The sequence below is a fragment of the Populus alba genome, chromosome 5 (genome assembly GCF_005239225.2).
Source record: "Populus alba chromosome 5, ASM523922v2, whole genome shotgun sequence".
Taxonomy (NCBI): Eukaryota; Viridiplantae; Streptophyta; class Magnoliopsida; order Malpighiales; family Salicaceae; genus Populus; species Populus alba.
The window spans coordinates 21,323,693-21,567,796 of record NC_133288.1 but is presented as its reverse complement, the minus strand read 5'-3'; the positions used below and the strand labels follow the sequence as shown (position 1 = coordinate 21,567,796).

The 244,104-nt window shown below is 34.0% G+C and overlaps 27 protein-coding genes, 1 long non-coding RNA gene, 2 other non-coding genes and 4 pseudogenes across 41 annotated transcripts; 18 read left to right on the top strand and 16 right to left on the bottom strand.

Moving 5' to 3' along the window:
• The first annotated feature begins 11,408 nt into the window (after positions 1-11,408).
• LOC118062083 (protein SHI RELATED SEQUENCE 5) lies at positions 11,409-13,772 on the top strand. Its single transcript, XM_035075766.2, has 2 exons — positions 11,409-12,629; positions 13,115-13,772. The coding sequence occupies exons 1-2, from the start codon at positions 12,059-12,061 to the stop codon at positions 13,486-13,488; spliced, it is 945 nt and encodes a 314-aa protein (XP_034931657.1). The 5' UTR covers positions 11,409-12,058; the 3' UTR covers positions 13,489-13,772.
• Positions 13,773-25,390: 11,618 nt separating this feature from the next.
• Positions 25,391-32,386, top strand: LOC118062084 (V-type proton ATPase subunit a2). The gene is made up of 18 exons (XM_035075767.2): positions 25,391-25,843; positions 26,126-26,170; positions 26,266-26,388; positions 26,470-26,577; positions 26,881-26,991; positions 27,083-27,256; positions 27,349-27,486; positions 28,475-28,582; positions 28,698-28,805; positions 28,896-29,044; positions 29,614-29,767; positions 29,862-30,022; positions 30,103-30,309; positions 30,603-30,786; positions 30,871-30,954; positions 31,047-31,240; positions 31,527-31,586; positions 31,686-32,386. The coding sequence occupies exons 1-18, from the start codon at positions 25,703-25,705 to the stop codon at positions 31,888-31,890; spliced, it is 2,454 nt and encodes an 817-aa protein (XP_034931658.1). The 5' UTR covers positions 25,391-25,702; the 3' UTR covers positions 31,891-32,386.
• Positions 32,387-32,675: 289 nt separating this feature from the next.
• Positions 32,676-34,639, bottom strand: LOC118062085 (cysteine proteinase 15A). The gene is made up of 4 exons (XM_035075768.2): positions 34,124-34,639; positions 33,880-33,999; positions 33,352-33,598; positions 32,676-33,216 (listed from the first exon to the last, which is right to left on the bottom strand). Exons 1-4 carry the CDS (start codon positions 34,583-34,585, stop codon positions 32,939-32,941), a joined length of 1,107 nt encoding a protein of 368 aa, XP_034931659.1. The 5' UTR covers positions 34,586-34,639; the 3' UTR covers positions 32,676-32,938.
• A 5,457-nt stretch (positions 34,640-40,096) lies between these two features.
• On the top strand, positions 40,097-40,793 carry LOC118062088 (histone H3.2). The gene has a single exon (XM_035075770.2). The coding sequence runs from the start codon at positions 40,230-40,232 to the stop codon at positions 40,638-40,640; it is 411 nt and encodes a 136-aa protein (XP_034931661.1). The 5' UTR covers positions 40,097-40,229; the 3' UTR covers positions 40,641-40,793.
• Positions 40,794-42,823: 2,030 nt separating this feature from the next.
• On the top strand, positions 42,824-46,008 carry LOC118062087 (transcription initiation factor IIF subunit beta). Its single transcript, XM_035075769.2, has 6 exons — positions 42,824-43,189; positions 43,723-43,831; positions 44,345-44,475; positions 44,558-44,632; positions 44,899-45,048; positions 45,432-46,008. The coding sequence occupies exons 1-6, from the start codon at positions 42,989-42,991 to the stop codon at positions 45,549-45,551; spliced, it is 786 nt and encodes a 261-aa protein (XP_034931660.1). The 5' UTR covers positions 42,824-42,988; the 3' UTR covers positions 45,552-46,008.
• A 618-nt stretch (positions 46,009-46,626) lies between these two features.
• LOC118062089 (uncharacterized) lies at positions 46,627-50,175 on the top strand. 2 transcript variants are annotated; one of them, XR_004689704.2, is made up of 3 exons: positions 46,627-48,127; positions 48,237-48,359; positions 49,549-50,175. It is a non-coding gene; the product is annotated as an uncharacterized lncRNA (long non-coding RNA). The 2 variants fall into 2 exon arrangements; XR_012169889.1 differs by having other exon boundaries at positions 48,237-50,175.
• A 9,657-nt stretch (positions 50,176-59,832) lies between these two features.
• Positions 59,833-62,704, top strand: LOC118062090 (protein WALLS ARE THIN 1). The gene is made up of 6 exons (XM_035075771.2): positions 59,833-60,130; positions 60,227-60,289; positions 60,383-60,499; positions 60,660-61,065; positions 61,733-61,884; positions 62,206-62,704. The coding sequence occupies exons 1-6, from the start codon at positions 59,907-59,909 to the stop codon at positions 62,396-62,398; spliced, it is 1,155 nt and encodes a 384-aa protein (XP_034931662.1). The 5' UTR covers positions 59,833-59,906; the 3' UTR covers positions 62,399-62,704.
• Positions 62,705-78,187: 15,483 nt separating this feature from the next.
• On the top strand, positions 78,188-79,450 carry LOC118062091 (protein WALLS ARE THIN 1-like; annotated as a pseudogene).
• Positions 79,451-82,892: 3,442 nt separating this feature from the next.
• On the bottom strand, positions 82,893-85,547 carry LOC118062269 (protein NRT1/ PTR FAMILY 8.3-like; annotated as a pseudogene).
• A 4,535-nt stretch (positions 85,548-90,082) lies between these two features.
• On the top strand, positions 90,083-93,529 carry LOC118062092 (purple acid phosphatase 2). The gene is made up of 8 exons (XM_035075773.2): positions 90,083-90,378; positions 90,464-90,664; positions 90,739-90,850; positions 90,983-91,212; positions 91,350-91,488; positions 91,870-92,090; positions 92,891-93,012; positions 93,110-93,529. The coding sequence occupies exons 1-8, from the start codon at positions 90,199-90,201 to the stop codon at positions 93,306-93,308; spliced, it is 1,404 nt and encodes a 467-aa protein (XP_034931664.1). The 5' UTR covers positions 90,083-90,198; the 3' UTR covers positions 93,309-93,529.
• A 1,671-nt stretch (positions 93,530-95,200) lies between these two features.
• On the bottom strand, positions 95,201-96,643 carry LOC118062093 (dehydration-responsive element-binding protein 2D). The gene has a single exon (XM_035075774.2). It carries the CDS (start codon positions 96,302-96,304, stop codon positions 95,570-95,572), a length of 735 nt encoding a protein of 244 aa, XP_034931665.1. The 5' UTR covers positions 96,305-96,643; the 3' UTR covers positions 95,201-95,569.
• Positions 96,644-101,935: 5,292 nt separating this feature from the next.
• LOC118062270 (probable GTP-binding protein OBGC2) lies at positions 101,936-105,803 on the bottom strand (annotated as a pseudogene).
• Positions 105,804-106,192: 389 nt separating this feature from the next.
• On the bottom strand, positions 106,193-108,921 carry LOC118062094 (uncharacterized). 4 transcript variants are annotated; one of them, XR_004689705.2, is made up of 8 exons: positions 108,705-108,921; positions 108,284-108,425; positions 107,575-107,722; positions 107,428-107,503; positions 107,223-107,334; positions 106,985-107,076; positions 106,597-106,832; positions 106,193-106,409 (listed from the first exon to the last, which is right to left on the bottom strand). XR_004689705.2 is itself a non-coding variant. In XM_035075776.2 (7 exons), the coding sequence occupies exons 1-7, from the start codon at positions 108,735-108,737 to the stop codon at positions 106,833-106,835; spliced, it is 618 nt and encodes a 205-aa protein (XP_034931667.1). In that variant the 5' UTR covers positions 108,738-108,921; the 3' UTR covers positions 106,193-106,832. The 4 variants fall into 4 exon arrangements, 2 of the variants coding, with proteins under 2 accessions (XP_034931667.1, XP_034931666.1); XR_004689706.2 differs by having other exon boundaries at positions 106,193-106,399; XM_035075776.2 differs by having other exon boundaries at positions 106,193-106,847.
• A 4,748-nt stretch (positions 108,922-113,669) lies between these two features.
• Positions 113,670-116,682, top strand: LOC118062095 (low-temperature-induced cysteine proteinase). The gene is made up of 5 exons (XM_035075777.2): positions 113,670-114,164; positions 114,700-114,935; positions 115,121-115,261; positions 115,354-115,785; positions 116,276-116,682. The coding sequence occupies exons 1-5, from the start codon at positions 113,759-113,761 to the stop codon at positions 116,369-116,371; spliced, it is 1,311 nt and encodes a 436-aa protein (XP_034931668.1). The 5' UTR covers positions 113,670-113,758; the 3' UTR covers positions 116,372-116,682.
• Positions 116,683-117,132: 450 nt separating this feature from the next.
• Positions 117,133-118,646, bottom strand: LOC118062097 (uncharacterized). Its single transcript, XM_035075778.2, has one exon. It carries the CDS (start codon positions 118,294-118,296, stop codon positions 117,442-117,444), a length of 855 nt encoding a protein of 284 aa, XP_034931669.1. The 5' UTR covers positions 118,297-118,646; the 3' UTR covers positions 117,133-117,441.
• A 1,168-nt stretch (positions 118,647-119,814) lies between these two features.
• LOC118062098 (thioredoxin H-type 2) lies at positions 119,815-120,987 on the top strand. The gene is made up of 3 exons (XM_035075779.2): positions 119,815-119,975; positions 120,383-120,505; positions 120,621-120,987. The coding sequence occupies exons 1-3, from the start codon at positions 119,889-119,891 to the stop codon at positions 120,753-120,755; spliced, it is 345 nt and encodes a 114-aa protein (XP_034931670.1). The 5' UTR covers positions 119,815-119,888; the 3' UTR covers positions 120,756-120,987.
• Positions 120,988-122,773: 1,786 nt separating this feature from the next.
• LOC118062099 (beta-galactosidase 5) lies at positions 122,774-128,605 on the bottom strand. Its single transcript, XM_035075780.2, has 19 exons — positions 127,973-128,605; positions 127,784-127,879; positions 127,562-127,674; positions 127,304-127,370; positions 127,081-127,173; positions 126,794-126,937; positions 126,545-126,633; positions 126,340-126,445; positions 126,165-126,252; positions 125,740-125,858; positions 125,480-125,644; positions 125,178-125,356; positions 124,902-125,011; positions 124,704-124,813; positions 124,432-124,542; positions 124,237-124,347; positions 123,957-124,159; positions 123,506-123,845; positions 122,774-123,357 (listed from the first exon to the last, which is right to left on the bottom strand). The coding sequence occupies exons 1-19, from the start codon at positions 128,141-128,143 to the stop codon at positions 123,211-123,213; spliced, it is 2,562 nt and encodes an 853-aa protein (XP_034931671.1). The 5' UTR covers positions 128,144-128,605; the 3' UTR covers positions 122,774-123,210.
• An 8,894-nt stretch (positions 128,606-137,499) lies between these two features.
• On the top strand, positions 137,500-140,170 carry LOC118062271 (jacalin-related lectin 3). Its single transcript, XM_035075999.2, has 7 exons — positions 137,500-137,658; positions 137,746-137,958; positions 138,066-138,422; positions 138,521-138,763; positions 138,871-139,182; positions 139,335-139,553; positions 139,669-140,170. Exons 1-7 carry the CDS (start codon positions 137,656-137,658, stop codon positions 139,996-139,998), a joined length of 1,677 nt encoding a protein of 558 aa, XP_034931890.2. The 5' UTR covers positions 137,500-137,655; the 3' UTR covers positions 139,999-140,170.
• A 4,511-nt stretch (positions 140,171-144,681) lies between these two features.
• On the top strand, positions 144,682-147,760 carry LOC140955612 (jacalin-related lectin 3-like). Of its 2 annotated transcripts, XM_073409299.1 has the most exons (7): positions 144,682-144,854; positions 144,933-145,142; positions 145,381-145,998; positions 146,114-146,335; positions 146,440-146,808; positions 146,883-147,101; positions 147,186-147,760. In XM_073409299.1, the coding sequence occupies exons 1-7, from the start codon at positions 144,852-144,854 to the stop codon at positions 147,483-147,485; spliced, it is 1,941 nt and encodes a 646-aa protein (XP_073265400.1). In that variant the 5' UTR covers positions 144,682-144,851; the 3' UTR covers positions 147,486-147,760. The 2 variants fall into 2 exon arrangements, with proteins under 2 accessions (XP_073265400.1, XP_073265399.1); XM_073409298.1 differs by lacking the exon at positions 144,682-144,854 and having other exon boundaries at positions 144,873-145,142.
• An 11,777-nt stretch (positions 147,761-159,537) lies between these two features.
• Positions 159,538-164,753, top strand: LOC118062100 (cytokinin dehydrogenase 5). The gene is made up of 5 exons (XM_035075781.2): positions 159,538-160,567; positions 160,762-160,889; positions 161,199-161,474; positions 162,934-163,199; positions 164,228-164,753. The coding sequence occupies exons 1-5, from the start codon at positions 159,973-159,975 to the stop codon at positions 164,565-164,567; spliced, it is 1,605 nt and encodes a 534-aa protein (XP_034931672.1). The 5' UTR covers positions 159,538-159,972; the 3' UTR covers positions 164,568-164,753.
• Positions 164,754-165,245: 492 nt separating this feature from the next.
• LOC118062101 (uncharacterized) lies at positions 165,246-168,908 on the bottom strand. Its single transcript, XM_035075782.2, has 9 exons — positions 168,430-168,908; positions 168,290-168,357; positions 168,080-168,176; positions 167,877-168,005; positions 167,638-167,746; positions 167,396-167,540; positions 166,714-166,756; positions 166,303-166,476; positions 165,246-165,893 (listed from the first exon to the last, which is right to left on the bottom strand). The coding sequence occupies exons 1-9, from the start codon at positions 168,643-168,645 to the stop codon at positions 165,786-165,788; spliced, it is 1,089 nt and encodes a 362-aa protein (XP_034931673.1). The 5' UTR covers positions 168,646-168,908; the 3' UTR covers positions 165,246-165,785.
• TRNAE-UUC (transfer RNA glutamic acid (anticodon UUC)) lies at positions 168,868-168,939 on the bottom strand. The gene has a single exon. It is a non-coding gene; the product is annotated as a tRNA-Glu (tRNA).
• Positions 168,940-170,721: 1,782 nt separating this feature from the next.
• On the bottom strand, positions 170,722-172,895 carry LOC118062102 (probable ubiquitin-conjugating enzyme E2 18). The gene is made up of 6 exons (XM_035075783.2): positions 172,787-172,895; positions 172,577-172,680; positions 172,376-172,478; positions 172,181-172,244; positions 171,160-171,248; positions 170,722-171,066 (listed from the first exon to the last, which is right to left on the bottom strand). The coding sequence occupies exons 1-6, from the start codon at positions 172,814-172,816 to the stop codon at positions 170,971-170,973; spliced, it is 486 nt and encodes a 161-aa protein (XP_034931674.1). The 5' UTR covers positions 172,817-172,895; the 3' UTR covers positions 170,722-170,970.
• A 1,233-nt stretch (positions 172,896-174,128) lies between these two features.
• LOC118062103 (BEL1-like homeodomain protein 11) lies at positions 174,129-177,260 on the bottom strand. Of its 2 annotated transcripts, XM_035075785.2 has the most exons (5): positions 175,236-177,260; positions 174,782-175,161; positions 174,628-174,688; positions 174,365-174,531; positions 174,129-174,271 (listed from the first exon to the last, which is right to left on the bottom strand). In XM_035075785.2, exons 1-4 carry the CDS (start codon positions 176,034-176,036, stop codon positions 174,373-174,375), a joined length of 1,401 nt encoding a protein of 466 aa, XP_034931676.1. In that variant the 5' UTR covers positions 176,037-177,260; the 3' UTR covers positions 174,129-174,271; positions 174,365-174,372. The 2 variants fall into 2 exon arrangements, with proteins under 2 accessions (XP_034931676.1, XP_034931675.1); XM_035075784.2 differs by having other exon boundaries at positions 174,129-174,531.
• A 3,159-nt stretch (positions 177,261-180,419) lies between these two features.
• LOC118062273 (peroxidase 9-like) lies at positions 180,420-186,894 on the top strand (annotated as a pseudogene).
• Positions 186,895-187,623: 729 nt separating this feature from the next.
• On the top strand, positions 187,624-190,692 carry LOC118062105 (26S proteasome regulatory subunit S10B homolog B). The gene is made up of 10 exons (XM_035075787.2): positions 187,624-187,821; positions 188,098-188,217; positions 188,332-188,468; positions 188,565-188,726; positions 188,886-188,972; positions 189,098-189,184; positions 189,269-189,406; positions 189,923-190,114; positions 190,185-190,283; positions 190,375-190,692. The coding sequence occupies exons 1-10, from the start codon at positions 187,710-187,712 to the stop codon at positions 190,447-190,449; spliced, it is 1,209 nt and encodes a 402-aa protein (XP_034931678.1). The 5' UTR covers positions 187,624-187,709; the 3' UTR covers positions 190,450-190,692.
• Positions 190,670-192,951, bottom strand: LOC118062106 (uncharacterized). Of its 2 annotated transcripts, XM_035075788.2 has the most exons (5): positions 192,134-192,947; positions 191,884-192,024; positions 191,173-191,292; positions 190,923-191,018; positions 190,670-190,809 (listed from the first exon to the last, which is right to left on the bottom strand). In XM_035075788.2, exons 1-5 carry the CDS (start codon positions 192,377-192,379, stop codon positions 190,687-190,689), a joined length of 726 nt encoding a protein of 241 aa, XP_034931679.1. In that variant the 5' UTR covers positions 192,380-192,947; the 3' UTR covers positions 190,670-190,686. The 2 variants fall into 2 exon arrangements, with proteins under 2 accessions (XP_034931679.1, XP_073265457.1); XM_073409356.1 differs by lacking the exon at positions 191,173-191,292 and having other exon boundaries at positions 192,134-192,951.
• An 829-nt stretch (positions 192,952-193,780) lies between these two features.
• TRNAL-CAA (transfer RNA leucine (anticodon CAA)) lies at positions 193,781-193,864 on the top strand. The gene has a single exon. It is a non-coding gene; the product is annotated as a tRNA-Leu (tRNA).
• A 1,859-nt stretch (positions 193,865-195,723) lies between these two features.
• LOC118062107 (uncharacterized) lies at positions 195,724-199,330 on the bottom strand. Of its 3 annotated transcripts, none has more exons than XM_073409353.1 (6): positions 199,179-199,330; positions 198,613-198,663; positions 198,103-198,529; positions 197,330-197,361; positions 196,271-197,236; positions 195,724-196,134 (listed from the first exon to the last, which is right to left on the bottom strand). In XM_073409353.1, the coding sequence occupies exons 3-5, from the start codon at positions 198,437-198,439 to the stop codon at positions 196,286-196,288; spliced, it is 1,320 nt and encodes a 439-aa protein (XP_073265454.1). In that variant the 5' UTR covers positions 198,440-198,529; positions 198,613-198,663; positions 199,179-199,330; the 3' UTR covers positions 195,724-196,134; positions 196,271-196,285. The 3 variants fall into 3 exon arrangements, with proteins under 3 accessions (XP_073265454.1, XP_034931681.1, XP_073265455.1); XM_035075790.2 differs by having other exon boundaries at positions 198,109-198,529; XM_073409354.1 differs by lacking the exon at positions 199,179-199,330 and adding an exon at positions 199,069-199,134.
• A 2,279-nt stretch (positions 199,331-201,609) lies between these two features.
• Positions 201,610-203,828, top strand: LOC118062108 (protein TIC 20-I, chloroplastic). The gene is made up of 3 exons (XM_035075791.2): positions 201,610-201,754; positions 202,529-202,716; positions 202,951-203,828. Exons 2-3 carry the CDS (start codon positions 202,539-202,541, stop codon positions 203,586-203,588), a joined length of 816 nt encoding a protein of 271 aa, XP_034931682.1. The 5' UTR covers positions 201,610-201,754; positions 202,529-202,538; the 3' UTR covers positions 203,589-203,828.
• Positions 203,829-209,287: 5,459 nt separating this feature from the next.
• LOC118062109 (bZIP transcription factor 44) lies at positions 209,288-210,714 on the bottom strand. Its single transcript, XM_035075792.2, has one exon. The coding sequence runs from the start codon at positions 210,110-210,112 to the stop codon at positions 209,636-209,638; it is 477 nt and encodes a 158-aa protein (XP_034931683.1). The 5' UTR covers positions 210,113-210,714; the 3' UTR covers positions 209,288-209,635.
• A 14,630-nt stretch (positions 210,715-225,344) lies between these two features.
• Positions 225,345-229,000, bottom strand: LOC118062110 (mitogen-activated protein kinase homolog NTF3-like). Its single transcript, XM_035075793.2, has 3 exons — positions 228,449-229,000; positions 227,644-228,069; positions 225,345-226,512 (listed from the first exon to the last, which is right to left on the bottom strand). The coding sequence occupies exons 2-3, from the start codon at positions 228,064-228,066 to the stop codon at positions 225,802-225,804; spliced, it is 1,134 nt and encodes a 377-aa protein (XP_034931684.1). The 5' UTR covers positions 228,067-228,069; positions 228,449-229,000; the 3' UTR covers positions 225,345-225,801.
• Positions 229,001-233,420: 4,420 nt separating this feature from the next.
• LOC118062111 (ribosome biogenesis regulatory protein homolog) lies at positions 233,421-237,154 on the bottom strand. 3 transcript variants are annotated; one of them, XM_035075794.2, is made up of 9 exons: positions 237,057-237,154; positions 236,783-236,887; positions 236,405-236,555; positions 235,918-235,969; positions 235,591-235,719; positions 235,303-235,420; positions 234,382-234,565; positions 234,171-234,284; positions 233,421-233,798 (listed from the first exon to the last, which is right to left on the bottom strand). In XM_035075794.2, the coding sequence occupies exons 2-9, from the start codon at positions 236,869-236,871 to the stop codon at positions 233,583-233,585; spliced, it is 1,053 nt and encodes a 350-aa protein (XP_034931685.1). In that variant the 5' UTR covers positions 236,872-236,887; positions 237,057-237,154; the 3' UTR covers positions 233,421-233,582. The 3 variants fall into 3 exon arrangements, with proteins under 3 accessions (XP_034931685.1, XP_034931686.1, XP_073265184.1); XM_035075795.2 differs by having other exon boundaries at positions 236,997-237,094; XM_073409083.1 differs by lacking the exon at positions 237,057-237,154 and adding an exon at positions 236,984-236,989 and having other exon boundaries at positions 236,783-236,889.
• Positions 237,155-240,693: 3,539 nt separating this feature from the next.
• LOC118062112 (alcohol acyltransferase 9) lies at positions 240,694-243,235 on the top strand. The gene is made up of 2 exons (XM_035075796.2): positions 240,694-241,406; positions 242,212-243,235. The coding sequence occupies exons 1-2, from the start codon at positions 240,978-240,980 to the stop codon at positions 243,112-243,114; spliced, it is 1,332 nt and encodes a 443-aa protein (XP_034931687.1). The 5' UTR covers positions 240,694-240,977; the 3' UTR covers positions 243,115-243,235.
• The last annotated feature ends 869 nt before the right edge of the window (positions 243,236-244,104 follow it).

Sequence of the window (244,104 nt, the reverse complement as noted above, 5' to 3'; positions counted from 1 at the left end):
AATACAAATTAATGTATAAATATGAGTAAAAAGTTTTAATTTGATGCTCCACTAGATTTTAATATATTATATTAGCATTATATAATAAACTTTTTACTCATATAATAAACTTTCATATAATATGCATATTGAATATTTTTAGGCAATTGTGGAAGTACAAATTTAAGAAAACTATTTTTAATACTAAATTAATTTCACATCAAGATTCTTCAAATTGTATAATAACATGCAAATTGAATTTTTTATTATCTGCACATTTATTATTTTTTAGTTAAAATTTTTTTTAATAAATACAAAATCAAAGGATGCAATAGTATATTTTTAAAAAAAAGAGAGTATTTGAGAATTTAAATTTAATGTGCATCAAGAATGTAACAGATGTTATATATTCTTAAGATTTTCTATTGTTTTTTTTATATTAGCTTTAGGATATAATTTTTTTAATTCAATTTTAAAAAATTATGGTATGGAACCTGGAAGAATTAGCTGTTTTACGGTCAACTTTATATATTTTTTTTATTAAGCAGCACACAGCCACTTAGCCATGCCCTATGGTGAGATTTATCGGTTTCTTTTTAAAAAAAAACAATAATAATTAAAAAAAAAAAACTGAGATGGAACTTGAAATAGCCAAGTCCAGCCTACAAGTGTCCAACCACAAAAAAAATCTATAGGCTCATGCTCCAACCGCTAATTGGGCCGAATTAAATTTATTTGTTAATTTAGGCCTGCACAATATTTGAAATTGGTGGGGAGAGAATTAAATCTTGTCATTCACTATCCAGGCCTGGACTCAACTTCAACTTGTTAATGTGGCTCCTGGACGGCCCACTTATCCTATATATTTTGTGGGAAAACAAAATTCAGATACTTTTGGCCGTAGCTTTTGGAACCTCTCATAATGTTATATCTATATAAATATAGGTAGTTTTTTAAAGTTTTTAATTTTACTATTAAATCAGGTTTTGATAAAGTTAACTGGTTCTGAGTTAACTTGTTGATTTAATTGAATTTAATCAAATTAACTCTCATTTAGTTTAATTTAAAGTCCAACTCATATCAAATTTTAAATTAGAGGATTGATACATAGATCTGAGCCGAGTTTAAAACGATATAGTTTGCAAAAGATCATGGATGCCCTTTGGTTTTGGTTGAAGATTTGAGATTGAAAGGCTCAAAGCTTCCAACAAGAAGTTCTTCTTAGAGTGTGTTTGGCAGTGTGGTAGCGGTTGCTTTTCAAATAGCTTTTCGTGTCGAAATACATGCAAATGATGTTTTTTCATTTTTTAAAAATCATTTTTGATATCAGCACATCAAAACGATCCAAAAAGTACAACCGTAACTCAATTTTAGCAAAAAAAAAAAAAATTTTGAATTTTGTCAAAATACTGGTTTGACAGCAATGCCAAACGGCCTCTTAGGCTTGTGAAAAGCGGTGGTAGGCACGTGAATTGAGGCTTGTAACCTTTGTTGAGACATTATGTCTACGAAACGGATATTAGACCAATAATATGCTCAAAGAGAAACCTATGCTCTACAAAATTCAGTCTATGGAAAACTATATCTATAATGTCTTTCACATGCAAGGCCAGGCGGGCCCCTTCTCTACGTCCCGATTGGACCCACACTACAGTGGGGACCACACAGCAAAGCCCTCTTGTGTACCAAATCTCTATGGCCCCAGCTGTAGCTACTACGTATTTGCGACATGTGAGCTTACTTTTCTATTAATTTAACAGAGCGTGGAGGGTAACATGCAAGAGAAATTACTGCCTAGGGTTTGTTAAAATGCTATGCTGATCATCAGTTGATGCGTTTTGGTCGGTCAAGAATTGATACAATACGGCAGGTTTCTTTATAAAGGTTCGTATTCTCATATAGTCTTCTTCCTGCCCTGCTGCATGGGGTAAGGATGGGTGGGGCAGGATTAGGGTTCTTAATTTGCTCATGTCTCCAAGCTCCAAAGTGACAAGATTTGCTAGCTAGCTTGCTTTGGAAAATCAGAGCAACTGAGGAACCATTGTGACATAAAGGCACCAACCAATATTTTTCCTCCCGAGCCTACAAGGACAAAAGAACCTCCGAAGTGCCTCTCAAAAGCTTATTTAGTCCATAGACATTGACAAGCACCTTGTAGTAAAGGCCTTGCTGGGACCTTAAGATTCTTCAAGCCCCTCCTAGTTGGATCGAAGCGCAAAGGACACATATTTGACAAATTTATACAAATTGGCGAGTATAGAAAAATCAAAGGTTACAGATGATTGTTTTTTTATGCAAGAAATAATTGAGAAAACTTACAGTATTATGCATGAGGTACAGTTTTTTTTTTTGTTTGTTTGATTGGACAATAAGGTATATATTTTCGGATCAACTGAAGCATCAATCAAACCCAAATTTATTCAAGAGTGCATCTCCTTTTCCTCTCTAGATCACACCATGAATTTTGTATGCATAATCTTTTAGTTTCCCTGCTCGTTGATTCTGAATTGAGTGCATCTTTCGAGTCGCCAGAATCGATTGAATCGAAACTAAAAGCTTTAGCAATGATAAATTTGAGGGTTTGATAAAACTGTTGAAGGAGTGGAGACTGGAGAGTCGTGAGTTTGTTTGACTTAATCTGCGGGCCAAGGCTTATAAATATTTAATCGTTAGTTATTTGAAATCAAATTATTACTGGTATTTGATTGCTTAAGAGAATTTAATTTAAAAAATTTCACGGTGCTCGGGGAATAATCAATGGCATCATGTTAATTACTTTCTAGAATTCATTTTGAAAAGAAAAAAAAGAGATACAAGTTGAAAAAAAAAAAATACATAACCCTCAAACCTATAATTTTTATTTCTTACTTGTATCTTTCTTTTTCAAAGTGGATCCAATAAATAACTAACATGATATCTACTAATTACTCCCCAAAAATATCTAATATTGTCCAAATTATCTATGGTTTTAACTTAAAATATAAGTGGATCTCACATATAAATCGGCTTTAAAATGTCCATTACATATTTTATAAACCAATTTTAACAACAAAGTTTATCTATCAAAGGACTGTTGCTGATTAATTTCTTAAAGCATACTAATCTCCAATTAGTAACAAGTTTCTGATACTTAATTTGTTGCGTGTTCTTATAACATTAGGCAGCGGAGAAAGCATAACTCATCATGTTCTGATAACCAATGCAATCTTTTTCACTGTGGCTAAAATTAAGAAAGATCTGTTGTCCAGGCAAAACAGTGAAGAAATGCATCTGGTGTGGCAGTGCCTGTGATCTAGGTTTTTGCACATTCGCCATGAAGCTCTAGCCTCTTCCCAGATGAATTCGAGTCAACTTGGGTACAAATCGACCAACTTATTTAATTAATAGAACTGTAAATTCAAGAACGGCAATGGCTTATTTTCATAGCGGGTACCATGTGCTTCGATTGTTTTAAGCCATTCAATCTCAATCATTTTCCTTTAGAACGCGGAAAAGCCTTCGAGATTGACAAGGAAACAGCAAGCAAATTGCAATCATAGCTTCACTTTCCCGAATTGAACGGCAGACAAGTATTGCCGCATGATTAATGGTCTGGAATAACTTGTGACTGGTAGCTACACGATATTTTTTAATACATAATTTATCCTTCAAATTTATTTTTACACGGAAACACAGACATAAATAAATGGAAAAATATTATGTTTTTCATTTTTTTATATATATTTAAATAATTTAATTGTGCTTAACGTTTAAATATCTCTACAATTGAGTATAAAATATTCCATATCATACATACATACATACATATATATATATATATAAAAAGAAACATAGAAGATTAGAATTTTAAAGCGATGAACGATTATATTCTTTATTTTGTGAACAGATTCCTTAGAATCCGACGTACGATGCTAGAAGAGTTAAAAAGAAAATTACTATAATATATAGAAATGATTTCAAGTACTCCTACGGCATATAACCTACCCTAAAAGCAGGTTGCTTTCTTTCTTTCTTTTCTTTTTTTTTTTTTTTTTTTTCATTTTTAATCCAAAGATACCATGATAACAAAGTCCAAAACCATAGATTTCAATGGAGGATTCATGATGTGCCCTTGAGGGTCACCTCTACCTTAACCTAGCTCCATGTGTAAGAGATATTGGGTATGAATGCATAGCCGATCAGGAGAGGAATTAGAGAAAGAGGAAGAGTCAACTGGAGAAAAGAATGCATGCACGAGGCTCGAGAGTGAAAGACACAGACACAATTATTGAGAGTTGAGACTCTCCCACCACACCAATCACTTAATAAAAACCCAGCACAGCTCTCACTCATTAAAAAAAATAAAATATTTCATGCGAAAACCAATAAACATATGTTTACTGTCTACAGCCGAAAATGAGATAAGTTAAAAAGGAGAAAAAAAAAAAAAAAAAAACAAGGGTTTTACTTTCGCCGCGGGTTCTTGCTTTCACTAAATTTGAGAAGATGCATGGCTAGTGTCATACCATCAGCCAACTAGCTGTCCCGCTGTGGTTAAACGGTTGTCGTTTGTCTTGCTAATCATAATTAAACATCGAAGTTCTTCAATTCTGCTGCCATGCTTTATGCTTAATTATAATATAATCTTTTTCAATGATTACTTTGTTGCCTAATTTACATGGCTGCCTGAGTTGCTCGAGGAGCTGTGCAATCCCTATGTTTGTCATGCACGGAGTACGGGGGGAGAAGGAAATTAGATTCAACACGACGAAGTAAGAACACAACAAATGCAAAGACTAGTGTAGTTTGGCCTGTGGGCGGGCGCTTGTACCTAATCTCAAGAGAAAACGATATCACGACACACAAGCTAGAGATTGTCACATCCTAGCTTCGAGGGTCATGTTAGATGATTGTGCATGGTCAGGTGTAGGTCTGATCAGCTCTAGTTTGAATTTAAATATCAACTACCAAGATTTAGTCCATTTATGAGTACTGTGATATCACCACTAGTGTCTTTGAAACACTACTTCACGCTTTGTTTGAAACATTCCTCTTTTTTTATGTACACAAAATGTATATGCATGTAGTTAGGGCTTCAGCATTAACTCTTCGAGTCCTCGGATGACCTACCTCGAACTTCCACAGCATCACAGCACTGTACTAGGACCTGCACTGCAAAGAAAATCCATTCCAAAAAATTAGTCTCTGTTTGTTTCTATATAGGTTGTGGTTTGTATTTTGTCCCAATTCTAAATTTAAAATTTTTGATTCATCCATATACATCATAATTTTTTCATAGATTTTGTTAAAATATTGATAACAAAAAACCCATAATTTATAGCTTTTTTAAAATTATGAACATTCAAGTAGAACTTCATTCCATTATTTATGATGTGCAGGCACAATATTAAAAAAGGGTATTTTTTCACACATCGTAGCTATAAAAGCTATCATATTTTCAATATACTTATGCAATGTTTGGCAACTAATGAAATTGATTAATTAATATTATTATTATTATTATTATTATCAGGATTGACCTTTTCTGAAGAGAGTTTGTTTTGGTTCATGAATATTTCTCTCACAAACGAAAGCTAATATAATAAGCAGGCTAATTGCAGCTAGATGAATATGCCAACCACAGTAATTTGATTGCTAAAACACAGTCTATAAAACATGATAGGCTCTTAAAACACACGTCTAGCTGATGATCACTGATCCCTAAAATGAAGCTTTCCATCCATTTCTACTGACTCTTTTCGATCAACGCCAAGAGCAGAGAATTCATCGAGCATAGGAACGTGAATTGCTATATATTCCGTTAATAGAGAGATGAGGCTATGCTAGGTTGCTACCACAAATCATGGAAAGGGAATTTTAACATTTAACAGCTCCGTGTCGGCGATGCATAAACAAATCCATTAGTATACAAAGAACTAGATAGATTGCCTGTATTGCGTTGCGAGCAGCAACAAAGATTTTTGACCTGGAAAAAAGAATATCAAGGTCTCGGGGACAAAACACTTGGCGTCAAATGGTCAATCCTAAAACCTTTGTACCTGTCTCGTTGTCTGGTTAGCGTTTCAAATCAAACAGATCAAGAGTTGTTTTGACCTAACGCTATCTTAGCGGATTTAAAAGCAAGTTAAAAGAAAGTTTAACAACAGGTAAAATTATAGTTAGGCTTAAATATAAATTTTAAAAAAAAATATTAAAATAAAAATTTATTAGATTAATCTGAGTTTTGTGGCCTAACATATCAAACATGTGACCTAAATTATGAACTTAATCAAGTTTTAAAAAAATTAAAAATATTTTTTATTTGATAATGCTATAATAAAAATAATCACTTATAAAATCGATCATTAACTCAATGTCGAAACATTTATTTAACTTCTTAAAAAGTAAATCAAAACAAATTATGAAATATAATTTCTAATTGTACAAAATTAACCAGGTAAACTCGTGATTGAAGTTAAGAACCCAATCTTATTAAGCAATTTTTTTATAATTGTTTATTTAATTATATAACAACAAAAATATACGCTTATAAAATCAAGAATCAACCAAATATCGAGGTGTTTATTTAAGATCATGATGAACCTACAAGTATCAGACAAAAACAAATTATGTTTTCCAATTAAAATTTATTTGAATATTAAATGATAAAATTAAAAACAAAATTAACAAGAAAAATGAATAAAAATCCAACTCGAGAGGATAAAAATAGAAAAAAAAAATCAATTCTAAAAACAAAAAAAATAAATAAAAAAGGGAACAAAGTTCGATCAAATATCAAGGAATTTATCTGATATCATGATAAATCTACAAATATCAAACCAAGACAAATTATTTTACCCAATTAAAAATAACAGAATTTTAAAATATGAAATTGAAGGGAAAAATTAAAGGAAAGAAACAATTAAAAAAAATCCTTGGCACGGTAGCCTTGTTAGCCCAACACAATTAGGCCTATAAAAAGGTTGAGACACACGATCTTGGGGCCTATAAATACTTAATTTATTTTTATTTTTTAAAGGAAGGATAACATGTTGTCCACCCCTTCATTAAAAATAAAAAAACACAAACGACATGTTGTTTGTTGTTCTAATTTGTGGCCCTCGTGGGCTGAAAAACCAAGCAACCAACTCCCGTGAAAAAAAAAAACCCTTTTAACCCAATTTCCTAGTAAAAAAAACACCTAAAAACCATTGTAGGGTCCTTAAAACATCCATTTATAGAATCAAATTAGCATATAATCCGTTCAAAAAATTCAAAATCAACATGGATTCAATAAACTTCCTAATCAAGGTCTACCCTCTTAAGCAATGGGTATGCCAAAGAGCATCTTCAATGAAACTTTTTTCATTGAATGCAATTCAATAATATCAAAATCAATATGTTTTATTGTTAAAATCAATGTTAATCAACATTTTTTTTTCTTTAGAATTTAACACCTTTCTCTCTCTCCTCTTTTAAGCCAGGGATTGTCCTTGAGGTATAAGAAAAATAATTGTTTGGATAAAAAATTAGTTTTTTAAGATTTAGAGGGACTGGAAAGATAGAATTTGGAAAATAAAAGGAGCAAAGTGAATATTTCAAGCCATCTTTGACATTGCCAATTATTTTCCATTTTTTACTTTGGTCCTTTATTTTTCAATTTAGCCCTTTCTTAATAAATCATAAGTAGTTGGCTACCAATTTGGTCACAAAATGAACAATTTGAATGAAAAAAAAGAAGTTAAATGACCACAATAAAAAAAAAAAGGAAAAGGAAAAGGAAAACTTAAGAAAACATTATGAGTTCATGTGGAAATAATATATGGCTTTTAGTTTGTATTGCAATATTGAGCGGGTCAATAGTAATTAAGGACAATGATTCTTCCTTCCTCGACTCCTAATTAGCATAGTTTTTACATTGGATATGTTAGATTAACATGATGATCTATCAATTTTGAGTTTATTTTGGGTTGAATTTGATTTTAAACAAAATAAAGAGCTAGCTCAATTAATGTTGGGTGACTTAACGAGTCAATTTATATCATTTTATTTTATTATTTTATTTTTTGTTAAGACAATGTTATTTCATTTATAAATTTCAATATAACATCAGTTTAGAATAAATTTGAATTGATGTAAGATTCATGGGTTAAGTTGACCAGCCCATTACCTGGTTCTTAGACCAAAGTCTCGTGAGTATACTAATTAATTACAGTAATTAACTTCAACTTTTCAGCTGAATTTTGAAGCTTCACGTGGTTTTTCAACATGTTGTTGCCACAGATACTTTGAAAGAAATTTACTTATAGCATTATCATCTAAGATCCATAAAATTCTAACCTTGATACACGGCACCGCACCGAAAATACAAAAGAAAAACTATTATATGATTCGAGGTAGTTATAAATTAATCCTTGCGCCTAGTTTATTAAAATTAACTAACTAGCTCTATAATATATATATATATATATATATATAAATATATAATAGTTTACTGGCCTACATTCTTTCATAGTAAAATTTCTCTATTTTAATTAATTATCTTTTATTAATTCTATTTACCAAGAAAGAAGAAAATAAACAAGGATCAAAAATACATTTTTTTAAGTTGCGATATTAATTAGTTAGTTTAATTAGACTGGGAGGACTTTTTGATCAGGGGCAAAGGAGCACGGTTGTGAGTACGGTGGGGACAGATAAGCGGCCGCGGGAGTCTCTATATAGGTAGAGTTTATTTTGATGTGAATGTGTTTTTAAAATTTTTTATTTTTTAAATATTTTTTATATTTTAAAATTATTTTAATTATTGATATAAAAATAATTACACCACATTACCAAACAAATTATATATTTGTACTGAAATCCATTTACTAGAGTAGAGACTACTGATCTGCGGTTCACGTGATGGTTTGATAAAGAAATTATTAGAGACTACTAGTTTTCTATTAGCGACCTAAGGTGGGCCTGAAAGTTTAAAGTCGTTTTCTTGCAGGAGGGATGATTTTGTGGTGATGAGTCCATAGAAGAAGCTGTGCATCCTCCAAGCATAATGGATGGATATTTTAAATTTAATTAGATATGGGATGCCAAGGATAGTTATCTAGGTACTAGAGTTCAATTATTATGAAACTTTATCATCAACATGTAACACTCATTATTGCTTTTAAATTATGAAGTTTTCAAATCTTTTTGTTTTAGGATCTTAGTGGATGATCATCCCATTTGCTTTTAAATTTTGACTTGATTTTTCAACATATATGAGCTTTGGAAGTGCGGTGTTTTTTTGTTTTTGAATGTGTTTTTTCTTAAAAATATTAAATTAATATTTTTAATGTTTTTTGATGATCTTGATAGCCTTGATGTTAATGTGTGTGTATATAATTAAAAAATACTTATAAAAAAAAAATCATATATCACACTACTAAACATGAACTAATAATAAAAATATCATCTTTTCAAATCATGGTAAAAAAAATTGATTCAATTAAGGAATTTTTTTTTCAGGAACAATACAATGATATTATTTTTATAAAAAATGATTTCACGAATCCAGTATTTACATGTTTATTTGTTTCTTTGCATGTTATCAAACGAAAAATAGTGAAAAATGCGTGGGAAAAAATATGGAAAAGGACTCCAACAACATTTAGAAGTTTTTTTTTTTGTTAATTTTTACTATCAGGAGACGTAGAATTTAGGTAATTAGCAACCACCAAGTAGAAAATAACAAAAAAACAACTGGACTCCACAGGATTAATAGCAAGAAATTTTTATAAATCTTTATTTTCATCCTTGTAAGAGGAGAGATTGGGTGAATTGTCACCCTGGCCTTGTCATTTCTAATTCAAAGGTGTTGACCTTTAAGTAAATTAACATTTTAAAGAACAATTAAAACACTAGTATCTCATTAACGAAATAAATTTTGTGTCCTAAGTCAAGTCAATGATAAAATGATTAAACGTAGGGTTTTTTTTTTTAATTAACTTGAGTATATGAGTTAGTTTATGCATATTCAACTAATTTCAACAAATTTTGAAGTAAATGATTATGTAAATTTTTAATAATTCTAAAATTTATAAAACTTAACTATTTACTGTAAAAAATAAATTTAAAACGTATAATTATTTAAATTATTCTTGTTCTAGTGTTTGCATAAGAGGAATTGACAGGCAAGAAAATTGAAAAAAACAAAACTAGATAATACGGAGAAAAGGGGAAAACACACAATCCCTGAATTTGAATTGAAATTCCCAGCTAAACTTAGATCAATAACAACCGTCACATCACTTGCACTCTAACCATTGATCTTAAATACAGGTTCTTAAAATCAGTTTGATCCAGTAAATCGATTCAGCTGGCTCTATAAAAAAAATTAAATCGGATTAAGTTTTATTTTTAATTATTTTAATTGTTAATTCATCCCATTTAAATGATTTAACAGATTAATTCTTCAATCAATTAATTTAATTAATAGTTTTAATATAAAAATTAAAATTAAATTATTTTGAATAAAATAAATGACTCATTAATAACTCAACAATCTAATACTTTAAATATTAGAGCGTGACAAATATACTCTCGTAGGTAATATTAATGGATAGGTGAGACGGTGTCATTGGATTGCTTCGAGATTTAAAAATTGGAGTAAAATCAAATCAAACTTAATTACAGGATCGAAAGGGTCAGAAAAAGTACTGAGCAGGTTTTCCGGAGCAAAGAACGAATAGGCAAAAGCCTTTGTTCTGCCACGTGGATACACCACCTGCCGTTAGATAACAATTGAATGGCTAGATTGAAAACATCTTCAATTCTAGGCACATTGAAACTGGAAGACAACTGTAGATAAGTGACCAGAGAAGTAGATAAATCTGGTTCGGTGAGTGTTTACCTATTGTGAAAGTAATTTTCATTTTAAAAAATATTAAAATATTTTTTTATATTAATATGTTAAAATAATTTAAAAACACTAAAATAAATTAATTTAAAATAACCTTTTAAAATTTTAATAAAAAACAGATTAGAAGTAAATATATCTAGTTCAAGGAGTATTTATGTGTTGTGAAAGTAATTTTTATTTCAAAAAATATTAAAATATTTTATTTTTATTTTTTATATTAAATATTAAAATAATTTAAAAATACTAAAATAAATTAATTTAAAGTAATTTTTTTAAAATTTTAATAAAAAAAGTTGAAATTCATTCTCAAACACCCACTTAAATTGAATAAATCTAGAAAAAAATTATAAATTATTTTTTAAATTATTTTTATATATATCCAATAAGTAAAGTCCTAAAAAAATTTATATTAAGAATTTTTACTAAATAGAAACAATTTTTATTTAATAAATATATTTTATTTAGTCCTGTAACTTTTTGTTAGGTAGAGATATTGAATGCCCAAGTGGTTTAGAAGTAGATTTACTTTTGTTCTTTTCTTTCGGTCTCATGTATCCTTTATATTTATTTACTATCACTCTAAAAAAAACACCAAGAGCTGCTCCTGCTACAAAGAAAGAACCAGAGAGTAAGTGACGAGAAGAGAGAGGGAAAGTAGGTCTGTCTTAAATGAGGTAAGTGTCGCAGAGTGGGGAGAGCAGTGCAGTTACCATGGCGGCGTAGCAGGGCTCTAATTCCGTGCCATTATTGCTCCGTTAACATTGAAAGAGAATTCAAGAAAGCTGGCCTTGGCTCAGGCTGCCTGGCTGGTTGGTTCTATCCACAAGTCAAGAATAGTAGTCTAGCTTCCCCATCTTCTCTCTTCGTCTCCCGGTCTCTTTCTCTTATACAGTTAGCAAAAATCTTGAAGGTTTTTACCCCTTTCTTAACCTTCCACTCAAATAAAGGCTGCAAAAACCTTAGACCCAGAGAGTCCTCAGAATCAGATCAAGAGAAGATCGACGAGTCATATGAAATATATAGTCAGCCATCAAAGAAACACTCCGTTGATTTAAGACTCCCCTAAAAACCCCCACCAAAATTCAACTCTTAAAAGACCCAAAAAGCAAAACCTGTGATCTTGCAGATTTCCAGAGCCTGTCATTTTCCTGCTATGGATTTTTTTTCTAAATTGAGGTTGGTATCAGCTTTTGGGTGCAAGAAATGGCAGGGTGGTTCTATCTAGGTGGGGGAGAAGGACCGTCGAGGAAACAAGATCAAGAGAAAGAAGACAATAATAGTAGTTTGTTTTTGTACAGACCATCAAACGAGGAGATCTACAACAACAAGGGGTTTGAGTTATGGCCGCAGTATTATCACCAGCAGCAAAACATGAACAGCTTCTCGTTTGGAGTGGGTCCTAGTCGAAGAAGTTTATCTGATGATCACTCTTCAAGATCAGGTTTTAGTTTGACGCGACAAGGAGGAGGAGGATTAAGAGGAGGAATGAATTGTCAAGACTGTGGAAACCAGGCTAAAAAAGACTGTCCCCATTTGAGATGTAGAACTTGTTGTAAGAGTCGAGGGTTTCCGTGCAGCACCCACGTTAAGAGCACTTGGGTCTCTGCTGCGAAAAGGAGAGAAAGGCAACAACAACTAGCTGCTTTGCAACAACATAATCAACAACAAGAACAACATCAACAACAGTTTCTAGGAGAGAATCCAAAAAGGCAGAGGGAGAATCATGGTGGTGCTTCCTCTCTTGCTTGCACTCGTTTAGCCGCTACCACGTCAGGTAAAGCTGTGCTAGTACTACTAGTAGGAGCTCAAAATACAAACACAGACCAACAAAAATCACTAAAACTACAAATATTTGATGGTGGGGTTCCCTTTGTACACAAATCTTAAAGATTTTTGACGAGAATTTACAAGAAACTGAACCGAAAACAATTTGAGAAAGTTAAGTAGAGAGATCTAGAGATCTTTAAGGAATAGTTCTTGTGAGAGCACTTTCAGTTCTTGCTACCCAGCAAGACAAGTATCATTTGCGTGTGTGTAAGCAAGTCCACCTCCATAGTCAGCCACCCACCACGTGCTTTTCTTTCTCTGTTCTCTTTTCTTTTCATTCCTTCACTGTTTGCTTGTAAAATTGACGATAAAAAAAGGTCACATGAAATTAATTAGCAAAAAAATATTTTCTTTGTCTCACTTATTTAATTCTACTCGAAATATCATTTGCTTTCATTCGAACTGATTTTCTTCAACTCTGAAATGAATTAGGGCTGGAATTGACAGCATTTCCACCAGAGGTGAATTCAGAAGCCATATTTCGTTGCGTTAAAGTAAGCGCCATGGACGATGCAGATGATCAGTTGGCATATCAAACGGCTGTTAACATTGGAGGCCATGTTTTCAGAGGAATTCTCTATGATCAAGGTGGAGATGGCCGTTACCCCAGTACAGGCGGTGAGAGCTCCTCCAGTGGAGCACAACAACTTCTTCTAACAGCAGCAGCAACTAGCACCACGGGAACTACAACAAACACTAGCAATCCAGCTGCTGGCAATACTTTGCTCGATCCATCTTCTCTATATCCAGCTCCTCTCAATGCTTTTATTGCTGGTACGCAATTCTTCGCTCCCCCAAGGTCCTAGCTGCATTCTAAACAAAACCTATCTATTTGTCAAAGAACTCCATAAATAGATGGTCTTGTTGTAGTAGAAGTTTTTCATTTTTCAGCATGCATGCACTCGAAACTGAAGTAGAGAGAGCATAGGGATTTTAGAAATTAGAAATGGAACATTGCCAGGAAGGAGAATGTGGATGTTTTTTTTTTTTGAATTTTTTTTCGAATTTCAATTCAGATTTCATGATATGGGTTTATTTAATTTGATCCTATCGATGATGAAATGACTTAATATTATTTCTTTGTTTCTTATGTGGATTCGTGCAATCTGCTTAAATTTTTTTGCTGATCGCTCTCGTTGTTTGTTGATTACTTTATGGTTGAGATAAATATCGAATCGATTGCTTTCTGGTTGGTGTTGAACTCGATGCGCTTTTTCCCGTTTATTGGCTTGCTTGCCGGATTTAAATGGAAAGAAATAGGTTTCTTGTTCTGTTAGGCAAAGAGTTTAAAACCCTTTTTTTTATGAATATAGTAAAAATTCTTGAGAAGATAGAAAAATAAAGGCAGGGCCAGCTTTGGAAGCCTTCCATTCATTAATAGCCAAGTGACACGATGAAAGAACAACTCCAATCTAGCTCCACCCTCTCTTTCTCTCCCCTCTCTCCTCTCTGTCCTCCTTTTTGACTGCTCTCCTCTCAGCCTGGTTACATGTGTATGCATTCTTACTTGTGTATGTAAATGGAAAATTTTGATGAAGCGTTCATATCAACTACTTGCCTGCAAAGCAGCAATATTTAGCCGCTTGAATCGACGTGCATGGATGTGACCTAAATGGTAGAATGGAAAATGTTGCTTATGATTATCAGAAATTCAGAAATCTTAATGCTCCTGCATGTGATATGTGTTCTATGTAGACTATGGCCAATGACATAGGTCGAGGCACGTGTATATATATATATAGGTATTGAAGATGCTTCCATGGATTGCTAGATTTGGTACATAGGAAAGAAACGGGAAAATTTAGAAATTTCCCTCGTTTTGTAAGATCTGACCTCCGGCATGTGCTCTCTCATCTTTTATCGATATCTAGATTTACTACTCTAGAAAATATTTCTTCGTTCAATTACTGTTGTCCTTGCTTACAGAAGTATTTGATTTCTAGATGCTTGCTTTCTAGCTATTTTCTTCAACAAGCATAGAATGGTGGTAGTATATATACATAGAATATAGGATGAGTCATCCACCTTCCCGTGTGATGAGATCTGAGAATTTTGATAAATATTCTGGTAGTTCTAGTCTGTCGAAGAAAGACAGTGAGGGTGTTTAGGAGGGTATTTCAACTAGAGTTTTCTAAAAAAATTAATTTTTATTTGTTTTGAATTAATATTATTCTATATTTTTTTAATTGTTTGATGTGGTGATATAAAAAATATATATTATTTTAATATATTTTTAAATAAAAGCATTTTTAAAAATAGCTGTTATAACCCTCTAAAACACAACAAAATGTTTGCAACTCTTAGATATTTGAAATTACTATCTACTGTATTCCCGTACTTAAATAGTCTACGCCAGTTTCTTTCGACTCTTGTTTGCTACCTGGCGGGGTTGCCTCAAATATTGGGAAAAGGGGGTGGGGGCCGATTTAGGTAGGGATTTTAGATTCGACGCATGCAATGCTCCCTTGTTCAAAACTAGAGATGTATCTTTTGTCTTTTGAGAAAAATAATTAAGATGCTTTATCTGAAAGATAGAAATTCATAATTAATTATTTATTTATTATTAGAAAGCAAATTCTCTGTACATGATTCTCAAGAAAATCTATGATTTGATTTACTACCTAGAGCGTAAAGAGAGAATATATTATGGATGAACCAATCACTAGCTTAGTTTGCCTGAAGTTAAATAATAATTAGTAAGAATACCATGTACTTAATTCCTAAACTATAGCACATCAAGATAATGTTCGGCTGATATTTCTGTTTAGAAATGTAGTTGTGGTTATTTTTAAAAGTGATTTTTATTTAAAAATATATCAAGATAATGTTTTTTTTTTATTTTTTAATTCCTAAAACATTAAAAAAATGGGAAAAATAATGTAAAGGAAAAAAAATATAAAATATATATATTTTGAAAGTGATTTTAAAACAAAAAAAAAAAGATGAAGATATTAAAGACATATGGGAAATGTTTTCTTATGCTTATTGTTTAAAAAATACATAAATTATCTCTAAAATCTTTACAAATATTGATTTTTCTATATTTTCTATATCTATTATCAAGACACTAACTAAAAGCCACTTAAATTTCACTCTTTAATAAATCGTCATTTTGAGCTCAAAGAGGTATCCATCTTACCCGATTCATGACTTGGAATGAATTTTGCAATGTGTGCCTAGCTAGGATCGATGAAATTGTTAAAACAATTCAATTAACATAAAAATAAATGAGAACATAAAAAAAAAAAAAAGCTAGACTTCTTCTCAATTGATTTGTATTAAAGTTCATGTTTTAATTTAGATATTAAGAGTTTATATATAGATTAAGATAAAAATACTATTTTATTTAATATGAATAAGATGCTGTCTTACATTTTGAAACTATACACACACACACACACCTTAAGCTTATAGCTCATTAGCAAAAGCCATGTATTCAAACTTGTCATGATAAGGTATATTTGTAGGCTATTAAGGAATCAATCAAAGCACGAGGGAGATCGGCATGATTTCCAGCTAAGAACATTTGAAATATACCGTGAGAGTACAGCAATCGCATGTGTTCTGGTTGGTTGCGTTGCTTGACTTTCTCTTCTCATCAGTCAGTTTCCAATTTACAATCAATATATGTCATCAATAGTTTTAGATGCTTGCCAGATGGAATGGAGATTTCGTAATTCGATTTTTTGTTGCTTCCTCGCGAAATGAAGTCATTTTATGGGTTGACTCTCTGTATAGTTACCTGGGTCAAAAGATGTTGCATGCGATAATATTACTAGATAATAATATAAATTATATATTAAAATTTTATCTATTAATTTAAATTTTTAGATTAAAATATTTTTTTACATGGTATCAATATTTTAATTAACAAACTATTATAAATTTAAATCTTGTCATCCTTATTTATTTGATAAAAATTAAACATAAATTTATGTAAATTTTAAGGTTAAGGAACTTTTTAAAAAAATATATATATTATAAAATAATATAAATTATATCTTAAATTTTTATTTAGTAATTTAAAATATTAGAATTAAATGATTATTGAAAAACATAAGTTATTATAGTTTATATGCATGGTTATTCTAAAATCGCAATGATGAGGTCAAATGCTATTTGAAAATTAAATTAGGCGTCATTCAAACAAAAAATAAAAATATATATTCTGCATTACAAATAAAGCAGGGTATCTCTTGTTTTCAATGAGAAGTACAACTACTTATTATGGAATTCCTTTTTTTAATTAAGGAAAAAAGAATCGTTTATTTTCTATTTAAAATTTACATATATCAAATATGCTAGTGTTTATATAATTGGTTTTATTGAAATGACGTCTCTCTATATATGTGTGTGTGTGTATTATCACTCTATTCAGCTCTTTTTTTAAACTTAAAAATTACTTTTATAGAAATATAAGTGAATTTAAGAATTCACTAATTGTTTAAATATCGTGGACGGTAGAAAGTGAAAGGTGAAACTAAAGGTTGTCTCCTTCCTTTACTTTTTTTTTTTTTTTTTACTTCTGCTGTGCGAACTAAGACGATCGATATTTTAAAAGATTAAATTAGTTTCTAGAGAAAAATACGTAAAGGGGCAATCTCGTTGGCCATCAAATTAAATCGTGGGTTTCAATTTTTTTTCCTTTTTTTTTAAAAAAAAAAAAATCCTCGCATCTTGTTTTTACTTGGTGATGCATACTATTGCTAGATGTATATGTAGAAAATAAGAGGGAATAAATATTATTGGATGCCTGTCCTGTCCTCGTCAATATGAATCGACTCATTGGAATCCGAAAGGCAGATGCATTCAGAGGATATGGTTACCAAATTCATGACTGAGGAGACATTTGTATGTATAGCCCCAACAAAATAACAAAAGGCAGAGGATCTTGTTCTCAAGTCTCACCACCTTTCTTCTTCAAGCATGAATTCATGCCCCCTCCTGACCTCTTCCTTTGCATAATATTTGACACTAAAACAACAGTAATTTGTTTTCTTTTCTTAGCACGAGGATGCATTTGTGCTTGTTTAGTACACAATGCGGATGATTATTGATACTTTAATGAATAAATAATAAGCGTTGCGGAAGTTTTCATCATTAAAATTCACTCCTGTATATCGAAGACATGCTTTTAACAGTAGGTTTCTTATTGTCTTGGTGGGCTCAATGCTTCAGATTTTTTAAAATTTCTGTGTAACACTCTTTTTTTTCCGATCAGCGGTGCTGCCAGCACTTTATTACTATTATTATTTTAAAATCGCCAGCACTATAGTTATCACACACTCTCATTAATTGCATTTGCCATCACCACCGTTTCTGCAACCGCGCGCCGCTGCTACATGGATCAACGGAACACCCTCGTGTGCTCCAAAGCTTATTGGCGCACCTCTCACCGAACGTAGAATGTTTGTTAATTTCCCTTGTCGTATGTGTATACCAAATTAACAAGCACTTCTCCGATTTTCACTTGATCTTTAGCTTCAGACCCAAACATATACAAGTCATTATCACTGTTCATAATGCGTGTCCCTGTGTTAATTGGATTGGGTATACAGTATAAGAGACTCGATGGTGACCTTGTAATTATAGTGTACTCATGCGTTTGTATTTTACAGGGTCGGTAGGATTTGGAAGAGGATGCCGTCTGTATAATGCTACAAAACTGGTTCTGCATTTGTAGCAGGGATCGTAAACCCCAATTAGAAAATACCCTTTGGATTTCAGTGAGAAAATATACTCAGCAACATTAATCATAAAGACTAGCTAGATGCCATCACTAGAGATGGAAATTTCACCTCAATCCGATAAATAATGATATGAACTGACTCGATTAGGATGTTTTTCTTGGATAGTTATTTAACTCGATATAAATATTATTAAATCTGATTTAAAATTTAATCTAGATGTAATTCAATATATACACACACACTTTCATAGATGTGTATTATTTATAATTTTATTATTATATTTCAAATACATACTACTTTTTTATTTTATATTGAATAATAAATAATATTTTAATAATAAATATCAATTTATAAAATATGAATATCTAAAGTTTTTATCCAATAAATAATAAATATAATAAAAACTTGAAGAATCATGAATACTTGCTAGTTAGGTGGTTCGCGTTATGATGTAGGCTGATCTAATTTTTTTTTTTGTGCAAAACAAAATGCCAAGACGATACAAACATTTCTAAAAACAAAAAAAAAGTAACAAAACAAGTTTTTTTTAAAAAAAATCCAAGTTCATCTCGGTTAGTATGTCAAATATACAACTTGGTCATGACACCAGGGTAACCCCCATCAAAAATAAATTGAATAAAATCATCAAACTAAATTACCAAGCAATCCAATGCTAGAGGGAAAAAGTGAAAAAAAAAATTCTAAAGCAATTAAAAAGAACCCTGAGTCAAACTAATTTACATACTAATCTCATGATCAATATAAGATTGAGATAACTCTATAAAAAAAATGAAGATTGATTCTCAATCAATCAAATGATGAAGGGTAAAATTGAAATAAAAAAATAATTTTAAAAAAACCAAATATTGAGGATCTCATTTCAGAACAAATAAAAACTTACGTGAGAATATGATAACCTTATAAAAAGTAAAATTTAAATGTTTTGAAGCTCAACTCCTGACAAATAAAATATTGAAGGATGAAATTTTAAAAAAATTTAAAAGTAAAAAACAAATCGACTTAGGTCAACATGCAAAATTTATGACTTGGTTGTGATACTGAGGTAATCTCATCAAAATCAAATTGAATAAAATTATAAAGCTTAATTATCAAACAACTCAATGTTGAAGATAGAGATAACCCGAATTATTGTTAAAGTTCATGAAAAATCCAATAGAAAACAAATAGAAAAAAAATAATGGAGGCCAATCATTAATTAAATAAATATAGAAGAATGGAAATGAAACAAAAATAAGCTAAGAAAGGGAAAAAAAATTGAGCAAACCCTAACAAATCTTTTAAACCCTGGTTAATCTTTTAAATTCACAATTTTTAAAATTCTATATCTAAACTCAGCCAAGAAATTCAATTCTTAACCAGTTTAATGTTGAAGAATGAAACCAAATATATATATCAAAGTTAAAAATAATAATTAAATTAAGTAAAAAAAAAAGAGACAAAGAATGATGTGTGTGTGCGTGTAGAGAGAGAGAGAGAGAGAGAGAGAGAGAGATTAACAAAATTAAAATAAAATTTTAAGTTGATAAATTATTTCATATAAAACACACGTAAAAAAAAAAAGAGAAAAAATAATTGAAGGATTGTCTTTAAATTTTGAAGAGTAAATACAAAGATCAGGGATAAAAGGATGAGAGAGAGAGAAAAAAGTTATCACATGAAATAAGACTTATTTTCTACCTGTGTTGTCACTTTATGAAGGAGCTGCTAAGATAATTTAAATATTATCATTGAAAGAGGTGTTTGATTACTGAATAGTGTTACACGTGTCATCCAAAAAAAACTTGTCTACATGATTGCACAACAATACTATTTTTTTAAATTATCAATAGCTCTTAAATGAATCAAGTTATTTCAGATATAAAAAAAACATAACAAAAAGGTGAAAGCACCAGGGGACACTGACGTAATAATTTTTTATTTCAAGTACAATAATCATTATAGTGTACTAAAAAATTGAAAAGATAGAAAAAAAATCCAATTCACACAGGTTTAATATTTTTCGAGTAATTTTATTGCACAGTGAATGGTAAATAGCTTTTAATTTTATTTTAATTTAATTATCTTGGGTTGCTGATATGCATATGGAAAACGTCCAGCTAAGACAGAATTGACAGTCAAGGACTGGGATGGGACTGCAAACCCAATATTGACTGCAGTCCTTTTGTATTGTTCACCAAAATTATCCTCTTGAAAAGGCTGACTCATCCCCGAGGAGCTATGGGGTTTTCGTTTTCTCACTAGGCCCTGTAGGTTATGGGTCAGGCGCATGCACATCTGCTCTGTTTATTTCTTCTCGGCTTTGTTTTGTTGAGCTACAAAAGGTGGCCCCTTCATCAGTTCTTTGCTATTACAGCCAGCAAGCATATGCATGGTCATGTTTATGTGTGAGATAAAATCTATGTAAAAAAACAAAAAAGATGTTCTTATCAGTTATCTTAGCATTCTCATCTCATACTTGCTTTTTAGGTAACAGAATGTTGAACATTGTAGTAAATAATAATTATAGTTTAAAGTGTTTTTCTATTTAGAAATATATTAAAATATTTTTTTATTTTTTAAAAATTATTTTTAACATCAGTACATCAAATAATACCATAAATTTTTTTTAAAAAAAAACTCATTTTAAACAAAAAAATATTTGAAAATTTTAAAAAAATACTATCACACCACATTCCCAAACAAGACCTGTTCGTCACATCTAAGAAACTGCAGTACAAAGCTAAATAGATAAGTTTTCATGAAAAGTGATTTTATTAGAAAAGTTGGTAAATAAAAAATATTTTTTAATTAAAAAAATATTTGAGTTGATTTCTAGGAAAATATTTTTATTATTATTTTGGGTCAAAATATTTTTTAGAAGTTGTGAAAAAATAAAAAATATATATCTTATTATTTATTAACTGTATCACATTTGATCATCAACCTTTTGATTGCTATATATTTTATTTTATTTTATTTTTTTTAATTTCATCATTTAAAATTTGATTTGATTTGATTTTTATACTAACTTTGATTTTCATTCATTTGATTGTTATTTATTTGGAATAGTGTATGAAATTATTTTTTTTTAATTTTATTACCTTTCAATTTTTTTATATGTTAGGTTTGGTCTCTATTTTTTTTTTTTTTGCTATTTATCTTATTTAAAATAATTTATGAAATGTAAATTTTTCCAATTTCATCCTCCTTCAATTTTTTTTATTTGTCAAATCTAGTCTCTATTCTTTTAATAATTTTTTTTAAAATTAATAAGTTATTTTTCATGACATGATCAAACATTATAAAGTATTTTTTAAATTATTTTTCATGATATTACTAAATATTGAAAAATAATTAACTTTCTATAAATTAATTTTTTATAAAAATTACTTTTTAGCAAACAAGTAACACTTTAGAACTGATTGATTGCTTGCCTTCTACCAATACAATCATGTTATTGTCACATTTCTTTAATCTTAAATGGAAATAAATAAATATAAATAATGAGTGATTCTTATATTTAAATAGTTATTTAGAAAAATTTTATATTGATACATTGCAAAATATTTAAAAAAATAATATCTTGAATGTAATTTGATAAAAATAAATACATTTCTTTTCTAACTTTTATTATTTTCAAGTACGTTTCTAATAGAAAAACATACAAGTATAACGACGAGGAGAAATTTTAGTTTTCTGAATAAACTTTTCATTACACGTATTCATCAAGTATACATTTATTAAATAATAAATTATTTCTTAAAAATGAGCAATAGAATTTTAACATTAATATATATATTAAAATCAATTAAAAACTCATTATCTCACTTATTTGAATCGTGTTTGGCGGAAATGTAAAATGTAATTCAACTATTAATATAATTCATTAACAATAATCTACGATTAAATTAACAAGACCGTTTTGCGAATTTGATATGGTTTTAAAATTTGGAAACCTCGTTTGTTTGTTTGAATAGTTGTGAAAGGAGAAAAAATATAAACAGGAATAGTGGCTGCACGCACACGAAAGCCTATTAACTGCCGGTGTTTTGAGCTTCTTTTCTCTCTTTATTTTGGATGAGCAAAGTTTTGAATATTGATCTCCATTTCCATTTGGGATCTCGCTGGTTGTTCGGTCAAAAGTAGTTTCGTTTTTTTTTTGGAGCATCATGCTTTTCCCTCAGCTGAGTGAAAAATTCGTGGGCTAGTTGTTTTTCATTAGTGTTCTTGTAACTTCAAACATACTATCATGCTCTCCTAAATAATCATTTTGATGTTGTATCAAAAAATCAAAAAAATTTAAAAGCAATATTTATGTGATGGATAATCAATTAATTTATCAACTCTAACAATTTGATCTATTTTTTCTAACCGATATGACTAGAGTTGGTGAGCTAAGATAGCTGGTATTTGCAAAAGATTTTATTTAATATATTTGAAGAATCTCGGATACCTAAGTAAATATATTTTTTAAAAAAAGATATTCTGAAAATATATATATGGTAGAAAATAGAGATTGTGAACCTGAAGCTTTAAAGATTCACAAGGTATTTATAACCCATGAGTCTTGTTATTTTGTGGGGCTAGAGTGTCATTTTGTTTATATAGCATTAACGAGGGATAAATATTTATTACATATACATTAATGAGAGATGAATATCTCCTACACAAATATTACTATGACAAAAATAAAAGATTTTTTATACATTCAGGGGTGCAAGGAGAGTGAAATTCAAAATATAGTTGAGCCCGTGAAAATTGGGCTCTTCCCTAAAGCTAAGACTTAGGCATGTTGCCTAAGACCGTGGGTTTTTTGGTCTTCATGAATTTTTTAGGACCGTTAAACTTGAATTTATCAATAACTCCCGAGTTTTTATGATATTTATACACAAAAACTTGTAAGAATGTCATGTACGATTTGTCTATTAAGTTTTCTTTGTATGATATTAGGGGTTGAAACTCGAGGTAATATATTGGAGATTATGTGTGTAGAGATATGCATTATGGTTGAAAAAAACATTTATAAGTATATAGAAGGGAATCATGAAAGAACTCTTATTTGGAAAGTTTTTTAAAGAGTATACGGTGAAAGCATAGAGAAATTCATATTTATAATTGTTTTCTAATAGGTGAAGAAACCCCTGGAGGAGGAGGAGCCTATACTTATAAAAACTTCTAAGTGGTTGGAGGAACCCATGAACGGTGAAGCATGTCTTATAAAGTTTCCCAAGAATAGGCTTACCCATAATGTCCCAAAAAATCAAAGTATCTTGGTAGCAAAACTTATGTGTTTGATAATCGATTAATCTCCTAATTTTAACAATCTAATTTATTCTCCCTAACCAAGATGATTGGTGTTTGTTGCCTAGTAAACCAATATGGTTAGTTAGTCAATACCTGTAAAAAGTTTCATTTGATAGATTTTAAGACTATCAGATGCTCAAGTATCTTTTTTAAAAAATTAAGTGCAATGGTATTTTAGAGAGAGATGCTCTGAAAATATATATACGGTAGAGAATAAAGACTGTGAATTTGAAGTTTGAAGGATTCATGAGATATTTATAACCCACGAATCTTATTATTTTATAAGTAGGATGAGGAGCTAGAGTATTTTTTTGCCATGGTAGCATTAACACACGGTTGATCATAACATCAACTGCAGAAGAATGAGGTTCGAGTTGATGAACAAGAGAAGGCTGCAATAAATCTCCATCACCACTCGGTGCTGATTAATTAGATTAAGAAAAATATGAGGCGACCTGAGAACATTTGAGACATCCAAGCCGATGCGATGGTAATCTTGTCCTTAGTTTCTGAATCTAATGAAGATTTTAATCCGACGGATTGTAATTGAAAGGTAAAACGAGGCCTCATCGAAAATGATGGATGGTCTACTCTAACTATAGTAGAGATAAATATCCATTATATATGTATTAATGAAAAGTAAATATCTTTTATATTAACATTAATATATTGAAAATAGAGTAGGTCATTTAAAGATTTTTTATACATATAGGAATATAAAAAAGTAAAATTCAAAATGTAATTAAGATTACAAGACTGAGCTCTTCTTAAAAGTTAAGGTCATGATCAGTGGAGCCCAAACATGTTGACTGAAATCATGAGTTTTTAAATTTAATATTAATCCATGGAAATTAATGCAGAGAGGAAATTAATTATAAATAGACAGTATAAATTCTGCGGAATTTTCCGTGAATTAGAAACATGCCAACAGGCTAGATAGAAAATAAAACTGTGGGATATACGCACGCATGGATATGGAAAGGATTTGTAATGATGAGATCTCGAGAGCTAAAATGTCAAATTCACAACTCCACAGGGAAAAGTTTTTCAAACTGATTTCTAATTAAAAAGGATTAATTTACTTTTGATAGTTCGAAGGTTAATTTAATGTGAAAACTGTTGGTAATAGTTATAAAAATAAATATGAATATACGAGAATAATTTTTTAAAAAAGAATATAAGAGTGCATATAAAGAATAAATTAATACATTATCCATTTTCTTTTATTCTCTGCAGTAATAATTTATAAAATATATCAATTTTTTACCAATACAGATAACATTTAATGAGAAGATTTTAAAAATCACTTGTACGGTAACTGGATGAGTTAGATAACATCATTTATCACTTGCCACATCATCTATTAAATGAGATTTTTATGTAAACGTACAGATCATTTATACATTAACTATCACTTGTTAAGGCTTTTATCTATCACTTATAAATTTTTTATAATATACTTATGCATAACAAGAGGAATTTTTTTTAATACAACAACTTAATAGCTTTATCTAACAATTATAAAAATAATATCATTTTCATTTTAGAGCGGGTCTAGTGGCTGGGTAAAAAAAAACCATCGTCGTTGAATTGGCTTAAACTCAGGTTCTCGGGTCGGGTCGGGTTAATTTATTATATCCATAATTATTTTATATTTTGTGCCATGTCGGTCTAAGGTTGAACGTTAAACCATGGACAGCAGAAGCATTGACTACGAATATCACGAAACACTACATCCTATATCTTTTTTAGGGCTTTTATTAAATAACTAAATTATGCGCGTGAAAACGACGGGGGAAACACAACGGAACATCTCTAGTTCCACACCACGCAAGTCAGTTGGGAATTGGTAACGTAAACAAACGAAAAGGTGAATTGATCGTCCGGTGAGATTTCTCCAATTTGTACGATCTACTCCCCCCCCCTCCCCCCCTCTCTCTCTCTCTCTCTCTCTCTATATATATATATATATATATATATTAACGCAAATAAATTACACTTTTTGAGATCTCTCGATCTGTGAAAAATGGGCGACGGAAGTTCTGGCCCAACCATGGATCTGATGCGATCGGAGCCGATGCAATTAGTGCAACTTATCATTCCTATTGAATCAGCGTATCGCACAATTTCTTATCTCGGTGACCTTGGCCTCTTCCAATTCAATGATGTAAGCATTTTTTTGTTTTGAGATTTTTCTGTTGTTCGGTTCAATTGCTTGCCTAACCATAATAATATTAGGATTTGCTTTAGTTAATGATCCGCGTAATGTGATTTCTCTGATATTAATTTGGATTGAACTCGATCGGATTTGTTTTAGTTTGAATGATTTCGGTATTCTGTGTTTACGGCTACGAAATTGAATATGAAGAACTGGAGTTTCTTTTTTGGTTTTCGTTATCACATTACGGTTTTGATGAAGTAATGGTATGTTTTTTACTGTTTTATCCAGCTTAACGCGGAAAAGAGCCCGTTCCAGCGGACGTATGCTGCTCAGGTTTGGTTTTGACAGTGTAGAGATCAATTCTGTTATGCAAATGTTGAAAATGTTGGTGAATAATCGATAGGTGTTGAATTTTTTATGCTGTGTAGATTAAAAGATGTGCAGAAATGGCTCGCAGGCTACGTTTCTTCAAGGAGCAAATGAGGAAGGCTGGGTTGTCACCGTCAACGAAGTCTTTAAGAAGTGGCGATATTGATCTGGATCATTTGGAGGTATTAATGTAGATTGTTTAGTTTTTTAGAGTGTGATTCCTTGGAATTAGAACTTGTTGTGATATATCGAGGCAATTTTAGGTAACGCTTGGAGAATTGGAATCAGAGCTGATAGAGATAAATTCGAACAATGAAATGCTACAACACACTTATAATGAACTATCAGAATATAAGCTTGTCTTGCAGAAGGTATGGCTTCTTTTACTTCCAAGGCCTCCAGTGTGATGACGAGGCCTTTGAGTCTCTTGCATCTTATATATAGCCTTATAGGCCTTTCTCTCCCACACACACATGCACGAATAGTTAACACATAGATGAACTGGCCATCAGCAACTTCTGTCAGGAGAAATTTCTGAAACATATGCTATCACTTTCAATTTTAATCTACTCAACCAGGAATTTCGAGTGTTATAGAGATTGGCATTCTGTAATTTACTGTAAAAGGCCAATGGAGCTCTGAAACAGGTGGGTACTTTTTGTATCTCATGTCAGGCTGGTGAACTTTTCCACTCAGCTCAAAGCATTGTTGCAGCTCAGCAGGGTGAACTTGAATTATATAACACTACTGAACAATCCGTTGAGAGTTCATTATTGTTGGAGCAGGTACTGCTTTTCAGTTTTTCCTGTTCTTTACCATAGCAGCTGAAAGTTTGTCATTTTGTGCTAACTGATTCTTAAAAATGAACATTGTTAGGAAATGACAATGGATCCATCAAAGCAAGTAAAGCTGGGGTATATCAGTGGTCTTGTTGCAAGAGAAAAATCAATGGCTTTTGAAAGGATTTTGTTTCGAGCAACTAGGGGCAATGTCTTTTTGAAGCAAACTGTGCTTGAAAATGCTGTTGTTGATCCTGTGTCGGGGGATGAGGTTGATTCCTGGATGATGTTTATCTGCTCTCCATTTCCAGAGTTGGATATACACGCTTTATTTTGAAAAGCTTATGATTTATCAATTTACAGGTTGAGAAAAATGTATTTGTTGTCTTCTATTCTGGTGAAAGAGCAAAGAACAAGATTCTTAAACTCTGTGAAGGTTTTGGAGCAAACCGCTACCCTTTTACAGAGGACCTAAACAAACAGTTTCAGATTATTTCACAGGTATAATTCATGATTGCTCATGTTTCTTACCTCTGATTCTGGTAGGCTAGAAGCCCGGCACACTGAAAGTTGATTAGTTGGTCAATTTTAGAGAGCAAACAATTATTTTTATTTCTCTTCTTGAGGATTCGGGCGGACTAGGATTATTTTTCTCTCTGTTTCATCTTTTTTTACCATCTGCTCATAGCCATACTTGATTGCACATAAGAAACATGAATTGCCTTTTCTTTTTTCTTGCTTTCCGGGTACTTTACTGTCATTTGGTCTAGACAACCATAAAGCATGCTCCAGTTACTGGGAAAGAGAACGGGGTTCACTCCCTATCAACTGGCAACAATTATTGGGACAGAAGATCCAAGTGCAGCTTGTCAAGTTTGAAGCAACGTGGCTTGATTCATAGGAATTTAATTTGCTTTTACTTTATGTCCATGGACATGATTTTGTTAGTACAAGGTATTGTGGCCTTGTGAGTGTTCTTATGCATATAAATAAATGTGTAACAGTTTCAGAGGCAAAACTGAAAAGGTGTCAAATTTAACAGGAAAGGTATTTTTCCCTTGATGCTTAAGAAAGGGAAAAAAAGTTCATGAGCTAGATAATGCCTTTAATAAGAAATCAGTAGAGCATAATTGCCAGAAGATAACATTAATCCCCAAGCTAGTTTTAGAGGATGTTTGACATTGTGGTGTAGGGCGCTTTTCTAAAGTGTTTTTTGCTTGAAAATGCATAAAAATGATTTTTTTTAAGGGAAAAGCACATAAAGGCATAAGCAACCTCACTCCCAGGTAGAACTAAATAATTGCACAAAAGTCCTAATGTATTAATATATAGCGTTTCGCTTGTAGTAAACCGAGGATAAAAAAAAAAATTGCATTTTCCCCAACTTTGAAATGAACCTAGAGTGTTTGTTTAGTGCTCTGTCTTAGGTTCACTAGCATCTTTCTGTCCAGTTTTCTGATGTAAATTTTGTAAATTCACTGATTTCTAGGTGTCTGGAAGACTTGCAGAGCTTAAAACCACCATAGATGCTGGATTGGCGCACCGGAGCAATTTGTTACAAACCATCGGCTTTGAATTTGAGCAGTGGAATTTTCTGGTTTGTTCAAGTCATTTTACTTAATACTTTGGATCATCACTGGATTAATAAAAGTTGAGTTAAGCTGAGCTGAATCTTTTTTGTCAACTAAGTTTGTTGCTTTCAACTCATATAGGTGAAGAAGGAAAAATCGATTTACCACATTTTAAACATGCTCAACATGGATGTGACAAAGAAGTGTCTTGTTGCTGAAGGTTGGTGTCCTGTTTTTGCAAAAGATCAGGTTTGTTCCCTTAACTTATAATACCCAGTACTTGGTTAAATCTTGCATTAATCATATCTTTTAAATTGTCTCATCGTTGTTTCTCTGCAGATACAAAATGGATTAAGGCGAGCGACTTTAGACAGCAACTCACAAATTGGAGCCATATTCCATGTTTTGCAGACAAAGGAATCACCACCTACCTTTTTCCAAACAAACAAATTTACTTCTGCTTTTCAAGAAATTGTAGATGCGTACGGGTGAGTTACTTATGCCATGCAAACAATACAAAGAGTCTGAAATTTTTTAAAGTAATTTTTGGTAGGATAATTGGCTATATGGTTCTAGCATAACTTTAGAAGTTTTCAGATGCCTTTAAGATCGGACTGGTAATACCAGTATGTGACAACCATGTTAGGCATTGGGATTTGGCAGAACTTACAGTTTCTTTAAGTAATTAATTATTTGTTCGAACACAGAAATTATGGCGTTTGAGAGATAGAAAACTAGTGTCTGATTGTTGTTAGTATGTTCCAGGTGATAATATGTAAAGTTAGTGGTTGACAAAGTATATGTAGTTGATATTATCTGTCTTTGCAGGATGCCAGTCCCACTAATTCAATGCTGGTCAATTTATATGTGTAAACAGTTTAGGGATAGGTCTTCTCTTGTCCTTGCATGTTGCATAATGAGTGGATACATTTGGTTTACACATTCCTCCCATTCCACTACCTGTAATCCATGCATCATTTAATTTGCCCCATTGACTGTTCTCGTTGACTATTTCAAAGATGAAATAGAGGTGGTAGCTGACAACATAATTTTTCAGGGTTGCCAAGTACCAGGAAGCAAATCCTAGTGTGTACACAATTGTCACATTCCCTTTCCTTTTTGCTGTAATGTTTGGTGATTGGGGCCATGGTATTTGCTTGCTGTTGGCAACATTATATCTTATCATCAGGGAAAAGAAACTTTCCAGTCAGGTAATTGTGATACAGCTCGTTGGTTTGTCTTAGCAAGCGCTGTCTTCCTCTTAATTGTCGCATGCTTTGGCTTACTTCCTTTTGTAAACAACAGAAGCTTGGAGACATTATGGAAATGGCTTTCAGTGGCCGTTATGTGATAATGATGATGGGAATTTTTTCAATCTACACGGGGTTGATATACAATGAATTCTTTTCGGTTCCATTTGAACTGTTTGGGCCGTCTGCATATGGCTGTCGTGACCAGTCTTGCAGGTATTAATCAGTACAGCTTTACATGTGCACGAGTGGTTCAACTTTACCTGTAAATGATTTATGCTCTATTTGCATTGTAGGGATGCTTATACTGCTGGTCTAGTTAAGGTCCGTGCTACGTATCCATTTGGTTTGGATCCCAAATGGCATGGTAGCCGGAGCGAGTTACCTTTTCTTAACTCAATGAAGATGAAGATGTCAATTTTATTTGGAGTGGCCCAGATGAACCTTGGGATTATAATGAGCTACTTCAATGCAAAGTTCTTTGGAGATAACATAAACATCTGGTGAGATATATACTTTATTCCTGCATGCAATGCATTGTTTCAAATATTATGTTACAGCATGCCCTTATGGAATAACAGCATAATGATGATTTTAAGTTATTGTTCTTTCATGAATGTTCAAGTTTAATTTTTTAGAGTATTTAATCTTATAAACATGATCATCCTTATCTGCTGCAGTGGAGAGATGGGACCTTGGGAGCATTTAGATATATATCTTTTGCTTTTCACTGCTTGTTTCTTCTTTTTCTTATTTTCATTTTCAGAATTAACTAGCGACAGTTGCATTGTTTTAGGTACCAATTCGTGCCCCAGATGATTTTCCTAAACAGCTTGTTTGGTTACCTTTCACTCCTCATAATTGTGAAGTGGTGCACCGGTTCACAAGCTGATCTATACCATGTGATGATATACATGTTTCTAAGTCCCACTGATGATTTGGATGACAATCAGCTTTTTTTCGGCCAGAAATTTTTTCAGGTATAATATCTTTTATAGTGATTGTGTGGAAATTCTCCCTCGTGGTTTAAGAAAATGAAGCCAGCTAACATGTTTCACCACCAGATCTTGTTGCTCCTATCAGCCCTTGCTGCTGTCCCATGGATGATGTTTCCAAAGCCTTTTCTGTTGAAGAAGCGACATGAGGAAGTATGCTCATTTTTTTCCCAAATGCATTCATTGCTATTGCTCATTTGTAAAGATAATTGTTAACCTCTATCATTCCTAAATGCATTGTTCAGAGGTTCCAAGGTCAGTCCTATACACGGCTGGACAACAATGACTACCCTCCTGAAATTGAGCCGCATTCTGTTTCCCATAACCATGAGGAATTTGAGTTCAGCGAGGTGTTTGTTCACCAACTCATACATACCATAGAGTTTGTTCTTGGAGCAGTGTCGAATACGGCTTCATATTTACGTTTATGGGCCCTCAGGTTGGTTCTTCTAGTAATGACTTGAGATCTATATTTTCAAGCTAAATAAATTCCCACCCTTTTTTGAATGCTTGTTTGTGATGGTTCGTCAGAATGTAGCTGTCATTTCTCTTTTACCTGTCTAAATGCAGAGTTATATTGATTGGATTGTTAAGATCTTATGTTTATATGCCTTCCTGACATACCTCTCTTGTTTACGATGAATGTGGGGTGCTTTTTTCATTCGAGTACAGAAAGTAACTGTTCAATTTGAATGAGTTTTTTTGTTTTTTTCTGTGATTTTCAGTCTGGCTCATTCAGAACTATCGAGTGTATTCTATGACAAGGTCCTTCTTCTAGCATGGGGGTGAGTTCTCTTGACCATGTTTTGGCTTTTGATGAAAGTGACTTGATATCTCTCAGATTTGATCAAGCAATATAATGAATTGTCTGTGAATGACTGCAGGTACAACAGCATCATTGCTCGCGGTATTGGATTGGGTGTATTTATATTTGCAACTGTCGGTGTCCTCCTAGTGATGGAAACCCTAAGTGCATTCCTGCATGCCCTGAGGCTTCACTGGGTGGAGTTTCAAAACAAATTTTACGTGGGAGATGGGTACAAATTCTATCCATTTTCATTTGCTTCGCTTGGTCAAGATGATGAATGATATGTTTACTGGATAGAGCAGTCAAGGGCATAGATAGGTAATTGAATTTATCACACATTGAAGTATATATAGCAAACTTGCGATTCTTTTAAATATGATCAAAGAGTTGAAGAAAGCTAACGGAGGAAGTGATTCCAAGTTCGGGAGAAGAACCTATTCGTCAGCAACAACCATTTTCACGGTGTCTGGTTGTTGAAACAAGTCTGGCAGGCGTGGCTGCCTATTCCCTGAGCGTAGATTGTTGAGGTTCAAGGGAAACTACAGAGGAAGAACGATATATGAAGCTTCTAGAATTTTGCCAGTTAGCAAATAAGAAGCTTAACCGAGATTTCGGTCGATGTACAAGCTTCTAGAATTTTGCCGGTTAGTTGATTGTATTCTTCACCAGTGATTGTTAGGGTACTGCTGTGCGATATTGTCCAGTGAGGATAAAGAAAGCAAACAGTGTTGACAATTGATAGTGAACTCACTTTGTAGATGAGGAGGTGGAACCAAACGTAATCAGATTTCTATATTTATCGAGACAAACAACCTCTCTGATCGCTAAAATGCGCTTGTTTGTACGTTTGTCACTTGGCGTATTATTAGATTTCAGTAGTTGTGTCTGTGGACTGGGATCAGATCATGTTTTCTGAAGCATCAAATCCTCACATTACGTGCCCACGACGCGCTTCTGGTTAGAATCAATTGCAGGAAACAATGGAGGCCATCAGCACACGAGAACGCATCCGTCCAAATTATTCCGAAAATTACCTTGTGAATTTACTTAAAAGGCAGGCAAGAGATAAGGTAAATAATTACATTGTTGATCATGAGTAGCAATAAGATTGAGCAATGAACAACCATTAAACAGTAAATCCTGGCATAAATTGATGAACCACCACCTACACATCATTACAGCTTTTGCCAGAGAAATTTGGAGGGGGGCTTATATTATTCTAGTCATTTACATGGGTTACTACAATACACACATCACACTTCATATACACAAAAGCAGCACCGTCGAAAAATACAGTACTAATTCAATGTGCTGAAAGGGCACAACAATCTAGTGGGCAGTAGCGTGCATAGCAGCAACAGTTGAAACCATGGAATCCACACCACATATGTTGCGAGCCCTGCAGATCTTGTAATACCCATTCTCTCCCCAATTCTCTCCCCATGAGTTCTTGATGATCCAGAAAGGCTTTTCCTTTAAACGGATAGGAGCATAACCAGCAGCTCCATACCCCACCAGCAGCACCCCGTGATCCTGGTGCTTTGAGCAAATGTATGGGCATGAAACTCCACCTATGTATGTCTGCATAAAAACTGCGTTGATAGCCACTGCACCGTGGAAAGCAGAAAAAACCTTATAATTAGCCCTCCCACGATAAAAATAGGCAAAATATAAATCTTAACAGGAGTCGTTGAGAGAACAGATGCCAATGCCTAGACCCACAGGCAGAAGCAGCTAGATACCTGAGAGTGGACCGTGCTTCACCAGATTGGCAGCAATTTGATCCTCGTCTAGGGAAACAACACTGAAGTTAGATACGGATGCAGCGACTTTGCTCTTGTCAAATTTGCAAGCACCACGATCATTTCCGGTATAAGGATAGTCCTTCTCACGTTCAAGACCACCGGCCTTCAGTGCGTACTCAAAGGCATTGTTCATCAGCCCACCACTGCAGCCCGAGTCACAGGCACCATATTCTTCTGGATCGCACTGTAACGGTTCCAATAGGACACCATAACGAGGAATCATAGCACAGTAACTAAATTTTCGTATATCCTTTGATAGAAAATGAACAAGCTTTGTTTAAAAAAGAAAATCCATTTTTCATGTAAAAAAAATCAAAACCCTCGTAGTCTTCCAGGCACTTGACAAATTCCCAAACCATGTACGACTACAAGAATCACAACTACTGCTAATAATCCATAAAAATTAATATTAGTTATAAATTAAAGAAAGACTGAATCAAGAGCATGAAAATAAGGAAGTCAAACCTCGTGATCACAATCCACAAGCTGTTGCTCGCTCAAGCTTACAAGCTCTCCTGTTGCTAAGTAATGAGCTCCTTCCAATGCCCCTGTAGCACTAAACGACCAGCACGATCCACACGATCCCTATCGAAAACCCAATATTTTAACACATAACACAACAGAAAATATCGAAAAGCTCGACAGACATGAAAAACACTGGTCCGATGATGCTTGACAGTAAAAGCCAGGAAAAAGGATATTAAGATACCTGGTCTTTGACGCTAGTAACGGCACCATGGTCACGCCAGTCAAAATCAGTAGGAAGATCGCCAGTAGGAAGGATCGGCGCCTTGTTAGCATCCGTCGGCAACCGAAGCCGCCGCTTCAATCCAAGGAACTGGCGGCGGAATTCTTTGGGAGTAAGATCAGAGAATTTAGTGACGCCATGGGCAGCGGTAGGGTCCATTATCTGGTGTTTCTTGGCACGGAGGAGATTAGCTTTGAAAACACTAAATCGGTAAACATGTTCCTCTTGAGTCGCATAGTTTTTGCCGAATTTGGACTTGAAAGTGGTGAAATGATGCTCTGCGTTGAGGAGATGATCCTCGCCCTCTGACACGACTTGCCTGATTAAAGGATCGTCGAGATCGCCGGAAGATACTGTGGATGCGAGGGTGGAGGATAGGGCTGTAAGGAGGAGGAGAAAGAGCAGAGCTGGTAAGTGTTCCATGGTTTGGACTTGGGACAGGAATTTCTGTGCAGTGGGTACTGGAAGGGTAGGAGATATTTGTAAGCGGGGGTGTTCCCAGAATATTGTGTGGTGATTACCACTGTGAACGTGACACGTATAGTTTCGTGAGCAAGTTGATGGATTAAGAAACAGAAGAAAAAAAAAAAAAAAATATATATATATATATATATATATATATATATATATATATATATAGCGTTTAGTGAAAAGTTTTTTAAAAATTGTTGGAAATTATTTTTTATATGTAATTTTAAATTATTTTAATTTATATTTTAATAAAAATGTTTTAAAAAATAGCTGTCACATTCTTAAACACCTCCTTTATATCTGTAATTTTTTATTTAAAATAAAATTTCAAATTAAAATTTTATTTTGGTTCATGATTTATAATAGTTAATTAAATATTTCTAAATTTATAATTACGGTAAAATTTACATAAAACAATACCACCCTTGAAAAAAAATAAAACTTTTGATCAATTTAAAAAAATATTTTGCTCACTAAATTATTGAATTAATTTGAATGAATAACTTTATTAACATAATTTCTTTGTTTTTAAAAGAAGTTTTTAGAATTAACTTGACTGGATTTATCAAACCATAAATTGACATTATCTAATCAATTAAGTTTAACTATGTAAATAATTTATTTATTTTAATTTAAAATTCAATTAAATCATGCTTCATGTCACAAGTTTCTAAGTGTGAATTTGTAATTTGTGGTGGAATGTATTTTCTAAAAGTATTTTTTATTTAATAATATATTAAATAATTTTTAACTTTTACTGTTATCACCTTAAAATTATATAAAAAAAACTAGAAAATATTTTTTTAAATTGAATATATTTTTTAAAATATTTAAAAATAGAAGCTACGCCCTCCTTTGCCTAGATCACAATCCACTACGTCGTAATAAATTGACATTTTGGCTTTTGTGAAGTGAAGGTGATCATTATTAATGCTCCGGCTAATTCAGTTTTCCAAATAAGCGTGCACTCCATGGTTTCGGGCTGATTGGGCCTTTGATTCTGTTGCTTGTATTTCTTTGATGCTTGTCTTTTTCGTGCTTGGGCCCGCAATAGTGACCGTTATTAATATTTATTTACTAATTTTAAAAGATATTTATTATTATTTGCTAGCGTCAAGGAAACATACGTAAGCTGTGACGATTCTAGCAGAGAAAGGGGAAGAAGGAAAGTTTGTGTTTTGCGGCGGAAACTTGTTTTTATATATATATATATATATATATATATATATATATATATGTTATGTTTTTTAATTATTTTAGTGTATTAATAACAAAAATAAATTTTTAAAAATAAAAAAAAAATATTTTAAAAAAACAATCACTATTATAATGTCAAACATTACCTCAATGTATGTTTGGAATTGAGATATAAAGAAGTGTGCTTTAATTTTTTTAAGTACAATAATTTTAAAGCATAAATTATGCTGACTAAAAACTTAGAGATATATGTTTTTTTATTATATTTTTTATCATTTTATCAAAAAAATCCAACAATACCTTAACCTCAAACACACTAAAAAAAATGAAATCTTTGTTTGGCCTTAACATTTGTTTAATATTATGATGGAAGGTGTTTTTCATAAATATTTGCTTACTTGAAATATTATTTTTTATATTTTTATTTTATTATTAACATTAGCACATTAAAAATATTAAAAAAACACTGAAAAATAAATTAATTTAATACATTTTAATACAAATATACTCTTAAAACACACCTAAATACATTTACAAACTACAAATATGTTTGTCAAACAACCTTTTACAAGTTATCAGTTCTTTTTTAGTGTTGCCGTTACTAGTGAATGTTGAAGCATTAGAATTGCTAAGCATTATTCGTGTTTATTGATGAGTTGGTTACTCATTCCGTTAATAATGCCCTAGCTTGTAGGGTAATTAGTTGTTGTTTAAATTGGTCTTCGATCCACTTACACATTATGTGGAGTGTGTTTTTCTGTTGATTTTTTTTTTTTGTAATAGCTTGTATAAAACCATTGTTTTGCAATTCAATAATTTTATCTTTTACAATCAAAACCTATAACTTTGTTTTAAAATTCAACATTTGATACCAGAGCTTTATCACAGAGGCTTGATTGAGTGATTATAAGAAATTGCAGTTTCTTAAGGAGGTAGCAAGAATAAGAGCTTAGCAACAATGAGAATAGTCAGTGAATCATGGCAACAAAAAACAACAACAGCTTTGTTCAACCAGCAATACCACGATTCGATGGTCATTATGATCATTAGGCCATGCTTATGGAAAACTTTCTTAGATCAAAAGAGTACTGGAATTGATGAGAATGGGATTCCTATGGTAGCGAAAGGGGTAGAGTCAACAGTAGCGCAACGAAAGAGAAATGATGACAAGAAATTAAAAGATTTGAAGGTCAGGAACTATATATTCCAAGTCATAGATATGACTATTTTGGAGCCCATACTTAATAAGGAGACTACGAAGGCTATACGGGATTCGACAAAACTAAAGTATCAAGGCTTTACCAAGGTGAAACATGCTCGACTACAGGTTTTTTGAGGAGAGAGTTTAAGATTCTTAGCATGAAGGAGGGTGAAAAAGTCGATGAGTATATTGCCAGGACATTGACCGTCGCTAATAAGATGAAGGCGCATGAAGAAATGATGGAGCAGAGTGTGATCATTGAAAAAATCTTAAAGTCAATAACTCTCAAGTTCAATTATGTCGTTTGTTCAATAAAAGAGTCCAATGACCTCTCCATCATGACTATAGATGAGCTTCAAAGTAGCATGTTAGGTCATGAACAGAGGATGCAAGGATATAAGAAAGAAGAGCATGCTTTAAACATCACCAATTCAGAGAAGAATGGAGGAAGATATGAACACAGAGTTTAAGGGAGAAGAAGAGCTCATGGAGATTTCAGAGGAAGAGGCCAAGGCAGGGTTAGGAATTCTTTCAACAAAACCTTGGTCCAGTGTTATAATTGCCAAAAACTAGGATATTTTCAATATGAATGTCCTAGTAGGGAGAAAGGTGTGAACCATGCATAATTAGATGAGGAAAAAGAGATGCTTCTGATGGCGTATGTGGAGATAAATCAATCAAAGAGGGAGAATGTATGGTTTCTCGACTTAAGCTACAACAACCACACGTGTGGTAACAAGGAGTGGTTTTTTTATCTTGATGAAACGCTTAGACAATCGGTGAAGCTCGGAGATAATTCAAGAATGATGGCTATGGGAAAAGGACATGTCAAGCTTCATATAAATGGATTAACATAGGTGATAACAAAGGTTTATTTTATACTTGAGTTAGGAAATAATCTCTTAAGCATTAGTCAGCTTCAAGAAAAAAATTTAGCTATTCTCATTGAGCATGACATGTGTAAGATTTATCATCCTATAAGAGGTAGTAGACGATGATTGACTTAGATTCCCCATCCAAAACATCAATCATATTTATGTCACGTCTCACACAGTAGTAGACGATGATTGAAACTTTTTTAAAGTTCTTGATCACAATGGTAAGATCATTGAAAAATATATTGAAAAGTTGCTTAACTAATTGGAATATTGATAGAATTTTGAAAATCACGTCAAATAATGCAAGTTCATGATTCTAGATAATAAATTTATTTATGTCACATGTTGTGTTCACATTATTAATTTTATAGCGAGTGATTGATTATACAAAGTGGACAAGACAATTATTAAAATTAGAAGTATCTCTAGTTTGAATATCAAAATTACGGATGGAGCCTTTTTGCAAAATCCTCTCCTGCTAGGCTTGTATCCCTTAAGAAATATATGGAAAAAATGAAGGTTAGGAGCAAGAATGGAGCTTGTTTAGATATCTCAACTCATTGAAATCTCACTTATTTAATGTTAAATATAATTGAAAAATCAAAGAAAGTGTTTAAGTGTTAATATCAAAATCTCACAAATAAATAAATTATAAAAAAATACAATAACCGGTGATTTGCTTCAAATCATGGATGGGCAGGTTTGTTTTAAACCTAAAGGCAAGTCTAGACACTATAGATGATTTAAGTTCTTGATACTTTGACCAAACCTTCATATCATGAAACACGAGAGCAACTATAAAACATATGAGCGAGCCCATCTAGCATGTCCAATGGACTTTCACTCACCCTTTTTCATAAATAAGATATATCAAAAAGGTAAAAATTTAGAGATACTCTTTTAAAGAATCCAAAATCATTATCATGCACGTATAAAGTCTGTTTGAAATTATGCTTAAAATAGTATTTTTTATTTTTTTATTGTTTTAATATGCTGATGTCAAAAATAATTTTTTTAAAAAATAAAAAAATACTATTTTAATGCATTTCCAAGCAAAATTATTTTTTTAAAAAAATACCATCATACTAAAAATATACCCCCACAAAGAGAGGTTTAAATAAAATTAAAAATTAAAACAAGACGATGATGTATAGCGAGTCAAATAACAACTATATGATGTTTATGATTATTATGTATGGTGATTTTTGAAATAACATTTTTTAAAAAATATATTAAAATATTTTATTTTTATTTTTTACATCATCACTTTAGAATCTTAAAAAAATACAAAAAAAATATTAATTTAATATTTTTCAAATTTAAAAACACTTCTATAATGTGCTTGAAAGCAAAAGAAGTAGTGTAAAACACCCCATATACAAATAATTTTCTCAAAAATCTTACTTAGTATTGAATTAATAATATAATAAAATGATTAAAAAATCATCTTGTATGATATTGACCATTAATCAAAGCACTTCTATTTAGGTGATGAAGGCATCTCAATAATAACCAAGAGGTTAGAGATTCAATTCATATCAAAATTAGAAAACACTAAATTTGTTAACATCTTTCACACAAAAAAAAGAGAGATTAAAATTAGCCTTTAATCTTTATTATGGTGATTAGATTAATCTCTTGCAAACGTTTATTAAATTTCACTTTCTTTTTTCCCTTAACATGAACACTCAACCACTAATCATATCCAAAAACTCTTCTGTATACAATACAAATTATAGGTAATTCATGATTAATTATTTTTTAAAAATTTAGTATTGATGACATGTAAATATTTTTACTATCAAATTTTTTAAAAAATATCATTGAAAAAAAGTATTTAACACTAGATTAACTAACCAAGAATTATTTTTTTAATCTAAAAAACAAATTACCGTCATTCCACATGTATGTATAATCGAACACTCGAAAGGACTTTGAATATCGGCCGTCCATGTCAATCCACGGTCCAAAATTTCCACTAGCCGCGCCTCTTAAAACACAAAAATTCAATTCCCGCCTTAGAAACACCTCCCATTGGTCCATCCACAATGCACGCGGATCGCGATTCTCGTCTCGATAATCCAAACCTTCCTACCCGTCGATTAGTCACCAATCAACGGCCCCTATTCACTCTCCTCGCTTTTCCCCTACTTCAAAATCCCTCCATCGAAGCACGAAAATTTCAAATCCCCGCTTACCCCAACTAAACCTCCCCTTAAATTAGGCCTGAATCTCAATCGTTTATCATCATTCTCTTAACGAGAGCAAAAGCTAGAGCAATTTATCTTTTATCTGCAAATCTCTTTCGATTCAATCAGCAATGGCCCGTACCAAGCAGACTGCAAGAAAATCCACTGGAGGCAAGGCCCCTCGCAAGCAGCTGGCAACTAAGGCTGCCCGGAAGTCTGCCCCAGCCACCGGAGGCGTGAAGAAACCCCACCGTTTCAGGCCAGGAACTGTTGCTTTGAGAGAAATCAGGAAGTACCAGAAGAGCACTGAGCTTTTGATCCGCAAGCTCCCCTTCCAAAGGCTTGTCAGAGAAATTGCTCAGGATTTTAAGACTGATCTCAGGTTCCAGAGCAGTGCCGTTTCTGCTCTTCAAGAAGCAGCTGAGGCTTATCTTGTGGGTCTCTTTGAGGACACAAATCTGTGTGCCATTCATGCTAAAAGGGTTACAATCATGCCTAAGGATATTCAGCTGGCTAGAAGGATCAGGGGTGAAAGGGCTTAATGACATGTTAGATATATCTGGGTAGATGAACAATTCTTATCTCTGTTTGTATCTTCTAGGTATCATAAGTCTATTTCCTTGTCTGGTGCCTTTTACTCCAAGTACTAAAAGATGTAATCGTTTTAGATGAAATGGAAGGATGATTACTTGCTATATCAGCTGAGTTCGCTTCTCATTTTTGTGCATTCTACGTGTTTGTTAATATGACTAAAAAAATCTGAGCAGTGATCATGCCTTTGGTAGAAATCCAAGTTTGGGTTTTTTTCACGTTGGTAATCGTTGGGAATTCCCTCATTTAGCCTTGTCCTGAAGGACTTGTTGAAACCTTGTTCCAATGCCTCCTCTCTTCTAATGATTCGATGATGGGCTGAAGCCCAATGTATTTGGGCTTTAGGTGTTTGGTTATTTTGTCTCAACTTCTATAAGGCGGTCGAACAAGCCGAAAAACGCTGTGCGAGCCTGTTTGGCTATGCGTTTGTGTCCGCTTTTTTATTTAATCATGGTTTTATTTTATTTGGTTATAAAATGAATCATAATTTTTATTTTTGGCCCTACTAATAAATGAGTTTTGAATTTAATTTTTGAGAGGTTACTTTCATATGTTTTTATTACGTTTTTTTCTTCTTCCTGTTTTTCATTGAATTGTATTTTATTATTGTTAACTAGCTATCTAGTTCAAAATAACCTTACCCTTCTTTATAAATTAAAAATTTCAGGAGACTCAAGTTTGTGTATCTATAATTTAAAAAAATATATATATATTTTAATTCTTACTAATTATTTATATAATTTATTTCCATTTTAATTTTATTCATGATAATTTTTTAATTAATATGGGTTCATGTTAACAACTTAATAAAAACTAGAGGGCTTTTTTATATGAATTATATTTATGATGGCATTACAATAAGTTTAATGAAATAATAAAATTAGTGTTGTAATTCGCATAGTTATTTTTATAATATATTAATAATAAAATGCATATTAATATAATTACAAGGTAAAAATTTAATATATTTATTTTTGCATTATTTTATTGCCAACAACAATTTTAATTATTATTTTAACCAAATATTTTGGACATGTTTTTTTGTTGAATAATAATTTTAATTAAATATATATTTTAATTAAGGCCATGTCATTTTCCAAATTTTCCTGTGTTTGTTTGTTATTATGAAAGTTGATTAACAGAAAACATTTTCCAGTCAATTTCAGTAAAAAAAAAAATTGATTTGGTTTTCAAAAAAGTGTTTTCCCTTTAGCTGTGTTTGTTTTCTAGAAAGTGATTTTCGGGAAATCACTTTTCAAACTTTTTTTTGTTTGTTTGCCAGTAGAAAAGTTGGTCAATGAAAAAACACTTTTCAATAAAAAAAAAATTTGTCTTGGTTTTCAGGAAAGTGTTTTCTTGAAAAATTTGGGGAAAAACACTTTTTGGAAGTTGTGAAAAATTTAAAAATGTCATTATTTGCTGATTATATCAAATTTGATTCTCAAACTTTTTGATTGCTATATATATTTTGTTTTGAATATTTATTTTTCAATTTCATCTCTTAAAATTTTATTTTTATATTAACTTTGGTATTTATTTTTATAATTGTTATTTTCTTTTTTCTTTATCATATTTTTATTGAAATTTTTTATCTATCAAATTTGATCCTCATTCTCTTGATTGTTACTTATTTTATTTGTAATAATTTATGAAATATTGCTTATTATTATTTTAATTTCTTCATTTTTCATTTTTTTTTTAAATTTTTTAGATTTGATCTCTATTATTTTGATTATTATTTATTTTATTTGAGATAATTTATGAAATTATATATATTTTTTAATTTCATTCTCATTCAACTTTTTAATTTGCAAAATTTGTTCATTATTATTTTAATAAACTTGAGAAAAATAAAATATTAATAAGTTATTTTTCAACTTATTTTCTATGAAATAACCAAACACTGGAAAATGTTTTCCAACTTATTTTTCCATTACACTACTAAATATCAAAAAATACTTTCTCGAAATTTACTTTTCAAAAAAAAATTACTTTCATTAAACAAACGGATCCTAAAACAATTATAATTAAAAATAATCTTTTTAAATTTATATTTTTATATTAAAATTATAAAAACTATCACGATATAATATAGATGCATTCGTGAACGAGCGTGGACCCTAATTTGAATCCGGTTCATGGAAAGGGTCCTCGGTTCACCTATCAAAACAACAGCATCAATAGAGAAGGCTTGAGAATAGAAGACGAGACAAGACTGGGAAGCAAAGCAGTAAAAATCTCAAAAAAACTGAACGAGAAAGAGAAGCAAAATTCGAGCAAAAAAAAATCAGGCAGAGAGATGGAAGAAGATAACAGCAGTAGCAGCGCTAATTTAGAAACATCAAAGGCAGATAAATCTGTTTGGTTGATGAAGTGTCCAGTAGTGGTTGCGAAGTCATGGAAAAATCATACCTCCCCTTCTTCTTCAGATTCTGCCCCTCTCGCTAAAGTCGTTCTCTCCCTCGATCCTCTCCAATCTGACGACCCCTCTGCTCTTCAGGTACTCTTCGTCTTCTCAATTTGCGCTCAATGTTTGATTTTTTTAATAATTAGGGTTTCATCGTTTAACTCTCTAACCCTAGTTTATTTTAGTCAGTGAACTATTCTTACTGATATCCGTTGAGTTGAGCAAATTATAAATCTGAGGATACTAAAGCTGTAATGGAATTTGTGTAATGATTTTTTTTAAGGTAGCACTTAAACTATATGACCTATAGTTTATCATGAAGCGTTTAATAGTTCAATCAGCTGATGAATGCTTGGTGCGCTTGAATTTGCATTTATAAGATGCTCTATCTCAGTAGTCATCTGTATTGTTAGGCATTGATTGCAAAAGTCAATCTGTACTTTTTATCTGGGAATTCAAATCAGATGATTGTATATATGTGGATTCTCGAGGCTGAAATAGCTTGTAATGATTTTAAAAGAGAGTATCTAACTAAAAACATCATATATTTTTTATCTGGTTGGTTGATATGTTATCTTTGTAATTCATAATTTCATCTCTCTTACATGATTCCAAATGGTAATCAGTTCACTATGGAGATGGCTCGCACCGAGGCTGGGGATGTACCGAAGAGTTATTCTTTGAACATGTTTAAAGACTTTGTTCCTATGTGCGTCTTTTCCGAGACACCTCAAGGTGAGGATCCAGTTTGTATCTACTGGATGATTTTTCACATAATTTTTTTTTGTGGAAGAAATTTTGTCATTCTTTTGATTGGTGAGTCATGATTCAAACAATTCTTGAGGTTTCCGTTGGCCCTTTATTGGTTTTTGTGGATGTTTGTATTTTCAATCCTTTATGATTCAACTCAATTTCAATAATTATCTCCTGTCATTTGTTATTATTGACTCAAGTACAATACTTGACGTGAAGATTGATGTTGAACATTGCAACTTGCGGAAATATAAATAAGGGACCTCTGATTCACGAGTATGCATGTTTATTGTATATGAGCATCATACTCCTGAAGGCACTTGTTCATTACTCATGAGTTTGCAATTCGGATGTTTCAAACAGATGCAATCTACATGTTTTTGATCTAATCCATGATAGTATACTCTGCACTGATATTTACTTTTCTTTGTACACTGATATTAGTTACTTGTTTTGGATTTCTACTATTTGCAAAAACTTTTCAATTATTTATAGGGAAGGTCGCCATGGAAGGGAAAGTGGAACATAAATTTGACATGAAGCCCCATGAGCAGAACATTGAGGAGTATCATAAATTGTGCCGTGAAAGGACGAAGAAATCTATGGTTAAGATTAGGCAGATACAGGTAGAGGATTAGATTGTTGTTTACTTTGCTATTTAATCACCTGGATATAACAGAAGTTTTGATTCCTTGGTTGCTTTTAAAGGTGATTAATAATGACCGTGGAGTTCACATGAGGCCCATGCCTGGAATGGTTGGCTTGATTTCATCTAGCTCCAAGGTATATTTTCTTTCCCCATTGGACATGTTGATATTAGGATGTTCGAGAATTAGTTCTCTTTTATTTGGCTTTAAACGATGGAGTTATGAACAATACTGCTCCTTAGTAATGGGAAAAGATAATGTGTATACTTTCCTAGTAGTGCTTTCCTCTGGTAGCACTTTTTCTGACAAGAATAATGTGGTGCTGCTATTACCCAAATATCCATTCCTTCTGCCCTTAAGAATAAAAAATTGTAATCTTTATTGTCAATTTTATACGAGTAGGATAAGAAGAGAACACAACCAGTTAAACAATCAGACGTTAAGAGAACCAGGAGGGATCGTGGGGAATTGGAAGATATCATGTTCAAGTTATTTGAAAGACAACCAAATTGGGCCTTAAAGCAGCTTGTTCAAGAAACAGATCAACCTGCGGTATGCCTTTTCTATTCCTTGCTATTATATAACAGAGGTGTTACTGATAAAATAATGTGGTAACAGCTCTTCAGAATATATGCTTGCTAATGCCATTTCCTTTGCCGATGCTTGTTGGCTGGTAGACTTCCTAAAATAAGTGTTAAATCATGGTTCATAAATTATATGGTTGTACCTGATTAGTTGATCTGTGGACCATGATAGATGTTAGCTCCTATGTTTTCATCATTGTTATCTAATGCTTATATAGATATGATAATCCCTTATCTTATATGTTTGGTTTCTAGAAGGATGATCGTCAAATTGGCTCTGTTTTTTAATACCATTATATTGCTCTGGGGTATTCATGTGTGAAATTTCTGTGGTGTTTTCTCTGAATGCAGCAATTCTTGAAAGAGATACTGAATGAGCTGTGTGTGTACAATAAGCGGGGAACAAACCAAGGAACTTATGAACTTAAGCCAGAATATAAGAAAACTGTTGAGGATACAGGTGCTGAATAACCTTCTCATCTATATTTGTATGGTTAAAAGTTTACCATTTTTCTCCTGACAGATATAGGTCAGTATCAAACCTTTATGGAAGGAGACCCAAAAAAAAAAATGGAAAAAGAAAAAAATTGGGCAGGAGGGTGGGAGAGTCTTGGAAATACTGTGCTTAAGGTGCCTCAACATCATGATTGTGAAATCCAATCGGGGAAGACTTACATAGGTTCAATTTTATCAGGCTGGTTAATAAGAACCCTTTACTATGTTCCATGTTTTCATAATTTTTGCTGAAGTAACTTGTAAAATTTGATTTGGATGGCGTGTATCCTGAAATAGAAATAGTGCTAGACTGCTCATTTAATTCTCTAGCAATAGAAGCATACTTTGTTGAGAGATTATTTCCATTCTCCTTATTGTGGGTTAAACTTAATTAAAGAATGTCCGTTCAGAAAGAAAGAAAGTTTCTAAAGTTTGCAGGTGTGTTACTGCAGAGCAAAGTCATTTATGACTTTTGCCTCCTCTGGTGATGGCTTGTTGTGGGCTTGAGCTCAGCTGATTGCCAAATCTCTCTCTCTTTTGTAGCATTGATTAGCCAGTAAATTTCTTCTTCACTGACCAGCATCATTGTGAATGTCCAGTTAGGGTGTCCCTGTGTTTGAATTCCTAATCGAAATTGTTAAGCTATTACGAATGAGGACGGGATGCCAGGGGTGAGAAAAAAAAACCAAAAAATTTGATTAAATTGAGAAAATTGGAAAAAAATAACTGAAAACCGAACTGAAAAAAAAATCAATTAAACTGATTAGATTTTTAAAAAACCAACTGGTTTGGTTCTATAAGCTTGAAATTAAAAAAATCAAATCGATTTCAAACTGAAAAAACTCGAGTTAAATTAGAAAAAAATTAAGCTAAACTTGAAAAAACTGAGCAAAATTAATTTAAACTGGTTTTTGTTTTAAAACAATCACATTGAAATTGATTAGTTTAAACTGGTTTTAATTTGGTTTTGGTTTTTTTTTTTTTTTTTTTTTTTAATATATTTTTTAAAAAAACTCATTTTAATTTTGTTTTGTTATCAGTTTAGCTGAATGGAACTCATCCTACTAGATGCTAAGAAAACGAGTAATGCTGTGTTGCATGAAAAGAAGTCAGAACGCAATAATCGTTGCAGACATGGCAGCTGGTGTAACTTACTGAGCTTCCGGATCATTTATTTTCTCCCGTTCATGTTATTTCATTAAGTTCTTTTCTTGCTTGTAGATATCCGATTTTGTCAGAGAAAAATTTTCTGGTTTTTGCATCAGCTAATAATGGGAGACAAAATTTCACTTGGGGTCACCCTTTTAAATGATTTTAAAACTATGAGTGTTAATTAGTTAGTCGCGTTGAACCTCACGGACTAATTAAAAAATAAGAGGGAGGAAGCTTCCTGATGAATTTGCTGAATGCAACTGGATGTTCAATTACAGATTGTTTATATTTTGTGTGGGTGCTTTTTAAAAGTTGATTTAGATTAAAAAAGTATTAAATTTATGTTTTTTTAAATGCTTCATGATAATTTTAATGTGCTTTTAAACAAAACTTATTTTGATATATTTTCATGCCTAAAATACCCTGGCTAAACACGTACTTAACCAGCCAATCAAGGGCAAGTAGTTTGTCCTATAAATAGGCTTTAAATGCAGTTAAGAAAACAAGATGGAAAATGGCGTTGAGAACTTGAGAGAGATAGAGGAGGAATCTGTTTTGTGCTAGGCGGGCTGGGGCCTTTTGCTGAAATCCCCTTGGGCTCTCGGCTGAAATTGGGAGCCCAAAATAGAGAGGTCCCGGCCTCATGTAAAGGGCTGGGGTTCGAAACCTTGACAGCTTGGTATGGTTGAACCAGGTAGATCAAGAGCTTATCTGCACCGAGATAACTTAACGAGTCAAGACTAATTCTATATCATTGACCTGATAAATCATTATTGGGGTCTTGAACTGGTTCTATTTAAAACTCGATTGGGAGTTTTGTTTTCTACTATTATTTTGGATCATATTTTAAAAGAGGCTACGAGAAAGATATTTGTCGTACATTTATATAGAGTTATGCATGGCTTGGACCATCTAAGATCTGCTAAATGATTGTGGAGAAACTTAATCTCATGATGATTTTTTTTTCTTCTTTCCTGAAAATAGCCTAATCTAAAACAAAAGGAACTTGATTATCAGAATTTATATAAAAAATTAGAAACTGGGCCTGTGTTGTGTGATATAAAGACAGAAAGAGCCCTGGCTTTTGTATGAGTTATGGGTGCATTTTAAAAAAAAATGCTTTGGGCTAAGGCCCACATACAAGAAACTACGACTACGGCCACTGTTTACTTTGACCACCTCGGAAACTGAAGAGTGAAGAGGCATGAAACCACAGCAACTCCAAAATACCAAAACGGTGGATCACTTTTCCACAAGCTAAAGGTAACGCGTAGGCTCCTCTGCAATTCATCATTCGTTTATCAACTTTATCATGCGCGTGATGAGTGAATGCGAGAGGTAGCAAGATAAGAACAATGTCTTCTTTTTAAGGTTGCGAGAAGAATGATCGATACAGTTGTGTGAGTATCAACGACGTTCGATTCTTCTCCGACTTTTTTACACGCTTCATTCTGAGAGCTTTATTACTGATCACATAATGTCACTCTTTCCTGATGGTTAACATTGCAGATTCTATAATGGGTTCATGGTAGCTGCAAGGAAAGACTTGTGCCTATAGCCTGTAAGTGGATGGATGTCTGCTGTGCTGTAGGACTGGGATACCACTCCGAACCAAACCCTAACAGATTCTCAGTAAGTGCCCTTTTTCACCGTTGCATTTATGCAGGGTTCAATACTTCTCTTAACAATGGCATCATTTCCTATATATCTGGGCATTGCAATACCAATACTAAATTAATAATGCCTTGAATTGCAATATTATTGATCCCATTTTGGAGAAGATTGCTCTTCCCTTTTGAGTGTTCTAAGTGCGCCAGAGAAACGAGAAACTGGCACCATGCTATTGAATTTAGGGGCTGATGTTTTAGCAATTGAACATATACTAGAACCCTTTAAGTATTAATTCTTATTTCCTAATGTGATCATATAAATGTATGGTCAAGGCATTTATGGGAAGAAACAATAATTTGAATGTAAGATGCTAAATTCCTTAATTAATAATGTATGAAACAATTAGCTACGTTCCCCGTTCAAATCTCCAGACTGACCTGGTATTAAGTCTATAATAGTTTAGAACTTGAGATTTACCCTCATAAACTCGATGCTTCATCATAAAAGCATCTCTTTGTTTGAACTTCTTTTTCGTTGAAAAATATGATGTGTCAGCATGATATGAAAGGAACCTAAATAATTAGAGTTCTATGATAGTCATCCACTAGATGAACACGTACATTGCAACTTTGAAATCGTTTGATGCTATTGTCATCATTTTCTCGAATATCATCATTAATTGTGCGCATTTCAGGTGATTCATCAAAGTTTCTATCATTCTAAGCCTTGATCCATACAAGGTCTCAAATTACTCATCTCCATACTATGTCTTGCTATTGAATAGAACCAATTTTCTAGGGCAATCTCATTTTTAATCAGGAGAAACCAATAATGGATTACATGTACAATGGAAGCAAATGGTGAGAAACTGGCTTTTATTGATGCAATAGAACATATCATTTTCTATAATTTGGTTAGAAAGTATGAGGAATGCTTGTAAAGTTTGTGAAATACTCCTCATACTGTAAAACTATCATCTATAACCTACTTAAAAGCAGATGATTCCTGTAATTGTTTACCATGGAAAAAACAGAAGTTCAAGCAAATTTGAATGCCAGGAGGTTATACATTTTTCGTCCTATAGGATTAAAATAATTAATGAATTTCTTTAATAGCCATGTGTCTTGTTCTTGGTGCTACTATTAGAGCAGACCCTAAATATTTTTATGTTCAGTAAATTCCTAAATAAGTTTTTCATGTGATTATACAGGGGTTATTACATCTCTAATAGCTAATTAGTTGCATGTTTTGCTGTGATATGACTACTCATGCGCAACAACTTGCGGATCTCATTGACATTGAAAATGTTTCATGAATACAAAGAAGTGCCTTATCAGGTGGATGTTGAATGCAACATTCATGCTCTAAATGGGCTCTTGTCGAGTGCGGATAGCCACTGGCGTGTTGCCCACTGATTCTGCCTATTAGACACACGCAAACGGTGTTGAGGACCCTGAATGACCTACTAGGAATCGTCTGCCACCTATGGAAGATTTTCGTAGCTTCTTTGGTTCATAGATCCCAATACCATCTTCTCAAAAATTAATGAGCATGGAATTGAATGCTTTCACCACCTTGGACTTTTTATTGTATGGTGGGCTTGGGGTACCCCAGTTAAGGGACCCTTTTCTCACAATGGTGCAGTTTAAAGGGAATGTTAATGGAGATCTGTGACTCCCATGAACGTGGATACTTAAAGTGCAAAAGCAATAAATGAAGAGAGAGAGAGAGAGAGTCAAAGATGGTTTTGATTGAGGATAGTGTTTGAGGTTTCACGCCACAATATATCTTAGATACTAAAACACTTGCTCTACAAGATAAGCATGACATTTTTTTTTTTCGTGAAATGTCATTCCTTTGTTCTTGTTTTGATAGTAGTCCCGGGGTCAAATTCCACCAGGCTTGTGTATTGGTGGCTATTATTGGATATAAGATTATGATATTTTGTTTTGTCCAGGGATTTGCTTGTTCCTTGTGCTTTAGGTGTCTGGCAACCTTGGAATCGACTGATCTAGCAAATACACAAGCCATTAAGTTATCTCGTGTGCTTATTCATGTGTATTTGTGTGGATATTGTCCATATGGTTCTTGGTATCTTGTTTCATCCAGGGATTTACATGTTCAATGTGTTATTTGATGTCTGGCAACTATTGGAATCGATTGATCTCGCAACTTAATTAGTGGTGAAACTATTGTGGGTTTCACATACATGTGTGTATTAAAGTGCAAAGTTGTGCTGGTGAACTCTATTTTCTTCTTTGCAGTCTCTCTGGTTTATTATCAGATAGCTAATGCATGTACACAGAACTTTTGGCCATTCTCTTTAGTGCCTTGAACCTCGAACCCTTAACTAATCGAATGGAGTTGGGCATGCATTGGCCAAGACACCTACCTGATTCTTTCTTTCTACTTTGTTGGGCTTAGACTCCCTTTTTTACCAAAAAAAAAAAACTGAATGGCGGCTTGGGTGCATGAAGATTAATCTGGATGAACATGTACGGTTGCATTATATTGATAACTTTGAAAGGAGAAATGTTGCGTATAGAGTAGGGTTTTGCTTTCCCAAGTCCTACCTTTCCTCAGTAGAAGCAGATGCTAAAAAAGGGACAATTTGTTGCATTCCACCATCATCCCCTTTAAGCAACTTGAATTCCCATAACTGGTTTTCAAGCACTACATCAAATCATCTCCCATGCACATAATTTCTAGCAGGAATCGAATTCTGGAGAGCATCTTTTTCCCCTTTTGGTGCGTGCTGGTGCAACACCATTGGTTTAAATGCCCGGCATAGCTACAGATTCATGTAGTACTCGAGTTTGATATTTCTTTTTGATTGCGTGATGAAGGTCATGTCTATGATGTTAAATATATACAATTCTCTAGATAAGGCCTAGGCCAGCATGTGGTTCTATTGATATGGTATTTAATTAGTACTATCAGGTGTCTTTCCAAGAAGATTTTCTTCATGTTTCACAAATTTATCAATTTATAGAGGTAAAGCTAAGCAGAAGCCGAAAAGCAGGAAAGAGCCACGCAAAATGAGCAAGGAAGTCAATTTTGACGACTAATTGCCGTAATCATAAATAAAGATTTCCAGTCAAAAAGGAAGAAATTAACGATAGACATCAATGAATAAAAAATTGATCAAACCCCTTTAATTATTTTTTTGTACAGAAAATCTTTACCAATTTAAAAGGGTGTTTTGGAGTGTTTTTTAAAAGCGTTTCTAAAAAAATTTAATTTTTTTTTATTTTTTTTAGTTTTGAATTAATATGTTTTTGATATTTTCAAATTATTTTGATGTGCTGATTTTAAAAATAATTTTTAAAAAATAAAAAAAAATATTATTGACATATTTTGTTAAATAAAAAATATTTTAAAAAATAATAACAACTATACTTCAAAACACGCTCACTAGACTATATCACAAGCAAATTTGTGAAATTACATGAACCTATCTAATCATGAAGGTCTGTCTTGAAAAAAGCATCGTGAAACTATTTTCACCAAATATCTCTGTCTTAACCTCTTGTATAGTGAGATCGTGGTGGGGGTGGAATCACTTTATGCACCAAAAGAGCCAAACGAAAGCAATAAAGAAGCCCTAGTGCGTCTATCTGCTAGAGAGTGAAGACCAGAAAAAAGCCAACCCACATAGGGCTAGGGGGATCTTTCCAAGGGGTGGTAGCTGGTTTGGATCTAAATCTCAAATCTCATGACTTTTAAGAGATAGATGGAGCTCCATAACTGGTGTGGTTGTTTTTCTGTCCCCAAAAGCAATTTATCATTGAGAGCAAGAGTTGGTGATATTAGCTTCGTCTCGAAGGAGGATATGATGGCAAACAGAACCTATCCATAGCGACATACCTAATATATTAGTCGGTCTCAGTGTCTTGGAAGATTTTTTTCGAAAAAAATCCACATCTCCCTCATCCTCGCAGGAAAAGTTGCCAAAAAAAAAAAAAAAAAAAAAGGCATCAAAGGAGTTGCAGGCTTGCAGCATTGTTTCAGGATTTTCCTCGTGTGTAGGAGTATGGTAATAGTTGTTTTTCAAATAGCTTTTTGTACTAAAAAACATGCCAATAATGTTTTTTTATTTTTTAAAAATTATTTTTGATATCAACACATTAAAATAATCTAAAAAGTAGAAACCACACTTAATTTTTTTTTTTTTTTTAATTTGAATTTTTCCCAAAACAGGTCTTTATATGTTATCAGGGCATGTCCTCGATTCGAACTGTCAAATTCAGGATTTAAAATATCGGTATGTCAGGTCTGTGTCCAAAGACCTACGCGCAGAATTTATCCAGATTTCTCTTGAATTCTCATAGGACATTATGGAAAAAGAGAGAACTTAATTCATTGGTCGCAAGGTGCATGTAGCCTATCGTTCAAATATCATATCAATAATATCAATAAGTGATATAGCTTGGTTAAATATTAAATTTATTTTATAGAAATTATCAATTTAAATTTTATAATTTTTAAAATTTTTAAATGTTTATATAATTATTAACTTTAAAAATTATAAAATTAATTAAAATTTGTACAAACTAATCCGAATATTTATATTAATAATAATAATAATAATAATAATAAAAATATCATATCAGATGAAGAAATTGATGCGCACGCTACGCTGTTTGAATATTTGAGAATTGACATGTTACATGGACTAAAGCAAATAATTCAAGGGCTCGGGACAGGGTACTTACATAAGCTACTGCAGATGAAAACGATCAAAGCACTTTCACTGTATTTACAGTTTCATCGTACCTCCACCGCTCTCTCTCCTGTCTCCTCTCGTGCCTTCCCGAAATTTTTGTTCAATTATGTGTAATTTTTTTTTATAATTGAGTCCTTCGGTTAGTTTTCAATTACAATTTAATTTCTTCTGGTCAAAGTTTCCAGATTTACCCGCTACAAATAAAACCAAAAAAGAATTTTAAAAGGGTGGTTTGGATATTTTAAAAAATCAACCGTCGATTCTGATCCAGGAACTAACTTATGATTTTTTTTTTCATATAAAAAAAACTAACTTACAAAATTGTTAAAAAAATAGGGACTAAATAATAATTTACTCAACGTGGAAGCTGTATAATTCAAGACCCATCTCATTATCAAAAGAAAGACAATTTAGGTTGTTCTCCTTACCTTCTTCTATCCAAGGGTAGAAGCACTTTATGGTGGGGGCTTTATGGCATCCCCAGATTTTGAAAGACGTTTCATATCAGTACTCATAAACTTCTATTTGTTTTTAATATACCCTTGGATCGAAGGCTATCTACATTTTGCACCCCCCAAAAGTTAATTAATCTCATTTTGGCAATCCCATTTCCAAAATCCCTATCCCGTCTCTGCTTCTACAGTATAACACGCCTAGAGCGGGTGAATAAGACTCAACAATGACGCACTCACAAGTAGGGGCAGAAACTCAGTTACTGACTCGTGCTTGCAAAATCAGAGGCAGCTTTGCAAGCTTCAAGATGAAAGATTCAACACTTAAAACTGGAATGAATCTCTGGACCTTTTGAATGGTAACCAAATGCTAATGGTAAGATTGAAGCAGAGCTGGAACGACGTTAATTGAAGGTGACTTAGCATGAGGAACCAATTTGAGAGATCGAATCATCGAAACAAAGGCAACATTGTCCATGCAAATTGATTAATGGGAACACAAAGCTTCACGTTGTCCTCAAAGTGCTCAACATGATGTTATGGCGTGAGGAAAATAGTTCTAGATTCATTCATCTAGCTTATGATCACTCTCGTTGACATTCAATGCTCTCGTGTATTCTCTTAATCATGGTGTTTAAATTAAAATAAATTTTGAGCTATATATATGGAATTGTTGAGGACGTTATTTTTTTCATTAATTTCCTCAATTAAGTGGAGGGCAAACCTAAACCTCTCATTTATTTTCTTCCAGAAGCAAGCATTGCTATTAGTTTTTTTTTTTTTAATATATACTATTTATTAGAAAATAATATAAATTATATCAGTTTCATGTATTAATATTTTTCATATATTAAAACTAAATATATCAACTTTCATATATCAAAACCAATAATATCAAATTGCTTTCGTAATTATGTCCATGCCAATAATATCTAGAGCCTCATTATGGATCTCAGAGCCATCTTTATTGCTACTATTCCTTATTTTCAAGGTTAATTCACATACTTACCTTACAGTGAAGTTAACAAGGGCATTATAATGGATAATCACACGCATTAAGCAGAAGCTGCGCATGCTAGCTTGCGTGCTTGAAAACTCATTATTAAGCAGGTACTTACTGTTTAAGATGAGTTAATTACGCAAATATAAGAAAGGTCAAGGACAGGGCCAACTTGACTCCCACAATTAACAATAATTTCCTGCATTTTTTTTTTTAAATTTTAAGCTAATATACGTCTGGTCTTCTCTCCACGTCTTGTTGAAAGCTAGCTAGCTAGCTGAAGTGATAAAGTACTGTAGAGGTCATGCATGGTTAGCCAAAACATATCACAGATCTTTAATCAGTTTCTGATAATGAAGTTTAAGGAAGATTCAAGCAAGCATCACATGACTGTACCAAACAATTATAAAGTATGGTTTCTTGGGTAGGGATTGTAAGCTTAGCCGGTGGTGCGACTTTGGGCCACACCCTACCTCTCGATATGCACATGTAATGTTGGTGTCACCTATAAAAAAGAAAAAGGAATAAAAAAAAATCTTAGCTATTTTTGCATAGTATTACGGGATTATACCATGCAAGAAAATATCCATCTTGATTGATGGAGTGTATTCTCTTTTCATATTCAAAATAAAATTATAAAATTAATTTTTTTTTCATGAATTTTTTATGCTGTGCTCAAAATAGAAAAAACAGAGATATGGGTAACAGAAATAAAGAGATAATAAAAACAAAAACATATTCGTTAAAAAAACATAAATAAAAACATAAAATAAATATGTTTTTAAGATGGTTTTTGAGTGAATTTTTACATTTTAAAAACAAAAAAAATATAAAAAAACATGTTTATTGTCCTTTTTATTTTGTTATTTCTATCTAAAAAAAAAAAGAAAAAACACGAACACTACATTCTATTAACATCATCCATAATTTACTTTCAAATTTATTGGGAAGATAAATTTAGTAATGGCATATTCAAGCTTGTGGGTGTGTATGTGTGTGTATTAAGGAGAGGATATCTTGATGAAATTCCACAAGCAATCGCTTGAGGAGGTATCTTTCTACTTTTCCTATAACGAGGCAGAAATTAACATAGACAAATGAAAGTCCACTACACATACACTCTTTTCGAATTTCTCCTTTGCCCTACCATTCTGAATATTTGGGATCCCTTACTTTCTGCTCCGAAAACCAAATAAAGGATGATAATTAAAGATCCCATGTTTCTCAACCTTTTTCTATTTAAAAAAGCATCACTACTACAGCAGCATCATTACCATGTCAAAATTCTTGCCTTTTACTTTTAATGAAAGGAAAATAAAATCTCAAGGTGTTTAATTAATTTAAATTCAAGTCAAACAACCGAGTCGACTCAAACCTCGAACAGGCAGACACACAGGCTTTGAAGATTCTCTCGTGCTAACAAAATCTACTCTAGCTGTCAGGCATGTACTTATGTGACCCAAAAGAGAATGAAGCTGGGCAAATGCAATTAAGATCACAACTGGAATAGTCAGGGTGGTGTCCGACCGGCTCATGCAGGCAGGGTCAGACCAAGTTCTTCTCTTACAAGACCCAACTTTTATTATTATTATTATTATTATTATATCTTATGCATACGAACATATGAGCTTGTAGTGAAAGCATTTGGTGTCAGATAGAAACACTTTATAAACATGAAAAGGCTTAACATATTCTTCCTGGGCAGGAGCTCGTCTTTTGAATTTTAGAATGATGGTGGTCTCAATGGAGGGGGGGCAGCATGTCTCTTAAAGCAATTTGATCTCAGAACACAGCCCACATTCGAGCTCGCTCTGGGAGTGGGAACCTCGGTGGAAACTCTTCATTAGGACCCGTCGAGAGTAACATCGATTCCTTAATTACAGAACTAATCATGTTTTAACCTTCAATTCTCCTACCTGAGATCGACTCGTACATTACAGTGTTATTTCTTCATTTATGTTATATTGTACAAGCCAGTTATATAAAAAGGACCGCTAACAAAAAAGATGGATTCCTCCTGTTGGCAGCTACTTTTTATTTATACCATGGTCCTTTACCAAAGTGATGTGCATTTTTTTTTTTTTTGCCTTTGTAACAATGGTGGACCGGCATCTAAATGAGCTTTCATCTCTCTCTCTCTCTCTCTCTCTTTACACACGCACATACATTGAAAATAAATATGTTATACAAAATAGAGATATCGGACCTTTTATTTAAAAGATTTATAATATATTTATAGTATACAAGTTTTTTTATAAAGATTATGAACTAAAATGTAATATTATTGTCCTGATAATATTAAAAAGAAAAAAATATCCCTAATATATATATTAATGTTGATAAAAATATAATGGGCCTTTAAAGGACTTTACACACTATCTCTTACATAATATTAATATAAATGGAAATATGGTAGGTTCTTGAATGACTTTTATATATCTAATGAGTGTAAAGAGAATAGGATTCAAAATATAGTTGAACCCAAGGAAGGTAAGTCCTTCTCTTAATTGAGCCCAGGAAAGGTTTGGACGTTTCCTTGGTTGAGCCCCAATAGAGGTTGTTGTTGTTGCTTTTTTATTTTTTTTTTAGGGGGGTTTAGACCCTTAAATTTGAGTTTATCAATAGCTTCCCAATTCTTTATGATATTTATATGCAAAGACTTGTAAAAGTACTAGGTACGATGAGGTTGCTGATTTTTTTTATATGAGAAGCGGGGTGAAGACCCGGATTAATATACCAGAGAGCTTTTGTGTATAGGTATGCCCCATGTTTGAAAAAATATTTTTTAAATATATAAAGGTAAACTATAGAGGAACTCATACTTATAAATTTTTTTAGGATGGCGAGGTGAAACCATAAAGGAATTTATGCTTAGAAAACTTTTTTTATAAGTGGAGAAACTCAATGAGAATAAGTTTATACTAAATTTTTTTTCTAAAAGGCTAAAAGGAACCCATGAAAAGCAAAGCCTGTGCTTAGAAAATTTTCAAATGGTTGAGGGAAACCTAAGAAGGGTGAGCCTAGCTATATTTAGAAAATTTTCTAAAAGACTAAAGGGAACAAATTCATATTGACGCACATATTTGGAAAACTCCCAAGGGGCAAAGGGGACAGACTCATATCAACACCCATCCCAAGAAAATTTTCTAAGGGGCGGAAAGGAACCTAAAGAGGATAGTGCTATTGCACTAAGGAGACCAAGTCATTTCTTTTCTTAGAGAATTATTGTATTTTTTAAGAGTTGGAGGCATGTGGCTTTCCTAGCGATGACATGAGGCGTGAGAGCCCTCCACTAGAGAGAGAGAGACCAAACCTGAGAGATAAAGATTTGATATCATCTCTGGAGATAACATACGGTCCGAGAACATATCTAGAGAGTTGTGTTAATTATCTGGATTCTAGCTAGCCCTGGTAGTATGTATTTGGCCATAAAACGGGGGTCTTGTTGTTTTGTTGAGGTTAACTATCTCAAGTTGTCATGGAGGGTGAAGTTATTGTACTAGGGAGAACCCCTTCCAAAAAAATTATGCAATTATACTACGGAGAACCCCTTCCAAAAAAAGTGTGTAATCACATTAGAAAGAACCCATTATAATGAGTGTGCAAGAGTCCAAAAGCTCTCATTAAAGATTTGTAGGTAGAAAATGTATGTCAAAGAGATAATGATTTTAATTTAAAAATAAATTTATTCCTATTAAGGATAATATATCCTTAAGTGATTTATTGGATTCCAAGGAGCTCTCTGATCCATTCCTTGAAGAGTGGTGCTATTGTACTAAAAAGACTCATAGTCAATCCCTTTCAAAGGTGGGGCTATCACGAGTGTTAAGATTTACTAAGATGGCAAAGTCTAATTTTGCACCTGAACGACCAACATAACCCGAGTGAGGGGTTTCACTTGGTTAATAAGCTGTTAGAATTTCAAATAAATAGAAGTGGTTGCCGTAACAGGTAGATCCATTAAGCGTTTTAGCTCAGGTATGTCATGGTTGTGTGCAATGGAATGACTTGGAAATGTCATTAGAAAAAAATTGACGACTTTTTTATTAGTTTTTCACAGATGACGTCAATGATGATGGTTCAAAAAAACCTAAATAAGTTGGAGGTAAGGCTCATGTCTTGGAGAATCGGTTAATCTCTTGGTTCTGAAAATCTGATCCATTCTCCCTAGCTAAGATGGTTGTAGGCAAATGCGTAATACCTATAAAAGGTCAACTTTTATGAATTTATGGATTCTTTGATGATTAAATTAATAAATTTTGAGAAAAAATACAATAATATTATAGAGAAAATACAATAATATGATATAGAGAATGAAGATCCTGAATCCTTTGTTTAAAGGATACATGATCTATTTATAGCCTATAAGTCTTTTTATGGAGAAGAAGAATTAAAGTGTAATATTACATTGATAGTATTAAAGAGGAAGAATATCCTTCACATATATATTAATGTTGATGGAAAATATATTTGACATGTGTATTAATAAAAAAAAAATACCCTTATCATATATATTAATATTGTTATAAATATGGTGGGTTATTAAAGGATTTTTACATAATATCTCTTACATAATATTAAAATCGATACAAATATGGTAGGTCATTAAAGGGTTTTTATATACTTATTGAGTGTGGGGAGAATAAGATTCAAAATATTAACTAAGCTCAAGAAAAATTGATTCGTTTTCTTGGTTGAGTCTAAAAGAACTTGAGTTTTATGAATGATTTTTTAAGTTTTTAAATTTAAATTTATTACTGTATATATATGCCTTTTCTTTTTTCTTTTTTTAAAAGTGATTGTCTTAATCACCTGCACACAAAAAAAAAAAACTAAATAATTAGAAATAATTTGTAATAATATGTAGAAAAATACAAGAAATGTAAAGGTCTCGCAACGTGTGTACATGTGGAGATGATATGGTGGGGTTGAAGGGTTCGATGAGGGATGAAAACGCATGGGGTACTACCACCTCCACTCGTGCGCGCTATCTATCAATGGCGGCTCATCTCTCCCTTAATTATCATCATTAATGGCATGGTGCCAAAACAAAAACCTGTTAGATAATAATCTCCCTCTCTAACCCCCTCTCTCTCTAACCTCTCCTCGTGGAATAGAGGCTGTCTTGTCATCTAAGGATGGTGGAAGAGAAAAGAATGTGGGAGACAACCGAAAACATTTGAAGGCTATGTCGACATAACGTCTTTTAAGGGCCTCTGTTGGCCCTTGTGGTGGGCTACTGCCTTCCACATGACACAACCTACCCTTCTCTCTCACTCGCTTCCGGCTTATTTATACCACCCCAACTCCTCCTTTGCTCTCCACAGCTTCCCTTCACTTCTTTCTTGAATCTATCCTTTTAGGGTTAGTTTTTTCAGTCTTGGTTTACAATGCCTGACGTTGGTGGTTCAGCTTCTTCAAGGAGAATGTGGTGTTCGGTTCCTGAAAGATTCCAACTGCACTTGGCCATGTTGGCCTTGCAGTTTGGTTATGCTGGGTTCCATGTGGTCTCTAGGGCTGCCCTAAATATGGGAGTTAGCAAGCTTGTTTTCCCAGTATATAGGAACATCATCGCTTTGCTTCTGCTCCTTCCCTTTGCATATTTTCTAGAAAAGTACTGCTATCCATTAATCTAACCCTTTCATTTTATCTTCAGTCATCCTTTATATATTTTCAAGGAGTATTTATTCTTTTCTCTTTGTTCGATCAGGAAGGAGAGGCCAGCGCTCACTCTCAACTTTGTCCTTCAGTTCTTCTTCCTTGCACTCGTTGGGTATGACCCAAAATATATCAAATAATTTGAAATGAAAATAAAAATAAAAAACAATGACCGCTCATTTTCACTTCTTGTTGCCCATGTGAACAGAATAACAGCAAACCAAGGATTCTACTTGCTGGGTCTGGAGAACACTTCACCCACCTTCGCATCAGCAATCCAAAACTCTGTCCCTGCTATTACCTTTCTCATGGCAGCTCTACTCCGGCAAGCCCCCTCCCTCTCTCTTTCCCTTTCTCTCTCTTTTAGACTCTTATTGCATCACACGTTTATTTTTATGCACATACATATGATTGGAGCGTGTAAATGCATCGTTTTACACCTAATTTTCGTTTTCTGAAACGTGTTATTTTCTTTGATGATGCAGGATAGAGAAAGTGAGGATAAACAGAAAAGATGGAATAGCAAAAGTACTAGGAACTATCTGCTGTGTAGCAGGGGCCTCAGTGATCACTCTATACACAGGTCCAGTGGTATACAGCCCAGCTAAACATCTAAACAGACCCACACCAATGTTTGTTTCACTTGGAGATGCTGAGGCCAAGAACTGGACCCTTGGTTGCCTCTACCTCATTGGCCATTGCTTGTCCTGGTCTGGTTGGCTTGTGTTGCAGGCACCAGTTCTAAAGAAGTACCCGGCTAGGCTCTCCGTCACCTCCTACACTTGCTTCTTTGGGCTCATTCAGTTCATTATTATTGCTGCCTTTATGGAGAGAGATCCACAGGCTTGGATTTTCCACTCTGGTGGAGAACTCTTCACTATTCTCTACGCAGTTAGTATCTCACCCCTTTTTCCTCTTTGAGATTCAGTCTCCTATACATTCAGACAGCATGAAATTAGTCAAATTTAATTAATTTGGACCTAAGCATTCCTGGGTTTTCGTTTTAGGGAACATTAATCATGACAGCCGAAAGAAAACCAGATAAATTAAGGGTCATGGTTTAATTTAATTACTGATCACACTTGCTAATTAGATATATATTTTTTTAAATACGAAATCCTGTCCTGCGTAAATATTAATTTACTTTTGGGTATAATGGATTCATTTTTGCTTAAAAAAATGATGAAAAGATGGCGTCAAAATGAACTGAAACAGTAGTCCGGTGTGTACTTTAGACTGTTCAAAGCCTGTCAAGTCTTCGATCAGAAATAAAAAGGGTAACTTTGTTGTAGCCTTTGGACATGTTGGTAACCAGTCATGCATCTTTATCTTCTTCGATACGCCATTTATTTTCCTGCCTTGTAATATTATCTCCGTTATTCTTTAATAATTTTATTTAAAAATAATGAAATGAGCAAAAAGATATTATTCTGGAAATATATTTTTTAATAATAAAAAATATTATTGTCGAACACAGTTACTGAGAAGAATGTAGAGTGGTGGGGTGTTATGAAAACGAAATGAGCAAAAAGCTTCTTTTTTTGGTGGAAAATTGCAGGGAGTGGTCGCATCAGGGATTGCCTTCGCTGTACAGATATGGTGCATTGACAGAGGTGGCCCTGTCTTCGTGGCTGTTTATCAACCTGTACAGACCCTTGTTGTCGCTATCATGGCCTCCATCGCTTTAGGAGAAGAGTTCTATTTAGGAGGGTGGGTCCTTTCTTTTTTACTCAATTAACATCTTTGAAATCTTCTATTTATCTATTAGTCATGCACTCTATTGGCTCCACGTCCATCCCCAGCCATAGGATTAACAATATTATTTGGGATCTTGACTGATCTTTGACTAGCCTTAATGACCAAAACATCCTTGCCATGTAAAGGGGTTCTTGTTTGCTTATCGTTCCTCAAAGGACAAGGTCAAGAGGGTAGTGGGGTAAAGTTAGGTGAGACAAGTGCTGGGGTACAAGAGAATAGTATTTGATTACATTGAGTGTATATTTATACTTGTTAATGATTTTGTGTGTACAGGATCATCGGGGCAGTGTTGATTATAGCAGGGTTGTACCTGGTCTTATGGGGCAAAAGCGAAGAAAAGAAGTTCTTGGCATTGGAAAAGGCTGCAATTCAGGCCACTCCTGAGCACGGAATCAGCAGGGCTCAAACCCACATCAAGACTTCCCTCACTCAGCCACTGCTCCCTTCGTCAACGGAAAATGTTTGACCGGCGAGACCCCCTGACTCTTGACTACACAGTTGGCTGGAGAGCCAAGATCCCATAAAAAAAAAATGGCACCTCTCTATTAATTAAGATGTCTTGTGTGTGTATGGAGACGGTTCTTTTAAATTTTTCTTCATGTCCAGTCCTTTCATGTTAGTAGGAGGTCGAGATAGGTAAGATTTTGAGGGGATAACTTTGATGGTCGTCATCGCTAATGCGGCCCTCGAGGCCTGAAATCCCCTATGCTTTCTTTGTAAGTTAAAATCATGGTTTGTTTTACGAAATTAAGAAGATATGAAGATTATGAAAGGCTAATGCTCCAAGAACATCATGGACTTGACACCGCTCTAGCTACTAGTTTTGATAGCCATGTTCAGTTTTCAAGCACGCTGATATTCATATTGCCATCATAACGTCGCCCATATCAGCAATAACATTGGTCGCAAGTACTGATCATTTTATATAGATATAGATATACATGTAAAATATCAAGAACATTATTTAGAGACGAGGCCCTTTAACCTCCAGTCTCCATACAGGGCAATGAAGAATATATTTCAGCATGTTCCACAAGGGGGTACGAGAATTGACGTGAGAGAACTGAGTGCGGAATTTGCATGCCAAGTCTTCACTACTTTTCCACTTTTGATCGGTGGTGATTTTAATCAATCTTTTTTGAGTTGAGACATGGTAAAGTGCTTTATTTGGAATTTGGACGTTTCTCTTGGCCTTATGGGATCCGAGTTTCAGTAATTTACACTTGGATTCAAGTATTTAAGCACAAACACCTGACTCCAAAAAACACAAAAGCTTGCACGAGTTGGCTCAGCTCTGGCTCCCTTAAAATCAGATGAACTATTTAACTTCTCCTTGATTAATAGTGAAAAGTACAGTCTAAAAGTACAGTATCTCTTTAGCTATTCTTGCTCATGACATTCTATATACGGATGTCTACAGAAGGAGTGACAAGCAATGAGAATAGTTAGAAGTTTGCTGGATAAGTATTTATGCCGCATAAATCAGGAAATTTGTCTAGCATGAGCCTATACATAAATCATGACCACCTGCTTTGAAGTAAAAGAAGTTAAGGAAAAACTCAGTATTCATGACCACCGTTTATGCTTCTTCTTTTTTTGGCAGGAAGCGTGATGCTACAAATTCTTCTATGGCCTGAAAGAACTAAAATCGCTTAAGCAAGATTGATGCAGCCATGTTTATGAAAATTGAAGGGTTTTAGCATTCAACTGAGTATCTAAAACAAATATATATAGAGTTGATTATTATGTGAATTGCCTAATAAATACTTATGATCACTGGTGGAACAAGTCTAATAAACTCAAGAAGAAATATAATCGTGCCAAACTGTTAGATCAAGTTTAGATTTTTTTATGTGATTTTACAAGCAATTTTCTTATGAGAAGCCCCTCCTTCACTATTTGGATAGCTGGGTCTCCCATAATTAGACGTACAAATTGTTCTTTTGGGTTAATTTTGTCATTTTCTTAGGTTTTTTTTGTATTTATTGCTTTAATTTCAATTTTATTTTATTTCCTTTATAATTTTGGATTTTTAGTTGTTTAATAATAGATATATTGTTTTCTAACCTATTTAATAGCATTGTAAATCCCCTAAGAAGACAATAGTGATTACACTTATTATTTTAAAAATAAAACTGTGAATAATTTAAAATTTATATCTATAATATTTTTTACTCGTCAAATTTTTGTGTTTTCTGTATTGTTATTGTTGTTATACCTTCTCCCTTCATCAAAGTTTCTATGATTTTTTAAGATAGGATAGGACATAAGAAAATTACCAAAAAATAAAATCGGCAGTCTAATTAATGATAGATAGAGATAAAAAATTAACGATCATTGTGATAATAGCCAAACCCGAAACCCTCCAATAACAGTCTTCTTTGAAAACGCAACTTATCCTCAATTAAAAGAATTATATTTTTAAGTCTTGTCTAGGCTAGCTGATGCATTCATGATGGTTGCAAGACGTCCATGGCTAAGAGCTTTGAAAGGAATCAGGAACTGAAGTAGGAAATTATTAGGGTAATTCGTACATCAATTTTTATTTTTATATAATAAACATGCATTGTGGGACAACTAAATTAGAAAAACATCTATTTGCACGAAAAGAAGGAGCCTTTTTTTATTTTGTGGGTCATTGAAAAAAAACCCTAGCATTTGATGCCATTTTGTAAATATCATGCATGCCACTGATTCGAGCCAACCTTGATGGCTACCAGCACAATCCAATATTAGACACGCTGACTCTAAAATAACTCTCAAGCTTTTGGCTATGTAAAGATCCACCAGCATTAGCACATGAAAATAGGGAAAAGGAAAGAAAGAAAGAAAGGACATCCATAGTGCCAAAAGCATTATTTAAGCCAGTTCAGACTCGCAACCATGTCGAATTTGACTTTGCTTTTTGCCTAGTTAAATTCTAGCTTTCCAGTATACAGGTGGTTTGGTATTTCCAGTGACTCGGTCATGACTAGGGAAGATCCATGTAGCAATCCTGCCTCGGCCCCCCACAACTCCAGTCCGATTGAAATGGTCATTACATGTATATTTATAAAAGCTGTCCGGCTAACTCAGTGGCCTGACCATTCGAAACGTGATATGGACTTAGGTTTTGTCTCATTCAAAGCTTTTTTTTTTTTTTTTTATTAGAACTATGTTATTTTGTTTTTTTTAAAATTGAAAATTAGATCAAAAAAATTGATTAATTTGAAAGGCATCAAAAAAATACCATGAATTACACATTTGAATAAATATGAAAAACATCCGGTTCAAAGCCAGATCCATGCCTTTGGATTTTTGAAAGGCATGAAATAATTTTCCTTGATTCTATATATAATAATGTTAGGCATCAATATATTTTCGATTTTTTTCCCCAAGAAGCATAGAATTTGATATAAGCTCCTGATCACCGCTTGTTCTGAAGCTTCGGTCAAATAGAAACTCCTGTGTTCGGAGACTGTTTCTAGTCAATCTCCGGCTGGAAGTGCCTGTCCCTCTCCATTTTTACAACATGACCTTTCCTATAACCCGAGGCTAAAAAACAAGCAAGCTGACAAAATTCTAGGTAAGATTAAGGGAGGATTAACGGATCCCAAGATCACATCATTAAAGAGGTTAATCAATCATTCGTATCCATAGTTATCATATTACTTTTCCAAAAGCAAATTCTTTTTAATTTTTAGAACAGAATTCTCTATTGCCCTTTTAATCATGATGTGAACGGCATCCATATTATCTCGACAACTTTTCCCTTCTTTAAATAAAATTCGTGTCGAATCAATCTTCCTGTTTGAGATCAGAAAAGAAAATCTCGATCCCAAAAGTTAAATCCCAGCAAGTAGCATTATCATGAGTTGCTCGAGTTTCACTCTACATCAAACTAGCAACTCGGTTACTACAAGTTACAAGGTAATAAAAATATTATTTTTTATATTTTAACTATCAACGCAATCGCGGTCACAAAGTGCACTGCGTTTACAAACAAACACTAAAATTTTAGTTCGAAAATAGACTATAAATAAAATATTACATTAAAGTGACGATTAAATCAAACAGTAGACATCGAAATTAGGAATCAAATCAAGCACAATTGTTCTAAAAGGCCACACTTTAGAATTTTTCATCTTTATCATCGTCTTTTTCCAGCAATAGAATTTTTCACCTTTATCGGCGTCTTTTTCCAGCAAAAACACCGTCACCCATTTCAAACACACTTTCACTTCTCACACCCCCAACAGCACCACCCCTACCCTTATAAAGAACAGCAATCCACACATAAACTGCCAAATTAACTGCATTAATCGAGGTTAACACCCAGTAGAAATAATCAAGCTTGCTTAAAGTAAGATTATTCCTTAACCACCCTTTTTCTTCTCCGCCAGTTGCTCTTTCAATGATCTTAACTATTGCAGTACGTACTTAACCAACTTCCAATCCCAATTTCACTAAGAAACATTGCACTACTAATACTTCTTGTCCCATCGGTTGCTTCATCGTAGAAAAACTCTAGCTGTCCTACGTAGGAGAAAACTTCTGCACTGCCTATTAGAAAGAACTGTGGAAACAACCAAAACACACTCATGTCTGAAGGGTTAGGGTTGTGGCGTCTCTTTTTTTCTACCAATGCGGCAGAAGCTACAGAAAATATTGAAATGAACAAACCAACTCCAATACGTTGCAAAGATGTGATGCCGCGGGAGTGGCCTGTGTGTTTACGGAGGACAGGGACTATCACTTTTTCGTAGACGGGGACAAGAATGAGGACATTGATGACGCTGAAGATGGGGACAGAACCTGCTGGAATTATGAAGTTGGAGGCGAGTTTTCGGTCCATGATGTTTGCTTGGCTGATGAAGAAGGTTGGGAGCTGAGCAAAGGATATGGAGAGTGTAATTGTGGATGCATGCCCATACTGGGAGGATTCTTATAAAGGACTTGAATTCTTCTACTTGTGTTACCGTGCAAAGTCTCCAACGGTTCCTTGTGTCGGCCTCAGGATCTGTCACAACTGCTGCCTTGTCCAAGAAACTGCGCCAAGATTTAAAAGTCGTGTAAACACACACACATATGCATATATACACCCACAAGTCACTGAATGAGATCGTAATCAAGCAGTAGGCTCATGAAAGATAATTAAACCTGAGACCTTTTATTTGGAAATCACGAACCTTAATAGTTAAGACGTTCTTAAAGGATTGAATTAAATTTCATTAATGTCAAATGTTATTTTTTTTGCTTTAAATAAAAAACTAAAGCAAGAATATCGTGGTAAGAAACAGCTAGCCATGGTAGACTGCAGACTAAGAAGGTGTCGGGTAATATGGTAGCAATTGTTTTTTTAAAAAAAAAAAATCACTCAAAAATGTATTTACATAATATTCCTTTTCTTTTAAAAAAATTAATTTTTACATCAATATATTAAAATGATCTAAAAACATAAAAAAAAAAAATTGAAGTAAATAAAAAAAAAATTAAATTTTTTCAAAAAAAATTTTAAAATATAAAAACAAAACAGACTTCAATATATTTATAGATAATACCAACTGCATTTCAGGGAGGTTAAATACTACGTTGGGTAAATAGACTTACCTGCATTGTATGGTGTGAGACAACTTTTGGGCGCCCTTAATATCAGATTCGTTGGTATTAACCTCGTAAAGCTCCGTTTGATGTCCCACCTGAACTCCATGCAAATGATTCCTTACAGAAGCCCACATGACCTGAACAAACCTGGTGAAAGGGCTCCCCATGGAAACGATAAAAAACGAATGCTAGCTACTAAAATGACGATGGAAATAACCATGGCCCCTGTAGGTAGCCCAAAACCCCAAGCCCATCTCTTATTATCTTGTATATATACAAACACGGTTATACCAAACAAAGCACCCATATTTATAGCCAGGAAGAACCAATTGAAGAACGCATATTTCTTTGGCACTTCTTTTTTATCTGCCTCATCGAATTGGTCAGCCCCAAGAGTTGAGACGCATGGCTGGATACCGCCGGTACCAAGGGCTAGTGCACCATACAAGAACCATGTCTGGCCACCGGCTGCTTGTGGACATGGCCTTACCTTGCATCGTGGTGGACGTAAGCTGTCTATAGAAGCTGAGAGCGTCAATAATACCATTCCCTGCAATCAAGACCGAAACACAATTTGGTCGAACAGCAAATTTAGGCCAATCCTATTTCTCAACAAATTTTGGCTATAAGAATCCCTATTGAACATTATGGAGACCAGAGACGCGTGTTCCAGCTTGGTCATAGGCCATGTAGAAAGGAAATGAAAGGGGGGGATCCTGATTTCTTACCACTGTATAGATGCAAGAGAAAATAACGATGGACTGAAAACTTGTTCTTTCAAGAAGACACCAACAATCTTAAGTGATTGTCCTTGGCTTTTATTAATAGTCATAGCATAGCAAGGCCTAATAGGAAATTGTCTCCGTTTGATTGTGAAGGGGCATTTTTTATCATTAACTGGAAAGACAATTCGTGGAATAAAAACTCGATCTCCAATGTTAGAACCGGTAATAATTTGGGCTTCAATAATTCGCTCGGCAAGCTGTGTAACAATAAGCCTTGTTCCATTGCATAAACCAGCAGAGGGATTAAGGTTCCGAAGTAACATAATCGGTGTGCCAATTTTCAATGAAATACTGTGTTGGGGCACACCATTAAAGTCAAGCTGGTTGATAAATTCAATTGGATACAATAAATCGATGTTGTCAATATCACCAGAAGTTGTTTGGATAGAATCACAACTAAGAAAGTTATATTTATGACCAGATATAATATCAAGGATAAAATTATTAATCTCAGAAACAGTTAGGTTCTTCGGTGTAACAATTGCTCTGTCTTTAAAGTAGAATGGGTCAAGATGAGCTCTTTCAATGTCAGGATATATGGCAGAGACAATAGCTGCAATTGGAGAATCAATTACTTCAACCTGAAGCTCACATGGGATTTTGATAAATGCCGCATCATGATCATCCGAAACAGCCAAATCACATATTTGTCCATCACCAATTAAAAGGATCCACTCTGCAAACTGTCTAAGTTCATCCTTTTGGTCTGGGCTTAAACCTTCAGCTGATAGTCGCATATTTTGATTCAAAGTGAGGAATGTGAATGCAGACCATAGCAATGAGCTAGTAAAAGAAGCATTAATTATTTCTTCTTTTGTTCCTCCAGGTATAACAGGAAGAATTTGTCGGAAATCCCCACCTAATAAGACAGACTTGCCACCAAATGGATTGTTAAGTCTAAGAACATCTCGTAGAGACCTGTCCAAAGCTTCAAAAACAGAATCTATTATTCATTGGAGCCTCATCCCAAACAATAAGTGATGTCATCTCCAGTAGTCGTGAAAGGTGAGTGTTGTGTTTAATCTCGCATGTTGAACTCTCATTAACTTCTAATGGAATTTTAAATCTAGAATGGGCTGTTCGCCCTCCAGGTAATAGAAGAGAAGCTATTCCAGATGAGGCAACAGCAAGAACAACTGAACCTTCAGATCTAACTCGATTAATAATTGTATGCCATAAAAAAGTCTTTCCTGTTCCACCATGACCATGAACAAATATGAGCGCTTGTTTCTTTTGTAGTATAGATGTAATAACAGAATCATAGATGTTTCTTTGACATGGATTAAGAAGTGGCATAGCTAATGAATGGTTATTTCTAAGCTCAGCAAGATCATAGTTAAGCTCTTCCCTTAAAAGTTTGTTCCTGACTTCATCCATCAATCGACCATTCGGCATTGGAAGTTTATGATCTTCCAACGATGTCCCGGAAGCATTAAAAAGTTGTTCAAGCTCATACAACACATAGTTCTTAAGTTCGTCATCAGAAAAACGAACGTTCAACATTGAGAAAGAAGATCTCAGATGATATTCAATGTCATCATGCATGGAGTGCCAAAATTGATCGAAAAGACTATTTGGATCAGCAACCTCGCAAAACATAATAATATTAATAAAAAGTTGCCTTAGCTGCGGAGAAGAAGCTGTTGGAATAGCCTCACCAAATGCATCTGACCATTCTTTATCATCTCCTAAGAGTCCCAAAGCCTTGCATGCAAGTTGAAAAGTTGGAAATATTGTACCAGAGATTTGCCGCAAGTCTTCGAAGTTCTTTGCTCCTTTAACATGATTAAGTAACATTCTGAGAAAATACAACTCTCCAGCTGCAGGATGGACATACACAATGCGACCAAGGCAAAATCCACGTGATCTAACAATCCATTCTTTTTGCCTAGCATCCCAAACATACTTGTTTGGAAACTGTGAGTAAAATAGATCTCGTGCATCGACATCAACCCTGTTGCGCTCAAACCACTCTGTGAGCATTGTCTTATTAATGCCAGGTCTCCCAAGAACTGACGATAAAGATTGATTACCTGAAAAAAAACACATGGTGTTGTAATGGCAGATGGACTTGAAGTCTTTCAACAGCTGGGCTCCTTGAATGGATTGGGAACTGGAATAACCGCCACACTGCTTCATATGGACAAATGAATCTACAGTTTAGATAAGCTTGTATTTCATCATCAGTATCTTTTTTCAGAACCATTCTGCATCGATCAACTCCTTTGCTAACATACTTAAAAAGATACTTGATGAGTAGAGATTGGCAACAAATTTCAACATTAATGTGTGCATGGTATCGAAGCAAAAGTTCTTTGTTGTACGGGACAACATGACAATTTGACAGGGAAATACCATTTCTAACAATGTGACCCATAGGTTGCATGCGTCGTTTATAGTAAACAAAGCCATTCTCACCAAAGATGGTTGCATCTTTGTTTTTTTTTTGGAAACTGTTTGGAACATTTATTTCTTTTCCATACATTGAGCCTTTGGATTTGCAGCGCCACATGGACCATGCATCATAAATTTTGAAACGATCTCATAGCAAATAGGATCTTGATGCTTGTCAGGTATTTCAGCTGAAATAATAGAGTCAACATCCTCAGGCGAACGGAATTTGAATTCTGGAGCTAGCCAAACTAACAAATGAGTATGTGGCAAACCTCTTTTTTGGAACTCCACAGCGCAAACATCTAAAAAAGAGAAAATGCAAGTAAAGAAGTAAAAACGGATGTTTGTAGAAGGATAAAAATAGAAACTTGAAATTTAAGAAATCAAATAGAAATACCAGCAATTGTCCGTCCGAAAGGTTTTCCGGACTTGATGAATGACATCATATCAATTAGCTTGGAATGAAATACCCTTGCTATGATGTCAGGTTTGTCCTCAGGTTGATAGCTCCTTGTTTTTTTAATTTCTCGGCGAATTTCAGGCCAATTAACATTGCAGGTAAATGTGATAAAAAGATCAGGATTCCCATAACACCTACATATGGCCATAGCATCTTGGTAATTATTAACCATATACCGAGGGCTTCCTGTTAAAGATGATGGAAGTATAATTTTCCCTGTAGTTGATCCATCAACATCACCTCTAGTAACAGCATCATGTATTCCCTTGTAATGCTCACTTCTAAGATTTTCTTGGTTTGCACGTATAAAATCCAAACGTTCCTCTTCAACATTAACAAATGCATCAACCAAAAATTGCTGGTACAATCGTCCGCCTTTTATGAGAGTGCTTTCTTGTTTTTCTCTTTCATGAATGAGATAAGCATAATAGGCTCTCATTGAAACCTTTTGCCTTTTTTTAGGTGGTTGCTGCTCTTGATGAGCTAATGGAATATCAGTGTGAAAACCATCCTCACCATATGGAAAAAGAAGTGGATAATGAAGGGACATAAATTTAGGATGAAGCTTTGAGATCCTCTGAAGTGTTCCAGATAAACTTTCAATAATTATGTCCCGATCAGATCGACAATGACCAATGTCCCCAACAACCAAACCACCAATGTCATTTAAAGAAGGATCATCGTATTGCCTTGAGTCATCATCTCTTTTACCAATTAACCGAAGTTTGAATTCTGGAACCTCGACATCCCCGAACCTTTGTCCAGCATGACGGAACAAACGAACCAATTGATTAGATGAATCAAGCATATTGATTAGACCAACAACAATCTGACTATCCAAGCTTGATTGAAAATTTTCATTGCAGAATGGTTTGCAGCCGGTTAGAAACCTCATTATCTGTATCGAAAATATAAAGCTGTGCAAACTTGGGGCCTCTATTATCCATGGGAAGAAGAGAACCCATAAGATGGTGGCAATATCCATTGACCTTAAAAACATAAGATCCAGGCCGAGAATTAACAGAATGATCAACCACAGCCCCCATGGACGTGAAAGCGAACATTGAGTTATAAGCACGAATTTCACGTCGAAACTTCTTGGACGATGAACCATTGTTTGGGTTAAGGAGGTTATCAAGATAGTTAGGTGTTTCTTGTGGAGCAGGAAGCACAACCTTTCCATTATTACAACAAAGTGTAAAGCATGGGTTTGTTTTGGCTGAACGGGCCAAGCGTTCTTGCAACCAAAAAAGAGCGTTGCAATGGTTACACTTGTATGTTTTATCCCCAAAATCAATGTATTCAATTAAATAACCTGTAAAAAAATAAAGTTGAGAGAGTTGAACGAATGATATAAAATAGGCAATCATAAATACAGGTTAAATGGCTACAAAAGGTACATGATTGGATTACATACGCCTTTTTTTTGCTGATATAATGCCTGGCTTATAGTAGATTGATGATTAAGGGTTTTGCTCAGAGAATTCTTCAGATTCATCACAGTGAAATGAAGCAAGTGCGGTAGATTGTGGAGGATTGGATAGCCTTGCTGCATTAATTTCATTACTTTCAGTTTGCACTATGTTGCTTGATAAGGAGAAGGTGGTTTGTATATCTATGTGCTGGCGTGAACAAACCAAAGTGCCAACCCCTTGAGTATGTTGTGGAGCAGATGGTGTATTTGAAGAGCTCGGGTTATTGGATAGCAAGATTCTATCAACAGGGGTTTCGTAGTCATTCAAGACAAATTGTGAGTATGGAGAAGATGGCACATACTCATTCGGTTGAACATGTCCGTGAGGACTTGTCATGTTGCTCTAAATAAATTATGAAAATAAAACACCAAGGTAAATGAAAGAAAAACACAAAAAAACCATGATTAGTACATGATCATGGCTAAGTGAAGGAAAAACACAGGATAGAGAAAATGCTAATGGCATGCACTTTCTAAAGAAATCATGTAAACATAGGGATAATTACACTGAAATGTTTGATATATCATAAGACATGATAATAGGGTAGGGTTAGCTAAAAACATAACTCCTTGGTTCAGGAAAGGATGGAGATATAACAATAAAATATTAAGCGATTAAAAAAAGACATTATGTGTTGCTAAACATAGGAATACCATAATCATGATTAAGCATGCAAGGAAATAGAAATGGATAAATTAAATAAGAGAGAGGCACAAAATAAACCTGAGAAAATACCGATGATAAAAAAAAGTAGCCCCTTCAAAAGACCTGAAAAACAAAGTTCAATTTTGATTAATATGTGCAAGGATAAAAATAATCAGACATGGGTATAAGATCTGGAGAATGAGGCATGAAAGAACAAAAAAAAAAAAAAAAAGATGAGGCAACATATCTAGGTAAAAGAAATCAGTATCACAACTCCAGCATAATTATCACAATGGTATAAGCTACAAAGAATAAAGGCAATAACTTCTACAATCTATCACAATTCTGGTGAATGCTAAAGAAAAAAACAAAGGAAAGTAACAAAATCAAAACAAAATCGTATAAGCTGCAAAGAATAAGGGTTATAATCTTTGTAATTTTTTTAATGAGAGTGTCCCGTGTCCCGCAATGTTTTTTTAAAAAATTCAAACATAGGGTAAGAAATTTTTTTTATTTTCAAAACCATACTATAATCCATAGTTTGACATATGCAAACACTGCTAAAAAAACCAAGGACTTGTGACCTGCTTTCTTTACATGATCATTAGGCATGTGAAATCTGTACCTAAACATGAAGACGTACACGCCCCTGTATTTTTGCTTCCATATTTATAACATCCTTCGACTACTGTTTGTATTAATCCCAATCCTGTATGTTATATTTTCGCCATTCTTCACGTAATTAAATACCATCTTGAACTGTATTAAACCATGCTGTTAAGTATACATAATTATGCCACCTATCCAAAAAGTTAATACACTTTAATTTTTTCAAAAGATAAATGAAATTTGAAGTAGACCAAGTGCCAAGAAAACCTAACATAAACAATCACTGTTGATGAAAAGAGCATTTAGAAACGTGATTGTGTTTCTAAAAATTTTTAATTTCATTTATTAAAAATTAATAATTTTTTATGTTTTTAATCGTTTTGATGTGGTCTTAAAAAATAATTTTTTAAAAATAAAAAATATTATTTTGATATATTTCACTACAACAAACATTTTAAAAAAACAACAAGAACCATACTCTAAAACATGTCATTTTTCGCTAGCAATGATTTTCTTTTGCATATAATTTTTAACTTGCAAAATATTTTTTTTAATAATGATGGTGATAAGTTGAGATGATAATAATAATAAAGAGGGTGATACTATAATGATGATAATAATAATAATAATAATAATAATAATAAAATAATGGTAAAGGGTTAGATAGTGAGATGATAATTATGATGATATGAAAATAATGGTTGAAATAAGTTATTATTTATAAAATATTTTATGAATTATGAGTCAAAAATGTTTTCTAGTAAATGAACTAAATTTGAAGGTTGATGATCAAATATATTTCATTAAACTTTTTTTTATAAAATACATTAAAATAATTAAATATATAAAAATAGTAATAATAATAATAATAATAATAATAATAACAATATAATGGTGATTAGGGCTAGAGATTTTGAAATGGGATATGCAATATGAAAAGACCATAAAATAAATCCTGTGATTTAAAAAATCAAAGAAAAAGCCACGAAAATAAAACATAAATTATGTTAGAGCAAAAGATGCATTATCTATGAAATAAAGCTTACTTTGGAGGTGGAATTCAATGTCCCGTGATAATAACATAGGATATTAATAAAAAATAATAGCATAGGACATGTTAGATAATAGTATAGGACATTAATAAAAAATAATAGCATAGGACATGTTAAACTGGATTTTATCACGGGAAGTGGAATTCACATGGATCAATAAAGAAAAAAGCAGAATTTTTAACCAATTCAATATTTAAAAAGTAAAATCAATAAAGAAAAAATTTTAAAAGAAAATTAAATGGAAAAAAAGAAAAAAAGAAAAAAGCAAAGTTGGAAAAAAAAACAAAAGGAAAGCAATTTCGAAAAAAAAAGATAAAAAAAACGAAAAAAAGAAAGAGGGAAAGTTGAAAAAAAATGACAAAATGCAAAAAAAAAAAAAAAAAAAAAAATTATATTTGTTAAATTTTTTTATATTGAGCTGATTAATAATTTAGTTTTGTAATTTTTTTTTAAAAACATTGTTGATTGCTACAGTTTTTTTCTGCATGGTTTTCTTTGTTTTTGTTTTTGTTTTCTTCAAAATTATCTTTTTTTTTTTTTTTTAATATTGAGCTGATTAAAAATTACAGTTACAATATATGAGGAAAGCACTATAACTTTCCTTGCAAATTACTGTGGATTGCTACAGTGTTTTTTCTTATGTGGTTTTTTTCTGTTTTGTTATGTTTTTTTTTTCTAAAATTGTCTTTGTCAATTTTATTCTTTAAATATTAAGCTGTTTAATAATTGCAATTACAAATAAATACAAGTTTTTCCTCACAAAACACTATGGATTGATACAATTTTTCCTTACATGGTTTTTTTTCCAGTTTCTTTTGTGTTTTTCTTTTTTGTAATATTTTTTTAAAATTATCTTCGTCGATTTTATTTTTTTTAATATCGAGTTGGTTAGAATTTAACTTTGTAATAAAGTTTAATCATGTGGGGAAAACACTGTAGATTTCCTCACAAAAACATTGTTGAAAATTACTATTAAAAGTCATTATAAATAATGTTAAATCACGTGGGGAAGCACTGTAGCTTTCATTACAAAATATCGTGAATTGCTACAGTGTTTCCAACATGATTGTTTTTCCTTTTTTTGTGTTTTCTTTTAATATATTTTTTTTCTAAAATTATCTTTGTTGATTTAATATTTTTTTAATATTGAGCCGATTAAGAATTTAGCTTTATAATTTTTTTTTCTTTAAAACACTGTGAATTATTGCAGTGTTTTTCCATATGATTTTTTTATTATTTTTTCCAAAATTATCTTTGTTTATTTTTAAAAAATATTAAGTTGGTTAAGAATTATAATTACAATAAAGTTAAATCATATAGGGAAAGCGTTATAGTTTTTCTTACAAAACAATAAGGATTGCTACAATATTTATCTAAATGGTTTTTTATTTTATTTTATTGGGGAAAGCACTGTAGTTTTCCTCATAGAACATTATCAATTGCTACAATGTTTTTCTTATAGGTTTTTTTCCTTCCAAAATTATCTTTGTTGGTTTTTTTTAATATTGAGTTGGTAGAAAATTTAGCTTTGTAATTTTATTTTCTTTTTATTAACAGAAAAGCTAAATCATGTGGCGAAAGCAATGTATCTTTCCTCCCAAAACATTTTGGATTGCTACAAATCATTTTGTTCAGTCTCTAAGTTTTGATCACCAACACAACTTTTTTTCCCGTCATGAAATATTAGCTCCATCATATCTTTAGTTTTTATTACTTATCTAGCGTTGGTTCACAATTATAACACTATTAAATATATTTATTTTATAAGCCCGCGGCAGCGCGTGGGCATGCATCTCGTATCCTTAATAACGTGTCCGGATGTGAATTGAAATGGTATTTTTTGAACCTGTTTTCAGGTTTGTGTTTGGAGGCATTTTGCCGGCTTTGCAATGATTTGTTCCTGAACTTAGGAAACTGGCAATAAAGAGTAGATATATCATATATGGGCACCATGTTGTTGGAACTATTCATATTGCCGCCCTACCTTTTAGATAAAAATCTTGTTTATGCAAGAGCTGTCCAAGTTGCTGCACCTTCTGTCACCGGAAAAAGGGATCGCTGGTGGAGCCACCACGTCCCCTAAAAATTCCTCCACTAGTTTAGGATCATTTTGCCAACAAAAAAGATGATGCTTAGACCAAAATGAGAACAAGATCAAATATTGAAATTCTAAACATAAACTTCGATTGAAACAGTTTTACATTTCAGGAATTACGTTTTTATTTTTATACTTCAATGACATTGGCTCAATTACTATTGACACCTACTGTGGGTGAAGATGCGACGGCCAATTTTCCTAGTCTGAGACTGTTTTGAGGTGGAAGACGATAAGACGATGATAAACATACATTGCTGTCCCCATTGTTTGTTAACGTTTTGAATACTGATATAACAATTTGTAATGAAACCAACTCCTAAGGTGATTTGCATGAAATTTTGTGAAATTAATACTATTTTGGAGTAAAAAGGAAAGATCTAATCGTGGGAATAAAGTTTGGGGCCAATTGGCACTTTGAAGATATCTCAAACTCAGGATCAAGTTAAAAATCAAGACTTGATAGCTAGGAGTTCAATTGTATAATAAACAAACAATAGTGACTAAATGAATTGTGATGTCTTTATCTTCAACCTCTAACGGGTTTCAGGCTTTCAGCAGGAGAAAACGGGTTATCTTGACTCGGATAACAACCAGCAATAAACCCAAAACATGCCCTTGTGTACACACGATCTGTCGTCGTTACAAATCAAGGCCGTGTTTTGTTAGTGTAGGAGTTGAACAAAAATATGTTTAGCTAAAATGATAGAATTTTCAGAAATTTATTTTAAAATAAAAATCGTATTTGATATCAAAATAAAAATAAAATCTATTCATTTTTAAAATTAAAATTTTGTTAGCGATTAATTATTCCTTAATAATTTTTTTTTAATATAAGTATAATTAAAATAAATTGTGGGTGAATAAAAAGATTAATTTTTTAAAAAAATATATTTAATTGGCATGTTTTATAAAACTCAAACGCTGTGTATTAAAAAAATATATAAGATTTAATTACTGATCACACTTGCTAATTAGATATATATTTTTTTTAAATACGAAATCCTGTCCTGCGTAAAATATTAATTTACTTTTGGGTATAATGGATTCATTTTTGCTTAAAAAAAATGATGAAAAAGATGGCGTCAAAATGAAACTGAAACAGTAGTCCGGTGTGTACTTTAGACTGTTCAAAGCCTGTCAAGTCTTCGATCAGAAATAAAAAGGGTAACTTTGTTGTAGCCTTTGGACATGTTGGTAACCAGTCATGCATCTTTATCTTCTTCGATACGCCATTTATTTTCCTGCCTTGTAATATTATCTCCGTTATTCTTTAATAATTTTATTTAAAAATAATGAAATGAGCAAAAAGATATTATTCTGGAAATATATTTTTTAATAATAAAAAATATTATTGTCGAACACAGTTACTGAGAAGAATGTAGAGTGGTGGGGTGTTATGAAAACGAAATGAGCAAAAAGCTTCTTTTTTTGGTGGAAAATTGCAGGGAGTGGTCGCATTCAGGGATTGCCTTCGCTGTACAGATATGGTGCATTGACAGAGGTGGCCCTGTCTTCGTGGCTGTTTATCAACCTGTACAGACCCTTGTTGTCGCTATCATGGCTCCATCGCTTTAGGAGAAGAGTTCTATTTAGGAGGGTGGGTCCTTTCTTTTTTACTCAATTAACATCTTTGAAATCTTCTATTTATCTATTAGTCATGCACTCTATTGGCTCCACGTCCATCCCCAGCCATAGGATTAACAATATTATTTGGGATCTTGACTGATCTTTGACTAGCCTTAATGACCAAAACATCCTTGCCATGTAAAGGGGGTTCTTGTTTGCTTATCGTTCCTCAAAGGACAAGGTCAAGAGGGTAGTGGGGTAAAGTTAGGTGAGACAAGTGCTGGGGTACAAGAGAATAGTATTTGATTACATTGAGTGTATATTTATACTTGTTAATGATTTTGTGTGTACAGGATCATCGGGGCAGTGTTGATTATAGCAGGGTTGTACCTGGTCTTATGGGGCAAAAGCGAAGAAAAGAAGTTCTTGGCATTGGAAAAGGCTGCAATTCAGGCCACTCCTGAGCACGGAATTAGCAGGGCTCAAACCCACATCAAGACTTCCCTCACTCAGCCACTGCTCCCTTCGTCAACAGAAAATGTTTGACCGGCAAGACCCCCTGACTCTTGACTACACAGTTGGCTGGAGAGCCAAGATCCCAAAAAAAAAAAATGGCACCTCTCTATTAATTAAGATGTCTTGTGTGTGTATGGAGACGTTCTTTTAAATTTTTCTTCATGTCCAGTCCTTTCATGTTAGTAGGAGGTCGAGATAGGTAAGATTTTGAGGGGATAACTTTGATGGTCGTCATCGCTAATGCGGCCCTCGAGGCCTGAAATCCCCTATGCTTTCTTTGTAAGTTAAAATCATGGTTTGTTTTACGAAATTAAGAAGATATGAAGATTATGAAAGGCTAATGCTCCAAGAACATCATGGACTTGACACCGCTCTAGCTACTAGTTTTGATAGCCATGTTCAGTTTTCAAGCACGCTGATATTCATATTGCCATCATAACGTCGCCCATATCAGCAATAACATTGGTCGCAAGTACTGATCATTTTATATAGATATAGATATACATGTAAAATATCAAGAACATTATTTAGAGACGAGGCCCTTTAACCTCCAGTCTCCATACAGGGCAATGAAGAATATATTTCAGCATGTTCCACAAGGGGGTACGAGAATTGACGTGAGAGAACTGAGTGCGGAATTTGCATGCCAAGTCTTCACTACTTTTCCACTTTTGATCGGTGGTGATTTTAATCAATCTTTTTTGAGTTGAGACATGGTAAAGTGCTTTATTTGGAATTTGGACGTTTCTCTTGGCCTTATGGGATCCGAGTTTCAGTAATTTACACTTGGATTCAAGTATTTAAGCACAAACACCTGACTCCAAAAACACAAAAGCTTGCACGAGTTGGCTCAGCTCTGGCTCCCTTAAAATCAGATGAACTATTTAACTTCTCCTTGATTAATAGTGAAAAGTACAGTCTAAAAGTACAGTATCTCTTTAGCTATTCTTGCTCATGACATTCTATATACGGATGTCTACAGAAGGAGTGACAAGCAATGAGAATAGTTAGAAGTTTGCTGGATAAGTATTTATGCCGCATAAATCAGGAAATTTGTCTAGCATGAGCCTATACATAAATCATGACCACCTGCTTTGAAGTAAAAGAAGTTAAGGAAAAACTCAGTATTCATGACCACCGTTTATGCTTCTTCTTTTTTTGGCAGGAAGCGTGATGCTACAAATTCTTCTATGGCCTGAAAGAACTAAAATCGCTTAAGCAAGATTGATGCAGCCATGTTTATGAAAATTGAAGGGTTTTAGCATTCAACTGAGTATCTAAAACAAATATATATAGAGTTGATTATTATGTGAATTGCCTAATAAATACTTATGATCACTGGTGGAACAAGTCTAATAAACTCAAGAAGAAATATAATCGTGCCAAACTGTTAGATCAAGTTTAGATTTTTTTATGTGATTTTACAAGCAATTTTCTTATGAGAAGCCCCTCCTTCACTATTTGGATAGCTGGGTCTCCATAATTAGACGTACAAATTGTTCTTTTTGGGTTAATTTTGTCATTTTCTTAGGTTTTTTTTGTATTTATTGCTTTTAATTTCAATTTTATTTTATTTCCTTTATTAAATTTTGGATTTTTAGTTGTTTAATAATAGATATATTGTTTTCTAACCTATTTAATAGCATTGTAAATCCCCTAAGAAGACAATAGTGATTACACTTATTATTTTAAAAATAAACTGTGAATAATTTAAAAATTTATATCTATAATATTTTTTACTCGTCAAATTTTTGTGTTTTCTGTATTGTTATTGTTGTTATACCTTCTCCCTTCATCAAAGTTTCTATGATTTTTTAAGATAGGATAGGACATAAGAAAATTACCAAAAAATAAAAATCGGCAGTCTAATTAATGATAGATAGAGATAAAAAATTAACGATCATTGTGATAATAGCCAAACCCGAAACCCTCCAATAACAGTCTTCTTTGAAAACGCAACTTATCCTCAATTAAAAGAATTATATTTTTAAGTCTTGTCTAGGCTAGCTGATGCATTCATGATGGTTGCAAGACGTCCATGGCTAAGAGCTTTTGAAAGAATCAGGAACTGAAGTAGGAAATTATTAGGGTAATTCGTACATCAATTTTTATTTTTATATAATAAAACATGCATTGTGGACAACTAAATTAGAAAACATCTATTTGCACGAAAAGAAGGAGCCTTTTTTATTTTGTGGGTCATTGAAAAAAAACCCTAGCATTTGATGCCATTTTGTAAATATCATGCATGCCACTGATTCGAGCCAACCTTGATGGCTACCAGCACAATCCAATATTAGACACGCTGACTCTAAAATAACTCTCAAGCTTTTGGCTATGTAAAGATCCACCAGCATTAGCACATGAAAATAGGGAAAAGGAAAGAAAAAAGAAAGGACATCCATAGTGCCAAAAGCATTATTTAAGCCAGTTCAGACTCGCAACCATGTCGAATTTGACTTTGCTTTTTGCCTAGTTAAATTCTAGCTTTCCAGTATACAGGTGGTTTGGTATTTCCAGTGACTCGGTCATGACTAGGGAAGATCCATGTAGCAATCCTGCCTCGGCCCCCCCACAACTCCAGTCCGATTGAAATGGTCATTACATGTATATTTATAAAAAGCTGTCCGGCTAACTCAGTGGCCTGACCATTCGAAACGTGATATGGACTTAGGTTTTGTCTCATTCAAAGCTTTTTTTTTTTTTTTATTAGAACTATGTTATTTTGTTTTTTTTTAAATTGAAAATTAGATCAAAAAAATTGATTAATTTGAAAGGCATCAAAAAAATACCATGAATTACACATTTGAATAAATATGAAAAATCCGGTTCAAAGCCAGATCCATGCCTTTGGATTTTTGAAAGGCATGAAATAATTTTCCTTGATTCTATATATAATAATGTTAGGCATTCAATATAATTTTCGATTTTTTCCCCAAGAAGCATAGAATTTGATATAAGCTCCTGATCACCGCTTGTTCTGAAGCTTCGGTCAAATAGAAAACTCCTGTGTTCGGAGACTGTTTCTAGTCAATCTCCGGCTGGAAGTGCCTGTCCCTCTCCATTTTTACAACATGACCTTTCCTATAACCCGAGGCTAAAAACAAGCAAGCTGACAAAATTCTAGGTAAGATTAAGGGAGGATTAACGGATCCAAGATCACATCATTAAAGAGGTTAATCAATCATTCGTATCCATAGTTATCATATTACTTTTCCAAAAGCAAATTCTTTTTTAATTTTTAGAACAGAATTCTCTATTGCCCTTTTAATCATGATGTGAACGGCATCCATATTATCTCGACAACTTTTCCCTTCTTTAAATAAAATTCGTGTCGAATCAGTCTTCCTGTTTGAGATCAGAAAAGAAAATCTCGATCCCAAAAGTTAAATCCCAGCAAGTAGCATTATCATGAGTTGCTCGAGTTTCACTCTACATCAAACTAGCAACTCGGTTACTACAAGTTACAAGGTAATAAAAATATTATTTTTATATTTTAACTATCAACGCAATCGCGGTCACAAAGTGCACTGCGTTTACAAACAAACACTAAAATTTTAGTTCGAAAATAGACTATAAATAAAATATTACATTAAAGTGACGATTAAATCAAACAGTAGACATCGAAATTAGGAATCAAATCAAGCACAATTGTTCTAAAAGGCCACACTTTAGAATTTTTCATCTTTATCATCGTCTTTTTCCAGCAATAGAATTTTTCACCTTTATCGGCGTCTTTTTCCAGCAAAAACACCGTCACCCATTTCAAACACACTTTCACTTCTCACACCCCAACAGCACCACCCTACCCTTATAAAGAACAGCAATCCACACATAAAACTGCCAAATTAACTGCATTAATCGAGGTTAACACCCAGTAGAAATAATCAAGCTTGCTTAAAGTAAGATTATTCCTTAACCACCCTTTTTCTTCTCCGCCAGTTGCTCTTTCAATGATCTTAACTATTGCAGTACGTACTTAACCAACTTCCAATCCCAATTTCACTAAGAAACATTGCACTACTAATACTTCTTGTCCCATCGGTTGCTTCAATCGTAGAAAAACTCTAGCTGTCCTACGTAGGAGAAAACTTCTGCACTGCCTATTAGAAAGAACTGTGGAAACAACCAAAACACACTCATGTCTGAAGGGTTAGGGTTGTGGCGTCTCTTTTTTTCTACCAATGCGGCAGAAAGCTACAGAAAATATTGAAATGAACAAACCAACTCCAATACGTTGCAAAGATGTGATGCCGCGGGAGTGGCCTGTGTGTTTACGGAGGACAGGGACTATCACTTTTTTCGTAGACGGGGACAAGAATGAGGACATTGATGACGCTGAAGATGGGGACAGAACCTGCTGGAATTATGAAGTTGGAGGCGAGTTTTCGGTCCATGATGTTTGCTTGGCTGATGAAGAAGGTTGGGAGCTGAGCAAAGGATATGGAGAGTGTAATTGTGGATGCATGCCCATACTGGGAGGATTCTTATAAAGGACTTGAATTCTTCTACTTGTGTTACCGTGCAAAGTCTCCAACGGTTCCTTGTGTCGCCTCAGGATCTGTCACAACTGCTGCCTTGTCCAAGAAACTGCGCCAAGATTTAAAAGTCGTGTAAACACACACACATATGCATATATACACCCACAAGTCACTGAATGAGATCGTAATCAAGCAGTAGGCTCATGAAAGATAATTAAAACCTGAGACCTTTTATTTGGAAATCACGAACCTTAATAGTTAAGACGTTCTTAAAGGATTGAATTAAATTTCATTAATGTCAAATGTTATTTTTTTTGCTTTAAATAAAAAACTAAAGCAAGAATATCGTGGTAAGAAACAGCTAGCCATGGTAGACTGCAGACTAAGAAGGTGTCGGGTAATATGGTAGCAATTGTTTTTTTTAAAAAAAAAAATCACTCAAAAATGTATTTACATAATATTCCTTTTCTTTTAAAAAAATTAATTTTTACATCAATATATTAAAATGATCTAAAAAACATAAAAAAAAAAAATTGAAGTAAATAAAAAAAAAATTAAATTTTTTCAAAAAAAATTTTAAAATATAAAAACAAAACAGACTTCAATATATTTATAGATAATACCAACTGCATTTCAGGGAGGTTAAATACTACGTTGGGTAAATAGACTTACCTGCATTGTATGGTGTGAGACAACTTTTGGGCGCCCTTAATATCAGATTCGTTGGTATTAACCTCGTAAAGCTCCGTTTGATGTCCCACCTGAACTCCATGCAAATGATTCCTTACAGAAGCCCACATGACCTGAACAAACCTGGTGAAAGGGCTCCCAATGGAAACGATTAAAACGAATGCCAGCTACTAAAATGACGATGGAAATAACCATGGCCCCTGTAGGTAGCCCAAAATCCCAAGCCCATCTCTTATTATCTTGTATATATACAAACACGGTTATACCAAACAAAGCACCCATATTTATAGCCAGGAAGAACCAATTGAAGAACGCATATTTCTTTGGCACTTCTTTTTTATCTGCCTCATCGAATTGGTCAGCCCCAAGAGTTGAGACGCATGGCTTGATACCGCCGGTACCAAGGGCTATAAGGGCCAGTGCACCATACAAGAACCATGTCTGGCCACCGGCTGCTTGTGGACATGGTCTTACCTTGCATCGTGGTGGACGTAAGCTGTCTATAGAAGCTGAGAGCGTCAATAATACCATTCCCTGCAATCAAGACCGAAACACAATTTGGTCGAACAGCAAATTTAGGCCAATCCTATTTCACAACAAATTTTGGCTATAAGAATCCCTATTGAACATTATGGAGACCAGAGACGCGTGTTCCAGCTTGGTCATAGGCCATGTAGAAAGGAAATGAAAGGGGGGGATCCTGATTTCTTACCACTGTATAGATGCAAGAGAAAATAACGATGGTCTTGAATCCAGTCAGTCACATGAGTTGCAGCATCTGGAAGTGATTGATGCATTTGAAAGACCAAGTAAGCTACCATGTTCACAGCCACAGCTATAGCATAAAATGCTAACCTCTCAGCAACTTCATTCACTGGAAACACCGGAAGGAAAAAATATCAGCCTCTATTGGCCAAGAAGTCATATCGAAGAAGAGGGAACATGCATAAGCTGCACCGAACGGCAGGCAAAACAAAAAACATAAACTTGAAAAGACATTAGCATCTGTTATTCCTGAAACCATTGACAAATTTGCAAGTGCTGGTTTAATTAAGAACCTATAATAAAAGGAGCAGCTTTCCATCCTCCAGTAGTTCTCTTGTCTGCAATTCTTCCTTGAATATCAACACAACCATTGCTTACCAAAGTCGTTCCCATGCTTTCTTCCTGCAAAATCATCTCCCAGATTTCATGTTAGTAAAGAGAACTAAGCAGGCGTGTACCAGAAAACAACTGAAATTTCAAGAACCATAATTACCATAGTTGTTTGATGGAGCTCCTCTTGTGGGAATTTCTCTAATGAGGGTTGCATAAAAGACTGATCAAAATGTTCATCGCCAACCGGTCCAATTCTCTGAATCTATGCTCTCTGCAGTTAGCTTTGAAGTAAATGTACTGAGCGGAGTATCGAAATTTAGAGTTCATATTATAAATGACGATGCTTATGACAGATGGGGACTTCTTGTCGTCATGAAAGCCAAGTCCACTTGCTTACGTTTGTTCTCATATCCTTAATAACGTGTCCGGATGTGATTGAAATGGTATTTTTTGAACCTGTTTTCAGGTTTGTGTTTGGAGGCATTTTGCCGGCTTTGCAATGATTTGTTCCTGAGCTTGGGAAACTGGCAATAAAGAGTAGATATATCATATATGGGCACCATGTTGTTGGAACTATTCATATTGCCGCCCTACCTTTTAGATAAAAATCTTGTTTATGCAAGAGCTGTCGAAGTTGCTGCACCTTCTGTCACCGGAAAAAGGGATCGCTGGTGGAGCCACCACGTCCCCTAAAAATTCCTCCACTAGTTTAGGATCATTTTGCCAACAAAAAAGATGATGCTTAGACCAAAATGAGAACAAGATCAAATATTGAAATTCTAAACATAAACTTCGATTGAAACAGTTTTACATTTCAGGAATTACGTTTTTATTTTTATACTTCAATGACATTGGCTCAATTACTATTGACACCTACTGTGGGTGAAGATGCGACGGCCAATTTTCCTAGTCTGAGACTGTTTTGAGGTGGAAGACGATAAGACGATGATAAACATACATTGCTGTCCCCATTGTTTGTTAACGTTTTGAATACTGATATAACCAATTTGTAATGAAACCAACTCCTAAGGTGATTTGCATGAAATTTTGTGAAATTAATACTATTTTGGAGTAAAAAGGAAAGATCTAATCGTGGGAATAAAGTTTGGGGCCAATTGGCACTTTGAAGATATCTCAAACTCAGGATCAAGTTAAAAATCAAGACTTGATAGCTAGGAGTTCAATTGTATAATAAACAAACAATAGTTACTAAATGAATTGTGATGTCTTTATCTTCAACCTCTAACGGGTTTCAGGCTTTCAGCAGGAGAAAACGGGTTATCTTGACTCGGATAACAACCAGCAATAAACCCAAAACATGCCCTTGTGTACACACGATCTGTCGTCGTTACAAGATCAAGGCCGTGTTTTGTTAGTGTAGGAGTTGAACAAAAATATGTTTAGCTAAAATGATAGAATTTTCAGAAATTTATTTTAAAAATAAAAATCGTATTTGATATCAAAATAAAAATGAAATCTATTCGTTTTTAAAATTAAAATTTTTGTTAGAGATTAATTATTCCTTAATAATTTTTTTTTAATATAAGTATAATTAAAATAAATTGTGGGTGAATAAAAAGATTAATTTAAAAAATATATTTAATTGGCATGTTTTATAAAACTCAAACGTTGTGTATTAAAAAAATATAAGATTTTTTTATAAGTTACATGATGAAAAATTGAAAAGTTAAAAACAGTGTTTTAAAACCCGGACTGGACCGGCGGGTCGACCCGGGCCTGGGATCAGTCCGGGTGGAGACAAAAACCCACTTAGAAATTGGCCCGGTGAAACCCGGCCGACCCGACGGGTTGACCTGGGACCCGGTCAAACCTGGGTGAGACCCAATCAATTTTTTTTTAATATTGTCAGTCATTAAACGACGTCGTTTTGGTTGCAAGGCTTCGATCTTTCGCTTTTAAGTTTATCCGCTTCTCTCACTTGCCCAGATAGTCATTGATCGGAGAGAGGGACGAACGAATTTCGCTTCTAGCCTCTGGGCACGTCTACACCGCAGGGGGAGGGTGACGACTTCCCTCTACCTTCCATCGGCTTAGAAGTGAAAAGGCGCTTCTGCAAAAACATTAACTGAAGAATCTGATGTTTTTTCCTTTGTTGAGATCAGTAAAGAGTGAAATAAAAAAAATAGAGAGAGCGCGGATATCAAGTTCTCATATCACTGTTAGACTTGTGAATTTTGAAACATAAAAGAGTGTGTGTGAGTGTAAGGACTGTGAACTAACTCATATCTAGTCAAAGACATGTGTTGTATTTCATGGACATAAGGATTGTTAAATTGAAAACACAATTGGGTTTTACTCATTTGATCAAAAGCAATTAATTGCATGGTTAAAGCTTGAATCTTGATCTTTATAAATTAATTTTTGTTCACGGTTTTTAGCTCACATAATTTAGTATATTACTAACTATTTTTAGCCATTTTCATATAAAAGAAAACCCCCAAAAAATTCAATATATGTTATGTAGAGTTTTTTTTTTTGTTGATCCGGGTCAACCCATCTGACCCGTAACCCAATCACTTGACCGGGTCAATAACCGGATCGAGTTTTAAAACTATTGTTAAAAATAGATTTGTAAGACATCAAAGCTTTTCAAAGGAGAGGACGTAGGAAGGGCGCTTTGTGTTCAAGTTACATGTAAGTGCTTACTCAGCTCGAGTTTCATTTTTGAGTCAGAGACTTGGAGATTTTTGTAAAATAAATTTTTAGTGCATAAAAAAAAAATGTGCCCACATATTTTGAGTTAACTTGTATTTGTTTTAAAATATTTTTTTAAGCCTATACAAAATAAAGTTTTATCAATCTAGTTTTTAGTTAGCCCAGGAATAAATAGTGTGAATAATAATCTATGAAGGTTGAGGTATCCGGGTCCGAGAGAGAGAAAATGAGGGGTATAATTATCTTTTCATTATTTTTAAAATCTGTTTTTACCGTGTAATATTTAAAAAATTAGTTGTAAAGTGAGAGAATGATCAATTCATAGATGCTAGAATAATTTACCATTTGTTTTGTGATATGTAATTAAGTCAAAATAATAATAATTAATTTTGATAATTACTATAATTAATATTGAGTCAATTTTAATTTTAAAAATTAATATAAAATTGGTTGAACGATAAATGTTTTTCATACTTAACAACATTTGTCTACCTTTTCTATATTGTTTTAAATTTATTTTACAGTTTTTGCCCCTTTCTCTGTTCTAGAGTTTTTTTTGGTTTTGTACTTTATAGAAAGATTTTAAGTTTTATTTATTAAATTTCATAAATATTATCTAAAAATACAACTAAATAAAATAATATTGCTGTAAAAAACTTTAAAGATAAAAATTTGATTATTGACCACGATAAATTTTTATATAAATCATATTATAAGTAATTCAACAAATAAATGTTACTAAACAACCTATTTAATTTTTGTTTATGCTATTTTTATTTAAGCATATTTTTTTGTGTTGCAAGGCTTTAATTTGATTTTCTAGAATAACTTTTTAAACAAATAATCAATATGAATTAACTTTACATTTTTTTTTCAGATCATTAGTAAATTTTTAATAACAGAAATAAAAAAATATAGAAATTTATTTATTTTTAAAATAGAAACTACATGGGGATATATCATCTATGATACAAATATTTTTTTTTTCTTTAAAATACACCTGCAAAAACACACTTCATTCCAAATTTGTCGTTATTTTTTTCTAAGCAAAGAACCCTGGCTACTTTAAGTTAGAAAACAACGATGGTCATTCTTTTCTTCTCAATCAAAAGTACTCCTTTTATTATCTAGGTACGCCTCTCTTATTCTTGTTTTTTTTTTTTTTTCAATCAATTTCTTAAAACGCTCTCTTTACTCACAAAATTCTATGTATTTAGAGATTAAATATAATTTAATGGTAATATAAATCAAGTATAAAACATATTTTTTATATTTTTTTTATGATTTATCATCATGAACCAAATAAAATATAAAAATAATTATTTTATCTTATATATATTAGATATAATTGTTCCCCTTTTTTATCCTGTTTTTTCTTTATTATTGTTTTGTGGTGTTTATCATTGCAGTCTAATTATGTTTTTTATTTTTTTATTTTGTTTATTGGTGAAAATTTTGGTGCTAATATTAAAATTAAATTTTAAAAATGAAATAAAAATATTATTTTTATATATTTTAAAGCAAAAAAAAATTGAAAAACAATTTTCACCAAAATTTTTAAATTTTTTCATTTAAAGTTATTTTTATTATTTTTTATATTTTTAAATCGTTTTATATGTTAATATTAAAAATAAAATTTAAAAATAAAATATATTATTTTAATATATTTTTAAATAAATAATATTTTTAAAAATAATATCTTCATCGTCCAATAAACACTTTATCAAACATGCAATTCATCTTTTTTATTCCATAGTGCCAAATGATTAAGAGACGCGTTGGCAAATGAGTTGCACGAGGTCCCTTTGACTGACAGTTTACTTAGCGTGTCCGTTAGCTTCCACTTTCATCTCATCTAATCTATAAAACACTCTTCTCTCCTTTAAAATTAAACAGTAAAGTAATTTGATATTTTTACCATCAACATCAAAGAAGACAACGAGGTTGGGGCTTTAATGTCTGAAAAGTGCCACGTCGGGTCTTACTCACTCTCAAATATCCGAATCAAGGTATGGATATTCCACGCGTCATTTATTATAGCATCACCAAAAAAAAACCCAGCTCCTCTGCCATGGTACAAGTGATCTTTAAGAGTTTATCAGTCCCTGTAAATTGAAAGTTGATCGGCTAGAGTAGAGATGGAAGTGAGATGGGACTCTTTTGTTGGGATGGCTTTGGTGGGATTGATATTGGGTTTTGCAGAGATTGCTAATGGAGGAATAACAAGCAGTTATGTAAGAAATGATGATTTATCTCTTGATATGCCATTAGACAGTGATGTGTTTAGAGTCCCTCCTGGCTATAATGCTCCTCAACAGGTGAGTACTGCTTCTTTCAGATTCTGAATTTTACTACTTGCTATACCATGGTGTTGTGTTTTTCATATTTGTGTAATGACCAAAGGTTCATATAACACAAGGAGACCATGAGGGGAAGGGTGTGATTGTGTCTTGGGTTACACCAGATGAGCCTGGTTCAACGACAGTGCTTTACTGGGCTGAAAATAGTGAGCTAAAAAATTCTGCAGATGGCTTTATTTTGAAGTATAGATACTTCAATTACACTTCTGGGTATATTCACCACTGCACCATTAAGGATTTGGAGGTATGCACTATGCTCAAAGTTTTCACTCAGGAAGTAAGATTGTGATTTGTAATTCAGTTTTATTATGATTGCAGTTTGATACCAAATACTACTATGAGGTTGGAATTGGAAACACAACAAGACAATTCTGGTTTATCACTCCTCCTAGACCTGGCCCTGACGTCCCATACACATTTGGTCTCATAGGTATAGTTCATATTTATTTATTCATTTTAATTCTCGATTTCAAGAAAACGATTTTGTTAGAGTAATTTATACTTGTATCAATGTTTCCGTAAGATTATATCTTCATATCACTTGATCTAACATCTTGAGCAGGGGATCTTGGTCAAACTCATGATTCAAACAGGACAGTTACCCACTATGAGTTAAATCCAACAAAGGGACAGACATTGTTGTTTGTGGGGGATCTGTCTTATGCAGATGATTATCCATTTCATGACAACTCGAGGTGGGATACTTGGGGAAGGTTCACAGAGAGAAGTGCGGCTTATCAACCTTGGATTTGGACTGCAGGGAATCATGAAATTGACTTTGTTCCTGAAATTGTATGCATCTTAATTATTCTTATTTCGCTTTTTAGTCCAGTGTTTTCAATTAATTGATAAGTTGTGGCTTATATTTCGTGTTTCTCTGAGATTTTAACCACGATTTTCTTGATCAAACATTGGTAATGCTGTTGCAGGGTGAAAGGAAACCATTTAAGCCTTATACCCACCGTTATCATGTCCCATATAGAGCATCAGGGAGCACATCTCCGATGTGGTACTCCATCAAGAGAGCTTCAGCATACATCATTGTCTTGTCCTCTTACTCAGCTTATGGTAGGTTTTCTTTCACTCTTAGTACTTTTTGATACTCTATTAAAGAGATATTGAGCATACATGAACGATAATGATCGGCCATGATCTATAAACTAATTTATTTCCGCAGCTTCAGTACTAGACAATATTGTGACTCATTCTATGATCTGCAGTTTATATGTTCATTATCTTGTTACACTGAATCAGAATTGGTGAAGAAGTGCCTTCTATGTCAAAACCAATCGAACTGTTATGGAGCATAATTTCCTGCCACGAAATGACTATTGAACTGTTCCTGTTAGACATCACTGCCATAATGCTACGTTTGCTTGTATGTGTGTCAAAGACTTGATTTGGGAAGAATCTCAAAGTAGAGTACTACTTAAAGTTGACATTTTGCAGGAAAATACACTCCTCAATACAAATGGCTAGAAAAGGAGCTGCCTAAAGTAAACAGGACTGAGACACCATGGCTTATTGTTCTTATGCACTGTCCAATGTATAACAGTTATGCACATCATTATATGGAAGGGGAAACCATGAGAGTAATGTATGAGCCATGGTTTGTGGAGTTCAAAGTCGATGTTGTTTTTGCTGGCCATGTTCATGCTTATGAGCGATCTGTAAGTGCATGCACATTCTCCATTTATGATATTTTCTCTGTTGATAGCTTCTTGAATTGGTAATAAAAAAAATTTCCCTTTCGAACCACCGTGACATGTTGAATAATACACATGCCTAATTCTTTAACTTTCTATGTTTTGCCATGTTACTTGTGGTCTCTTTGTCCACCCCCAATGTTTGATTTGGAGTCGATAGATTCTGTGTACTAGCTACTGAAATTAAAGATTCATGAAGATATGCAGGTATCCCATTATTGTTTATGCTCTATTGGCAGACAGCATGAACCCCTGCCATCTAAAGACCAATCACTCACTTGCTAAGTTCTCTTACATGAAGAACTTGTTCTAATTGGCCCATGCGCTAGATGTTACTTCTGCTACCTCTGTCAATTTTGCCGCAAGAGATATCATATCCCTAACAACTGAAAGTTACACAGGCATAGGTTGATATAGCATCAATTCTGTTCGCTTTTTACGTGCACACATTTTTCTAATTTCACTTTATAGAAAGCCTTCCTGTTGGATGACGCAGAACAAGCATGAATCTCAAAGTTTCTATTATTTAAGATAGTTTTAGAATGTTATTCAGAGGATGGAGGCCTCTTTAAAGTTTCTGGTGTAATTGCTGCTATTTATGTGGACACAAGACTAGTAAGCTAGATAAATGGGAGACAGCATGAATAATTTTTGAGTTAATAGTTCTGTTCAGAAGGGCCTTAAGTCAATGGAAAGGGGGAAAATGCATTGAATTATTGCATGTTTATTACACGCGACAGCGTTTGAATTGTTTTGCATTACAGGAACGTATATCAAATGTTGCATACAACATCGTGAACGGTTTGTGCACTCCCATAAGAGATCAATCTGCCCCCATTTACATAACCATTGGAGACGGAGGAAACCTAGAAGGATTAGTGACCAGGTAGTTGCTGATTATTTGTGTTTCACGAATGGTTAGCTTGTATATAGTTAGTTTTAAATTAAGTTGCCAACAGTAAACGCATTTTTACACCATGCAGCATGACAGAGCCACAGCCAAGCTACTCAGCTTTTCGTGAACCTAGTTTTGGTCATGGCATCCTTGATATAAAGAACAGGACCCATGCATATTTCGGCTGGCATCGTAATCAAGACGGGTATGCTGTAGAAGCCGATTCCGTATGGCTCCACAATAGATTTTGGAACCCCCTGAGAGCTTCATCCGTGGCTGCGTTATGAAGAGATCCTATTCCATGAGCTGGGAAGGCGAATGTGAAGTGTACTAGTTTCATTCTGAATATTTGAGAAATCTTCTCCAGATAATTCAAAATCTTGTGTGATATGTACAATCTTGCAGATAATATGTAGTCAGTGTATATCTCAGTTGTTTTGTGACCATGTTTCCTTCAAAACAGTGCCTGCTGCAATTTGTTATTGAACAAAATCTTCTCATTGAACCATTTCACTCTATTGGTTTTAAGGATTTTCCTTGTTCTAAGCAATTTGAATCAATGACCTGACCTGCAAACCTTAAGTGAAAAGCATGTGCCAGGCTAGGCTCTGTTTGGCCTTGTGATGCGTGTGGTTGGAAATGTTTTTAGGCTGATATTTTTTATTAGTTGTTTGATTTTTATTATTTTAATTTTTTTTTTTTTATGTCAAATTGTAATAAAAATTACTATAATATATAGTTTTCTTAGAACTTTTTTCTTTAAGAAAAAATTTAACAAGTGGTGCCCAAAAAGCTTTTTGGTATTTCTATTTATTTATTTTATTCTTTTGTAGACTGGTGGTTAGCTTCAAAGCATGATATAGAATCTGCATGTATTTGGTGTTGTGATTCATGGTATTTTTTTTTAAAATATATATATTAAAATAATTATTTTTTTAATATCAATATATAAAAACTATAAAAAAATTAAAAAATTATTAATTTAATATTTTTTAAAAGCTAAATATATTTTTAAAATATATCTAAATACAGTTTCAAACTTAAAAAACAAATGGCGTAAATAATCTTGTTTTCTGTGTATGTGCTGCACATGGAAGGGAACTGTCTGGCTCCGTATAGATTCGGGTTCTGTCGCATGCTCGCTATTCAGCTTTATCATGAGGCCTTCTTCTCATATCAAATTTGAAACCTGTCGTGAACTGCAAGTTGTCGCACAGAATCTGATAGTTTCGTCAGTCTGCAACACTTACAAAAAGGAACGTGGGACAGTCCCAGATTACAAACCCACATAAAGACAACCTCCAATTTGAGCATGGTATTGGAGGAATATATATATATATATATATATATATATATATATATATATATAATATATATATATATATATATATATATCGTGATTTTCATAAAATTTTAATTAATATCATGATTTATCATCAAAAGATCAACTAAATTAGAATTAATTGGTAGACTGATTTGCAATTATTTAAACCGGTCAATCAATTTAAAAAATAAAAAAAAATCATAACTATCAAAATTGAGATCTCATAATAGTATTTTTAAAATCTAAAGATTTAATGGTTGGAGTAGCGATTTCATGGCTATTATAAGAATATCTCTGAAAATTCTTGTTAAAATTTTAGAATGATCCAATGATTAAATCAAAAGTTATGATTTTTTTAAGTAATTATTTTAGTTTTTAGTAACCAAATCTTTTCTTGGGCTTAGACATATCATACTAATCCATAAATACATTTGTTAGATAATTCACATAATTTATTTAGGGAAGATTCTCATGTAGTTGTAACATACTCATATTATTGCTTAGAATCATTAATTATTATAAAAACTAACTATATTATTGACCCTTATAAAATATATCTAGAAGAAAAAATTTATAAAATCATATATTTTATGTGAAATAATTAATTGGTTCATATAACTGAATCAATTGACCTGTTGAGCCGAAGAATTAATAATAACCCCACATATTATTAAATAAGAAAAAATCATGGATGGTAAAAAACTGTGATGGTATTATTGTCAAGCGTCAAACAACCATGGATGTCCGACCTTTCTGGAATCCGAATTTCAAAAGCTTGAGAAAGAAAAATCCAAGGAAAGGGCCAATAGCAACTAGCTAGGATGGATGCAAGAAAATTGTAAGAAGCAAAAAAAAAAAAAAAACGATGCAGAAATTTGGAAGACAAGTGGGAAAATATTTTCAATGATGTGCAATGGAATTTAGAAATTATAAAAATCAAATTCAAGCCAGACCAGACCATCTTTTATTTTTTTTGGCTAAGCTTTGTACACATTATAGGCTAAGCTAGAGACCACTACAGAAGTATAAATCACAGTAGGAGAAGCACGTGACTGATGCATGCCCGTGACTTGCTAGAGGGAGACGTCCATAAGCACACGAGCCAGGATTAGAGCCCAAAAAACTAAGTGGCTTCACGGCCTATATAAGGATTATGTGTTTTTATTTCTCTCTTTTAACTCCCTTCTGACTCAGAAGGACATGTAAGAGAACAGGGGCTTCGATTTACATGCACCACGGAGTCTGCAATGTGTCCCTACCTGTTCCTTCCGTGAGATTGCTAGCGAAAATCCCAGGATCTTCCACCACTGGAAAATTAATCGACATTGCTGCCTCTACCCAAATCGAGTCATCGAAAGGAATGTTGACGTTGAAATTCGACCAGAATTCTTTGATTTCCACTTCACTTCGCCCAAAATTTACTTCATTTACTGCCCCCTTTCCATCCGAATCAACGCTTTCGTTGGAGAAAGACATGATTGGATCGTGGTTGTATGACATTGGTGTCATTTCAATAGACTCAATACTTGGGGCATTGGATGAGCATGTAGATGTAGTAGAACTACAGTTATGGATGATTTGACCAGGTTGGTATGTCATTTGGGTCACCTGGGAAATGGCTGGAGAGGCAGGAAACTGGCAATTATTAACTTGGAGGTCTGGTAAATTGAGCTTTGCCTCAGGTCCATAAAGTTTACGAGCAGCAGCATCGTAAGCCGTGGCAGCTTCATGGGAGGTGTCAAAGGTGCCGAGCCAGAGACGAGCTCCACGGTTGGGCTCTCGAATTTCAGCCACCCATTTGCCCCAAGTTCTCTGGCGGACACCCTTGTAAGTGCAGAGAGCATTCTCTGGTCCCCCTTTCCCTCTCATGCACCCCTTCCTAGAACTGGCCTGCGCAGGCTTCTTGAACTGTTTTTTCTCTCCAAAACCACTCGTGGTTGATTTTGACATTCCTTCCATAGAAAACACAAGGAAATAAACTAAGCAGTAACGGTTGTGAGAAGCACATTATGCAGCGAAGGGGCTTATTTATAAGGCAGTAATCAGAATAGAAGGATAAGTGGTTGAACGCAGTACTAAAGAGTCAAGGATCTCGAAACGTGTCTCCAAATGAGCAGGGGATGATACTTGGCAAGAAGAACCAGAACGATCGTGTCCACGGCAGAGCTCAAAGCTTTCTTACATGGACAACACTTGGCTAGTGCTGTTTGTCAGTACACAAGCTCAGGTGGCAAACATAGAGGAGAGCCAGTTTTGGGTTTGCCTTTTATTGTTAATTTAGTTGGGATGACAGGAACATTTGTGGGCGAACGCTTGGGGATAAGAACACATTGGAGTGCCCAAAACAGGCACATGACAAATTGTGCACCGGCTGCTTGATACGTGGGGCTTCCCGCCTCTTGCGCGGTGGTGGGGGCTTGGAGTTCAGTTCAGGGGGAAAGCAACTGCCATATTCATGCACTGCTGATGGGACCCACTGCCTAGATTTTTTCCACGCTTGTGCCGTACACTGAACCTCTCCTTAGGATTAGATTTCAACTTGGGACATGCACTAAAAAACAGTGCATGAATGTACAGCTAACTGATTTCTGATGCTTGGCATTCATCTTCCAGCTTGGGTCGTGCCCTAAAAAACAACCTGCGCCTTCTTGACTGCGGGTAACATGGTGTGTAAGAGAAAACAAAATTTGCAAGCTCTCTGACTGGATTGAAACACACCCGAGCGTCCAAGTGAGAAATAAAAGATAGCTTTTAGCGGGGCTGCAGGGGAGATTGCGGTGCCCAATCTGCAGTTTATGTAACGAAAAGCTGGTTTGCAGGCTGGGATCAGTTTTTTGGGCCGCCTCCCATTTTAAACTCTAGCCCATCATTCCCGGCCCACACCAAGTCCAGGCAACATATTTGTCCGACGTGTAAAAGGCACTCGGATCCCAATATATCTCTCCTCAAACAGAAGACTTTATGAAACCTTGGGCTACACCAGGGTAGTCCTCACCCAACCCTAAATTACATCTTTACCCTTCCCAGGGTTCAGACTCTAGAAGAATCAGACCTCCAAACGGAGATATCTGATTAAACTCTACCGTATACAACACACAACGTGTGTGTGCGCGGGGGATATATATATATATATATATATATATATATATATATATATGATTTGTTAATTAGTACGGGCATGCTTATTTTTTTAAAATGTTTTTGAAAAAAAAATTTTAAAAAAAAATTATTTATTTTAAATTAATATCTTTTTATGTTTTTGAATCATAAAATATAAAAAAACTATTATTTTAATTTATATCAAAACAAATTACACTTCAAAAAAAACAATAATTTCTGTAATTCCAAATACTCTTTAGCAAAGCAACCCAACCATGGCCCACGGGATGGCCTCCTCGCTTTGTCACGGTATTTTACCGAATGGACTTGGTCTCCTTGCTTTGTCCTCCCTAGATGTGTTCTCACGTTGTTCAACAAATTTTCAAGCATTGAGGAATGGATTATAGTTACTAATATTGTTTTTGGTATTTAAATAATTTTTTATATAAAAATACATGTTAATGATTTTTTTTATTTTTTGAAAATTATTTTTTATATCAGCACATCAAAACGATCCAAAACACACAAACTATATTAAATTTTTATAAAAAAAAAATAAATAAATTTTGTGGAAACGTCAAACACAACCTAACTAGTTTGTATGTCTCACTAGGGGATTAAAAAAAATTCTGAACCTGAAAAAAAACATCTAGGTTTTAATAATAAATTTTTTTGATATTATTATTAAACTAAAAAATATAATAATTTTAAAAAGCAATTATCAAGATAGTTTTTTATTGTAAAATAAAAACTAATATGCGCACTCAATAATTATGTGTTACTAAATGATAATAAATTTGTTAATCTAAACTAAAAATTAAGTAAGAAAAATAAAATAAAAATATATATTAAAATATTTAATCTCATGTCGTATGCTGCATTTTAATTTTTTATCTAATTATGAAACAATAACTTTTTTTAAAATAAAAGTTATTTTAAAAAATAACAAAATATATATTTTTCAAGTCTAAAATCAGTTTTTTTTATTAATATATTTATTATTTGTCTCAAAAAAATGCAAGGTTTTTAAGTGAAATTATTTATAAAAAAAACATTATAATTGGTAAAGCATATTAAAAAATTAAAATATTATATACACATTCAATGTGTGTTTTAAAGCTAAAAAAATCCTAAAATTATTAAAATTATGTTCAAAATCTATTTAAAAAAAATTGATTCCATATTTCATGATGAATTTATTGTTAGTATTGTTATTTTAATATCATATACATCATAATTATAAAATAAATTGTTAAGGTTTAGTTAAAATTTTATATTATTATTTAAGAACCGGCATAATAAAAAAAAAATGAGTTTAAAAAAAATACATAAAAGGATCAGGAACATCTGTCCCCTCAATAATAACCTAGGCGTCCCCTCAATAATAACCTAGGCGCGCAGGCGTAGAGGCCATCAAGCCCAGCACATTGCTCTTTTAAGGCGTGAACGACATGCTTTATTTTTTGAAAAAAATTCAAGCAGACACCAATTGTTTGTTGGGGCAGACAATGAGTTGTCTACTTTCCTAGTTTCTAGCAGTCCAAGTGGTCGAAACTGGGCACGCCTTTTATTTTTGGGATCGAACATCCCATATTTCAACAGGCTTTTGACCTTAAAACATGAAAATTATTAAACTTATTGAAATCAAATATAAAAAAAAATTTAAAATTTTAAATAATTTGTATATCATAAATATATTCACTTAACCTAAATACAAATAAAATATATATAAAATTAAACTAAAAATATTATTCTATCCTTAATAAATAAGACTACATAAATATTATTTAATAAAAACTACATAACTTGTGCCCTTAAAATTGTCATCAAAAATAAAATATCAACCCTTGACCCCAAATTTTTCCAAGCCTCCATCCATTTTTTCAAGCAATTTAAATATTAATAACAATTATCATCTAACTTTCTTCATCGAATAAAACATTTAAACACCAAACTTGATTATTTTTGTGATTAAAACCGTGACAAACAACCACATTATCTCTTTGCAGCTATTTTTTGACAAGTTTTTCTCATCCAAGAACCCAAAAAGTAAATAAAATGAATTTATGGATTGAAATAAGCATTGACAAAAATTTTAGATTAGTCCTTATTATTCTTCATGTTTTACAATTTAGTCCATTTTTCTTATTAAGTACTTCTACCATAATTGCAATACTAATTCCATCTAATTAGATTTGAAGGAAGGAATTGAAAGGGGAAAAAATGTTTGAAAATGAGAGAGAGAGTTGCTTGACTGTTAAAATGAATAGTGAATTACCATCAAAAACCCATGTTTTACGTAATTCTCCCTAAATGTCTCCAATTGTCAATAAAATGGAATTTTGAGCTGGCATAAGATGTAAGGTCACACACACTGAGAATTATGACAATCTGTAACAAACAAATATGAAGTTTCGATGCAAATTATCTACATAAATTTTGTATGGACGCTGGTTAAAACGATTGTAAGTACTAAAAGAACTGGGTCATAGACTCATAGTAAGCACCTGAGCATGAATTGCTTAGTCAGTTTGGTGAGAATTTCAGCATGAATGTTTCAATTCTGCAATTTGGCAGCTCTTGAGCGACAGGCAAACATATCATGGTGGAAGGATTTATAAATCAAACCATGATCATGGTATAATCTATGTAAGCTTTAGTAGACAAACTGATGGCCGTTGACATTTTGCAGCCACAAAGCTCTCATGGTCTCGTACTTGGTTCCAATGCCTCTTGAGAATCTCTGCGCTGTTTGAAGTTATTAAGCTGATCCAACCTGTGGTGTTGCAGGAATTGAGAATCTGCAACTTTGAGCACCTTGAAAGACCACCATATGTAGTGGTGCTAAATAAGATTGACCTGCCTGAAGTCCACATGCAGCTTCAACCCTTTGTTTTCAAACGTCTTCCTTTCCGAGTATCTACATGTATTTATATAGAAGGCCTGTACTCTCGCTTTAATATATCAATTATTCTTTCAGGCAAGGAATAGGCTTCCATCTTTGACTGAAGAAATATCGAGAAATAGAAATGGTTGTGAGGAGGTACCTTCTGAGCCAAAAATGGTGTTAAAAGCTGCAGTTCATTCATTGTCCACTGATGATGACAGTACAGATAAGTTGTGTCTCCTCAGATAACTAATAAAGATAAAAGGGATCGAGAGATAGAGGACTATCCTTGTCCGCTTGCTGTTGTGGGCGTTAGTGTTCTGTAAGTTGACCATTTTTCCATCTTTAACATGGTATGGAAATCGTAGCACTTTACCTTCACCTTGCCCCATGGTTTTCTTTGATAATCTGCACCTTCATGATTGTAAAGAATGTGATTTCTTATAATGCTAGGTTTACAGGATTGAGTGTGCTAAACTTTGATCATAAATTACAGTTAGCATTGATGTCTTAAAATATTGCCTTTGGCAATTTATTCGGGCCTTGGATTTCCATGACAAATAAGTATCCTAGTAATGTGTGTGATAATCTCTTGTAGGAGGATTGAAATATGTTGGTTCGTTGTGAATTCTGTCCTTCCAACGTATAAATCATAGCCCTTTCCTTCTTTTCCTCTAATTTTCTCTGTACTTTTCTTTGTTAACCTGGATCTGCACAGCTGATGACAATAATTCATGTCTAGGATTTTCTAGTCAGATAAAAATATAGTTAATTTGCAGGATCATCTCTGGTAAGAGGATCAATATATCAAATCTATGAACTATACATAAAAGTCTTTGTTTTTTCCCGGGAATTTGGTCCTGCATCTATCTCATGGCTAATTTGGGATGAGGTGAATTGGAAGTTGTTTCACGTGCTCTTTCTTTCTTCTTAGCTTTCCCATTTCCAAGAGGAAGTAAAGAACTATGCATAAAAACTACCAAAGGCAAGTCTAACCCCTTCAAGCACAGCCCAAGATCTTGTCTAAGCTTACAAGCTTGCCTTACAGCCTTATATCAGCCTCGTTATCTAATGAGCTATTTCATGATCAAAAGCTCTATAAAAGCTAACAGCTGTGTACCATTGCATAGCAGCCCCTCCTTTTCTTTTCCCTGTTTTCTTTTGGGATTTTCATGAATCAGGTCCAATCCACATCCTGGCAAGATTTGGGAGTGATCTTAATTGCTTCGCAAAGAGAAATGTCAAGCTTACAGCTCTACACTGTACACAGGTCAAGAGCATGCCCAGAGAATAAACTATTGTATTTTCCATGATTATAGGACCTAGCACGATCCAAGGGCTGGTTCACAAGTCAGGTCTATTAGGTGAAACGAAATTGTTTTGGATTAAAATATATATATTTATTGACCAGTTCACTTGAGTTATGGGTTGACCCATTAAGTTATCCAAGATTGACCGAGTCAACTCCTCAAGCAATATAAAAGCAAACCCGGCCTATGCTTGGCCCCATATAAGCTACTCACTTGGTCGAACCATTAGCCAAGTTGAGTTTAATAAATATGTATTTTTTTAAAGTATCGAAATGCACTACAATGCAAAAAAAAAAAAAAAACAAGAAGAAAACAAATGCTAATTGAATTGGGTTCACTCCCTAAAGCTGTTCGTAGAGATCTTGAAGTTTAGTTTTTTATTTAAATAGGCAAGCTATACACATAGATTTCACCAAACAAAGTCATGTCAACTCACAAAAACAGCAAAAGCACTTCTAAATCTGTGTACAAGTGAAACTGAGAGCTATTTTTCAAAATAAATATATAATAAACCAAGAATAATATAGCATAAAGGGAAGATATACTTCTTTGAACTGTAATCATTCACGGGGGTCCTCAGCAGGTGCATCAACAACATGGAAGAATACATGAGTCCTTCTAAGGTGCTTTAGGAAATTGCGACCAAGACCCTGAAGGACATGAAAAATTCGGTTTTAGCAACTAGAAGCTTTAGATAAATAGTTGAATTAGATATGAAAACACAGCACCTTCCCCAGATGAGCGCCTTCTATAAGGCCTGACAAATCTGCCAATGTTGCTTCAGATGAATACATACCTGCTCCTAAAGTTGGGTCACCATTGTGGCATCCAGGGTTTGGCATCAATGTTGTGAAAGGATAATCAGCAATATCTGGCTTCGCAAGTGTAATGGATGCTAAAAGACTTGATTTTCCAGCATTTGGAAGGTCCCTACACAAGCAAGTTATCATCTCTGGTAATCTGAAGATTATGATAATGTAGTAATTAAGAGCAAGGTTGGTCAAAGCCACAGTAATCCAACAAAACATATAAAACAAATTTCCAGTTCACGATCTATTGCTTGTATCTTCTACAATGTGGAGATTTCAAAATATCCAATTACTAAAATTGTAAACCGCCTTGGCATATGCAAACAAACATGAAAAAATAAGTGAGAAACAACACTTACCACCAGACCAACATCAGCAACGACTTGTAGAATCAACTCTAGGCTGACCTCCTCCCCGGGCTGACCAAGAATTAAAACCTGCGGTAAATCATAAAGTTCAAGGCTCCTTTAGGATAAGTGAAAATCAAAAGTGAGTGGTGGTAAACCATAGATACTGTTGTTGTTGATTATTTTATAGCTCTATAGCAAAGTCTAGAATTCTTGTTGAGCAAGTTCTTTAATAAATCAAAACTATGCAGAAAGGCCTTCCAATAAAACATTTCGTGATATGAATAGAGAGTCATAATTATCTTCACAGGTACGAGTCAACAATCGACATTTCACCTTAGGGCCTCAGTTCAAGAGGTAATTGATTTCCATAGAGTTGTGGCCTGTGGGCAGGTCATATGTTGAGATCTTAGCAACAAAAATTAAAGGGCAAGATCACTAACTTTACAATTAGAAAACCTTCCAAAACAGATAAGCAAACGAAGAAGTATTTGTTTACCATATAAATAGGCAAGAAACCAAAACCCATTTGCAGATATCACTACACAGTTGTCCAATCCAATAATCATCCTTACATATATCTTAAACTCTTAAAAAAGACTAGAACACCAATAAAGGAACTGCAATCATAACCAGCAAGAAAACCATTCAAATGAGGTTCACTCAACAACTTAATTTAGCACGAGTCTTAAGCCCAGATACATTACATACATGAAACGGTGATAAATAAATAAATCAAAGGTTATGTTCTTCACCTTATCACTATCATCTCTCATCACATTCGTTGTTAAAGCCATTAATCTTTTCTTTCTACGCCCTGGGATTTCAATCAAACTAATCTGCCACAAAACCATTAATATCAATAATAAATTCTAAACTGAATACTGCAAAAATATATTAAACAGGACACCAACTTGCAATACAATTATTTCTCACCCCTCCTTGTCCACCCCTCTCAACAAGTATTTCATCACCTGGTTGCGCTAAATCAGCCAATAACTTCCCTCGTTTACGCTTTACAACCGTACCTATCACATTAATTAACAAGAAAAAATATAAAAACGAAGTAACAGACACAAAAAAAATTTTAATTATAGAAAAAAAGAATAAATACAATCCTTAACATACAAACCTACAGGCACAGGAATACGCAACGTCGAGGCAGCAAATCCATTATGCAATCGATAAGTTGAAACACCCATAGCATCAACATTTCCACCGCGTTTCGCATTAAATCTACTTTTGCTATGAAGCTCCGGTAACGAATCTTTTCCTTCATCAGCATAAATCACCACATCACCTCCATGTCCACAACCAGGAAGAATTAACGATCCATCAAAATCTCTTTTATACGAGCTCTAATGTCTATTCTTTTTCTCCTGTTTTCCCTTGCTAGCATTGTTGTTCTGATTAGACATATTGAGGACCGCGCCGTGGCCTCCATCTCCTGATCTAACGGTGATTATTACCTGATCAGAGTACTTGTGAGGTTCTTTGATTAGAGAATTAGGATTTGTCGTAGAAATTGTCTCTTTGGCTTTAGCAAGGCCGCAAGAAATTTTGCAGAATCTCAAGTTCGGAGTGTTTAGCTTGAGATTTTTTAAAACCCTAGAAAATGAGTGCCTGTTGGAGAGGAAATGGGAGAGGGGCAGCATGTCGTTGCCGGAGTGGAGGCTGGGAAGTGAAGGAGATGGAGTAGCAGCTACGGACAGGACAGCATCATCTGAAATTTTGAAAAGAGCTGAGATATTGTTGGCGGCTACCGGTTATATATAGACATGGACCGGTCGTGTTGTTTCTAATTTCATGATGTAATTTTTAAGTCGGTGTGGTTTGGCCCATTTCCTACTTGGATCAGCTGCGTGATTTCAAAGCCCAAGAAGCTGTAAAGATAAAGATAGTTTATTTTTATATTTTAAAAGTATTTTTGAAAAAATATATATTTTATTTTAATTTAAATTTTTTTTTTTCAAAAATTAATATATTAAAAAAAAAAGAATTTTGAACTTCTATTTGAGAATGCAGCCAAATAGAGGTTTACCAAAATTCAAAAAACAATTTGCTTATTTTTTTAATGTTTTTTTATTTTTTGGTTTGTTGATGACAGAAAATAAATAAAAAAATATTATTTTGATATATTTAGAAGTAAAAAATACTTAAAAAAAAAACATTGTCACTCTTAAACATTTTTCTAAAAAGCAACCACTACTATAATATCAAATGAGATCCAAGTAGATCATTCCCTAAGTTGTTTAACTAAGTAAATTGATGGTTAAAGATCATAGACTCGTCGTTTAGATTACAGGGTCACTTATCAACCACTTTTATTAAAACAATATTTAAAAAAAGAAAATTATTTATGTTAACCTACACTTAAATTAAATTTGAACAAATTAATCAAGTTTTTACTGAATTAATAATTTTTTCAATTCAACTACAAAAAACCAACTCGATAAGCTAGATTTAACACTATGGTTGAGACTTCTTAATCCCAAAAATATAAAAAAATTATGGAAAATTATATCATCATACACTTCAACTTATAAAAACCTTTTTTATTTTTGCATTTCAAACATGCTTTCAAAAAAATTAAAAAATTTCTTATTTTTTTTCTTTGCTTTAAATTTTTTTTTTTTTATGTTTTTATATCAATTTGATATGATATACTATGTCAAAAAAAATTTTAAAAGTAAATAAATATTTTTTTAATATATTTCTAAAAAAAAAAAATGTCATAATACCAACAAATATGAAGTTAAAGATCAGATTGCGATAGAATTACCTGATTCTTTAAAAATGAATGAGAAGTAAAAAATCCAACAAATAAGTTTCAAAAAAAAAATCTATTTTTTTAGGTTCTAATATGCCAGTCGTTTGCTTGTAACTGGCAGCCTCTGTAAAGTTCGTGTCTTGAAATATTTGTCGTTGGTTTCTCCCATTTGGATTTTGGACTGGATACGATTGCGAGGCGATAAGGTAAAAGGGAGACCAGTTTAGGTCCGACATTTTTATGGTGCCCCACTTGCGTTTATATCACTGAAAGGTAAACTAACACACCCGAGGAGGGCCATAAAGTAAATAGGTCCGCAAATGAAATGCAAAAGCAAAGTTAGCTCACCAATCCTCGCGATAGATGTGCTGAGCAAAAGTCTGATGCTGCCTACGAGATGATAATTAGCTGTTACCTCATCATCCCGTCCAAGAATGGCATGTATGTAATAAAGCCATGTTAGATAGAAAAAGCTTCAAACAAGACCTAGCAGTAGCCCGTACTCCAGGCAACTTGTAAACCAAATAGAATACTCTGCACTAAAAGATAGTGAAACCTCCTCCTCACGGGTAGGGCAGTTAGTCAAATGATGGTAACCTATGTTCTAATTACTAAAATCATCCACTGCCAGCATATGCAAATTTCCAACATCAACATTCCAGAATTACAATTCGTTTTACGGTGCGCCCTGTACACACCATATTACAGAAATAGGATTACAAGCACAGCAACCATTGGCAGTTCTTACAATCAATATTATGTTTTTTTTTTACCATATGCGAAGTCATGGTGCCATGAAATAGCGTAGCCCTTCCATCTCAACCTTGCTCCGCTAAACAAGACTTCCAATATCGTCTAATCAGAATTAATTTGACATTAGGACACAAAATAATCTAGATTCCTAGTCTCCAACATGCAAGCAAAAATTTACAAGCCATTGGATTGTCAAAACCATGGACAATGACAAATCCAATCAGCGCAGAGTTGAAACTCAAATGCACTAGTGCTGTGGTCAATCAAGAGGCATACCTCGCCAAATGCAGGAAGAAGCAGACACGGGAGTCAGCTTGCAGCCTACTCAGCAACTTTTACAGATGCAGGGGCGTTGATAACTGTTATCTTTCCATGAACAAACATTACACCAAAACCATACAGTGGCAACAAGATATGAAGTAGCCTTCATTACCTCGTCACCAGAATGTTTTAATCACTTCCAGAATCTAGCCTTTGAGAAAGTCCTTCAGAGAAAATGGTGGAATCTCATCCTATAAAAACACATACTAAAAGAGTAAAGCATCACTACACCTATAAAAAATTAGTCCTGAAGAAACTCAAGGACAGTTGAGATATCAGCAGAATAGCTAAAATCCTCAGCCTATAACGGTTTCAATGGGGAAAATCATTAACCATGACTTACCTTACCATGATCTTGATTTAAACTTTGCCTTACAACTATAGTCTGTTGTATCAGTCTTTCCACTGCTGTATAGCTTGGCAAGTTTCTATGGGCTGATATCATTCAGGACCAACAAATAAATAGAGAAGAGTGTGAATGATAATTATAGAAAGAATCATCAAATCAACAAGAAGCACATTTGTTAGTATGGAATCTTCTGAAAAAACATGGAACAAGGAAAAAAACTGCAGGAACAAACCAAGAATGGCTCGGTTTAGTTTGTCTGCAACATGCTGCCGGTATTCCGAGCCAAGCAGATGAAACATTGGTGATTTTTCTGGTTCCTCATAAGCAAGCAGAGACAGAAAGTCCTGCAGCAATAGGAAATGGTTTTTCATTTTCCAACAATATTAGACTCAAAACAGTAGCTATGCTTAAAGTGGTTTGCTCAGGAAGGAACATACTTCAAGCTTTTCAAGTAACTTCTGCTCCTTTCCAAATGGCATCAACTTGTTTTGAGCAAATTCCAAAGCTTCAGTGCTGTCCATTAGCATACAATGATTTAACATAAGTTGAATATATTCTTGTAAGTACACTTTTCTACTACTTACCACTTCTTAGCACTAACAAGCTCAACAAAATGAAGGCTCAAAAGATCAAAATGCAAGTCCTTGTTATTCTCCAATAAGTCACATGCCACTTGTTCTGTCAGTTCAATGGCCTTTAGTGCATTCCCCTCTAGGACACAACAGAATATCCCTGAGCACATAGCTTACGATTAGCACCAGTATAAAAAAGAATAGAGATCAGCAAAGGAACAAAGCTGAAAATCATTGTCAGATCATTTATATCCAAGAAAAAGTAGAAGCAAACTACTGTGGTAAAAATAACAGGATCTATGGTTTATCGCTACTGATATTTAAACAATACATATCATTGCATAGCAGTAGCGGAGCAATATCTACTCCATTCTTCCAATAATCTTCATGAAAACAGCCAACGTCACCAGAAAGAAGAATGTATGAAAAGAAGTTGCAATGGAAACAGGTAAGTGCAGCAATTAAGCATGGTAAATAGTGCTTTTTACACCAAACTAGGGCTAAGCAGCCAGTCCCCAAAACACACGCAAAAAAGACTACATAAATTCCTTTTCTTTGAATATTAACAAATTTAACAAGCTCGACCCATACCTCGTAACTAAAGAAGTTCAAAACTTTAAAGCTACAAGCATTGTGACTAAAAACATTGAAAAAAGCAAGTGGTCATGCTTTAAAGTTACAAATCCCACTTTTCTATCAAAAACTGAAAAGATTTGCATACCTTTTCTTTTCTCCATGTCCTCAATATAATCTGCAGGTTCTGGCATCCCAGTACAATCCACGAATGATTCCAGAGTTTCTCTATAACAATTATGCACCAGATAGGATAGCACAATATTGTGGATATCATTATCTTTGATACCCTGTAAATACATATAAAAACAACACATCCACACATTAGAAAATTGAGAATAACCCAGAAACCCTAATTAATATTAATACCAACAGTTGCTTCAAACAATTCGATTAATCAGCATCAGTAATACCCATAGCTATATATTCCCAACATTGCAAAGCAAGTAATGTAAAATACAAATTAGGGTTCGATCATAAGGAACAGTGATTGCTGGTGTAAAATTATAACGCGACTAGAAAGGAACGGGTGGTAATCTGAGATTATAACGATACTAAAAATTACTTACAATCTGTTCGTAGTGACGAGGATCAACGTCCATGGTTGACTGGGTTAGGAAGCTGATTACAAGTAGGCTGAGGAGATTAAGGTTCTGATGATTTGGTGGCGTTTGTCTTGTCGGTGGTGTTAAGATTTCTAGGGCTATCTTTACTTGAAGGAAATGGAAAAGTGATCAGAAGCAGCGAGGAGTTTTCAGTGCGTGTTTGCTTCAACTGCCTGTTCAAATTCTGAGTGGGATACAATTTATATTTTAAATTATTTTTATTTATAAATATATTAAAATAATATTATTTTTTATTTTTAAAAATTTATTTTTATATTATCATGTTGAAATAATTTAAAAATATTAAATATTATTTTTAAGCTGAAAAAATCAAATTTTAAACCAATAATATTTCGGTTGCATCGTCGAACACCACCTTTATTATTAAATATTAAATATAATACTAAAAAGTATGAGGAAAATATTATTTATTTGTATGTAATTCACTGTATTTTTTTTTATTTTGACCCTTATTTTTCCTTGGTTTATTTTTTTTTAATTTAGTTATTTATAATGTATTTATAAGGATTTAAGTTGATAATTTATTTTATTAAGTATAAAATTAAAAGTGTACGTAAGACATACTATTAGCATCATAAATTACAATAGTAATTCATTCTCTCTTTTTTTTTTCTTTTTTCATTTTAACCCTTTTCTTTTGGTTATTTTTTAAAATTTAGTTTTTTATATAATGTGTTTATAGGGATTTAAAGTTGATAATTTATTTTAATTTATTTTTTATATGATTATTATGACATCAAAAAAAATATCAATATTGGATTGGCATCATAAAAATATCACAACATTGTAGTGTGATCTTTTAAAAAAAATATTTAGTTTAATAAAAAATAATTTTAAAAAAAACTAGGTTAATTCAATAACCTGGTTTGTAAGTTTGGTGAAGGAAACCCCGGTTGCCCCAGTTCACCGATTTAGTGGTGGTTTTTTTTTTATTAATTGATTTTTATTATGTGATCGTTTATTTTTTAATCATGTATTAAAAAATATATTTTTAGAAAAAATACATGTTATTAAATTTTAGATAGTTTATGGGCCTATTGACAGGTCTAACGAGTTTATTTAAAAAAAAAATATTTTTTTTTATTCCATCATTCTTATGTTGTGTTGATTGAGAATTAAGTTTTATAATTTGTTTTGTTTTACTTTTTACAAGGTTGTCATATTATTAAAAAAAGTTTCAGTATTAATTTGATACTCAATTTTATGATTATTTATTTTTTTATCATGTAGTTAAGTAAAAAAACTAATTTAGAAAAAAAATTAATAATTCCAATGGAGTTTGTTACTTGATTTGTGGGTTTGGTATGTTGATATTAGCTACCTAATTCACGGATTTAACGAGTTTATCCATCAAACTTTATATATATATATATATATATTAGTTTTTGTTTTTTAATTCTTCTGATTGTTTTTTTTTTTATTATTATTCTTTAATATCAAGGTTGGTTGGGAAATAAAATTAATGGTTTAATTTTTTTCTACTTTCTATATGGATTATCACAGTTTTAAATAAATATTTTTTTTTTAGGGTTAATGCTCAATTTTGCAAGCATGTAATTTTATTATAAAATTAAATAAAAATAATTTTATAAAATTTTAAAGTTATTGAACTAACTAGAGTTCATGGCATAGGTCATAGAATGACTAAGGTCAATTTAATTTGGCATTGTCTCAGTAAATCCAAATTTGGTAATAAAAAAATATTGCCTTAAAGTTTTTTTAAAAACCATATCATGTTTTTACCAGGTTATTTAAGCTATTCTTAAACCTATTGAATTAAATGATTAATTTTGGATCAGTTTTCACATGATTTTTTTATAAATAATTGGCAGCAATGATATGCAAAAAGTAGAGGCTAATCAATTTTCCAGTCTAAATTATTGAATTCTGTTTATAAACATGAAAATTACTTTTTTCAGACTCTAATTAGCAAATAATAAAATAACAAGTGATTAAGTAATCTTCGAAATGCTAGTGGAACATATTAAAGCACTTCATGTATGTGTTTAAAAAAAAAAAGTCATCCATATAAATTTTGTTTGGCAAATTACTTGGTCTTTTAGCCAAAAAAATATAAGTTCTAAAAATTTGATTTTTGTTAGTTACCCATTAAAATTTAAGTCCAAAACTCTCAAACTTACTTGAAAGAGAAGAAAAAAAATGAAATAACCCCCAGCTAAATTTGTCACTCAAGGAATTGGAAAAGAATTCAAGAACCATAACAGTTAAGAAAATTCTAAAAAATGGATATGATATATATATATATCCAATCAATACAGATAAATTAAGAAAGAAAAAGACAAAAAAAAAGAGAGAGAGAGAGACCAACCTAAAAAAGATGCAAAGAAATTGTCAAGAAAAAAAACAATAAAAGGATAAAAATTGTTGAGATATAAACCCATAAGCTGTGGTCTTTCTCTGGCCATGTTATTTTCTACTCTCTTTTTTTTTTTAGTTTTTTTTTTATTTTGCAAGATGTAGGATGTTGTATTAATATTTTAAAAATATTTTAAAAAATAAAATTAAAAGGGCATTTGTCCCCTCTTTTGCCCCACGTGGCTCCACTCTTGGGAAAAATTGTATGATTAACTAAATAGTCTTTTTTTTTTTTTGCATTGCTCTAAATATATAACTGTGTTTCAAATTTTAATTTTAGAAAATTTAAAATAACCTGTTTTTTATTAATGAAGATTTTTTTTTTATTCTGCATGAAAAATCCATTTCACAATAATTTTAACTAAACACATGTTTTTTAAAATATACTGTTATTTTACAACTAATTTTTTAAAAATATATTTTTTAAAAATCACAAATACAAAAACCATCACAATACCAAACATATTATTAAAACACAATTGCATGATATGAAATCCAAACCCCCAAAAAAGAATAACATTGAAAGTCAGGTTGAAAATCTAGAGGGAATTTATAAGCAAACAATCAAAGAGACTCCAGAGTAATAGGAAACCCTTGAGCAGTCCAAATCGCCAACTTGCCATGGTATGTATTTGATAAAGTGATATATAATGTTTTTTAATTTAAAATATTCAAGATAATGTTTTATATTATCTTTAAATTTTTCATATTAATATATAAAAATCATTTAAAAATATATAAAAATAGAAATTTAATATTCTTTTAAAACAAACAAATAATTTAAAAAACACTCCAGGAAAAAAAGCTTCAACAATACCATATGGATACTAGTGTGACAGAGCGGGCAAGACCGAGCAAAGAACACAAGCATCGCCTTTTATTTCGGGCTATCAACGCTTGACAGAGATTCAGAAAAATACCGGTTTGCAATGATTTATCCACTCAACGGTACACAGAGAAATAATTATAATCATCATATATTCCGTCTTATTTTTATTTTCCGATGAGAGGGTGCCTTTTAAAAATTTAAAGGTGCATTTTTTCTTTAAATTAAGGCAAACCTCTAATTAGTCTCCCGACTGTAAACTAATTGTATGCAGTCCTCAAACTACTAATCTTATCAAATAGGTCCCCTGAGTATCATATATTTTCCAACTTGGTCTAAAGTTCAAAGCCTTTGTAGTAGCAGTTATTTTTTAAAATATTTTTTTTTTGAAACACATGAAAATAATATTTGTTTAATTATTTTTGACATTAGTATTTCAAAATAATAAAAAATCATAAAAAATAATTTGAATCGAAAGAAAAAAATAAAAAAAAAAAAAATATTTTTTATCCTTAAAAGAAACATGGACTTACCAGATGAATTTTAATTGCTGTAGGGGCTCAATTGATGAAACTAATGTTTTTTTCGAAGTTATCTATCCCATTTTCACAAAAGTCTCTCTTCTATAACACACACACACATGCATACATACATGCATGTATATACGCATGTATTTCGATCCGGTGGTTCTGCTTGAAACTGTCTGTTTCCTTACCAATAAATGAGAACGGGAGAGTGTCTGGTGGGAACCAAGCAATAAATACATTAGCTTCGAAAGAAAAATTTATTTATTTCTCGTTAGATATCAACATCATGAATTTTCAACAACCCAAATTTTCTGATTCGTGAACGGGGAGGTAGGTACATGAATCAAATCAAATTAAAAAAAAAAAAAAAAAAATTAGCTGGAAAGATGCTAGTCATTTACAGTTATCCTCAATATTGAAACTCTATAGTTACTGGAATTTTGTTTGATTTTATATTTTAGAAGTGTTTTTTTTTTAAAAAATTAATTGTATTTTTTTATTATTTTAAATTAGTATTTTTTTAAATATTTTTAGATCATTTTTATACATTAATATCAAAAATAATTTTTAAAAAATAAAAAAAATATTATTTTAATACATTTCTGAGTAAAAAATATATTTTTTAAAAAATATATAATTTAGTTTGGATCAGAATTATAAAAGCTAATTCAAATTAATTTCTATTTTTTAAAAATAAAAACAATTAACAAATTAATAAATAAGTTTTAACCACATATCAATCTAAATAAACTAATTACCAAATTAATTTAGAATTTTAACCAAATCAAATGATTTTGTTTTTCAATTTGAAATGATATTGAACCTTAGGTTAATATTACATGTCAATTAAGCTGTACAGGTTGAAATACTATTTTCTAAAAATATTTTTTTAAAAAAAATACTTTATTAGTTTTTTTTAAAAAATATTTTAATATATTTTTAAATAAAAAATATTTTAAAAATTAATCATTACCAAAACTTACGCGCAGGTAAAATGAACGAAGGCCTTTGGACCTTGCCAAGAAAAGAAAGACACGGAACTAAAAAGTGTACCCACACGTCTTACCATTTCGCTCTTTAACTGGCCGGCACGTGAAGCAATATTAGAGATGGCAGGCTTGGTGTTTTATAATTTATACGAAAAGGAAAGTTCCAGTGTAAAACAGCCACGTTTCACAACTTGGTTGGCTCTACATGCGTGCAGGCAATCCAATCCAGTAAAACCCCAGAGAGCCAAAAGTCATCCCCTTTTTTCTCTCAAACAAAAAATGAACTTCCTTTACATCTTTGCACTCACTCTCCTTATCTCTGTCCTTTCTCCCTCCACTTCTTCTTCTGACATCTCTCAACTGTTTGAAACGTGGTGCAAAGAACATGGTAAATCATACACTTCGCAGGAAGAAAGGTCTCATAGACTTAAAGTCTTTGAAGACAACTATGATTTTGTTACAAAACACAACAGCAAGGGTAATTCTTCTTATACCCTTGCTCTCAATGCCTTTGCTGATCTAACCCATCATGAGTTCAAGACTTCTCGGTTGGGACTCTCTGCTGCTCCTCTGAATCCTGCTCATCGGAATCTAGAAATTACTGGGGTTGTTGGTGATATCCCTGCTTCGATTGATTGGAGAAATAAAGGGGCTGTGACCAATGTCAAGGATCAAGGGAGCTGTGGTACGTTATATATTCGATTTAGTGGTAGAAACATTTAACTTATACATTAAAGCTTAGTCGTATGATACTCAATTTGATTGGATGTTGCCGTGACATTTCTTTTAGGTGAAAGGTTATAGTATGGTGAATGATAGGCAAAATCATTAGTCTCTATGCAAAATCAAGTCTTGAATTTTTGTTTTTTTTGAAGTCTACCTGATTAGGAGGGTTTGTAGGTTGTATAATTGAATTGCTGTCATGATATAGTGTAGTGGCTAACTGTATTTGGTGCTTGATGTTTCCTTGTGATGGTGACCGCAATTTTTATTCTAGCTTAAACGCGTTACTTTTTTCCTGACTGCCTTGTTTTATCATCTATAAATCATACACGGGACAATACTCGATGCCTGTCCTTATCTAGGTGTGGAATTGCACATACACCTGGCTTTGTGTATTTCAGAACATCTTTTTTTGTCATTCGAAACTAAATCAACTACTTAAGAACTATTTTTTTCTTAATATACTTTGAAACTAAATCAGCTTCTGGATTATCTAGGTGCTTGTTGGTCGTTCTCAGCTACTGGAGCCATCGAAGGCATTAATAAGATTGTCACTGGATCTCTTGTTAGCGTTTCAGAACAAGAGTTGATTGAGTGTGATAAAAGTTACAATGATGGTTGTGGGGGTGGACTTATGGACTATGCATTCCAATTTGTCATAAACAACCACGGGATTGATACCGAGGAAGATTATCCGTATCGAGCTCGGGATGGGACCTGCAATAAGGACAGGGTGAGAACCTTGATTTTACTGTTTGCATTTGTTGTTGAATTATTTCAGCTCTTTTGTTCAGTTTCTTTTCTCCTCTTGCATATGCATCTGTAGGCACTTGTCTGTTTGCCATGTAGATTTTTTAGTGTTTTCATTTGGACTAGATAACATTTTCAATATGCATGCTTTGCCTTATTGTATTGCAGATGAAAAGGCGTGTTGTGACTATCGATAAATATGTTGATGTGCCTGAAAACAACGAGAAACAGCTCTTACAAGCTGTGGCCGTTCAACCTGTGAGTGTGGGTATCTGCGGTAGTGAGAGAGCATTTCAGATGTATTCAAAGGTTTGTCCTTGTGGCAATCAATACCAATGACTTCTGAAATTTGTAAAACAAACATCATTATGATTGCAAGTTTTCTGATTATTGTGTGATAGGGAATTTTCACTGGCCCATGTTCAACTTCTTTGGATCATGCTGTATTGATTGTAGGATATGGGTCAGAAAATGGAGTGGATTACTGGATTGTGAAGAACTCATGGGGAACTGGTTGGGGAATGCGTGGTTATATGCATATGCAGCGCAATAGTGGCAATTCTCAAGGGGTCTGTGGTATCAACATGCTGGCTTCTTATCCAGTAAAGACGAGCCCAAATCCACCACCTCCACCCCCACCAGGACCCACTAAATGTAATCTTCTTATTTACTGTGCAGCAGGAGAAACCTGCTGCTGCGCTCGCAAATTTTTTGGAATTTGCATTTCATGGAAATGCTGTGGATTGGATTCTGCCGTATGTTGTAAGGATCGACTCCACTGTTGCCCCCATGATTACCCAGTTTGTGACACGGACAAGAACATGTGCTTTAAGGTCAGTATAACTTCTCTGCTTTCATCTGGGCATTGAGAGTGATGTCTGTGAACCGTCAAAGCTGCACATAATCATATAATACTCTGAATATCTACTGAACATTATAAGGCATTCCTGGATCTTTGGAGTCAAATTCTTATGCATTGCACCATTTAAGTTCATTTAAAGCTTTTTACAGGTAGCCCGACTTTATTGTGGTATTTTTCTGATTCTTCGGCCATTGGTTCTTTCCTGAAAAGGCCAATTTGATTGTTCAGGTTTAAAGTTCCAGTACTTAGTATTGGTGAACAAATTTGAAGTCTTTTTATAGGAAAAACAGGTTGAGCAGAACAGAGTAATTCATGGAATTCTGTCTTAGGAAAGTTAACACAATTTTTCAGATGTTATCATTTTGGCAACAACCTACTAAGAATTTGAAAGCCAAATTGTATTTTAGCTCGCTTTCAGTGCTCAGCAATTTTAGACTTAAAAAACTCTTCTGTGCTTGCAGCGTGCTGGTAATGCCACAAGAATGGAGGCAATGGAGGGAAAAACCTCTGGGAAGTTTGGCAGTTGGAATTCCCTTCCTGAAGCCTGGATTCAGTGAAGCCCCCTTTACATCAGGGAATTTTCGTGTCATGCTTCCGTTGTTGTCCGGTTCCATGCTGACGGGAAAAGACTCTTGATTCAGATGTAAAACTACGTACACGCTAGAGCCTGTTGGTTTAAAGCATCAGAATTCGTTAGTGGATGAAGGGAGTTTGAAAAATTATGTCGGATCAGATTGATCAACGGGGTGGATAAAGATTATTATGGGCATGTTTTTGGATGTACTTTTTCCATACACAGCATTTTCTTCTAGTGTATTTATCTTCTAGTTGGGCCAAAATCTTGAATATTTCTTGCATGGTTGCACCATCCTGCCTCCTGTTCTGAATCTCTACACTGTAAACCATTTCCCAGTATGCCTCTCATGGCATGGCAAGCGCATGTGGTATGCGGCCAGAAGCAATCCAGGTTCACGGTCTAAACATTTAGGATTTTTTCGTCAAAATCTACCAAGTTAGACAATCATAAAAGCAAATTTAGATGATGAGACGAATAACCAGATCAAAATAGAAGTCAAAATCCTCTGATCAGAAGAATTGCTTGAGGTGACTAATAACTTGTAAACCTTTCAAATACATGGGAAGCTAGCCTGCTAGAAACATTAGCTATATCAGAAAGCTTGAAATATTAGCTCCTACTGGAAAACTAAACTGAAGACTGATGCAAAACTAGGTACATTTTGTAGTCTAAATAATGCCACACATACAGTTTTTGAGCCACTTACAAATAGTTTTATGCAAGCAGAGTATGAAGGGAACATCAGCAAGAACGAAGAACTTTTAATGGACATCACAACACAATTATACCAGACATCATCAATTAGGAAAGGCATAATCACGACAATGATGAGCCAGATTAATTCCGCACTTTCTAAACACTAGCAAGATCAAAAGGTTTTTCTACCATCTATGGATAGCTGAGCCCGAGCAGAGCAACGATGCATGTGAGACCAGTTGACAAATCACTCTCAATCCAAACTAGCTGATCAGTAAGCGCACATAGAATTACCAGTTAAATAGTTTTCCACTGTAAGATCTTATACATTTTATAAAATATTGATTACCAAAACTATGAAGAAGGAAACACGTCCTTAACAGCAGAAGCAGCTGACAAGTAATTAAGTGTATTCCTCAAAGTCTCCTTCTCCCTCTTCAACCTCGTTGCTGTATCCTCCAATTCAAGTAAGGCCTGCTGCTCTCCCGGAGCCCCCTCAAAAGTGTTTCCTACAAAAAACGAAAACGGAGTCGGAAACAAATTCCTTCTCAAATCTTGCGCTTCCTTTTCTGGCTTCTCATTTAACCGATTTGACAATCTTATAACATCCTTCATACACGTCTCCACTTCCGTCGCTAAAGCCTCCAGGTCCTCCTCCCCTGAAGGCCTGTCCTCCAGCCACGTCACCTCGGCGACAAAATAGGGTTTCGTACGGACTACATTGGTTACACGAAACCGTTCCTGCCCTTTGCAAATGAGGAAGAATCGGTCATCGACGAGGCGTTCGTGCTTGACGATTTCACCAACGCAGCCCACTTCGGCAGTGCCGGATACGGCGTCGGAGTAGATGACGCCGAAACGTAGGTCGGTGTGGAGGAGGGTGTGCATCATAATGCGGTAACGGAACTCGAATATCTGGAGAGGGAGGATTGCTCCTGGGAACAGAACTAGTGGGAGTGGAAATAGTGGGAGTTCAACGACGTCGTCTGATTTTGGATGGTTTGTGTTGTGGTGTTTCTCGGAGAATGACGAAGCTGAGCATTTTAAAGAGGCGGTTCGCCTTTTGTGGCGGCGGTGATGGAGGAGGGAAGCAAGTGATGGAGGTGAATTGGAGAGGAAACCGAGATTATTTGGGTTTAATGCGGAAAGGGTGGTTGTGTTGGGATTTAATGAGGGTTTGTGAGTGGAAAGTACCCGTGCAAGAGCCATTTGGAGTGGATTAGAAATGTAGAGAGACAAAACAGTTCAGTTCAGTTCCATGAGCAAAAAGTTTTGTTTCCTGATGTGAGCATGGTGCCTGAAAGTTTAGACATTGGGGATCTGGTGGTGCTAAGAAGAGGGGAGGGAAGTGTGGATAACATGGAAAGGGGGTGGGGTAGGGATTTGGTGGCGTGGGAAGGAGTTACCCAAGTTGGGAATTGGGTTATCTTGTGCTCGTTTGTCAATGGCGACTGTGTCTTCCTAGTGCCTGTCTTGGCCATATCGTTTTCAATCGAACAGAAACATTGATTTTCTCATTGTTTAGATTTCAGGATGGAAGTGGAAGGGGGGCCATTTTCAGCGGCTTTAAATTTTCCTGGTTAGTGGTTGTACTCCTAGAAAATTATATTTGATCTATGGGATGATGTTTTACGTTGTGGTTTAACGGTATTTAAAAAAAAAAAAAAATTTTAATTTTTTTTTATATTTTTAGATTGATTAATATCAAAAATAAATTTTAAAAAAATACAAATACATATTATTTTCATATATTTTCAAGCAAAAATCATTTTAAAAAATAATTTTTATCATTTTCTCAAATACCTCTTTAAATTAAATTAGTAGTAGCTAAACTTGAGATGTTCTAATGTTCTTTTCATTTGTAATGTGGATAAATTTATTTTAAAAAAATATTTTTTTAAGGTATTTCTTGTCTAAAAAAATATTAAATTGCTGATTTTAAGTTTATTTTTTTGATAATTTTGATGTATTATTAAAAATAAAAAATATATATATTATTTTGATGGATTTTAAAAATATTTTTATAAAAGTTCAATAATGTTATTTTAATCATTAATATTAGTTTTTTTATTTTATTTTAGAGACTTTATTCTATGCGATAAAATCTGGTATTCAAATTAAAAGAGTGTTTGAAAAGAAAAAATGTATCCTCGAATAATACCAATTTATGTATATCTTTAATGAAAGCTACCTTGAAAACATTTTTACGGTGAAATAATTAAAAAAAATTATTGTCCATCAGATGGTACTTTTGGTTTTGATCCATTATAACTTATACAAGGAAAAAAACATAATCTTAAAGTACAAACCTGGATAAGAAAGAAAACATAAGGCCCAATCAACTAATTGAAGCCCAGACAATCTGTTAAAAAATATGAGGCCCAATCCATTTTCACCGCAGTTAGAACGAGCATAAATTGTAGAGAGATCCAAGCCCAGAATTAAGATCCACTCGGAAAAAACTGGCACGTGAGCATTTGCGGGCTTCTTGCAGAAACCTGCCATCGCATCAGCCTCGGTGCGTTTGGCGTCACCCCATACGATTCTCCTGTTTCAAACACTAGGTTCACACCGCCGACAAAGAAAAGTCCTGCTGACGTGTAAAGGGGACGTCACGGCCACCTAAAGCACGCAATCACGTCCACAACCATCCGAATGGCATACCTGTAATACTATGTCAAAGCGGGACGCGTTTTAGTAATCGAACAGTTCGTGGCTCTCTATATATTGGGGTGGCTAGCCTAACTCATCAAGCGTTTGGAAAAGACGTATTTCTGTGGTTCATATTATCGAGAGAGAAAATGGCCGAAGAAGGACAAGTTATTGCCTGCCACACAGTGGATACCTGGAAAGAGCATTTCGAGAAGGGAAAAGGGTCTCAGAAACTGGTATTTGCTAGTATCTTTGAACCTTTTAGTATATGTGTTTGTTAGGATTTTACTTGTGTGGCCATTAAAGAGCACTTGTGTTTTTTTTTTTTTTTTTTCTTTTATATGTAATCTTTTGTGGGAAAGTTAGGCCTCTTTTTTACCTGTGAGATCTTTAATTTCCAGAATTTAATTAATGGGTTTTTTTTTGTTGATTTAATTTTATTTTACCTGAAAATCTCATCTGGTTTTGACGGTAGTTTTGATATGAAGGACTTGAATCTTGATTGATTAATTGGGATTTGAATTATATTAAGTTTTTATGAGTAAATTGTTTGAGATTTCTTCATGGAATGTCTTGTTCGTCTAATTTCTTTCCGTACGTTTCTGCTTAATCTGGATTTGACTAAGAAAACATACTTTGACAGATTGTCGTGGATTTTACTGCTTCATGGTGTCCACCATGTAAAATGATTGCTCCAATCTTCGCCGAGTTGGCGAAGAAGTTTCCTAATGTCACATTCTTGAAGGTGGATGTGGATGAATTGAAGGTAAAAAATCCATGCCTTTACCTACCTGATGCTAAGTCAATGGCATGAGAAATATTGTGCTTAACAATGTTTATATATATTTTTTCGCAAATTGACATTACTGTATATTTTGCAGGCTGTTGCTGAGGAGTGGAATGTGGAGGCAATGCCAACTTTTATTTTCCTGAAAGATGGAAAATTAGTGGACAAAACTGTGGGTGCTGATAAAGATGGCCTGCCAACACTGGTTGCAAAGCACGCAACTGCATAATGTGTGGATGATGTTTGATCCTTAATGGTTTTCAATAGCTTTCTGTTTTATGGATCTTGTATGTGTATATGACATGTCTATGTCAGTGCTTCGTCCTTGTTACTCGTACTTGTCATGTTGTTGGATGGGAGCCCATCGTTAGGCTGTTTACTGTATTGTGTTGGTCTGGTTTTCTTGAGAAACTGGTTCGCAATGTAATAAATCCGAATGATCTTGGTTGTGTAGTTTTAAAGCTATTGTCTGCCTTGGGGTTTTAAACTTAGCCTTTTCTCATGGTTTTCACTGGTAGAGAATGGCTAAAATTTGTTTATTGCTTTGTCAGCTGACCTATTCTTCTGCAATTTATGCATTGTTAAAAATCCTTCTCCACAAGGAGAATTAGGCCACAGGTAGATGCATAGGCGGCTGGTGATCTGCTACCTCCTATCTCCAAAACTGCAGAACTAGGCCACAAATTCTCCTACAAAATCTTTTGATTGAAACAATAATCCTTACTTTCGAGGAGGCATTTCGTTACGGGAATAATGTGTCGTCATTTGGCTTCTTTAAGGAGAGTGTATCCTCACGATACCCACTGGTTTGAATAGCGGAGAACAAGCCAGCCCCGACTGTTAAAAGCGATCCGAGACACAGCCCGTTTCCACAGTAGTTTTGATTCTGACTTTGCAAACCAAGGATTATATGCAGTCTCCATCTCCGGGATAACGAAGCCAGAGCATGGGATATTGGGACACCATAGCCGCCGCCACATGGAACAGGCACTGAAGGTCTATCTTCCTAACACCCACTCCCGAGATCTAGAGCAGCACGCCACCCATCCGAAAGTCAATTGCTATTATATTATTCTGTTCCGGTTCACAAATGACAACAAACATTATTGACGTCCTAGTGTCTATATTTAAATATGTTCTAACTCTTTTGGAGACATGAAAAAGAATTATAATTACTGTCTCCGTGGGTCCCTATATAATGGTGTCGGGCTTGGATCTAGCGATAATGATAAAAAAACTTTAGAGAAATTATGAGAGGTGTAGCGTTCTGATTTAATTTTAAAAAATTATTAATTTAAGGTTTATAAATTTTAAAAAAAACTAGAAATTTATATAATTGTTAATTTTAAACTTCTACAAGCTGAACAGTACACATTTATGTTAATAATATAAAAAAAAAACACTTTAAAGAGTCAAGCATTTCCCGAGATTCTGAGAGGAAATGGCCGGGGAAGGAGAAGTGATTATCTGCCATTAACGACTCTCTCAAGTCTCAAATGCTTGGAAATAAAATTCATCTATAAGATAATTAATTAATATTTTAGATTAAGTAATTTGATATATATTTTATAATTAAAATATTTAGTGATTTAATACGAAAAGCTCGTAAGATTGGTAATTGATAGCCAATAGTGTCTGATAACTGTATGATGATGAAGACTAGCAATTCGTTTGCAGCTTCTGATTTGGATCTGTGTTTGGTCTGTTTTGGGTTTGCCCAAAGTACTTGATTTGCACTTTTTAACAACGTATATTGTCGAACCTGCTAGTATTTCAAGAAGCTGGAGTAAACCAACGGATCAAAGAAGAAATTCTAACCAAATATCCTGGTTCTTGATACTACCATCCAGTAAATTAATATATAGCAGCAATATCACAGGCAGTCTTTGCCATGGACGGCTCTCGTTTACTTTCAAAAATCATGTTTAAGCTGATGCATTTTGCTGGAAAATTATGGTCCTATGATGGCAAGTACTCAGCCAGGTAGAGCCAATAAGCAAAAACCTAAACTGGGGTTCGCATGATGTCCCAAGTTTGCCGAAAGGAGGGAGCATATACATGACACTGCTGATAATTATTTTAATATATTTCAAAAATAAAAATTATACAGCTGAAACTGCCAATAGTTGATTGCATTCCTTGTATCCAGGTTTTCAATTCCCTAAATGATAGCAAAGGACATGCAGAACGCCGATATGTTGATGTTGGCTATCACGGATCATCCACAGAAGGTGCAAACAAGAGCAATTAGATAAATTTGTAGACTTCGAATTTATAATCCGTGTTCTTACATCAGAATCAGACATTATAGTGCCCATACTCACCGATATTCTTCACCTCAACAATTCTTTCTCATTCTATCAAAACAATAATCATTTATACTTTGCTGTGCAAAAATTATTTTCCAAGCCCATCTCTGGATAAAAAGGCCATGGAATTTAGGGCATATGCCAGGCCAACATATGTGCTTTGCACAAGCACATTGTCCATCCGAAAGCTAATGGGAATATCAACTCCACACAACTACGCATTGTAAATTGCAATACACCTAGCTATACGTTGTAGAATATGTAGAGATGACAGCTGACATTAGGATCTCTGGCTCAATACCTTATTGTTCTTCCTTCATAGCTTGCCAACGTGAGCAAATAATTATAATTAGATCTGAAAATTTGCTTGAACGGTTACCTCCTTGTATTGGGTTGAGTAGTGTCACTCACTGTTGAACACACTGCTTCAACTGATAATTTCTTCAACTTACTTGGACATGGGTCAGCACCGAAGTTACTGTTGGATATGGCGACCATACAACTCTCCCTTCCTATGCATTTCTGCAGAGTTCAATGATACAAGGATTAAGCCAGTAGAAAAGGTATTTTTATTAGTGACAGGTAGTGAAATTATGATAAAACAAAAGGGAAATGAAATAAGATATGCAAATGTATAAAATGACAAAAGGATACTACTATGGAAATCTACCTTCTCTACAACCGAATGTGAGTTTGGTGCATGGCAAGTTCCCTCCTGAAAACTTCCACAGGTTCCAGTAGGAGTGCCAAAACTTGCAAATTTTATAGCGGAAATAGACTGCCCTGGTGCACACCGGAGGTGAAGCTTGGCTTGGTGAAGATTTCTTTCTGATTCACCATTGCTCTCGGTATTGTAATCCTCCATTGCTGGGTGGTGCTCAAATGCATCAGCACAAACACTTGTCGTTGATCTCTTAACAAGGGATATCTTTGATGCATCACCTCCAAGTTCTTCAAATACTACCAATAAATTTTGCTTTGGCTTTAACCAGGACCTTGGAACATGATACCTGAGAAGCGTATAAGTTCAGTTAGCTGTGAGATGCAGTAATTACACTCTACAGCTCAGTTCTGAAGATCAAGCTGAAACCATAAAAAAATAAGCATTCAAGAAAAGATACCATCGCTGAGTTGGTTGGCCACATCCAAGTTGGCACTTCGGAGGCCTGAACGTTCCAGAGTAACTACAGCTACTGCAGTCACCCTTTGCATAAGATAACCAAAATCTTCCTATGCTCTGCCCATTTATCCACACCTGACCCTTTCCCATGCTGCGCATGTCCAAAGCCAATGGCTCATTTCCTCCGGGGGAATCAAAATAAGCCTGAACGTCCCAGCATGACAATCAGCCTCTTAAGTAAAATTGCTAACCACAATCAACATTTTCCCACTTATAATTACCTTGTACCACTTCAGAGGTTGCTGCCTGTTAGCTAGAGACCCCTGTATCCAATCAACAGATGAGGCACTGCTTGGAGAGACCAAATTCATTGCCTCTCCTTTTAGACCAACCTGTTTTGACCCAACACCTTCAAGCTTAAACTTCTGCCAACTATAGGACAAAATTAAATAGATAAGAACAGGCACATTTCATACCTGGTAAGACCATTGCTGCCATGTCAAGTCTTTATTTCCCTGGTTAAGGCCATGGAGCATAACTGGACCAAGTATTCCTGTTTTCCATGTCTCATAATGTACCCCGACATTCTTAAACAATGCAAAAGTTTTGTAGTCAGTATGTGGAATGATATAACAGATTTTTTTCCTTTTCATATTACAGGTTTTAAAATTTTAGTAGCCACAATCAGATCAAATTAATTAGCAATCTATACTTGCAGAAAAAGTTGGAGAAGTAGAATAGAACTAACAGGTAGTCCAACAGCTATGCTGAGTAGTGCAATTCTATTTGTTCCGGCACGTAGATTGACTGGTCCTGTAAAGGTGAATTCCCTGTTCTCTCTGGTCCCAAACGCTGATCCTGTAATGGTAACAGGCAAAGCACTCATCAACCAGATAACTGAAATTCATATTAGTAGCTACTATGAAAGTACTCTTGAAAAGCATACCTGAAAACTGCCCATTGATGAAGACATGAAGAGCATGCCCTGCGGACTCCACAGTTAGAGTAGGCCATTGTCCACCTCGAAGAAATGATTCTGATGGATTGATATTGACACTGAAAGCCACAGGGAAGTTTTAAAATGGAGCTCTCAGATATTACAAACACATGTAATGAACTGAAGAAACATGCGTGAGAAAAATAAAGTGCTTAGGTTTCCATGAAGTTGTTATATGGTTATAGGGGTTCAAAATATAAATAGATACTATTGAACCTGGCTCACCTTGTGATGTACCACAGATAGTCAGTGGTGTCTCTAGTGACATTTATCTGCTCCATGAGTCCAAGAGCTGTCATCCTTGAACTAGCCCCTAGTGAAGAAATATCTTCATCATAAGTCTCCCAAGAAAAAAACCTAGAACCAGTTGGCAGCATTTGGACATGTGAAGTTTGAACTCCAACCTAGACCATGACAGGACAACTAGATATCAGAAACTTGGTATTGAAGAAAATAACTTCAGGATCACTGAAGGATGTTATTTCATACTTGAACGAGATTGCAACTAGAACCTAAACTTTGCTTACCTTGGCAGTGTTAAACACAACATTCCTGCAATCAGGAAGGATGCTAATGGACCAAGGAGGCAAAACATAATGCATGTTATTGAACATCACTCTAGCAGCAGACTGTGTGTGGTAGTTGGCAAGAAAAGCTGCACAGCTCCCCTTCCCTGAAGAGAATACATGAGCCTGCAAAACGACCATTATCATGAATTTTCAATAGCAAGCTTGACATAATAACTGTCCAACTGGGGGGAAGAGACAAATTTGGTCAGAAGGCAGACCTGCTGATAGGTTCCTAACAAAGTAATTGTGGGATCTGAAGAGACTAATTCATGCTCGCATAGCTTAATAGCTCTGTGAAGCTCTTTTAGATGACCATATTTAGGTTCCCTGATCAAACCTAAACCAATAAATGGTTAGTTGCGGATCTTTAGTTTTGAAACACATATAATGATATAACAAAACGCAACACATTCCTTAAAATTATTGTGAAAAGTGGAAGAAAAGTCAGTACTGAGTTTGAGTTTCGGAAATAATATTCATGTTAGGAGTTGAAAATTATTTCAAGAAATTCTAGAACTTAAATTCTTCAATTATTTGTGAATTGTCATTTAAAAGTTGTGGCTAGGCATGACTAAATTGTAGTTTTTCACTCAAATTGTCAAGATATTTTTTGTTAGGACAAGAACAAATCCACAGAACTTACCATATTCATCTATTGGTGCATCATAGTCATAACTAGTTGTAATGAATGGGCCTCCAGCAGAGCGTCCAAAATTTGTTCCTCCATGGTACTGTAACAATACACAATGCACAGGCCATAAGCTGGGAACGACAAGTTTTTTATTAAATTGTGAGCTGAGTCATTCGAGGTTCCCTACCATGTAGTAGTTAACAAATGAGCCACCCTTTTGAATGAATCGAGCAACTGCAAATGCCAAATCTTGAACTGGTCTGTGGTGAAATGCACCGCCAAACTCTGTAAACCTTTTTATTCAGTTCAGAAAAAAAAAAAGAGGGGGATCAGAGGACTGAATTTGCACTCAGAAAGTCAACTCCAACTCTACTGCTTGCAGTAACATTTACCAGCCACTCCAAGCCTCAGTCCACATCGTTGGCTTGTAAGGTTTGTTGGGAGAAAAAGCATCACAGTAAAAACCATTACATGTATTTATCTGTTGCCAGGATTCAAACATAAAAAGTCAAACTCACCATTCAAGAAAGAATTTAAATTGGAAACCGCAGGTAACAAAAATAGTAAATGCAGCTCACAAATTAATTATGGGACAGTTGAGGTAACTAGGCTTGGTAGGTGGAAAGATTAAGATAGCTCACCACCGGGTCTGGGGCATCATCTTCCTTGCACATCACCCAAGGAACTCCAGTATTCAATCCAACAGCCATTTGTGCAGCCCAATTAATGTATGAGTGACCAGCAGCCCCAAAAGCCCTACTCTCTGGTCCATACTCATTCTCAATCTACACGAATGGATATGAAAAGAATAAAACATATGTATATATATAAAAGTAAAGCAAATTACTTCACAGCTGAAGCCTCGCTTTTACTGGTTTAGAAACAATACATATCTAAAATGACAAAATTCACCAATAAGATCACATACTTGAGAGAAGATAATGGGGCCTCCTTGTGATTGAAATAGCCTTTCATCTTTCATCATATGCACAATCTTCTGGGTGAATCCTTGCATTGCAGCCTTCAAAACCAAAGGGAAAGAAAGTCAAGCCACATTAACCACCTAACTTTTCCAGTTATTTGTTTTAGTTCTCTTTCTTTTTCTTGAGGAAAGGGATTAAAAAACGCAGGGCAGGTAAAATAGGAAAAACCTTGAAAGGCCCATTGTCTGTTCTGAAGCTGATACCAGGAACATACTTCAACCAAACAGGAAATCCCCTATGCATTTACAAGAGAGAGAGAATCAAATCAAACTAAAGCATTCATTTTTGCCAGGTTAATAAGCAAATACTACCCCAACCACAGAAAGAATAAAACAGCAAAACCAAAAGGAAGAAGGGATATAATCATGAATGGATGGAACAGAAGTTAAAAGAACAAGCATATAAAAGAGCAAAAATTCTAAGTACCCAAAATTCCATTCTGCACAGACATAAGGTCCAATGCGGAGATGAACAAATAGCCCCACTTTCTGCACTGTCTTAATGAACCGTACCAGATCAAATCTATCTTCAAAATTATACTACAAAAAACAAAAAGTTTCCTTTTTGAGTAACCACATAAGCTCAGAAAGACATGGATTATAAAATTTCAAGTGCCAAAAAGTTGAGTGGAGATCCAAGAGAGAGTACATTGCCAGGAGAAGGCTCATGAACATTCCAAAAAACATAAGTGTCGATAACATCCAAGCCTCCATCTTTTGCCTTCTGTACAAGATCTTCCCACATCTACAGAAACAAAACAAACCCCATTTTTACACAACAGACAAAATGTGATAAAATATACACAAAACCAAGAAAATGGGAAAGAAAAGTGTATACATCAGGGGTGCTTCTTGGATAGTGAATGGAGCCAGAGATAAGGATTCTCCTTTGCCCATCGATGATAATAGCGTTCTTATCATAGGTCACAGTGCAGTGGATCAGCTTAGAACCAACAATCAAGACCATCAAGAAGAGGGTTAAGAACTCGGAAACTGGACTCGTTCCCATTTCCTTTTGTGGAGGGAAAGTTTGAAAAAAAATAAGAGAAAATGTGTGCAGAAACAGAGATTTAAAACATAAGCTTATGATATGAGGCTCCTCTGATAACACTATCCACCATTTCACTATATAGCCCTCTGCCTCCACCGTCCACACCACTCAAGTCTCTGTCTCTTTTGCTAGCTTTATATAATGACTGACTGCTTCCTACATGAAAAGGAGTTTAATTTTTTATTCGAAAAATGCAAATTTGAATTAACTTTAAAATAGAGTGTCCCCAGACCATAAGGATAGCTGGCTAAAATTGATCCGAGCAATCTAAAGGAAAAAGAAAAAAAGAAGTGTCATGAAAATGCAAGGACATGGTGGTGAATGAAGAGACATAAATGAAAAGGAGAGAGAGAGAGAGACATTCCAGTGTGAACAAAGAAATCAAAACCACAACAGTAGAGTTGAATGGTTTGTGCCTGTTTGGAAACTTGTGGGGTTCTTGTTACCATGGGAATGTAGTTATAAATTTGTACACGAGAAGGTGACACGCCTAGAAGCACAAGCAATAATAGGATAATACCAAGAAAAAAAAATTAATAATAATAATAGGATAATACCAAATAAAAAAATTGATCGAAATATAATAGAACACAATAAATTTAATTATAAGATTTATTGTAAAAGAAAACCTTTTCTCTTTAGATAAGTTTGAAAATCATCCTAAACAAACTAGTAAATCTAAAAATAAAACAAAAAATAATAAAATCTTAAATAAACTAAGAAAATAAAATTATCTTAATTTGTAAACTAAATAAGATAAAAAAAATTTCAAAACTAAATAGAAAATAAAAATAACTAAGAAAAATATTTTTTTTCTAAAAATTCTCCTGCATCAATCTTCCTACGTTGGAGAAAAATCATCCTCGAGTTTTAATCATCACGTTGTCATTGCTATCAACCATTTAAAATGATATTGATATCTTTACCTTCTCTTAATTTGTTTCACACCGACTTAGATAAGATAAATCAGAAATCAATTCCCAAGACATCTTTAATTTTGGCAAAACCATCATTAAGTGCCGATTATGTGTTCCGTATTGTACCTTTACTCACATTATCTAGACTCCAACTTATTGTCCTTCTCATTTTTTTTCATCTCTTTATTTTTCTTTTCCATGATTTCAATAGGAATAACATATTTTTAGTATTACTTTCAACAATCACTGTTCATCTCATGTGCACTGGTATTAAATCTTTTCTATTTATACTAAGGGCACATGTATTGTGTCGTTTGTCATGTACAACATTCCTATCATGTTATCATGGCCAATCCAATAATAGATGATATATATCCATAAATACTACATCATATCAAATATTATTAAAATATATATTGTCTATAGAAAACAAAATAAAACAACGTTTATCCACAATAACCTTTATGTCATTATTCAACCAAGTAACCCTGCAAAGCTTATAACTGCTCTCAATTTCCAGGTGAAGCTTCTTTAATGCCTTTTTAGATACTATATTTTCACAATTACCACTATCTATTATTGATTTGCAAACCTTATCATTTACGGTGCATGTCAAATGAATTATATTAAAAAATTATTTTAATATATTTTAAAATAAAAACACTTTAAAATCAATCACTTTTACACTTCCAAACACTATTTAAAATTCCAAACCCCCCTTAGAGCATCTCCAACCGGAGATGCAAATGGAGAGCTAAATCCAAAAACATGTACTCTTGCCTCTAGGATCTTTATTAAGTTATTCCAACGGAGCAGCCATCAAAAAAAACCAAAATAGCTTTTTGATTTAAGCAGAGGCATTTCTACATGTTCTTGTAGAAGAGGTAAATGTTGGCAACAACATTTATTTTTTCTTTAAAAGGAAGGAAAAAACTTGTTTTTTTTTAAAAAAAATCTTGTATTGTGCCTCACTCTTCTCTCAAATTTAGAAAAACTCACTCTTCTCTTAAATTTAAAAAAACAAGAATCAATTATTTTCTAGTTAATTAATAACATCAATTGTATTAATTAGCTGAAATTAAAATGTATGTTTGTTTAAAAGCTTTTTATATTTACTCTTTAATATCTCTTGATTTTGTAGATTTTTTGTTGTTAATTTTATATTTGTGATGATTTTTATTTCTTTGTTATTTTATGTTTTTGATATGGGTTAAGGAAAACAATTTTTATTACTAATATTAATTATATAATTAATAACATCATAATTATATTATATATAAAATATCTAAATTAGTTACATAATTATATAAAAATAAATTTAACATGAAATATATTAAAATATAAATGGTTTTTTTAAATAGTTTTTACCACTGGAATACACATAATAAAAAAACTATATTTTTATTATTCAAAAAATTATTTTATTAATTTAACTTTTTAATTTGACTTTTTACATTGAAGATGCTATTACATATAAATAGCCAGAAACGTATAATGGAAAGGGCTATGAAGGATGAACTTTTGGCAGCACTTACAATTCGCCGTCACAAACTGGCCCGTGATGTAGGACTATCGGAGGGTACCATTTCGTGTTTCACAGGCTTTTTCGTTGCTTTACCAGTGGGGATAGGATAGGTAGAAGCAAACACATTCTTACAGACCGATAGGATTGGCCACTGTCATCGCTCATCAGTCATCATTCCATGCCCTCTGGTCAGCCCTACCCTGGCCCCTTTGGGCAAAATACGACAGCCTTTTCAATTATCACTGTAATAAACAAAGGCTTATTTCTTCCATCACATGGTTTTGGTTATCATCCTCCTCCCGATTTGTTCCACGCGCTGCCTCTTGTCTCCCGATGCCAGCTGGGTGGATTATTATGGCTCTGTACACATTTCGAGAGCTTCTCCGAGAGCAACACTCACAATTTATCATAATGTTAAATGGCTAAATGCCATGACGAGGGGGGAAAAAATGTTATCTTGTTAGCATTATTATTAATTATTGACATTAACAATACACTGAAACAAGTGGGGGGAAGTACTCTGGCAATTAATAATATTTTCCCCTAGTGTTTTGGTGCGGCAGTACTTAAAAAAAATATTTGTTTTTATATTTAAATATTCAATTTATTTTTTATTGGATTATCTCACTTTTATGATACGGATCATGAATTTGACATGTTAACCCAGTAAACCAATGTTTCTTCCCCTTATTTTATTTCTATTTTCAATTTTACCATCTAATATTGAATTAATTAAGAATTAAACTTCATGATTTGTTTTATTTATTTTCTACTAGGTTATTTTGGTTTCATGACCCGAGAATAATATTTAATGGGTTAACTTGAGTTTACTCGGTTTTTTTTTAATTTTATCATTTAATATTGGGTGGGTTAAGAATCAAACTTCATAGTTTGTTTTAATTTTTTTTTTCTATGGGAACATCTTGGTCTTATGATCAGAGTAGCGGGTTAAATCAAGTCGTTTTTTTTTTCTTTCAAGGGGTTATTTTGGTCTCATGTCCTTCAACTCTATATTTGCTTTTTATTGGGTTGTCCATATCTCATGACCCGTGTTACAAGTTTGACAAGTTAATCTGGTTGACTTAATTATATTTTTTTTTGTAATTGACTTTTTTTCTCAATTTTATTATTCAATATTGTGTTTTATTGGGAATAAGGCTTTATAATTTATTTCGATTTGATTTTCAAGAAGTTATATTGACCTTGTAACCCAATAACAGTGCTTAACGAGTTAACTTATACTAACCTGGCTCATTTTTTGTGTCATTCTTTGAATAAATTTTTTTACAAATTTCATTGTTCAACATAAGATCCGACATGATTGATTAAGATTTAAGCTCTATAGTTTGTCTTGATTTGCTACTCATGAGGTTATTCTAGTCTCATGACCAGAATTGTGGATCTGATAAATTAATCCAAGTTAAATCAAGTTGTTTTTTTTTTAATTTTCTACAAAGTTATCTTAATCTCATAACTCGAGTAATGGATTTGACGAATTGACTTTGATCATTTTTATATTTTTTTTTAATTGATTTTTTTTAATCCTATCCTTCAATATAAAACTAATTGTGAATTGAACTTCTTAATTTATTTTGATTTTTTTATGGAGTTATTTCGATTTTATGATTCAAGTCACAAGTTTAACATGTTAACTTGTGTTAGTTTTATAAATATTTTTTTTTCAATACGGATTAATAAAAAATTAAACATGATGCTACGGCGATCACTTATTGGACATGGGCTGGTCATCACTTGGCACCACGTGGTGTGTCTTTATGCCACCGGCCTTGGATGCCTACTTTTGTCTGTATAACGATAGTATTATTTTCAGGCAACCACCACAATTTGATGGTAGATGGCTCGAAAGAGGCAAAGGGTGAGAGCCCTAGCTAGCAATCATCAAAGGGATGGGACTGCCTATTCCTAAAAAACGCAGGGAAGTAATTAAATATTCATCTGAAAAATATTATATTAATTGTAATTATTGTTTATCAAGTCCACACGTGGCTTGCTGGTTGGATCTCGGTGACCAAATCCAGGCTCACGTGCATCACCGTTACTAGTGGAGAATTTTAATACCCTCTGACTCATTTTTACTCTTGTCTTCCATAAATATTTAAAAGCAAAGCAAGGAAGGTTAGCAAATGGAAGTAACCCAACCCTTCGACAGCGGACCCTTGCTCGAATTTAGATAACTTGAATAAATTAGCCCATCGAACGAGGTCACTGATTATCCACTGCTTGGCCATGATTATCTACGTACCTCTAATTAGTTATTAGCCGAGTAATTACACCATTTGGATTTAAAAGATGACAGTGTTAAAGAGGTTTTTTTTTATATAAAAATAGATTTATTTTATTAAATAGTAATATTTTCTGTATTAATACAATTACACAGTAATGTTTAAACATTTGAGGTTATTTTAGAAAAGCTCTAATAATGATTATTAAATCTAGATCAGCCTAATTGGTCTATCTAAATTTAAAACCGAACCGAGTTTTATAAAAAATAAAAAAAATTAACCTGATAAAAAACCTTAATTAGCTCATAACCCAATTATTTTGGGCAAATCTTATTATATATATATATATATTTAAAATGTTGTTTATTTTAAAATGTATTAAAATAGATATATTTATCTAATTCATGACTTAGACCTTATATCATGTCAACCCTTTTATCTAGTTTAGTAATCATATTTTCAATCAAAATGTTCAAAACATATTGCATTTTAGAGGCTTTGAGGTTCTGGTGTATAATGTTTTTTTAAATATTTTTTGTTTTTGAAATGTATTAAAATAAATTTTTTATTATGTTTTTCTTTTATTTTTAAAATTAATACACCAAAATCATAAAAATATACTAAAAACTATCAATTTTTTATATTTTTTAAGTAAAAAAAATATAAAACATGAGTAGCAGATGTGTCTAATACCCTCTTAAAATTATGTTACGAAAAAAATATAATATGCAAAAAAGACTACGAAGAAAATGAAAGAAACACCATAAAATTTCGTATCCGATTTTTCGGCTCCATTCATTAATGATATTCAATTTGGATTTAACTTTAATGGTTAAAAGTCAGCATCATTTTTGCTTTATTTTGTGTTGCTCTTGTACTTCTATTTAAAAGTCAGCATTTAATGGCTGCCGTTTCCTCGCGATCTTAAGAGGAGCGAGTAAATAGTCGTCGCCGTTCTTTCAATGATCTTCCATGGAGCCCTTGTATTAATAGGGTTTCAGTTGGTGGTAGCTGAGCCTCGTGAAGTCTTGTACTCTTTTTTTTTTTTTTTCACTCCTCTTCTTTTTCTTGAATGGGAAATATTTTAAAGGAGAACTGGAGTTTCTGCCCTTTTCACTTGCAATATTGTTGTGTAGGCTTTGTTGTATGTTTTTTAAAAATATTTTTTAATTAAAAATATATTTTTTAAAAAATCAGTATATTAAAATTATAAATATATATATAATATTTAAAAAAAAAATAAAAAAAAAACTTTAAAAAACATGTAAATCACTTTAGCAAGCACACCCTCTATTTTCACCCAACTTTGTTGTGTTTGCGTGATGGTAAGTTGCGTTTGGAGGTTCAGGGTGTTTGGAATGTAGTAATTGTTGTTTTTTGGAGTGTTTTTTTTATTTATAAATATAATAATTTTTTTTATTTTTAAAAAATATATTTGATATTAACACATAAAAACAATGTAAAAAATATATTTAAATAAAAAAAACACAGTTAAATCACCTTACTAAAAATTCACCTAATCGATTTTTTCTTCCACCTAGGGTATGGATTAGCAGCTGCTAGCTGCTAGCTGGCGAGTTCTATTATGTGAATTTAGAGTCCCTTTAATATAATTTATATATATTTTTTTTATTTTGAGTTATAATTTTAAACTTATCTATCATAAGTAATTTATAATAAAAATAAGTTAAATTGACTTTATTAGAAATAGTATAAGTTAAAAGTTAAGAATTTAACTTTTAAAGTAAAATTCCGGACTCAGATTTATAACTAAATATATTTATAGTTTTTTAATAAAAAATAATTTAAATATAAATCAAAATTATAGCAAGAAAAACCCATCTAGTTGACAAGTGATATATCACCATCCAGGTTTTGGATCTTATATAATGTCAAAAGAAAAAGAAAAAAAGACTAGAGTTAAAGTTTTCAATTACTAGCCTGTCCTTTTTGTTGTAATCGCGTCAAATCCTAACTCGTGGCTCCAGCTTTCACCTCATATGGCCGATCAATCTCTTAACGAATCATTAATTGAATCACTTTGACTAGAATATTGATAGTTTGTTTGTCGTTATATAAGATTGTTTTTTAAAAATATTTTTAATTTAAAAAATATATTAAAATAGTATTTTTTTTAAAAAAATTAATATCGCCACATAAAAATAATATAAAATATTTTAAAAAATAATTTTTAAAAAATGCTTTTCAAAAACATATTTTTAATTTTTTTTTATTAATGATTTTAATATGCTGATATTTTTTTAAAAAATTAAATAAATATATTTTTAAATAAAAAATATTTTTAAAAGTATTGTAAAGTATAATAACAATCGATGATAGTCTATTTGAATTCATTAATAAAAGAAAGAAAAAGGTGATGGAGCTTGGGAGGAAATGGTGGGACATTTACTAGATTTTGACGACATTAATGGATGTCTTAATTCCATCGAATTTAATTGTGGAAAAGATGATAGGGTGGGGTTTACTCCAGAATAGAATTTAATTGACGTGTAGACACCGTTAAGCAAGGGAACACCGTTCTTTCTGCCGTTTGTTTCTCTCTGTTTATTTTTTTTTTTATCAAAACTTGTGCCGTGAATTTGTGTGCTGCTAGATCTCCGTTCCGTTTACGTCGGTGCTTGCCTGCTTGTTGAGTTCAGCTGTCCAAGATATTGTGATCCATGCAATTCCATGATCAACACACCTAGGACGTGGAATGGTGTAGAATATAGCTTTTCACCAACCCCCCCCCCACCCCCCCCCACCCACACACACACACACACACACACACACACACACACACACACACACACACACATCACACACACACACACACACACACACACATATATATATATATATATATTTTTTTTCCCTTTCGGTTGCCTTTTCTTCGTTGGAATACAATCCAGCCCCATCATCTGACTCAATTTGGAACTTGGATCCTTTCAAGCCCAGGTGATTCTGTGATGGTGTTATATTTATCATCTATTGAGCAAGATGGGGGTTGGTTTTGCACATCTAGATTTATTAAACCCGACTCAATAATCAACCCAATTACCCATCCGAGTAGAGTTTTATATTGAACCTTGAACCGGGTAATAACTGATCTTATCAAATTTAATAATTTTGTGAGTTAATTGTCCAAACTCTGTAAGACATGATTTGAAATTTTGTTTTTTTAAAAAACAAGCATCTTTTTAATTTTTTTTAGATAATATTATTTTATATTAATTAGCTCAATCCATAACTCAAGCCTCAGAACAGGTAATAGATTGGGTCAAATTTTATAATTATGTCCAAATCCTGTTTTTTGCATTTCTATTAACGATGTTGGTTGAATACAAATACTAGCCCGTGGTTGTTTCATGAAGGTGATTTTTTAAAAACTATATTTCCATGTTTATATACCATTACAAAAAATTATTAATAAAAAATATTTTTCAATCAAAAATTATTTTTGCTTGTTTTTTTTGAATTTTTTTTTATTTTCGGCGGAGTACAATTCTAAAAAGTTGTAAAAAAAAATTATATATATATATATATATATATCTTTTTTCAACTATGTCTCTTATAATTTGATTTAATTTAATTTTTATATTATCTTTGATCTTTATTTGTTTTTATTTTATCATATTTTTAATTGAATTTTTTTATTTGTAAGATTTGATCTTTATTTTTTTAATTGCTATTTATTTTATTTAAAATAATTTATAATTTTTTTTTAATTATGAATTGAGGATCGATATCCAAATTTATACATTTATAAAAATATTTTATTTTTATTAAATTTTAATTTGAAAGCATAACATAAAATAGCAAATCCAATCACAACCCTTCAAAAGTTATTCTTGCATGTATTTTCAAGTAATGCTAGAATTCAATATAGTTCTGTTAAAATGTAGCCAACGAGATTTAAATCTCATATTCCGAGAAGTAAAGTTTCCAAAAATTCTTCCACCTTGCATGGATGGTTTATCTTAATTGGAACAAAAATATGAACTTAATTTTAATGCCTCAACCCCACTTCTAGTACCCAAGCCTGGTTTTTGTTCTGGCCTAAGCTGGAGAGTTTTGTAGGAGAAAACATGGGCAACGCAGAAAAAGTTCTGCATTATGGGTTTGAAGCCCAGATTAATCCAGACCTCACATTCCTCATCTAACAGCCCATCACAGACAAGGGAAGGTAGCCATCGTAGCGCTAGGCTAATGAAATTAGCGAGGAAAATGAGGACTCCAGCTAGCTCTAGTCCCTGATAAGCTAGAATTCAAGGGATTGGATCCAATTCTTGGAATCAAATAAAAAAAAAAGACGTCGTTGTAGCTTTATGAATCACGACAACAACAAAAATTTTATGAAATTAAAAGAAAAGGCATCTTTGAATCATTGTAATGCCTTGTCAAGGACAGGAATCGAGAGCACCAAAGAATTCTTTTCTGGTTTTCTGACAAGTAGCATATCTGAAAAAAATCATGCTTCTACTTCGCTTGAAGGCTGGATATTTATCACTGGAATGAATATGGACAATAACAGAGTCGAATCCTGAAGAAGCCGGTGCTGATGGGACCTGTAAGGACGCGTTGCTTGTGAAAAATGTAGTCTACTTTTACAAGGTTCCTCATGGACAAGTGGGTTCTTTCCCTTTTTGATGAACCTGGGAATAAATTTCCCAGCACTAACAAATTTGATGCTGCCTATATAAATCTACCCCCACCTTGTCTTAAACTTCGATACACAACTCTTCACATTTTCATTTTTACGGTTTTTCTCTTCCCAGGATCACAATGGTAAGTTGCCATCAAGCAAGATTTTCATTTGCTCAAAGTTCGCTGACTTTTGTTTTCTGATCAAGACTAATTAATTGCATGCCACAGAATTATGAAGGATACGGCAATAGCCATGTTTCAGTCGGACCATGGGGAGGCCAAAGCGGGGCACGGTGGGACGATGGAGTGTATGACACCGTAAGGCAGGTGGTGATCTGCCATGGCGCAACTATTGATTCCATACAATTTGAGTATGACAAGAGGGGGTCCTCTGTGTGGTCAGAGAAGCATGGCGGGACTGGCTGTTTTAAAACAGCTAAGGTCAGTATTATTAGCCGGAAATGTCATACAGCTTGTTTAATAAATTTCTGACTAGAGCGAACAATTTCTAAGATGTTTCACGTAGAATTTTGGACTCAATTTTGCAGGTCAAGCTTAATTATCCTGATGAATATCTTGTATCCATCAGTGGCCATTGTAGTCGTGTGGTGGAATATGGTCCAGTGCTTGTTCGATCATTAATGTTTGAAAGCAACAAAAAAATGTATGGACCTTTTGGTATCCAGTATGGAACCTATTTTTCAATTCCAATGACTGGAGGCAAGATAGTTGGCTTCTATGGCCGCAGTAGCTGGTACCTCGACTCCATTGGAGTATACTTGATGCCTCTCCTGCAACGAAATCCATCGGATAATTTTGCTACTTCACGAAACTACACAACAAATGGGACAGATGAGAAATACAGAGACGACAATTATGATCTTGAAGATGAACTAGGCAACAAGGTTGGTAACTTGGTAACCCAACATCTGTATCTTGTTCTGTTTTGATGGAGTAGATTAAGCTAAATTATGTCATTGAAATGAACTCTACTTATTTCCAGGCTGTTATTAGGAGAAAAGAGACCAATACTAATGGGTTCATGAACACAAAACAAGCAGTGTCGTATGGACCTTGGGGTGGTAATGGTGGAAATATATTTGATGATGGAGTTTATACAGGAGTCCGCGAAGTTCATTTAACACGTTACGGAGGTGTTGTTTCGATTCGGATTTGTTATGATCTGAATGGGAAAGCAATATGGGGAAGCAAAAATGGAGGAAGTGGAGGAATTAGATTGGACAAGGTGCCTCAAACATGCTTCAAACAACCTTGTTTATTACAGTTTTTTCTCCTCGAATTGCTTAGGATGCTTGCTAATAATTAAGCCATTCGTTTCTTGTTCTTGAACAGATACCTTTTGATTATCCATCCGAGATCTTGACTCACATAACAGGATATTATGGATCAACAATCTTAAGAGGGCCTGCAGTTGTAAAGTCCCTTACATTGCACACCAACAAAAGGAAGTATGGACCATTTGGAGAAGAGCAAGGGACTTCCTTTTCCTCTGCATCTAACAATGGAATCATCGTTGGATTTCATGGAAGGAAGGGATGGTTCGTTGACAGTATTGGAGTCCATGTCCTAGAAGGAACGTTGCCAGTCCCTAGACCAATACCTAGACCTTTTTACGAGACCAGTGAGGTTCAACAAGTATACGAGGTGCGTATTTCTTAATTAATTTAGAGGCATATGGTCTTGATTTAATAAAGCTACGTACATACAACAAAAAATAGTAAAGATGGTGGTTAATCGAGTGTAGTTTTAAAGTGAAAAATTGATGATCATACGGTCTAAAAATCTGTTTTCAATAGGTAGTCCCTGGAGCAGGGAAGGAAGCAGCTCCATTGGTATCAGGGCCGTGGGGTGGCGTTGGAGGCAAGCCCTGGGACGATGGAGTGTTCTCCGGGGTGAAGAAAATTTTCTTGACAAAAGGAGAAGGCATATATAGTATACAATTTAAGTATGACAGAAATGGCCAATCTTTTTGGTCAGCTAGGCATGGAGGAGGCAGTGAAGGGAGCATTAATATGGTAATTACAGACTAATAATACTAATTTTATATGTTTATTCAATTCAATTTTGATTGTTTCCTCGATTTACTAGTGAAATATTAATGGCATTCTATACACTTGTGCTAAATAACAGATCAAATTTGACTACCCATATGAAGTCCTTACAAGTGTTTGTGGTTATTATGCTTCTTTCACCGGAGATGATCAAGGCAGGGGCGTTGTCATAAAATCTCTCACGTTTTATACCAACAAGGCCAAGTATGGACCATATGGGGAGGAAATTGGAACATTTTTCACATCCACGAAGACTGAAGGAAAAATTATTGGGTTCCATGGAAGGAGTGGGTGTTACTTGAATGCAATTGGAGTCCACCTACAGCAATGGTCCAATGACTTGGCCCAGCAAGGACTAGGAGAAAGGGTACGCCCTGTCAAGATGATCATCAACAGGCTCTTTAATTAAATCCACTTTCTCCTTAATGTATGTTAGTGAAGCACCAAATTAAAAACCTAGAAAAAAAAAAAAAATTCTACGTTGGCATTAGAATATTATGAACTTGAAAGAATGTGTTTATTGGCATGAGAATGTTATCCTCCATGATACTATAAGCAATGATAATACTAGCTTGTTAAAATTTTGCCAATCATAATTTACTAGTCTAATTGCACAAGATGAATCTTTGGAAACTTTTTTGGATGGTAGATTAGTCTTCTCTCCATGTTTAATAATATATACCAGATCATTTACCCACACTATGTTGTCAGTTAGATTAATTTTTTATTTGAACATACAAAAGAAATATCCAGACATTGCTAATATTTTTCTAGTAAAAAAAATTTAAGATTGACCCGATATAACCTGATTGATTTAATGGGTTTAAAGGTAATTCAGATAATCGATAAAAATATAATTTGATTCATAAAAATTCAAAACAACATATTTTTTTAAAAAATAACATTGAAATGATAATATATTGGATTGATCTGGGCTAACTTGAGTTAACCTATTAAATTTTTGATCTGAATCATGAGACAATGATAACCCTCTATATAAAGTAAATCAAAACAAATTATGAAGCTCAATTCTAAATATATTCAATGTTGAAAAATAAAATTAAAAAAATAACAAAAACACTTGACCTAAATTAACCTAACAAACTTGTGAATCGGGTCATGAGATCGAGATAATCTCATAGAAAATAAACAAAAAAATAACCCAAGTCAACTCGAATTAATCTACCAAACCCATGATCAAAATCATGGGGTTGTGATAACCCTATAAAAAATCAAAAGATTAAATATTAAAGTATGAAATCAAAAGATAAAAAAACAAAAAAAAAATTATTGAAATGAATAGTATTTTGTGATGTGGGGCATTGTAAAAATACATTTTCTTTTAGTTTATACTATAATGTTTTAGCCATTGATCATGTTGAAAACTCAATTTGTTTAGCACCTATAAACATTCTCTTGATTTAGAAATTAATTATTCTCAAGTAATTGATTATTCTTGTATAATTTTATAAAATAAATTATTCTTTAATTTTTGTTTATAGTTGCATAAAAATTATCAATGCATTTTTTTTTATTTAAAATTGTTTTTCAAATCATGAAAAATATTTATTAAAAAAATATGTTGTGAATAAAAAATATATAGTCTTATATAAAAATATAAATAAATAACAAAGAAGTTAGTTTTAACTGGAGAATCTTTTGAAAAGATTCATAAAAATGTTTGCTGAAACAGTTGTGTTTTGATAATTTATTGAAGAAAAAAAAATTCTTGTAAAAGACATGTTATTTCCTACTTTATTATAAAATGTTTTTGATGATAAAATTTCTAATTTTTATGCATATAAACTTTCTAAATTAGATAAAACGGTTCATACATGTATACCAATTTTTTTTTCTTTTTGATAATTTTTTTTAAAAATTGAATCAATACTATTCATTACCTGAAAATAAAACTCACAACATTGTAGTGTTAGTAATTTCAAATTTTCATCAATGCCATCTTCAGCGTTTTTATATTCAATATAAAAAGCTTGAACTGATATATCACTTAGCCTTCTTGTTTTTCTTTCTTTTCTTCCTTGTCCTTGATTTTTACTCCAATATTTCTACCTAGGATATATATATATATATGTTTTTTGACCTCCTTTCTTGCAAGGGTTGTGTTTGAAAACTTTCTTGAAGGTGGCATCTGGAATTTTATTTTGATTGTTACCATGTTTATAATCCTGATTGTAATCCCGATCCTTTCTATAACCTTTAGGTTTAAATTATTTAAAGTTATCAAAGCTTTATCATGGCTAGATTTAGAATGAGAGACAAAAGGTACACTATCGAATCTTTTCTTTCATGAATCTATCCAAATCATTATATTAAAAAGCTGGGATTTGCAGCTGAAATCGCATTTTAAGATTTAAATTTTTTTATTTAAAATTAAATTTTTAATATTTTTAGATTGTTTTAATGTATTGATATTAAAAATATATTTTTTTAAAAATAAAAATATTATTTTTATATATTTCTAATTAAAAAACACTTTGAAAAATAATCATTATTATATTTATAAATATAATTCATTAATATTTCAAGTCCTTTTTTAAAAGTATTATAAGTAAGGGATTAACCACTCTTTCTGAAAAAAAAAAAAAAAAAAACTACTGGATAATTGCAGTATCCATATCTAAATCTTGCTGAAGAATATCTGATCCTTCAAACAAAAAGGATAAAATATATTCTCTATCTGATAAGGGATTATGTACTGCCCAGGATCCCGTCTGTATTTGGACAATTGCTCACAAAAGATATATGATGGTGCATAAGCTAAAAAAACAAAAAAAATTCAATCAATCACCACCCCATCTCGTTGGGGTCAGCACCAAAATCTTGGCCCAAACTACTAGATCTTGCCATTTAAGACTGGCCCAAATATCTAGGTCTTCTATCTTCACAATCATTTGGGCCTAGCCCAAACGACTCAAAAAAATATTATGTAATAGAGCTACTAGATCTTGTCATTTTGTGGTTAAGATTGCATGACAATGTTACTGTGATGTGATGAATGCTTAATTTGTGGCTTTCGTTATTTTTTTTGTATGAGATTTTCTTAAGTAAATCATTACCAATGTTTATGTAAGAGAAAAGAGTTTAATTGTGTTGCTTGTGAGGAGCAACAATGTATTAATAAAAAATAAGTGTAAAAATAACATAGAAAACGCATTTCAAATGAAAATGGTCAATAAGTAGTTAGAAAACACTAGAAAAGGATTCTTTAAAGATAAATGGTCGTGAAGAATTGTAGAATTTTAATAGAGACATGAAGAAACATTATTATTTTTTATTTGAAAAATTCAAAGTGTGAAAATATAATTTTTAAAATTTATCTTATCTTAGATAATGTATAATAAGATTTTTTTCTTATTTATTTAGATTGCTTTTTCTTCTTCATAAATTATTTAGGAATCAATCTTTTTATCTCTTTTTTAGTGCATGATACTTTTTCATGCTGAACCCATTATCATTGTGAAAAAGACAAAAAATGTTGAGGTTCCTAATGTTTGAGTCCCTTTTAATGGAAGATGAGCATTGCAAGAAATATTTTCCCTTCATGAGAGTCAACAGCTTAGCATGTGTGGTGGTGATAAATGTAGGGTTAAAAAACTGATATTATTATGAAGATTTTGCTATTTGAAAACGAAACTATCTTTATCTAGTGATATTAATTTTTTCTACTAAATGTGATTCTTCATTATTTGTTTTACAATATTGCAGCAGTTTTTATTTAAATAGTGTTTTAGGCCAACTTGTGTTTTTAAAAAATTTATTTTTTTTTATATGTTTTGGATCGATGCGTTGATATCAAAAATATTTTTTTAAAAATAAAAAAAATATTTTTTTAATATATTTTAAAATAAAAAAACATTTTAAAAAAAAACCACTCACCGAACATACAGGTGAATCGGTTTATACCATGGCTTTCTTGCAATTTGTATTAACAATCTACCTTCTCTTGCGTGTCCTACTTCTGCGAAGTTGTTCCTATCAAATTCTTGTACTTCTGCTTTAGTTCCGCTGAGAATGCTTTCCCTGGAAGAATTTAATTTATTCAACTTTTCTATTGTTCGGACAGCTAGCATTTGGTCATCCCTTGGAATGGACGAAGATAACTGGCAATCAGGTAGAGAATTCTTGGAGAATCGATGGTCAGAGAGCTCAAAAACTTTATTTTTTCCTCATCAGAAAAACGCACATGCCGTTGCAGGATCAGGCACGCCTGGAAACCATTGAGAAATCAACAATAGATGATGAAATTTTGTAAATTCTCAGTTTGTGGAAAGGTTTTAATCCAGGCTCTTGATTTGCTTTGAAGTGTAAGAATTTCTGAAAGGAAATCTTTATAGAGGTTGAATTATTTGCCAGTCATCGTCTGGATTTGTACTCACAGCTGACTCGTATTGTCTGAATAATGATCATAGAACAAATATCTTTCCTCTTGGTCACTTTGCGCTTGATTTGGGTTTGAAATCATTCTGTGGTCTTTGAAACATAAAATGTCTCATCTTGAGACGATGGAATGACGGCTGCTTGAGATTTCTTCTCCGTATAGCAGACACTTCCACCGGTGCTTTTGCCCCGAAAACACCTCCAATCATGGCTCTCTGAGCCATGATCATATGTGCTTCCGGTGTCATATTGGATTGTAAACAGTATCACAAGATTCTCGTTCATAGCTTCGAGTGCAGGATGGAGTAAAGCGACCGCACTAGAGGTTTTGTTCTCTGGGATATGTTAGCAGGCGATAATCCATCAGCCACTCCCATATTCTGATAAACGGGTTCCTTTTTTTCTCTGTTGTCGGGCATCTGCCAAGTCTTTTTCCAGGGCATCTATATAATTTGACTGTATGCATGACAATGATTAGAAACTTTAATTTGGAAGCTCTAGATATTCTGAAATCAGAACAAACGTACGTGATTTAAAATAAGAAATTAAGAGAAAGAATGGTCATTGAATTAAAGAGATTTTTGACGGTACAAAAGCAAGGAAATTTCAGAGCAAGATGACGATGCTCTTTTCTTGGATCTGATTCTCTTCTCTGTAATCATCTCCATCCTTAGTGGGACAGCAAATTGGTGTCTTCTACAAAGTTCGATAAACATTTTATAGAGCTCCCACTCAATAAAATAAAATAAAATAAAATAAAAAAAACCCTTTTTGTTATGATAAATTCAAGTTTACAGTCCCAGCTGCAGTGTGTCAATTTCTCACTCTTGTGGCTCAGTTCACCTTCAACCAAGCCTGCTGAAAATGGTAGGTTTTTTAGTTCCATCACTTGGTTGGATGCAATGCTTTGACTAATTAGTTGAGATTTCAATGATGCTGCAACAGAGTTTCGAAAATGGTGAGAAGAAACCCGTGGCCGTTGGACCATGGGGTGGTCAAGATGGATTTCGTTGGGACGATGGAGTGCACTCCACAGTAAGACAACTGGTGATAGCTTATGGGGCAGGTATTGACTCCCTCCAGATTGAATATGATAAGAAAGGGAGCTCAATATGGTCACAACTCCATGGTGGCAATGGCGGCATGAAAACAGCGGTTAGTCTGTAATAATATTGATGAGAATATGTGTTTCTACTTCTCAACAGTCATCACGGTGCACTTGGTCCGACAACGTAACTTTGGTTTTTGTTAGTTGCTAGAACAAAACTTAGATATAGAATCAGTCTTTTCATCTTGTGATATGGAAATTCGAGATGAGCTGTTGAAGTTGGCATTAATTTCGAATGTTGATTACCATATTAAGAACATCAAGTTATGTGATCAAATTTTGCAGGTCAAGCTTGACTACCCGCATGAGTTTCTTACTTCAATCCATGGATATTACGGCAGTTTAAATGGTTGGGGTCCTGTATTTGTTCGCTCACTCACTTTTCAAAGCAATAAGAAAACTTATGGACCATTTGGTGTTGAGCACGGAACTTATTTTTCATTCCCAATGTCCGGGGGAAAGATTGTTGGGTTCCATGGCATGAGTGGTTTGTACCTTGATGCAATTGGCATATATTTGAAACCTCTGCAGAAACAGAAGACCTCAAAAGCTCTGGTCCAACCAAAGAGTTACCTTAACAACGGGACTGAGAATCTTAGCTACACGATGATGCAAGGAGCAGGAAATGGTTTTGATATATTTGTTGCGGTTAAACAGAAGGATGATTTTGGCAGCCCTCTGCCAAACAAACTTTCAGCTCAAAATCCTCGAGAGTACAGCAATGGAGGAACCAACAGAAAGGATGATTTTGGCAGCCCCCTCCCTGGTAAACTCTCAAGACAACTTTCTCGAGATTTCAGTGACATGGAAATCAACAAAAAGGATGATCTTGGCAGCCCTCTGCCAGGCAAACTCTCAACACAAATATCTCGAGAGCTCAGCGATGGAGAAACTAACAAGAAGGTGAGAAGTACTTGCGTAGGTAGTTTATTTTGAGGCTGTGGCATTCTATTCTTCTTCTTCTTCTTCTTCCTTCTACATTATATTATATGACTTCTAAAACATGAGTCTTATTCAGACTGCTGAAAGGGTGCCCTCAAAAGCTGAAGGGGTGATTATATATGGACCCTGGGGTGGTGCTGGTGGTTCAAAGTTTGACGATGGAACCTACACTGGAATTAGGCAAATCCATTTGTCACGCCACGTTGCAATTGTATCCATAAAAGTTCAATATGATCGTGACGGGCAGGCTATATGGGGAAGCAAACATGGAGGAACTGGAGGGTTTAAATCAGACAAGGTGAACTAAATCTCAAGAACAGTTTTATTGAATTTTTATACCAGTTCCTATATGAGAAGAAATATCGACTCGAGCTCATTATTTTCTTGATGAACCTTTTGCAGATAATATTTGATTATCCATATGAAATACTCACACGGGTGACAGGAACCTACGGGTCTTTAATGTACATGGGGCCTAATATTATCAGGTCACTTACTTTCTACACAAACAAAGGAAAGCACGGGCCATTTGGAGAAGAACAAGGTCCCTCATTCACAAACAAAATTGATGAAGGGAAAATCGTTGGATTCCACGGGAGGGAAGGTATTCTTCTTGACGCTATTGGGGTAAATGTGTTGGCAGGAGCAGTAAAGCCTACAAAACATCATCTTTCTGATGCAATTAAGCAAACTGAAGCAGATGTTGCTCAGATAGATAATTCTCCATGGTCGAATAAACTAGTAGTAGCAAAACGAGGACAAACCGAGGAGGTAATGTATAATCACCTAGCTCTTTACATGATCAATACTACATCACATGCAGTTAACGTTGTTAAATTTCCCAGGTTGCTTGTGGGGTGATAAAGGAGCCAGCTCCATGCGGACCGGGTCCTTGGGGCGGGGATGGAGGGAAGCAATGGGATGATGGAGTATTCTCTGGGATTAAGCAAATATTTATAACTAAAGTAGAAGCTATTTGTTCTATACAGATTGAGTATGATCGAAATGGCCAGTCTGTTTGGTCTGTAAAACATGGAGGCAATGGAGGAACTGCAACACATAGGGTAATCAACATCCTACGTACTATGTGATGACAACAGGATAAACTGCTTTCCTTTCCCGATAAAACTCTAACATGCGATCTGCAGGTGAAATTGCAGTATCCCCATGAAGTGCTCATATGTTTATCGGGATATTATGGTCCCGTCGGCTGTGATGAGAAGAGTCCTAAAGTTATCAAGTCACTTACTTTTCATACTAGTCGAGGAAAGTATGGTCCATTTGGTGAAGAAATTGGAACATATTTTACTTCAACTACGACTGAAGGCAAGGTGGTTGGCTTCCATGGAAGGAGTAGCGCGTATATGGATGCCATCGGTGTCCACATGCAACACTGGCTTGGAAATCAGAGATCTTCGAAGCCTTCTATGTTTAAAATTTTCGGTTGATCCATGACAAAAATGGTTTTTCAGCATTCTCGAGCAATAAATGGATCCATACTCGATGTGTGATTGGTATTGAGTATTGTAGTTCGAAGATTGGCCCCTTCCCGGCCCGTCTATTGACTCTGTATTCACTCTTGTGTTTCTATTCCAAAGAATAATCCAAACTTTTCTGGGATTTCCCAGTTGTTTGGATCCGTGTGGCTTCTTTTTCCCCCAGAAAAATCCATGTATAAATATCTTCGATATTGAAGGAATATTTATCACCCGATATTCATCTATCAATGAAGTCATATGTCCTAATTGATAATCATATCAATTTTGATATAATTTAAATGATTTTGAAAAAATAGAAATAATAATTAGCATATATAGATCAATTTTGATGGATAATCTTGAAGCACTGGAGTTATTTTCGAGTGACAAGTATTATATTGTTCATGTAAAAAAAGTCCCTCAAAAAAAAAAAAAAAAAAAGAGAACAAAAATCCAATAACCTAGTCACCTTAGGTCATCATCGTAAAAGAGATATATCATTAAACATTGTTAAACGTCCATGGTTTGCTCGTGAGATCATAAACTGTAGAGGTGAAGAAAAAGACAGGACAACATTGCATGATAATAATAATAAAAAAATAGTATAATTAACAAAGTTTTTAAACATGACATACGGCTTCACTTGACGCAAAATCCAGATAACGGGGAGCAAGTTAATTCTTTCTTTAAATGTAATTTTTTTTATTTTTTAAATTAATATTTTTTTACAAGATCATAAGTGAAGTCAGGTTTTAATAGGGTTAAATTCACTTTATTTTTTATAAAACCTAGCTTAGGTAAAGTTGTATAATCATCTACTATGAATGCTACGGATGCAATTTTTCCCCATGACCATTCAATAATGATCTCCAAGACTTAAAAAAAAAATTAAAATAAAAGAAGAGAAAAATGACTATTACTTCTTTAATTTAATTTTGTATACAGACTCAATTTGGGCCTAGGTATCGGTACTTCGGTGCTGCAGGAAAAGGCCCAGTTACCTGGATCCACATTTTGGATACACTGGGATAGACCCATTTAGAGGCTCACAAACAGCGTAGGCTATCTGGCTCAATTAAGAGGCGCATAGGAGTTAACTTTGGTCCATCAACTTTGGAGCCTGTAGGTGGAATCGTTGGGCTTGTAAAGGCCTACCCATGAAAACAAGTGCATTTAAGCCTGAGGCCCACATGTAAAAATCAATGTTCATCAACAAAATTAACTAGCATCAAAATCCAGGGTCATATACATGATCAAGAATTAAATGCCGTTTGAAATTCTCTCAATTAAATTCCATTTTAAAATTTTTAATGAAATTTCATATTTTGAGTTACTTTTAGTGTCAAAAATTAAATTTCAAATGAAATTTATTCTTTAAAAATAGTACAAAAATAAATCAGAAATTAGTTTTTCTAATTTACAACACTATAAAAGAAAAATTAATATTTATAAAAATACCTCTCTCTCTCTTTTTTTCCGGGGAGAGAGACCCTTGAACGAGTATGATGAAGGTGATTAGGTTAACATAATGAATTGAATATTAAATCGAATTCAACTGAATTCAAATTGAATATTATAATTAAATTTAATTAAAATAGGGAATAGATTTCAAACATACCTTTAAAAATTATTGAGGATATTAACATCATCAAATAAAAAAATGATTTCAAAGTATGTCTAATGGAATCGACATAAGTGGTCGTAGAAGATTCAAATGACATATCAAATCAAGACTTTTTATTTTGCAGGTGCTTAATTAGAATTAATTATCTTAAATCATTTTCAAGATAAGAGGAGAATTCGATATTCAATTCTCAAGTCCATCGACAGCTCGAGGAGAAATCTAGATACATTGTTTACTTGTTCAATTTTCTGGAGATGAGAAGTTTGAACTGCCGAGATAACGTAAATCAAGATGTTAAATACCATGTATAAAAAAATATTTTTTTCTTATAAATAGTCAAAATATATCATTCATTGTACAATATTCTCCATATTGCATGTTAGGAGAGTTGATGATGGCGATACTCTCGAAGATAGCTGGACTTGGTCTCGAATAAACGAGTGGCTCTTCTATTATAATATTAGGTCTTTTCATGCATTCTATTGCCTTACAAAAAGAAAAAAAGATAATAATAATAATTATTATGGTATAATATAATCTGAACTCATTTACCTAACAAAAAAAAAACAAAGTATTTATTTTTTATTTTTTTTGTTTTAGAATCGTCCTCTTAAATGGAAGGATGATGCTAATATTTATTATTATTGTTGTTGTTGTTGTTGTTGGTATGATTATTTTTTTATTTAAGAATAATATAAATCATATCTTAAAATTTTACGTAACAGTTTATGTTATTGAGTTGAAATGATTCTTTAACATAATATCAGAGTTTTGATGACAAAATAGTTATGAGTTTGAATTTCACCACCCCAATTTATTTTATAAAAATCATGCATAAGGTAATGTGGACATGTATAAATTTTAAGGTCAAAGGACTTTCACTTGAAGTGGTATGTTAGAAAATAATATAAATTATATCTTTGAGGCCTTACCTAATAGCTTAAGCTATTGAGTTGAGATGGTTTTTTAATATTTTTATTGTATTATTTATTTAATTATTAAGATTTTTTTATATTTTGAAATTTTTTGGGTAAGTTCAATTCATAATATAATGAAAATGTTCACAACTTTTGATCTTTTGATAAATTTTGAAAGATCTTGGCACGTTCGATCTTTTGAATTTAGGCACAGTACTCCCTTTATCGTATATGGAATCATTATTATTAGCTGTCTAAACAAGGGCTTACACAGCCTTTCAAGTCAATAATTATTGTGAAATATCAGAGTGGTGCATCCCATATATGCACATTGATAACATAATCATCCAGCTGGTTTTATGAAAAAGGTAAACCCATTAAAAAACGAGGGACATAGTCTGCTCCACAGCATAAACTGATGTCACAGACATCAATCAATATTTCAAAGAATTAAGCTGGGTGATGTAGATTTCTTGATGCAATTGCAATTTATATAATTCGAAGAATTGAGTAATTTCCATGGTTAATGTTTGTAGTGGATGGTTAATTTGAAGATGACATGGCATTGGAGATCGATGGGATCTTTGATTAATTTTATGATGTTGGATCATACCGGTCTGGAAATAATTTGTTTTGTTTATTTTTATGGTTTAAAAATATTTTTCAAAAATTTAATTTTTTTTAAATTAATATTTTATGGATGTTTTTTTAATAATTTTAACATACTTATATTAAAAATAATTTTTAAAAAAATAAAAAAAATATTATTTTAATACATTTCTAAATAAAAAGTATTTTAAAAAGCAAATTCAATAATATTCTAAAACTAACTAGAATCGTGGTGAATTGTTATTTGTTAATTTTTTTTTTATTTTAAATTAATATTTTTAATATGTTAATATTAAAAATAAATTTTAAAAAATAAAAATTATATTTTTAATATATTTTTAGATAAAAATTACTTTAATAAAATATATGCTTTGCCCCAATGACAAAACAATCAGCTAATAATTGACCAGGATTTGCTGTTAGATTTTATTCCTGTGGCCCACCATTTTGCTTAGAGAGGAGGAACACTCCACATTCAAATTAATAACTATGTATTAACATTTTGTTCTATGATTTGTTTGTTTTGTAGACGGACGTGTTTTGTCCAATATAAGAAACAAAAATGTACCCGAAGGTGATAACAAAGAATAATGAGTGCACTCATCCACATTATTTTTTTAATAATTAAACTTAGAGCTTTTATACTCTTTTACCTATTCTATTTTAATACTCTTATAGCCTTTTTTTTTTTTTTTTTTTTAATTTGAGTATATATACTTGTGAAATTTGATTACCTCTATTCGTTTTATTATCAAAACATGGATGTGATAGTTAACTCTTTATTTATAAGGGCTCCATTGTTGTTCTTAGAGATAATGATTGAGTACTTATACTTTATAATTGTTTCTGTTTGAGTACATGTATTTTTATTTTTTTATCTTTCTATTAGAGTATTTATTTATCATTATATCCTCGTCTATGTAATTGAAGGATATTTTTAAAATGAAAAATATGATTTTATTAATTTAAATGGAAAGACTCAATATCACATGCATGTTGGAGATTTAGATGTTATACAATGATATAATAGACATAATTAAAAATAGTTTCATATTGAAAATTAACGTGTAAAATTATACAGGGAAAAATGGAATCAATTTTTTTTTTATATATATATATATATATATATATTCCGAGTGTCTATACTGATTTTTTTAAAATAAAAAAAAAACTTAAAAAAACTAATAAAAATAAACTAATTATGTGAGTTTTTATCTATGTTTTTATTTGGGGGTTTTTTGCTTTATCTAAAATCAAACTCTAACTAACGAGTAAGAAAAATATAAACTCACCTATTTAATTAACTAGTTTTATTTATTTCTTATTTTTTTTTCCTTATTCGTATTCAAATTTTTGATGAAAAAACAAAATTGTTGAAAAATAGCAAAATCAAGGTTATTTCAAATACACAACCTCTCTTGTGTAGGAGATAATTGACGTGTCAATTGATTTAAAATAAAAGCTTGTGAAAATACTTTATTGGTCAAATTTTATAAATATATATAATCAAATTATTCAAAGAAAAATAATAAAATATGAGTACTTTATTAAAAATGTTAAAAAATATTATCTTGATCTCATCGGAGGAAAAGTTAAATGTTATGTCAGCATTGTAATAACAAAACTAACGTAAATATTTAATTGGTCAAGTTACAGAAGTACAAGTGCTCGAATAAAAAAAGAATATAACTACAAAATATCATTATCTTTAATTTTTTTTCTCCTCCTCGCTTTTGTTTAATGAGTTTGACTATACAGGCAACAGTCCTTGATTACATAATTATGAACAAATTAAAAATTACCCGTATTAATTAATGCATGCATCATCTTGTTATCAAACTAACTAGCACAGCAATTCCAATTCCAACAACAGCAATTAAAATAAATAAATAAAAGCAAGCTAGTGGCCTAGAACAGCATCTTTTGTACATAATTTTCAACCTCTATTGTTGGTTTCTCGCACAAGGAAATTCCCAAGATTAAACGTCCTTTTCTTCTCTGAATTTCCCCATCTTTATGAATGAAGACACGCCTAATTAACCTCGTTGATTTGTGAGTTGAAAAGAGAGCCTCAAAGTTGAGTGAGATGATAGGTTACCCAACAACCTCGCTGCACTTTCAGTGTTGATTCGTTCAAGTTTCCAGCTGCATATGTTACTAAAAATAGGAGCTCCGAACCCATACGTTACGACTTTAATATCTGTGTTAGCAAGATGATTAGGTAGGCGGCCCATATATCAAACCATGGTGGTGGACGTGAAAATGATGGCGCCATGGGTGTTTACAGTAGTGATTCCGATACATTTGACAAAGTTAAGCTGGCCGAGGCTGGCCATGGCCTGTCTTCACGATTCTTTTCCCGTTTTTGTTTTCATTTGCTACAAGTCCTTGGTAGATGCTAGCTAGCTAGCTCCCCTTTTGAAATTATCATCCCATTAACTGCTATATATCATTGTATTTCCATATATCTTCTTGGCGATCATCATGTCACATTTTCCACTAATTTTTATTGCTATATTTTCGAAATGAGCATCAAGATATCAAAAGTTAACATCTTTTTTTTTTTTTTATTATTAATATAAGTATTCGGATTAGTTTGTGCGCCTCAACTAATTTTACAGACTCTAAGTTAACGACCATATGTAAATTTTTAGTAATTATCATATTAACAATTATAAAATTCGAATCTAAAATCACAAGAGTAGTAAAACTTTCAGTCTCCTTAAAAAATTAAAAAGTTAACAACATCTTGTAGCTAGAGCATATGGATTTTAGCATGGATTTAATTAATTAGAACCCTTTCCTTTTCTTTTTAGTGCGTCTCATTACAAGGGTAAGTGGATTTTCTTTCCTTTTTTCTATTTTGTTGTAGAATAGGTGTGAAGAAGACTAAACCTATGGGTTATTATTAGTATTGTTTTTTTCCCACGGACGGAATTACTTCATCGAAGATAATAAGACCGATCGAGGAGGTTTTTGGCCAAACTAACTTGTATATAATTCTAGCTAGGTGTTATGATGTCACTTTGAGGAAGGTGATATCAAACAAAAAGGAATTAAAATAGTGCTGAACGTCACAATACTCGAAAATTAAGCAAGCATAATCATTGACCAATTGTACTTTTCTAGCAATAGTGTTAAGCAATTAGGACTGAATTCTAAAATATGTAAATAAAAAGCAAGTAATTTAGCTAGTGAGTTTTTATTTTTGCTTTATAGCATTCTTTTCAGTTTATTTTTCATCTAAAAAGTATTAAATTAATATTTTTTAGATATTTTTGAATGATTTTAATATACTAATATAAAAAATAAAAAATCTAAAAAGTTATTAATCATTTATTTTTAATTAAAAAACACATTATACCACAATACATGCTTCTATCCAAATTTCCATGCATGAGCTCCTTTTTCCAAAAGCCTCATAGGTCCATCGAGTTTTGTAGTAGAAAATCATGACGACATAGCTTGCCTAATAAACTGGAAGAAAGAAGAAGAATCTTATCTTTCGAACAATTGGTGTTCGTGAAGAAAAAGAGGCCGAGTCTCCCTTTACAGTAACACAGAAGTGGGTATATTTGCTAATTAACACAAAAGCTTGTCGAGAAAGTGAGAGTTTCTGTGGGTCCCTACTCCCTATTGCCCTGCACATTGAGAGAGAAAGGCCGAGCTTTTGTTGTAGAAGATGGGTTTCAACTAAAGAGAAAGACTAGCTGATGGTATGATAAAGAAAAGAGAAACAATTACCAGAGGGCAAAAGAGATACACTAAGATTTTGCACAAGGAATCCTGCTTTGGAAATTAGGTGTAAAGATAAAAAGGTCGACCAAAAGCAAGAATTCTGGCATTTAGTCGAGGTTAAAGAAAGAAGATACACGAGAGGGACATATCGAGCCATGATCACCACTCATTTCCAAAGGAAAAAACTTTTATTGTATTTTTTTCAAAGAATTTAGGCAAGTTAGCATGTTTGTATATAGTTGACTATACTGTGATTATAACCTGTCCATAATTCCCATTTTTTCTTGAAAAAAAAAAGTGTCATTAATTCAAGGCGCAAACCAGTTTTCAATGCGAAGTCCAGCTAGCCAAAATTTTAGTGTTTTCAACGCTTGTTGATTTATTGACATGCGATGACCTCATGGCCTTATTGTCAAAAATTTATTAATGGCAGCTCTTACCGACTCTAGTTGTTTTCTATCAACTCAACATCATCGCAAAATAATGGAGTGTTCGAGAGTTTGATTGTTTTTTTTTTTTTTGGTTATTTTTTAAATATTAAATTAATGTTTGTTTTATGATTTTGATATGTTGATACAAGAAAAATAAAAAAAATATTTTAATATATTTTTAAATAAAAAATATTTTTTAAAAAAACTTTACATAATAATATTAAACACATGATTATAAATCAATTACTATAATTAGAAAAGAGGATTATTAATTAAAACACGCTAACTATAAAATTATTGTTTTTAATAATTACAGTATAGACTAGTTTTGAACTCTTCACATATCAAGATTAATATTTTTCTTCTATTTAAAAAGAAATGAATAATAGATAAGAATTTCAAGATTAGACTAATACATTCATGAGTATATATTGAATTATATCCTTCATTGCAATTTCCTATACATTAAGTCTTCTTCCAAATTAATTTGAGTAATTCCCAGTTGCTCTCCTGACTACAAGGAATAGCTAGTGTGATTACACAAACATGTAACGATATTAAATTAAGTAGAACCAAAGAGAGATGATTTTCACTTCAGTTAATCAAATAGCGAAACCTCGCGCAGATCATCCTCGTACTGCTCTTATTTAGTTATTTATTGATACGATTCTGGCATTTTTTTCACTTGTGTTGCGTTAACATGCAGCACAGGAGACAAGTATGGTGGAAGTGGAATGTTTTTCTAATTGCATCCATTACAACAGGGACGAACATGGCCTTAACATGGCTTGTGCATCTAAAATGGATGGATCTATTGATAATTCTAAAGGGTATAGCTTAATTAATCAGATCTTAAATTTGCTTTTTAAGAATTACCAGTTCGAGTTTCACAAATCTTAGGGCTATTGAAAGTTTACATAATTGTTAACTTTGAAATTTATGAGATTAGTTGAGGTATATACAAGCTAATTCAAACACTTATATTAATAATAATAATAATAATAAAACCCATTGATATTTTTTCGTAATCCACAACTCAATAAAATTATGTCCATGTCTATCCATGGCCATACAATAGATTGAAGTTGAATGCTTCACAAGAAGAAGAAATGAAAAAAGAAAGAAAGAAAGATTGCACGCGTCTGTTGCCCACTTGGTAGAAATCTATACCATGATTGCTACAACATTCCAACCATCGCTAATTTTCTCTTTTTAATTCAATATAAACAAAGCTAAATAACGTGTCACAGTCAATTTCGGCTGTTGTAGCAATTAGATCTGTTTTTATATTATGTTCTTACAGTAGATTGATTGTATCATTAATGCTCAGCAAAAAGTAGCTAATTTTTTTATGCATTAAAGAAAGCTGATTTAGTGTGTATTTCCTATAGGATGTTTTTTTAAAAGTGATTTTTCTTAAAAAATATTTTAAGATAATTTTTTTTTAAATCTGTTTCTTCAATTATTTTTTATTAGCATATCAAAATCAACAAAAAAATTTAAAAAAATCAATTTAATATTTTTTAAAATAAAACATACTTTTAAAATTTACTTGGAAAGTATTTGAAAGTGCTTACAATTTTTGTTTCTGAGTACTTTTTAAAAGTAATTTTAGTTCGAAAAGATATCAAATTGAAGGTTTATTTTAGTATTTTATGATGGTTTTAATATAATAATGTTAAAAATAAAAATATAGAAAAGTTTATTTTAATATATTATCAAATAAAACAATTATTTTAAAAAACATAATGTGTCATAAATATGAACACGTAATAGAAACAGAAATTGTCAAACTCACCGACCACCATTAGTTTATTATCATTGATATATATAATCAAAGCAATCTATGTGGCCATCTTTGAAAAATCTAAAAAGAAATTATTTACAGGTTTCTTCTGTGCAGACTGGAAGAGAGGCCGCAGCGAAACATGGATTGGGGTGGGGTGGCTACAGTACTTGCCTCTTTTAAGGAAAAGAGTGGCTACAAAAAGTTCACTTGATATAAAAAAATAAAAAAAGACTTGACGAAACCCTTCTCATCCTTCAAAAAAGACTGAATCTTTTTGAAGATACGCGGTACAGAATACTGTCGTGGACATGTATAGCGACAATTTGTTGAGAAGAAAAGGAAGGAGAGAAAACTCCCTCCCCTTGTATGTTGTAATTTATACCAGCAAATTAAATACATCTCAATTCCATAAATATTTAGAGCAGTAATATTCAAACATAATAAAATAACTTTGTGGATTAATCTCGTAGAATATGTTGCTGTGATCAATCTCAATTTTTATGGTAATTGTCAACCGATTGGATCGTATGCTCAATGGAGGACAAGAGACACGATTCCTGAAGATAATTCTCATGTTGCTTCCAAGGTATGAAAGCTGTCATTTGTGACATTATCTGCTCTGGTCAAGAACATTGTTCAAAGAAAGCTTCCAGTTATCATCTCTCTTACTGTACGCAACTGGGATCTGATTTGTCTGTTTTGGCTGCCTAAAGGACACAAGAATGGTAGATAAGAGTTTTAATTATATTTTGTCATTGTAGCGAACAAAAAAACATTAGAGTTATGATAATTTGGAAACATTTTCCGCGTGTAAGACATGGATTAGACCAGTGACCAAAGGCTCGGACCCAGTTCTAAGCAAGAAACACAGGAAACAAAACCTGGTCTAAAACCAACCATTCACACCAGCTGAGTAAATGCACACATATATATATGACAAAAAGAAAATTATGGGTTTGTTTGCTGGAAGTAAATGTGTTTACTTGGATTTAGTCAATCTCGAACCGTGCCAATCAACCTCTGGTATATCGTCCTAGGTTTACCCCACATGTTTCTCGTTAGTTGTTACAGTCTGTCCAGTCATTGTAACATTGCATGCCAAAACATCACCCTCAAGCCCATCTTCCTCTGTCTAGAGAATGTGGTTCGTTAAAGCCAATTTCACATTTCAAAACAGTAATCTGCTTAACATCATTCAAATTTGTCGAATCCCTTTGATCGAGACTTTACTTCGGTACATCATCGACGGATTCTAGTATACTGTGCGTTTGAATAGCTAAGGTGCTCTTCAGCGTTACCGCCGAACGTTACTTTGAATTATTGATTACTCGGAAATAACCATTCAAAACGATAATCTTCTTATTATTCACCACTTATTGTAAGTTTTAACTTTCTTACTTTATTCTCTGTAATCTTTTCTTCTAATTTAGTAATGACCTAGAATAGTATAACATCAAGGAAAGAATCATTGTAGTTGATGAGTCCAGAGATTTGATCTTGGCCCAGTAATACCAGTGTTATATATTATGTTTGCTAACTAAAGATATTTAATTTCTAGTTATTAATTTTAGGATTTTTTTTAGTTAGATTTTTAATTGATTTTTTTTTCAAAAATCAGATTAAACTCTCAGTTAAAAGGTAGCATGTCTAGAGAGATTATTGTTATTAAATTTATAATTTTATTCGGAATTATCTAATAAATTCAAAGATTTTCTCTTAAAGCTTTAATTTTAGAGTTATAATTAAAAATCTTAGTTTATTTTTCCGTAAACGATCCACGAAAACCATAATCACCACAGGAATCTCTAGCCATTCTCTCGGATGTTTCCCAAAATGAAAATGTTGATTGAAGCACATCATAAGAAAACGATTGCAAATTTCTTTGTGAAACCCAGGATAGAATATTAAGTGTTTTTTACTTAAAAATATATTACATTAATAATATTTAATGATTTTAATATAATAATATAAAAAATTATTTTAATTAAAAATGCTTTTTAAAAAAACCTTACACCATGGTTTTGAAGGTTCAATATTCTTCATTTGACCCCTAGCTTGTTACATTTAGAAGCGTACTCAAAATAATTAAAACTTCAAGAGTACATTTTTGTCACGGAACATCCACTTGACAAAAGGGACCCCGTCCCTTGGGGTAGTATCCTTGATCACCATAACATCATGCAATATAAATTGCCCACCAAATCCACTTGTTGTTTATATTTATATCTATAAATGGCAAGCTAGCTAGAGCCTAATTAACCCTAACCCACATTGCAATTTCTCTGGAGTTCAAAATTGACTTGCTGAAAAATTATCCAATGATCATGACCGGTTTCAGCGAATGCTTTTGTTATTGATAATCACCATATAAGCTAATATTTCTTGGCCCAGTTGAGCACTTGAAGGTCTTTTTCTATTGAATTTTAATTAAAAATATATATTACCTTAATATTTAGTTATTATTTCGAGAAGAAAAAAACAGATACAATAAAGATAGAGAACGTGTCTATTCGTGCATGCAACCTAAAGGCTTTTCCCACACTTTCAGCCAATAATTCTAACTGTTCATACTTGGCATGGAGGAATTTTGCTGATAAGTTTTTTTTCTCCCTGTGGAGATGAGAGAAAGGGAGGAGATACGTTGAGAGAATCTTTTGTATTGGCTGCATACATCGTCCAGTCTCTGAAACCACGTGAACCTTCCCTTGCCTACGTCCCTACATGGATCTTCCGTATCCATACCTGGGCCCCTTATTCAAAAACCTGGCCCCACATACTGCCTCACCCTCTTCCTCCACACGTGTCCCCTCACCCCCCGCACGTGATCGTCCACGTGTCCCTTCCATCTTCCCCGGCCCCGTTTTGTCCTATAAAATGAGAGCCTGTATCTTATATCCCAGGCACAACTCATAAACGTCCCAATGACACATCAGTCAGGCTCTCTCCCCCTCCCCCTCTCCCTGCACTACCACAAACACACAAGAGATTAAAATCAAAATATTATTTAATATTTCTGTCGTTGAATTACCTTATATTATTACCTTCTTTGTGCAACGTGCAAAAAGAGCAGAGAGGATTAGCGGGGAATCTGAACTTTGCATGTTCGGCCTAGAAAATCTTTAAAGCGCAATCCAGCTTACGTTAGCCCCACCACCACAAACAGGGGCACCAAATTTTGTTCTCTTTCTTTACCTCTCACCCTTATCGAGAAACCACCACCTCGGCCGCCGCCGCCGCCGCCACCTACTTCTAACTGCCACCACCTTCTTGACCTTTTCTTTATAAAGGATTATTACTCTTACTCGTAATATACAAGAAAACCAAAGAAAAGAAACAAGAGATCCTTGAAATGGCTACTAAGCTTCTCTTAACGTTCGCTATCTGTCGTTTGATTGTGACTGTAGGGTTGACTGTTGATCCATCGGAGCTACTTCGTCTTGGGGTTGGCGGTCAGCTCAGCGTTGATCCGTTTGATGTCGAAACGGCTTCTCTTGATTTCGGCTTGATAAGCCGATCCGAACCGATGGCAGTCTTGCACCCGGGTTCCGCTGATGACATAGCTCGGCTTGTCCAAGCGGCGTACCTCTCGTCTCAGGGTTTCACGGTCTCGGCTAGGGGTCATGGGCATTCCATAAACGGTCAGGCACAGACAAGTAACGGGGTGGTGATTGAAATGAGTGGCGGCTCGAGAGGGAGTCGCCTTGGGTTGGGGAACCTGGCAAAGCCACAAGTAGCTGTGAAGGAGATGCATGTAGACGTGTGGGGAGGGGAGCTGTGGATAGATGTGTTAAGGAGTACATTAGAGCATGGGCTAGCACCAAAATCATGGACAGATTATTTGTATCTTTCAGTAGGTGGTACCTTGTCTAATGGTGGAATTAGTGGGCAAGCTTTTAACCATGGACCTCAAATTAGCAATGTCTATGAGCTTGACGTCGTCACAGGTTGGTCCTTAAAATATCCATGGCTTCCTTGCATGGCTGGTTTCTTCTTGTTGTCTTCCTGTTTTTGGATAATTATTTTTTGCACAAATTAATTCTGGGTTTTTCCTTGGCTGCCTTAATATTTGTATATCTTGGGAGACAGGTTCTAATTGTTTTCATGTTGATGTACTTAATATTCCACTACTGGATATCAGGCAAAGGTGAGCTCATGACATGCTCCGAAGAAAAAAATTCAAAGTTGTTCCATGCTGTTCTTGGTGGTCTAGGGCAATTTGGAATCATCACTAGGGCTAGAATTGCACTTGAACCAGCTCCTCAAAGGGTACAGCTCTCTCTCTCTCTCTCTCTCTTTGAACAGCATCAATATTTTTCACTCGTTGGTGACAGATTTTGGTTTTGTTCCACGGTGGGGCACATAACTTTGCATAAATTTCCTAGTATTAGTAGAGGATAAAACGAAAGAAGCAAGTATAATTATTCATGACTGATGGGTTAAGATTGGGTCCATGTAAGCTTTTTAACTCATTCAAACGGCTGTTCTAAAGCTGGCAATGTTGTTGACGTCTTGCTTTTGCCGCTAACATGGTCTTTTTCTTTCCTTTTCACGTTCTCTTTGTTTTATTTATCGCAGGTGAGGTGGATAAGAGTACTGTACTCCAACTTCTCGACTTTTACCGGGGACCAAGAATACCTCATTTCCATGCATGGAAAACCTTCTACCTTAAAATTCGATTATGTCGAGGGATTTGTTATTGTTGATGAAGGGCTTATTAACAATTGGAGGTCCTCTTTCTTTTCCCCTCGTAATCCTGTCAAGATTAGCTCGGTTGGGGCTAATGGGGGTGTGCTCTACTGCTTAGAGATCACCAAAAATTACGATGAATCCGCTGGCGATGCCATTGATCAGGTAAAATCCCTTTAATTCGTCCACAGAATGCGTACATATTTCTGTGGCTATAGGACTTGTCGTAAAATTATTAGCAAGAACTTGTTAATAATAATACGATCGCCTTGCTGCTCGTCTTAATTGGCACCATGGCTTATTAATTTAAATGCAGAGTACAATAATAGATATTGATAATTATGTTTTTCTCCTAAGTTGGTGGCTGGACAATCTCCAATCAGTATATATTTAACTCATAATTGTATTTAAATCAGTTTATTTTATAAATTATAAACCTATCCATTTAATTATTTTTTAAACCTGACCGGATTGAATATATTAATTATACCTTCAGCTAAATTTTTTATAGATACTAGCTATAAGTATCTATAAATTGGACTTACATTACCATTTTTGAATATATTAGATTTTCAGCTGAATTTTTCATGGATACTATAAGTATCTATAGATTGAATGTATTTTATCAATCTTCATGAGGTAGACTTAAATGTAACTAAGATTTAGGCTTAATAAATTAGCTTAAAACCTGTTATAAAATGTAACAAATAATTTACACTTAATAAATCAATTAGATCAATTGAAGCAGAGAATAAATTGTGAAAAACAAATAGAATGAATTGTAAAAAAAAATAATGTTGATCGAATTTTAAAAATTCTTACTCATTATCTTCCTTGGAAACACAAACATGTCTGATATTATGATTTTGTCGACGACAACTTGACTTGGGTTCGTTAATATAAATATTACCCAAGATTCGTTTTTTTTTTTTTTTTGACACCCCTATCCCTCATGATACATGCCTTTTATCATGGTGCTAACCATGCTGTCAAGACTAGTTACAATAGTTGAAAAAACAGGTTTAGAAAACTACCAAGTCTGTCCTCATTGAATGTCCAATTAAATTTCTTACCAATAATTTGTTTAATCATCTCTTCTTATAATGATAAAGAACCTTCTACTATCATCGCTGTCATTCAATTGTATTATTGTACACATTTTCTCTATTTTTAGCAAGATGCTGCCCTCAAGGGTTGCCCCCACTATTCCTAGCTAGATTATATGACTGTGATTGCTGAGTATGTATTTTTATACGTACTAGCTACTATAAAAAATGCTAGAAAACATGTACAAGAAAACATGGGAGATCTAGTGCAATCTATCGTCCTGTCTGAGCCTAAGATTGAACGCTACTTTTCTATTTTTTTTTACTGCATTGAATATTAATAAATCTATTATTAAGCCGGCCACCCACCAAATGATTCTCTTCTAATTAATGTCCCCTTTCTTGAGCTTATTAAAAATTGATTGGAATCAAACTTATCTTGACAAAAGCAACAATGTCTAGTAGCAGCAGCTTTTCTTTTTTGTACTTGGATTATATTTTTCTATTAATGTTCTTATAATTAATGACACCAACAAATCATAATTAATTAAGTATTGTATGGTGGTTACTTGATGCAGGAAGTAGAGGCTTTGATGAAGAACCTGAACTTCATACCATCAACAGTCTTCACAACCGATCTGCCCTACATTGATTTTCTGGATCGCGTCCACAGGGCCGAGTTAAAGCTGAGAGCCAAGGGATTGTGGGAGGTGCCGCACCCTTGGCTCAACCTATTTGTTCCCAGATCAAGGATTGCCGACCTTGACAGGGGTGTCTTCAAGGGCATTTTGGGAAACAACAAGACAAGTGGGCCCATCCTCATTTACCCCATGAACAAAAACAAGTGAGTGATTCTTGGCTCTTTAGTGCTACATAACATGCATTTCATCTTTTATCTCTATCTTTTTCACAAGCACTGCATGCATGCAACATGGGACTATCATTGTGTTGCTCTCATCACGACAAGTCTCTCATCAAGTGTCTTCATGTTGTTGTCTTTAATTAAGCTCTTGCCTGCCAATAATACATACGAGACAAAAACAAATAATGCTGGCTAGCTAGCTAGCTAGCTAGAGCCAAGCTAGAGATTACCTCCTCACGTTGGGGATAGCTATCAGCCTTCCTTCAATAATACAAGGCATTGTCATTACCATCACTCTTATCAATAATACTTTCTTGTGTCAATAATATGTTGTTAGTTAATTACAAATCGGACGAGTTCTTGAGGACTTGAAAACGATGATGATAAGGAAAAGACGAAGAGGAAGGAAAGAGACAGGGTAAAAAATCGGGTAGACCCATGACTATGGTGGTCCTCTGAGTCACACTGATACACGTGGCATATGTATCTAACGAAACACGTGGCCCACATGCAAAAGAACCAGCTCAACAGATGAATATTTTGTATTAAAGGCCAGCTAGGATCGACAAACCCTTTTCTCTTTTGTTGACTGGAACCCAATAAATTGACGGTAGTGATCGTCCCAGTGGCAGATTCTCTTGTCAGGCGATCTTCGTAATGGGTCCCCCGTGAGAAGATGGTATCATGTCCACCTCCAAATTCTTACCGGCCTTCGATGAGCAAAGATAGAGCTAAACAAGACCTGACATGATTGATAGGGCATGAAACTGTGAAGGGTATTTAGTATTTTTCTTGTCTATTGAGTTCCGAAAACCTAGCCTTGATGGGATCAACCATTGATTAGTCCAAAACCATCAAATCCCAACCAACATCATTACAAGTAAACTGAACTCTCACTCGAGAAAGATCCAAATCCGATGTCCTGTCTTGATTATTTCTTGTTTGCTAAATGCCGATGATCTCTCTTAACGTTACTGCTGTTGGGTTTTTTTTTTTTTAATCTTGTGTAGGTGGGACCAAAGGAGCTCAGTTGTGACACCAGATGAGGATGTGTTTTATCTGGTTGCGTTGTTAAGATCAGCATTGGATAATGGTGAAGAGACTCAGTCCTTGGAGTACTTGACTGATCAAAACCGTAAGATCCTCAGATTCTGTGATGATGCAGGGATCAAGGTGAAACAGTATTTACCTCACTACACTACACGAGAGGAATGGATGGACCACTTTGGGGATAAATGGGACCGATTTTATCAGAGGAAAATGGAATTTGATCCCCGGCGTATCTTAGCAACTGGCCAACGTATATTCAATCCCTCCTCTGCCTCTACCAGTACGGTGTCTCCATGGTGATGACGGCACAGGATAGTCTACTTACACTACACGGGATCCTATACTAACCTCTAGAAATTATAATCTTGTACATACAGTTTTTGCTTAATCATCAATGATGCTAGATTAATAGCATTTTAGCAGTATTAGCGGTCCGCCTTTTATCAAGTAAAAAGCAAGAAAAGAAAAATATTGTGGGTTCTTGAAGAGGGTTTTTTACAGTGTTGATGTTGAATGATTTGATTTTCAATTGATTCTCAAGGAAATGAAAATCCGAGGGTCGAGATTTGAGCTGATAAAGATTGGGTCCAGGGATCATGGACCGCACATGTGATGCTATTTAGCAGCGCCAGTGATCCCGATCCCCTTGTCTGGAGCTTCGAAAAACAAGCTCACAGCTGGTTACAGTCACATCCAGCCCAGTTCATTGGTTCACCCTATTGACCCAGTAATAGCCACTTCGTTCTTTAACATCATCACAATGGTTCTATCATATTTTGCATCTATAGAAATCAGTGAAAGACATCTCGTCACTGTTCTGACCTCTCGGAGTCTTGGTTCTGTTGACATTTATGACTCACTCTTTTACAAGAACTCAGCAAGGACAGAAACAAAATGATGGTAGGACCGTATACCGAAACAGTTCAAATCAAGGGTGGATGATGGAGGAAGAAAATTATTGTAGGATCATTTTTGGGATAGAGTAAAATTGGAAGAAAAATCAGGTCTTTCTCAATCTAGCAATTCATAGACTGGTGGCCTATCCCACGAGAGCAGATTCATTCAATTTGGTAATCAATGTCTTGGTCAAGTTTTATTCAACAAACAGTTCATAAAAAATCAAGCTGGTGGTGAACCCACAAAATGCAGTGTCTCCCACCTAAACAAAAGCCAGCAAGGTGGACAAAGGTGCTGATACATGTAAGAAATCTCACTCAACAAGTCGGCCAATATGAAGTACCTTCATGTATAAGTTGTTCACGGCTCCCTTGACCCTCTTGGCTACAAAAGTCTTGCTCCTGGACCTCAACATCATGCCTGCAATAACCTCTGAGCAGTTCACTTTGCCCTCTCTCAACTTCTTTGAGGAAAAAAATATTCTCTCCAATTTGTTCCAACAACGGTACGCTTGCTGACTTCAGTAAGAAGGGGGAAATGCGGAGGTTGATCATAACTCGCATCCCTACTCAAGAAGTCAATAAGGCGATGGCAAAATCTCTTCAATGCAAGTGACATGAGCTAATTTGAATTATCATCCGCTTCAAGTTGCTTCCCAAACTTCTTCAATGCCAGAGAGTATAATGTTTTTCTCTTCACTGATGCTCCTTCAGCCACCAATTTGACTGCCTACACGCACATCAAAGCAAACCATAACCACGGTTGCAGACTTGCAGTGTAACAAAGCAAGAGCAAATGATAAAAGAGATTATTACATATAACCGATGCATTGCGCTTGTTCCCGCACATAAAATGGGACCCACCATAACAATTTCTCACAGGGTAACTAAGGAAGAAGAGGGGTGGTCATAGCAAGGTGCTTTTGGGAACCAAGAAAGACAATGCTTATCAACTTTTTTTCTATCAGCTATGTCCAAATGAAAACCAATCACAATTCAAAAGTGCATCAGGTTTTAAGACATCAAAGCTAACTGAATTTCACTATGTTAAACTTCAGAATCATTCACGTGCGAGATGAATTCATGTAACAATGATGGATTGCATGAAGAAACTTAATTATCATCAAATAGGTCATTACCGTAGAAAGAGTATGCCCACGGGAGATCAATTCTCCCAATTCATGCTCAAGCTGATCTTCTGATGGAGTTTCAACCAAACAATTTGTCCTGCCTTCAATTAGCAGTGTCATCTCCCCCTTAGGTTGTTGATTCAAAAAACGTACTTTGGCCTCCCCCAGAGTGCCCCGCCAAAACTGATTAGGCACACTCATCTTGATCAGTGAACAAGGATGACACAAAAAACTGGTGGTCAACTGATAACTAATTTATTGGGCATTATCATCACTTGAGGCCTAATAATAATTTTTAATGACAAATGGTTAAAAATATGCAACTTTAGTTCGAATTTCCACAATCAGCATCACTATCCAAATTCTTAAAAACTATATGAACAGAATAAACCGTGTAAAAAGTAAAGAATAAAAAGCCACCTCTTCATGTATTTTTGTCATTTCTCGAGCCATGACACACCGCCTGCAATGCAATTAAATTAACTGTCACAACCGGCACTAATTAATCATTTAACATACTAAACCATGACTATTTTGATACTCCCTACAGCTGGGCTTCTCGAAATTGTCCTGCAGGTGTCAAAAATGGAATCTAAACAGAATAAAGGAATTTACTTGGTCTTTTTCCAGTTCTTGTCAGGTTTCATATACTTTTAAATCTGTAGATTGTAGTCTGCCATTTCAGCTCACATTTTCCTTCTATTGTTTTCGATACATATATCTTTATCTATCTAACATAAAAATGGAATTAATTTGATCCATGAAGGTCAGAGGTCAGAATATAGATGAGTTCCATCATCCTCATGAAGTGAACTCATAACAGGGTGTTGTTTCAATTACTTGGACCACTGCATCCAAAGGTATGAAGTCACACAAAGAAAGGGTAGCACGCAGAAATCTGCTTAATCTGAATAATGCACGCCTAACTGGAATGCCAGCAACATACAACCAATACATTTTTTTTTTAGAGTTGCCCTGAGAACTTGTAAGAACTTGCATATCCATATAGAATTGAGAAAATGCGAGTAGTGCTGTCCTACGATGATGAGCCTTGTATACCTCGAGTGCTAGACTAACAATGAAGATGATAAGCCTTGTATACCTCGAGTCACCAAAAAGCAATGAAGATTCTTCGAGAAACTGAGAAAACTTGTGCGGAGGAACATAGAATATTTGTGTTCTTGCTTCATTTGCAGAAGCTGTCAGCCTCTCTCTCCTGGAAGGACCATGCTTGGAAAGAAATCCAACTAAAAAAATATTTTATATCATTAATTCTTGACAATCCTAATGCTGCTAGCAAAACATCAGAAACGTATATGAGCATCAAATTTACAACAAAATTACCAAATGTAAACTCATCAGTATCCAAGCCTGAAGCAGAGAGCGCAGCAACAACCGCACAAGGCCCTGGAATTGGAATGACAGGAATATTTTCATCGACGCACAACTTCGCCTACAACCACATTCCAAACACGCATTCATTATATCCTACACAATCGACTAAACAATTCACAGTTACTCTTATCTTACAACATGGCTAAGAGCTGAAATTTTTTTTAATTTTTTTTTAACAAAATGCTAACCAATTCCGCACCGGGATCACTGATTCCTGGCGTCCCTGCATCACTAATCAGCACCACAATCTCACCCTCTTTTAACCTCCTTAACACCCGCTGCTCTCTTTGAGACTCGTTAAATTTATGATAACTCAGCTGCAAATATAAACCACACAATTAACAACTAAAATAAAAAATAAAAACAGCAACGCAGAAAACCGAAAACTCACCAGTGGAGTTCTGATGTTGTAATGACGAAGTAACTTCCCGGAATGCCTTGTGTCTTCTGACAGTATCACATCAGCAGATTTTAATACACGAAGAGCCCTGCATTGGTGATTTTTTAAAATAATTTAATAAAGAAAATATATTTGTATTCTGTAATAAAACAAAAAATAAAAATAAAAATAAAAAAACTGCTTGTCAAGTTCAGCAACTACCTCAAAGTAATATCTTCCAGATTTCCAATGGGGGTTCCAACTAAATACAAGCCAGGTTTCAAAGGACCCTGCAATCAGAAAAATTGATTAAAAACGATGTCGTAAAAGGAGTTCAAAATCAAGTGATGGTGATATCTTACACGTTTTGAAGAGTCTTGTTCAATGATTGGGTCAGGAACTTGAGAGGCGGAGCAGAAAGTGGCGAGGAGGGAAATTCTAGGGTAACAGGGAGTTGATTTTGAGGAGATTATTATATGGTCAGGGAAGAATTTCGGAGAAGTAAAACGACATGAAAATGCTGATGTTAGAGTAATCGTAGTTGGAGGTAACCGTCTTATTATCATCATCATCTTCATTGTCACTCGCAGGAGATAAGAGAAAAAAAGAGAGGGAGAGCGGTGTTCTGACGACAGTATGCTTGCTAGCCTCTAGCAGCATCGATAATATGGGCCTGAGTGATTGTTTTTTCGTTATGATATTTAGTCTTATGGCCCAAATTCTGTGGGCTGCATTACGAATCTGACTAAAGTAAGGGCCTAAATCATACTTCACATTAAGCAGGGGAGAAATGTAAAAAGTTCCGTTGCCGGGAATCGAACCCGGGTCTCCTGGGTGAAAGCCAGATATCCTAACCGCTGGACGACAACGGAGATCTTGTCGAAGATTGAAGAAAATCTTATTCATATCAAAGTATTAAAAATTCCCATTCCTAGCACAGCTTAATTAGACCATTTAAAAAATAGTAGTCATATTTTCAATTCAAAGTCAATCAAAGATGACGCATCTAAACATCCAAAACAAACAAATCCTTATTGGTGACTCCCTCGTTTTACTATTCAAATAAACGATAATTTTTTTTTTAATCTTTAAATCACCATTGCATGGGCAAACTTAATGGTTAGAAGTGGACATAGAGCTAGGAATAATTAAAGAGAATCAAGAACGTCGACAGTGAGCCTTCCATACATGTTGGCAGTCATAGAAGCAAGGTCTGCCGCAGTGAAGAGGGCAATCCAATCTCAGGTCCACCGCAGTGAAGAGAGCAATCCAACCTCAACCCCGTGCCTCTACGCCTTCCTCTTCCCATGCATTGCGCAAACTCTCCAATCTTGTAGTTCTCATTGCTGAAAACTCTCTCCCAGTGCACCGGGTAGTTGCTAATGCTTCTCCTTCTCTTGCTTTTCCTTTCCTACCTCAACCAGCCCATTTATGCCGGCCACCACCACCATCACCACCAATATACTATACTATACATTAAAGAACCTAGAGTGGAAACATTGTTTATATGAATCATACACCACCTTAAGTGTTTTTTTTTTTTTCCTTTTTTCATTTGTATCCTTCACTTTTTTTTTTTTTTTATATGGTACTTCAAACTTTTTTTTACCGCCTCAAATCCTTTTTTTATTCAATTTGCATCTTTTTTTATTTACACCCATATAAATTTTTTAGTTTATAGTTAATTTTTTTAATGATAAAATATGTTAATAACGCTCAAATTTTTTTGTAGTGTTGAGAAAAAAAGAAAGAAAAAAGAGCTCTATCCCACGGCATAGCACCCAGAATCAAATTAGTATAGTCTTTGTTGTGGCTGAGCCCAACTTCAGGATGAAGAACTAGTGGCGTTGACTTGGGTATGAGCGCTGCTGTTTCTACCCTTTTCACTTCTTAATTCAACAGCTACGCATCCAAAAGCTTCTCACTTGTGCCTCCATCAGTTCAGCAAGTAAGCTTCAGAAGCTAGAATGTAGCAATTTCATGCCGCTTGGTAAAAGTTGATAAGCTTATTCAGTCCATTTCACAACTTGGTTTTGGTCCCTACCTCATCCTATAACTAAACCTCAACGAATCAAACACCCTCTGATGGAGAGAAAAAGATGGCTTCCCAAACTCTGTCCCCGCTTGCAATTTGGAAAGAAGCAGCAATGCAAGCTAACCAAAATCCTCAAAATATTCATGCAATTTACACTCTGCCTAGGCAAGCGCGTATCAGCTATCGATCCTTGACAGCAATATCTCATTCGTGTAATTTCATTTCGAATTCAAGTAAATTAAGACTGCTTTTGATCAAAATATATCTGACCGTCTTACAGTATGCTACGCCTACTGATTTATGGATGGGCATGGCAGATTCTCGAAAAAGTAAGGCTGTTCATGGCCAGAAGACTCAACGTCGCTTTTTTTATACATTTATAAAAGGCTTAAAACCATCCATTTATTCCCTGGTAGGTGAATACAGTGTCAATCTGGCACTTGATTGAAAAACTCTGAAAGAGCTGCACTATGGAATTTTTGGCTTAAAAAAATACTTACCATTGAATCTCTAATAGTTTTTGCTGGAAAAGATGCACATTAGACGCCATTAGAATATATGCAGTATCTTTTGGGCATCTTATGACTTGGCTGTACTTGGTCTTAAATGCCTAATAAGATAGCAATAAAGGGAGAAGCCATATAAGTTGTTCTCCTTGATATATATATATATTGCTTGCAATCCCCTAAGGGTGGCATCAAGGTACAAAGAAAAAAAATACTAGGTACGTGATTCACGGCCAAGGAAAAAAGTAAGGTGGTTACCAGAGCTATGGCGGCTCAAAGCCTTGCCAGGCCCCGTTCCACATCATCCATGATAAATGGAACTTATAGCCTTGTTATACACAGATGACAGATACATAATGGAATTAAACCTTGTCATCATGGAACCACCATCTTGTCTCCTTGGGAGATCGGCCACTCCTACAGTTCTTCACATAGCGATCGTTGTCAGCAGGACGTTGCTGCAAACCATAACAGTGTATATATATGAGTGCTTGATAGAACAGGTAGAGCAAACAAAACAACTTTTAAATCTCAACAATTTTGAAACTAACCTTCACCGTTGAGCTCGATAACATAGAGAGAATGCTGATACAGATAGAACTAACAGTCATAGCCGGGGACCATGAATCATACAGTATGTCTGCAAGAACCAAGAACAAATAACAAAAATATTAATTACATACCTGTTCAAGGCACAACTGACCACTGTACCCTTGGTCGAAGAAGGGAAGCAAATGAAAAGACTAGTAATATTATTTTCATGGAGTGTCTTCTGAAGATGAAAAATATAACCAGTCTTCAGGCAGTAATGCACAAACCCCACCCCTCCATGTGCATAATATTTACAACCAGCAAATCCCAAATATAGTCCACTTGGTTAATAAGATAACGTTAAATATATCGTTCAATTTATAACTTCTTTGCAAGTTGAAAACAATACAACAGGGAACCAAACAAATAGAAGATTTGCTTTATATTTCACATTTGTTTTCAGCTTCTATTGTCCGACATAACATGCAAGTAAACTGAGTAAATTAAGATGCAGACAGAGTACATTTTGTTTCCCAGTTCCACAACCAACCTTCCACATATCAATGATTTACAAGCTCCATTGCACACCATTGTTTCAAACAAAACTCATTTGCCAAATAAAGCAAGATGCAATGCTTCAATCCTACTAGCCTGAGACAACCACCACCATTTCAAAATCTCCTTGAAACAAAGCCCTTATTCAAAGAATATCAAAACAAAAGCATGAAATACAAAAGAATCTTCGAAGAACAACATGACAAACTTCTTTGTACAGAAGCACCTAATAGACCTTACAACCAGAGCCAAAACCTAAGGAGGTATGCTCTAAGAGCTTGGAGCGAAAGCTCATTTATAAAACCTTGAGAATCCAACTCAATCTATCTTCTATTCATACACAACGCAACGTAGTCAGAATCTCTAGCCTTAGGGCTACTATCCACTCAAAAAATAACAATAAACTTACACAATAAGCAAAAAGGAGAATGATGTTAAGCAATTTAACTAAATAAATATCACTCTACCATGAAGCAGTCAAATTACCTAAACAGATATGTCCATTGCTGTAGATGTGAGGATGCAGAGGAGCCGGCGGGGCAAAAATCACCTGTTCCATCAATTTAGCAAAATAAATACATAAATAAAATCATGAATAATTAAGCACAATTATTCTCAAATAACCAATTCACATAAAATAGAAAAATTAAAAATTAAAAAGAAATGGAACAAATCACTAACCTGTGGTGCTTCCATAGGGTAATGTTCAGGGAAATCAACTTGAAGCTGATAAGTTTCATTCGCATACAGAGTCCCTGCGGCTCCATTCACTTCAATCACCCATCTGTTACACCACAAATAATCCCAAATTAACCAGAATTATATATATATATAAACCCCCAATTAAAGCAAAACCAATCAAATTCGTGATTAAAACGGTACCGTTGGAGATTATCAGTGACTTTATGCTTGAAGCCTGAAGGAGGATTGAGTTGCCATTCTGCGAGCTCTTTTTGCAGCCTGTTGCAAGCGATCTTGCTTAAAGCCTACGCAAGAAAAGTCAAAGAAAAAAGAAACAATCGAGATTAGGGCATAAAATAAGCATATATAGATATTTGCGTGTGGGTCGAGATTTATAGAAAGGAAGAGGACCTTGCGTGACAGAGCGGAGCTGCTTGTCATGTTTTTCCTCAGAGAGAGAGAGAGAGAGAGGAGTTTCTGTCTGTGTGTGTTGTCGTTTATAAAATGTCAGGCCCAAATTTTATAAAAATCTACTTATGAGTGGAGCAATGTTGTATGGTCCCGGATGATGGGTTTTGTATTAGTTTAATCCTTTTATTAATGTTTTTTTGTCCTGGTGCCATTTCTCGGCCGAACATTTTCTTAAAAAAATTTCTATAATTATTTTCTTTTTTTCCTGTCAAATATTACCTGATGCAGGTTACGTGAGAATCATATAAGAATTAAGTTTTTTGTCCGAGACTAATGGATAAACTGAAAGATTGAGAAAACTAATCATAATTTTCGAGATTATGGCAAGTGTGTTTGCATGGTAAAGAGTAAAGAAGAGAGAGGTAAATTTCATCTCTTTAGAAGATGAGTGTTTTGGTCAAACGTTATAATTTATTTTGGAGTGAGTGTTTTGGTCAAACGTTATAATTTATTTTGGAGTCATGTATGGTAAGATAAGTTTCATGTTTCATTATGAATTTGTGTTTTTGAGCTTTACCTTGTATTCTATGTTATGAGTTAGGTGGTCAGTAGACTAAAAAAATCATATTTATCATGAAAAGAAAACATGAAGATTATACAAAGTTTTTTTTTAAAAAAAGAAAAAACATAATTTTTCCCTCTAGTATTGGTACAATTTAATAACAGTGATTGGTGATCTATAGTCTCGAATGGAGCATATTTATCTGCAAGTGCTGCTCATTTCTCGGCAGATAAATGGTCAGATAACAGTTTGTTTTGGATTTCGGTTCTGTGTGCATGCCAAAGCGAGCAGAACACATGCTCCTGGCAACATAGGGTTTCTCCACAATAGTAATTTTAAAATTCCATGTCAGGAGTCCTAAGTTCGCCATTCTCCCCCTGAAAAACGCCCCTAAATGTGTAATAATTCCACCATACAATGCATGCATGAATGGGAACTTTCTAAGCTCTTTGACGGGGCTACGCTTTGGTTTCAACATAGGAAACATGTCGCCAACGCCATAGTAATAAGGCATCAGCTTCGAATGGCTGAAGAGAGCACCGGTCGGAGAACAGAACAGGGCATTTGGACCCTTTAGCCCTTTTTCGCATTTGGTCCGTGGGCTGGGTTTAGCCACTAGAAACCCTATTTCGAATGCTACTGTTTCAAGATTTCTAGGTGTCCTGTTTAACATTTAACCCCCAATATTGAAGAAGTAATGCGGTGATCAATGCGCATCAAACTGTTTAGGATTTGCTTGCTTGGACATGTTACTGTTACAAATTTTTCTAAACAGTGATAGAAAATAAACATGAAAAGTTGAAGTAGCTTAAACACTGGATGTTAGTTGTGCAAGATGTGCTCCAGGCCCATGGCAGCTTGTGCTTTCCCTGAAAATCACATCACAGCTCCAGGCTGCTCTCAGATATTTCAGTTTTAATTGCCTAGGATGAATGATTACAAAAGATGTTAATTGTCTATTGCATGAAAGAAACAGCGAAGCACAACTTGAAGAAGGAATTAATTTAGCTATTAACCTATTCCTTCAGTCCTCTGAATGATCTGTTACACCTTCCCTTGTCATGAAAGAACTGCCTGGTAAGGGGTTCGAGTCTTCAGAAGAATCTGCGAACTCCACTTTGTACATTTCTTCTATCATAGGCTTCCATAGCCGGACTCGAGCATTTATGAACCAGTTTGCGACCTAAAACAACAATGTTTGCCCACAACTTTATCAGTGTCGAGCTAAACCGTAAAGAAAGCAACATTTTAATGGAAGATAAAGCAAAATTAAACTTACTTGATTCTTTGTCAAGCCTGTCTGCGATGCTAACATTAGCTTCTCAGATTCATTTGGATACCTGTGTGTGAACAACGAAGTCGGTAAATCACAGATTTAAATTTTAATGAGAGGATGATAACCTTGGACTCATCACTGATTTTAAAGCACTTACGGATGCAAGAAGTGTTCAAAAAGCCAAGAGCGAAGGATGGCTACAGAAGTCTCCCGCAATCCTCTGATGGGTCTCCATGCTTGCCTTTGGCTTTGCGTCATTCCAAGCTGTTGAAGAGACATCCGATTATGTTTGGTCTCTTTATCAAAAAAGCTAAGCTGTGACAATCCTGAGCTGGTTTTTGGTAAATCTTGAGAGAATTTTCTTCTTGTCTCATTGATCTGGGACACTATGGCATCTCTTAGGTTGCAGAAGTGCTTGGACATGGCTTGGAGCGCTAGAGCTGTGTAAGATTTGGCCGCTCCTAAACCTGCCATCTCCTCAAATGATGATACCACTTCTTCCATTTGATGGTAGTATTTCTCGTATCTTCCCTCAACCTGAAATCAACAAGATACCTCATTATTAACCTGCTGATCATAGAGAATATGCACTCAATACTGTTTGGACTCACCTCCTCCAACAATGCTATAAGCTTTGCAATTTTAAGCTGGACTTCGTGTTTCTCAGCTTGCACAAGCCCATTTCCCCACAGTTCTGCTTTTAATTCAGAAGAAAGTCCAAGAGATCCTCTACAACGAATTAACTTTCGGACATATTTTTCACTGCTAATTTCAACTGCCTTGCAACTTACACGCACGGTTTCTTCTAGTAGGGACTGAGCAGGCTTTAAATACCTTGAATTCTCTATAGCAACAGCAAAAGATTCTGTTCCGTAAGCTGTAGTAGAACGTCTACTTAACGAGGCTGATGATGAAGGAAATCCACTACCAATGAGAGAATAGTCGTTGTTTACTTGTTCACCTCCAGGATTATAAGCTTCCCTTGCTTCTTCTTCTCTAGGAATTAAGTAACTAGGACTCATGAGATCCGAGTTAAAGGATCTCTGCCTGTACTGAACTTGAGGAACAAGCATGTGAGAACCAAGAGACAGTGATAGCCTTTGAGCTTGACGATTGGTCTCATTTGCCGCTCCAAGAAGATTCATTAAGTGTCTTGTGTGGCTAATATCGGATTCTTGCGCTACTGAGGGAGCTTGTACAAGGTCTATCGACCTAGACATTCTTTCCTCAAGAGACTGTATGCTAGGCAACACACCATGAGACTGAGGAAATGTGTTACTGCCAACTAAATCTGAACCGAAAGTATCAAAATTCTGGTTTTGAAAATGGTTTTGGCTAGTAACGGAGTCCGAGATAATGAATTGGTGTAGCATGCTAGAAGCTGAATTTGAGGATGAATCTTGTGAAACCATAATACCAGTAAAGTAGGAAGGCACAGAAGTATTGATTTGCAACTCAAGAGAAGAGTTCTGCAACTTAAATGGTCAATATGGTATAGCAAAGAAAGCATCAGAGCTCAAAATACCAGGTTTGATTCCAGAATATTGGCTTTGCAAGCCAAAAAAAGGCAATATCTAGCCTGGAAGGAACTACAACTTGGGTTATCAACTTCTCATGCATTCATGATAACAAGAAGAAAGACGAGGATCATCAAGTAGAAGGTCACAGTCTCGCACAAGATCTGGCTTACAGCTCTAAAGTGGCATTCTGTCCTAACTTGGATATAAAGCAACTGGAATCAAGAACCAGAAAGAGGTACTGCATTATTAGGCATGACAAGAGATTACAACCAAATGAAGTTCATAATTATAAAGGGAATAACTATTGACAAATAAAAAGATCCAACAATACCAAGCAAAATGAAACCCAGTTGAGTGCAAATATGTAGAAGCAGAATTGAAACCAGAACTGCAAGTAAAACAAATTTCTGAAAGAATACATCAGAACATATTCGGAATGGGGAGAGAGAGAGCGAGAGGTGAAACAAAGAGTTCCAATATGTGGAACCCTTAAAATAGATGAAGAGAAAAAGAGCTGGTGAAAGTACAGTACAGGACCGTGAGAACAGAAGAAAACAAGTCAAGCCAACATCTTAATTAGTCTTTGCCAACCAACTCCTTTCCTGATCGAACTAGTTGTAAAAGTTTCAAACCACCCTTTAAAAGCTAAGATGGATTCAGATAACTTTAATAAGCATAAAAAATAGTGGATGACAGAAGTCTAAGGCTACAAATCCACCAGTCTGTGAATTCTATATACTTTTGTTTAGAGCATAACAATTCCCTGAAGAAAGTGATAACTCTCTCTCGGAAATAATGCGCAAGTCTAAAATGTAAGCACCTAAAAGCTATAATGCTAAGAGACAACCCTCTGCTAGTTCATTAAATGTGAGAAGCTGGTTGGTTGAGTAAAGATGCAGAAGCTGAGGGCAAGAGATGGTCCCCCTCCCCCAACTTCTCCGAGTAGAAACCAACAAGCAAGAGCATCAATCTTTCAGCTTTAATGCTTGCAGTTACATTTCTTTGGGAGACTCAAAAGTACTTCCAGCTAAAAACAGTGTAATTCTCTCTCACTCTCTCTCCTGGCTTGTCACAAGGAGAGTTCTTTAATTTGTAAAATTTGTTCTGTTCATTGTGTTACTGTCATCTGCAAAAGGTAGAGAAAAAGCTGGCCATCTTTTGCACACTCCCAGTTTTAAGATTGTCTGTTTCTGAGACTGTGACCATATGGGAATATCTAGCTTTTTCTTGCTAGGTGCTGTAATCATGCATAGAGATGTTGAAAGGACACTGAATATCATGATCTTTCAAGCGCAAGTAGAAAATAAAAAATCCATCTTGTGCCCTCAAACAAAGAAAGAGTGAAGCTACAGACTTGTTCGATGTGGTTTTGCTTTGTGTGCTGATAAGACTGATTCTAGGTGTTTTTTTTGGGCCGGGCCTTTGGATGCTTTAGCAATGATTCCATCTTTGTTCCTTTAGCCTCCTCCAGTTGTCACTCTCTGGTTCCCTAACTTTGTTGTTTATCTTGGAACTTAAAGGCCCACACTGATAAGATTAAAGTGTCTGCATTTTCTGAATTTTTTCAGCAAATTCAAAAGGATAAATTCTGTCAGCTTTATTAGCAATTGTTTAGGCCATGTAACTTGCCACAAGCAGAACTTGTAAAACCCAGTTTTGAACTTGTCTAGCTTTAACTAATGTCCTGAAAAAATTAGATCAGATGAAGTGGCTTTGTGATTTTCATGATAAATCTAGAAATTAGGTTCAACATGACAATCATTCCCCCATAGCTTGGAAAGAGAAAAACTGTGGGCACACTGATAATTGTGTGGTCGTTCAAGGTTGCATTGGCTCAAATGGAATATCAGGTACTTCGGCTAACTAGAATGTGGACTCACCTTGAGCGCCAAGCAGGAGGCAGGGTGAAGGGCACGGGAGAGAAACAAAACATCTCATTGTGCAACATGAAGAGATTCACTTTCTGTGATATTTGAATTTAGAACTGGCAATTGATTTGCTGAATTTGTCTTATGGACTTTGTAATCAACACTTTCAATTCGCGTGCAGTTTACTTGACGTGCCTCTGTACCTGTCGCATTTTGTCCTGCTAGATTGATGTTCTTAGAAATAAAGCTAGATTCTGTTAGAAAACGTAGAAAGCAGTACAGGACTAGGCGTGCCTCTGTACCTGTTACCTGTCCCTATAGTATCTTCGGTAAGTAAACGCAAAAAAACATCCTGTTATCTATCCTTCCTTTTCTTTTTCAAAACAGAAAGAAAACCAGAGAGTGCAGGGGCGGTTCTTTAGACCGGCCGCTAACATTATAGGTATGCCATGCATTGGACTTCATTTAGGTTGGTTACACAAATGCTGGAAAGAGTACACTACTTCTGAATCAATTAACAGGAGTAGATTGTTTGCTGAAGATCGGCTATTTGAGACACTGGGTCCAGCTACAAGAAGGGTTCAGGTCAGTCCAACAAGTTAGGAAAAGAAAAGTCTTCGTTACAACTTGCTTAGGGCTTGCATAATTATGTTCTTGCAGAACCAAACAATTATTGATTTCCAATTTGTACTGTAGACTTTTTGTGTTTATGAAACCAAAACGTTTGTGGCAACCTGGCTTCCAGAAGCTGGCAGCATTTACTCACATGAGATGCTCGTGCTGTTTGGTTTCTTCCAGATGAAGAACGGAATGTTTTTTCCCTGTGGAATCTTTTCCAATGGTTTTTCACTTGAAACAAGTAGATAACTTTTGGTTCTTGCAATGTTAACTCTGTATTGATAACACCATGGCCACTGCTGCTTATGGCATCGTGACAGGGTCAGTGATGTGAAAAAACTAAAGATGGAAGCAGAGAGAAAACAAGATGTCGTTTCCGTGTCTGCTATGAATGGCGATGGGTTACAAGAATTCTGCAATTCAGTTCGGGAAAAACTGAAGGTATTGAGTTGGTGAAAACATTATGGTGTTTTTCGAAAACGGATAGTTCTGTTCATTCTTGCTACCTGGACTGGAGTTTCAACTGCACTTGAAAACCTTAACAATTTTCATCTGTTGTAGGATTCTATGGTATGAGTAGAAGCTCTGGTTCCATTTGACAAAGGGAAGCCTCTCAGTATCATACATCAGGTTGGATGGTAGAGAGAACTGTGAGTATTTTCTAGATTGTTTTCACTTTCTTCTACTGAGAACTGAACCTCTTATTTTTTATTTTTCTCGTAATTTTTTCTTTCTACTCATTTGACTAGGAATATACAGAAAGTGGGACATTGATAAAGGCTCACGTCCCCCTTCGTTTAGCAAGGCTGATGTCTGTTGTACCATACAAACTATCAAGGGTAACAAATCATGACGATCGAAGAGAGCAGTTTGCTTCTTTGTGTTATGAATTCGACATTGCAAGACAAGCATGTGCAATATTTAGATAACCGAGTGGACACAGTAAATTTTGCACGTAAGCCATGTTGGGCTGCTGCCTTAACGAGTAGTATTGCAACTCCAAAATGGAAATCTGCGTCTCCATATCGCTGTATAAGCAGGAACATGTTGGATGACTTGGACATGCCCGTTGAGAAAAGATAAAATTTATTATCAAGGGATGCTGCGTCTGAAAGGGTCAAAACGTTGTAGGTTGTAGTTCTATAAAGCACAAGCTAATCCACTAATAGTATTTTTTTAATTAGTCATCGTACTAATATTTGATGAGCTTTGAGGATTTGAGATCCCTGTGGTTGTCATTTTTCTGGAATGGACTAATGGTATTTCTGTAACCCAACTACCCAAGGGCCAGCCACCAGGGACATAGCCATGCCCATGAGCGCTTGAGCACAATAGCCGAAAGGAAAAAACACTGCGTCGACTTTTTTTCTTTGCTCGATTTCTTTCTTTAACTAGTCGGTTAGCTGGAGGGAAAGTGAAAAACAAATATATGCAAGAGTCTTTTGAGTGGCGTCACTAGTTAAGCTCATGACATGGTGAAATCGTGAGGTCGGGAGGCAAACCAGCTCACAGAAATACTCTTATTATGGTCTTGCCTAGGAGCAGGGACTACCAGAAACACTTGCTCAACCAAACCTATCAGCAAACACATGGATGCACTCTCCGATTCCGATACCAAACGAGGCATGCAAAAAAGAAAGACATGGTCATAGACTCATAGCTATCAATATTAGGTGGTGTTGAAGGATGTGGTGAGGGACGCATTTGAGTTCCACATTTAAGTAGCAGAGATGGCAAACAAAGAGGCCATGACAGTCTTCATTTGACTTTAGTAATTCCTCTTATATCAATGGCTTTCTGTAAAGTGAAATTTAGTTTCATTGTCTCTATTTTTCTCCTCTCATGAACAACGTTGCTAGCTCATCCCGGTTTTGGCTGCGGTGGTCCTTTTGGCGGTGGCTCGTTTGGTCTGTTCACTGAGTTTTATCAGTTTTCATGCCCCCAAGCAAATGACATTGTCATGTCAGTGTTAGCAAGAATTCCCTCAGAGGATTTGAAGTGGTAGATGAAATCAAGGCTAAGTTGGAAGAAGCATGCCCTCAAACTGTCTCCTGTTCGGACATTCTCGCCTTGGCAGCTCGTGCCTCAACTGCGCTAGCAAGCAAAATCTCCAGTCCTCTAAGCTTTGCTTGGCTTATTAACCCATTTTTCTGCTAACAAACACTGGCTGTTGTCTTGGTACAGAGCGGTGGATCCAATTGGGAACTCCCATTAGGAAGAAGGGACTCAAAGACTGCGAGCCTGAGTGGCTCAAACAACAACATTCCCGCTCCCAACTCTACTATCCAAAACCTCGTACCATTTTTCAAGCGTCAAGGCCTTTATGAGGTCGACCTCGTTGCTCTCTCAGGTTAGAACACAGACACATCCTTCAGCTATCGTTAGTATCTGTTTCCCGTCCCTTCTGAACAAAGACACATACATAATTATTCTGAGTCTTCTGATTAATTTGAAAAATGCCATGTTTCAGGAGGGCATACAATTGGCGTGGCAAGGTGCGTGACCTTCAAGCAGAGACTGTACAACCAGAATGGAAACAACCAACCAGATCAGACTCTAGAGAAAAACTATTTCTTAGATCTGAAGTCAGCGTGTCCAAGATCAGGTGGAGACGATAACATTTCTCCTCTGGACTTGGCCTCTCCAGCAAAATTCGACAACTCTTGCTTCAAGCTCTTACTTTGGGGCAAAGGGCTTCTCACTTCTGATGAAGTGCTTTATACAGGAAAGGATGGCAATGTTAGGATACTGGCATGCAAACCCGATAAGACAAAAAGGCTAAAATGAGAAATGAGACACACAAGAATTTACGTGGTTCACCCAATTAGGCTACGTCCACGGGCAAGTATAGAAGGATTTTACTAAGTAATGTGGGAATTACAACCTCTCTCAAATAATAGGAGAACAACTAAGAATCTCTCTATTACTAGGAGAAAACACCTCACTTACTCTCTCACAAATACCTCACAAATTTGTGGGATTATTTTCCCTCTTCACTCTCCTCTTCCTCTCTTGTTTCTCTCTTATGGGTGTGTTTACAATGCTTGGATGCATTGCCTATTTATAGGCAAACATCCATACAAATACAAGGGGTAGGCAAGTGGCACAAGTTTGGCACAAGTTTGGGTGCCTACAATTTGTGACTAAGGAAGGATGGCTTTTCACCACCATTGTTGACTCCCACCATTGTTTGACTTAGGTGGTTGGTTTCACATTGGTTGGTTTCACATTCTCTCCCACTTGAAGACTTTGATGATTGAATCAAGTCTTCACACTTCATCATTTGTGATTCTTCTATCCTTTCAATACTTGCCATCTTCATGCTGCTTACGTTTCTGCTTAGGCCACAAAGAGGATCTGCACCATATATACTTATCAGTGTGACTGGTTTGGTTAAAGCATCTGCTGGGTTTTCCTTTGTTGTGAACCTTCTGAAAATCCACACTTCCATCTTCCACCACTTCGCGAACAAAAGTGATACTGAACATCTATATGTTTTGTTCTTGAATGAAAACGCTGGATTCCTTGCAATATGCAAGGCACTCTGACTATCACAATACAAAAAATCTTCTCTTGTTGTGCCCGAGCTCCTCCATAAGTTTCTTCATCCATATTGCTTCCTTACAAGCTTGTGTAGCTGCCATATACTCAGCTTCTGTTGTGGATAACGCTACAACAGTCTGAAGTTTAGAGACCCAGCTCACAGCTCCTCCTGCCAATTATGAACACATAGCCTGTAGTGGATTTTCTTTTCTCAAGGTCACCAGCAAAATCTGAGTCAACATAACCTTTGATAGTAAATTCCTGATCCTCCATAACATAATGCGGCATCTGAGGTACCCTTGATGTATCTCAAGATCCTCTTAATAGTATTCCAATGCTCTCTACCAGGATTTGCCATGTATCGACTAGTTGCTCCCACTGCTTGTGCAATGTCTGGTCTTTGTACATATCATGGCAAACATTAAACTTCCCACTGCTGATGCATACGCGTACTCGAGACATCTCCATCCTCTCTACTTCATTGCTAGGAGACATACTTGAGGATAATTTGAAGTTAATAGGAAGTGGGGTGGAAAAATTGGCTTTACAATCTCTGCATGTTGAAGCGTCGCAAGATCTTCTTTAAATAATTCTTCTGAGAAAGCCAAATCTTCCTCTTACTTCTATCTCGGTGAATTTGGCATCCCTAGAATCTTGTTTGTTGGTCCCAAGTCCTTTCATATCAAACTCCCTAGCCAACTGTGCCCTTCAATTCTTGGACTCGATCTTTGTTGGGGCCTATTACCAACATGTCATCCACGTACAACAACAGAATGATTGAAAACATCATTTTCTTCAAACCTCTTGTAATACGTACAATGGTCTGAACTGAGTCTGTTGTACCCAAGGCTAATTATGAAGGAATCAAATCTCTTGTACCAACACCTCGGCGCCTGTTTGAGACCGTATAGAGATTTGTTCAACCTGCAAACCAAGTTCTCCTTGCCTGTTTCAGCAAACCCTCTGGTTGGAGCATATAAATTTCTTCTTCAAGTTCTCCATGAAGAAATGCAGTTTTCACATCTAACTGCTCTAAGTGAAGATCAAATATAGCACACATTGCCAAGACTACTCTGATTGTAGTAAGTCGTACCACCGGAGGAAAATATCTCATTGAAGTCTATTCCTTCTTTCTGAGCATATCCTTTCACCACCAATCTTGCACGATACCGCTCCACTTGATCATTGCCATCACGCTTTATCTTGTAAACCCATTTGTTGCCAATGGCCTTTCTTTCCTTGTGGTAGCGGAACAAGATCCCAAGTGTTATTCTTGTGCAGAGCTTCAATCTCCTCTTGCATTGCTGTCATCCACATAGATACATCTATGCTTTTGATAGCCTCATGGAAAGTTGATGGCTCTCCATCCTCTGTTAGAAGACAGTATGCAATGTTGCTCTCAGTAACATATTCTGAGCTGCCAAGCCGGTGGTCTTCTTTCACGAGTTGACCGTCGAACTTCAGGAGTTTCAGACTCTATTTGTTCTTGTTCTTCATGCTCTGGTACAGCTTCAGAAGAAGTATGATTCTGAGTATTTTCCATCTGGACTTCTGTAGTCTCCTTTAAAATGCTATTATTTTCTTCCATTTGCATTTTATCTTCTGTAAATATGACATCTCTGCTGATGACTACCTTGTGGGCAGTGGGATCCCACAAGCGATACCCTTCACTCCAATCAGCATACCCTAAGAATACACATTTTCTGGATTTTGAATCCAGCTTGCTGACCTCTTGAGTATTGTACATCACGTACACAGGACTTCCAAATATATGCAATCGAGAATAATCAGCTGGCTTTCCAGTCCACATCTCCATCGGGTGTCTTCAACTCAATTGCAGTAGACGGAGATCGATTTATTACATAACAGGCCGGTATTGACTGCTTCTGCCCAGAATGACTTTTCTAGACCTGCAGCCTTCAACATTGCTCTTGTTCTTTCCAATAGAGTTCTGTTCATCCGCTCTGCCACTCCATTTTGGTTTGTGGGAGTGTTATGCCGTTGTGAACTGCCTTTTGATACCTTCATGTTGACAGAAGTTATCAAATTCATCACTGGTATATTCTCCTCCATTGTCAGTCCTCAAACACTTGATCTTCTTTTCAGATTCAAGTTCTACCCGCGCTTTGAAGGTTTTAAAAACTACGAACACATCTGCCTTCCTTCTAATCGGATACACCCAACATCTCCTGGAGAAGTCATCTATGAATGATACAAAGTATCTTGCTCCTCCCAAGGATACAACCGGTGCTTGCCAAACATCAGAGTGAATCAGGTCTAAAGATGCATTTGCTCTTAGTTGTTGACGTGCCAAACTTCAACCTATGTTGTTTGCTTGTAACCAGTGCTCACAAAAGGGTAAAGTAACCTTTGTAAGCCCAGGGAGTAACTTCTGATCAGAGAGAACCTTTAAACCTTTCTCTGACATGTGGCCTAGTTTTTTATGCCACATCATCGTCTTCTCTTCTGCAGGACTAGCTGATGCGATTGATGCTTCTGCCCCATGATGCGTTTCTCCCATTAATACAAACATGTTAGCAACTGTCTTTCTTGCCTTTAAAACCACCAGCGCGCCTTTGACAATTTCATGATTCCATTGTCTGTTCGGATCTTACAGCCAAGACTATCAAATTGTCCTACGGACAAAAGATTCTTCTTTAAGTCTTTCACATGTCGCACTCCTGAAATAGTACGAATTAAGCCATCATAACATCTTCAATTTGATGGTGCCAATGCCAGAAATCTCTACAGCATGATTATCACCCATGAACACTGTACCTCCAGAGATAGGTTCATATGTATGGAACCAATCTCGTCTAGGGGTCATATGCCATGTTGCTCCTGAATCCATAATCCAGACCTCAGTGAGCTCTTCTCTATCTGTAGAGCTTGTGTGCTGCTTCACTATATAAAATCTCTCCATCTTCTGAGGTGCTTGCAAACACATCCTTGAGGTCTTGATGACTCTGCAGTATTCTCTATACCCTTTTTAAACCAACAATCCTTTTTGAAGTGCCCTTTTCTGCCACAGTTGTTAAGCATTTCACCATCTTCTTACTTCTTGATTTGGACCTCCCCTGCCTTTGACTCCCACTGGAGCCACACTCCGTTGATCTTCCTCTTGACACCAATAATGCCTCTGCTTGGTTTGAACTGTTTCTGTCTCCTTTGTTTTTATGCGCCTATTTTCTTCTTCCAAGATAGCGGCTGCAACATCATCGAAGACTAAATAGTCTGAGAGGATATTATTGGTCAAGTTGATAATGAGCTGATCATTACGAATCAGGAAAGACTTTTGAAGTAGAAGCTCTGCACGTTCATTTTCCTCTATTTTGCTGACCCAATGTAGTGAGTTGTGAAAATAGAGTTCTGATGGTTGTTTGATGTGGTCAGTCACCGACGTGGTTTCTGCCATTCGAAGGGTATAAAGTCTCGCTTTAAGAAAATCTTAGTGTGCAAAGACTTGGACTCGTATAGCTTTGTTAGAGTCTCCCATATCTCCTTAGCTGTTTTCTTCTCCGCCACACTGATAATACTTCATCAGCTAATGCTAAATGTATGTTAGCAATAGCATTGCCATCCATCTCATTCCATTTTGCATTATCAGTGATCTCCGCGGGCCGATCCCCAATTGCTTGCCAAGCAATTGTCTTTCCCTCAAGATTGCCTTGATTCTCATTTTCCACAGTGAGAAATTACTCCCTTTGAACCTCTCAATCTCGTACTTTGCTGCCATTGTATTCACCGAGATCTATTCAGCTATCACCGTTTCACAGATCCTGTAACGTATATAGAAATAGTATCGTGTGAATAATACTTCACTAAGTAAGTTCCCAGGAAAGATTGGAGGGGTCACAAACTACGGTCCCGCTTAAAAACCCAATCTCCTTAGACAGAACTTCCTAGACTGTATTTAATCACCGCACTGACTTTCTATATACTCGCCAACAGTAAACGTAAGTGAACAGTACCGTATGGATGAATAGTGCCGTATAGGTGAATAGTGTCGTAGACGTGAATAGTAACCGTATGCACGACTAACTTTTGTGTGTTAACAACACCAACCAAGAAGGCTCTGATACCACTGTTAGGATACTGGCATGCAAACCCGATAAGACAAAAAGGCTAAAATGAGAAATGAGACACACAAGAATTTACGTGGTTCACCCAATTAGGCTACGTCCACGGGCAAGTATAGAAGGATTTTACTAAGTAATGTGGGAATTACAACCTCTCTCAAATAATAGGAGAACAACTAAGAATCTCTCTATTACTAGGAGAAAACACCTCACTTACTCTCTCACAAATACCTCACAAATTTGTGGGATTATTTTCCCTCTTCACTCTCCTCTTCCTCTCTTGTTTCTCTCTTATGGTGTGTTTACAATGCTTGGATGCATTGCCTATTTATAGGCAAACATCCATACAAATACAAGGGGTAGGCAAGTGGCACAAGTTTGGCACAAGTTTGGTGCCTACAATTTGTGACTAAGGAAGGATGGCTTCACCACCATTGTTGACTCCCACCATTGTTGACTTAGGTGGTTGGTTTCACATTGGTTGGTTTCACAGGCAAGACTATTCAGTTGGTTAAGAGAAATGCTGAAGATGAGGGCCTGTTCTTCGAGCATTTTGCCAAGCCTATGGTTAAGATGGGAAACATTAGCCCTCTTACAGGTTTTAATGGTGAAGTTAGGAGGAATTGTCGCCTTGTTAAGTAGAAAAAAAATAGTAATCATGTAAACATGTGAAGAACATGTTGTATTATAAATGTATTGTATTTGAGATTTAATTACGGTGGAATCTGATTTCTTTCATGAATTGAAGCGTTGCAACCTGCAATAGATGCTACCTAGTGCTGTTTTAATTATTATTTTTTTGAGTAAATTCAATTCCTAGTTTTTCTTTTCGAGATAAAAATTAGTTTTTTTTCGTTGGTGATTGAGTTTATAACCTCTTCATTAGCTCTTAATTATAGTTATAAAATTTGATTTAGCTTGACAACTCAATTTAATGATTTAAATTCTAACTTGTAAATTGTTTTATTTAAAACTAGAATTTTTTTTTTATCAAAATAATATGTTTTCATTTAAAAAAACAAAATCACATCATTTTATTTTCTAAAAATCTTGAAACAAAATTGTTAACTTAAATTTTGAGTCGTTTTTGTATAATTATGCTTCTAATTAAAAGCATGAATTGAAAAGGGGATTTCAAATAAAGTTTAACCTCCCTCTTTACTTTTTTTTTATTAAATTTATTTTCTACATAAATACATTTACCTATTCTTAATTTGCTTTAAAAAAAGAAAAAGAAATAAAGAAACAATAAAGTTGGGCTGGGTCGCCTGTGAGTCCAGCCCCGTCTACTGGTTGAGCAGACTGCAACGACGTCGTTTGGCTGCTGAATAGCAAGGATACGGAAAATTAAATTAAAAAGAAAGAAGTGACCCCGGCTTCAAGTCAGCTGCGGTGGTTCCCTTCCTCGATAAAAGAGAACGTTCCTATCTGACGTCCATTACCAAGAAGAAGAAAAAATGGCAACCATAAACAACGACGGAGAAGACGTAGCACGACGTCGCAATGCAGAGGCGGAGTACCGCAAAAAGCTACTCCACCACAAAGAGCTCGAATCCAGAGTTCGATCTGGTCAGACGACATTCACTCTTTAATCATTTAAACTTCAAATCATTTCTTTAATTACTTAATCGAAGATCTAATCTGATTTTTTAATTGCCCCCCTTTTCGTCTCATATATCTTATTATTAATTACCAAATTTAGGATTTTATTATTGTTTTCTATCAAATTTGCCTGTAGAAATTCAGATTAAAAATTGACTTTTTGTAGATTTAGGATCAAGTCGCGAGTTAATAATAGTATGGGTAACGTGTGAAAATGTTGGTTTTGGGATTATGTTAATGCAGCGAGGGAGAATTTGAAAGCTGCAAAGAAAGAATTTAACAAAACCGAAGATGATTTGAAGTCTCTTCAAAGTGTTGGTCAGATTATAGGAGAAGTTCTTCGACCCCTTGACAACGAACGCTGTACGTTTGCCGCCTCAATCTTCTTTTGCTTGCTGTGTATATTTATAATTGGTTGCATCATGTGCCCGATAATGCCAGTCTTGATTGCCTTTTTTTTTTTTTTTAATTTGTTAGTGATTGTGAAAGCTAGCAGTGGACCTCGGTATGTGGTAGGCTGCCGTAGTAAAGTGGATAAGGAAAAACTGACTTCAGGAACCAGAGTGGTTCTTGATATGACTACGCTTACGATTATGCGTGCTCTTCCGCGTGAAGTAAGTCATTGTGGCTTCTTCAGAACACAGTTTAATGCCAGATTTCGTAGTGTGTCGTGAATGGTGTCCGATGTTGTGTGTGTTTTGGGCTGACAGGTTGATCCAGTTGTTTATAACATGCTGCACGAAGATCCTGGTAATGTGAGTTACTCGGCTGTTGGTGGTTTATCTGATCAGATTAGGGAATTAAGGGAATCCATTGAGTTACCTCTGATGAACCCTGAGCTTTTCCTTAGGGTGGGGATTAAACCTCCCAAGGTGATCATGCTACTCTTTTCCTTTTCTGCTCTACTTTCCTTTACTGCTCGAGTCAGTAAAAACTGGGATGTGGTAAAATAAAGCTATTGGCAGTATTATGCCCTGTGTGAATAAGCTAGATTAATTTCTATCTCATATTTCTTACCCTTTTTGTTTCAGGGTGTCCTTCTTTATGGACCTCCTGGTACTGGGAAGACATTGTTGGCTAGGGCTATTGCGAGCAACATAGATGCCAACTTTTTGAAGGTCAGATCCTGTTACCTAGCTTTTACATGCTCGCGCACACACACAAAGATGTGTGTGTGTGTGTGTTGTATTGCTTGGAGTTGGCTGTCTGTGGTTAACATGCTGTACTTTTAAAATGGATTAAGGTTGTTTCAAGTGCCATCATTGACAAATACATAGGAGAAAGTGCTAGGTTGATACGAGAAATGTTTGGATATGCACGTGATCACCAAGTAAGAGTCTTAGTTTCGTGAATTTGTTTTATTCTGACTAATTTATAACTCCATTAAATATACAAATTGCTTTTGTTTCTCAAGCCCTGCATCATTTTCATGGATGAGATCGATGCAATTGGTGGACGCCGTTTTAGTGAGGGAACAAGTGCTGATCGTGAAATCCAAAGAACATTGATGGAGTTGCTTAACCAACTTGATGGATTTGATCAGCTTGGGAAGGTAAATTTGGTTAATAATCTGATTCAACTTTGCATTTTGACACTAAACTGAAACTTTCCTTTGGGAGGTTTTTGTGGAATGATAGGCGGGGTTTTTTTTTTTTAATTATTATTTACAAATACATATAATGGGTTTGCTTGGGATCTTCTACATCTTGCACTTCTTTCGTATCCTGTCTGGTTTGGTAAACTCTTGTTGTAAGCTTGTTATTGTTGAGGAAGTGAGTGGATATCACCATTGGGTTTGCATGTGACTAGGCCATTGCAGCATCCAATTCATATGACCCTTAATAATCGCTCTAATTCCCTGTTGAAATTTGTGGGCCTTGTAGTTTCAAAATAAATTTCTTGTAAATGTAAGTGTTAGCAGCTATCTATATCTGTACCATATCCCTGCTATCCACATCTTTACCAGTTACTTTCATGTAATAGTTATCTATATACATGTTTAGATGTTTAAGTCATACAATTAATGAATCAATTAGGGGGGAAATGAGTAATCAATTGTATGTTGTAGGTTAAAATGATAATGGCAACAAACCGCCCTGATGTTCTCGACCCTGCACTTCTTCGTCCGGGAAGATTAGACAGAAAGATAGAGATTCCACTACCAAATGAACAGTCAAGAATGGAAATCCTAAAGATCCATGCTGCTGGAATTGCCAAGCATGGAGATATAGATTATGAGGCTGTTGTGAAACTTGCAGAGGTGAGTTAGCGGTGGCTTGGTTGTTTTGTACATTGACTGTTCATTTAAATGATTGTTGTGATTATATCAGGGTTTCAATGGAGCTGATCTTCGTAATGTTTGCACGGAAGCCGGGATGTCAGCAATCCGTGCAGAACGTGATTATGTCATCCATGAAGATTTTATGAAGGTAAATTTTTTAGTGTTTAAAAAATGTGTTCTTGTGCATGGATTTGTCCAATTTATGTGCTCAGTTTCATATTGGTCGAAATTTACTGCAGGCTGTACGGAAGCTTAATGAAGCAAAGAAACTCGAGTCTAGCGCACATTATAATGCTGATTTTGGCAAAGACTGATTCATTCTTTCCTTACAGGCCATGGATTTTTATTTGACATGATATCTTCTCACAATGCCAAATTTCTTCAATTACATCTTGTCTCTTATATTGGTTTTGAACTTCACCCGACAAGTTTACATGGTTATTTGAGATGATATTGTAATTTGAATGACTAAGCCGTCGCAGATTTAGAAATTCCATCACCTCTAGATGGTTGTGGGTTTACTTTGTTATACAAAATCATTGAACTTTATTTTACAACTTTTCAGTGTAGACAAGGTTTTTAGATGCAGTCCTTTTGGTTAGCTTGTAGTTCATCATCCTGGCAATCTTGAAGAACCAGTAAGCACTAACCAGCTGTAATCCCACTGCCATTGCCTAAACAACCATTAATGTGATTTTAAGCATCGATAATGACGAACATAATATGTTATGTATTCATTCAGTCCGACAAAAAGAAGTGAAAACATAGAAGTATTGTCCTTTGGTACCTTGATAACGAGAGGATTGTCGGCTGTAAGAGTCACCCAAGTAAGGTAAGGCCCAAAAACCATTCTTGCAAACGAGAATACAACTGCAAATGAGATCTGTGCAGCATTGCAACACCAATCAAGATTTTTAATTATATTGTCTGTGGATATTAAAGAATTATCAAGTCCTTCTAACAGCTGATATGAGATTAAGATATACAGAAGAAGTCACCAGCCACAGCTGAAAATCGAGACTTAAAGAGTAGCTTACATCAGCAGCCAAATTAAGGTCAGTGTCCCTGTAACCAAGCTCCTTGAGAAGTTCTCTCAGGTGAAGGAAAGGGCTAGAGATCTCTGTTATGCATAGGGCTGCAATCAATTCTGATCCACACTATACACAAGGACCCAAAACACGAGGGAAAAGATAGAGAATAAAAGCTCTTAACAAAAATAAGATTTTTAAAGCTTAGAGAAGTGCTCAGGATGGAAATCTGTATCGTCTCAAGAGCAGAAAAACACAGTTAGAGTTCTAAGTTTCATGGCAGTAACAAGAAGGTTAGTTTATCATCTCAAGTACTATAACTAATCAAAAACACAAGAGGGAAAAGATAGAGATTAAAAGCTCTAACAAAAATAAGATTTTTAAAGCTTAGAGAAGTGCCAAGGATGGAAATCTGTATCGTCTCAAGAGCAGAAAAACACAGTTGGGGTTCTAAGTTTCATGGCAGTAACAAGAAGGTTAGTTTATCATCTTAAGTACTATAACTAATCAAAAACACAAGAGGGAAAAGATAGAGATTAAAAGCTCTAACAAAAATAAGATTTTTAAAGCTTAGAGAAGTGCCAAGGATGGAAATCTGTATCGTCTCAAGCGCAGAAAAACACAGTTAGGGTTCTAAGTTTCATGGCAGTAACAAGAAAGTTAGTTTATCATCTTAAGTACTATAACTAATCAAAAACATTCGAGGGAGAAGATGAGTACCTTCCCATAGGCAAGGCCTGCTCCTATTCCAACAATGCTAACCAAATGGTGTATTGTGTTGTCAATGGTGACTCGCTTGTCGAATTGACAGCATATCAGATCATAAATGAGATAAGAAAGGGAAACTGCCAGGGTTTGCATCTGCCCAGTTTCAGAGCATCAACAAGAATATCAAAAGTATTCTTGAATGGAGCAAAAGAAAAAATCTCAACAGCCCATATTTTGAAAGTAAAATAACTGCATTAATTACCTGACTGTGTGAAGGTCTCGAAGCCAGAGGACAAACTGGGCATGTCCAGTCTTCAACAGAGAGAGAAGCAAGTGTGAAAGCTACAGTTGCATGGACCGTAGAAACAAGGCGATTGCAGAATTCAAAAGATCGCTTTGGCAAGAACTTTCTAAAGAGATGAAATGCTGTTGTCCATGAAATGATTCCCAATGTGATTATTCTTAAAATACGCTCTTCCATTTGCTGTCCCTCTTTCTTTTCTATCATGAATCGCTCAAAAACAACGCAGGATAGTTCACAACCTACTCTTTGTAAACAGAAGCTGGTCAAAGATAAGAGAAAGAAGACGGAACTGAACAGTTCGGCAAAGCTAAATGAAGTAGAGGACAGGTAGCAAATTTATCACAACCTAACTGCACTATATCAGTGTTCAAGGACTTTCAGAGAGTAAATTATTATCATTATTGAGTTGATCAATAATTAAATTGTGACGATGTGTAGATGGGTTGATGACAGTTAACATTGATATCTACTTAGGTATTTATGCCATTGCTTGCCAGAATAATCAGTGAGTTGCCATTGCGTGTGTGGATCCAGGGCGGATTCACGGTTAACTTAGTTTACCAAATGATGTTGATGATGGTTTGGCTTTTTTTATTTTTTTTTTATTAATATGGATGTTTGGACAGCTTGAATAATTTTACAAGTTTTAAAAACTTCTAGTAATTATTATATTAGCAATTTTAAAAGTCAAACTCGAAACTTTAGGGGAAAGTAAACCATTACCTACTAGATGGTTTGCTGTCTTGGCTTTTGAGAGAAGAGGCCAAGACATTAACCATAAAACGTAGCCTATTTCACCATTAAAACCTCAGTTTGAGGAAGGTTCTTGTCCTTTTGAAACAAAGTAGAGAAAACTGTTTCCTATTTGTGGATCTGTGGATAGTAATGAAACGCGTATGTATCGCGTTTGCCACGTTCGGCTTGGAACGGGAAGTTGGTGAACGAATTAATCAAGGTTGGGCAGTGGATAGGTGGGCAACCTGATATTTAATATATCATGTTATTTAGCTGTCCTGCTAGTTTATACGCGTCTGTATCTAAATTCTTTTTTATCGCGATAAAAAATATTTAAATTGTAGAGAATTAATCAAGGGTTAATTTCCAATATATATGCGTATGAAGAGAGAACTAGGAGTGAATTCTTCGTCCAATGGAAAACCCATTTCAGTGCAGTTCATGAAGTTTCTGAACCATGCACAGATGCTGATATCCAAGACTGAAAGGAGAACAGAACAGGTTTACTGTGCGTGAGAAAGCATCTTTGCTTCTCTCGCAGCTGCATTAACTCATGTTCTGTGTAGATAATGAGTGAATAGCATTCATGGAACGAACATGGTCCAATCAGTGGCAAAGAACGTTTGAGTTTTGGATTGAAACATGAACTCCTGCCCCCTAATCTCTTGTGGAAAAGAATAAATCCATCTCTCAAGCTGTTCTTCATTGCGAAAAAGCTGGCTCCGCCTCTTCTGTCTTCAGGTTGTGGAACAGTGGAACGAAGAATTGTTGCAGAATCAATTTTGTTCGAAGCAAAATTGAACAGGAGCTGCAGGTTCGTAATTTAGAAATATTAATCTAAATAATAATAGATCCAAGTAAACATCGAAGGTCAGGATGGCCGAGTGGTCTAAGGCGCCAGACTCAAGTTCTGGTCCTCGTGAGAGGGCGTGGGTTCAAATCCCACTTCTGACATTTCTTTAAATTGTTTATTATTTTCCTGAAAAAAATGCAAAATTTCTCCTCCGCGTGGCTTCATAATTATTTGTCTTTGATTAGGGCTTACATGTAGCAGAATCTACCTAATCTAATGTTGGAGGATTATTAGTTAAGTATTGTCTTTAAAACTGAAATTAATGGACAAGATTTTGTCACTTTAAAGTGAAATATAAGGAATATGAATCCAATAACAATGAGGAAATAATTCTTCAAATAAAATATCATATAAAAACTCGAATTCAAAATTTATTATAGGAATAATCTTCTTCTAATATGCCTTAAAAAAAAGATTATAACTTTTTAGAAATGAACTTATAAAATAAAAATAATTAGAATTTTAATTCAAATAAAAAAATATATCAACTCGAAAATAAAACTAAAACCCTAAAATTAACTTATGAAAAAATAACAAAACTGATAAATCAATATTTTTTAAATTTAATTTGGATGTATTCTTAAACTGGATATGTAGAAACCTTATAATTAAATTTGAGTATGATTCAATATTAAAATTATAAATTATAAATTTTTCCATTAAAATAAATAGTTTAGCGTGATCATATATATGTTAACATATTCATATAGTACAAATACATATTTGCTAGTCTATTCAGGTAGTAAGTAAAATAGTTTAGGTTCATATCCAATTTATAATAAGAATCTCCTGCATTGGAGTTTCTTAACTTGAGAAACCAATTAAGCGTGCTATTTGTTAGATTTTCTTATGAAATTCTTATTTATTTATTTCCAAGAATTATTTATTTATTTTTCATTTACATTGTAATATTTTATTTATCTTGAGAAGATAAAAAAATATGTTAATCTTTTTATTGATTTTCTTATTAATTTATGATTTTTTTTTATTTTTTCTATATGATTTTTTTTTTGTTTTTAAAAGTCAAAGAAATCCTTTAGAAAAAGATAAGTTTCATGTAAAAAAAAATATAAAATCTCAAACAAATCAAATCAAAACTTTCATGAAAATTTAAGTTAAAAAAACCATATCTATGAAAAAAATACACAAATTGAAATCACGTTCCATCTATAATTTTATCCTTCATTGATGAAGTAAAAAAAATAAACACTTCTTTTTAAGATTTACAAAAATAAAAAGCACTTTTTCTATGATAAATAAACAAACAGTTAGCTAAAGATCTTAAAATCAAGAAAAAAATGATAACATGAATTAAAAAATAACAAAAAATCATTTTATTATTTTCTCTTTTATTTAAAAACTCCAAAATTTAAAAAAAAAAAAGATTTTAAAATACTAAACTAATTATTCTCAGTCATGTAGACGCGTGTCACACTTCGAATATTATACATCATCAACTTAACCATTTATTTTAGATTAAGAAACTCGAGCGCATATAATACACACACACACACATGGAAATTTTTGAAGGGAAGGTCAAGCAGACAATTTCTCGCTACTTTCAAGGATTTGTATGCATAAATTTTTTAAACGCCTGTGAGTGTGAATTTGTGTTGACTTAGTTTAAAAATTATTCGTTGCATTACTTTCTCTTTACTTTTTGAAGAATGTGTCCTAAATTGCAAAATGTCACGGGTGAAAAACATCTTGGGCAACTCGTTTCCATCATTTCCAAATTGATAGTCCCCTTTACATTTCATTGCTGGGAGGAGCATTGCTTTCATGGATCTCTTATTGACCGTTTGAGAACACAATTAAACCCACATTTTTTATATAAAAAAAATATTTTTTTTAAATTATTTTTTATATATATTTATTTTTAATTATTTTAATATATTTCCAAATAAAAAATACTTTAAAAAAACATCAGATACTACAATTCTAAACACCCCATGGCTAATTTTGTGCAGCAACTTCACATAATAGAACTCACATACCAGAGGCATGGCTATAGGTCCAAGAGTGGGATAAATATCCATCTTACATGAGAAACTATCTTAGCATTGATTGATGGAATATGAAAGTGCAGAAAATTATCAAAATTCAGTCTAGCCCATGGATAGCAAAATCAAGGGCTTCAGAGATCAGATGGGATGATCCTAGACTACATCTGTAAATGGATTATCTGAATCCTATTTTCCTGTTTCTTTTTCAGAAAACTAGAGCCGAAGAGAGGACGAGTGAGGGACAATGACTGTTGAATAGGCAAGACAAGGATTTGAATAGAACGAATGTGCTCAAGGCCTGAGTTCAATCACAGCCTTTTCCTTCAATCATACAGGATTGTCACCTCTCCAGCATTTCCAGTAAACTGGGAAAAGGAAAGAATATAAGTTGAATAAACAGGAAATAGAAAACCGTGCTTGTTAACAAACATAGACTGTGTTATAGAAGAAACCTACGACATACTAGCATGGCAACTGAAAAAATGAGATAAAAATTTTCACCTTAAACTAGTCAAGTCAATCTTTGCGATGTCTTGCCCAAAACCCTTTTTTCTCTGAAAGGGTTCTACTCCATTTGGACCTAAATGAAAAGTGTCGTCTCAAGAATGGCTTCAAGGAGGAGCTTGCTACACTAGAACTGGGATCCATCTTTGCAGCTTCTCTGTCTTGTATGGCATTCTTCTGTTGATAAAAATCATCAGAATCACTATCATGGTAACTATCAATGACTCGGTTTCTTGATATCTTAAGGCTTTTTGCTTTTAATTCTGCTTCTGTCTTTAAAGCTTTTTTGGACATCTTCAAGACTTGCTTCTCTCCGCCCTCGCATATTGGGCATGCAGGATCATACTTGTCAACCTCCGGTGTTGTGGCCTCCAAGCACTCTGCATGGTATACATGACCACATACCAGCATAGCAACCACTGGGAACTCATGGGTGCCAGCAATTCTCTGGCTACTCCACACAGATTTCTCAGTCAAGAACTTTGAACAAGCTCCGCAAGCTTGCGGATCTAAGGAGGGAGAATATGAGAACCTACTGCTACATCCACTTATTTTTCCAAAGCCAGCGCCAAAGTGCTCACTGTCAAAAGACCACCTCCCTCTTTGTGAAGAGGCCACAAGCTCAGAAAAGGTTCTCATGGACCACCCATCTGAAGATCCACCATGGGATTCCACTGCTAAGTCATGGCTGCAAGTGGAGAGCACAAATGATGACCTTCCTTCAGACAAAGAATAGTTATTTGGTGATTTTAATCCCAGGATTCGACTATCAGAAATCTGTCTTAATAACCGGTGCCCAGGTGAGCGACGAGCCCGTCTCGATGGGGTTGAGTTGGGAGGAAGTGGATGGCCACAAGTCGGTAAAGGATCAGCAGTAGGTGTTGAAAATGATGACTGTACAGAATAAGCAATCTTTGGTAATGGCAAGTCTGCAATATCAGGTGATTCTGCCAAGCTCTTCACCTGAAATATATTTAAAACATCAAGCAATCAGCAAGAATACACAAACAAAAGCCTCCTCAAACAAATTTTGCATCTCAACCGGTTCAAACTCACTTCCATAGGGTAATTGCTTTCCATGGATAGATCTGCATCAAGAAAAGGAAAGTGTAAAGCAAAACATCCCAAAGGCAAGCAGGAAAGGAATACTGTCCAAAAAACTGAGGGACTTGCAGCAATGTGCAAGATAACAGAAGTAAGCAAGTAGAGGACACTCCATCACAGCATCACTGTAACTGAAGTCCTCTAAACTGCAAGCAGCAGGTGGCCTCTGCCAATCCAGGGATGAATTGAAAGTTTAGGTGCCCTACTTGTAAGATATCAATGTACCAGGAAAAAAAAAAAACAGAATGAGAGTTTACATGGACTAGAAACTTGATTTTGAAATCAGCTAACGAGAATGCTGTGAAAGTGCTACAGAGCAATTAGGAGCAAAGTAAATGTTTGATGAGATGAGAAACCATAAATGTCAGAAGTACATTGTGAAGATCAATATCTAAAACTTGAATAAGATGCAAATAGCTTGCTAGCATGTTAAAAATGATGACATGATTTGCAAGCAAGACATGGAGTGTATAAATTTTCCACTTTTTGACATACTTGACTATCTCTGGCGGACTCTTTTCCTTCTCTATGGATAGAAGGAAGTGCTTAAGAATTCTCGATACTATTGCTTGGTGAATGGAATAAGACACTTATTTCTGTTCAAATGAAAGAACACGTGGATTTCTGAAAGAATTTAGAATGGATTACAATGGAAATTCAGTTTTGCAAAAGAATTTACTTTCACATTAAAGAAGATTAAAACAAACAAAGACAAAATTGCAAACCTCTACCTGAAGGTTGAGTTGTCAAATTTACACCCATTCCTTCATGAACCGGCGATTTCAAAGATATAGGTGTTCCAAAGCTCCCAGGTGGGCTTAACCCATCTGAAAGATTACCTCTGTCAGAACCTAAAGTCCCCTTCATCTCCACGCTAACATCTCTGCTGACTCCACGAGACATTTGATACGAGGAGTCCTCAATTTCACCAGCCACACGCCTTCTGTTGTCCCAACGAAAACTCAATGTTGGAGAACATCCGGCATTCCCATGCAATGCTCGACATCCAGTCCTGGTGGGAAAATCATTATCTCTTGCAGCTACACAACAAGCTGCTCCCATGTTCACTCAAGTATTGCAGGGACTATCTAAATCCACAGAAAAAGCAAACAGCGAGTAGAAGCTTGAAGCAGAAAAGAAACACTCCAATTCCTGTTAAAAATATAAGTACACATCATCAGCATCTACTAATCCCGAAGCAATTCAAAAGCAGAAATAAATAATCAAATACCAACCTCAAACCATGTCTCGACGCGGAGAGCTATGCTACCATACCATCTACCTTCCTGAATAAAAACATGTCGGAACATAAATTTCTTAAAATCTAACATTCAAATGTGCAACTTATAACCCACTTCACCGACAGCAATCATCGACTAAAAACATATTTTGTCCAGAAAGACAAATGAAGGGTTCTTTTTCTTGCATTTATTAAATTAAATCTCTAAATCCAACACTTCGAGATCCATTAAGCATGTTAATCAATTCAACACAACCAAATATTCACCAAACACATCAATCTCCGATTAATCCGCAAGCCAGAAAAATTCCATCATTATTTGGGGAAAATAAGGTAAAAAAAAACACATTGTGCAAGAAAGCAGGAACATGGATTAAATGTAAAAAAGAGAAGATAATAAAATAAATAATAAAATATCAACTCCTTTAATCAGAAACTTAAATAAACAAACCTAATAATCCACGAAAAAATTGAAACTAGGGTTTATGAACTCTTTTGTTTCAGAAGAAAAATCCCTAAATCAAAAAACAAGGCTAAATAGTTACAGGAAGGAATTCTAACCGAAAGTTATCGATGCAGAAAAAGCTTCGTCGTTTTCTCCTCCACAGTGTCGGTCAGGTGAGAGGGAGAGTGACGAGGGAAAAAGAGAATGGAAAAAAAGGGTGAAAAAAGAAAATGGTATAGGATTTATAAGACACTATGTATTAACTATATATTTAATTAACTTAACGGCGTTAGATAGTGCTCTCCTGCGTGAAATGCTTGGATTCGTGCTTTCTGGCATTCCAGACATCTGTATTTTTTTAATTTTTTTAAGTTTTGAAAATTGAAAGGTTAATATAAAAAATAAATTCAATAAAATATTGTTTTAATATATTTTTAAATAAAAAATAATATCTACCACGCTAGCACGACGGCAAGAGGCGACTAACGGTGTTAAAATGGAAATGATGTGTGAGTGTGACTGAATAATTATCGAAGGCCGTATGGGGAATTGTGCCACATCTGATGTTTTTGCTTTTTTTGTGTGTGTTATCTTCACTTTTTGTGTGGTTACTTATGGAGGGCGAAACAGTAAATATAAAAAAAGAGAGACTGCTGTGCTTTTGCTTTCTTCTTGACCACGCCGAGTGCGCACTACGTGTCCTCGTCTCTTTTCCTTTTAGTTTCCCTTGCCTTTATGGAAAGACAGTGTTCAACTTTCTTTTCATTCACATGTAATTTCACTGATATTGAGAATAATTTACAGAATCGTTATAAATTTTATGAGATATTGCAGGCATCAGATTTCTTCTATCAGGGGAAAAAAGGGCTTGACATTTGTTGTTTTAATTATTTTTCTTTAAGACAACCTTCCAATGAATTTTCAAACTTCTCTAAATTATATAAAAATAATAAAAATAAATTATCAATCCATAGAATTACTGTATTAATATTTTTTTTTATTTTTTTTAAGTGTTGAGATAAGGTTGAATCAGGTCAACTGGATCATTTAAAACTTAATCAAGGTAATTATGTTTTATCGAGTTAATATCTAGCATGATAAAAACTCAACTCGGATTAAATAATAAATTTTGTTTGCTCGAACTAATTTGTGAGGTCAAATCAGATTTTCGAACTATAATTTTATGTTGTTATAGAGAGTATGGATTCATAATATTCTTCATATATGTGATGAAATAAATACTCATTAAAAGAGAGGGGGAGTGTTATAGGAAAGATTTGGACAGGGAGGGAGAGGGGGTGTTGATGCAAAGTACACGAAGAGAGTGTTGATTCTAACAACTTGTAAAGTTGTAATTGAAGCTGAAAGTTCTTTTATTGATCCATTAGTTTGGATTAAGGTGGTCGAGAAGCACATGTACTTGTGCTAGAGAAATAATGGTGAAAGATTTGGGGAGATCCCAGATCGCATCACTGATTAATTTAGCTAATAATGAGGGGAATTAATCTAACTTTTGAGATCATACCCCAGCAGCTTCTGTTTCTTTCTTTTCCTTTTTTTTTTTTAATGAAGCCATTTTTTTATAGTTTGGGATTTCAATTCTGACAAGAACAACGTAAAAACTGGTTAAATCAAGGAGATGTCAACTGTTGCCATTTTCTTACCAGTTTATTCCCTGCGCTAACGAGGGATGAAGCCTCCTTTTTTTCCCCTCTCATTGCAAATAAAGGTAACGGCATTATTATTATTTTTTTTTTCTATAGAGAAATTCTTAATTCTAATAAAAAAATTTATATTCAGTAAGAAAAAATTGAGAATTGTATATTGAATATTGAATTTGAAAGTTGGGATAAGAATGTTATTTAAAAAAAATTAAGGTTAAAAATCTATTTTAATTTAAAATTAAATTTTAAAAGTTTTAATTAGTTTAAATTAATAAAATCAAATTTTATTTTATCAAATTAAATATTAACTCGGTTCAAAAACTTAATTTTTAATATTGTGAAAGATTTATATAAAAATTGCTAATTAAAACTTAATTTTAATTATGTGAAAATACAGTAAAAAAATAAAGTTAAGGTGAAAAAAGAGAGAGAGGTTGAAGCTTATTAAATTGAAAAAAAAAAGATTTAATTAAAAAAAATAGCTTAAATTTAAAAAAAAAAAAAAAAAAAACAGTAAAAAGAATTGAGATGTTTCACTGAATATATTTTTCATCTCAACTTTTTTTAATTGTACTGATAATAATGATAGAACACCATGAAAGACTTTTATGGGTCCATCCCATCTTTCACACTCCTGACATGTTCCCAGCATATTCTTATTTATTAAAAAAATATATATTTTCTCAACACACTGGGCTGGGCTTGATCTACATACAAGGATAGCCACAAAAATAAAGGACCAGAAATTTGCCAAAAACTGCAGTTACTTGTAACAGTCGCGTGGGCTTATCAGATAAATGGTCCGATCCAAGATGAAGGCCTTGGCCCAAAAAATTAGGAGTAATCCGGTTAATGGATAAATAAACACTTACCATTATTGGATCATTACAATTTACAACCGGCAAATAAATTAACTCTTCTGCTGCTTCACGAAGGATAAGACAGGCAACGATGAAACGAACAAGGGACAGCAACAAATCCTACTGACACCGCAGCTCTATTTCAAGTAGTTCAAATTTCAACCCAAGGTAAAAGATTTTCTCTAAAATCTAACTCCTTACCCTCCCTATATTAGCTCAAATAGCGTGCTTTGAAATTATATATATATATATATATAGTTTTAGTGACTACTGGAAATGGAAAAAAAAACATAATAATTGCTTGGATTTTGAGGAATTGAGAAATGGTGCAAGGGATATTAAAGAAATGGTTTTTTTTATTAATCGTTTCTCATTTTTGTTAGATTAAAGTTTTGTAATTTCTCTATTATTTTAGCTGGGATTTTGTTTTTCAATATTGTTTCTTTGTTGAAGAAGTGGACATGTTTATTAATTAACTGTAATGTAGTTTGTTTTTGTAATTTGAAACGCTCTCTATCTGTTTGATGGTATGTCAATGTGTTGTTCTAATTATTGGGACAAGGGGAGAATGATCTTGTCGAGGTTTAGGAACTTATTTTATGTGTTTTGATGAGTTGATTATGAGGGTAACTTTTTTATAAAGGGGCAGATTGGTTACTTTGGGGGGGGGGGGGGCTATATGTTTTGCTTTAGACTGCTCATTGCTCTAAATGTTCTTGATTTTTTTTTGAAAATAATTGATCATGCTTTCTCTAATACAATTGAATCTTGCAGGACCTTAAAAGGTTATAACATTAAATTTTGTAGCGGAAAGGTTCTGAAAATTGGAGGATTTATCTTTATTTTGTCACCTAGATTCTGTAGCTATGTTTGATGGCGTAGTGTATGGATGACATTTTGTTTCTTTTTCTAAGTTCTATTGTCACTGCTGTATTCAACCAGGTACCCAGTGATGCTTCTGAATGACTGCACCATGCCCTCTGGGTCTGGTTTTACTAACACCAGAGCATGTAAAACTATGCCTGGTATTGTGGTTTCGGCAAGTCCTTGCACAACTGCCAGGGCTGCATTGTTGAACAGCAGGGCTTCATTGGGACGACAATTGGACTCTAAATCCTGGTCATCTAGAGGTATGTTTATGTAATCTTTCTGAATTTTTTTCATCGTGTGTTTTTTGAAGGAAAGGGAGAAGGGGGACTGGAGTTGGATTTTGTCAAGGCGACAATTTGTGGTAACTTTTGACCAAGTAGACATATGAGAAATCTCACCTTAATTAAACAAGTTTTCAACATTACTCTGCTCATTTTGACTGCATCTCAAAAATCTGTTTTATTTGTACTGATTTTGTACTTTTTACATGGTAGGTTTGCCTTCTTTGCTTCTTTCAGCTGCATCAATGCCTCTCTTAAGTGGAGATTATGGTAGATTTTCACACAATATTCCCACATATCCTCGGCAGCGCAGATCCTATTCATGCCCTCGAGCATCAAAAGATGTCCCATACAGTTATCGCTTTCCTCCAATGACCAAGAAGCCAGGATGGTGGTGGAGGACTTTAGCATGCCTGCCCTATTTGATGCCTCTTCATGAAACATGGATGTATGCTGAGACGGCATATCATCTACATCCCTTCCTTGAAGACTTTGAATTTTTGACCTACCCATTCCTTGGAGCCATTGGGAGGTTACCAAGCTGGTTCTTGATGGCATATTTCTTTGTTGCATATCTTGGAGTAGTGAGGAGGAAGGAGTGGCCTCACTTTTTCAGATTTCATGTGGTAATGGGCATGCTATTGGAGATTGCTCTCCAGGTTATAGGTACAGTGAGCCGATGGATGCCACTTGCTGTTTATTGGGGTAAACTGGGCATGCACTTCTGGACAGCCGTGGCGTTCGCTTATCTTTTTACAGTCCTAGAGTGCATACGCTGTGCTCTTGCCGGTATGTATGCTGATGTCCCTTTCGCCTGTGATGCGGCATACATTCAAATCCCTTATGATTAAGTTGGAAAAGCTTGAGAACAGAAATGTGTACTCTCCTCCCCTTTCGCTTTTTTTCTCTATATACTTTTTGAATCAAAAGCTTTTCGAGCAGAAATAGACCAGTTTATCTGAGACAACCTTGTATAAATGCTGTGATCGGATTACTTGGTTTTGTGCAGAGCAGGATTCACAGACAAAGGGCCGTTACCCTTTCTTGTTAGTTGTATGAATTTATTTTATAGATTTTGAACGTTGATAACATCTTCCTCACTCATCCCAATCCTTCTACATAAATCACTGCCTGTGGATTAGCTCAGTGGTCATAGCAACCCTGGAATGCTACTAACTTGATACCAAGGATATATTTGATTCGCATAAAATATTTTACAAATAAATAAAATATTTTTCAATGTTTGCCTTGAAAAATATTTTTACATGAAATATTTTACATGTAAATATTTTTTAATGATAGTGGTGGTGAGATGGTGAAGATGATCGTGAAGGAGGAGGTGGTGATGACATGATGGTGGTGGTGGAAATGGTGGAGGAGGGGGTCATGGCAGTGGTGGTGACATGATAGTGATTGTGAAGGAGGAGGTGATGAGATGTTGGTGATGAAGGAGGTGATCGTCGTGGTGGTTGTGGTGGATGAGGTGGTTGGAGTGATGATTGGTGAGATGGATGTGGTGATTAAAATAGTGGGATGATATTGGTTAATGAATTATTATATATAAAATATTTTACTTAAAATATACTGTAAAGTATTTTATATGGACGGTTAAATATTCTTCAAGAAACCAAAACAGATTGAAGGCCATAAGCAATGCTCATTTTAGCGCATAGCTTTGGCATGACTCAATTTTTTTCTGGGAAATCTCCATTTTCGCTTGATGGCTGATGCCCCATTGCTTGAACCCGACAATCTTGAGCATAGTATCAATTTGGTGACCACCAGGATCAAATTGATGGAAGAATATAAGGCAATTATTGTAGCCAAATCATCCATTGTCCCGGAAAACCCAAATCCGGGTGTTGGGCCCTCTTGCTTTCCATGAACACACCATTTGTTTCCCGTGACAAATCATTTTTTTTCTTTCATTCTTCATTACTTTTCTTTAAGCATTTTTATACTTATTTTCTCCGAACATCATATCTATGGACAGAAGAAGGTACGGGCTAAGCGGATAGGAGGAAATTATTGTTTCAATCAAATACAAGTCCTGCCAAGGACTTGGCCATTTTGCATGATTGGACCATGCATGAGCCTCAAATCACTCTCATTCTCAGGCGTCACATTTTGTAACAGGAGTCTATCAAACCAATAACCCAAACAGGAAATGCAAGTGGGCACAGTCCACTGTCCAATAATACAGAGAGTATGGCCGACTTAGGCAGTGTTCTTCGACAAGGGAAGCCGACTTCCGGTGTCTCTGATTTGAGCTGACGATTCACAACCTACTATGATTTGGATCGATTGGCGAGGTTCTTCTTTGCACTGAAATCATTTTGATTATTCTATGGCATTTATGGGCGCGCGCATGTCATTGTGATCTCACATCATTCTGGATATTGCCTTTCACGCTGCAGGCCATTTCATAAAGCAAAAGCTTAATTAAATAGAGGAAGTGTTTGGCTCAGCCAGTCGTTCGTCTTTGGCATGCCCACAAGTGAAAAGAGCGAGTAATTCTGTTTGCATAATTCAAATAATATGTGCTGGTTTTAAATACGATTCAAATTTTATGCTTTGCCATGTTTACATCTCTTTTTTTTTGTTATTTTCATTAAGGTTATGTTTGGATCCGTTGTGCTTTAAATTAAACATGTTTATTCTAATTTTTAGAAACATAAAATACCTATAATTAAAAACATTAATTTGATATCTCTAAAATAAAAAAATAATTTAAAAAGCACTTTAAAAATATTGGGCTGGTAATACCAAACACACCCTTAGCACTTCTTGTGTGTATTTGTTTTTTACACTATTGTTTTGGATTTGAATCTAATTAAAGAACGTGAAAAGGAGACTTTATATGAATATATTTTAAACGTTGATGACTTTTCTAAAACAATTAGAAATAAACTGATTGAATTTGGTACCAAAAAAATGATTTTAAAATACCATAGCCATTAAAAAAACTCAAAGTAAGTACAACTTGGCCATTAAAAAAAAAAAAACCCTCAACCTCAGTCTCTTGCAACTTGCAAGTATCATCGCCCCAACTTTTGCTCACAGCATAAAGCCGTTTAAAACTAGTGCCTCCCCACTAATCTAGAAGACAAGGAAAACGACGTCGACTGCTCATGCTCAGGCCAGGCCCTCGCTAGTGGCTGCCCTGCATGCCCACATGCTTTCATTAATCACTTCCTAAATATATTTTAACTCATTTTCTATCCATTTCTTTACCTATCATGCAATCAAAGGGCAAAACGTCGAAAGGCTTGACAGATGAATTCATCATCCTCTGCTTCCTGATAGTGATTTTTTCTCATACAAAAAAACCATTTGTCCACCTAAAGCCACCCACTTCCTCGATCGCCCCATCTTTTTAGAATCTCTTGAGCTTTGGTTTTACTCCATTGATGCATAATTTGTTCCTTTTTACCACCGGAGAAAAAAAAAATCTAAATCAAAGAACATCTTTATCATTGAGGCTTGTGTTTGGTATTGTGCTTTCTAAAAATGATATATAATTGAAAATTTATTAAAAACCATAGAGAATAACCTTGAAGGTATAGATTTAATGTGTTTTTAAATAAAAATCAACTTGAAAAGCACTTTTAAAAGCATGTTTCAATGCAAAAACAAATACTCAATAAATTAAATTTGTTTTTTCTATTTACATCCAGTTTCTTTTCAGCATCATCCAAGACAAAATAGTATTAAAAATCTGGATGTTGGAACAAAACTTATAGTGAGTAGCAGGATCTAAATCTCATTTCTTACTTAAAGAACTCATCTGTGGACAAGTAGTATAAGGTGAGGCCTAAGTGTTCATAAATTCTTGCCTCAATGTTTACGGGTTACGACACTAAAGTCCAAGCCTCTTGTTAAAAGTAGCTTGAAGACTCAAATTTATTTATTTATTTATTTATTATACAACATAAAATTTAGATAAGTGCAATAACATCTCACAGGTCACAAGCAAGACTTCTGCCATGAACTGATTAAAGAGATATGCCGCCGCCCTAAGCTGGACTTGAACGAACGGTAAGCATTAAGCAACACTGTTTTCTTTAATCTGTATTGTCTTTGTATATAAAGAACTTCTGTGGCTAGGACTTGGACAAGCTGTGCTAAAGAAAAGAATCTCAATATAATAAGAGGATTGGTTGAACGTGCTTGCAGTGGCTTTGACAGCCACAATGAGCTTCACTTTTTTTTTTTTATTATTATTATTAATATAATATCTATTTAGCTTATATACACCTTAATTAATTTTATAAATCATAATAATTATATAAATCTTTATCATCCAAATAACTTTAAACTTATATCTATTAGAAAAAAATTCAATACCAGTTAAACTACTCTTAATTAGCATCTCTTTTCACACTCGTCATGTCTCTTGGTGGCTAAATTCGGTGGTATGCATTTTCCTCTTTTTCTTTTTTATTCATGATTTGACATTGATTTGCATAGTCCACCATTTCACACTCCTTTTTTTTAACATTGCAAACAAGCTCCTCGACGCCATCCACCGATTAGTAGTTAGTATAATAGCGGTTCGTATTGAAATCAAATCCAAAAGTAAAAAGAGGAAGAAATTGTCAACGTGAGGTCCATGAGTGAGCACACATGTGGATGTGGGTTGAAAATATGAGTAGGATTTGAATGTGGAATGTCCTCACATCCTCATGGACTCATTTACCACTTGAATATTGCTCAAGGTGTTTATTTCGTACCCTTTTAGTTTTGCATTTAGCATTGAACGAAGGTGTTATAATAGTGGTTACTGTTTGAAAACATAAAAATATAATAAATTATAGTTTTTGTTTTAATTAATATTTCAAGAGAGAGTTTTTCAATGAGATAAATAAAATATGTCAAGTTTTTTTCTACAATTTCTCTTCGATTCCGTGCACAAGTTATTGGTTAGTTAATAAAATAAATTAATTTTATTTTGATGAATTATAATTGTTTTTAGTATGTAAAAGGGCTTTTGAAAAAAATATTTTGTTTTGCTTTAAATTATTATTTTTTTGTATTTTTAAATTGTTTTGATGTCCTAATATAAAAATATAATATTATATATATAAAAATATATATATATATATATATGAGAAATAATTACATCAAATGTGCTCTATGCATTGCATTACAGCAAAATTTCACTACGTCACTATTACAGCGGTACTTGCAACTTTGGAATTCAAACATGCAATCACATGTCAAACGTCCCTTAATCGAAATACATTGAACCAATTTATTGAAGACAAATATCTCTTGACAAGATAGGGCTCCATGGGGCAACTTATTATTATTATTATTATTTTCTCCTTACTATTTTTTTTCTGTCTTTTATAAAATATTTGAACTTATCAGCATCTGGACAACAGTTTAGTGGGATTGAATTGTTACGGGGTGTTTGGCTGTGAAGACAGAATTTTGCCGATATCCTATATATTTAAAAGGGTTGGAAATCAATTATATGCTGGAATTATTCGTATGGGAATTTGATCCCGTATATGCTCCCTAGCTTCCCTTATTCTAATCGACCATGTATAAAATTCGTATTAATATTTCTGTGTATATGTACGTGTTGACTCTTGAGAGGGTTTGGCATGAATTTCATCTCAAAAATATAATTATATATTCTCTTTTCTTTCCAACAAGGTAAGAAAATACATTTAATTTCTTTTTAAAAAACCAAAACAGAAAAGGAACCATGTGATGGAGAGTCGACACGCATTAAACTTGAACGAAAAGATTGAAAATCTTCGCCACCAAATTAAAACCTATTTGTATTTTAAAAGCTTGTGTGGAATGGAATGAGATAATGATTGTTTTTGAAAATATATTAAAATAATATATATTTTTTTATTTTTTAATATTAATATATTAAAATGATATGAAAACATTAAAAATATTATTTAAAGAAAAAGAATTTTGAATTTTTTTAAAAATAAATTTTTAAAATACAAAAAACAAATAAATTGTAAGTGAATGTTGAAGCATGATTTGCTGTATCAAGTTTAAGCTTTTTAAACAAATGAGCAAGTGGTCGACTTGCTAAGCCAGTTAGCCTAAACGAATTTGGTTTTTGCTTCTGTTTTTTCAAGGCATAGGAGGAGCAATCAGCAGTCTTTAGATGTTTTTCCTTTTTCCATCAAAATGTGCTTGACTTGCTAGTGTTACGTGCAAATATGGGAACTTCAAATAGCATTGTTAATCATACATGTTTTTTTTTTTTAATCACCGATTTTGAATAGAAAAGATAATATATCCGTTAATTTTAAGACTCGTGGAATTAGTTGGGGTGGGCGAAAACTAGCTCGAATATCTATTTTAATTAAAAAAAACAAAAAAATCTATAAGAAAAAAAAATGTTTATCTGTATTTTTTTAATTGGAAAATACAAAGAGTTCCTCAAAATTGTGTTAAAAACAAAGAACATTGGCCAGTGTTTTTATTCACACACATGGACAATCAAACCAAGAGAAAATATTGAAAACTCATTGTTCTTGAGAAGAATGAATTGAATAGATGTAGCCCACACCAATTATTAGAAATAATATCATTAATTTACCATTCAGAAGAGACAGGACCTTATGACACACACATCCAGGGCCTTGCACACCATATTTATAGCGACACATTACAACTTACGAGCCAAATTGCCAAAATACCAATCAATTTCCCCTGTTCTAGGGGGGGGGGGGGCATTTGTTTTTTGCTCAATGCACCACTCTATTAATCATAATATTACTTCATCCTAGGGACCTAGTTAAACTAATATTCAACATAAAAAGAAAGGCCCTCCTTTTTGCACTCCACTCATTGCGCCCTGAACAAGACAGCCTTAGATTGACCGATTCCCAACCCATGGGGATGGTGGGGATGATGATGATCAATACTGAAACAAATCTGGGGATGCCATGATGGGCTGGTTAAGATAGAGCAGATTTAATGGATTCATGAAGCTATGATCAGCACTTGTTTGGAGATCCTCGTGATGATCATTTTCAAAAATCCCATTACTCGTGTTGATATAGTTGAGGATCTCGTTAAGAGAATCGAGTCTATGGTTCAGTTCCATCATTTGTGCCCTTAGAATAGAATTCTCGGCTTCAACATTCAAGTAGTGCTGTGTTGTGACATTGATGGTTGTAAGGATTTGGTTATTGTCTTTCCTTAGCTGTGTCACTTGAGCCATTAAATCATCCAAGTGCTTCTGTTTTTTCATCCTGGATCTCCTTGCAGATTCTCTGTTTGATTGCATTCTCTTCCTTTTCCTTTGATCCACCAACATCATCTGCGTATTCTCTTCGGAGCCTGAGTTTTGGAGCTGGGTGAAACCTGAGGAATCCCCACTGGAGGATGCCATATAGATACACAAAGACTATATATACACACACCAAAAATAGTACCACCAATAACAAATCTCAATAAAAATGAGATCTTTAATATTGTTCTAACCTTGCAGATTTCAAAATGTTAAAGATAACAATTATATTCTACTACTTATTATATAATATAAACCAGGCAGAGTTGAAAGATTATTTCTGAAAAAACATAGAACCAGTAAAGGAACACGACTGAGAAAGATTGAACAAGATGGGTTCTGCGTCTGAAAGAGGAATTGATCATAAACCCAGACCGGATGATTTCACTGACAACTGGAGACATGAATCTCAAACATTAAGATCCAAACCAGCAGCATCAAGATTTTGACAGGATTTTGGCAGAGTAGCAGCCTTAATAAACAAGAAAAGAAAATCTCGGGATCTTCGAGATCTTGACTTTAGAAATCAAAACTCGAAAACGAGACAACCCCACAAGAGGGAAGCAAGAAAAGAGAGCGAAAATAGCTAAATATCTAAACTACTGATGCAAAACCAGCAGAACCTCGGTCCTAAGAGAGCTAGAAAGCAAGAAAACCTGAAATCTAAAGGGAGGGGAGAGAAGAGAAGAGAAGAGGTGTTTGAGGATGTTGGGAGGTCAATTTATAGATCAGGAGGAGGAAAATAAGAAAAATAAAATAAAATAATAGTAATAAAAAAAGGGGGCATATGAGCATTGGAATCTCCATATAGTTGTTGGGTGCGGCTGATTAGAAATGTGGGGTGGAGACGAAATGTCACAACCGTCCAATTACAGCTGGAGAGCAAGACTGACACCATTTATTATTTAATTTATTACCTGTATATTTATTTGTTTTCTTTTGGGTCTTTTTTTTTTTTTACTTGATTCTTACCTCACTTCCTTTCCCGCTATTACCTGAAATAACCGCCCAAGTACAGTTTCTTTTTGACAAGTGGACAGTAGATGCACGAGAGAATCTTGGGGATGGAGGTGGGATTCATGTTTTTTACAAGGGTAACATAGACATTTCCCTGAAAGAGATCCGCTGTTACTCTCGAAGTCCAGTGCCGTGATGAATTTTCTATTAGTGGGGTTGGAATTTGCTAGCCATGGTTTAAAGTATTTTTTAAATAAAATATATTTAAAAAAATATTTTTAATTTTTTAAATTATTTTTGATATTAATATATTAAAATTATCTAAAAACATATAAAAATTACTTTTAAAATTTAAAATAGCATAGTTTTCATCACATTTCCAACACAACCTACATGCCCTTCCCCACGCTTACCATTGTTGTGCAACCGTAAGCGGGTGATCCAAAATCTAGCATGGATGGAGTTTAAAAAAATGAAGGTGTAAGTTTATCAGATAGATTAGTGATTATTTTAAAAAAAATTATTTTTAACATTTCTAAATAATTAAAAAATACTAAAAATAATTTGAAATAAAAAAATTAAATTTTAGCAAAAATAAATAAATAAATTGAAACTCATTCTCACACAATATTAAAACCTGACTGCCTGTACCGAGTAAAAAAAAAAGAAAGATGGAAGTTAAGTATCTCGAATCCAAATGATTTGATTTTGTAAAGTCCAACTTGTCTTTTCAAAAAAATAAAAAATATTCTTTTCTTTTTTCTAAATAAAAACTTTAAAACAGCATTTATTCGACTAACTTGCCTACCAAAAATATTCGATTTGATTTTTTACTAATGACATATATATATTCAGCCAAGAAGTCAGAGGCATGACATGAGATTTTAAAATTACAATTTTTTTTTTTATTTTTTAAAATATATTTTTATTTGTGCTATGGTTTTTTTTTTTAAAAAATAAATTTTATTGGAATATATTTTTTTTATTAACATGAATTTTTAAGTTAACTTGCACATATCTTGACTAATCTTACAAATCCTAAAATTAATAACTTTATTTTTAATTATAAGATATTATAAAACTTTAAAATAATATTTTTTATAAAAATAAATTAAGAATTTAAATAGTTGAGATATAACTAGTACTTTTTAACCCTGCCAGGATGGTGAGGCAACTTATGAAATCAATTTCCCGGATCTTCCGGTGGGGACACAGTGACAGTAAACACCAGCCATACCTAACATGCCTTTACTCCTTTTTAGCCACTAAAAAGTTGGTGACAGAATTCAACAGATCTCTTGCCTGGACTCCTAAAATGCATGGTGCGACGCCCACTAGATCACAAACCATTTACCCTCCAGCTTTCTATGCAAAAATGAAGGGTTATTTGTATCCAAGAGCATCCTTGCGCCTCTTAAGCCCTACCCCGTCGTCTGAGCCTGATTTTTACATCCATACTTCATGGACTCGATGCCTGGCCCTAAGAATTTTTACTAGCTCAAGTTTTTTTAATATTAGTTTTATTTCATCTTCACATATATACAAGAATCTCTCATTAACTTATTATATTTTCATTTTATTAATACAGTCAAAAAAACATTTATACCGTATCAATGTTTACGTCATAAATATTTAATTAATGCATGTGAAAGAGTTTTTTTTTATTAATGTTATCAAGATAAAATAATTTGTCAACCTTTACCCTCAAGTAAAAGGACAAAGGTATCCTTGAACCATAAAAGTAAAATGTTCACGCTTTTTTCATTTTCAATACACACACAACATCATTTTCTTTCAAAGCATTCATTTTATATCAAAACAATAACAAACAACAGTATTTTAAGGATTTAATGCTCTTTTTCATACTTATTTGTTTATTTTTTTTTCTGAAAAATATATTAACTGAAATTCATTTAAAGAGGACCGTTTTCTTTTAGAATTCTTAAATCAAAATATCACTTTCCTTTGCTATGTTAATTCAATATAAAATATATCGAACCTATTTTACTATCAGTTAAAACACAAACTATTTTTAGATGAGTAAAACTAGATAAGGATTACTCTAAACTTTATCTAGAAACTATGAATATATCTGTTTCATTATTGTTTATGTATTGATTAACAACACAGGGACCAACTACCTTTTACCTTGAGATGATTTTAAGAGTGGACTGCCAGAATAATTAATCGAGATGGAACGAATCCATTCTTCTACTTTAACCAGAGACTACTGTTACTTTATCTTTTTATTGGCAAGTAGGATTTCAAAGATCGAACCAGCAGCAAGAAAGAGTGTGAGATGTGGGGGCCACGGGACAAGTAATTGACTACCGGGTCCATGGTCGAGGTGGTTCTATTTTTTTATATATATATTATTAATATTATTATAATTAATATAGATATATGAACTAACTTGAATGTATTTTAAAATTAATAATGATGCATTATATAAATAAATATAAGATTTAAACCTGAAAAAAAAAAATTAATTTCTAAGTTTTTACCCCCGCTAGCTACCTTCTGTATAATTGGTGGCGGCTCCACTTAATTGTCTTTATGATTGCCTCTTCCCTTTGGTTCCTCGTTTACTAGAGCCCTCCTTAACTTATCAAGCAATCATTACCAAAGCACTCGCTTGCTTCAAGATATTTTTTAAGGTCGATGACTCATTGAGTTGTCCTCCGGGTCGGTCAGTTTCAATTACAATATTCTTTACTTTTTTTTTGCTTTGTAGAACTTATACAAGTTCTACACTTGTAAAATACTTGTAATCCCAATAATTGTGCAATTAATTAATTGATTAATCTAGGAGCATCGATCACGTAAGTGATAATAAGTAAATCTAAAAAAATGTGGAGGAATTTACCGAGTATAATAATACACTGTAAATCCCCTTATAAAACACTAGAGATGTGTTGTTTATAATGTTTTTTTTTTTTTTTTCAGTCCAAATTATAGGTTAATTTAAGCTAAATTATCAAGGATAATAAGATTGAAAGACAGGAAATTAAAATGAAAAACAGAGAAAATAAGTATTTTTAAATTTAGGAGTGAAATATCTATTCTGCCCTTAAAAAAACAAAAAAACAATTATATTAGAAGTAATTTAATAACTTCACAATGGTCCTCTTGGCATTCCAAAACTTAAAGGGGCAATAATATCCTTTTGTTTTATGTTGTACTGGCAAATGACCCTTGTACTATTATATTCAAAATTTCTTATTTCATCTTCTTAATTATTTATGAACAATAAAATTATTTACATCCCCTTGAATTTAGATTTTCTATAATTTATGTAGAGGGGAATTTTGATATTTGTGCTCGGAGCTTTTTGTAATTGTTAGATTGAATTAAGGACAATTATCTAATTTAATATAAATATAATTAAAAAATTATTAACATGTAGAAGGCTGCTTAGTGGTCAAATACTACTTTACAAAGTGGAGTTTGATTAATCTTGGCGTTGCCTCCTTGAAGGGTGGTGCGTGTGGGTAATCATTAGATTTGGTGCCAATAATTTTTTTTTTTTTTCTCCTTTGAAACTCGCACTTAATATTTAAAATTTCAAGGTAGTTTTTATAACATTTCCAAGGAAAAAATGCTATTTAAAAAAAGCCAAATTGATAATATAGATTTTTTAATATTGTAAATATTTTTTTTTTGTTTATGCACACTTCAATGGTAAAAAATCATTTAAAAGAGCATGTTGTATTTTAACATGTCTAATATTAATGAAACTATTAATTAATTATAACTAATTAAAACAACTCCATTCAGAACCATTTTTTACATTTTAAAAAAATATTAAATACAACTTTTAACACTCTTGACCAATATGTAAGAATGGTTTAATCTCCAACATAAAAATGCTATTTTGACTCTCCAATTTATCTCTTGCTTTCGGGCTGTAAGAATAAAAAATCTGTCTTTACTTTTAACTTTCTATTTAGCACATCCCTTGAAAATGCTATCAGTTAAGGATATTCGACTCCTTGATCTTTTTACTTGTGGTTTGTATTATAGTTTTTAAAACCTGATCTAGTCAAACAAATTGATTCTAGATTCAATTCTAGAGATTGATTTAGAGCTATGACCAGTCAGGTTTAAAAAAAATAAGAAAATAGAAAATAAAATATGACTTGACGACTTGGTTGACCCGGTCAAAAATCAAGTTACAACTCATTCATTGATTACTGAGACCTGGGCTTGTACCCAATTGTATTTTTTTATCTATTATTATTTTTTCACTAGAAAAAGTTTTTTCACAAACTTAACCAAGTTAAAATATTTTTTTTTTTTGTAGATGTGTGCATTATTATTTATTGATTGTTAAAACAAGGAAGGAACTAATTAAGTGAGTATATATGGAAGAAGAGAAAAAAAGGAACGTGGTACCTAATCCGTAGATTCATTTTTTATTTATTTATTCCTCTGTTGTCTTTAAATTGACGGAACAATTTTTCCGTGGATTATGCCAGCTAAAAGACGCCATCGTTTTATCAGCCAACTCCCCTGTTTCCATCTTTCCTTCCGGTGTTCACCACTCCTCGTAGCTTTTCGGACCCAGGAGGAAGGGACCTTAAACGGCAACGAAAGAAGCGCGTCGATTTCCCGATCAAAGAAGCCCTTCTCCTCGCCTTCATTCAACAAAGAAACCATGGTCTTGATCACTGCTAGCCACAAGTGTTGTCATGGCATCAAGCTCAATCACAAGTAAAAAATAATATTTTTTATTTGGTTCTCAGTTTTTTTTTTTTTTTTTAATGTACATCGCGTTTTTTCCTGCAATGGATCTGATTGGCGGCTTGTCGAGCATCTTTATTTTCACAATAAGGATTCTTTTCGATCATAGTTAAAAAGCAACTCCTTGATTAATTATATAAACAGTGAAATATATTTTTTTCTCTATAAAATTAGGCTTGAAATTATAGAAAAAAATATCAAATTAAAAAAAACTGAAAAATAAAATGTGAAGAAAATACATGACTCCCTCTGTATTTTTTAGAAAATTTTATTTTAGTTCAATTTTTTTTTTTAATTCATAGATTTTATTTAGAAAAAGAAGAAGAAAAACTAGTAAAAAAACAAAATAAAAAATAACTTGTGGATATCACAGTTGCGTGAACTAAAATAATTGATTTTTATATTAAAAAATTTTATTTAATAAAAAACAAATTTGAACACTACCCCTTGATCATTACCACCCACAAGTATTTTCATGGTATTTAATAGTCTGTTTGAGAATGTAGTTTCACGGTTGTTTTCTAAAGTATTTTTTTACTTAGAAATATATCAAAATAATATATTTTTTATTTTTTAAAAAAATATTTTTAATATTAACACATCAAAATAATATAAAAATATCAAAAAAATATTAATTTAAAAAAAAATTCTAACTGTTTTTAAAATATAAAAACAAATAGAACCTTAAACTATCCCGTGATTCTTAAACTAACTAATGACTCGTTTGTTGACGAGGTAATCTGGGGGTACTTCTTTTAAACAAACACACAACATGTCAATCACGAGTGAATTTTTTATCTCTCGAATCTCAGTTTTTCAAAATGTAAATCCCAATTTTTCCTTTAATAGATCTGATTGCTGGCTTGTGGAATCTTTATTTTCACAATAAGGATGTTTTCAAAAAAAAAAAAAAAAAACAGCTGTTGTAAATGGAGTTGGAACCCAGTCCACTCAAGGGAATTAAAAAAAAAAAAAAAAGAAGCCCTCACAGGGCATAAAACGGAACCGAGAAGTCTGACGTGTAGTTCTCCTCAGCTGTGATGTATGTTTAAAAAAAATTAAAATATAATTTATATAATTTTTAATATATTTTTTAAGTAATAATTTTTTGGGTTTAAAATTTACTTAATATAGATTAATACTAGCTTATGTATAATTTTTATTAAATAAAATAAAAATAATAAAATTCAAACTCGTGAATCATTGACCAACAAGACTTTAATATCATGTCCAAGAACTATTTCACCCAAAAACTGAAGCCTTTTAAGTAAAACCATGACATGTAATTTATATAATTTTTTAACTAGGTTAAATTATATTTAAATTACTATTATTTTAAATAACTAGGGTTAAATTAATCAAATGAGTGGAATTATCTAGTGGGGGTAAAACAACTTTCCAATCTTTCCTAGAGGCTTGGGCAACCAATATAATTATTTAATATACCTTCAAATTGAACTCCTTAAACTTAATTTGCACAACATAAGCTAACATTATTTTATATTTATTTTTTATTAGTTAAAATAAAAATAGTAAAATTAAAATTGTATGATCGTTTAATCAACAAAATTCTAATATTATATTAAATAACTATCTTATTTAAAAATTTAAATTTTTAAGTGAGAACCAACATATAATTTATATAATTTTTTAACAAGAAAATCATGTTTAAATCATTTTTTTAAATAACTAGATTTAAATTAATCAAAGGAGTGGAACTAGCTAGTAGGGTAACACAACTTTCCAATCTTTCCTGCATGTTTGGGCACCAACATTCCTTCGATCTTGATTGTTCCCCTTGACTGGCCTCTCATATGGTGCTTTGTATAATTCCCTGGGAGACAAACCAATCATGGCTAAATTGTCAATGAGGCTCTTCGATCTGTCTATAGCTTGATTATAATTCTGATGCTGTACGTGAAGAATATTATTCAATTAGGAGCTGGGGCATTCGCCTTGCCTCAAGGGTGCCCGTCTTTTGCATGGGGCCTCTTGTCAATCTGAGCTTAAATGTGCTCCTGTCGCTGAAGCATAGCAGGCCTAACTCCACACATGAAACTTAATTACAGCCTCTTTCAAGATTGCCAACCTTAAATCATTAACGCATAAAATTAAAACCTTGGACCGTCTCGAGAATATTTTTCTTTCCGGCAGGATGTTTAATGGGATTTGTAATCTATCATGAGAGATTTATTTCTATGGATGAATGTGTCTTTAAAAATTTTTTTTATTTGAAAATATATTAAATTAGTATTTTTTAGATGTTTTTGGAGACTTTTTCAATACTAAAATCTTCACCGTAATTCTCACAAATTTTGAACAAGGTTTTAACATCCTTGACATGAAGCTTTGGGGGCGAAATCAAAATGAATTTTTGTATTAGAGAGAGACATCAAAACATAAAAGTGGAAATGAAAATTTAGTGGGTTTGTGATGAGCTGCGTGACCTCAGTAAAGTTAAAGCATACACAAGCAAATTAAAGAGAGGAGGTGTTTTATTGGGCAAAATTGACATCTTTCATGCTTTTGATATGGAGCGATGACCTAACTTTTTAACTTATACCGGTAGTTCTCTCCTCACTTCCAATATAAGAAAAGAGCTAGGCAATAGACATCCAGCTCCCATCACTAAAGTAAAAGGAAAGGGAGAAAAGACATCAATGACAGGAATCTCATCTGATCTGCCTATGATTCTTTTTTGTAACTTATATTATAGTTTGTCTGTTCTTACAACTTGCACGGTAATTGTTTCATTTTAACTCCCGCCGGAGCATTAATTTTTATCTTGACAATGACCACCGCCCCTTCTAAGCACCAGGATCTGATCATGGCCTCGGTAACTAGGGTCGCCAATTGAATCATGCAAGGTGAAATAGCATCTTCCCTATCAGAAAGTTAAAAAAGGAAGGGACCCAATATTACAGAAGGGTCAAATAAAACAAAAATCGGACGCAACAACGAAGTATACAGCATTAAATCTTACCGTATAGCATTATGAATGTCCCACTGATTTTAATTGAGGGAGACATTGGGTTACTAAAATTATCAATATCACCTTAATAATTGTTGAAGTGGCATAAAGTAGGGATATGCTTTACCACGAATTGCTGGTGGTGACATGGAAACAGCACAGAAGAACTGCAAGGTTTATGCCTGAAAGTAAAGCCGAAGTGTTAGCAAGTTGGTCCGGAAAGGCCAGTTCTGTGCCAAAGGGCACACATGGGTGGATCTTGATGGGTTAGTTCTGAACTAAGGCACTAAGGTTACTTTGGCAAGTCTCCCTGCTGGGGTCAGAAACTTTTTGAAAGTGTTCTTTCTGTTGGTTAAGCGATTTCATAATTGAAAGATCCCGATTGATGTTTGATATTACAAGGGGAAATTAAGTTGCTTGATCATGTTCACTGCAAATTGAAAAAACTGGTAAACCGGTGAATGCTATGGCGAAGCAGAGAGTCCTTTAAAGGGTGTGTGTGATTATATTCCAACCTTGGTTCAAACTCAAGTGCTCCGCATGTCTCAGAAAGGGTTAAAGAATTCCTACTTGTACTTGCTTCTGAAAAGCACAGCGACTAGACCAAAGAAAAATTAACACATCGATCACCTTTGGTTGGCACTTGGCACGCCATTTTAGTCTTTCCATCAGGTATGGAGGTTGACTGAGCTTTTGCCTCCACTGATGCTTTCCCCGTTTCTACTTGAGCTCTTGCCTCCACTGATGTTTTCCCCGTTTCTACTGGTTGTTTTTTCTCCTCAAAATGATCCCTAAAATTATCCATAATTTTTTAATTGATTTCTATTATAAAATAATATAAATCATATTTTAAAACCTTACCTAATAACTTTAATTAAAATGAATTATTTGACATAATATTAAACTTGAGAACCAATAAATACGAGTTTGAATTTCATAATCTCTATTTATTTGATAAAAATTAAGCACAATATAATATAAATTCTATGCAAGTTTCAAGCTTCAAAGAGCTTTCACTTAATAGATATGTATAAAAAATAATATAAATTATATCTTAAAACATTACTTAACAGTTTAACTATTAGGTTTAAATGGTTTTTTAACAGTATCCAAACTAAAACTGCCTTCAATTTAACTCCCTATCGTTAGAAATTCTCAATTGAATCGATATATTTAGAAATTTTTGTTTGGAAGCTGCTATATATATGGAACATCAAAAGGCAATTTGGAAGACTAGTTAATTTGAGGTGTTTTCTTCAGTAATGGGTACGACTGCCTTGAATGCTTGATAAATTGCTGAGATCAACAGTCTTCTGCAGTCCACATTACTCCACAGCTTTCCTTTTTGATAGATGAAGCCTCTCGCGATGTATAGGAAACAACGAAACAAATCCAAGTTCCCATCACAAAAGAAAAAAAAAAAAAAAGGTGTTTGCCAATTAACAATAGCCCCACGAGCCTAATCCTGATGACCCATGACAAGGGCTCTGAGCTAGACCACCATGTAATACGTGGCTAGAATCTTGTGGTGCCAAACGAATATTCTCGTTTCCATGAATACCTTGCTCATCACTCATTTTAGATGTCACCCCTTACATCGATCCCAACTTTATGGAATGCATATTTCAGCAGAAAACTGTGTATTTCATCACAACCCCACAAAAATCCTTCGGTGATTCTACTCTTGTTCTTTCTCTGTCAGTATCATTACTGCTGCTTCTTATCTTATCCTCTGTCTTTTATCTTCCACCTTTTTTTATTATTTTTTTTCATTTTTTTAATCGCACTCTCACAAAATAGAGAAGCCTCTATCTTTTCCTAGCTGCTGCTGCTGGTTCTAGACTTCAATGATACACATCATATATTCATTCAACTGGTAATGTTCAAAATTAATTACAGCAAGTTTCGTGGTTTAAAAGGCTAAAAAAAAAAGGCTGCCTGAGATGCCAAAATACCATGCATTCTACGTACGTAAAATAACGCGCTGCTTTTGCTTTTAGTTTTCCACCATTTTTTCAAAGAACGCTGCTGCGGTAGGGGGCAGGAGATATACAGCATGCCAAGTTTTTATGATGGTCGGTCTGGTAGGGTCAGCCGTCAGACCAGTGAGATTTTTTTTTTTGTATCCATGAAGCAATGAGTTTCCTTTGCCAGCCTTTACTTTTCCTATTTCTTTTTGAACTTACCATTTCTCTTATTTCTCTAATCATTTGTTCAATTCATCGTTTCGACTTGATCAGTTGAAACAATATCATTTTTTTTTAAAATAGTTATTTTTAAAAAAATTATTAAAATAATATTTTTTTATATATTTTTTTTGATTTTCATACTAACATATCAAAATCATCTTAAAAAATAATATAAAAAATCAATTTAATATATTTTTAAGATAAATTCACTTTTCAAAAACATTTAAAACAGGAAAAAAAAGAGGCAAAAATGGTGTTTACTGCAACAAAATTGTTGATATTTATTCATCAAAGTAACAAAATTAAGAAAGAAGCTAGGCCAAGCATCTTTGATTTGTGCATCATTCAACTTTATACATCATGACTCGTGATCTATTCCTTCCTGTCATCAAATTAATATCTTTCACACCCACAGGCTGCTTTAGCTTAGCCCTTAGAGTCCATGGTAAAAGCACCCATCAGTCTTCACCTTTATCCTCTTTAAGGCTTTCAAAATAACATCATCTTAAAAGCAGATCGCGTTCCTTTCCTCCCTTGTGTTTTTGGCTTCCCTACCAGCTTTTGTAGTTGTTTTAAACTCAGTTTTTTTATCATAATTAAAAATGAAAAAACAGATTCAAATAATAAAAATCGAATAATTTTTGAAGTTACGATGTATCTCCATCTAAACCGCATCAATATACCAAACATATCATTAAAACAATTTCTTGTACATGGAGCAACAGTGTTAAAGTGGCCATCGCAAGATTAGGGGAGAGCTGGGGCGCAGCACCACACCATAGCTATGACCAGCTACAGTTCATCAGTCTCAGATTTGCATTAGGTAAATGCTCTTGTCCTGATCGAGATTTATCATCTTGTGGGGAATCTCCCCTCTCACTCTCCACCTTCGTATCAATGAGAGAGAGCTGTCGCATCACCTATATTAATTCCTCATACAATTAACCTTGGCTTTGAAGGCAACTTTATTGTTTGATATTTACATAAACTATCAGCATGGTTTCTTCCAAGATCTAAGAGGGATTGTGCCCAACCTTTTTCTGTTGGAAAAAGGGATAAATATGTTTTCCAAGAGGTTTCAAATATGAAGGGATACCTAAGACTACCCAGGACTTTTCTGAATGGCGCACAGAGTTCAATGACTTGGAAACAAGTATCTCTAACTAATATTAATCAGCCAAGATATTATATTATGGCCGTTCCTGAAATTGGTGATCATATCTCTTAGATCACCAACAAATATGGTAGCAGTAAAATTATTATTATAGTTTTTATATGTCTATATAAATTTAGATACTCGTTTTCTTTATAAAGATTTATAAGAAATGTTTGAGATACTACAATCCTTGCTCAAGTTTATTCAATTAAATAAATTATTATATACTTATTTGAAAAATTATTGAGAATTTTAAAGAAAAAGTCTTGGCCATTTAGATAATTCTCTAAGTAATGATTTTAAGTTTTGAACTCGAGAATAAAAAATGAAACTTTCTTAATAACTGAATCAATCCATTGAAAAAAAAAAAAACCTATCAAGATTAAATAAAACTTTGCACATTGGCTTGGAATTTGGAATTAAGGGAGAATTACCATTAATTAACTCAATCAAGAGAATGGTAGGTTTGATTAGCCAGAAGTTTCCTTAATAAGCTGATTCGATATGCGAATTTAAATTAAATGCGAAGTGCTCCAGACAACTAAGAGTCTGAAAGCAAGAAGAAGGTATTTTATGTCTTTTGTAATTGGAAACAAGGAAATATTAAATATTGGTCTCTCTAATAATTGATACACCAACCAACAAGGCCCCGACCAAAGGCAGATTCTATAATGCTACTTTAAAGTTTTTTTTTCCTTAAAAAAGCTGCTCGAATTTTTTTACAGAGGAAAAAGGAATCTATAATTAATTTATGTCTAAATTTACTTTAAAACTCTAGCCCTGGTGTGAAAGGAACCTACATCGATCAGTATATTAAAAACTTGAAATACAGTTCATCAAAGAAAAGATAATGACTTTTCCAAATTCTTTCTGGTTGGTTAGTTTATTGAAGATCATGATTTGATTCCAATTTGTACTCTCCTGTGCTTACCAAGAAAGTTAGGTTTCAATATTTTAATTAAGAATCACATTCCAAGTGTGTGAAAACTAGTTTTCTGGTTCCGTCTAGCTGCTGAAAGTGTCTAAAAGCATATGAACAGTCGAGTGGAAGACAAGAAGAAAATAATGCAACGATGACTCAAGATTCATGCATTTTCCATTAATTGTACATGCAATCTGTCAATCAAAGCAACGGAGAACCCTAAAAGCTTTGCCGAAGCGAGTCGAAAATCATGTCTAATTGTCTACTGTTAAATTACTAGTAGAAAGGCTTTAGAAGCTGACAAAAGACTCCAGCCATCTTGAACCACTATGCATAAAAGCATTGTTTTTCAGTGAGAGCCAAGAAGCTTCTCATGGTGCCAAATCTCTCTCGATTATCTACCATTAATGAATGGGGTATCAAAACGTGATCTCTTTGGGAATTCAAATATTGTCACAGTACTGTATCTACACAGAATAGGTCAAACACTAAGTGCCGCGTTCCTTTTCTTTTCCATTCAATTGGTGGTTCCCCTTCTGCGCCACTCGAATCAGAACTCAATGAGTCCTCACTGACTTTATTACCCAGTTCTCTTTGATCTCTTGGGGCTCTGCTCTCAATATTCTAATAGTACCAAAAAAATAAATTATATTGCCTAGCTTGTGTGAAAATCTCCATTGAAATCTGGTTAACCATTATGTCAAATCATAATCTAAACATTAGATGAGGTATTAGAATATTTATATTATTGATCTTTAATACATTTGCTTACCTTATCCAGTAATGATTAACAACAAGAAAAAAAATCTAATATATAAATCCCGAACAGACATAAAATTAATGACCAAAAAAAAGGTGGATGGGATTGAAACAGATGCCATTGTTTCTATATGTGATTTATTCGTTGGAAGTTTTGTTATATCCACCATGCATAGCTCTTACCTTGTATATACAAATGCATACACACACAGATAATTGGTAACTTCTGTATACCATATGAGCATTTTGATTAATTCAGACTTTCATCACCTAATTCATTCAGAAATTGTCATAGTATGTTTCTTCGACAATATTTAAAGAACCATACAGTAGAATTGCAAGTATACTGCAGAAGGTCACATAGCACAGGCACACAGGCACAGCAAACTTATAAAGCACAGGCACGCAGGCAAAGCAAACTTATAAAGCACAGGCACACAGGCACAGGCGCGCAGAAAACTTATACGAGTCTAGTATGTTAGATATCTACATAAACTATCAGCATGGTGGTCCAATAATCAATAAATGATCTCTCTAGCACGCGTGAACTGATCAACAGATGCATGATTGTTTAGTTACTGTTGTGTGGCATGCTCCAAATTTCAGCAGCACTTCAGATGAAGTTCTTCTCGTTTAAGTGGTCGACAAAGGTGGGCCCCTCACAAAAAATGTCCGGTGGTTAGTTGAAACTTGAAAGGTGCCAAGCTAACCTGACACATTGCAAAACCAGTGCAGCTGCCAAGCAGATGAACAGTGCTGGCGATGCCCTTGAAAGGCATTATAATGAAACTTGGTTTTATATTTGTATGTATTAGGCGTTCCTGAAAGCACACTTATTAGACCCCGTTTGGCACTGTGGTCCAACCTGTTTTTTGCAAAATTTTAATATTTTTGTTTTTGTTAAAATTAAATATGGTTTGTATTTTCTGGATCATGATGTGATGATATGATTTTAAAAAAATAAAAAAAACATTATTGGCATGCTTTTCAGCACGAAAAGCTATTTGAAAAAGCTACCACACTTCCAAATACCCTTTTATTAAACCCAGCCCGACCCGAGACCTGCCACCCCGTCCCCGTTCCTGCTCCGAGCATGGTGTTTAAGAGAAGTCAATTCGGAGTTAAGTAACTCGGATCAATAGAGCACCAATTTGCGCTCAAAACTTAAAAACAGAAGATCAATCAATTTATCGCGCTCTATATGACGAAGGCGTTCTATTGCATGTGTTTGTGCCATGTACAAAAGATCGTAAAAGCCCAATGGCAGCAGTACAGAGGCTTAACTTCTCCTAAAGATCAAGCCTGAAAACTTGAACCTTTGAGGCCTCGACCCAGTGGGGAGGAAGAAAAGGTCCGATTCCTACCAGCCCGGTTCACAACAAAAAGGCCAAAAATAGGCTCAGGCCTTGCGACTTATATTGTCCAACTAATAAAAGTCAAGGGCCTGAAACAAGGTTCAAGCAACCTCCTGCTATAATCACATTTTCGAGCACTCCTTTTCTTCGCGGTATATTTTTTCTGGTTCAGTGATGATAAAAATGGAACTCAAACTGGACACCTCACCTGAAAGAGAGCACCAACTAATGGGCTTATAGTTCTAGCCAAATGACCCAGAAAAAAGGTACAAAAAGGAAATATGCAGACAGGAGAAATATACGTTAAGAGGTGCTATAACTTACCACCTTATTACCAGTACATGTTTGCTTATCACATGGATAAAAAGCAAGCTAGAACTAGAAGCTCACTGCCTGGCACCCATAAGGGAGATTTTTTCCTCATGAAACTAGGTCATAATTATAGTCTTGGCACACATCTTCAGTCACTACATTTACAAAGGAAGTTTTCCCAGAAACTTACACAAACACACCTATATACAAACCGAAAGGGCCGCCTAATTTTCAGAGCTCAAGCTCATAAGCACGCTCTTAAAACAAAAATTAGTCATATCATGCACAGCCAGCGTAGCTGGCTGGCGCATGCTTCTTTAAGCTTATTGAAACAAGAGGGGAAATAGAACATGAACAAAAGAACTAGTAACACCAACCAAAACTTCCTTGGTTTAAGCAAAATAGCAACCCTCTTAGGCCAGCAGAATTAACAGACGAGATTAGGAGCACACACCTCACCATTGACCGCTGCAACCTCAGGATGGTAAAGAAGCATCTCCTTCCACATCATCTCTCGTATCATATCTTCCCCCAATTCCTCATCTATGTCAAGATCAATTGGGACCTGAGCTGGAGGGTTGCAGCTGGGATCATATAGTGGAGACATGTAAGGGTGTTCCAGTGCTCCAGTAACAGTGATCCTCTTTGATGGGTCAAAAATAAGCATTTTTTGTAGCAGATCAATTGCCAAAGGATGTGCATTAGGATAAAGGCGGGAAAAGGGAGTCCCAAGTGAATAAGGAAGTGACTTGATATATTTCTTTGCCTTCATGTTATCAATAAATTCAAGATCCTCCTCACTTTGACTTCCGAGGATGTTGATGATAAGTTTAAGCTGATTGAGACATTCTGTGCCAGGGAAGATAGGCTTCCGACCAAGAAGCTCTGCAAAGATGCATCCTACAGACCAGACATCAATTGATGTCCCATAATTATCACAGCATAGAAGGAGCTCTGGAGCTCGATACCAACGAGTGACAACATACTCAGTCATGAACTGGTTGTTGCCATTGCTAGTGCGTGCCAGCCCAAAATCACAGATTTTTAGGTCACAGTTCGCATTGATGAGAAGGTTTCCAGGCTTCAAGTCACGATGGAGAATATTTGCTGAGTGAAGATATTTCAGACCGCGAAGCAACTGCATGAAGAAGTAAGAATCGTAAGGACACTTAGACCTAGAAAACATATCATTTGGATGCCACAAAACGTGTCACCATGCAATGGAAATGGAAAGCCTAAAGAATAGGAAAATATTTAAATGGTGAAAAATTATTAATACAAAAGATTGGCGATCCAAGTCAAAAGTAGAAAACAATTTCAAAAGCAAAACGTGATGCGAAATGCTATTGTTCAAATATTCCACTTTTTTACAGCATGAAACCAGATTCCTGGGACTCTATTGCCAGATATCTCGCTGCAGGAACAGGACTAACTACACAAGCAGTTTATCATAATACCACGAGAAAAATGATACGATTTTGGGGGACCTCCTAAGATCATGAATGTTGGAACCTAATCACTAAAAAAGTAAGCCTCCTGAAAAGAATGCTCAATGTAGAAGATTAAAGTACTGTCCAAGAAAATCTGAAGATTGGTATCCTAAAAATTTAAACTGGCGCTATGAAGATCTTTCAAATCTTCATTCAAGTGAAATGGAAGATCAGATAAACTGGTTCCAATCTCAAACCAGCAACTTGCATTAAGAAATACTTAAGGGTAACAAAAAAAAAAAGAGCATGTAGAACATCTACTCAGGAAATGTTAAGAATTATGCTAGTACAACTCTATATCAATATCATACCCCAGTTGCGACGAGTGATCCATACATCTAAACACTGAGTTAATCATTACCTCATAAGCTAAATCATAAACTAGACAGGACAATTATGATGTTGACAGGTATGCTATTAGTACAAGAACAACACGCATCAAAGCATACTAACATATTTCCCAGTTGTAACATGCAAAGCTTACATCTGACCGGGGATAATTGCTAATAGCCAAAGCCAAGTAATAATAGATTGAGAGGCCATAAAAGAAAAATCTGGAAACTCCACATTTGCTGCAGCTCTTAAATAATTGCATGAAAGTTTTACCCAAATCCAAGCAACCTCAAGCAATTTACAAAACATTTCAATAATTGCTTACCGCAAAAACTACCAATAATAAAGACTGTCTTGCACAGATTAACCCTTTTCTTTCAAACTCTATACCAAAACAAGAAGTCTAAAAGAAGAACGTGCTCCACTACTGGACAGCACGTATATACCTGAAATAGGAAATATTGGCAGTGATCATTTGAAAGTGCTTGAGAAGACTTGATAATTTGATGCAGATCCGTATCCATGAGTTCATAAACCAGATAAACATCATTAAAGCTTCGTCTCTGTGTAGGCATCATCACATCTTTCAAAGCAATCACATTTTCATGTCGAAGATGCCGAAGAAGCTTCAGTTCCCTTAATGTTCTCAGCGCATCAACACGGTTTTCGAAAGCATTGTGTATCTTTTTAATCGCAACTTTCTCGTTAGTTTCTCTATTCACAGAAGAGCACACAATACCATAAGCCCCTCGACCTATAGGCTTGATCGGCACATATTTCGTGTCAATCTCAAACAAAGTTTGCCACATGGAATAGTAATGCTTCCCCTGAATCCGAACCCCATTTGGAGGCTCAACTGGAGTTGCCATTCCCTGCAACATTCATTCAATTCAACCAGAGTCGCTTAGAAAAACCAAAAACATTCTCAACCACTTACATTCCTTCAAATGCCAATAATGACCCATTATATTTTAATCCAACTTGTGAGTATTTAGGCTGTCTTCATCAAAAATCAAGGCCACTTGGCATGGCCACAATATCACGTAAAGATCGATTACAAAGCTAAGCATTCAACGCACCAAAAATTAACTCAACTTTTTATCATTTCGGTCCAAAAGCACCTGCAAAGAAAGATGGGTTTCTAACTTTCTAACTAGAAACGTAAACGCAATGTAGCCATTAAATTCTAACTAGCAATTATTCAAAAGTTACAAAAAGGGAACATTTCCAAAAATGAAAAAAAGAACTGACCTTTTTTCGTTTTATGAGATTTCCTTGTCCAAAAAAAACAAACTTTCTTCACAATTCGCTAAGCCACGTCAGAGCTCATGTTCAAATCTCAAAGCTAGAATTCCCTCTCAAGAACAATGAAAACAGCGATCAATTCCTGCAAGAAACCAAAGCCATTTTCTTTCGAAATTGACCCTCAGAACATCACTAAAAATCCTCCCATCTCGACAACTTCCAGCTCCATCACCAGTCAATTTGGCGCCATAATCTGTAAGGATGTGGATCCTTGCAGGGTTGGCTCAAGCTTTGAGTGTTGGATCTCGGGTAGGCGTGGGTGATTTTGTCAGCAACGATGATAAGATTTTTTGCGGGGCATCAAGATTCGTTATCTTGTAGAGATCATAATCAGACAGACTCAGTAAAGAGAAAGGAAAAGACAATAATTGTAAGAGATTTTAAAATGTGAAAAATGTCTGGCTACTAGGATGTCTTTATTTATTTATTTATCTATTTCGGTCTATTGTCATCATTGCTTTTACAGCATCACTCCCCTTCTCTCTCTCGGTTTCTTTCTTACTTTGTAACGGACTGGTACGGATATTTTTATTTGTTTATACTTTATTGTTTATGGCGGTGAGACTCCCTCGAATAAGGGAGTTAAGGATGCGACGTCGTTGCATCCTTTGCGGATATTTTTTCTTGCACGAACCTCGAATAAGGCCCTCGAACTATATAAATATTTACAATTTTATCCTGAAACAATTTTGTGTATTATTTTATTTGTTGAGTAATGAATTTCAGAATTCTCAATTAAGTTTTTCGGTTATTTGATTATGAATTCCACTCAAATTGAAAAACAAATAACATCGTTTAAACTTGTTTTATTATTACTGTTGTTGTTGTAGAATTATAACGGAAGTATCAATGAGACATGAAGATAAAACTAGAATAAAAAATTGTCTGAAAACAAAATAACTAGAGATATACTAGTTATGTGACTGGTTTTTTGTTATGGGTTGATAAATTTTTTTTTCAATAAAAAAATAATATATTTTTTTTCAATATATTTTTTTATTATAACAAATTATAATCATAAATCAAAAGGCTTATACACGCCTTTAATTAAATAAATAAAAAACTATTTATGCCAATAAATACAACAAAAAAAGAGTATTAGTGCTTTTATTTGACTTACCTCGTTTTGGTTCATATAATATTTTTTTTTCTAAGACAAGAAAATAAATATGTAGTTGTTATTAAAATATTTTTTAACATTAAATAAAATATATAATTGTAAATTAAGAAGTTGATACTTACATATAATAAAATAAAATGATAAACAGTGACCATATGTGCGTCTATAAAAACATATAAGATCTCAAGTTTATTTTTAACATAGTAGAAAAATAAAACAATTTATGAGTGCATTTCACTGTGCTGTGATTTTTTTAATCAAGAATTGTAAAGATATTATTTATACAAAACAAAACAAAATAAATTTTAAAATATAAACTAATAAAGAGTTACTATTGATCATGAAATTCTAAAATAAAGGATAATAATTTCTTATAAAAGTATAAGATAAATAAGTATGATATTTAATCATGATTTTTTTTTCGATGTAAATAATTTTTATTTTTATTTTTATCTTAGAGGTCATTGTTTCTTGCCAATAATAAATAATTTTTATTTATATAAAACATAAAAAATATAGATGGATTAAAATAATTTTTCAAAACATTAAATAAATATAAAATAATTCAAAAAAAAGGTTATTTAAAAAATTAAAAGACAATTTAAAACAATATATGAGATAAAAGATATTAATTTAATTACAAATTAAAAATGTATTTAAAAATTACATATTAAAAAAGTATCAATTACAAAAACAAAATTACAAAAATAAAAATAAAAAGAGATCAAGTGCTCTAAGACCTGACGATCTAGGTCTGCACATCTGGTTTGCGATTGTAACCCTACAAGTGTAGGGTGTCGTCCATCCCATTAACAGTGGAAAAAAAATAAGGGTCCATGTGAGCAAGCCTACAAGTATAGAGTGATAAATATTGTGGGTGTTAATAATAATAAATAATAATTTTTAAAAAAGTTTTAAGGAAAAAAAAGGAAAATTTTCTTTTAAAAAATTACAAATGAATGAAGAAAGTAACAAAAAAGGATAATGATAATAAGCCATGTGTAAAGTAATAAATAGCCAAATGTAAAGGAAAAAAAAAAAGAAATTAAAAATTTGTCATCGCTATAGTAAAAAAAATTAGAAAATATAATTTTACCATCCTTGTAGTATCCGCTATAGTAAATAATTGAAGAAATTTACAAGATTACTATTTTTACCTTGTTTTACCATTTTCTTTTAGTATAATCTATAATCTGAAGCTTGTCTTCAATCTTATTGTGCAGTTAATAAGATAATATCGCCTTGGGAGCTCGGAAGGAGGGTTTGAAGCATTTCTTAAGTAGGTTGGTTTTGTAAAAGTATTTTTTATTTGAAGATGTATTGATATAATATTTGTTTTTAATTTTTTAATATAAATATATTAAAAAATATTAATTTAATATTTTCTCAACAAAAAATAATATAAAAAACACCAATTAAATCACAAAAAAACAAAAACGTCCTCATAAGTCTACAATATTAAAAACGTAAACGTTGGATTTCTGATAAAATTATTTGATTTTAGTAAAAAATAGTATAAGAAAAATATGAAAGTTAAATCTAATTGCTGGTTTTTTTTGCAAAAATCTCTTTTATTACTATTATTATTATTATTTTAACCCAGAGTTTAAGTAGATCATTTGTATCAGAATAGTGTATTCATAAAAACACTCTGGCTTGCTTCTCTTTGTTTGAACTAAATAATTGACTGCGCTGTTATGCTGTGAGGTAGATCAAATTTTTATTGTATATAATTATTTTTTTTGATACTATTAACATGTTTCCTATAAAAAAAATTATGTCAAGATTAATACGATGTGATATAGTTAATTTTACAAGTTCAAAGATAACTTGAATAATTAATAAAAAAATAATTTGATTAAAAAAATAAATATGATATTTATTTTTAAATACTAAGACAACAATATATTGGATATACTTGGATTGACTTGGATTAATTTAGCTCATCCTGCCAAATCTCTAATCCATGTCAGCCTATCCTGTCAAATCTCTAATCCATGTTATGAGAACTTAATAATCTTGTAGATAAAAAATAAAAAAAATATTTTTAAGCTCAATTCTCAATAAACTCAATATTAAATGAATGAAATTGAAAAAAAAAATTAATTAAAAAAATAAGTCGAATAAACTTAAGTTAACCCGTCAAACCTTGGTCATGAGATCATGATACTCACATATAAAGAAAATTGAAACAAATTATAAAGTTTAATTCCTAATCAATCAAATATTGAAGGATAACATTAAAAAAAAAAGTTAATTAAAAAAAGGACATATAAAAACTATTAAAGTTAACCCAGGTTAATAGGCCAAACTCATGCACTGAGTCATGAAACTAGAATAATTTTATAGAAATAAAGATACAATAAATTACGAAGTTTAATTTTTAATCAACCAAAATTTTAAGGATGAGATTAAAAAAAACAAATTAAATTTGAAAAGGTCCAAATAAACCCGAGACAACAGAGCTACCCATAACTCAGGTCATAAGACTGTGATAAACTCATAGAAAAAAAGAAAAACTATGAAGCACAATCCCTAATTAAGCCAATGTTAAAGGATTAAAAAAAAATATCCTGAGTCAACTCGAGTTAATTTACCAAACTTGAATCATGAAACCGAGATAAACTCCATAGAAATAATAAAAAATTATGAAGTCAAATCCTCAATCAACATAATATTGAAGAATAAAATTGAAAAAAAAAATCCAATTAAAAAACCCGAGTCTAGCTAACTCGCAAAACTCGTTACTGAATCATAAGACCGTGATAATCTCATAAAAAAAAAAAAAATGAAACCAAAATCTCAATCAACATAATATTAAATAATAAAATTAAAAAAATTAATAAAAGAAATTAACTCAAGTTAATTCAGGTGAACTTGTTAAATTTCTGTAAAAAAAACTATAAAATTTTTATAAAAATTAAATTAAAATAAATTATAAAGTTTAATACCTTTTAAACTTAACATTGAAATATAAAAATATATATATAAAAAAAATTAATAAACTAACATTGAGGATCTAGTTGCAAGAGGGCTTGGCATTTCACTGTCATAGCTACACCAATGTTAATTAATAAGAGGCTGTTTGGTCATGTAACACGGAGATCGAGTAACGATCAGCAAACACGCTTGCCATTAAGCCAAACTCCGAATACCATGTCGTGTGATCAGTGACGAATTCTAAGTTATAATAATTTTATTTAATTTCGAGAGCAAATTTATTTAATTAGGTCACTTTATGTATATAGAAAAATTGCATATCGATCCTCAATTAAGAATAAACTTTATGCTACGAGGAAAAATCTCTTAAATTATTCGACAAGTCAATATATGGGATGGAAGAAAACAATTGTTTTAAATCAAACCTTTAATATATTTTTAAACAAAAAACATTTTAATAAATATTTATTAACCAGGTCAAGAACCTTGACTTTCTTCTATGTAATACCTTCAGAAATTCTCCTTGGACCTTGGCATCACAAACTATCATTTCCCAAGAGAGATAAGAATTTTCTTAATGTTATTTTTCGTCTATTTGCATGATAAACTCTTCTAGATTAGCAGTTCTGTTTGTAATATTTAACTTTATTTGAATGAACTATTACTGTTGTTGGCCAACGAACAAGGCCGCCTCCAGAGCTATCAGCTAACATTCCGAGGAGAATATCAGGAGGAGGATCGTACCAGATTCCGAGAGAATCGTGCAAAGGGTACCAATCTAAATGGTGATGTAGATGCAAAGAAGCTGCCACAATTTAACATGGAAAAACTAGTATGGATGGAGAAAGAGACGAGACAGAGAGAGCAGGACCCATTTAATTAAATAAGTTATAAACTTTGGCTGCAAAAATACAACAAAATTGCATGAAGATTTCTCTCCCCCGTCACTAACAATCTTGGGGTACTGAAAGGGAAACAATATAAAATCAAAATCATCACTTTACTTCATCGTCAATTTCACTATGCCTTTCCTTTCTTTGAAAAACTCCCCTTTCCTTTCTTCGAAAAACTCCCCTTTCCTTTATTTGGAAAGCTCTTTGCCTTCATTGGTTTGTTATTTGGTTTCAATTTGCTTGGCGTTGAAGAAGACTTCCCTTGCTCATTCCTTGTTGAAGAAGGCTTCCCATATTGATTCCTTCGTTTTCTCTCCTTATTGACATTGTACATGGTAACAGCCTGTTTCCACACAGAAAAGTCAAAAAACAAGGAAAATTCTGTTCTACTTGAGAACGCAAACAATGTTAAGAGTGCGTTTAGCATGCCTTCTAATAGTTAATTTAAGTTGTTTTTAACTTTTGGCTCAAAAAATCTACAAGCAGGTATGGTTAGAAATCACTTTTCACTTGAATTAAAAAAAAGAGGATATTTTAGATTCGAGCAGATAACTGAGTTTAAGTTTGATTCACAGTTCCTTGATTCGTAGAAGTATGAAAGTAGGGTAACGTATTTTCTATGGCAATCTACTAGAAGCCAAAAGTATTTTTTTTTATAGGTATCTCATTAATCAACAAAAGCACTCTAATTAATCACCCATAGACTTGAGCATACCTTATCCACATTAAGAATCTCATGTGAATTCGATGAGATTAGTTTGCTTAGAACTCTATCAGTTTGCTCCTTTTCTTGACTGCCAATCCCCGAACCTTCTACAACTGGTAGGAACTGTACAAGAACAAAGGAGCTAAAATCATGGGAACGCACAGTAAAAATGAAGAAATAATTGAATCAAAATTCACATAGACATGGGGTAGGTTCAAACCTTGCGATGTTTTCCTTGATTTTTAACAGGCTTTTCTCCTCGCAACTTCTTGTCAAACTTTCCACCACTGGCAGTTGCAGTAGAAGCTAGTCCAGCTACATTTCCTAGCTCGTCTTTGGTAAATTTCTTTTTTGCAGCCTGGGTTCCAGTTATAGGCAAGGCTGTGGCAGCTAGCTGAACATGGCTGCAGCAAAAGTTGTTCTTAGCTGGTGTTATGTACTGAAAAATATCAAGGTGTTGCACCAAAAAGTCTCAAACTTGTCTGAAGTTCTTTGTTTTCTTTTTGGTTACGCAATAAATGATACATGGGACATGGGAGAGTGCATTCCAAATCAAGAAAAAGAGGGAGTCAGAATAGAAGACCATCAACCCTTCTTTATTATAGAACATGCCCTCAGCAAGCATACAGGGCAAAAATGTAAATGACAAGATCAATACAATGCAAAACAGGAAAGGTAAACAATACAAGGCGGTCTGGGTTACCAATTAAGTTTTAATTGTAAGGTTATGGATGCTTGGGTTTAGAGCACTTCTATAAGCCAAGTAGCATACTAAAACCTACTGTCACACACAAGCCGAGTACATGCATTGGAAAGGTTTGTACCCCCAACACCCCTCGAACCCATATGCTGTTTTTGTTGCTGCTAGGTCAAAGTATTATAAGGATGCCTAGGGGATCCATTTAACATCGATAATGTGAAGTGATCATTAAGATCTAAGAGAAACCCGTCTCAAAAGCAAAGGGAATTGCAAGGTTGAAATCAAATATAACATAATATGAATATCGCATGCATCTGTTAAACAAAGGCAGTAGGGATTTTTTGACAGACCAAAGTTGATGCTTTTGTCAATATTAAGTTGGGGACAGTGAAAAAAAATTAAACATTGAAGATAGGCAAAAATGTTAGTCAAAGGCAAAACCTAGGCAAAGCACCAGCTTTGGCGGCAGTTTTCAAGTTTTGCAACTGATTCTTCTGGTTTTTTTGAACCCTTTCCTTCTTCTCTGCTGCTCTCTTGGCAAAAGGATCCACTCCTGGCTCTGCAACAAGCATCGACAATTACATAGATTAGATGCCTCTTATACTCTACCAACTGAACCTAATATACCAACTTGGTTATCTATGATTTCAAATCCAGTTGGAATAAATTAAGATAAATTTAAAAATAAAAGTTTTTCTTGTAAGACAGAAAATTCTTTAGAACTATTACCATCAGTCATCTTGGCCTCAATTATGGGAACATCGGCATCATCATTGACACGATCAAATCCATAACGACGTTTCCAAGTACCAGTTTGTTCGTCCCAAACAACCTTGTCTTTTTTGCGGTTCCTTATTCCTGAAAAAATATCAACATGACATAACCAAGCACATTGAGTTTTGATCTCAAGAAATCAAGATTCACCAAAAAATATAGATCAACTATATTAATAACCACCCAGATGCCACTAAATTTAATTAGAACTTTGTAACAGCAAGCTGTCCCATAATCTATTTCTCATTTCCCATGTAGGATGCAGATAGTAAGAAAGATAACCTTTTGCTTTGGCAAACTGTTCCCATCTTGTAGGAGGTTTTGGCTTTGGCAGCTGAAAACAAAAAATCACATGCAAATAAGTTTCCTGCTAAACATAAAGAAAAAAGAATTTACAACTACACTTTAAACCCTGAGCTGTTGAGGTAAAAAAAAACGAAGGTTTTGGTGGGACAGAAAATGAACCTAGATTTTTTTTTCTAAAACAAACACGCCAGCAAAAGGGAGGGAAGTGGATCTCAACATAGAACGAGACACCATGTTTAAGGGTAGTGTCTCTCAACATAGAACAAGACACTGTTTATTTCAGCAAGTAACTCTAAGGATGTCTGGTGGTACAACAACACGATAACTTATTTGCCTACGGTAGACAGTGAGCATTATAAAATTTCACAAGTGAAAAGGAGAATCTATCAGTTAGATAGTAAAAAAGCAGCAATTATAAAGATAATGAACAGGCACGGTATTCCAAATAGAACAAACAGCTTACAGGCTTCTCCCTTGGCAGTTTTGTTGTTGGAGGCGGCAACTTGACAAGAGGACCGTCTATATCTTCAGTTGAAGGCAAGTTGAAAACACCACTGACAATGGCTTGAACTAGCTCAGTGCCATTACTTAGACATTCTGCAACTAACTCCTCCCTAAGTAGATTGAAAAGGCACCCAGATAAAAACAATCAGAATACAGTCTCGTAAGAACAAAATATAAACCAATAAAAGCTGGGAAATCGCTAAACTACATAAACAACTTCAAACTTGAGCGCCGAAAGTAAATTCAAATACAGTTTCTAGTGAGAACCATAACAAGTACCACAAGCATATACAAGAAATATAAAACAATAAATTGGTTACAAAAAAAGACCACAGACCTAGAAGAAGGAATAGAGGTAAAGTGGTGAAAGGGGTCAAAAGCCATAAGATTTCCAAGGTCAACCTGGTACTCATTTTGTGTATCCATCTCTCTGTTCAATACCCTAGAATGGAACAATAACAGGTCAGCACTTTTTTATGCATGAAGAGATAGAAAAAACGAGAAACATGAAGAAATATTAACACAAGGTACTGGAAAAGAGAAATACAGACGCAGCAGTAGAAAGAGTTGGTGTAGTTATACAGAGAAGCCGCGAAGAGGAGGAGCCTAACCTGAGAAATACAGAGCCGCCGTTGGTGTGTTAAAAGAGAGCAGCGGGGAGACTTTGCGATGCTCTTATGCTTAACCTGCCTTTTTTCTTCCTTTCTATCTTTGTTTTTTTTTCTTGGGCTTTTCTTAAAAGGCAGCCAAGTTAAATTAAAAAAGCCCAAGAGACTTTGTAGGGCTCGATTCTAGAAATCAGCCTAATTTCAGAATAGCCCAAGAAGTCTTACTTGGGCTTGACTCGAACATACGATGGTTTTCTCGGAAAGGAAATTCTGTCACCTTTGGCCCGAACCCAGGTATCAAACTTTATGACCAAAAGTTTTTAAGGGACTGGACCATGCTATACCGTAGTGATTTTCACAAGTTTTGACGGCTGATATGCTGCCGTAGTCTTGCTATTAAATTCATCTTTCCAATCCGATAAAGAAAAGATTATTGAGAATCTGATATATTTCTGTGGTCTTGCCATTGTTGGAGAGGGCTACACTATCTTTTTAAGCACGCTAAACATGCTCTATTTCTTTTGATTTACGCTCTATTTATTCGTGGGGTAATCGCGTGGATGGTTGTACAAATAAATATACACTTTTATTTGGTGGATTAGTTCGTGAAACGATGAATATCGAGTTAGATTCGTGTCCATGAGTTGGTTTTTTTTCCGGCGACCTTACTATAGCTAAAGAGTCTCGAAGATGTCCTTTTAACACGGCGGTGCTAGCGCTGTTAGTATTGTTGCTGTGGTTAACAAATAGATACTGCTGGAAGCTTCTTAATTTTGATGGTTTCGATTAAAGTTCAGAAGAGTGGCTTGTCCTAGGTAGTGGTGGTGGAATGTCGGCAGCACATACTAGTTGAACATGCCATAACAGTAGCACTTGCTTGGAGAGATTTTGCTTGGAGAGATTTTGATTGGAACTCTCTCTATTCTCTGTATACATTGTCTCGGGTTTACAAGTTCTCGGTAGGGCATATATGCCTCTATAATTAAGGTGGGTTTGACAAGAACTTGATTCTACTTTTTTTTTATCCCAAGTCAAGAAAAAATGTGCATAGATGAAAGTTGGGCGGCTTAATGTTTATGGAGTTATGCTTGGGACAGGAGGGAAAAAATTGCTCTCAACAAAGTAGATTCTAAAAGGCTATCTTAAGAGATAATTTTATATGATAACATGGAAATATTCCACTTTTCACAACTGAAAGATAGCCAAGAAAAGCTTATAATATCAAATATTTATGTCAATTCTTGGATTTTCATTGATGTGATATATTTATGAAATTAATACCTGCTTTAGGAACTTGATTCCAGTTCCATTGCTTTATCTGTCAAAGCCCTTTTCCTTTTTCTGCATAATAAAGTTTTCAAGAGATTTATTTTGACTGCTAGTAGACATTTATGTATGTGTATGTGTGTGTGTGGAGAGCATGAATCATGCTTAATCATTTCAATCAACTAAGGGTTAGTTGAAACTGAAAATCAACTAAAGCTAATTTGATCCCTGTAGTACTGTAAAGCAGCATGCTATCAATTAATTATAATCCATAAAGATGTAGTTTATAATTAAAGGACAAGTCCAAATCAACATAACCATGTGTTTATTCTTGAGTATGCTTAATAAGGTTAATCTTAAAAAAGAAGTATGCTTAATAAGGTACATGAATTATTTCGGGAACATTTTGGCAACACATCATCTCTGCCTTTGTTGAGATGACTAAAGCTCACACCTCCTGTGGAGCTGTCAAGCTCTTAGATTTACAGAGATATGGAAAGAAGAAAAGAAGAAAAGAGGCCCCCCCTACCGTCCAAAAAAAAAAAAAAAACAATAGGCTACTTAATGCTTGTTTGGCAACGTAGCTAATATTCGTATTTTCAAACCAAAAATATCATAATAAATATTCATGTTTCCAAATGGAGCTATATTTCCGTAAATAATTAATATTTTTTAATTTTCAAGAAAAAGATTTCATAGCAATCAAGATGTGCGTATGTGAAACTTACAAGGCAAAAATTAGGTTGACCGAACTACGAAGTGAAAGCCGAGGGGGGGAAATCAGACAATAAGACATGGCATCCAATATACATCTCCACTTTGGCAACTGATGATTTAGTTACCTAACCTCCAAGCAGGAACAGTGCCCAGAATGTCCTGCAAGCAAGTGGAAGTCAGGTCAGGTCTTAGGTTTGTTTGGATGCTTCGGTTTTCTTGAAGTAATCTATAGACAAATTAATCAACTTACCTCCATTGATGCACTGCATGCTACCCATCAAAACTCTTATGTTCAGACATGTTTCTTAAAAGAGACCATACTTTGTAGCAAATTCGAGTCGACCATTTAGGAAAATCCTGGACAAGGATCGGATCGCGGAAACACTGGAACCACGCTAGAAAATCAAAACATAAGTCAAGTGGTTTATTTGGACAACAGTTTAAATTAAAAAGACTAATTGTATTAATTAAGCAATGTTTTATAGGGTAATATTGTATTCAAATAACTAGATACGTGTTAATATTATAAAAAAATGAGCATCCATGTCCATATCATAAGATTGCCCTATGATTGCTAGGAGATTTATGTCTGGAAATGTTTTTCTCAATTTGTTTGCATTCAAGTTCTTGTTTTCTCATGAAAAATGTTGCTTTCACTAATTAAGAGGTGTCTCACAAAATTGAAACATGACTCGAAAAAAAGGTGTATGCACTCACCTACAAGCTTATTTACTCTGGTTCCGTTCAGGACATAAATTTTAAAATGAACAAGAGAATACCCTTTGCCTGCAATTGACTGTCTAGAATCTCCTCTGAGCTTAATTAATTAAAGGTTTTTTCCATTGAAAGTTCATTGCTCACTCCTGTCAGCTGTCAGCCATCAGCCATCACCAAGTTTATAGTTGGATTACACTATGATCGTAATTCTATCTAGCTCAGATAAAAATATGACTAAATTTTTTTATCACAATTAAGTACATCTTTACATTTTTTTTATTTAATTAAAATATATGATCGGGCTAGTTTGTGAATACCTTTATTAATATCACGATTTCTAAAATAAAAAATCATGTAAATTTCCAATAACAATCATATTAAAAGCTATAGGGCTTGAATTTGAGATCACATGAGAAACAAATCTTTTAATTCCAAACTCTTACTATCAAGCCACCTACTAAATAATTATATATTTATAGATTTTAAATTTTTGTCTAGGATCCTCAATACATAGAAGTTTAAAATAGAGGAGATTAATGTTCATCATTTAATAATTTGATTAATTGCATTTAACTTAATAAAGTTTATAAGATCAATGAATAAGATAAATAAATAAATATAATAAAACAAATTATATAAAATGCTTGATATTCTTTTTTATAGATGATTGAAAAATCTTATGATTATTTTAATCATTGGTTGTTCAATTCCTTAAATTTTCTTGAATATTTCTGACCTAAAAGCAATTTATCTAATCTACCAGTAAAATAGTAGACCATTAATTAAATATTGATGATATATATTCATTTTAATTAATAAAAAATAAAGAAGAACTATATATAGTATTGGTGGGCTCTGAATCTTTAAATTAATTCCACGATCCTATATATTTTTAGATGATCCCCACAAGAAATATATGCTCCGTCTCAATTTTGGAATTTCGATCTTTCTTGTAGCTTTTAAAAAAAAGATTGTGTACGGACATGTGCTTGTAATATCTGGTGATTAATGAGAAGGCCAGCTTATAAAAGACAGATGTATACAAGCACAAGCACTCTTTCTAGACTCACTCTTATAAAAAGAATCTGATAGACCTTCACCATATATATCTAACCATAGATCTCTGCTTCTCTTGTGATCTTGTCTGCAACCCACTCTCTCTCCCTCTCCCTCAAGCTTCTCCAAGCACCTGAAGATTACAGGAGGAAAACCTAGCTGGAAAACATGTTAAAATTACCAGAACTTCCAGATTGTTTCTATCAAAACCAGCCATCCTTAATCTGTCCAAGCAGCCCAGCACCAAAGCATTCTCTGTATCTTTCCAATCTTGATGACCAAAAGTTCTTAAGATTCTCCATTAAATATCTCTACCTCTTCAAGAAATCTATAAGCCTAGATATCTTGAAACACTCACTCTCCAAAGTTCTTGTGCATTACTACCCTTTAGCTGGGAGGTTGAGAGCCAGCACAGAAGTTGATCAAAAGCTTGAGATTGATTGCAATGGAGAAGGTGCTGTCTTTGCTGAAGCTTTCATGGATATCACTGCTGAAGAGTTCCTTGAACTTTCTAAGAAACCAAACAAGTCCTGGAGAAAACTGATGTATAAAGTGGAAGCTCAGAGTTTCTTGGATATTCCTCCTCTTGTAATTCAGGTCAGCTTTTTCATATTTCCTAGTTTGTCTGCTCTCTTCTTTTCCTATTTTTCTGGGACTTTCTTGAAATGAATGCCCTCCTATATATTTTCTTTTATTTTCCTAGCTAGAGCCGCCATCTACTCCTTCAGGGTTCTTGATTTTTCTCACTTCCCTAGACCCTGAATAATTCATGATTAATTAATATATTTTGCAAACCAATCAACTTATCGGACATGATCATGAGCGATCAGGATGTTTACTGAGTTAATTGTAGCTTAATTTCTTAATTAATTAGTAATTACCTACCAATGCTTAATGTGATTTTGTTCCTTCGTTAACCAATTAAGTTCTTGGAGAATTTTGCCAGACTGCCAATTTGCTTTAGTTCTCCAAAATCCTCTTGAGTTTGGAAATCTTAGATAAAAAAAAAAAAAAAAATTGGTATCAAGTTGTTCAGTATGATCTTTCTCTTTCACTTACACATGATGGAGCCAAAGCAACCAGCAAAACATTCTATGGCTAACGACGCCGTTTAGCTTTGCACCTGCCACCTGGAGTCGGTATAATGGTTCCCCAAAAAGTAGATGTCCCTCCTCTCTGATCATAGTATGGCTACTCTCTCTTTTGGTCCTTCCACTTGGCTTGGTTGGTGAGTTTGGAGGGCCGGACACCACTCCCTTTTTTCTAAATTACAAAAATGTCCCTAGTTTTCAGATTTATATTTACTTTATTATTTGAAAAAAACAGAGGAAGAAGATAATTTTAACAAACTTATATTTCCGATTGGTTTCCAAAAATTTACCTTCACATTTTAGTATTTCAGGTGACGAATCTCAGGTGTGGAGGGATGATTGTGTGCACCGCGATCAATCACTGTGTATGTGACGGCATCGGCACATCACAGTTCTTACATGCATGGGCTCAGATCACCGCAAAACCGAATCTTGATCTGGCAATCGTGCCGTTGCATACCCGCCACGTGTTAAGACCCCGAAATCCCTCAGAAATAACCTTCACTCACCCCGAATATGTCAGAAATACCCCTAGAGAGAATGGCCACTTAGACATCGACATTAACCATTATTTACAATCTCAGCCACTAGTGCCATCATCCTTAACCTTCACCACCTCCCATATAATCCACCTCAAGAGGCAGTGCGTGCCATCACTGAAGTGCACCGCCTTTGAAGCCTTGGCATCTCACACATGGCGTTCTTGGGTTAGGGCACTGGACTTGTCGCCTTCGCTCAATGTCAAGCTTCTTTTCTCTGTTAATGTCAGGAAAAGGTTAGTCCCAGAAATACCACAAGGGTATTATGGGAATGGATTTGTGCTAGGATGCGCACAAACTAGTGCCAAGGATCTGGTCGCTAGTAACATGTGCCACGGGGTCAAGTTGGTTCAGCAAGCTAAATCAAGTTTAACCGATGATTATGTGAGGTCAATGATTGATTTGTTGGAGGATAAATCAGTAAAAACGGACCTTTCGATGAGCTTGGTTATATCACAATGGTCTAAGCTAGGGTTAGAGGATGTAGATTTCGGAGAAGGGAAGCCGTTGCATATGGGTCCTCTATCAAGTGATATTTACTGCTTGTTTTTACCTGTTATTGGTGATTCTGAAGCTGTGAGAGTGCAGGTATCAATGCCAGAGAGTGTGCACGAGAAGTTTGAGTATTACATGAAGGAATGCTGCTTGGGTAAGGAAGCAAACGGATTCTGTTAAAAGAAGCTTGTGCAATTTCTTTCTTTTTTGTTTTTAACCTTTAATCAATAAAACCATGTGAAATGAGATCAAGTTAATGTAATTTGAGTATTTGATAATGAAACCTGACTGTTAGTGTGAAGATCTAGCTAGCAAAAGTTATTAAAATTAATTCAAATTACTATTTAAAATGATTAATCTAAGTTGATATAGGTAAATTCAAAATGCAACGTTTCATTATTATTTTAAAATAATATATTATAAAATTACATGGTTTTGGAATTTTTCAAAAAAAAATATTAAACAGGATTTTAGATAGGTTTGATCATATTAATTTGTATTTAGTTTAACTTGAAATCTAATCTAAACTAAATTCTAATCAATGAGTAATTCAGTTGATTCACCGATCATGTTTATTGACATTGATAGCTTGATGAGGATATGTGCATGTACGTAGAAGTTTTTATTTTTTAATATTAAAATTATATTATTTTAAATTAATTTTCATCTGAATTAACTTAAAATTTAATTTAAACCAAATCATAATCAATGTATAATTAAATTAATTTACGGAGCAGTACTGAGTTTAATAACAATATTAATAGCCTTCACGGGGAGATGCGCCTGTATGTTTCACTATAATAAACAAAATTGTAATTTGTCTTTTATCTTGATGGGAGCGAGACCCCAAATATAATCTTAATTTATTAAAATTTTGTTATCAAAATATAAGTATCACTTTCAAGAATTTTGCCCGCTTCTGCCTTGTGTTTGTTAAACTATAAAATTTATTATACAAATCAGAAAATTAATACAGTAAATTCTAATATTATTAACCATTGCTGCAATAATTTTCTCAATCTATGGCTGATTTACTGCAAGTGGGACTAGAATGACCGTACAATTTTGGCTTCTACCGATGATTGTTTAATAAATCAAGGTAAAATGTCAGGGATGAGAAGAATATTCTTCTTTTCTTTTCTCCAAGAAAGCCAAAACTCTGGCTCCCCC

Excerpts from the sequence above, each read along its gene's own strand:
- LOC118062083 (XM_035075766.2), top strand. The coding sequence starts at position 12,059 with ATGGCAGGGTGGTTCTATCTAGGTGGGGGAGAAGGACCGTCGAGGAAA. Across the intron at positions 12,630-13,114 it reads TTTAGCCGCTACCACGTCAG|GGCTGGAATTGACAGCATTT; the intron begins GTAAAGCTGTGC and ends GAAATGAATTAG.
- LOC118062084 (XM_035075767.2), top strand. The coding sequence starts at position 25,703 with ATGGGCGACGGAAGTTCTGGCCCAACCATGGATCTGATGCGATCGGAG. Across the intron at positions 26,578-26,880 it reads ATAAGCTTGTCTTGCAGAAG|GCTGGTGAACTTTTCCACTC; the intron begins GTATGGCTTCTT and ends ATCTCATGTCAG. Across the intron at positions 29,768-29,861 it reads AAAAGAAACTTTCCAGTCAG|AAGCTTGGAGACATTATGGA; the intron begins GTAATTGTGATA and ends TGTAAACAACAG.
- LOC118062085 (XM_035075768.2), bottom strand. The coding sequence starts at position 34,585 with ATGGAACACTTACCAGCTCTGCTCTTTCTCCTCCTCCTTACAGCCCTA. Across the intron at positions 34,000-34,123 it reads TTACTAGCGTCAAAGACCAG|GGATCGTGTGGATCGTGCTG; the intron begins GTATCTTAATAT and ends GGTTTTCGATAG. Across the intron at positions 33,599-33,879 it reads TTGTGGATTGTGATCACGAG|TGCGATCCAGAAGAATATGG; the intron begins GTTTGACTTCCT and ends GAACCGTTACAG.
- LOC118062088 (XM_035075770.2), top strand. The coding sequence starts at position 40,230 with ATGGCCCGTACCAAGCAGACTGCAAGAAAATCCACTGGAGGCAAGGCC.
- LOC118062087 (XM_035075769.2), top strand. The coding sequence starts at position 42,989 with ATGGAAGAAGATAACAGCAGTAGCAGCGCTAATTTAGAAACATCAAAG. Across the intron at positions 44,633-44,898 it reads TGATTTCATCTAGCTCCAAG|GATAAGAAGAGAACACAACC; the intron begins GTATATTTTCTT and ends TTATACGAGTAG. Across the intron at positions 45,049-45,431 it reads AAGAAACAGATCAACCTGCG|CAATTCTTGAAAGAGATACT; the intron begins GTATGCCTTTTC and ends CTCTGAATGCAG.
- LOC118062090 (XM_035075771.2), top strand. The coding sequence starts at position 59,907 with ATGCCTGACGTTGGTGGTTCAGCTTCTTCAAGGAGAATGTGGTGTTCG. Across the intron at positions 60,290-60,382 it reads TTCTTCCTTGCACTCGTTGG|AATAACAGCAAACCAAGGAT; the intron begins GTATGACCCAAA and ends CCATGTGAACAG. Across the intron at positions 60,500-60,659 it reads CTCATGGCAGCTCTACTCCG|GATAGAGAAAGTGAGGATAA; the intron begins GCAAGCCCCCTC and ends TTGATGATGCAG.
- LOC118062092 (XM_035075773.2), top strand. The coding sequence starts at position 90,199 with ATGGAAGTGAGATGGGACTCTTTTGTTGGGATGGCTTTGGTGGGATTG. Across the intron at positions 91,213-91,349 it reads TTGACTTTGTTCCTGAAATT|GGTGAAAGGAAACCATTTAA; the intron begins GTATGCATCTTA and ends ATGCTGTTGCAG. Across the intron at positions 93,013-93,109 it reads CTAGAAGGATTAGTGACCAG|CATGACAGAGCCACAGCCAA; the intron begins GTAGTTGCTGAT and ends TACACCATGCAG.
- LOC118062093 (XM_035075774.2), bottom strand. The coding sequence starts at position 96,304 with ATGGAAGGAATGTCAAAATCAACCACGAGTGGTTTTGGAGAGAAAAAA.
- LOC118062094 (XM_035075775.2), bottom strand. The coding sequence starts at position 108,737 with ATGGACGTTGATCCTCGTCACTACGAACAGATT. Across the intron at positions 107,723-108,283 it reads GGACATGGAGAAAAGAAAAG|GGATATTCTGTTGTGTCCTA; the intron begins GTATGCAAATCT and ends CTATGTGCTCAG. Across the intron at positions 107,077-107,222 it reads ACTAAACCGAGCCATTCTTG|CCCATAGAAACTTGCCAAGC; the intron begins GTTTGTTCCTGC and ends GAATGATATCAG.
- LOC118062095 (XM_035075777.2), top strand. The coding sequence starts at position 113,759 with ATGAACTTCCTTTACATCTTTGCACTCACTCTCCTTATCTCTGTCCTT. Across the intron at positions 114,165-114,699 it reads CAAGGATCAAGGGAGCTGTG|GTGCTTGTTGGTCGTTCTCA; the intron begins GTACGTTATATA and ends TGGATTATCTAG. Across the intron at positions 115,262-115,353 it reads CATTTCAGATGTATTCAAAG|GGAATTTTCACTGGCCCATG; the intron begins GTTTGTCCTTGT and ends ATTGTGTGATAG.
- LOC118062097 (XM_035075778.2), bottom strand. The coding sequence starts at position 118,296 with ATGGCTCTTGCACGGGTACTTTCCACTCACAAACCCTCATTAAATCCC.
- LOC118062098 (XM_035075779.2), top strand. The coding sequence starts at position 119,889 with ATGGCCGAAGAAGGACAAGTTATTGCCTGCCACACAGTGGATACCTGG. Across the intron at positions 119,976-120,382 it reads GAAAAGGGTCTCAGAAACTG|ATTGTCGTGGATTTTACTGC; the intron begins GTATTTGCTAGT and ends ATACTTTGACAG. Across the intron at positions 120,506-120,620 it reads TGGATGTGGATGAATTGAAG|GCTGTTGCTGAGGAGTGGAA; the intron begins GTAAAAAATCCA and ends TATATTTTGCAG.
- LOC118062099 (XM_035075780.2), bottom strand. The coding sequence starts at position 128,143 with ATGGGAACGAGTCCAGTTTCCGAGTTCTTAACCCTCTTCTTGATGGTC. Across the intron at positions 127,880-127,972 it reads ATCCAAGAAGCACCCCTGAT|ATGTGGGAAGATCTTGTACA; the intron begins GTATACACTTTT and ends TTGTTTCTGTAG. Across the intron at positions 125,645-125,739 it reads TGTTAGGAACCTATCAGCAG|GCTCATGTATTCTCTTCAGG; the intron begins GTCTGCCTTCTG and ends GTCGTTTTGCAG.
- LOC118062271 (XM_035075999.2), top strand. Across the intron at positions 137,959-138,065 it reads GCTGTTTTAAAACAGCTAAG|GTCAAGCTTAATTATCCTGA; the intron begins GTCAGTATTATT and ends TCAATTTTGCAG. Across the intron at positions 139,183-139,334 it reads AGGTTCAACAAGTATACGAG|GTAGTCCCTGGAGCAGGGAA; the intron begins GTGCGTATTTCT and ends TGTTTTCAATAG.
- LOC140955612 (XM_073409298.1), top strand. The coding sequence starts at position 144,918 with ATGATGCTGCAACAGAGTTTCGAAAATGGTGAGAAGAAACCCGTGGCC. Across the intron at positions 146,809-146,882 it reads AACGAGGACAAACCGAGGAG|GTTGCTTGTGGGGTGATAAA; the intron begins GTAATGTATAAT and ends TAAATTTCCCAG. Across the intron at positions 147,102-147,185 it reads GAGGAACTGCAACACATAGG|GTGAAATTGCAGTATCCCCA; the intron begins GTAATCAACATC and ends TGCGATCTGCAG.
- LOC118062100 (XM_035075781.2), top strand. The coding sequence starts at position 159,973 with ATGGCTACTAAGCTTCTCTTAACGTTCGCTATCTGTCGTTTGATTGTG. Across the intron at positions 160,568-160,761 it reads TGAGCTTGACGTCGTCACAG|GCAAAGGTGAGCTCATGACA; the intron begins GTTGGTCCTTAA and ends ACTGGATATCAG. Across the intron at positions 163,200-164,227 it reads TACCCCATGAACAAAAACAA|GTGGGACCAAAGGAGCTCAG; the intron begins GTGAGTGATTCT and ends AATCTTGTGTAG.
- LOC118062101 (XM_035075782.2), bottom strand. The coding sequence starts at position 168,645 with ATGAAGATGATGATGATAATAAGACGGTTACCTCCAACTACGATTACT. Across the intron at positions 167,747-167,876 it reads GTGATCCCGGTGCGGAATTG|GCGAAGTTGTGCGTCGATGA; the intron begins GTTAGCATTTTG and ends ATGTGGTTGTAG. Across the intron at positions 166,477-166,713 it reads TGACAAAAATACATGAAGAG|TTTTGGCGGGGCACTCTGGG; the intron begins GTGGCTTTTTAT and ends GTGCCTAATCAG.
- LOC118062102 (XM_035075783.2), bottom strand. The coding sequence starts at position 172,816 with ATGACAAGCAGCTCCGCTCTGTCACGCAAG. Across the intron at positions 172,479-172,576 it reads GTCACTGATAATCTCCAACG|ATGGGTGATTGAAGTGAATG; the intron begins GTACCGTTTTAA and ends GTGGTGTAACAG. Across the intron at positions 172,245-172,375 it reads ACCCTATGGAAGCACCACAG|GTGATTTTTGCCCCGCCGGC; the intron begins GTTAGTGATTTG and ends TTGATGGAACAG.
- LOC118062103 (XM_035075784.2), bottom strand. The coding sequence starts at position 176,036 with ATGGTTTCACAAGATTCATCCTCAAATTCAGCTTCTAGCATGCTACAC. Across the intron at positions 174,689-174,781 it reads TTTGAACACTTCTTGCATCC|GTATCCAAATGAATCTGAGA; the intron begins GTAAGTGCTTTA and ends GTTCACACACAG. Across the intron at positions 174,532-174,627 it reads CAGGCTTGACAAAGAATCAA|GTCGCAAACTGGTTCATAAA; the intron begins GTAAGTTTAATT and ends TTGTTGTTTTAG.
- LOC118062105 (XM_035075787.2), top strand. The coding sequence starts at position 187,710 with ATGGCAACCATAAACAACGACGGAGAAGACGTAGCACGACGTCGCAAT. Across the intron at positions 188,218-188,331 it reads ACCCCTTGACAACGAACGCT|TGATTGTGAAAGCTAGCAGT; the intron begins GTACGTTTGCCG and ends TTAATTTGTTAG. Across the intron at positions 188,727-188,885 it reads TGGGGATTAAACCTCCCAAG|GGTGTCCTTCTTTATGGACC; the intron begins GTGATCATGCTA and ends TTTTTGTTTCAG.
- LOC118062106 (XM_035075788.2), bottom strand. The coding sequence starts at position 192,379 with ATGATAGAAAAGAAAGAGGGACAGCAAATGGAAGAGCGTATTTTAAGA. Across the intron at positions 192,025-192,133 it reads CGAGACCTTCACACAGTCAG|ATGCAAACCCTGGCAGTTTC; the intron begins GTAATTAATGCA and ends GAAACTGGGCAG. Across the intron at positions 190,810-190,922 it reads ACAATCCTCTCGTTATCAAG|GCAATGGCAGTGGGATTACA; the intron begins GTACCAAAGGAC and ends ATGGTTGTTTAG.
- LOC118062107 (XM_073409353.1), bottom strand. The coding sequence starts at position 198,439 with ATGGGAGCAGCTTGTTGTGTAGCTGCAAGAGATAATGATTTTCCCACC. Across the intron at positions 197,362-198,102 it reads AACTCAACCTTCAGGTAGAG|ATCTATCCATGGAAAGCAAT; the intron begins GTTTGCAATTTT and ends TTCTTGATGCAG. Across the intron at positions 197,237-197,329 it reads AAAGCAATTACCCTATGGAA|GTGAAGAGCTTGGCAGAATC; the intron begins GTGAGTTTGAAC and ends AATATATTTCAG.
- LOC118062108 (XM_035075791.2), top strand. The coding sequence starts at position 202,539 with ATGCTTCTGAATGACTGCACCATGCCCTCTGGGTCTGGTTTTACTAAC. Across the intron at positions 202,717-202,950 it reads TAAATCCTGGTCATCTAGAG|GTTTGCCTTCTTTGCTTCTT; the intron begins GTATGTTTATGT and ends TTTACATGGTAG.
- LOC118062109 (XM_035075792.2), bottom strand. The coding sequence starts at position 210,112 with ATGGCATCCTCCAGTGGGGATTCCTCAGGTTTCACCCAGCTCCAAAAC.
- LOC118062110 (XM_035075793.2), bottom strand. The coding sequence starts at position 228,066 with ATGGCAACTCCAGTTGAGCCTCCAAATGGGGTTCGGATTCAGGGGAAG. Across the intron at positions 226,513-227,643 it reads GCCAATATTTCCTATTTCAG|TTGCTTCGCGGTCTGAAATA; the intron begins GTATATACGTGC and ends TTCTTCATGCAG.
- LOC118062111 (XM_035075794.2), bottom strand. The coding sequence starts at position 236,871 with ATGGATACACAAAATGAGTACCAGGTTGACCTTGGAAATCTTATGGCT. Across the intron at positions 235,970-236,404 it reads AACTGCCAAGGGAGAAGCCT|CTGCCAAAGCCAAAACCTCC; the intron begins GTAAGCTGTTTG and ends TTTTGTTTTCAG. Across the intron at positions 235,421-235,590 it reads TGAGGCCAAGATGACTGATG|AGCCAGGAGTGGATCCTTTT; the intron begins GTAATAGTTCTA and ends TGCTTGTTGCAG.
- LOC118062112 (XM_035075796.2), top strand. The coding sequence starts at position 240,978 with ATGTTAAAATTACCAGAACTTCCAGATTGTTTCTATCAAAACCAGCCA. Across the intron at positions 241,407-242,211 it reads TTCCTCCTCTTGTAATTCAG|GTGACGAATCTCAGGTGTGG; the intron begins GTCAGCTTTTTC and ends TTAGTATTTCAG.